This window comes from Marmota flaviventris, chromosome 17 (genome assembly GCF_047511675.1).
Source record: "Marmota flaviventris isolate mMarFla1 chromosome 17, mMarFla1.hap1, whole genome shotgun sequence".
NCBI classification, from domain to species: Eukaryota; Metazoa; Chordata; class Mammalia; order Rodentia; family Sciuridae; genus Marmota; species Marmota flaviventris.
Window position 1 is genome coordinate 34,519,054 of NC_092514.1, and position 209,590 is coordinate 34,728,643.

General features: G+C 46.7%; 6 protein-coding genes, 2 long non-coding RNA genes, 1 other non-coding gene and 1 pseudogene across 20 annotated transcripts; 7 read left to right on the top strand and 3 right to left on the bottom strand.

Annotated features, from left to right (window-relative positions):
- Positions 1-5,145: 5,145 nt before the first annotated feature.
- On the bottom strand, positions 5,146-19,111 carry Pipox (pipecolic acid and sarcosine oxidase). Its single transcript, XM_027924555.2, has 8 exons — positions 18,998-19,111; positions 16,338-16,486; positions 8,013-8,226; positions 7,559-7,741; positions 7,153-7,299; positions 6,642-6,800; positions 5,988-6,063; positions 5,146-5,698 (listed from the first exon to the last, which is right to left on the bottom strand). Exons 1-8 carry the CDS (start codon positions 19,109-19,111, stop codon positions 5,568-5,570), a joined length of 1,173 nt encoding a protein of 390 aa, XP_027780356.1. The 3' UTR covers positions 5,146-5,567.
- A 57,520-nt stretch (positions 19,112-76,631) lies between these two features.
- On the top strand, positions 76,632-100,896 carry Sez6 (seizure related 6 homolog). Of its 2 annotated transcripts, none has more exons than XM_071603164.1 (16): positions 76,632-76,995; positions 77,597-77,730; positions 87,147-87,342; positions 92,111-92,296; positions 95,260-95,428; positions 95,557-95,723; positions 96,230-96,424; positions 96,664-96,802; positions 96,924-97,120; positions 97,904-98,098; positions 98,490-98,681; positions 98,785-98,982; positions 99,250-99,288; positions 99,536-99,653; positions 99,738-99,840; positions 100,019-100,896. In XM_071603164.1, exons 1-16 carry the CDS (start codon positions 76,647-76,649, stop codon positions 100,046-100,048), a joined length of 2,607 nt encoding a protein of 868 aa, XP_071459265.1. In that variant the 5' UTR covers positions 76,632-76,646; the 3' UTR covers positions 100,049-100,896. The 2 variants fall into 2 exon arrangements, with proteins under 2 accessions (XP_071459265.1, XP_071459266.1); XM_071603165.1 differs by having other exon boundaries at positions 100,003-100,035.
- A 3,642-nt stretch (positions 100,897-104,538) lies between these two features.
- Positions 104,539-148,762, top strand: Phf12 (PHD finger protein 12). 5 transcript variants are annotated; one of them, XM_027924406.2, is made up of 15 exons: positions 104,547-105,185; positions 105,833-106,014; positions 128,260-128,332; positions 130,877-131,270; positions 132,728-132,848; positions 134,680-134,812; positions 137,093-137,257; positions 140,038-140,196; positions 140,791-141,586; positions 142,835-142,960; positions 143,733-143,876; positions 145,328-145,426; positions 146,461-146,543; positions 147,001-147,139; positions 147,482-148,762. In XM_027924406.2, the coding sequence occupies exons 1-15, from the start codon at positions 105,120-105,122 to the stop codon at positions 147,814-147,816; spliced, it is 3,015 nt and encodes a 1,004-aa protein (XP_027780207.1). In that variant the 5' UTR covers positions 104,547-105,119; the 3' UTR covers positions 147,817-148,762. The 5 variants fall into 5 exon arrangements, 3 of the variants coding, with proteins under 3 accessions (XP_027780208.1, XP_027780207.1, XP_071460015.1); XM_071603914.1 differs by lacking the exons at positions 104,547-105,185; positions 105,833-106,014 and adding an exon at positions 109,092-109,198; XR_011705148.1 differs by lacking the exons at positions 143,733-143,876; positions 145,328-145,426; positions 146,461-146,543; positions 147,001-147,139; positions 147,482-148,762 and adding exons at positions 141,889-142,133; positions 142,282-142,367 and having other exon boundaries at positions 104,539-105,185; positions 142,835-142,916.
- LOC139702533 (uncharacterized) lies at positions 148,572-155,764 on the bottom strand. Its single transcript, XR_011705150.1, has 2 exons — positions 155,675-155,764; positions 148,572-150,905 (listed from the first exon to the last, which is right to left on the bottom strand). It is a non-coding gene; the product is annotated as an uncharacterized lncRNA (long non-coding RNA).
- On the top strand, positions 150,358-155,931 carry Dhrs13 (dehydrogenase/reductase 13). The gene is made up of 5 exons (XM_027924385.2): positions 150,358-150,586; positions 150,685-150,803; positions 151,866-151,989; positions 152,176-152,487; positions 154,864-155,931. The coding sequence occupies exons 1-5, from the start codon at positions 150,460-150,462 to the stop codon at positions 155,313-155,315; spliced, it is 1,134 nt and encodes a 377-aa protein (XP_027780186.2). The 5' UTR covers positions 150,358-150,459; the 3' UTR covers positions 155,316-155,931.
- A 90-nt stretch (positions 155,932-156,021) lies between these two features.
- Positions 156,022-174,442, top strand: Flot2 (flotillin 2). 5 transcript variants are annotated; one of them, XM_027924387.2, is made up of 11 exons: positions 156,022-156,187; positions 164,585-164,666; positions 167,833-167,923; positions 170,539-170,662; positions 171,164-171,282; positions 171,406-171,519; positions 171,618-171,737; positions 171,823-172,037; positions 172,438-172,621; positions 172,958-173,107; positions 173,217-174,442. In XM_027924387.2, the coding sequence occupies exons 1-11, from the start codon at positions 156,139-156,141 to the stop codon at positions 173,253-173,255; spliced, it is 1,287 nt and encodes a 428-aa protein (XP_027780188.1). In that variant the 5' UTR covers positions 156,022-156,138; the 3' UTR covers positions 173,256-174,442. The 5 variants fall into 5 exon arrangements, with proteins under 5 accessions (XP_027780188.1, XP_027780187.1, XP_071460018.1 ...); XM_027924386.2 differs by lacking the exon at positions 167,833-167,923 and adding an exon at positions 169,483-169,573; XM_071603917.1 differs by lacking the exons at positions 164,585-164,666; positions 167,833-167,923 and adding an exon at positions 169,483-169,573 and having other exon boundaries at positions 156,066-156,187.
- Positions 174,443-175,940: 1,498 nt separating this feature from the next.
- Positions 175,941-176,047, top strand: LOC114083330 (U6 spliceosomal RNA). Its single transcript, XR_003581130.1, has one exon. It is a non-coding gene; the product is annotated as a U6 spliceosomal RNA (small nuclear RNA).
- Positions 176,048-188,351: 12,304 nt separating this feature from the next.
- On the bottom strand, positions 188,352-199,961 carry Eral1 (Era like 12S mitochondrial rRNA chaperone 1). 3 transcript variants are annotated; one of them, XR_003581116.2, is made up of 11 exons: positions 199,654-199,961; positions 198,140-198,267; positions 197,918-198,010; positions 197,280-197,326; positions 196,824-196,885; positions 196,547-196,659; positions 196,207-196,455; positions 195,552-195,701; positions 195,361-195,441; positions 190,786-190,931; positions 188,352-188,736 (listed from the first exon to the last, which is right to left on the bottom strand). XR_003581116.2 is itself a non-coding variant. In XM_027924512.2 (10 exons), exons 1-10 carry the CDS (start codon positions 199,940-199,942, stop codon positions 195,128-195,130), a joined length of 1,320 nt encoding a protein of 439 aa, XP_027780313.2. In that variant the 5' UTR covers positions 199,943-199,961; the 3' UTR covers positions 194,387-195,127. The 3 variants fall into 3 exon arrangements, 2 of the variants coding, with proteins under 2 accessions (XP_027780313.2, XP_027780312.2); XM_027924512.2 differs by lacking the exons at positions 188,352-188,736; positions 190,786-190,931 and adding an exon at positions 194,387-195,250 and having other exon boundaries at positions 197,933-198,010; XM_027924511.2 differs by lacking the exons at positions 188,352-188,736; positions 190,786-190,931 and adding an exon at positions 194,387-195,250.
- Positions 193,566-194,386, top strand: LOC114083282 (uncharacterized). The gene is made up of 2 exons (XR_003581117.2): positions 193,566-193,652; positions 194,256-194,386. It is a non-coding gene; the product is annotated as an uncharacterized lncRNA (long non-coding RNA).
- A 5,269-nt stretch (positions 199,962-205,230) lies between the features above and the next one.
- On the top strand, positions 205,231-205,878 carry LOC114083311 (large ribosomal subunit protein uL16-like; annotated as a pseudogene).
- Positions 205,879-209,590: the final 3,712 nt, after the last annotated feature.

Sequence of the window (209,590 nt, forward strand, 5' to 3'; positions counted from 1 at the left end):
TCTTCAGACAAGCTGAGAGCTCTGCATCTTCGGGTCCTTTTTTGAGTCCTTTCCCCTATGCATTCACATACCGTGTGCCTGTTCTTTCCCTTTCTCCCCTAATATGCCTAGTGCTTGTTCTTGCCTTGCAAGCATAGCAGATTTTTTTTTTCCATGAAAATAGCAAAATTCCTGCCTCAGGAAAAAGTGAGAACTTCCCCGGGGGCTCTACTCCATGGCTGCTCAAGTGGCTGTGTGAGGAGCTGGAGCTGAGCGAGGGGCCTGCCGGGGACTTGGCAGGAGATATAAGGGAAATCGGGGATTTGTGTGGGATTTGAATTCAGCACATTTGGGGGAATCTAAGAAACCGGTCTCTCCTTAAAATGTTGGCCCCAGGAACATGTTGGGGAATGACGCCTGCACCCTTAGTGCTCCCAGCAGAGAGCCCACTTCCCACAGCAGCCATGCCTGTCCTCCATTCTTCTACCCCCCATCCCCACTCGCCTTCTGGATATGTTCCTCCCTCCTGTGTCCCCCACTCCATGCCTCACTGAATGTTGGTGAAACAAATCTAGTCTAAAATAATGAGCAATCAACTACCCTGATGCTTGGGGCAGGCTGGGCAGGGCTGGGGGTGGGGGGGGGGCGGTGCAGGGAGCTGAATCATTTATAAAGCTTAATAAAGATGCAGATGAGCAATGCGGACCAGGAACCCCAGAGCTGGGCTTATTCATTATTCAAAGTTATGTAAATGCCATTGGGTCCTGCATGTTAGAATCCTGCCCCCTGTCCCTGCTGCCTCCAGGACAGACAGATCTGGGCCACTTTGTGCTTCCCTCTCCCCACAACCTGAGCCCAAATACCCATTTCTTACCCTACCACCAGGGTAATAAGATTCCTAGACACCCCCCCCCCCCGTAGTCCACAGTCTTCCAAAGGTTTTGTGGGGAGCCCTGGCCTTCGGATGAACCTCTGTATACTCAAGCAGATGGGCTTCTTCTCATTGTTTAGAAGGAAAGAATACCCTACGAGCACTTGCGGACCTGTTTTAATATCTCACATATCTGCCCAATGGGATGGATTTCCTGAAGTCTAACCTAAATCCCTCTTACTGCACTGAAATAACCAAATTCCCTTTAAATTCACTTCTCCCTGAGAAGTGAAAAGCAGGCCTCCAGTTTCTTTCCAGCCTACTGGGTCCAGGCTGACACTTCCTGGTTTGCCTCCTTAAACCTTTCTAGATCATTGAACTTCTTCCAAGTAAGACTCACATCCTTTAAGCTCTGAAACCTGTTCCAGGATACCACCCTCCGGGGAGGGTTGAGCTACTATTAACCACACCAAGTATCTCCTCTCTTCCACACCATGGCTACTGATTTGTATCCCACAATCGCCTAGCTTCGGGACCCAGATTACTTCCCCCACCGCCCCCCGACTCTCCTCCCTCTCTGCCAATCTTTCCCTAGTTCCCCATCAAGCCCTCATTTGTCAGTTTGGTGAGGCTGAGAGATGAAGAATTGGGTCAGAGTAGCGATGGCATCGATTGCCTCGGCTCTCCCTCCTTTTGGGGACTGGCTCTCCTCCCTCCCCACCCCAGTCTATTTTTAGGCTGCCTCTGTTTTCCCTGGTCTGGTTGGCAACCACACCAGCCTCTTTCTCTTCATTGCCCTTATCTCTCCCCTGCAGCCTTGTGCGGACCCCAGTTGCCCTTCCAGAGGTCTCTTCTTGTCTGCCTGATTGATTCTGATTTCCTTCCATCTTGAAGATATGCAGGGCCTGTCTGAAAGGAAATGCCTGGCCACCCTCCGGCGGCAGAAGGAAAGCAGCGAGCCTATACTGAGTGGCCTGTTTGGGCCAATCCTTCAGCAAGTCGTCCTCCGACCCCTTTCGAATTGCCCTTGGCCTTCCTCTATGCCCATCAACCATTCCCTACAGTGCCTCTCCCCTTTGCCATCCCATCCTACCCCCACTAAGAAATTCCCACTTCCTCCCACTTGGGCCTTCCTGCCCCTTGCCTTTGACTTGGGGGCTGCGCAGCACCCCTGAAGATCTGCACGTTTCCAGTCTCCTCTTCTCCAGGTCCTTGCCTTACTCCGTTCTTTGCTGACCCCAACCTACCCCACTCGCCCACCCTCTCTCTGCTGTCTCCAATACACACACAGGACTCTCCAGCAGAAGATTTCACCAGCTCCGACAGGGCTTGGTAGCCTCCCCCATTTGTCCTTTCTCAGCCTCCACAAGACATTGGTCCCCTCCTTTAGCTGTCACCGACAAGCTGAATAAGGCTGGATATTTTGGAAGGGGAGCTGCAGCTGGCTGGGGGAGGAGGATGGCACCAACAGAAGAGGCAGAGAGAGCCACAGGCAGCAGGAGCAAGAGGGGACAATCCTAACACCTTCTCTCTGGCTTGGTCAGCTTGACAGCTGCTAGGAGCACATCTGGGTCTCTCTCCATATCTCCTTTCTCTCTTCCCCTCAATACAACTCTTGACATTCTTTTACCTGCCTCCAGGCTCACACCTTCTCCTCTTCCAAATCTCCTCAGAGCCCTCCCTTAGGCTCTGGGTGTAGCTCAGTGTTAAAGAACTTGCCTATCACACGCAAGGCAATGGGTTCCAGCCCCAGCACTGCAAACCCCTACGCCACACCAGTGGGACTCACCCTAACCACCCACTGAAAAGGTCAGAATCCCCCTATCACTCCCTGTCCTCACTCTGCTCTGTTTTACCCCAAAGCAATGATCACTTTTTAATATATGACATAATTTATAATATGTATTGCTTCCATGTCTTCTTACTGAACTGCAAGCTCTATTAAAATAGGAATTTTTACAATTATGGTCAAATACACATAACATAAAATGTACCATCTTGGCCATTTTTAGGTATCTATAGTTCAGTGGCATTAAGTCTATTCACATTATTGTGCAACTGCTCTCCAGAATGCTTTCCACCTTGCAAAACTGAAACTTTGCACCCATAAACAAAACCCCGTTTCCTCCTCCTCTCAGCCCCTGCAACCACCATGATACCCTCTGTCTCTATGAATGTGACCACTGTACTGGTATAAAATAGAATAGTACAGTGTCCATCCTTTTCTTTTTTTAATATTTTTTAGTTGTTTTTTTTTTAAAGAGAGAGAGAGATTTTTTTTAAATATTTATTTTGTAGTTTTTGGCAGACACAACATCTTTGTATGTGGTGCTGAGGATCGAACCCGGGCCGCACGCGTACCAGGTGAGCACGCTACCACTTGAGCCACATCCCCAGCCCCAATATTTTTTTAGTTGTTGATGGACCTTTATTTTAATCATTTATTTATATGCGGTGCTGAGAATAGAAACCAGTGCCTCACACATGCAAGGAAGTGCTCTTCTACTGAGCCACAACCCCAGCCCTGACTGTCCTTTGGTGTCTGGCTTATTTCACTTAGCACAATGTCTTTGAGTTTCATTCATATTGTAGCATCTATCACAATTGTCTTCCTTTTTGATGCTGAATAGTATCCTGTTGTATGTACATACTACATGTTTTTCATTCATCTATCAATGGACATCTAGGTTGTTTCCACCTCTTGGCCATTGTGAATAATACTGTTCTACACATGGGTGTATAAAATAATCTTTTGAGCAGGAAATCATGGCGCGTGCCTGAAATCCCAGCTACTTTGGAAGCTGAGGCAGGAGAATTGCAAGTTAGAGGCCAGCCTGGGCAACTTAGTGAGGCCCTGTCTCAAAATGAAAAAGAGCTGGGGGGCTGGGTTTGTGGCTCAGTGGTAGAGCGCTTGCCTGGCATTGGGTTCAATCCTCAGCACCACATAAAAATAAATAAACAAAAGTAAAGGTATTGTGTCCATCTACACTTAAAAAAGAAAGAAAAAAAAAGTGGTGGGGATGTAGCTCAGTGGTAGAGTGCCCCTGAGTTCAATCCTTAGTACCTAAAAAAATAATAATAATAATAATTTTTGGAGACCTTGTTTTCGATTCTTTTGAGTATACTCCCAGAAGTAGAATTACTGGATCATATGGTAGTTCTATTTTTTGAGGAACAAACATATTGTTTCAGAACAGCAATTTGTCTCTGTTTCGTTTAGTGATACATCCACATTGCCTAATACACTGCCTGTTACACAGCAGAAGATAAATAACTATCTGTGTAACTGAATGAATGAATGATCTTATTTGACACTCACACACCCCTATAGTAATGTCAGTATTATTATACCCACTTGACAGAGGCTGAGGTTCAGAGAACCACTTGAGATCACCCAAAAAGCAGATTTGGCATGGAGGTGACAGGGTCACTGGCTTTTATATCTCACTGGAGAAATTCTAGTACATGTGCCTAGACCTTTAAGGACTGAGGCAGTTAAGAGCAATTGCCTGCGTTGTATTTTCCTTGGGAATATTTTGCCTCCTGTTCCTATTGCCCATTCTTTCACACACAGTGACTCCTCCTAACATATCTACCCCACCCAGCTCCAGCTTTCCTCTCTCCAAAGCATTTAAAATCCTGTTCTCCAGGATGAAACTGGACCGATCGGGGTGGGGGGGTGGAGTCCCCTTGCTTGGGTTTCACCTGAGTGCATCCAAGCCTTGCCTGAGTCCCTGTTTATACCCTTTAACCCTCCAGCCACCCTGGGGTCATTATGAGCCCGTTCCCTTCCGAAGCAATTAGTGCAAGGAGGCCAGCCGCCTCAGTGCTGATGCTGTTTCATTAAGTGGGAGCAATGCTAATGATAATAAAATGGCACATTTAACATTCAAACATTGAACAGGGTTTCTAAGCGAGTGTGTCTCGCTCCTTCTTTCTGGTATAACAGTTCCATCTTCATAAGGACCTGACAATACACCTTAATGAGAGACTGGGGAACTGAACATCTTTACAGATCTAGAGAGGGGATGAGGACGAGACAAAGAATTCAAAGAAAGGGGGTGCTGAGAGAGCGTGGAGAGGGATAGAGATTCTGTGGATGCCTAGGGTAATGGATTCTATGGTGCTAATTTAGACAATTAGAGCCTGTGGGAAATAAGGTCATACGGAAAAGAAAGCCCACCGCAGACTTTTACGCAATGCAATTATTTGTTTGTTCAACAAATCTTTTTCAGGAAGCATTTATTGTGCAGCTAGGGTGAGATAGTATGGGAATTTTTTGATGGAGGATGACTCTAGTTTTAGGAAAAGGAACCCCAAGGGCATTAGTGATCTAGGTCTTTTGTTTACCCTCCCCTGGGCAAATTTAGCCAAATCCACCCCATGTTCATCGAATGTCCCCAATAAAGAGAATTTTTTTAACAACCGTTTTGGTATCCTGAGCCAGTCCCTATGTCACTTCCCTATTGAAAGATCCATCTCAAAGGTCCTTGCTACTCTGAGATGATGGAACATCTAATTGGCTTTCCAGGAGGGAGAGAGAAGGTCATTGAAATTGGGGAGCTGTCTAGAGAAAGAGACAGACTCAATTACTTGGTGTTTGCAGGGATTTCAAGAGAAGCAGGAGTTTAAAATGATATCCCGGGGCCTTTCTTCCATCTGAGAAGTCCTCCCCAGCAGAGGGCTCCTGAGCACAGAAGGGGGTGGTGGTCGAGGGTCAAAGATGGGCTTTGTCCAGGCCAGAGAAGCGGCTGATTCGAAAAGGTGTCAGATCATAGGATGGTGTTAATTTCATGCTTAATTCATACAGAATCTTCCCCACAACAGGGGACAGCTTGAATCCATGCCCTAGAAGGAGGAGAGCAGATTGTCAAGCATCCTCAGGGACCCAGAGTTTGGGCTCTGGAGATGTTCTCCACTTACCCAGAGAGGGCTATTTTTCCTCTTGGTCTCACCCCAAAGCTAGAAATCACCTCCCGCCCTGGGTACCCCTTTTCTGCCTACCCAGCCTCCTTATACATTCAATGTCCAGGATTTTAGCCCTGTGTGGGCAGCTAGGAGGGTAGAAAATACCATTTTTCCTGGCACTGAGGTAGGTCAGCTTGTGGGCACCCCTTCCCCTGATCCTCATGCTCACCAGAGAATCCAGCACCAATGACAATGTTGTCATACTTCGGGTGGCGATCGAGAATAAAATTCTTATCAGGGGTGTTCTAGAAAGAAACAACACACTTGTCTCTTTTGAGGATGGGGAGGAGGAACTACAGGCTCTGACGGGAAGGAACTAGGCTGGATTTCTTTCCAGAAAGAACGAGCTGGGGCACATGCATGCTTCCTGGGGACCCGTCTCCACTCTGGGTGTGCCAGTCTTCCTCATTCATCCATCTGTTTCTCTCCTCCTATTGAGCTATGAACACAGTAGGTGCTCAGATCATCTTTGTAAACTAACTTTAGTCAAGATGCCTCCGGCTCTGGTGACATCTGTCTCTTTTTTTTTGTCCCCAAAGTCCTGCTCAACTGAAGCATCTTGCCACAAAAATCTTTTAGCACTCTCCTGGGAAATATAATGAAGGACTACCAGGCATAAACTAGTTGCCTAATGAAAAAAAAAATACAAATAAACCCTACCTTTCTCGTGGAGGTGAACCAACCCACAGAAATTAGCTCGCTTGTTTGAAGCACTGTGTCAAGTGTCAAATGGAGTCAGGCCTGGCCAGCACAAGGTCTGTCGGTCTCCTTCCTCTGTTCTCCAGAGCCAGAACAGGCCTGGCGAGACCACCAGTCCCCTTACCGTGTACATGCAACGCTCCATGATGTCGGGCTCCGGCCTCAGGTCAGGTAAGTGGTCTCTGACAAAGCGGCACAGGATCTGGACATCTTGGATGTCTGAGAAGGCTGTGGGGCAGTCCCGCTCCTCAGGGTCCACACTGTTGCCATGGTGATAGCAGACCTGGCCCCCATCAGAGCAGTGTGGGCGGTGATGCTGGCCTTCCACGTGCACCAACCAGCAAGGGGAAGGCGTGGACACAGGATGTCCCCATCCATCATGACATATACAATGTGGCCACATGAGGTTGCCTGGTGTCCATCCCTGCACCCACCCTATGATTGCAAGGAAAAAGCTCCCTTGGCTTGGGTCTCTAGGCAGCTGAGGATCTCATGCTGCAAACAGCAAATAGTAATGAAGTAGATTCCTGCTGCTGTCCACTGGGACCTGGGGGAGACTGTGAAGGGGCAAGTTAGAGCAGCTGCCCCAGATCTATATGGGTACCGAGCTGTCCTCTCCTGACCTCTCTGCTCACCTTCATCAGCCCTGGGTACTCTCCTGCAGGCAGCCCATAGATGTGGTGGGGAGCCAGGTCGAGGCTCAGGAAGCATGGAAAGGCTTTGGACACGCTATAGCTCCCAGGAACCTTCTCTCGCCAGTAACACACATTGATCAGCAGTGTCTTGAGGCAGGGGAGCAAGAGTGTGAGAAAAGAAGAAAACTATGAAACACTGTTGTCAGTGAGAGCAGTCTCTTCTGGGGTCCCGCATCCTTTCATACATCTGTCCTTGTCTTATCCAATTTTTTTGTTTGTCTGCAGTACTGGGGAACTAAACCTGGGGCCTTGCACGTGCTAGGCAAACACTCTACCACTGAGCTACACGCCCAGTCCAAGGCTTCTTCTCTTAAGCACTGACTCTCAGTCTTCCGGTTTCTCCTACCTGGAGAGGTAACTCAATTCCCAGGGGACGGAGGAGCTGGTTGGTCCAAGGACCTGCAGTAATGATCATGCTCTTGGCTTGGTAGCTCCCAGAAGTGGTTTTCACCATGACTGGTTGCCCGGGTCTTATCTGCATCACCTTCTCCCCATCCTGCACTGTGCCTCCTAGCTGGCGAATCGCTTCCTGACAAGACAGAGCAGGAAAAGGTAAATTAGTTGTGTAGGTGGCTCACCCTGGTGAACAAAGAGCCCTTCAGTTAGGGCAGCCACGAGGCGGCAGAATCTAAACCTCCTCTCCCAGGTTGACAGCACCAGTAGGGTATATACAAATGCCCTGTCCCAAAAGTCAAGATCAAAGCCAGCAGGGCAAAGGCCCTCACCCAGAAGGCTGGATGATTGACACCCAGGATACCCAGAGCAGGAAGTTGGATTGTCCCAATGCTACACATTATCACCTGGAGGACCCTGAGGGCCTTGTCGGCATAGAGGACACCTCCGGACTTGTCCAAGAGCCCTACTTCTCCCCTGGTGAACTGAATATTTGGGAAACGTTGCTTTAGTTCTCCAGATGAAAGATACTGGTGTTCTATCCCCTGCCTTGACAGAGTAGACTGCATTGTCTTTAGTTCTGGATTCTCTTTCATTGCCAGCAGCAGTAGTTGAGTCTGCCTGTTAGAGAAAAGACAAGGCTATTTGGGTGAAGGTAGGTGTCAGAGACCTTTGCGTTCATTCTTCAACAAGTTTCTCAAGTGAAAGAAAGTCACAGCCTCACATTCAAGAGCAGGACTCTCATCAGAGTCCTGGCTTCCAGCCCATTCCCAAGTTTGCCATTGGCATTCACTATTTGTTTGCTTGTCCCTTCATCCTGCCCTTGAGAGCAGAGATCCTAAATTCTCTTTCATCTTCCATCCCTTGAAAATGGTAGATGTGCAATCAGTTTGATAAGATTTCTTCCCCTTCCTCCCATCCCCTAAACTACTCTCTATGTTGATCTCTCTTTTCTGTTTCTCTCCCACCCTGATGTTCCTTCTCCTCTTCCCTTTTCTCATCATATATTTTTGTCTCTTCCTGTGTGTCTGTTTGTCTTTTGTTTTTGTTTTTTTAATATTTATTTTTTAGTTGTAGTTGGACACAATACCTTTATTTTATTTATTTATTTTTATGTGGTGCTGAGGATCGAACCCAGGGCCTCACAAATGCTAGGTGAGAGCTCTACCGCTGAGCCACAACCCCAGCCCCTGTTTGTCTCTTAGTTCCTTCTCAGAAGCTGCTTGTTTTGTGGAAAAGGTCCTATATTAAGAGATCTGGCTCTGCTTCTAACTCTGGTGTCACCTTGATATGACCTTGATCTGGAGACTTACCTATCCAGGCCCAGATTCTTCCTCTGTGAAATATGCCTGTTGGACCTTTGGTGGTTCCACACCAGGATAATATCCCCCTTCTACCCAGGGACAAATGGAAATAGCATGGGCCATATTTACATTTGTCACATAGCTGGAGTTCCCATTCATATTTAGTGGGCAGACATCAAGGACCCTAAATCTGCAATGCTTGAGAAGATCCCACCCCAAATGCCAACAGCGATTTCATGCACAAACCCCCCATGGATGGTCTCTCTGGGCTCTAGCAATAAATTCAATGATTCTCTGATTTTGTTTTCCCCTATACCTCCTTCTGTCCTTCTTACTCTGTAAGGGATTGAAAGATGTTTCTCTTTAAATGTTTCCTGCTTCTCTATCAAAAGAAGCTAGAACTCTCTGTGGCAGGGGTGGGGGGTACTGTTTAAACAATGGGATGGTCCCCCTGGGCCCTCGGGAATGGTCCCTCTCAATTTCGGCAGCCCCACTGACCAGCGGCATCCTGGTACATCCCCCAGGTTCTGCGTATAAAGCTCGTAATAGCCTATAATGGAGTCTCATGGATATTACATGCTTCCAAATCCCACATTATCTGGTTGGGGGGATTAAAGAGAAGATTGGGAGGGGGTAGGGACACAGCAGGCCCGGGGGCCGGTGTCAGTACACAGAGCCGCGCAGCGTGCCCAATCCATTTGCCATGGCCCCCGCCTACCCGGCATTCATCACTGGTGAGATAGCAACGCCAGCTACTGCCTCTTCAGAACTCAGCAGAGGAAAGACGCTGTAGAAATCCCCACCAGCCAGGGAGACAGCCTCTGTTCTGTGGTTCCCAAAGGACTTCAGATTGGTTTTCAGGTAATGAAAGTTGCCTAGTAAACTTTTTGGTCAACAAGATAACTAGAAAGCCACCCAGGAGGTTGGGAGTGTAGCTCAGTGGCACTTGCCTAGCATGTGTGAGGCCCTGCATCCAACCCACAGCCCTGCAGGAAAAAAAAAAAAAAGTCACCCACGTGGGTTTTCTGTTTTGTTTTGTTTTTGCAGTGCTAGGATTGAACCCAGGTCTCTACACATGCTAAGCACGTGCTCTACCACTGAGCTATACCTCCCAACCCCTGGTGTATGTACTTGTTCCCTGTTTCCCTGATGAGGTCTTGGCTGGGTAGCATTCTGGGAAAGACCTGGCTTACACCTCACCTATGCAGATATAACGTCAGATCTCTGGCTTGGAAACTCCACAGCAGCATATTCCAACTCCTTCCCGCCACATAGCAGCCTTGATCTCTCGTATAGTCTGAAATTTACTTTCCCTCTTTTCACCCTTCTTTCCCTCCTGCCTTCCTTCTTTCCATCTTCTTTCTTTCTTTGAAATAAGAACTCTTACAGGGACGTACTCTATAGGAAAAATGAACTCATGCCAAGACAACGGGCAAATCTGTCGAATTATGAAATGCTGAGTGATGTTCTAATTCCCAAGCTGTCCTGCGGTGGACGAAGGGGGGAGCTCCCCATCCCTAGGAGTAATCAGCAAGCTGATTCTGCCGGTGAATGTAATTGTGCCGATTGTAATCATTTTGCTCCAGCTCTCTGCCCCTGTGGCATTTATTTCTTAGCCCAGATATTGATCTAACAGTGGGAAATTTTCCATCTGAATTTGTGATGCCGGACCCTCCCCTAGTCAGAAGACGCATTTGGGAAATTCTCATTTTCCGTGGATCACAGCTGAGCTATTTGGCCTGAGGGAAACCGTGCGCTGCTGGAGAAATGCCTTGGATTGGAGAGAGATTTTTGACCATTATGAGCAAATCGGAAATAAATGTAAAACACTGCCTGGAAATGCAAAGGCCTGTCATTATGGGAGATAGGTGAGAGGCTCCTATGGGAAATGCTCAGAGAATTGGAAATCAGTCAATCAAAACCAGGATGGGAGAACGAGCCTTTTCCCCCCCAGTATGAAGACAGATGACTTCCATGGACAGATTGAAAATCATTTAAGTGCTTATTTTCTTAATGGCTTTTCCTAGATCCCAATAAATGGACTGCTTGTTCTGCATCCGTTTCTCACTCATGTGATCCAGGCCTCCCCTCTTCTTTTTCTGCTCAGACCCAGGTTACAAAGTTTGGGAAGGAAAGGGTGAGTAGGGACAAAGGCATCTTCGGGGAGAAAAAATGACCAGGAAATGATTGGCCAGGGCTGGCCTGGAAAGGAGGGTCTGAAACCAGCCCAGGTTGCCAAGGAACCCTAGAAATTTTGTAGCTCCCACCTCCCAGAATGCCCAGTGGCTGTGTTGGGAGCATTAGGTATGAACTGTACCTTCCTCCCAGCCCCAGCACTAGGAAGAGGTCATTGAAGATTCCTCCCAAGGGCCTTATTGACTCTTCGGTGGCCTCACTAACACCTATGACGTGACATACAGAGCTGGAAATCAGGGATTTCCACAGGTTTCTAGTGCGGGACAGGGTGCAGGGTGGTACTGGGAGGAACTGGTAGGGGAAGACAATTCTTCCTGCATCTTCCGCCTCCCATCCCAAGCTCCAGCGTTCCCCTGGCATGATAAAAGTGCCAGGCAAGCCAGGTCTCAGAGTCACCTTGGGGAAGGGACTTGGTAATGGCTGCTGTCTTTGTTGGGTTTTGGAGGCGCTCTCTGTGTTTCATCTTCCGCTCAGTGGGCCGAGGTGGAATTGGTTAACAAAGACTGCTCCAGGGAGGGGATGTGGCTGACAAGCCAGACACTTCGCAGACACAGGAAGCAGCAGCTGCGGAGGGGGCCACCAGGTTCTGCCAGCAGCTGTACTGCCTACGGCTGTGATCTTGTCTGATATTGTCAGCGAAGCAGGGGCAGCTCGGGTCAGGAGCTGGATAGTAGGACTCAAAGGGAGAAGGAGGGGCAGGAAAGAGATGGTCCACAGCGCTGGGCTTTGCTGTTGGTATCAGCATCCTGGCTGTACAAATCACAAAAGATTCAGACCTTGTGATCTGACACATGTGTCATTGTCTGTTCCCAGAATATATGCAAATATTCGGAGCCCACCCATGTTTAGTATGCCGCTGTCACTGGGAAGCAGCAGAACAGAATAAAAAGAATTGGGCAACCACCTTAACTACCAATTCCTAAAGATGTTGGTTTTTTTAATCATCATCAAATGGCATTAAGTACACTTATTTCTATCAGTTATATTGTGCCGGTTCTTCTAGAAGAATCTAGAGAGAAATAAGAACCACAAAGATGATGAATCACTTAGAAAATCAAAATTAAGAGTAAAAGCTAAAGCAATTTGAATGGCATTTATCCCAAAGGTAGACAGCTCTATTCAGATGCCATTCTGAGAACGGGAAATATCTATCTGCTCTGTTTCTACTGAGGATAAGATCCAAAAAAATTTAGCATGCCTGAGTAAATTAGGATAGCCATAAGAAAGAACTTGTTAATAGAATAATAACAATAATAATAACACTTAGCTCGCTACAGCACTTTAAAGGTTTTTAAAGCACATTCACATTACTCTTCATTTGTCTTAATTGGGGCTGTGGGGTGTCAAAATAGTTTTTAATACAGGCTATGAACCAGGCGCCATGACCCACTTCCTCTAATTCCAGCGACTTGGGAAGCTGAGGCAAGGGGGATTGCAAGGTTGAAGCCAGCCTCAGCAACTTAGCAAGACCCTGTCTCAAAATAAGAAATAAAAAAGGGCTGGGGATGTATGTAGCTCAATGGTAGAGCGCCCCTGAGTTCAGTCCCCAGCACAAGGCGTGGGAGATACAGGCTATCATATTTTCATGTCTTTAAAATTACGGTAGCAGTCTTTTGACCTGGGATGATTTAGGCATGAACTGGTTTGGAGACAGGGAAATGAGTGAATAACATAATCATTTTGTGGTATCTTCTAGATCAGGGACCAACAAGTTGCAACCCAAGGATCAAATCTGGCTTTCTGTCTATTGTCATCTGGCCAAGATGATTTTTATATCTTTAAATGGTTTAAATAATTCTTGGGATCAGAAGTGTTTAAATACTTGGGAGCAGAAGTGTTTCAGAATCTTCTGGATTGGGGGCCATTATTAAAAAATCAAAAGAAGAGCTGGGCGCAGTGGTGCATGCCTGTAATCCCAGCAGATAGGGAGGCAGAGACAGGAGGATCATGAGTTCAAAGCCAGACTCAGCAATGGCAAGACACCAAGCAACACAGCAAGACCCTGTCTCTAAATAAAATACAAAATTGGGCTGGGGATGTGGCTCAGTGGTTGAGTGCCCCTGAGTTCAATTTCCGGGACCAAAAAAAAAAAAAAAAATCTAAAGAAGAATAGCATTTAGGACACAAGAAAATTATATGAAATTCAAATTTTAGTGTCCAGAAATAAAGTTTTATTGGAACACATCCAGGTTGATTTATTTACATCTTGTCTGCATTGCTTTCACACTGTAACGACAGAATTAAACAGTGGCAACAGAGACCATATGGCCTGAAAAGCTTAAGATACTTACCAAGTGGCCTTTATAGAAAAAGTTTGCTGACCCCTGTTCTAGACTGAATATAGTAATTATATGATTCACATTAATGCACAATAATGGACACCTATAGTCCCAGCTACTCAGAAAGCTGAGGCAGGAGGATCCACTGAGCCCAGAAGGTCAAGGACAGTCTGAACAACATAGCAGACCTCTTTCTCAAACAAATAAATAAACAAAAACCTGCAACAGAGGCAGGAGGATCAACAAGTTCAAGGTGGGGATGAAACCCCTGGGTTCAATCCCCAGTACATTGGGAAGGGGAAAGACCCTGACTACTCAGGAGTAACCCTCTTATAAGATAATAGGGAAAATTAAATGAGTTTTGTATTCAGGGCAAGTTTCCCTTGTCCAAAATACTTGGGATCAGATGTGTTTCAGATTCTTCTGGATTTGGGGCCATTTTCATATAATGAGATGGCTTGGGGATGGGACCCAAGTCCAAACCCATAATTCAGTTATGTTTCATATACACCTTATGCACGTAACCTAAAGTTAATTTTAGTGCTCCTGCGTTTTGACTGACCAATCACATAAAATCAGGTGTCAGATTTTCAACTTACAGTATCATGTTAGTGCTCCAATCAAGTTTCAGATTTTGGAGCACTTAGAGTTTTGGATTTTCAGATTAGGGGTGAACAGCCCCTAATTTCTAAATTAATAAATGGTAAAGATGATGACGATTTTCTGGGTACTTTTCTAAACCCATTATATCCTTACCCTCACAACAGCTCCATAGAATAGATATTATTATCCCCACTTTACAAGTGAGAAAACTTATTTTACTTATTTACAAGTGAGAAAACTTATCCCCATTTTACAAGTGAGAAAACTGAGTCTCACAGAGGCTAAACAACTTGCTCTCAAACCACACAGCTAAGTACATAAGAGCTGAGATTTAGAAATAGGCCTGACTGGTTCCAAAGTCCTTCCAAATCCCTCACCTGCCAATTAAGAGGATTATGAGATTATGGGAGTCTCCTATCCAAGGGTCTCTTTTTCCTCTCTTCTGCAGTCATTCCTGTGGCGTCTGTGATTGTCTTCCCTTTTGTCTCCTTTGTGTTTTGTTTTTCCAGGTGCTGGAATGGAACCCAGAGCTTTATGCATACTAGGCAAGTGTTCTACCATTGAGACCTTGTATCTTTTTTTGTTTGGTTTGGTGTTTATTTTAAGAGGGCCTAAATTGCCAAGGCTGGCCTCAAATTTTTCAATTATCCCTCCTCAGCCTCCTGAGTAGATTGGGATTACAGGTGTTTGTCACTGCATTTAACTCCTCCCATCCTTCTTCCTTTATTGGACAATGGACCCTGGATATGGCTGACCCAGAATAGGTAAAAAGAACCAACAGTTATTGAAAGTTGCTAGGAAACTTCACAAAAGTGTCATTTAATCTTCAGAAAGCTCCATGAGAAAAGAGAAGTGAAGAAACTTTTCCAAAATCATATAGCCGGTAAGACCTAGAGCACAAAGTCAGACTCAAGCTGTCAGGCTCCGAAAATGTCTCCCTCTAAAAGACTCCAGACATTTGCTAGACATCCCTTGGTCCTCCGCTGGGAAGAACTGTACCCTCCAAGGCCTCGGGCATTTCTCCTAGTCCAAGACATTCAGCAGTATTCAAAGATGACTGCCAGGGAAGGGTCCCATTTCCAGGCCACCCCTCAGCAAGACATACTCCTTTATTTGGGTGCTGGGTGCATTAGCTGCCTCTGAATAAGTCCTTAATTAGCTGCCCTGGCTGTATTTGCATAATGGATTTCACTTCTCTTAAGTTAATGGTGTTTTTGCAACAGAACAGTAACCTTTTGGTTCCTGGCCATTAAAATAACTGCCATCCTGTGGGGTAGAGCCAGGGTTATGTAAAGGAAGTTCAGCTGAGAATCACAGAGGAGGCCAGAGGGGAGGCAAGGGTGGTCAAAGTTCCCATTGCATCACAGGTTTTCTGCTTTCTCCCCCTGGATTGTTTGAGAAGGTCAGCAAGGAACTTGAGTCCTAAGGGTTAGAGAGAGCCACAGGAGCAACAGGGAAATAATAGCTTCAAGCCACTCCTGGCAAGCATTCTGGCATGAGGAGCACCCCATGTTCATTTGGGAGGTGATATTAAGAGAGAATGAAATGAGTTTATAGGGTTTTTTGCTTGCTTGTTTTTGGTCTAGATGGACACAATACCTTTATTTTTTTATGTGGTGCTGGGGATTGAACCCAGTGCCTCACTCATGCTAGGTGTGCGTTCTACCTCTGAGCTACAATCTCAGCCCCAAGTTTATAGGGTTTTGATGGGAGGTTGAGGATCCAGCATAAAAAGTTAGGATACTACAGTGCATATAAAACATTGGTAGCATTGGCGCACACCTCTAATCCCAGAGGCTCAGGAGGCTGAGGCAGGAGGATCACAAGTTCAAAGCCAGCCTCAACAACTTAGTGAGGCCCTAAGCAACTTAGCAAGATTCTGTCTCTAAATAAAATATTAAAAAAGGCTGAGGATGTGGTTCAGTACTTAAGTGCCACTGGATTTAATCCTTGGTTTAAAAATAAAATAAGGATCAAGAAAGCAGCCTCAGCCTCTACTTAAACCACAACCCTACAAGAGAACTTTGTAGAAGTATAAATACAAAGTCCAGCAGGTGCCAGACAGGCCTGCCCAACTTTGGGTATCTGCCCACTGTGTCTCTCCAACAGTTTTCCTAATTCAAGCTCTGTTGGCCTTGGACCCAAGGTCTAACCCATTCCTAGAACTCAGAATTTGGTAGGAGCCAGTTGGACCTGTGCGATGATAACGACAGAGTACTGAATTCTTCCAGGTGACTGGCACCTGCATCTCACCCATTGCATTTCAAATGTTCATACCCTTCCTTTTCACAGGTTAAAAGCACTTCCTGGTATGGGGTCCCTTGATTCAAGGAATTCCTCCCCTGCCCACCTGTGCAACTGGGTTCCAGCCTCCTGCTCCAGCTGGGCCCAAATCCGGTAGCTCTCATCCATCATCTTAGTGTAGAAGTCTTCAGCATAGGCCTTTCGGATTATGCGACTCTGTCCATGGGAGCTTCCTCGGGAGTGTGGAAGAAAGAACTGAAAGTGGAGACAAGGGAAGCCATTTCCTCTGATGCTACATCCCTCTTTAGGGCCCGTCTCATTCTGTGCTGTCAAACAAGAGCCACTTATTCTTCAAATATTTTCATATAAGCTTTTCGAATTCTCTCTCAGCTGGGCGGGCACAGTGGCACACACCTATAATCCAGAGGCTCAGGAGGCTGAGGCAGGAAGATTACAAGTTCAAAGCCAGCCTCAGCAACTTAGTGAGGCCCCAAGTAACTCAGTGAGATCCTGTCTCTAAACAAAATACGAAAAAGAGCTGGGGATGTGGCTTAGTGGTTAAGTGCCTCTGGGTTCAATCCCCAGTACCAAAATAAATAAATAAAATTCTCTCTCTCTTTTTAAAAAATTTTAGTTGTAGATGGACACAATATCTTTATTTTTTTTTTTTTTATGTGGTACTGAGAATTGAACCCAGTGCCTCACACCTGCTAGACAAGCGTTCTACCACTGAGGCTCAACCCCAGCCATCTTTTTTTTTTTTTAGTACTTGGGGTTAATCATTGAGCCACATCCCAAACGCTTTTTATGTTTTTATTTTGAGATAGGGTTTCGCTAAGTTGCTTAGAGCCTTGCTCAATTGCTGAGGCTGGCTTTGAACTCACGTTCTTCCTGCCTCAGCCTCCCAAATTGCTGGGAATCTACTGCCTCGGTGATTAAGGTAGAAGTTCTCCAGTAACACTAAACTCATCATTCTTTTTGCAAACATCATTCACATTCCACAAATCCCTTTTTTAGCTGGTCTCCAGTTGTCTTGCTACAATCTCATCCACTTGGACTTACAGAAAAGCAGAATTAGAAAAAACCTTCCAGATTATTCTAATCTAGCCCCCCTCATTTTATGGATAAGGGAAACAATGCTATTTCTCTGTGGCTTCAGATCACTCAGGATAGGAGAACTATCCTGGGATTTAGCAAAAGATGAGAGTTTCCTGAGAGGATGAACCAGGAATCCCTTGGGCTATGAGCAAACTGATAGAGAAATGAAGATTTCTAACTACTCAGCTCATTACCAAGAAAAGTACACCCTAACCAGCCTGGAGAGCTGTAGGCAGAATGGCAAGGGAGAACCCAGTGAGGCAGAGCCTTTCGCATGGTGGGCCTGCACTCCACTCCCAAGGACCCTTCAGACACACAGAGTCCACCCACATATGCAGTGGTTACTGTGGACAGCACTGCATAGGGTCACCTTTCCTTTAAGGAAAAATATGATGTGCATCATATTCCTGTGCATCTTACCCTGTGCAAGAAGGCTGCTATTGTCACCGGAGTAGTTCCCAGGAAGGGGGACCTCCACTCAGAACAAGTGAGGTCCTTGGCATACATGATGGAGAAGAATTTCAGCATGTACTAGTCAGAGACCCAGATTTATTTAGGAAGCAGATACAAATTCAAAGGAGTACGCAGGGCCATCTCAAGAGAGAGAGGTCTTTTGGGGTAAAGCAAGGAATATACATACATTCAAGGGAGAATATGGGCCATCTCCAGAGGGAGAGTCAGCAACCTCTTAGTCTGTTAATATTTATAAAGGAATAGTAGCTAGGGGCTAAACTAGAAGTAGAGTGAGGGCGGTTACACAATTTCATGCCAGTTTTACCTCCTCCCCACTCCCTCTCTCTTTTGGCAGTACTAGGGATAGAACCCAGGGGCATTCTACCACCCAGCTACAACCCTAGTCCTTTTTATTTTTCATTTTGAGACAGGGTCTTGCTAAATTGCTGAAGCTCACCTCAAATTTGCAATCCTCCTGCGTCAACCTCTGGGATTCCTGGTGTGCACCACCACACCCACTTCGTGCCAATTTTTGTATCACTTGCCCATTGCCCCCACTATGTTACTTCTTAACAAGCATGGGCCAAGGGCAGGGGCTGGGTGGCTCATAGGTTGTCTGCTTTGCATTTCAAAGATTCATGGGCATTCCCTGAATTCCAAGGATTCATGGAGCTGCACTTCTGAGACTTAGTTGATCTTTCTTTCTCTGTATCCCCAAATTCCTATCTCACTACTACTCAGAGGAGGCAGAATAGACAGAAGCTTCTGCTGGGTTTGGGGATAAGAAGTTGATAAAATTCAGGAAACAATCCTACCTCTTTGACTAAAACATCAACCCTTGCCCCTAGGCAAAATTATCTTTACTTAAGTTTACCCAGAGCAGAACTGATTATTTTTCTGGGCTGGATCAACCATTTGGGCACAAAAGACTGGGAACAAGAATAAAAAGAACACAGCCTGGGATACTTCTCAGTCGTGGGTAGGAACCAAGAGACAGTAAAATGAAGAAATGTACCTGGAAGGCCTGCAGGGGTTGAGGGAAAGTGGAACTTTGAATCGTTATGAAACACAATATTAGCATCTCAACTACAGACTGCCTAGAATTTGTGACATTTGGGGTCCTTTGGCCTCACTCATAACCTCTTAGCTCTGGGAAACCCTCCCTAGGAGAGGAGAGAGACACAGTCCTTAAGGTCCGAAGGGCAGACACAGTACCTGCTCCAGCAGGAGGACTCTTTTCCCGTGTTTGGCCAGGTGGTACGCAGTGAAGCAGCCCTGGATGCCTGCCCCGATCACAATGGCATCCCAGAGAACTTTCTGAGTACCCATGATGCCCACTTAGCCCTCCGGCCACAGAGCCCACGAAGGAGAAGGCAAACAAAGGCAGCACCAGGCTGCAGGGAGAGCAGGAAGGCAAAGTCCAGCTTGGCCAGTGTTCCCACAATCCCCTGGGGCTGTGTCCGGCTCCTTCCTCCTCCCTCCCCCAAAGCCTGGCACAGGGCTTAGCCTCCGCCCCCCTGGCAGAGCAGAGCTGGATGGTCTGATTTGTGAGGTTTAGCCCAGCTCAGCTGCCAGCCTCACCCTTGCATCCCTCTAGCTTTCTATTCTTGGCTCAATTATTGTCATGCAAATGGGCTCCTTCCTATGCCACCTTCCTGTCTCATTATGATCTTTGTCTCAGGACTTCGGCCCTGGAATTTCAATGCCTCCTAGACCAAGCTGGGCACCGGGAATGCTGCCTCCCCCTGCTGGCTTTCCTCTCCTCGGCCTGATTTCCTTTAGAAATTCTGCAGGGCCAGCTAAGAACTTGGCAGGATGCCCAGGGTAAGGCCCACCTCCCTGATAGGTGGTGAGGTCAGGGGGTAGAAGCAGGGGCCAATTGGGAGGGCAGCTTTGTGATTATGAAATTATTCTCAGCATGTTTTAGTTTCATGTTGAAAAAAAGGAGAATAAATGATCCTGAACAAGTGGAAAGGACAGAGTGAGAGGAGGAGCCCTCTTCTCAGGCACAGAAAGGGAACCAGTCACTGGCCTAGCACATAGAGGGGGTCTGTATGGAGAGTCCCCTGTGCCAGGCAGCGTGCTAAGAAAGTACTGTCACAGGCATCAGGACAGAGCCAGGATTTATTGGTCCTGATTCTTACACAATTTGGAATTCTGAAATAGGAATTTGGGAATAAATGGAAAGATACTGAGTCTCAAAGGAAATGCCCGTAAGTCATTGAAATTCAGGAAACATCCATGAACCACTGAAATTCATAAAGCACCCTGGAACAATTGTGCCCTTGACCCATGCCCTTGTAACATAAGGAAAATGCCCACTCGCAGGGAAAATTGGCGTGAAATTGTAACTCCACCTGGCTCCACCCCTAGTCCAGCCCCCAGCACAGGTCCTCTATAAATATTAACACCCTGGGCTAATGGGTTATTGTCTCTCCCTCTGTAGGTGGCCCACATTCTCCTTTTTTTATTTTTTTAAATTTTGGTAGGAGGGATTGATTTTAAACACTTAACCCTTTTTAATTTTTTTTTTTTTTTTTAATTTAGAGATGGTCTTGCTAAATTCCTCAGGCTGCATTGGAACATGCAATCCTCCTGCCTCAGCCTCATGAGCTACTGAGATTACAGGTGTGCCACCACACTGGACTTCAAATTCTCCTTTGAATACATTTCCTTGCTTAACCCTAAAGGCATGTCTCTCTCTTGGGATTGCCCCCATTCTCCCTAAATAAACCTCTGTCTCTGCCTTTGACTGACCCATGCTGAAATTCTTTTCCTTCACATTTTCCAAGAACCCCATTGGTCTTGAGTCAAGATCCCTTCCCCTTTACTCTGGAAACTCCTCAGACCCTTCTTTGGAGAAATCTCTTCTATAGTGACAGGATCTCTTAAAGAAAAAGTAAAAAAGGGACTTGGGGGTGTGACTCAGTGATAGAGCATGTGATTAGCATGTTCAAGTTCCCAGGCTCAATACCCAGGTAAAAAAAGAAAGAGAGAGAAAGGGGAAGAGGAAGGAAAGAAAAAGAAAAAGAAAAATTATGAATACAAAATTAGGTGTCAGGACTTGGAAAAGACCATTCAATCAAGGAACCCTCTGGTTGAAGGTTCCTTTACTTCATGGAAAATCTGCCTCTGAATGCATTATCTCCTTGAATCCTCAGAGTCTGAGGAGTAAGTATCTTTATCCCCAGATTACAGATGGCCCCAAGTTCTTCCTCACCCCTCCCATCACATTCCCTGTGACTGTTTGGTCAATAGAACATGGTGGGAGCCAAACTGTGGCCTAGACCTTCAGATACTGGCAGCTTCCTCTTCTTGTCTCTGCGCTGCCATGTTAGAAGTCCAGCCATCCTGTGGAAGATACCAGGTAAAGAGGCCCCAGGCTACATAGAGAGCCAGACATAAGGGGGAAGCCATTTGGACTTCCCAAGGTAGCCTAGCCACCAGCTAAATACCACCGAGTGGCCCTCTCAATGCCATGTGTGCAGAGGAAGCACTCAGTCGAGCCTCAATGGAATTTCAGACCCACAAAATCATGAGGTAGAATAAAATGATGGTTGTTTTCAATCACTAAGTTCTGGGGGTGGTTTTTTACACAGCCATCACTGAAACACCGCTTGATAGTCAAAGATACTGGAGCTTAGGTAATATTTTGTCCAAAGCCATACACCTGGTGTACATGGACACTGAGCTATGACTTTAGTTCTGTCTGCTCCAGAACTTGTTCTTCTAACCACTATGCTATACTAAAGATTAGTCACAGCTTGGAGTGATGATTCTGATTTCACTCTTTTACCATTTTTCTCATGGCCATACGGTGAGTGGGAGGAAATAGTCATCCAGGAAGCCCATATGACTACAGGGAGCTGACCAGTCTCAGCACAGTGGTCCACTGAGGCCCTCAGCAATACTTCTCATTCTAAAAAGAATCTCCCAGAGTAGCCTTAGCAACAAGCTGTCCTCTCAGTCCAGCCCTCCCCTCCGTAGGAAAGTAAAATCCCAGGAAGGCGATATCATCTGACTGGCTTTTCTCTCTTTTTTTCCTAATAAAAAAAATCAATCTAAAGTCTATAAAGGTCATCTCAACTTCATGCCACCTTCACCCCACATGGGACAGGATAGCATCTACCTCACAATTGGACTGCTCCCTTAGAGTAAAAAATAGCACATATAACCAAGAAAAATATACCACAGTAAGTATGTAAAGTCTTGATAGAAATATATAAGATCAGCCCCCGGATTTCTCTTGATAAGATGTCAGAGGAGATGAACAGTTTACACAGAAGGAAAAGCAGACTATAAATTCTTACATGGAAGTGTGCCCAGTCTCACAAGCAATGAAAGAAATGGGAATTAAATAACTTCAAGGTACTATCATGTGCCTATTAAATAAACAAAAATAAATAAAAATGTCATAATCTGACATTGTCCAGGCTATGGGGATAGAGATAGAGTAGGACTCAGATTGCCTGGGTCTTGTACAAGGAACTGGGGCAAAGCACAATAATAAGGGTGAAATGGTTCGAGCATCTGACCTAGAAAATCTACTTGAGGAACTGTCCCCTAAGGGGAGAGAAGGGCATTTGTAGGAAGACATGCATGTCTTTGCTTTTATAATAGAAAAAAAAAAATGGAAACAGCCCAACAATAGGCATAAGCTAAACAAACTCTGGCATGTTTTGATGCAATGGAATACTATGTAGCTGTTCCTAATGACAAGTGTGAGGACTGGTGCTTTGTGGAAATACATATATGAGAAGAGACTGAGAGCCGGGCGCCATGGTGCATGCCTGTAGTCCCAGTGACTTGGAAGGCTAAGGCAGGAGGATTTCAAGTTCAAAGCCAGCCTTAGCAACAGTGAGGCACTAAGCAATTCAGTGAGACCCTGTCTCTAAATAAAAGACAAAATAGGGCTGGGGATGTGGCTTAGTGGTCAAGTGCCCCTGAGTTCAATCCCCAGTACCCACCCACCCCTCCAAAAAAGAGACAGAGAGAGACACGGCACACAAATAGACACACACTGATTGCAACCATGTGTGCGGTGTGTGTTATCAAAGATCTAAATAGAATCTGTCGAGGTCATTGAGCTAATGCTCATTAGTTCCCTATTCTATAAAAACGGTGCTTTCATTCACCATTTGTAAAAGGAGAAATTCCCCTGGGAAGCACATGCTTCAAACCTCCCTGGTCACCAGCTTCCAGAGCCTGGGGAAGTTCTTTCTTTGTTCCGATCTCAGTTCTTCCTGCTGCCCCTGACGCTTCTTATTGTTCATTCCTAGGTCCTCCAGGGAAGCTGCAAAGCGCTCTGTTTCTCCCCCCCCCGCCCCTGTTTAATATAATATCCCTTCAGAGATAAAATGACAATTCCATTTCCCATCCCTACTTCACAAGCCTGCCCTGGATTCCTGGACTCAAGCATTCTGCTTCTTGTTAAGAATTTCAAACAGCTCCTCCGAAAGCAGACACTGGCCACGGCCCAACCTTGAAATGAAAAGCAAATCGACTTCTGAAGGCTTCCCCTTCTCTCAGGGTTGCCCGTCCTTGTGGATGTCCTGACAGGAGCAGGCAGAGAGAAGCGATCCCCTCAAATTTCATTTTAACACCCATTCTGGATGGGAAGACTATTAAAGGGAGAGCCAGCAGCCCTACACCTTGCTGCTTGTGTGTGTCAGCAATTGCCGCTCGTGTCCTGGGGCAGAGACGCTGAGGATGTGAAGCTGAGCTGCTCATCCGATGGCTTGATTGACACTTTGCAGACAGGGGTGGGAGAACCCGAGCCAGGAAAGCAGCAAGCTGTACAGCTCAGAAATAATGAGAGGACCCGAATGGAGAGAGTGTGGAATAAATAAGGGAGACCTAGGAGTTGAATGGCAAGGGAGAGGCTTCTCTGTTCGGTTTTCCCTGCCCCACTTTGCCAAGAAGCGGGAGCCTGGGGCAAGGAGGCAGGCAGGCAGACGGGGAAGAGCCCCTCCAGACCCATCCTGCCAGCTGCCGGGAGTGTCTGGGGCCCTGAATGTGCAGAGGATGCCGGCGGGAGGAAAGGAAGAACCAAGAGCGGGGTTTTGTGCACGGTCCCCATGTAGGAGCACTGACCCATTTCCTGCCTGGGGTTGAATCCCGTATCGCCATCTCTGCTCTCTTTGCCTCTGGTCATCCATTCACCCTGGCTCGCCTGGAGGATTGCACTAACCTCAGGAGACATCTCCCCCACCTCATCCTTGCCCTCTCATTCTACCCTCCACGTTCTGCCAGAGACATCTCTCTAAAGGGCAAATTGCACAGGTCACTCCCTGCTGAAAATTCTTTCATAGCTCCTCATTACCTATTAAGATAAAAATCTGAACTCTGTAGCTAGGCGCACACTCTAGCCTCTGACTGCTCTGCAGCTCCATTGTGGAGCCCTTTCTCACTGTGCTTTTTGTACTCTTGCGACACTAAGTGGAGAAAGGTTCCAGCACTCACCCCGATTATTCCAAACTCCCAGACACCCCCAAACCAGCAACCCCAAGCCCACTTAGTCCCTCTCCTATACTCCCTTCCCACCTTGCTGGAGGAGTCTCAGTGATAACAATGCACATATTGTATTGTAATTGTTTGCATGTCTGCCTTCCCCCTAAGCCTCTTAAAGGAAGGGAGTCTTCTTTTTGTTGTCGCTTTTTCATAGGTAATGCATACACATGGAACAACAATAAAATGTACAAAAGAGAACACCATGGAAAGGAAGTCTCTTTTCCACCCTATCCACAGAGGCTTAGTCCTTCCATCAGATGCAACACTGTTGCTATTGCCTTTTGTGTCTTTTCAGAGATACTGTATGGGTGTACAAACATGCTTTACAGTATGCCCTTTAAAAGAAAAAAATCTCAAAAGCAGTATACGGTATAACAACTGTATGTTTTCATTTCCTTTATCTTGGCAATCCACATCAGTCATATGGAGCGGGCGCATTCTTCCTGATGGCCACATGGTATTCCTCAGCACAGAGAAAGCACCCATACATGTTTGTGAGAAAGGGCGGGGCTCTATGGCTATCATAGGTGCCCTGGATTCATGTGGCTGTCTAGCCACCCGGTATTGGGTATTCAGGGAGAGAGAGACGCTAGTTCTGTGCTGACCCAGCAAGGTTCATCAAAGGCTGACAATAGTACCCTCTGTGAGTTGTCCAGGACAGTGATGGTGTTGGAATCCCCTGGCTTCTGTTTTCTGCTGTACCTGTTTTTGCATTTGTTAAATGGCCGCCAGTAGGGTCAACTCTGCTCCCTCAAAATATAAGAGTGCAACTGCTAGGCAGATTCCAGGGAAAGGAGAAAAAGAAAAATCCTGGGAATTGGGACTGAAACCTCTGAGAAAATATTAAATCATCTTTTAGCCTGAGGGCTTGAGGATGCACCTACGAAAAAGTACTCTCAGAGTTCACTGGGACACGAGTAAATGCACCAAAAATGATGAGAAAGGGTTTTCATTTTTTTTTATGGGAAAAATCCCCTGAAGATGAATACTGAATATTCTTAATCTTATCTCCAGGTCTTTCTATCCTAGCCTTATGCAAAAATGTGCACATTTGCACACTTGTCTGACTGGGGTGCTCTAAAATATGCCCAGGTATTCCTTAAGCAAGTTTCTGTACACATCTGTGTGTCCCAGTGGTGTATTTCTACCACGAGGTGGTTTTTGTTTGTTTGGTTGTTTTTTTGGTACTAGAGATTGAACCCAGAGGGGCTTAACCACTGAGCCACATCCCCAGCCCTTTTTATTTATTTTATTTATTTTATTTTGAGACAGAGTCTTGTTAAGTTGCTGAGGGCTTCAGCTAAGTTGCTGAGGCTGAGGCAGGCTTTGAACTTGTGAGCCTCCTGCCTCAGCCTCCCGAGTCACTGGGATGATAGGTGTGTTCTACTGTACCGGATATACCACTAGACAATTTTTTTTTTTTTTAGTTATAGGTGGACACAATACCTTTTATTTATTTATTTTTATGTGGTGCTGAGGATCAAACCCAGTGCCTCACACATGCTAGGCAAGCACTCTACCACTGAACCACAACCCCAGTCCCCCCACCAGGCTTTTGAAGAAGATTCCATTAAAGTTCGATGAGCACTGGAGGAAATGACAAGTCTAAGAAGGCTGAGAGTTGGTGCCCCACTTGTCCTCTGTGCAGGTGAGGGTATGTCTGGAATGAAGATTAGATCTGCACCTGACAGCAGCCTCCCTCCCCATGCACTGGAAAGATGTTCTTCCATGTCTTTCTCAGACTTCATAGCCTGACACTATGATGCTCTGAGGTGGGAAGTTGGGGGAAGGGTAGAGATTGGGGGCAGGAAAAGTAAAATAGCTTTTGCATGGATTGGGCTGACTTGACAGGTGACAAATGACCACCAAAATTCAGTAGCATGCAGGAAGATTAACTCCAGGGATTCTGATTTCTTAAATTCTCCACTTTTCAAGTAGATTCAGTCTCCCCGCTTCCACACCTCTGAAGCCTGACCTGCTGATGTTGCTGTTTATTGGAGATGTAAGCATATATGGGAGCTCAGCCCTCCCTGCCACACTGCCAGGCATGGGGGTCACAAGGCAGAGCATCATAGGGAATAACTGGAGTATGAAAGGGCCTTCTTCCAGAGAATATTGTGTTTACTTCTGCTTGGTGCCAGGATTCCCTGGATCATTCAGGCAATGCAAATAAGTCTGGTTTACTTCAGGACACCTTTCACCTGATTGGGCAGCCCTTGGAGGTCCCAGCATATGGAGGGAAGAATGAAACTCTACACCATGTGTAGACACTGGGCTTGAATTTTTTTTTTTTGTACCAGGGATTGAACCCAAGGGCACTTAACTGCTGAGCCACATCCTCAGCCCTTTTTATTTTTTATTTTGAGGCAGGGTCTTGGTAAATTGTAGAGGTTGGCCTTGAAACTGTGATCCTTTTGCCTCAGCCTTCTGAGTCACTGGGATTACATGTATGAGCCACTGCACCTGGCTCATCCTAGCCCTTTTAATTTTGTTTTGTTTGCTAAATTGTCCAGGCTGACTTGCAATCTTCCTGCCTCAGCCTCTGGAGTAACTGGGATTACAGGTGTGTGCCACCACATCTGCCTCAATTTGGATTTCTATCCACCTTGCTCTATCAGGCCATTAAAATGAATATTCAGAGGGACTGGAGTTGCGGCTCAGTGGTAGAGCACCTGCATCGTATGTGTGAGGCCCTGGGTTTGATTCTCAGCACCACATATAAATAAATGAATAAATTAAAGATCCAACAACATCTAAAAAAATATTTTTTAAAAAATGAAAATTCAGATTTGCTAGGATTGACAGGTGCTTTTTAAAAATTTTTATTCTTTATTTTATTTTATTTTATTTTATTGTGGTGCTAGGAATTAGAACCCAAGGCCTTAGTGCATGCAAGGCAAGCACTCTACCAATTGAGCTATATCCCCATCCCTGACAGGTGCTTTTTAAGGACAGAGTAGTTTTTACCTGGTTTTCTCTTCCATGTGGGTCTGTTAATGTCTTACTATTTTATTAACTCTTTTGGGTTTTAAAAAGGTTTTCTATATTTGCTGTAGCATTTTCAGTTATTTTTATTGTAATAGTTGGTCCAAATAACTCAGGTTGCCTTCCTCAGGCTTCCAAACTTGGTTGTAATTCACTTACTAATATCCAGAATACATAGCCCTCCAAATTAATTTCCATTTATAATCACATTCTCTTAGCCTCTTCCTCCCCAGATACCAAGAATGAAAAAAGACAATGGCCAACATCAATGAGGCTGTCTCCCTCAGAAGGCAGGAAAAGTTGGACTCTCATAATAATAGCCATCACTGGGAGCCAGATTTAGGTGTGAACCAGCTAAAGTTTGGCTGAGGGGAGCCAGTATACCTGGGACCCTAAATCATCATTCTAAATTGAAAGAAATGAAAAGAGCATTTTTTTTGCTGTGGAGGTGGAGGGACTGGAGATTGAACCTAGGGGTACTTTACCCCTGAACTACATCCCCAGTCCTGTTAATTCCTTATTTTGAGACAGGGTCTGCTGCCTCAGCCCCCCGAGTGGCTGAGATTACAAGCATACACCATGCTTGGCAAGCAAAAAGAAAATTTTGCCATTTAGGGTAATCACTGTATTTGTTTAAAAGGTGGGGTATTTTGGTAAGGTACAGGTATAGGCTATGACCCCCCACCCCCACCCCAAGGTTAACTGCCTTCTGTGGGTCCTGCCTCCTGCACAGTTTTGAGTTGTTTTCTGGAAGAACAGAATACACAATTGCCCGCTGGAGCTGAATAACAGAGAAGCATGGTCCACTGTTCATCCTTCCTTTTTGCAGTGCCTAACCTCTTTAAATAAAATGTTGAGCAAATATTTAAAGAAAATCAGCTTTTTTTCCTCTATAAGGATAACAAGAAGCTGGCAACACTAGTTGCCTCTGGGGAGTGAAACTGGGTGGAATCTTGTTACATATAGAAAAAGGCTTAGAAGAAATTGCTGTACAGATCATTGCAGTCCTGATGGGACTCAGGGATAGGTTCTGGGCTTTGTCAGCATCCTGCCGGCACCTAAGATCTCAACCACAGCCATCTGCTGGGTTGGATAGAACCAGAATCCACAAAAGGGTCAGAGAACAGATGAAGAGTCAGGTGCAGCACCTGGAAATTTCAAGAATATAAAGGAAGTGGGATTGCTGGGCCCATGCTGCGTCTCATCTCACTGAGCAGGGTTCTCTACCGAACCTTAAGAACCCATGCTGGGTTCTCAGTGGCATGGTGAGGAGGAACCAATGGCTTCCTGCTTCTTTCCTTCTTGGCAGCTCCTCTCCCAGACAGAATCTTGGCTCCACTCCCTGCACCTGACTCACGCACAGTCCCACCGTTCAGATTTGTCCACCTTTATTTTCTTGCTGTTTAGAGGGGCAGGAAGGTTTAGAAAAGACATTGGGGAGATTCCAGCTGTGTTTGGAACAGACTCTCAGGGCTCCTTGCCCAGAATTCTCAAAGGAAAGGAGAGAGCTGAGATTCCGGGAATGGGCTGGGGAAGATCTGCCTGGAGCCAGCCCAGAAAGTTCTCTGGACACACTGAGGGGCCAGATAACCCTGGTCTTCATCATGGCTCCTGTCTAACCCGTGGCCACATCACACACACTTGTCACAGGTTTCCAGCTGATTATTTCACAGGCATCTCGTTCAATCTTCTCAGTGGCCCCATGAAGGGACAGCAGTCAGGTGTTTTTATTTTACCCCCATTTCACAGAGAAGAAAACTGATAGCTAAACAGTGACAGAGCCCAATTCCCATCTGGGACTTCATGCCCCAGCCTGTCTCCACATCTGGTGATAGGCTGACTATGGCATCCTGGGTCCTGGGTCTTAGGCTCTGTTCTTTTGTGAAGATGGAGGGAGAACGTGGCTCATTCTGGGTTGCAAATAACCACATTCCCCACCCCCACTCCAGCGAAGACAGAGAAGAAGTGTGACCCCCAATGGGAAGAAAATCTAAAGCAGCTCTGGGGACCTTTGGAGAAGCTGTTTGATTTATTCTAGTCCCCACTGATATTCTGGGCTACATTTATAAACGTCAGCGCCAGAAATGAAGTTCCCACGGCCCTGGCAGCTGCTGGTTGCTGCAGTTGCTCACCCAGGGTTCCCCCTCCCCTTGATTGATAGGGAGCTGAGAAAACTAAAAGCCCCCTGGAGCACTGATGGAAGGGAGGGGCAGCCTCTCCAGAAGAGAAAGGGAGGAGCCTAGAAAAGGCTGGTATTAGTGGGACAGAAAGGGAGTGTCTGTCTGTCTGTCTGTCTGTCTGTCAGGATATAAGGAAAAGACCCAATTGTTAAGGTTACATGGAAAATAAATACCTTCCCCTTAGGCGCAGAAAAGGAAAGTGGTGAAATCTGTCTTTCATTTCAGGGGCTCTGTCACATGATGAAGGAAGGAAAAGCGCTCTGCTGAGGTTGTCATTGTGACCTCCAAAACCTTCCTCTCCTTGAAAAGAATCTGCCATCTTTGGGCAGGTAGGACAGAGAATGAAGCTGGCAGAGACTTAGAACAAAAGGGTCTTGGAGGAGAGTGGATAGAAATGAAAATAAAAGGATCCCAGAGGCTCATCAGGAAAAAAAAAGACATTGTCATTATTAATTGAACTGGGGGCTGAGACTAGGGAGACCCTTAAGGAGCAGCATGTGGTCCTCTAGGTACTAATGCCTTCCCTACATCTCTGACGTTCTCTGGTCTTTGAGAAATGCTGGGTGTGAGCCAGCCGGAGCACATGAAGGAGACAGCAATTAACCAGGGATGGCCTAAATGGTCCCCAAAGCAGAGAGACATCTAAAAGTTGTTTATTGTTGTTACTGTTTGGTACCAGGGATTGAACCCAGGGATGCTTAACCACTGAGCTACCTCCCTAGTCCATTTTTATTTTTTTATTTTAAGACAGGATCTTGCTAAGTTGCTCAGAGCCTCACTAAATTGCTGAGGTTGCTTTGAACTTCCAATCCTCCTGCCTCAGCCTCCCAAGCCACTGGGATTATAGGCATGCACCACCATGCCCAGCTTAAAAATTGTTTTTGATCTGATTTTTATACTCTTGTTTTAAATCATGCCAAACCAAATATTTCCAAATGACCATTATGCTCTTCAAAGTTGCCGTCCCCTGAGAAGTTGAATAGTTAACCCAGTGGTGCTCAATGTGTGGCCCAAATCCTCTTGGAGGGTCATGTGTGAAATATCTTCAGGGCTAGTTTCTAACCCAGGCAATAAAATGTCTTGTTACTTTATATGAGTAACAGATTGATCAGAACTGTTTCCCTGTAACTTTTGGCTCTTCCTAGACACCAAATGCTCTGCCAAGTGGCACTCTCAGAGTGGTTTGGAGCAGCTTTGGAGAAGAGGATTGCTCAATGATAGGATGAAGGTATAAATATTAGCAAAAGAGGGATGGAAACAAAAAAATATGTGAAAACAATCCTTTTTTTTTTTTTCCTCTTTTATGGTGTTGGGTATTGAACCCAGGGCCTCACACATAGTACACAGTGCTCTATGTTCTCAGCCCTTCCTGGTTGGGTTTTTGTTTTTATTTGTTTTGTTGCAGTACTGGGGCACAGTCCTTTAAACATTGCTTAAATTTTGAGACAAGGGCCTTCTAACTTGCCCTGAGGCTAGCCTCAAATTGCCTGAGCCTCCCAAGTAGCTGGGATTTCTACAGGTATGTGCCACTGTACCTAGCATGAAGAACCTTTATGCTAATGTAATGGAGATCTGGGTGGATTTCTCTCTTTCTCTCTCTCTGCCTACCTTATTGGAAATTTTCTGTTTTTAAACGAAATGTGGTATAGTCAGACAACAGAATATTATTCAATGTTAAAAAGAGATGACATTCTGCTGGGCGCGGTGGCACATGCCAGTAATCCCAGCGGCCGGGGAGGCTGAGGCAGGAGTATCACAAGTTCAAAGCCAGCTTCAGCAAAAGTGAGGTGTTAAGCAACTCAGTGAGACCTTGTCTCTAAATAAAATACAAATTAGGGCTGGGGATGTGGCTTGGTGGTTGAGCGCCCCTGAGTTCAATTCCCAGTACCAAAAAATAAATAAATAAAAACAGGCTTTCACATGCTACAATATGGATGAACCCTGAGGACATTATGCAAGTCAAACAAGCTAGAAGCAAAAGGAGAAATATTATGATTCCACTTATAAGAGATATCTAAAACAGGCAAATTCATAGAGATAAAAAGTCAGTGGTGTTTACCAGGGGCTGGGGAGAGGGGAACAGGGAGTTCCTTCCAAATAGATACATGATTTCAGTTTGGGATAATGAAAAATTCTGGACATAGGTAGTGGTGGAGGCTACACCACAATGTGGATGTACTTAATACCACTGGACTGTACCTTTAAAATAATTAAATAGGTGTGGTGGTGTGCTCCTGTAATCCTGTAATCCCCTTGGCTCGGGAGGCTGAGGCAGGAGAATCGAAAGTTCAAAGCCAGCCTCAACAATTTAGTGAGGCCCTAAGCAACTCAGCAAGACCCTGACTCTAAAACAAATTTAAAAAGGGCTGAGGATGTGGCTCAGTGGTTAAGCACCCTTGAGTTCACTCCCCAAATCAAAGTTTTAAAAGGCTGGGATGTGGTTCAACGATTAAGCACTCCTGAGTTCAATCCTGGCACCCAAATAATAAATAAATAAATAAATAAATAAAATTATTGAATAATAAATTTTCCTTTTTATTTTACTATAATTATTAACATATATTAATTGTATGAATTAATGGGATTCACTGATATTTCCATATAGGCATACACCATGCTTTGATTATGTCCCTCCACCCTTCCTCTACCCCCTTCCATCTTCTCCCTAAGTAGTAAATTTTCTGTTATGTATATTTTACTACAATTTAAACAAAGTCTGAATAACAAAATCAACTCTTACCTCAAAAACTTAAGATTTGATATTAAGAGTTTTATTATTCTAAAGAATTTTCTCCAGGGTGGGCCAAAGTTCAAAAAGAAGGACCACAGGGCTGGGGATGTGGCTCATGCGGTAGCGCGCTCGCCTGGCATGCGTGCGGCCCGGGTTCGCTCCTCAGCACCACATACAAACAAAGATGTTGTGTCCGCCGAAAACTAAAAAATAAATATTAAAATTCTCTCTCTCTCTCTCCCTCTCTTCTCTCACTCTCTCTTTAAAAAAAAAAAAAAAGAAGGACCACAAATATTCTCCCTGCAGGAGGAAGGTGGCTGGGTCAGCTGGATGAACTACAGGTATCTGTAACTCCTGCTCTGAAATACTTTCCAGAAGGGTCTCTGCTGCAGCTCTTCTGTTCCCCCATAACATCGAGAGCTGCCAGGGCCCTAGTGCCTCTCTGAGCCCTGCCATACTCCACAGCACAGCCTAGGTCTCCCTGACCCAGTCCACCTGGCCTGGCCAGCTCCCCTGGCAGAGTGACAAGACTATGGCCAGTCTTGGCTCTGCTGGCCAGGAGGCTGCTGAGGTGGCTTTTTAATCCTCCAGCCATGCTGTCCTAGTGATTGCTTTTATTAGGAAATGTAATGAAAAAGACTATATGAAGCCCCTGCCAGAAAGGGGAAAAAAAAAAAAAAAAGCTAATAAGATTTTGCACCAAGTGTGGCGAGAAAAGAAAGGGGGGAAAAAGCACATTAGGAGTCAGATAATGAGATAAATGAAAGACCGCAGGGAAGATCATTTTTGCAGACTTGCTGGATGGTTGTAAAATTTTTAATTTGCTGAATTCTCTTTTTTCGTCCTCTCTGATTCTCCCCACCTCTGTCTTTCACAGTCTCTCTGATGCTCTGGATCCTGTCTCTCCCTTTGCCTCTCCCCTTCTTCCTTGGCTTTTCTCTCTATATCAGCTCTTGCTTTCCAAGTTTTTTTTTTTTTTTTTTTTTTTTTGTGTGTGTGTGTGTGTGTCCTTTCACCAGGGCTAGATCCTGCATTATGACTTGGGTAGGAGGCTGAGACCTGGACATCCAGGACCCACCCAGAGGAATCAGGAGGACAAAGAACTGCCTCCCGCTTCCCTTTTAGGGAGCAGCTCTGATTAAGCTAAAAGAAAAGAAAGGGAGAAATCATGGGGAAAAGGAGGGGGGACGTGGGACTAGGGAGGGAGGTCAGGAGATCAAAGACCAGGGAAGTAAGGAGGAAAAGAAAGCCCCCGCTGCTCCCGCAAATCGATTCTCCGCAATGCCCGCCTCCCCTTCTGTGCTCTGAGCTCCCGAGCAGAATGGCACCTCGGTGGGATGCCAGGCCTGAACAGAAGGGCCCTGAGGCACTGGGCAGGCATGCAGGCCAGGCTGCTGGGGACCTCTGGGCCTGCCTTGTCCTCCAGGGAGAAAGAGCTTCTGCTTCCCCAGGACCATCTTCTTGCCACCCACACTTTAAGGAGGCTCTTTCCAAAATCTACTTTCATTGCTTGCTTTGGAGGACTGCTGCCTCCAGGTCCTCACTGAATGGCAGGGTCACAGCTGCAGCTGGAGGGACTGAGGGTGAGGAGCTTCCTCATCAGGTCCAGGCAGGGGGCAGGAATGAATGGCTCAGAGTGGAGACACCTTGTTCCTTATTAGGAAAATCCCTCTTGGTCCTCTATGCATTTTTCCTTTCCCAGTGGGGACTACCTGCTGTTTCCTTCCCCAGCAAGCCATCTCTGGGTGCTCCCCCACCCACAAAACTGGACGGCTTGTTCCCTAGGGAATAGTTGTGTCCTATAGTGGCCATTGCAGTGAGTAAAAAAGCCATAAAAATTGGGTAAGGTCCAAGGGGATGAGAACCTATTAGAAACCAGACAAAAGACCTGGTGAAATCTGGTACAGAGCTCTGGGAAGTCCTGGGGAAGGCTCCAGCAATGGAGGTGGGGTGGGGAGGAATCTGACTGCAGGCCCCTAGCCAGACTGGGCAGATTGAAAAAGGGCTAAGATAGGTTCAAGGCCAATTGCGCAGGAGTAGGGGTGGGGTATGCAACTACTTGACTGTAGAGTAAAAGAAACTGGAAATGAGAGCTAATACAGCCAAATATGGTAGCTTGTGCCTATAGTCCCAGCTACATGGGAGGCTGAGGCAGAAGGATTGCAAGTTTAAGGACAACCTCAGCAACTGAGACTCTGTCTCAAGGTAAAATAAAAAGGGCTAGAGATATAGCTCAGTGGTAGAGCACTTGCCTAGCATGTGTGAGGCCCTGGGTAGAATCTCCAGCACCATCAAGGATTAAAAAAAAAAAACCAAAAAAACCTAAAAACAGTGTTTCCTATGTTTCAGGAACTGTTCTGAGAACCTTGGGGAGGGGGAGATTGAGGATTGACCCAGGGTACTCTAGCACTGAGCTACATCCCCATTCTCTTTTTTATCTATCTATCTATTTATTTACTTACTTACTTATTTATTTTTGTTTTGAGACAGGATCTCAGTAAGTTGCAGAGGCTGGCCTTGAACTTAGCATCCTTGTGCCTCAGCCTCCAGAGTAAGAACTTGAGGATACTATTCACAATCCTGAGGTCAGTACGATTTTTGTTAACATCTCCATTTTACACTTGAGGAAACTGAGAGGTTCAGTGGAGGAAACAGGAGGCCCTCCTTCAGAGTCTGGGCTCCTAATTACTTTTTTCTACACCCACTCGGAACAGGAGACAGATGTTGCAAAGTACTGTAGACTAGTTGAGAAGGAAACAGCACTGTAGTTAAGAACCTGAAGTTCTGGGCCAGACAGCCCCATTCTTACCCTCAGAGTGACCTTGGATAGAATCCTTAGCATTAAGATCATCTGTCAGAGAGACCTTAAGAGTGACTGAAAACCTGTAGGTTAGAACAGGAGCACAGCACTGGCCCCTGAGCCTGGATGGTAGAGTCTGGAGCTCTGATACCCTCCGTTTTCCATGAGATGAAGGAAGCATCTTTGGTGCTTGGCAATTGGCCAGCCCCCACTTCCCATCTCTGATCCTTCACCAGAAACACTGGAGATGGACCCTCCCAGGGACCAGCTTCTTAGAGGCACATAATTCAGCAAACAGGTCCCCCAAAGGGCCCCAGCAGACACAGAAAACTCCCTTCCCAGAGCTGCCCTCCTTTTGCTCTGCCCCCAAATCCAGAGCGGGCCCCCAGTTCTGCGGCTCAATGCATTGTTCTAGGGAGCATCTGTCACGGCCCTCCTTCCCTCCCCCAGCTCGTGCTTTTCTTTTTATGGAGAAGGCACAAATTAGGCAGAAAGGAAAATGTTGACAGTTCCCAGCCCTCCCTTGCTGGGGATAAAGAGAAATACGTTAACGGTTGAAGCTTTAGTCGGATCAAACACAGTTCGTGAGATGCTTCAAATGTATTATTCATCTCACCAATGAGATGCGATCTTGGGCTTTCTCTTTGCGCCCTATCAAGAGGAAACCTCAGCTTCTGTGAAGATGCCAGGCTCCAGCCGGGAAGGGGCTCTTTCAGAAAGCCATCTTTTCAATAGTAAATCAACAAGTCCATCTCGTTTCTCCCAAACATTTCCAAATGACAGGTCAACTTGCCAGAGAATCTAAGGGTGCAAAGTTTCAAGGGAGACCCCAAGATCTGGGCACTTGGAATGAAAGAGAAGATTGACTTTGACACTTTACAGGAGGCTGGAGCTAGAGATGTTGATCCTGGAAGGTCTTCTACATGCCACATGAGCTTGAGGGACATAATTCTGAGAGGAATTACATCCTTTGCATACAGAAGGACTGTGTTCATTCTGATATTGGATGTCTGGGGGTGGGACCTGGACCTAATCTAGGTGCTTGCTGGGCAATAGTTTGGCCTTTTGATTTGGATTGGTGGAAGCATTTATCCCCCAGGCCTGGGGGTTCTGCATTCATTCCCAGATCTCCCTTTGGCCACTGAGGACACCTCTAGCACCCCGGAGTTCTTCACCTATAGAAGAAACTGCTCAGTTTCCCATGGTTTCATCCCACTACCTCCCAAAGCTTAATTTTGTGCTATGCTGAGCAAATCTGATGTGGGGGCGGGGAGTGGGCACTGCTGGTGGAATGGGAAATTGGAACAGTCCAGAGGTAGGACATTATTTGACATGATGGATTGAAAAACCTTAAAGTCTATATTTTTTTTTGGTTACCCAGCAATTTCATTTCTTAAAACTGCCCTTAGGAAACATTGGACAAGTGTGTAAAGATGTACAAAAAATGTCCATTCCAGCTTTGTTTATAACAGTAAGACTTGAAAGTATCTTAAAATCATTTTAATAAAGGATTGGTTAAGTAGTAGCCTTCTGAAGCCCTCATTCAAAATCAGATTCTAGAAAAATATCAGGGGAACTGGGTATGGTGGCACACAATTGTAATCCCAGCAATCTGGGAGACTGAGGCAGGAGGATTCCAAGTTCAAGACCAGCTTCAGCAACTTAGTGAGACTCTGTCTCAAAATAAAAAATAAAAAAGGCTGAGGATGTAGCTCAGGGGTAATGCACCCCTGGGTTCAATCCCTAGTACTATACATCCAAACATCCAAACACACACACACACATACACACACACACACACACATAGAAAGAGAGAGACAAAAAGGAAAATATCAAAGAAAGTAATATATAAATATATTTTTATTCTAAAAGAATTTCAAATAATAAAGATAAGGCAAAGTCACCGCCCCCACACTTAACCTTAACCCAATCCCATCACTCTCTCCATGGTTCTCATTGCTATCCATTTATCATGTATTCTCTCTGATCTTTATTTTTGAAGACTCATATTTAGTGTAAACAAGTAATAAAACCAGGTTATGAAGTTTGGAACTACAGATGCAGGTTTCTCTGGAAAGAGAAAAAGCTGGCTGAGTAGACATCAAAATGTGAAGAGTATTCAGCTCTAAATATCGAATTGCATATAATATTTATTTTCTTCTGCAGAAATTATTATTTTTTTTCTATATGAACAGGAAAGAAAAACAATGACTTTTTAAATATAGCAAAACACAAGCAGCCAATGCTATTGGCTGCCCCCAAGGACTGGGAGACTGTTCGCTGTATATTCTTTTATGCCTTTTGAATTTTGTACCTTGGGCATGTATTATCTGTTCCAAAATGAATAAAATACTTAAAAATTTTATATACCAATAAAATAAAATGGAAGGGGCTGCTGGAGAAGACCTCTGAAGGATAGCAAGCCCTAAAATTCTGAGAATCTGTGAAATTCCTTAAGCTGTGGTTCTGGTCTCCAATTTGGCTCAGGATTCACTCCCATCATGCTGGTCTCTTCCTGTCTTACCAGGCAAGGAATTAGGGCCTCTAACCTGGAAGAAATGAGGTAGGGTCTAAAATAAACCAGGCTGCCGGCCAGAAATAACTTTACAATAATTTAAGGTACAGCAACAGTAATGGCTCCGTTGAGCCTGTGCTCATACTTTTTCAAAGTGCTTTTCATCTTCCTTTGGTTCTTCAAATTTTCCTTGAGACTATCTGCTGCTGTTAGGTTCCTGGGGAAGAAAGGATGGGACCCAAGACCTTGTCTAAAGGGCCATTGTTTGAAGATTACCCACAAAATCCGTGGATTTCCAGGGCTGGGTGCTAGTCTCAGACAACAATCCTCTGTCCTTCCCAGGGCCATCCCATCCTTCCGCACCCAGTTCCTGCAGTCTGTCCTGAAGCCTCAGGCTTCTAACTTGTAAAATGAGGGTGCTCAGCCTTGCCCCCAGGGACCAGTGGATGTGGATGACCACTGATAGACTGTCCAGCAAGGATGCTGCCCACTTGGAGCAGAGGATTCCCAGAGCTAAAATAGCTCGCATGCATCCACTTGGGGGAAGGATCTAGACAGTAAGTGGGGGCTCTCAGGCCTGGTAGAGCCACTATTTATCAACTGAAGACAGATATTTTCAATCAGCCATATTGAGAGAATTAAATAAAACGTGTCTATATGTGAGGATGAGGGAGACCATCCAGCCTAGACAATGCTCCATAAGGGGTTAATTCCCTCTCCTGGAAAGTCTCCCCCTCCCCAAACAGCTACCTCTTTCCTCTACAGCTCTGTATTGTAATCAGGTGCTTGTGTCCCACACAGTCTCACCAGATCAGGTTTCTTGAGGGCACAATTTGTGTCCATATCATTTTAATGTCACATAGTAGGTGCTCAAAAACGATTTGCTGAATGAAGAAATGAATGTTCCTTATGGAGTCGTGATCCTTATAAATTCTCAGTAGGCTGCCTCTTGTTTCTGACCCAGAAGCTGCCAGAAACTCACTTCAAATCCAACCCAGAGGAGGTGGGGACAGATGTGGATGGCAGAATGGTGGATTGAAAAGTGGACTGGGCTATGATGCTGGACCTCAGAGACTTGACCTCTCTGGCCCCAGTTTCTTCTTTTACACCTGATGGTTAGAGCAGGCTGTGATGCTGGCCCTCAGAGACCTGAACTCTCTGGTCTCCATTTCTTCTTCTATAACCTGATGGTTAGAGCCAGGCTGGGGATGAAAACTCAGATGCCTATAGAGGACAGAAAAATGATGAAGAGAGGGAACAAAGGACAAAGGTTGCTGTAATAAGAGAGAAGGCATGTCCCTTGAATGGCACTGCCCTTCAATGCCAGCTGATCATCACCAATTGACTGTGAGTCAAGTGGGTCAAGATTCTGATTTTCAAGTCAGAAACTGGGGTTTTTGTGTGATAGCTCGTGAACAGGTCAAACTCAAATCCATAAGCTATTTACAGCTTGGAGCCCAACAATTTGTGATCCTGGCACCAGCCTCCTTCTGGGTCTTCAATCCTGTAGGTCTGCAGATTTTTTGTTTGTTTTGTCTTTATTTTTATGGTGCTGGGAATCAAACCTAGGGGTGCTCTATCACTGAACCACATTCCCATCCCTTTTTATTTTTTATTTTGTTCATTTATTTATTTTGGTACCAGGGATTGAACCCAGGGGTGCTTAATCCCTGAGCCACATCCCCAGACCTTTCTATTTTATTTTATTTTATGTTTTGGTACTGGAGATTGAACTCAGGGGCACTCAAGCACTAAGCAACATCCCCAGCCCTGTTTTCTATTTTATTTACAGACAGGGTCTCACTGAGTTGCTTAGTGCCTTGCTTTTTGCTGAGGCTGGCTTTGAACACATGATCCTCCTGCCTCAGCCTCCCCTGCAGTTGGGATTACTGGCAGGCACCAAAACCTGGGCAGACTTATATTATTAGAAATAACCAGGCTGACCCAGGCACAGTGGCCACTTTGTAATCCCAGGGGTTTGGGAGGCTGAGGCAAGAGGATATGAGTTCAAAGTCAGCCTCAGCAGAAACGAGGTGCTAAGCAACTCAGTGAGACCCTGTCTTTTAAAAAAAAAATAGGGCTGGGGATGTGGCTCAGTGGTCCACTGAGTTCAATCCCCTGTATTTCCTCCCCGCCAAAAAAGAAAAGAAATACCAGGCTGGGGATGTAGCTCAGTGGTGGAGCATTTGTCTGGCACATCAAGACCCTGGGTTCAGTCCCCACCACCCACTAATTAGAAAAAGAAAAAAGTGATCTTTATGGGAAATACTCAAGGTCTGGGCTTCATTCTCGCCCCTAAACTGCAGTTTTATGCAAGTCCATGTCCCCTGCTGTCACCACCCATGCCCCCCATACACCCCCATCAGCGGGAAGAAACAGGGAGGCTGAGGCAGGAGGATCTGAGGAGACTGGGGGACCAGAGGAGACCATGATCACTCATCCTTGAGCACCTTGAGCCAGGGTGCAACTGCTCACCTTCTGATCCTCAAAGTGCCTGCCCTGCCCAAAGACCTAGGCCTAGGGTCACCCCACACACACACCCTGACTCTGCCCCGCGCAGGGCGCAACCGGTGAAACAGTGTCACCTAATAAATTCCTGTCAGAGAAGCTGTCAGGGCTTGGGAAATAAATAATGATATTTAACATTTTGTAATAACAACAATTAACCAGTAAATAATGTCCTTTAAACTGCAAACGCTGGAGTAAATTAATTCTTCTAATGAGCTGTCAGCACGGAAGAAAAAAAGTATCCGTGTTCTTTGGTGGCACGCGGCTGCCGTGTGAGCAGCCGGAGAAGCTCACCTCGGGCCCTGGGAGCTCATTACCGCGAAGCGCGCGGCACGGGCTTCCCGGGGAACCTGCCAGGCCTCGCCGGCACGCACGTGGGCGCACCCCAGCCCGCCCCGCCCGCAGGCTCTGCGCACCGCGCACCCGCCAGGTGCCGATCGCAAGCCCGCAGCGCGCAGGAGGCCAAAGAGCTTTTCAATTAGAGATGTTTCCCCCCCCCACCCCACCCCGCACACCGCCTTCCTTCTGGTTGCCTGGGCAGCTTTTGGCCTCGAGGACAGGAGCTGGGAGAGAAGAGGAGGAGGAGAAGCCCGGTGTGGGTCCCTAGTCCTTGCTGCGTGACCTTGGAGAGGTTTCCTGCCCTCTCTGGGCGGGGATGTCATAAATGGAAATGGGAAGCTAATCAAACCAGATGTGATTACTTCTGAGCTCTTGAGAAGCCTGTGACCATAAAAAGACACCTAAGAGGAAGGCAGCTCTTTATGTACTGATTCGGAGTAATCTCCAAGATATATTGTCAGGTGACAAAAGCAAGGCACAGAGGAGTGTGCAGGGAATGCTACATCTTGTGTATTAAAAATAGGGACTGAGAGCATGTGTCCCTATGTGCTGGTCCATCCATACATGGAGACAGGAAACCGGTGACATTGCTTGCTGCTGGGGAGAGGAGAGAGGGGGAGGCTTCACTGAACACTCTGGAATCATGGGCAAGTACTACATATTCAAAAAAATAAATGTTACAAAAGACAAAGCCACTGCACATAGAGGTCATCTTGTCTTTCAGTAGCTTTCAGGAAGTGGGAGCCACAGGGGCCCAGCTGAACTGAGACCCCACCAAAAACCTCTCCAGAGAGAGAACACACTGCCTCTCTGATAACCTAGCTAGGGATAAGCTAATGAGTCAGGAAGTCCCTCTGGGTAGCTAATCCCATTCCCTCCGGCTTCAACTTGAGTTTCTGTCTTTTTTTTTTTTTTTTAATTTTGTGAATAATAGATAATTTTCTGCAAAACAGGGAGTTGGGGACAGCTACTGTACAGAGAGGAGAAAGCTGAGCACAGTCCCAGCCCTCTGAAGCCGTATTGGTCTGAGTTTGAATCTACTTCTGTCACTTGATAGCTGTGTGGCATGTCACTTTTCATTGTGGGACTGTTACCAGAGATCCCTGCTTTCCTTAGGACATAAGGTGCTCTTTCTAATGAGCAGTTATCTACCTCCCCTGAGCCAGCCCAGGCCCAGTGTTCCCCAGGGTGCACAGAAACCCCCTTCACCATCCAGGACCACCTGACTCCCCTCAGATCCTCACCACCCCCAGTCGCAATGCCCACCTTCATCCCCACCCCACAGCAACCAGATATGGATGTGTGGCCTCCCTGTGACCCAGAGCAGCTTCAACCAGTGAGCACCTAAATTATCATGCTCTAAATCCAAAGCAGGTTGGAGGAGGCTGGTGACTGAGGGATTGTGTTGGAGCCAGAAAATCCCCCAGGGCTGGGCACTGAGGAGCTGTGGCTGAGCGAGGGAGCCAAGCAGGAGGGCTCCAGCCCCCATCACCATCTGACAGCTCTCTTGAACCCTTTTGTATTTGTATCCTTACCTTCCACAAGGTGGTATTCTGTTTAAAGAGTTTCTTAGCAAAAAAAAAAAAAAAAAAAAAAAAAAAGACCTGAAAAGCCCTGACCTTGACCTTGACTTTGGAACTGGGCACAGAAGCCATGGAGTTCCAGAAAGAGCAGGAGCAAGAGAGGAGCAAAAGAACCCAACAAACATCATGCCCCTACTCTGTGCCAGGCACCCAACAGGCAGTGTTTCATTCAAATCCTCACAACCTGTGGTTTGGGGGATACTGTCCTCACCTTATGGACAGGACATGAGACATTCCAAGAGGTCAAGACTCTTGCCCAGGATCATTCAACTAAGAAGTGTTTGGGCTGGAATTTGGACCCAGGTCTGCTGGACCCCCAAAGCCACACCTCCCAGTACACTGGCTGCCTGTCCCAACCCCCACTTCACATCTCCTAGGTATAGCAATGGTGCTGGAGGGGAGGAGGCACAGGAGCCAAGCTCAGTCTCCTGACCCTCTCACCTCCTCAACACTCTCAACTCGGTATCTGAAGCTTCAAGGGGAAAGGTCAAGGAATAATTGCTGATTTTGAGAATTCATGAGAAAGTCTCTCTTCCCTGGCAGCCTGAAGGAAAAGCACTGGCTTCGTTTATCCAAGCAGGTGGGAAATGAGATCTCAGCTGTTTCATTTAGCAGAGTGTGGTAGTTTTAAGCTTAGGCACTGGAGTCTTACAGACATGGGCTCCAATCCAGATTCTGCCACTCACAAGCTTTGTGACTCAGGACAAATTACTCAGCCTCTCTGAACTTTGATTTCCACCCCTACAAAATGCAGTTAATTGCTACCTATTTCCTTGGGCTGTTACCAAGGTTAAAAAGAAGACGTGTTTAAAGCACTTTGCATAAACCCTAGACAAAAGTACCCACTAAACGGTGAGATTTTTGCTGTCCTTGTAAGCAAACCCAATCTTCAAGACCAAAGGGCAGTTGTCCTGATGGCGGAGGCAGGCAGTCTACCTCCGCACAGCTCCTTGATCTGGGAAGCAGCCCAGAAGGGCCCCCAGGCTTTGGTTTTTGCAGAGGGCAGCGGAAAATCGGAGCTGAAGCCAGCAAAACCAGAATCCCCGTGGCAGATCTGAGTCAGCTCCTTCTGGGTCGGGGGGGCTCAAGGGTCATCCTCCAAGTCACACTGTCCCCGGGTCATCCTGTCCTCCACGATGTCTGGTTAACCTGAGTCCTCTGAGCACCCTGGGTACTGGGCATGAGCACCAGCTGGGAGAAGGGGTGCTCCAGTGAGCACAGGAAGCTGGGTCTCAGGCATGCGGAAATTAAAACCAGCTTGCCCAGCGCTGAGTTACCATGTCGCCTGAAATCAGATTGATTTCTTGGGCTTGTTGTGACGGCAGTGTTGCAATTGATTCGTCTGGATGGCGGGGAGTTTATCTATTCGGAGCTGTCTGTCATTGATCTGAATAAGCTTCTAAAATAGCCCAAATACCTAGTGAGGGCGAGGTCGCCACCAACCCCAGCTCAATATTAATTATAATAATGAACAGGCCTGAGGAGGGTCGGTTCATTGCCTGCCCTGCAGGGCTGGCCTCTGCGAGGTTTGGTGTTGAATATTCATTCTTGCATGTGGCCAACATGCAAGAAGCTGGTGGCCACTCCTGCACTGAGAGAAGTTTGCTTGGGCAGTGGTGCTGTTCTCTGCTCCCCTGGGACTGAGAAGGAAGAGTCAGTGCTGCTAAAATAGGACTGGTGGAGGCTAGACTTCATGAAGGACTTCCTCAAGTTTGGATGAACATAGAACGTCTGATTCACTTACAAACTTGGACAAGTTACTTCTCTGAGTCAGTTTCTTCTCTGAAGTGGGAATTATAACACCTGCTTCTCAGAGCTACTGCTCCTGGCCCAAGAACAAGACTGAACAAAGCAAAACTAGAAGGTCCTCTAGGGCTATCTTCTGGTTCAGGGCAATAGCAGAGTAGTCCTATTTCTGGTAACCAAACACCTACTCTTGGGGCTGGGCTTGTGGCTCAGCGGTAGAGCGCTTGCCTAGCATGTGTGAGGCACTGAGTTCGAATCTCAGCACCACATAAAAATAAAGATCCATTAACAACTTAAAAAAGAAAAAAACAAAAAACAACCTACCCTTCTCAGCCTTGGCACACAAAGAGCATTCAACCAACTGATTATCATTATTGATTTAATGAATATTTATTGAGTATCTGCTACTGCCTGACCCAGAGGAAAGACTACAGAACAAGCCACTGTCCCCTGCCCTTGAAGAGAAGGAATCTGGGGTTAAAAGGGGAACACTGAGGCTCTCAGGAATCAGGGTGAGCTCTGCCTGAGCCCTGAAATAGCTTGGAGGTGGCTTCTGGAGGCAGACAGATGGATGTCAGGACCTCATGGGGTGGTTGCAGGTCTGCAGCAGAAGAAGATTCTATTAAACATCAATCAAAAAGAGGCCCCCTGCCGAGTATTGTTCCTGCCGGGAAGAAGAGGATCCTGCCCTCAACAAATCCAGCAGAAATGGGGTCAGGCTTGGGGTTCGAGTCTGCAAGACATGAAGGCTCTTGCAGACTAAATAAGAATATTTGGAATATTCTTAATAAAGAGCTGACTCTCATGCCCTTGAAGCCACCAGCCAAAACTGCAGCAAGAACCATCAAATTTAAATCAACATAAAGACTTCCTGAGGGCTGGGGATGTGGCTCAAGCGGTAGCACGCTCGACTTGGCATGCGTGCGGCCCGGGTTCGATTCTCAGCACCACATACGAACGGAGATGTTGTGTCCGCCGAAAACTAAAAAATAAATATTAAAAAAAAAAAAAAGACTTCCTGAGCTGGGGTGCACGCCTGTAATCCCAGCTAGTCTAGAGGCTGAGGCAGGAGTATGGCAAACTGGAGACCAGCCTCAGCAATTTAGTGAGATTGTATCTCAAAAAAAATTATCTGATGTAGCTCGGTGGTAGAGGGCTCACCTAGCATGCATAAGGCCCTGGGTTCAATGTCTAGCATCAATCAATCCATCAATCAATAAATCCTGGCTGAGTTAGGACAGCAGTGAAGGAGACCACCGATAGCCTGGTCTGTGGCCGCCCTTGGACTTTCCCTTCTCTGTTCCTACAAAGTTCTCCTGTCTCCTCCAACTGGTCCACTGGCAGAGACCTCGGCGGCCAGCCCGAGAGAAACATCAGAAGAAAGTTAATAGGGAAACGCTCTGGCGGATCTAATTGATTTTTTTCGTATTGGTTCCCTAATATAGGCAACACTGTTCCTGCCGCTTTTCTGGGCTGGAGATTATGTCATAAATAAAGAGATTTGCTCCCTATTTCCATGTGCTTATCTTTAATAAGTTAAGAACTCAACAAGCTTTAGGAGGACTTGAAATAAGCAAGGGATCCGGTGGTGGCTTCAGCTGTGGTGGCAGCCACAGCTTTATTTCAGCAAAGGGGGAGGCAGATGGTTGAGGCGGGTGGGAGAGAATTTGCATTCTTCAGAATGCACTGGGCCCAGGCTCAGCTGGAAAGAGAGAGAGGCCAGTGGGAGAGCAGGAAGAGGAAATTGATGGTAGCAGGTATGGAAAAATGGATGGACAGGGCCTAGCAGGGTAGGAGTTAAGAGTGCAGGTTCTAGAGCCAAGTAGCTTGCGTTCAAATCCCAGCTCCATTATCGGGCAAATTACTCAACTTCTCTGTTTCCTTATTTTAAAAATGGATAATAACAATATCTACTTCATACATTGTTGTGAGGATCAACAATATGTCAAGTATTTAGAACAGAACCTGGCCCAGGATATGTGCGGAAAACAATGTTAGCCAATATATCATTAGATGTCATTTCACACAGTTTACTTTGTTGCTGATATCTGCTGGGTGTCAGGTCCTGACCTGGGCTTCATAGATGAGTGAGACATGGCTGGCCCTGGTGCCAAGTCATGCTGGCATGTAGTCCTTGTAGCTGGTATGAATTGGATACACTACTGGGTATCTGCACTAGGGAGAATCCAGACAGGGAAAAGTGATCGTGGCTTGAAGCTCTCCCACTCTCTAGTTTAAGACACTCACATTTCCTGAAAACTGACCATGGACAGAAACTGTATAGCACCTAGAGAAACAGCTCTCCTCAAGGTGTCAGCTTCCTCTAGGCACCCAAGGGGCTGGCCACTTGCAGAGTCTCATTTTGTTTTCTAAGTATCCTACAAAGACAATACTATTACTACCTCCCATTTGACATTAAAGAAACTGAGGCACAGATCTGGGCACAGTGGCACATGTCTGAAATCCCAGCAACTCAGGAATCTGGTGCAAAAGGATTTCAAGTTCAAGGCCAGCCTAAGCAACATAGCGAGGCCGTCTTAAAATAAAAATAAGTTAAAAAAAAAAAAAAAAAAGGCTGGGGCCAGGCGTGATGGTGCACGCCTAAAATCCCAGTGGCTCCAGAGGCTGAGGCAGGAGGATTGCAAGTTCAAAGCCAGCCTTAGCAAAAGTGAGTTGCTAAGCAACTCAGTCAGACCCTGTCTCTAAATAAAATACAAAATAGGGCTGGGGATGTAGCTTAGTGATAGAGTCCCTCTGGGATCAATCCCCTGAACCAATAAATAAATAAATAAATACAGAAATAAAAGAAAAGAAACTGGGGCTGGAGTTGTGGCTCAGCGGTAGAGCACTCACCTTGCACGTGCGAGGCTCTGGGTTCGATCCTCAGCACCACATGAAAATAAATAAACAAAATAAAGGTAGGTATTGTGTCCAACTACAACTAAAAAAATTTTTTTTTAAAAATAGAAGAAACTGAGGCACAGAGAGATGTGGTGATTTACTCAAAGGATTATAGCTAATAAGTAGCAGAAGCAAGATTTGAACCTAGGTCCCCTATTTTCCCTATCTACACACTGCCCTCTATTCCTCACTTGCTCTTACCCTCATTAGCATTAATGAAGCACAGATAGGATGCAAAACTTAGGCTAATGGCTGAGGAGGAGAAAAATGAATACAACAAGCATTGGTGAGCATCTACTGTGTGCCAAGCTCTCCTGCAGGTATCCACTGAAGACATTTGAGATGAAAGCGGCACCATTTTCCTCATACAGGTCAAGAAGCAGAAGTTCTAAAACATGCCCACAGCAAGCCTAAGGCTGGCATGATCTGAACTGAGGCTTTGAAGCCCAGGCACCGTTCGGGATGCCCCTCAGCCTCTCATGGAGCAGCCTCCCTTTCTAGCAGCTCTTGCTCTTCAAGTCACTAACAAGTCACTGAAGATGGACAGAGAAATGGAGTCCTCATCCCTCCACGGGTCTTGATGCCCTTCCCTTCCCCTGTAGGAGGTGGTTTCTCTCTCTGGTCTCCATTTTGCACCCTCCCTCTCTCCCCCAGGCCTTTGTCTAGACCCACAGATTCTGTGGCTTTAAGGACCAGTGACCTCACAATCAGTTGCTATAGAGACCATTGTGACGTCACAAGCAGAGGACAAGGAGTTCAAGGAATGAATGGCTAGAATAGAGTGTCCCTCGGGATTTCTGTCTTATTTGCCTGCTCCGAAGTGGAATTGGCTCCTGAGGGAGGCCTGACCAAGTGCTTCTGCCAGGTCACCTGGCTTTTTGGGGGACTGTGATGCCTCTGAAATCCAAAGAAAGGGTCCATGAAAAGGAAGAGCAGAAACACACCCCGACACTTTGGGGCTGTAAGAAGTGGGCTGCTTCAGCAGCAGGAAGGAACAGGATTAGATGCCAGGAGGATCCTGTAGCATCTCAAGGGACGATGTACCCGTGCCTTAGAAAGCGTGGACCATGGGAGGCACTTGGCTTCAGAAGCTGGACAGCCTTGTTCAACTACCTTGTACTTAAATAGCTACGCTGTGTTATAGAGGGTTGAACCTCTGTCTCTCTGCCTTCTCTCCAGGAGCCAGCTCAGGTCCTGACATACAGAAGGTACTCCATAAATGTTCCCTCAGGGCTGGGGATATAGCTCAGTTGGTAGGGTGCTTGCTTTGCATGCACAAGGACCTGGGTTCAGTCCCCAGCACCACAAACAGACAAACAAAATAAATGTTCCCTCATTCAGGAAACAAATGAGTAAGAGGCTGATGAATGAACTGGGTAGGTGCTTGGGTGAAGGATGAGTGAAGAGATGGGCAGATGGATGGGCTTTGGGAATCTGGAGATCATGCTCCACCCCTCGGCTTTGGAACACTACCCCTGTCACCTCTCCATTCATCCCATGCTGCGCGTGGCCATCCAGCCGCACTTATGGAATGCACTTCTCTCCTTCCTCAGTCAACTATCTTCTACTCACCTTTGACTTTTTTCTCAATCACTGCCTCTTCAGGGAAGTCCTCAGATCCCCGCTGTGGTCCTCCCTAGCAGGCACCCAGAGCCTTTCTGAGGAGCACCTGTGGTGTGCAGTTCTGCATTGAGACAGATGTTCTGTGTACTGTGCCCCACACCAGGCTGTGACCTCAGCATGTACAGGGCCAGTGTGCTTTCACTCTGCTGGCATTTAGCTGGGGATCCAAACTGGGTCCTTATTAAATATGTGTCAGATGAATAAATTAATAAGTAACCAATCCTCCCTGCCTGTTCCAAGCAGCTCACCCTCCAAGGGCCCCAGCAGGGAGAACATCTAGGCCCAGGCCTTCTGCAGGCCAACCCCGGCAGAAGCCAGAGGCTCAGGGAACCTGCAATTCCTCCCCCACCTGCTCCCTTCCTTGATAGTACATCTTGGTTTCACCACTAACAGGCTACAAATCACAACTGAAGCCTCAGTTTCTTCTTCTGTTCAACAGGGACAATAACGGCACTGTATCTATCTCATAGGATTGTAATGAGGATGTAGTTGAATTACCTGGCTCAATGCCCAGGAACAGCAAATAATCAAGGGTGCTATTGTTTTTTTAAAGGTCAGAAAAAGCCCCCTGAAATCAGGGGCTGACTTTCTTAAAAATGGGAAATTTAGCTGGGCGTGATGGCACACACCTGTAATCCCAGTGGCTCTGAAGGCTGAGACAAGGAGGATCACAAGTTCAAAGCCAGACTCAGCAATTTAACAAGGTCCCAAACAACTTAGTAGGATCCTCAAAATTAAAAAAAAAAAAAAAGGGTGGCTGGAAGGTGGGACACAGGGTTGAAGAGATGTGTCTTGGTGATAGAATTCATCCCTCGCATGCACAAAGACCTGACTTCAATCCTCAGCATGACAAAGAAATACAATAAAATGAAGAATGTATAGAATTATTGTGAATTTATTTTAAATGCGTATGAAATATTTTTATTTTATTTATTTATTTTATTGCTGGTACTGTACTGGGAATTGAGCCCAGGATGCTCTACCATTGAATTACATCTCTAGCCCTTTTTATTTTTTTATTTTGAGACAGATCTCACTAAGTTGCCCAGGCTGGCCTTGAACCTGCAATCCTCCTGCTTCATAAATTGCTGGAATTATAGGCATAAACCACCTCACTGAGCTATGGCAATCTTTTTAAAGAGGAAATACTTAAGGCTTTTCCGTAAAATGTGAATTAGCTGTGAGTCCATCCCTTATGTAATTGCAAGGCTTCATGTCTGGGTTTGCTAAAGGGGAAAACACAATTATCCTCTCACATTATTCAAAGCAACCCCCCCACCCAGGCAGAAAAAGGGAAAATATTCTTTGGCTCACAACTATGGCTGGTTCCAAGGTAAGTACTGTCAGGGACAGGGAGTGTGAGGTCGATCTGGCTGGGATATTTGTTCATGTCTCCCTCATCCTGCCCTAGTCCACAGAGATGAGTGGGTCTGGCCCTAGTTATCTCGGACAAAAGGAGACTCGTCTTTTAGTTCCTGGTGTCTCCTCCCTGCATGTCACATGTATAAATATTCTTGGTCTGTTGACCAAGAATCCAGGTTAGGCCAACTAAGCAAGAAACCAGGAGGGCACCATAGCTAGCTTCACATAAGAAATAACTAAGATAGTTTCAAGGGACCTCTTAGCCATCCTAATAAGCCCCACTTACCCACCTCCAGCCTCAGCTCACTCTGGCCCCCTGATGCCTACCTGCCAGGGACAGCCCACAGGATATACCCGGGGGCTCTTCCCTCTTTCTCAGATGCTCACACCACCTGGTGACCTGCTCTCTCATCACATGGTCATCAGCCTGGTACCCAGTATCTGGCCCCAGAGTAGCACTGTAAACCCAATGCCTCTGGACAGATGTATTTTATGTAAGTTCAAGCCTAGGACTATTGAGTTTAGAGGATTTCATTTCTAGAGCCCTCTATATTTCTCTGGGATTATCACCTGTCTGTTCCCTCCATCTCCTGGTTATTATTGTTGGACCCTTTCCAAGCCAAGCTGCCTTGATTGCTTGGGGAGATGAAGGCTCCCAGCATCCTCCCATGGTATCTCTGGGTCTGGCAAGGGTGCCCTTGGGGGACTCTTTCTTCTTCCTTCAGCATAACTCTGCAAGTGGCCGCAACTGCCCAGGCAGCCTTGGCTTTTAGGCTCCAGCTTCACTAAGAGACTCTCCAAGCATCAGGGAACATGGAGGGGGTGGTGAAAGTGGAGGCCTCATGCCCCCCAAGTTGGGGAGGGCTATGCTCAGAGTAAGCCCCGGGGTACAGAAGGGAGGGAGAAGGCCAGCTGTTCTTTTTCCTGCACCGTGCCAACCTAGCCTGACACCAAATTAATAGCATTCAAATGAGATGCAAAGCATTATGCAAATCTAGAGGCGAAGGCCACTCTTACCAGGGCCTTTGGGCTGTTGGAAGGCCAGTGCCTTGAGTCCTGTGTGAAGGATCCCATGGGTTCCCTTCAACTTCTACCCTTGGCCCTTCAGCACCAGTGGATGGGAAGAATCCAATGAGACTGCAGGGGGTGGGGGGATCTGCGCTCACTCAGGTCTGGACTTCTAAGCACTCAGGGCCTCTTCCAATTTGAAATGACGCAGAGGCAGCCATGAAGGAAACACAACCTCCCTGGATTCCAGTTCCTCACTCATCAGCAGGGTATGCAAAGTAGATGCAGAGTTTTTTGCATCTATTTAACTGTCCATTAAAATAGCCCCACACTCGTCACCTCTGCACAGGCCCAGGCTTCCAAATTGCCAACCCCTGCTGCCTGCAAGCACCATGTGGTTCCTGAGCCTGGTAATTGCTGTGGTGTTTGTTGAGCTGTATTTGCATTTGATTGTCATTTAACTTTCCATCTTTTGCCTTCAATCAGACCGGGGATTGGGCTTTTGCAATTGATTATTCATTTTATTTTCAGCCCCTTGGTGGTTTTCAAAGAGTTTTCTTTATTAGTGCCACAAACTTGAACCCTGGGATGTCTCCCTCCACATGGAAGGGAAAGACCTCCCTCCCACCTATCCCAGAGCCCCTACATGAAAATAATCTAGCCAACATCGTGGATCTCAAGTCTTATTCCTGGTCTGCCTGTTCCAGCACCTGCCTCATTTCTGCCCAGCCGGTGGCATTAAACATTTATGGAGCTGTGGAGGATCAAAGGCCTTGGCTGGGGGAGTGGGCAGGCTAGAGGCCTCGGTTTGGAGATGGAAAGTAGCTCACATCAAACCACTTTCTGCTGCTGTCTCCATCTATCCTGGGCTCTTGCTACAGCTGATCTGTCCCTCCCCCTGGAGCGGGAGCAAATACCCAAAAGCTAGAACTCTCCATTTCCCAAGGCAGGGTCCTCCTCCTGCCCCTAAATTCAAAGGGTTGACTTTGGGTAATCCAGAAAGCCAGGCCTGAAATCTTTGACTATTCCAGATGCTTCAAGGTCTGTGAGACTGCTCTAAGAAGTCAGTTGAGGTGAGCAGGTAGCTCTGTGCCCCTGCAGTCTCTGAAATGATGTGGCATCCCTGGCCCCTACTTCCACAAAGCCCTCTAATCCCTTTGGCACCACAGAAGATACAGGTCTGGTTTGAAAGGTGTCTTGGAGGAGAGTAATTTTCTCCTCTTCTTGCTTAGAAAGCAGTGTCATTCTGACAGTGACTTCAAAATAAGTCACCAATATGCCTGTGATCCTGCCATTGATGGGCTTGTTCTGAAGTGGGGAAGTGAAGCTGGTTTTTCCAGTGGTGTGGGCTGGATGTCTGACACAGTCTGGACAGGTGCTGCGAGGGCTGCTGGAATTGGAGAGCACCCTTCTTCCCTCTCTGGCTCTCAATTCTCCTCTGACCCTAGTAGCCTAGATCCCCACCTTCTAAGTCAATATTAAACTCCCCAGTTCTTGCCACTTACTGTGGTGCTGGAAAACCCACATTAATGATGCCAGACTCCCATTTGGGTGCAAACATCTTTGGGATGAGGCAATTCCTTAAATGTAGCCACCAAGCATGTCCTGCAGCACAAATGACCACAAACTCTCTCACAGACTGTCCCCAGTCTATTCTGTCCTTTCCTCCTTCTTCCCTAGGGGGGACTGTCTGCTCCTGCCAAACTACTCACTGACTGGCATTTTCCATCTCTCTGCTTCTGCATAAGCCACGCCCCCTCCCTTTGGATGTCCTCCTCTTCCTCTCCATTGACTGAAATGTATAGCAGCTTATTTGTCTTGGTTTCACTCATATGTGTGTGAAGCCTTCACTGCAGCATTGTTCCCTTAGCCAGGCATGGTGGCACACCCATGTAATCCCAGCAATTCAAGAAGGTGAGACAGGAGTATTGCAAGTTCAAGGCCAACCTCAGCAACTTAGGGAGACTGTCAGAAACTTAGTGAGACCCTGACTCTAAAAAATTTTAAAAATGGATAGGGATCTATCTCAGTGGTAAAGTTTCCCTAGATTCAATCCCTAGTACCAAAAAAAGAAAAAAAAAATTAATTGTCCCCTTCTCCATTATCTCACAGCTCTCCTGTGACACCAATGCCCTTCCTTGCTTGGGCTTTAGATATGTCTCATGTCCATCATTTATTCACAAATAATTATTGAGTATCTACTCTGTGCTGCTGGCTACTGAGCTAAGTTTGGAGCAGATGAGACTGACTTGGTCCATGCCTTCGGAGTCTACAACTAGTAGAGAAGACAGAGAATTTAGTGAGGAATTACATGAGCAGGGGAAGCCCAGGGTCCTCTGGGGGCAAAAGGCCAAATGGGGGACAGAGAGAGAATGGGAGAAATTAAATGAGTAAGGAAAAACATGCCACTTTCAAATGTGTATATAAATTGAGTACTATAATCCTGTAAGCTCTGGGTACAGTTGACTATTCCCTCGGACATTTTATTGTATTCAATTTGTTGGTGATGCTGAGGTCTAGGAAGAATGGGCCCCTTGATTGGCATGAGAGAAGGTGTTTGACAAAAACTCAGCTGCTTCCCATATTAGCCAGGTTCTGCCTCAAGCTAACTGGGAACCCATCACATAGAAGCTTGTTGACCATCTTCAGGAGTCGGGGGGGTCAGCCTAGATGCATTATTATTCCCACCATGCCATTTAAACCCATCCTTTAAGATCAGGGCATAGTGCTGTATTGTGGGACTTGTAGTCTCCAGGGGACCCCCTTCCTGAATGCCTAAAGTTAGTTCAGGTAGCAGGGAAAGCCGTGTGGCAAATTTCTGGACAGCTCTTCTCACCATCCTTCTTGAAGGTAGCACCCAGCTCATCAAGGAGCCCAGCTGCCAGAAGAGTCAGGTGAGACTGCCACCAGCCTCCAGGGGGCATGAATCATCCTAACACAAAGATCCATCCATGGGTCATGGCTCACTCCCTCTGCCTAAGCTGCTTAGTTCTAAGAAACCCAAGGATCTGGGAGGAGCTCAGGAATACCTTCACAGGGCTGTGATATAGCTCAGTGGTAAAGCACTTGCCTCATATGGACAAAGCCCTGGATTCAATCTCATTACAAAAAAGAAAAGAAAAGAAAAAAAAAAAAAAAAGAGGAGTACCTTCACAGAGAAATCCCATAACATCTGCCAGTATTTTCCTGAACATCCCCCAGCTACCGAACCTTCTACTGCTATGCCTCTTCCCCTCCTCTGTTGGAGACTCTCCTTCTCCCTCCCCTCTGCACTTTCTTTCCTGGCTTTCTCTTCTCACCTCTGATCCTTTCAGCAATGCCTCCCCCTTCCCGCTATCCTTCTGCTACAGCTCTCTTTTTTTCCTCAGCTTCTTAAAACGACTGTCCAAAAATCCTCTCCTAGCGTCTCCCCTCAACTAATTCCACACGCCACCTGCCTGCTGCCTGGGATTCTTTACAGCAGTTGAGGAGGCTCCCCAGAGCCCACAAGAGGATCTAGAGAGAATCCTTCAAGAAGATCTGGAAGACTGTGAGAATCCTAAGGACCAAAGACTCTCCGAGGAATGAGATTTAAGGACAGAAGTTTTGCCACTTGCTTCCAGGGCAAGGTCAGGAAGGGTTCTGGGCCAAGTTCCAGTTAAAAACAAAAACAACAACAACAACAACAAAAACTAAACACAAGCCTCGGGCTGGGGATGTGGCTCAAGCGGTAGCGCGCTTGCCTGGCATGCGTGCGGCCCGGGTTCGATCCTCAGCACCACATACAAACAAAGATGTTGTCCGCCAAATACTAAAAAATAAATATTAAAAAAAAAATTCTCTCTCTCTCTACCTCTATCTCTCTCACTCTCTCTTAAAAAAAAAATTAAAAAATAAATAAATAAATAAACACAAGCCTCTCTGGGGCCACAGGAAGTTAGTCTTTCCCTTTCTCTACAGGGAATGATAACACCATTCACAGGGTCATGTCTTACTTTGTCCATTAATGCTCTTCATGTGAGCCCAACCTCTGGGTCTAAACAGCAGCCTTACAGATGGCACAATTGGACTGGTCCCTTACTATCCTTTGAATCATTAGGGCTGCCCAACCCAAAAAGAGCCCTGGAAGTTTATTTTTCCATGTAATTGAATGCCTTTTTAGCTATACCCTCTGGGCTTCCTTTGAGTTTCCATCTAGAACAATCCTAACAGGTTAGGGTGTAACTCAGTGAGAGTTTGCCTACTGTGTGTGAGGCCCTGGGTTCAATCCCTAGCACTGCAGAGTTACAACAAGAAGAAGAATAATAAGTAAATGAAATTGTAAAATATGGCCTTAGACACCCTCTTCTCCCATCACATTTTCTCCACCAGTTCCAGGAGCTGGAACAGGTATTGGCATGAATGATCTGTGCCACCTGGCTGTCACTGTAGCTGCTCTGGTCCCACAGAGCGTGATAAGGCAGAATCCTGGAGATCCAGGGCAGCATGAAGACCTAGGATCCTACCTTCAGCTCCCCACAGCTTTGCCCAGGTTGCCTCCTGCCAAGTGAAGAATGTCTCCCCAGGACACAGTGCCACTGGTTTTTAACTATAATATCAGGATAATTAAGCTTTTCTGTGAGCACAGTTTGCTGCTGATGCAGCTTGCCTGGAGCCCTGGCATTTATTGAGCGCAAAGTAATAATTTATTGTCCTTTGTACGCTCAAAAGCCATCTTCATTATCGACCCAGGACGGAGCTGGCACAAGGGCACACAGGCCTTACCAGCTGCTTCACTCGTGGATATCTTCCCAGGTCACCCTTGGCGCCCTCAGGTACCAGGATAGGGTGGATAGAGGTGGGGAGGGGGTTACTCTCTTCAGGAGAATTCGGTTAGAGGCTACCACTTTGGCGGGATGCTAATGAGGGAGCGGGTGGCAGGCTTGGCTGGGCGTAGGCAGCACGGAAGTGCAGGGATCGTGTTCTCACATTAGTAGGGCAGTCCTTCCCCTGAGCGGGCGGTGGCGCGGGAGTCTGTGCTCCCGCCTCTGGGTCTTCTGCGCCTTTGCTTGAGACTTTACGGTAAACCATTCCTCCCGCGCCCCCGCCCCCAGCCCCGCGCGGCGATCCCCGGCGCCGACGCCAGGCGCTGGCCGTGGTGCTGATTCTGTCAGGCGCTGGCGGCGGCGGCGGCGGCGGCGGCCCCGCTCCCTCTCCCCTGCCGGACCCCGCTCTGCCCGCCCCGCGCCCACGTCTTGCCAAGCCCCTTACCCTCCCGCCGCGGCCCCTGCCCGGGGCGCGGCCGCAACCAACACCATGCGCCCAGCAACCCTGCTGCTCCTGCCCGCACTGCTGGCGCTCCTGGCTCACGGTAAGGGACCCCAGCGTCCGGTAGTAGGGGGTGGAAGGGCGGACCCGTCCCGGCGCCCAGCTCCGCGTGTCCGGTTGTCCAGTCCAAGCAAGGAATCCTGCCGGCTAAGCTGACCCCGGCGCCAGCCGAGCCGGGTGGGGCGCGGGATCCACGGGCGGGAAGCTGCCGAGGCTCCCGCCATTCGCGCCCGGCCGAGACCTCGCCTTTAATCATCTCCCCGGATCTAATGGGATTTCTCTGCTGCAATTCATCACGCCACCCCGTCCCCGCACACACGCGCTCACCCGCGCGCTACCTCGCTACACTACAGGCGTCTGGGGGCGCCGGGGCGCACGCAAAGGGGGGACGCGGGGCGGTGAGTCGGGACAGTCCGGCAGGCGGCCCGCGATCCCTCCTCCCGTGCTGCCCGCCAAACTTCGCTCGACTTTGCAGCCGGTTTCCAGGTCTCTAGCATCCTCACTGCGGAGGAACGCGGCCGGATGGCGGCCGGACAACGGGTTAGGACGTCGCTTACCTCCCTCTGCCTTGGCATTGCCACCCCAGAATCGAAACCTAGAGCAAAATTCTGGGGACATACTCGGGGGCCCCGGGGGTTCTCCATCCAGCTCCTCGCACTGCACTGGACTGCAGCAGATGAGGTCCTGGGATAAACAGTCTGTCCTCCCCGAAGTCCTTTCCTTGCCCGCGCACGCAAGCACACACGCGCGCATACACACACACACACACACACACACACACACTGAACACGCCCAGAGCTCTGCCTCTCCGGGCCTGCCATCCTGTCCGGTCCCCATCCACCCCATGGCGGCAGAGTCTTTGCGGGACGACGGATTCTCTACCAGCGGCCCCCAGCCCTAGGCGCAGTCAGGCCCCCAAATTCGTGGACACGGGTCAAGTGAAGCTTGGCCTTGGAGTAGGGAACAAGGGAGTTTTGGGTAAAGGATAGGGTGTTGGAGTCTTGTCTGGACCTGCCGTCCGGGCTCAAACAAGCTGTCTTCGAAGCTACAAATGTTCAGGTCCTTCTCCAGCTCCTAGCGATCCGCTGGTGAGATCCGGGAAGCGGCACTGGCTCCTGCCGTCCCTTGCCATATGGTTATAGCTCCTGATAAGAAGTGGGGCAGGAAGGGGTGATTTCTAACCACTCAATCTTTCCAGGCCGTGTCAGAGGTCTGGGCAGCAGCTGAGGATGAGGTTGAGCTGGGTCCTTGGACGGCAGCTTTTTTCACTCCAGGGTCTTAGAGGCATGGAAGAACCTTTTTGAGCCTCTAGCTGTGCTCACTTGCTCCTGGGGAGTCTGGTCCAGCCACCTAACTGCCCATACCAGGTCCTCTAGCTGCATGGGGGAACTTGAAACCCTGTGTTCACGTTGGGGGGGGGGGGGAGGAGGAAGAAGAATCCCGCCAGCTCCACTTCAGGGACTGGAATGGAAAAGGAGAAGCCTGTAGATCCACCGGTTGTCTGAGGATGTCCCTACGAATTCAGGACCGTATCAAATCTAGCTATAACCTTGTTCTGGACAGCTCCCCTAGGGCACAGGACCTGTGTTTGTCCTCTGGCATACATTCTGAGGCAGTGTGTGTGCATCAGTGTGAGTGTAATCAGGGCCTCGTGTGTCTGGAGTAGCAGGTCCCAGGGTGTCTGCACTTAAAGAGGTCTGAATGTAGGGTGAGAACTCAGCAGTAGGCTCCTGTGAGGCCACTAGTGTGTGGATGCAGCCTCTGCCAGAGGCTGGAGTGAGATTTCTGGTCTCCAGGAGGAAGGCTGATGTGGCTGGGAATTCCTGGAGCCCTGAAGGGGGTGTGGGGTGGGTGTTGGAAGGAATTGTCCACTGTGGTCAGAAGTCTGAGTGTCCCAGCCAGTGTTCCTCCTCTGCCCCACTAGTATCTCCAGTGCCTGTGAGGTAGCCTGCCCAAGGGGTTTTCAGGGTAGGGATCTGACTTTGGGGGAAGATTTTCACTCCTCAAGGGAAAGGAGGAAGCAGCCCTGTTAGTGTCCAGCCTGGCAGATAAGAGGGTCTGGAAGACGGAGCCCCCGCAAACCAGAAGCCCCTCCCTTTTTAGCAGGGATGCATGGTCGCAGTCTTGGGCACTGACTCCTCTCATTGGGAGTGCACTTGGCCACCTCAAGGTTTCCGGAGAATTCAGTGAAGGAGAGCTTCAGGGAGCAAAGGGATTGGATTGAGCCTTTGCGGCTAGTGCAGTGCATCCCGAAGCCTCGCAGCCCTCAGAGATCTGTTCACACTCGGGACTCAAGCTTCAGGATGCAGCCAGGCACAACCCAGAAGCCCCAGGAGTCCTGGGAGACTGCCCAGAGATAGGGAGAGTGCAGTGCTGCCCTGCAGGCACAGTCCCTTATTCCCTTTGCAGCCTCAGGGATATGATTGACCCAGGGTGAGAGGTGCACTGTGGACTGTGGGACGTCCTCCCAAACCATGGGTGGTGCTGGGGAGATCTTGCCACAGCGGGAGAAGAAGGCTTTGCAAGAGGGGCTGCGCCTGCCCGGGCCTGCTGTGTCAGTTTAATGATTTTTAATGAGCAATTACCTTTAGTCATTCTCCTAATTTCTGAATATCAATAAAGTTAATTAAACTCTGCGTGTGTGAATGTGGCCTGGGGAGATTGTGAAGGTGGAAGCAGCTGAAACTGGGATGGGATTGGGTCTCCAGGGCTCTGTGGCTGTGCGACCTTGGACCCACTGCTCCACCTCTCTGAGCTTGCTTGAGAATATCGTGGGAAGATGGGGGCAGAGGACAGCAAATCTCAATTGCTTGCTCTGCCAACAACTGGAAGATGGTGTAAGGGAGATGAGGCCAGAAGGAGGAAGGAGAGAAAGGGAAAGAAGACTTGGCTTCCAGGATCCCCACTGCCTTAAGGGTTAACAAAGTAGGGCTGTCTTAACCTAAAATGGTAATAGCTGCTTCCAGCAGACTCCTCTGTTGGTGGCTGGTGCTGGATTCTGACAGCATATTCCTGAGTCTGGGGGCCATTGCTGAATCTGACATCGGGCTCTACTCTCTAGTCCCTAGTCTGGCTTCAGGGTCAGGACATAGTATTGGGGACAAAGCCCCACAGGAGACAGTCTGGATTCCACTCAGGAGCCCAGAAGTTGACATGGCTGACAGGAGCCCCCCCTGGGCTTCTGAGGATAAATGAGAGACTGACTGACAAGGGCAGACTCGGGAAGTCTGAGTTGGCTTTTTGCCCCTCACCTCCTAAGCACATCAAGCTTGGCTGGCTTTGGCGGCCATCCTGGCCTCCTCAGCAGGGTGGCAGCTTAAAATGCCTTGGGGGTGCTGTGGGATAATAATGGGGAGCAAGGAGAAACACAGGCACTGTTTAATTAGAAACAGAGCTTCCATGCCCCGCCCCCCCCATGGCTTCCTGAATATGGAGGGCATGTCAGAAAGCCTGCCTCCTTAACCCCGCTCTCCATCCAGTCGCAGTGCCTCCAGCCTCTTCCCTCCCTTCTTGTCCCTATCTCTCCAAGCCCCATGGAGCCCATCTGCCAGTCTGGGCTCAGCTCAGGAATCCTGCGCCCCCACCTGGGCAGAGCTGTCAGGGCTCAGTACTCCACCCTCCCCACCAAACAAGAAAAGGGGCACAGAAAAATGCCTATAGGCAGGAGCAACACTGAAGGGAAGGAACCTCCCTTGGCCCACACAGCTAAGAGCCCAGCCTGCCTTGTGGCAGGTTGCCCCTGGCCTCTCTAGGCCTCTACTCTTTGGAGCCTTCAATATAAGGTTATACCAAGATCATGTTTGCCAAGCCTGGGAGCACATCAGGGCCTCGGAATCATGCAGATTCTGGGTCTCCAGGTTACTAGCCTACTCTCTGTGATGGGGGAGAGGGTTCCATAAGTAATAGGTGTCTGGGGGAGGCAATGCCGGCTGCCCTGGTCTGTAACTGGGAGGTAGAAAGCAGGTACTAGGAGGTTCTCCAAGGCCAATTCCAACAGGAAGCAACAATTCCAGAAAGATGACTAATCCAGCCAGGCCAAAGGATTTTCAGCATCAATTTCCCAAACTGGCCAAGTTCTCAACAGATCCTGTTGAGGATCTGTTCTTACTGCTCCTTCTGCCTAAAATTCTTTTCCCCTCCTGGACCAATCTGACTCACTCTACATATGCTTCAAGTATTGGTTTAGCTGGCACTTCAGTAATTCTTTAGCATGTATTTATGGGGCATCTTGTGGTTTCTCAGGGGAAGCCTCACCTGTCCTTCAGGCTGAGGCAAAGTACTATTCCATGCTTCTACTATTCCTTGGCTTCCCCCCATGGAGGTATCCATTTTGTTGGGTCACAAGTGTCTAGTTGCTTAATACTCCTCCCGACAAGACTGAACTCAGGGAAGAGGACACTGAGTCACTTCGCTTACCCCATACATATTAGGGCAGTTCCAGATTGTTTATTCTGGAGCAGCTTAGGGTCAGCTGCCTGGTTAGAATGGAGAGGTGTGTCCATGGCAGCTGGGACCATGTCTTGAAGCTGAGTTTGTGTAGCAAGCACACTATTTTTACATAGATTGTATGTTAGAATTTTTTTTCCTCTTTCCTAACAGTTGGCCAATTATCCCAACTGTAAATTATAGCCTTTACTTAGTTTTTTTTTTTCCTTCTACAAATTAAGCTGTCATGCTGTCAGCCTGAGGTGGGTTGGGGGTTGGGTGCTGATGGCCATTCTTAATGAGGAATAGCTTTTCTCCAGTCACACCTTAGTACCCCAACAGCTAGTGTCCTCCATGGCACAGAGCCTAGCACAGGGGACACATTAAATACACATTAAAATTTATATGAGAATTGCACAGGTGAACACCTGCAGAAGTAAGCTCAAGGCCCAGCCTTCCTAACCCCCTCCCACAGAACCTCCCTACCATCTTAGTGGCTGAGAGGAATGCATGGCATGAACTTTAAGGATTGAGGTAAGAGAGGAACAACCCCATGTCATCTGGCTCCAGCCTCCTCATCCTTCTAAGCTTCAGACATCCTCACACAGCTTGGAGGGACCAATATGAAATCTGGGGAGCAGCTCTGAGTTGACACACCCTTGAATGGAGAAATGGGACCCTAAGAATCATCCAGGACCACAGCAATTCAGGTCCAAGAACCTTTCACAGCTTCTAAAAAGGCAGGGCTCTGGGGTTCATTCATTCATTCCACAAACATATCTAGGTGTGAGTCTTGGCCCAGAACCCCCAGGGGCCCAGGCCTCACAAAGTCAAGGCTTTCATGTGCCTTTTTAATATGCACAAGAAGAGATTAGTTATCCCCACTTTACAGATGGGGGAAACTAAGTTTAGGAAAGATTAAGTCACTTACCCTGGGCTACATAGCCAATAAGTAGTAAGGCTGTTCCAGAGGGCAGGATCATTTGGCAAAACCCACTCCCCTAGCCTAGAGCAGAGCTTCTGACAGGCAAATGGGAAACCAGGAGAACATTACCATCCAAACAATAATAAAGCAGCAACAATAGCAAACATTTATTAGGTACCAAATCTATGCCAGGCTCTCTACCAAGTGCTTTATATACATTAACTCATTTAGTTCTCATATCATATCTATGAGATAGAAGCTATTACCTGTCTTTTATAGACTAAGTCCAAACTCATATTGTCAGATAGACTCAAGACATAAACAGCTCCTAACCTTCTAGTACATTTCTGGTGGTGTCAGTTGCTTCTCTGCTGATGCCTGCTTTCTGTTCTTAATGCTGCAGGTTAGAGACATTTTATCTTGCTCTATCCTTAGTGGCAAAGGAATGAAACTCCTTTCCAATACTTGGAGGTCAGGCAAGAGCACAGAGCTGGGTATAAGGTGAACTGTGTTTCCTGAAGTCTCAGCCCAAAGGTCAGAGGCCTCGGGTAATTCTCCCATCCTTTGGGGTCTTGGTGAATGACAGCACCAGTCTCACCTGTCCTGGTACCTTGAGATTTCCCACCCCCTCAGCTTCCACGGAGACTCAGCCCCCAGTTGGGAGGGCCCAAGGCTGCCCCAGCTACCTTCTATCTGCCTACCTGCTGCCCAGTCGCCAGCCCTGGGAGGGGAGGATCGATGCTGCAGCCGCAGGCAGAGTGTTGTTGGCCATTGATTGTTAAGATTTCTCCGAGGGCTAGGGAGCAAACAAACCTGCCACTTCTCCAACAACAATCCAGGTCTCCGGGTCTCTGGCTGCAGAATCTGCAGCCTTGCTGGCAGGCAATCCAACTGGAAGGGAGGGGGTGAAGTGGGAGGTCCTGGCCACCCAGCAGGAACAAAGGGCTCTGCCAAGAGATGAGCAAGGACTAAGTGTGCACAGAAAGGGGGACAACAGGGGAACACAGTGTAGATGAATCCTGTGTATGCCCTGTTTGGCCCAACCTCCATAGTTTTGCTCAGTCATTTTTCCAAACTTGGAATGCCATCCTGCTTTTTTCAGTTCTCCCATCTCCCCAGCCCAGATGGCCTTCTCTGTCCACCAAACAGTAAATACTATCCAGCAAGAATTTAACCTGTCAATCCTTCATCTACCCATCCATTCTCTATTCAACCACCCCTCTTCCTAGTCAGCGCCTACCAGGTGCTTTGATAGGCAGGAATACAACAGTCCCTGACCTTAGTGAACTCAGTTTGGAGGGGAGCTACCTTCTTAATAAGCTCAGCTCTGACTACTTCTATAGCTAGACCAGGGACTCTCTTGTTTTAATTGACTGAGATACAGATGAGAAGCCAAATAGCACCTACATGATCCAACTACCCTGGACTTTGGAAGGACAGGAGACTCCTGGCCAGGGACTGCTCTGGGCTTTGATTTCTCATCTGTAGCAAGAAGTTCTCACAGTTTGGTCCTGTGAGGACCCAGCAAGCCTATGAGGTCCCTGAGACTGGCCATAACAGTACCCTCCATCACAACTCTTCCCATCTCTGCTATGTCTGAGTGTCCCCCTAACTCAACAAGGTAGACCTGATGCAGGGTCCCTCCTGCCACCAAGCCAAATGGGCTGCAGAATCCAAGCAGTGGGTCTCTACCCACATCATGCAGTCCCCAAGGGCTCAGCGGGAATCTTGAAACCCTGGCATCAATCTCAGCTCATGCCCCTTTGCACCCCTCCTCCCATTCCTCCCTCCCCCACAGGCTCTTCTCTCTACCCTCAGGCCCCTCCCTCTAACTGGTCATCAGGCTGGGAGGACAGAACTTGTTCATTGAAAAGTGCCTGGACCACTGAGCTCCACCGCCCCCATCTAATTTGCATGTTGGTTTCCTCCTCTGTGTTCCCAAGTTCCCTGTGGAAGGCACCAAAGTCAACCCTGCCCCTCGTAGCCCAGATTCCTCCACACACACATACCCCACAGCTTCTCCGGGCTGCTCCCTCCCCCTCTCCCAGCTCTGCAGCTGAGCACTAGCTCCTTTGTCCCCCAAGCAGCCACCTGCTGAGTGTCTGGCCCGGGTCCCACCAGCCAGCAAGTGCCTAGGGAGTCCCAAAGCCTGGGAGGGAGAGCTTGGAAGGAGGGTATCAGGCACTATGGCAAGCCAAGCTGTGCCTCAGGGAAGAGGAGGCAGTCCCAAAGGAAGAACACAAACAGCGGAGTGTTGGTCAGAGAGCCAGGACCCCAGGGTTTAAACCCGGTACTGGCTCTTGCTGTCTGGGTAAACTTAGGCAAGTCTTGTTACCTCCCTGGGCCTCAGTTTCCTTGGGAATCTAGAGTGCCTGTCCCTATTCCACCTCTTTCATGGGCAGCAGCAGGATCCAAGGAAGTCAGAGGGGGTGGAGTCTGGGAAGAGACCAGAAGCTCCATAGTCACAGGAGGGGCTGGATCAGATGCCCCAGGAGTCCAGGGGTGGACTGCTCAAACCAGTGGCAGATGAGCACCAACCTGATTTGGACAGACCAAAAAGGCATGACTAGTAATACAGAGGGAAAAAGGTTGGGTTCAAGATGCTTCTAAGGGCCTTTGCCCTGGCACTCCTCTGATGGACATTGTCTTAGACATCATTTACATTCAGCAGGGAGGGATGGGGATATAGCTCAGTGGTCCAGCACTTGCCTGTCATGCACAAGACGCTGGATTCAATCCCTAGAACTGCAAACAAACAAACATATATCCAGCAAGGAGATGTGCTGAGGATTTGAAGCATCTGGTCCAGCAGCTGGCAGTCCTCCTCCTGTCATGGGGTCCTACTTTGTGGCTGGTTAAAGAAACTGGAGGAGATAAAATCACATCTTGAGGATGGCATCTCCAGGCAAGGGTTGAAGGTGGGACCAAGCAAGGCTCACCAAGAGAGGCTATTCACACATTTACTTACCCAGATTCCCTTTTCCCTCTCCCCCTACTGCCCATTCAGGGCCCATCTTGTGGCAGAGCCCTAGTCCTGACTTACGGGGTCCACTTACCTTTCTTGTATCCCTCTCTACTTGCAAATCAGGCTAGAAAAAGCCTGTTGCTTAATTTGGGGTGGTGTTCCTGAGGCTCTAACTTTTGGTTGGTGCCCTAAGCCTGGTTGCTGCTTTATCTGTATCCCCGATGCTCTCTCTAGTGACCCTGGTCCTTCCCTGCCTTAGACCTCAGCAGCAGAAACAAGAGCAGGGGACAGGGAAAGAGGGTTTAGATCCCTCAACTAGAAGTGTCCATATCCCCAGCTCAGTGAAGTCCTAGAGGTCAAAGCAAGACTGGGGCAAGGGAGAGGCCTGAGGAGTTGGGGCCTGCACAACTGAATCCATTTAGTGTTCCTGGAGTTCTGGAGAGGAGCCCCAGATGTGCAGGTGTATAAACCTCTGCCTCACTTGCCCACCTATCCCTGAGTGTCTGTGCCCTCTGTCTCGCACCATAGGACAGTGGCCTAGGTGTAGGCCCAGCAGGCCCCAGCTCTGGCTGGTCTCTCTCCACACTCTGCAGCCCACTCTACTCTCTTTCTCCCTAATCTTAGGCTCCACTGACCCCTCAAGGAGACTTGGAGCTGGAGCTGCTGCTGCTATTTTTAGCAGCTCTGCACCCCTCTCCTCCCCCACTCAAGCTTGCTGGGCAAGTAGAGGGACAGGCCAAGCCTGAAGAGCTTCCCAGGCTGCAGTGCTGGGCAGATGAGGCCCCTTCTCTCAGTCCCAAAGGCCATGGATACAAAGGAAGCCTGGGCTAGTCCACACCAATGGCAGGTTAGGTTCCATCCCACCTGCCTGGGGCTGGGAGAAGGTCCCAGGCTGCCCTCACTCTGCAGCACGCCCCTCACCCTGCCACATCCCCAAGGGCAGAGCCCAGGCTTCCAGTGACTCCTCCCTATTTGGAGGCTATTTGGAAGTAAGGCTGCAGCTCCTGGGCCTCCCCAGTAGTTGAGGGGATAGGGAGGTCTCAAAGTGTCAGGAATAGGAGGGAAGCACACCCTGAGGGAGTTACACATCCAGGGACCTCTGATTCTGCCCTTGTACTTCCCAGAGGGGTTGCAGGCACCTTCTGCAGCCTGACTCTGCCAAAAGGTTGCCATTAAAACTCATTATCCTCTAGATTCCCTGGGTCTCCTGGGTCCCACCCTCTTCACTACCCTAGCTGTTCTGGAAATTTGCATGAGCTGGGAGAAGGTAGAGCAGAGCAGTCCAAGAGTCAAAACCAAAAACACTAAAGAGGGAGGCAGCCCAGCTTCTCTTGGAGGGGTGTCTGCCTCTAGGCTCAGGCTGCCTTGGCTTCTCAGAGGCCTTTTGTTCCTTCATCTGACCTTCTGTCTGTCTCTTGAGCTTAGCAGAGCAGGGATGTCCTAGCTTCTGCTTCCCAGGCCCAGCTAAACCACCTCCCACAGATAAAGTCTGTTCTCTGACCAGGCTTCCTTACCTGTGGGCCAGGAGGATTTATCAAAGAGTGCAGGTGAATAGTGGCCCAGAGCCTGGCACAGAGCAGATGCTCAGAATTTTAGAACTCCCTGGGTCCTCTTCTCACACCTACCCCCTGACCCCATATTCATGCACATAGGTACACATAAATATGCCACATACCCACATATATACACACATGAATGTGCTCCCATGCACATAAGCATATGCATACTCATATGCACACACTCACACACACACTTGCACACATGTACACTCACATTGGCATGCACACACAATGCTCAGCAAATACTGACCAATGCATAAAGATGAGGAGATGGACTCTAATGCATACAGAAGGAAAGTGGCAAGTCCAAAGATCATAGTCCCCAACCCTGCCAAGGCTCCTCCACCTGCTCACCAGGAGGCTCCATCAGCCCCTAGGCTGGGCAACAATAAGGGTGAGGCTGCAACTCTGTCCCACCCACCCAAAGACTCACTAAAAGTGAGTCAGCAACCAGACAAGTAAGTGGCTCAAGCCTGTAATCTCAGCTACTTGGGAAGTTGAGGCAGGAAGATCATAAGTCCAAGACCAGCCTTGGCAACTTAGGCCAGCCCTGTCTCAAAATCAAAAGGGCTGGGGATATAGCTTAGTGGTGGAGTGCCCTGGGGTTCAATCCCCACTACCAAAAAAAGATAAGGAACCAAGTACTATATGACAAACCACCAGACAGTCCCCAGAGAGGAAAGGACAAGCCCAAAGCTACACAGTCCATCAGTGGCAGAGCTACTTTCACTCTGGAGCCAGAGCCCTGATAAGGCCTTGCCAGACTCCTTAGCTTCCATAGCTAAGAACAGACCCCTAGTGACTTCTAGAGTAGGGAGAAGCCAGAGCCCACCTCAGCATTAAGGACTAGATTAGCCTAGGGTTCTGAGCTCAAGACCCCTACATCCCCTGTCAAGCTCCCCAAATTCTTTTCCTCCCTGATGCATCATACAAAAGCAGCCAGAGGACAAAGGTGATAAGATCAGGGAGCTGACTTTGGTTCTCATATATAAAATAAGTCCCTTCACCTGATCAAAAAGCCAGGCAATTTTAGGACCACCAGCCTGGTGATTCAGCTCAGAGGTGGACAAGTATGCCAGGAATAGCTTCAATAGTATTGGATTTTCAACATCCTGGTGGGGACCAGGAGAAGGTAGCAGCCCAGAGATGCTGGTCTGCAACCCAGGAAGGTACCAGCTGTTCACCCCTGGCACCATATGGCCCTGTCTTGCTGGGTCCACTGGCTAGGAGGGATTGTCCTAGGCAGGGGCAGAAGATGAAGCCGATGTCCATTCCTCCCTATATCAACCCCTGTTTCCCAACTTCACCACTGGGCTGGGCTGAACTGGCCCTGCTGCCAGCCCCCCAGAGAATGCAGTTCCTGCCTTTGCAGCTCTCCTCCTTGCAGCTGACATTTTCAAGGTGCACCATTCAGAGGAATACGGTCTTTGCTGCTGACCTGCTGGTGGAAGCTGCTGGTGCCAAGGAAAAATGTGACCTGAGCACCCAGCTCAGGGCCATCTCCCTCTGCCTACTCACTCCATACCTCTACTTTCAAATTATTCTTCTGCTTCCCCCCCTAACATAGCAGGCAGGTTGTGGTCTGAGGATAGCAGCAGATGGACAGAAGAAGCTGATAGACAGAAGCCCCTATAGTGAGGAAAGAAAGCCCAGCACCCGCCTCTATGCCTACCTAGACCCCTGCTGCAGCCACAGTAGATCAGACTGGTGAGGGGTGTGATGCCAAGGAGACCCTGCTGTTCCTCCCACCCCTTCCAGTCAGCCCTGGGGGGACAGAGCCAACTCTATGGCCCCTACCTCCCAGGCCTGCCCCTGCCTCTCCCTTAAACCCACTCCAGGCCCCAGTTCCTATGTCACCTGCCCAGCCCCAGGAACAGTGGGCAGGCAGGGCTAGGACCTCTAGGTCCCCAGGGCCAGTAGACAGACAGGAGGGGAGAATACAGGGCCGCAGGGGAAGGTGCAGAGCGCAGCAGGTGACGCTGTAGCAGAGGCCTCATTAATCACCTCTCCAGCCCCCAGCTCTGCAGTGGCGAGACCATATTAGATTTTAAATTGGAAAGCAGAGAATGTGGCAGTTAGCTGGGAGCTCCCTCTACCCTGGGCCCCTGGTCACAGCCTCACAGGAGAGAGGTGACAGTAGGGTAAAGAGGACTGGTCCAATGGCAGCCCAGAGCAATGGCCCCCTCCCCCTACCTACTCAGAAGCCTGCAAGGCTGTCCAGAACAGATGGCCCTGGGAAGGGTCAGGTTAGGTTCCCAGAAGGTGACAGACTGACAAGGAGGGAACATGACAGCCACTGTGGAGAGAAATACAACCCATTCAAGAAGCTAGGACCTTTCTGGACTTGAGGTTCTGGAGTGTGGCATCCATGAGCAAGGACAAATGGCAATGCTCTGAAGCTGATGTGTGTGTTTGGACCTGCACACACACATGCCTGTGCTCAGAGACACACAAACAACCCCATTCTCATACACGTGAACACGCATGCTTGCATGAAGCAGCAACCAATGCAGGAGTTTTGATCCCAGGCTGTGAGACAGACCCAGCTCAAACCTTGATTGCTACTCTTTCTCTCCAAGTGGACTAGCCTCGGTCTCTCCAGGTGTAAAATATTGATTCCAAACACAAAGGGCAGCCACCCTGGGTGGAATACAACTATTTAGGAAGTACAGGCCTGGCCCCTAGGGGGCGCTCTGTAAATGGGAGGACCCTGGCCTGGCCCCAAGGTTGGACCTCTGAGACTGTCCCAGGAGCCCCTGGGGGTGGGGGTGGCTGTACAGATACCATGCCCTCTGCTGCTGAGCAGATAGTGAGGAAGGGACATGTAGGTAGAGCACAGCAGGTGTTCCCATGGAACACACACACCCATTCTGGGCCAGGGCACATGAGGGCAAATGCTCCTGAATATCTTCTGTCCATGAAATCTAAGTCCTCCTAAACTGGCTGTGCCTGAGCTCCCAAAATTGTCCATCAAACATCCAACTCAAGGAACACCAGTTCATCAGAGGCTGGGAAGCAAGCACCAGCACCCAGATGACCCTAATCCTCACCCAGGCGTGAGTGAATGACAGGTCCAACTCTCAGAGGTCTTCATGGAAAAACCTGAAGAAATCCTAGGGCTCCTCCTCACTTTTCCCTGCCCAACCTTGGCCACTCCAGACCCAAAAGGAGGAGAGAAGAAATCCCATCTTAACTCTTTTTCCTTTTTTTGGGGGGTGGGGGACAGCGGGGAGATTGGTACTGGCAATTGAACTCAGGGGCACTCAACCACTGAGCAACATCCCCAACCCAATTTTTGTATTTTCTTTAGAGACAGGGTCTCACTGAGTTGCTTAGAACCTCGCTTTTGCTGAGGCTGGCTTTGAAAACATGATCCTCCTGCCTCAGCCTCCGGATCTGCTGGGATTCAGGCTGTGCCACTGCACATGGCTCAGTATTTTTATTCACAAAGCTCTTGGTGGCTCACTGGATCCTGGAATGTGAGAGCAGGCAGGACCCTTAAAAACTTTCTCCATTTTACTGATATGAAGTCCCAGTGACTTGTGTAGAAGGACCCAGTCCATTAGGAACAGGACCAGGATGGGGTGGCTTGCCCTCTGGTTGGTGCCCATTACCTCCACCCATACTCCCTCCATCTGCAATAAGACCCCAACTCTGGAGAGGCTGAAGGCCAGGGTTTCCTCAGACCCCAATCCAGAACGTTGGGAGAGGTAGCTGCCCCTGACCACTCGGGGGACGGTGAGCTCTCTGTCCCTGGAGGTATGCCTACAGATGGGAAACAGTGGAGGACTTGCTCTTCAGTGCTCTGCTTGGGCCAGGTTCCTTCCTTGCTCCAACAACCCGAGTCCCAGCCTTGGCCCAAGTTTGCTGTGTAACCTGGGAAAACCCTCTGGACTCAGCTTCCTCCAGGGTAAATCCGAAGGAATGAGTAGTACACAGAGGCAACCAGGGCTCAGGTTTCAAAACTCTTTCCTGACTGAAGCCTGGCCAAGAGGAGGTGCCCCCATTCATATTTGCAATTGAGACATGATGGAACTGCCAGGGGTTGACCAGGAAAGAAGGTGGTGAGAGGGTGTGAATAGAATGGTCAGCAGCAGGGGAAGAGAGGGGAGTCTGGGGTGGGGGTACCTTCCAGCCTGATCCAGCAGACACTCCTCATCAATTGCCAACAGGGGCTGTGCTGGGGCACTGACAATGGCTGGTTGCTCATTTCCCTGCAGAACTTGCCTCTGATCAAGAGCCAGGAGCTTTGGGGAAACTTTTGAGTGTGCAGAATCTGGGCTTGGAAACTGTGCGCCCTGAGGTCACCCTTGGATGAGTTTGGCAACCAGGGGTCATCATTTGTGTGTAGCGATATGGGAAGAGAGATGCCTAATGCTGGATCCTCATCCACGAGGAAGCCACAGATGTACTGAGGGCCCACCAGAAAGAACCCCCAAGGGGTTAGAGGAGGTCAGGCAGGGATGGCTCCCCAGAGCGGGGACAAGAGCTGGGCCTTGGAAAAATGGGGATGGTTTGAAGAGACAATTGAGTAGAGAAAGCATGACACAAGGATGGAATCATTTGAACAAATGGGCAAGGGGGAATTCACTCATCCTGGTAATGAGAAGATCCCTTTGGGTGTAAAGCTGTGCCCATCCCAACAATTGCCCCTCCAGGACTTTCAGGACTCCATCCCCATCACCACAAGCTGAAGAACTCCTTGCATGAATGCCATAGGACACTGGCATCCAGGCTGGTGAGATAGGAGACCCAGGGCTGCAGCTGAAAGCCAGTGGGAGCAATGGACAGAGCTGAGCTGTGGTTCTAGTCTTAGGCTCTGCCACTCATTAGCTGTGTGACCTTGGACAAGTTGCTTAATTATTCTGGGCCCCCATGTCTTCATTTCTTGGGATAATGGCATGAACCTCCCTAAAATGAGGGGAGATTGAGAAATTATATACCAGGGTGTTGAGATTATGCTCAGCACACAGTGAGCCCTGGAGAAGTGGAGAGCAGCTGTCACCAGCACCAGCTGTTTGACTCCAGACCACAGGAGGCACTACCATAGCCAAGGTGACCTTGGAGAAGCCACACCCCCAACTCTGGGCCTCAGTTTCCCCACTTGTAGTATAGGAGTTATTTTGCCTTTCCTGTCAATAGAAGTCAGACCTATCTGAAATAGCAAACCTAGTTCAGATGCTAAACATTGTGGATTATTTCAGTAGAACATGGACTCAGAAGCCTCTGGAACTAGAACTAGACCTCAGACTTCAGGGGTACTTTGTGGCCTCGCCAGCCTCTAGCTGGGGCCCCTCAGTACAGGAAGGCCCCAGTGGAATTGTCACTGTAAAGACCAGACTGTGGATGGGGTGCGGGGGGTGCCCAGGCATTCTCATGCCCAGAGCCCCTTCCCTCTCTCAGGCCCTGGGATAATAGGGGTCTGCAAGGGCCAGGCCCTCACTAATCCCCTATTAAAACTTGAAAGGGGCCAAGAAACCTCCAGAATAAACTCATTAATTTTTATGGGATAATAAATGGATCCCATTAAATTCTCATTCTCCCAATGCTGGGCCAGCTTAACCTCCGGAACCAGAGAAGTGGGCTCCCTGCCCACGATATCCCTCAGCTACCCGTGTATCCCATGCGGTCATTCCCCTCCCCCATAAAGTGCAGATCATGTCACGCCTGAACTCATCCCAGAACTTTGGGGCCTCTCTCTCTACTGGCCTCTGTTCCTGCCTCTGGGGTGCAGCCCCAGAGGGGGAACACCTGCCTGCCTCTTCTCCTGCCCCATGCACCCTTGCAGAAAATGGGTGGAGCCTGGCAGGTGGAAGCTCAGGCCTGTCAACTGAGCCCTTACCAAATCCACTGTGTTTCACTCAACAAATGAGCAAATGGAGGTTCAGGTGGGCAACCCTCCGCTCAGGTCACACAGTTATGGAGGCAGAGATTTGAGATTAGAATCCAGGCTTTCTAGCTTCTGGTACATAAAAATCTGCAGAAGCGATAGCACTTGGGGATAGTCCTGAGGCTATACCATTGTCTGGGACAGCAGATCCCCCAGGGAGGGACACTGCATAATGACTCCAACTCCATCACCCAGACTGGTGACCCTGGGCAGGCTCCTGGGCCTCTCTGAAACCTCATTTTACACATCTACCAGAGACCACAACACCTACCTAGCTGAATGTAGAACAGGCCCCAGTCCTATGGCTTCCTCTAAACAAAAGCTGAGCCCCAGGGTGGACCCAGATCTCCGGGGGCGGGGCACACGGACCCTCATTGGTATCCTCACCCAATGGGCCCTGATGAGGAGGCGGGCTGGGGAAGCAGCTCCCTGGGAGGCCCAGGCTTAGACTGGGGGCGGGGCCTCCAATCCCAAGAGGGACCGCAGGGGGGATGCAGCCAGGGCTGGGAGGCGGGAGCGGGAGAGAATCCACCGGGGAGGCATCCTGAATGGCTCATTAGTGCCGATGAAAGCCTTTTTTCATTTCGTCTAAATACTTTAAACAGGGCTCCCTCGGATGTCTATTTGCATAGCTTAAGAGCTAATGCAGGGGGAGGGCCCAGGCGGTGGCAGGGCAACGCCAGGGCTGGGGGCTGCCGGGAAGCTTCGGGGCCTCCTCCGCAGTGGGGGACAAAGGGGTGGCGATGCTGGGAGTGAAGGGGTATTTCCCCGACCCAGCCAGCTTGGAGGATGCAGCCCCTACTCCTGCCAGGGGGGAGTCCAGTGCGACTTCAGAGTAGATCCCTGTGTCCTGGCACCGGGTGGACCCATCATGTGGGGATTATGGGAGTCTATATTGTCATGGGCCATGGCTGTGTCCCCCATAGACATACAGGACCTTGAGTTGTCTGTGCTTTACATGGATGGTACAGGGTTTTCTTTGTCTTATGGAGAACATGTACAGGGTCACATTCATTGTCATTCAACAGGGAAATTATCCCCTTGGGGTCCAGCTCTTCCCTTCTTTAGAGGTCTACCTCCCTGTTACCCTGTTGGAGTTGCCCTGAGGTGGTTTGTCCCTGGGTCCTCAAGACAATGCTATTTAGAGTATTTAGAAAAGCGAAGACTGAGAGGTGACTTGTTCAGGCTCACATGACTTTAAAGTAGCTGAGCTGATTCTTGAACCCAGGTCTATGTCTTGGCTCTGTGGAGCAGTATCAGGGCTCTAGTTTGGGTTTCAGGTTCAGATATGCTTTGGGCATGGTATGGGGGCTCTGTGGGTCCCAGCCAGAAGGCTTCCTAAGGACCTGGCTCAGCCTCAACCCAAGTCCCAGTTGCCAGAAGCCCTGGCCCCAGCTCTCTTTCTAAGCTAAAGGAGACCTTGAACAAATCCATTCCTTTTTGTGGGTCTTGATTTCCTCAACTGGCTAGAATGTTCTCTGCTGAGTAGCTCCGGGCTTTTCCTCCCAGGAGGCAGCTGGTGTCTGCAGAGACTTGGAGCTTTGATGTTCATGATGCAGGTTGAATTCGTGGCTCCAGCACTGAGAGGCTTTGAGCAAGTCCTCATCTCACTGCACCAGGACTCAGGTTCTTTGTAAAGCAGGAAGAATTCTTGAGTCCCATCTTGAGGGTTAGTGTTGATTAAATAACACAAGGTCTGGGAAGAGCCTGAAGATACCTGATGAGGCTGGGCATCCAGGCCCCAGCACCTCCTTCTTCAGGTCCCTGTATCACAGTCAGCCCCTCTAACCCTGAACTCAGTCAGCCAGGCAGACAGAAGCGCCTGACCTCCTGATCATAACCCTGGACCCAGGGCATGGCCCAGGGCCTCAGGCCTCTGACAGCCAAGCAGGGTGAGAGGCAATGCCCTCCCCTGAGAAATAGTTTATCTCCCAGAGATTATCTTACCCTTTCTGACAGTGGGTGGTGCCTGCCAGGGACCAAGTGGCAGCTGATTTTGGAATCAATTTGCTCCTTTGATATGCTATCTCGGTCCCACTTAACCAAGTGCTCAGTCTCCCTAGATAACACAATCAGCGCAATCGACAGTGACGGGAGGTACCCATTAGCTCCGCTCCATTGCCCGGCACCCACCTGGCTGCTGGCAGGAGAGCTGTGCCCGCTCTGGTCACTTCGCCAGTCAGAGAATCTCTGTGCTCTCCCTCTCCTGATGAAGATCCCCTCAGGGACCCACTCTTGGAGCCATGGGTCACATCTCTAGTTGGACAGTCCTGGAAAGGGACCTGTGAGCAAGGTACAGTTCCAGATAGCACCAGGTTATGTGATGGAAAGGTTCCTCTCCCCAAGTTGTGCTAAGATCAGCTTCTGCTCACCTGGCAAAGACCAAATGACATCTGGGGGGGATGGGCAAAGGGAGTAGCTCTTTCCTGGCACGCGGCAGGGACTGCCTGGCCCCTCCTTCACTGATTCTGATGAAAGACACTGGGCATTGTCAGACCATCTGCTCTGGGGGTATGAGCCTGGCTGGGCATCTAGTTTGGACAATGTGATATCAGTGCCTGGCATGGAAAGCCAGGGCACAGATGGTCTACTTTAGTGGGCATCTCAGGAGATAGAAGTTTTTTCCAGTGTCTCAAGGCTTTGGGTTGCCCAGGCCCCCTCTGACCCAGAGTAATGGAGAGCATGCCAATCTGTACCTGCCTTCCCCACCCCAATTTTTCTCCCTCCTCCCATTCGTCTGACACATCAGAGCTGCTATGGTCTCCTGAACAGAATGTAGGCCATCTGGTACTTCCTCACGCCTGCCAATCCACGGGGTGGGTGTGAGCCTGTGGAATGACAGCCCCACCACCAGACGTGCAGAGGAACCGACCTTCTCCTTGCAAACTCTGTTATCTCACCCTAGCTGTACTTCCTTTCCTTAAGCAGCCATTTTGAAAGCTATAGGAATCAGGAATTTCCTCTCCACCTTCTCAGAGTAGCCAAAATTGTGTATGAGCTGAATCTGAAGCCAGCACCCATTGACATTTTCTTGGTAGTTAAGCATCTAGGGAACATAGTGGGCCACAGCAGAATATGCATAATTTCTCCAATTATGTGGTTGAATAAGTCAACATAATCGATAGCAGAGCAATCTACACCTCTAACCAGAGATAGCAAAGAATTTATCTAGCTGATTGGTAGTGGCTGTCTTGATACTGTATTGAAAAGGATTCTGGCCCCAACAAGAAGTAATCAAGATTGATCAACAATGTCTGCCATGAATGGTGTGGGGGTACATACCAGATGTCCATTCTATACCTACTTTATTTATTCATTTATTTATTTTAATTTTTTATATGTTGATGGACCTTTATTTTTTTTCATTTATTTATATATGGTGCTGAAAATTGAACCCAGTGCCTCACACAAGCTAAGCAAGAACTTTACCACTGAGCCACAAGCCCAGCCCTATATCTATTTTATTTTATTTATTTATTTTGGGGGTACCAGGGATTGAATTTGACCACTGAGCCACATCTCCAGCCTTATTTTGTATTTTATTTAGAGACAGGGTCTCACTAAGTTGCTTAGTGCCTCTCTCTCTCTTTTATTTTTTTTCTTTTTTGCTGAGGCTGGCTTTGAACTTGGATCCTCCTCCCTCAGCCTCCTGAGATGCTGGGATTACAGGTGTGTGCCATTGTGCCCAGTTATATCTATTTTAGATCCTGCCCTAGATGAATTCTGACTAGTGTCATAAGAAAGAAAAGGGAATTCAGTGACAAATGTCAAATGGGAAAGAGAAGTAGTATTAACTCAGTCAATCCTAAGAAAGAAACCCCACTTCACAGGTAAGAAAACTAAGATTTGGGCTGGGGATACAGCTCAGTTGGTAGAGTGCTTGCCTTATATGCACAAGTCCCTAGGTTTGATCCCCAGCACAAAAAAAAAAAAAAAAGAAAGAAAGAAAACTAAGATTTCAAGAGATGGGTCTGTAAGTTGAAGCCATGCTGCCTAATTCCATCACATGGCTCTTCCCTCTTTACTCTTATTACTGCTCTAGGAGGATGATAAAATCAGGAAAGAAGGAGAAAGAAAGGATTTTAAGAGAAATGGGACTTCATGGGATCCTAATAAAGAAGTCATACATGCATGAGAAATTCTAAAATAAAATCCCAAATATGTGAAGTATTTCCTGAAACTAATAACCAATAGTTTCACTGAGAAACTGTCAAATCTCAGGCCAAAAGTCACTGTGGTGGGGGATAGTCCTCTTGCTGAAGTTCTCATGGAGTTCCTCAACTGGTCATACGACTTTGAGCAAGTCACTTCCTTTTTCTGGCCCACTTCCTCATTAGTAAAATCGGGCCTTTGAGCTACATTGGAAATGGCAAATATTTATTTGTCATGTCACGGCTGCCTGAAGTCTGTGTTGAGAAGGATTCTGAGGCTGAATCAGAACAGCGGGAAATAGTGTGACAATCAATTAGTAATGTCTGTCTCTGGTGCTGGAGGAGAAAGGATAGTTCATGTGCCATCCTTGAAGTATGTGATATCATCTCGCTTCTAGCTCTAAAATTTTATAGCTCCATGATTCTCAACAATGAGCACACTCCCAAGGCTCTCTGTCAAAAGAGAGATGGATCTCCTACAGCCTGGGTTGGGCAGGATGCTGTTCGCTGTGGCGTAGCAGGAGAACCTCTGATCATCCATTATTATTTCAGGACTCTCCTCTGAGGCCCCAACCATGGGGGAAGGGCAAGCCACAGGCATCAAGGAGATGGATGGGGAGCTGACAGCTGTCCCTACACCTGAGCAGCCAGAACGAAGTGTCCACTTTGTCACCACGGCCCCCACTCTGAAGCTGCTCAACCACCACCCACTGATGGAGGAATTCCTGCAAGAGGGGCTGGAGACGGGCGAGGAGGAGCTGAGGCCAGCGCTGCCTTTTCAGCCTGACCCACCTACACCCTTCACTCCAAGCCCCCTGCCCCGCCTGGCCAATCAGGACAGCCGCCCAGTCTTTACCAGCCCCACCCCGGCCATGGTTGCAGCACCCACACAGCCCCAATCCAGAGAGGGACCTTGGAACCTGGAGTCAGAGGCCCCAGTGCTTCGGATCACAGCTCTTCTACCTCCAGGGCCCAGCATGGCAGCGCCCACCCTACGCCCAGGGGAGAGGCCCAGTACTACACCCCCCACCAGAGCATGGACTCCGACTCAAGAGGGTCCTGGAGACATGGGCAGGCCGTGGGCTCCAGACGTCATGTCCCAGACCATGGGGCTTGGGATGGAGGGAACCATCACCACCTCCACAGCTTCAGGGGATGACGAGGAGACCACCACCACCAGCACCATCATTACCACCACCATCACCACCGTCCAGCCACCAGGTCAGCTACCTGCTGGCTTGTAGATCTGAAAGTGGGAATGGGGGGAGCTGTGGGGGCCCCTAAATGCCTGGCTCTGATGCTGTGCCAGCCTGCCCTGGCCTTTGGCACCAAGGTCCAGCCTGCAGGAGGCATGTAGATTGGAACCAGATAGACCCAGGTTCAAAACCTGATTCCACCAACTACAACATGCCCCTGGGAGTTTTATTTAATCTCTCTGAGCCTCAATTATAAAATGGCAATAAGAAAACCTACCTCTCTGAGCCATGGTGAAAACTGAGATAAGACTGTATGTAGTAGCCACTTGCTCAGTAAAAGGCAGTTCCGTTTTTTTTTTTTTTTAGTTCTCAGTGAACCTTTATTTTCTTTATTTATATGTGGTGCTGAGAATCGAACCCAGTGCCCCACACATGCTAGGCAAGTGCTTTACCGTTGAGCCACAACCCCAGCCCCCTTGGCAGGCCCATTCTTTCAACAGGGGAATAGATATCCCTGGAGGTGGGCTCTATGACACATACACACATGTACACATCTAGAGTTCAGCCTTAGCTGGATCCACTTCACCAGAGTTGGGCTTAGTCTCCCTTCTTCTCCTGTCCTTCAGGCCCTTGTAGCTGGAATTTCTCTGGCCCAGAGGGCTCTCTGGACTCCCCTGTAGCCCCCAGCTCACCCTCTGATGTCAGCCTGGACTGTTTCTACTATATCTCTGTCTACCCTGGCTATGGTGTGGAGATCAAGGTAAGTGACCTGGATCTGACAAGGGCAAAGTTGGGGCTGGTGTGTTAACCTTTCCCCATAAAGGCACCTGCTATGCAGGAAGTGGAAATGTCTAGGGGCATCAATGGTGTGAGGAGTACCTACAACCAGAGTTGGAAGATGGGTGTAAAAAATGGTTGGATTCTGTTCTATGTGCCAGGGAGTGGAGAGGGATACTGCTCTCACCCAGCAGTGCACTGGGAGGGCTGTTGGTAGGGTAGAGTGCCCATCCTCTTCCCCCAAGGATTTGCTCAGGGGCTCTAGCCTTGGATGGGAAGGGGATTGGATGAGCATGAACTCTGTATCTGAGTCTATGTGGTGAGTGGAGAAAATGCAGAGGGACTTGGCTGGACCTGAGAGCCATGAAGCCTCATTTACCTATTTATTCATCCATTCATTCCTTATCAAGTCTTCCCTGAGAAGCTACTGGGATCTTCTCCTCCAGGTGGGAAAGTGGTGGGAAAGACTGATGTGGTCACACCATTAGAGCGGTGACAGCTGGCAGGAGAGCCAGACTTTCCCCCAGCCTCCTGATCCTCCTCATCCCTCCTTCAGGATTAAGACTCTCTTATTTTTTTTTTCTAACTAATTAATTAATTAATATATTTATTTATTTTGTGTGGTAATGGGGAGTGAACCCAGGGATGCTCTATCGGTTAGCTACATTGCCAGCCCTTTTGAGACAGGGTCCTGCTAAGCTGCTGAGGTTGGCCTTGAAGCTGCCACACTCCTGCCTCAGCCTCCTAAGTCACTGGGATGACAGAGGTGCACCACCATACCTGGCTGGGATGAAGACTCTCTCCAACCCCAGTCCTGAGCCCAAATGTCCTCACAGATGTCCCACAGATTCCTCAAACTCCATAAATCCAAGTCTGTCTTTTTGTTTCCCCAAACCGGCTCATCACCCCACTCTGTCCAAGTCAGAAACCTGGAGCCAGATAGTGCAATGTGGAGGGCACCCCGGAACTGTGCAACGAACGTAGGGTCACCTTGGCCCTTCCCTTACCGTCTTCTAGTCCCATGAACTCGTCCCAGGTTCTGTCATGACACCCCCCAACTCTCACATTTGCCTGCTTCTCTCCCTTCATCTCCACAACCGTCATATGGTCCAGCCCCCATCATCCCTAGCCAGTGATGCAGTGACCACCTTCCTGGTCACCTGCCCATTTCTCCTCCCTACTACCCCCCCACACTTATACCACAGTCATTTTTCTGCAATGAAATCAGTTCTGCACCCCCACCCCCTGCCTCTCCATTCTGAATCAGGGCCAGTCCTCTGGGCCATCTCTTGCCACTGCTTCTCTTGTTGGCTATGCCCGCTTCACACCGAAGAGCTTGCAGCTGACTGACAGGGCCTAACCTTCCCAACCCCTCAAGCCCCAATTACACAAGCTGGTTCTTCTGCCTGGAAGAGTCCTAACACCCCCTCCATCACTTTTTCTGGATCTTCTCCCCAGATCTTCAAAGCTAGGATGGGGGATAATCCCAGCTCTTGTTGTTCTGCCTTCTATGGGTCTGTTCACAGCCATCCCCCTCCCCAGCTGGACTGTGAGCTTGTCGGGGGTGCTTTGCAGCACAGTGCCCAGGATGGGATGGAGGAAGGAAGGAAGGAAGGAGGTGACGTCTGGCCTGGGTGTTGGAGGCTGAGGTAGGTAGAGGAGAGCACTTTGTCCAAGTGAGGCAATCAGGCAGGGGACTGAGAAGTCACAAGAAGGGCACCACAGGAATCTGGCAGAGCAGGACGGAGCTAGAAGCAGGCTGCTCCCAGCCTGTTTCCCACCCATCCCAAGTCCCACATGCGCCTGGATCTGGGCCTGAAGCCAGCCATGCTGGTCCTGGAGCAGAACCTCCAGTTCTCCCTTCCGGGGAACTTAGGTCCAGGTCTCTGAGCCAGGCCCTGAGAGGGAGGACCCTCTCCTCCCCCTGCTGGGTTCCATCCCTTCTTCCCGCAACTATTTGTTCCTGCTCTGCCAAACCCTGGGCCCCTCACTCTGGGCTGACTGGAAGGGCAATTAGGAACAGCCTCCCCCCTCTCAAGCCATTAGCACTCAGCGCCGCTTAATTAAGGTAATTAATGTAAAATCATCACCTAATGAGAGGTGGCACCGGCTGTGGCTCACAGGGTGGAAGGCGCCAGCTGCAGGTGTGGAGAAGGGAATGGGCGGGGACAGATGCCAGGCTGGGCACCCCCCTGCAGGCCTGGGCCAGCTCCCCCTACCCCCCAAGTCGACCATCCCCTGTGAAACCCACTGGGCCTGAATGGTACCCCCACCCCCAGCAGGATGGGTATCAGATAATGGGACAAGATGGGATTGATGCTGCCTCTGTCTGTCCCTGCCCTGGCCTGGGCCCAAGCTCCACCCTGACGCCTACCCCCTCACACAGCCCTGGGTCTCTTGTCTGGTGCTGCTACATTTTTTTCATCCGAATGCAAAAGCCGTTACCAGGCAACCTTGAGAAGACCTGCCACAGCCCTGGACTGCCGACAGGGAACATGGCACACGCTGGCCCCACCCTCCACCTCAGCACCATCAGGACAGAATCCTTGGGACCTCCATCTTCTCCAGTGGCCTGAGATAGAGTCTGAGGCCATGAGGGGCATGGGGTGGCTAGAGCTGGGTCAGCACCTGATTTAGGAGGAACAAAATGACAGAACAGGCTGAGTTGAAGCAGGATTTAAGGTTCTTTTTCCAGGGCCAGTTCTAGCAACTTCCACCCTGCCTAGACCTCCTGGTCACACCATGCAGGCCCTTTGGGACCTGAAGAATTACTGACATTGCAGACCAAGATCCACTAGATAGTTTGGAAAAACCGAGGCCCGGGCAAGGCAAGGGAATTGCCTAAGATCACTCAGTTAATTATTAACTAATGTTTTGTTTTGGTGTGGGGGGGCAGTAATGGGGATTACACCCAGGGACTGAGCTATTTCCCCAGTCCATTTTTATTTTGAATCTCATTAAGTTGCTTAGGATCTTACTAAACTGTTGAGGCTGGCTTCAAACGTGATCCTCTTGTCTCAGCCTCCCAAGTCTCTGGGATTATATGTGTGCACCATCACACCCAGCTAACTAATGTTTTCTAATGAATGGATTTGTGTCACAAACCTAAATTGAGCACTTACTATATACAAGGCCCTGTCCTGGGCACAGGGGACACAGACCTTCCTGGATGGGGGACTCAGAAATCATAAGTAGCAGCCAGGCACAGTGGCTGAGGCAGCTAGTAATCATAAATAGCATCAGTGGCTTGGAAGATTGAGGCAGGAGAATCGTGGGTTCAAAGCCAGCTTCAGCAAAGAGAGGCGCCAAGCAACTCAGTGAGACTCTGTTTCCAAATAAAATACAAAATAGGGCTGGGGATGTGGCTCAGTGGTGGAGGGCCCCTGAGTTCAATCCCTGGTACCGAAAAAAAAAAAAAAAAAAAAAAAGAAATCATAAGTAATATGACCACAGGATGCTCAGTGCTGGTGGAGATGGAGATGGAGATCATAAGGGCTGAGGGAATAACAGGACAGGTTGCTTCCCAGCCTGGGAGTCAGGCTGTAGGTGAGGGTACCTGCCAGAGAAGAAGCCAGCTGCTAAGCCTGGAATGGGAAAAAGCAAGTGTGGCAAGTCTGGCCTTTGGAGGCTGCCCCAGCTGGTTTGGAAAGGTGACTTTGTTGCATAGGAGCAGATCATGAGGGTAAAGATCAGGATTATATTCCTGCCTAAAGAGCAGCACCCTCCTGCCTAGGCTGACAATTGAGCCAGACGGGGGTTGGATGGGTGCACCTAACATTCCCTAAGAGGGTTCCAGAGAGCAGGGAGCAGCTGTGCCCACCTCCCCCAAGGGTTTGATCAGGGGATCAGGAGAGCCTGGGATGGGCAGGGCATTGGGGGGGGGGGGGCAGTGTAAATCTCTGTGGCTGACAGGAAACACAGGGCTGCCTGGCTGAACCTAAGAGACCTAGAATGCTTCCTGCTGCTCCTCAGACTTGGGTGTGGGGACTACTTTTGACTTGTTTCCACCAGGGTCCAGAGAAGACCTTTCAGGATGAGTAAGCTAGAGCCCCATGGTCCACTGGGTACCATCCTCTCCCCAGGCAGCCAGTCTCCCCCTGAAGACTCCAGGCCTTTCTGGGCCAAGTGCCTGCTTCTCACTGCATTTTGGCATTCCATGAGCCTTGCCTCTGCCAGCTTCCATCTTGGCTTGGCTGCTCCCTTTACCATCTGGAGTCTGGGCACAGCTGCCCACAGTCCTTGCCCTCATGCCCAGGTGGCCCCGTTGGCACACAGCAATCCCAGACCAGTCCAGCTGTCAGTTTGATGGCCAGAACACCCACCCTTCTAAACTGGGTCAAGACCAGGCCTGATGTGAGCACCAGGAACAGAGGGGAGGGATTTCTGGGCAGCTTCCTATTTCCTGGCTCCAGGAAGGCCCCTGGGGGAGGTGGGAATGTGCGCTAGAAGGTTTGTTTCAGTGGATTTAGTTCCCTCTCTCCACCCCTGATATTATCCCACAAGGTATTAGGGATGCATGCCAGTTCAGAAGGGCACAGAAGACACCATGTAGCACTGGGGTTCTGGTCCTGGCTCTGCAGCCAGCCTCCCAGTGACTGAGAGAAGCTGTTTATCTTCTCTGAGCCTCAGTTTCCCTCTCTGTAAAGGGAAATTAAACAGGATACTGCCTGAGGCCCCGTCCAACCAGTCCCCCTGAGTGTAGCTCCTTCTCAGGGTTCAGGAAACTCCTTCAGAAACTCAACTAGGTGGTGGCACCTCAGGTCTGTGGCCCTTCTTCCTGGTTCTCTGCCAGAGTGTACTCATGGAGGGAGTATGGCAACCGAGAGTCCAGAGGAGCTGTGACCAGCATGTGACGATGGCCCTCAAGTGTCACGGTGGGAGTGGTACACGGAGGCATCCTTGAGCTCCTCTGCCTATGGAGCCTTGTGCTGCACATGTGTAAAAACCAGGGCATCCTTTCCTCTGTGTGTCACACCATTTAGACACATGCTGGAGGCCTGACTAGAAGCTTCTATAAGATGGACAGCACAGCTGGGCATGGAGGCACATACCTGTTATCCCAGCAGCTTAGGAGGCTGAGGCAGGAGGATCACGAGTTCAAAGCCAGCCTCAGCAACTTAAGTGACGCGCTAAACAACTCAGTGAGACCCTGTCTCTAAGTAAAATACAAAATAGGGCTGGGGATATGGCTCAGTGGCAAAATGCCCCTGGGTTCAATCCCTGGTACCAAAAAAAAAAAAAAAAAAAGACATGGCTTATAACCTGGGAGGTGGCAGAAAGCAATCCACCCCCTGGTGTGCTGGAAATAGAGCCATGTTATATAGCCCAGGGTCCTGTGGAAATTGCCCTCAGCTCTCCTGTCTTCCCCTCCTGGACCCTAATCCCCCAGGCCCCCTCCTGTCACTGGATAGGGCAATGGGAAGACAGCCCTCCTGAGCAGAGCTGACATTTCAATCTGTCTCCCAGGCTCTTCAGATGCCTGCAAATTGCATCAAGACTTCATCTCTCCCCTTGTCCAACACCCAGCCCTGTCTGGCCCCTGTCAGCCTGGCCCTCAAACAAGTGACAAATTACATTTCAGCCACTGCAGTGGGTGCATAACTGGGTACTTGAAACCCAGGGGACTAGAGATGCACAGGGAACCTCTGGCTGAGAACAGGGAGCCTTCTGGATGGGAGGCACTTTGTTCCACACCCTCATTCCAATTCTTACCACCAAGCTAGTCTGGGATCCAGGCCACCTGGAGGGAACCATGCCTCCCCAGATCAGAGGGGGCCAGAGGTCTCAGCTCTCAATTTTCCTAGATTTACAGGCCACTCAGGGAGTGGATGGCTAGTGGGAACTCAAATTCCAACATCATGAGAAAACCAGACCAGACCAGGCTAGGCTAAGATCCACCTCCCTGCTAAACCTAGGGGCCTGGAGCCTGGGAATGAAGATGTCTAGAAGTCTATTTCTGCAGGTGATAGCCTCATGAGGCTGGGATGGGGAAAAAACTGCCTTTGCCTCCAGCCAGGAAAGACTGCTTCTTAACAGCTGTGTGACCTTTTGCAAGTTTCTTAGCCTCTCTGAGACTTGTCTATTTGTGGGGATTTTACCACAAATAGACACATTGTAGGTGCTCTATGAATGGTAATGTTTTTTTTTTAATTGTTACTGCTGCTATCATTCTCTGAACCCAGCAAATCAGAGAGATCCAGGAGCAGGAAGTTAGAGGTCAAGCTAAAAGCATAAGAGGAATTAGGAAGAAAACACAAATTTAATTTGTACTTCTCTGCTTTTGCTCATGTCATAATTTCCCTGTAGTGAACGTCCTCCCTTCCTCCTCCTCCCAGCTCCCCGCTCTTCAAGGCACTCTGAAACCCACCTGCCACATGTGCGTTCCCCGAGCCTCCAAGCCCTCCGCTCTCCCCTCGAGGATTCCTGCTGCACGCATTCAGTGCCACTTAAGGCAGAATTATATGCTGCCTGGCGTCTCTCGATAATTACAGATTCCACGTGTGTGAGTCTTGTTTTCCCAACTCGAGAATCACAGAATCTCCAAGTTTGAAGGGACCTCATCCAGCCTCCGCCTGCTGCAGGGATTCCCTGAGGAAAGTTCCCAACAGATGGTCCGGCAGCCTCCACCCAAATGTGCCTGGGCCAGGAGCTCCCCACTGAGAGGAGGCACTTCTGCCCTTAGCACCCTGCCTTGGGCCTTCTCTTCAGTTGCCAAGATCCTCCCGATCTTTCCTTCCAGGCCTGGGTGGGGACCTCTGCCTGCCCTTCTGCCCCTTCTAGGGTCCTCAGGGCACATCTAGTCTCAATACTCACCTTTTGAGGGGCTCGGAGCCGGGAAACACCCATCTCTTTGGACCTGGCTGGGCTCAGCATCCTCTGCTGCTCAGCTCCCAGAGCTCTGGCGGGGAATGTGCCTCCCTGGCCTACCCATTTGCCTTCTCCACCCACCTGTATTGAGACTGGCCAGTAAAGAGGGCGTTGTGACCCCAGATGCCACCCCAGGATCTAATTGGAGAGAGGACAGAGGACCCAGTGGGAGAGCCTGAAGCACAGGGACTGACTGGCCAGGCCTGAAGGGTAGAGACCCTGATTTTGTTTTTCGTTTGTTTTGTTGGCACTGGGGATTGAATCCAGAGATGCTTATCCACTGAACTACATCCCTAGCCCGTTTTAGTTTTTTTGTTTTGAGACAGGGTCTTGCTACATTGCTTAGGGTTTCATTAACTGCCAAAGCTGGCCTTGAACTTGTGATCCTCCTGCCTCCTCACTGTCGTAAATCATGGTGCCCAGCAGGTCCTGAGATCTGAAAGGACGACCAGGTTCATGACGAGGGGAAGAAGGGAAGGTGCTCCCTGAGCAAATACCCAGAGGGGCAGAGGCGGGTAGGAAGCCAGGGGCTGCAGTGCAGGGACACAAGGCTGGCGAAGTCACTGGAGCCAACTGTGAGCTGGGAAGTTTGGACCTTGTCCTCTGGGCAACCTGAAATCAACAGCAGAGTTTGGGAAAGGAGAGAGATACAATCCCAGGCAGCCTGGGAGATGAGGGGTGGGACCTGGTTAAAAGGCCATCCTCAGGTAAGAAACAAAGAGCAGGATGTGCTTAGAGCCAAGAGAGCAGCAGACCCAGGTGTTAACCCTCGAAGGCCCTGCCTCAGAACAACATGTTGGGGTTCTTAGACTAAGAAGATCAGTGCTTTTGAGTTGCTCTTGTTAAAAGGCAGAATATGATTCTACAGATCTGAAATGGGATCCGAGATTCCACATTTCTTGCAAGCTCCCAGGTTGCAAGAAATGTGGAATCTCTTTTGCTTCTGGTCCAGTGACCACATTTCAGAGTAGCAAAGATCTACACAAGATCACTGTAAAGCAAGGGGACTGAAGCTCAAATAGGTGGCATACTTGTCCATGGTTAGGATGAGATCCGAGACCTCTGGGATTTCTAGATTCCCAATCCAGTGCTCCTTTGATCAAGCTATGATGTCTTTTCCCTTCTGGGCAGTGTCTGTGGTTGTCCCATCCTTGTTTGGATGGAGAGATGGCACCCAGAAGGATGTTCCAGGGATTGAAGGCCTGAAGATCAGGGTGCCGGCAGAGGAACATGTGACAACCAGCAGAAAGGATCAGAGCAAAAGACCTAGAAAAGAGAAACAATGTGGAGACACACACTGACACATGGAGGGGGTTGGAAAAGGCCAAGCTGAGCAGCCAGCAGGGGCCACGTTGGACAGGGCCTGGAGGACCAAACTAGGAGTTCAAACTAGTACCAAGGTCTTCGTGGACTCAAAGGGAGAACACTGGAGGGTTTAAACAGGGAAGCACCAAGATGAGTGACAGGCCTGGGACCTGTCTGGCTGCAGTTCAGAAAACATTGATGTAGAAGGAGGAGGGGGTTAAGCCCTCCAGGCAGGGAGGCAGGCCAGTGGCTGCTGTTCTGATCCGGGTGATTTGAGGTCTACTTGACAGACTGAATGACTGATTGGATGTGGGGTCTGAGGGAAGAGGCAAAATGCCAGTTTCTGACTTGGGTACCCAGGTAGTTAGCAAGATCATTCCCTGAGATGGGAGCCCAGGGAGCTACTGGTTGGGGGAAGAGGGTGGTTCAGTATGAGGTAGACTGGGTGTAAGGAGACTCTGAGGCATCCCACAGGAATGTCCAGGGGAAGCTTAGGACCTCACATTGTTGGCTGGACTCTCAGATGCCATCTAGCCTGACACATCCCTGCTTTCCAGATGGGGGTGGGTACTGTTGGGAAAAGTATGAACGGCAGCCATACCCCAGAGAAAAAACCCCAACATGGCGCCTAAGCACCTCTTTTTCCTACCTTCTTCTTTTCTGCAGTGGCGCGAAAAGTTCCCGCCCGTGTGAACTCTCCCGCCGGCGCCAATTTCAAATCTCGCTGGCGGGGAACCTTAGCCCCAATGAGAACTAATTCCTGGGCTCCAGAGCTGATATCTGAAAGAACTTGCCAATAAACGGGTTGCCTGCCATTTATCTAAACCCTACCATCTCCCCCTTAGTTCTATATAAGCACACTGCTTTTTGCAATAAAATTGGAATTCTCCCGGTGAAGTGTCTTTGCGTGGGGAATTCTTTCAGGTACAGGAAGCATTTGAATCTCCTCCTCACTAACTGGTGTACTTGCAAAGCTTTGGAGACAGACAAGTCCCAGGTCTGCTTATACTCTCCATGTGACATTGGGTAATTTAGTTAATACTTCTGATTTCAGGTCCCATCGTGCAGTTACTGAGCTTCACAGTGCCTAGCTCAGGGCCTAGAGCTCTGATGCCCAAGGGGCACTGAGGATCAGCTGGGGGGCCTGTAGGAGGCTGAGGACAGCAGGGCTCAGGCAGCTGGGAGAAGTCTGACTGCTTTGCTTTGCTCTCTCCAATCCACCCATAGGTTCAGAACATCAGCCTCAGAGAGGGGGAGACAGTAACCGTGGAGAGCCTGGGGGGCCCTGACCCGCTGCCCCTGGCCAATCAGTCTTTCCTGCTACGGGGCCAAGTCATCCGCAGTCCCACCCACCAAGCAGCTCTGAGGTTCCAGAGCCTCCCACCACCAGTTGGGCCTGGCACCTTCCATTTCTACTACCAAGGTAAGACCTGGGAAGCTAAGAGAGGAACCAGCCCAGGCTGGCTGACCTCTGGGGATGTCTGGTGCTGTTACAGCTGAGGGGACAAAGGGAGGGGCTAATAACCTACTGCACAGGTGCCCAGTAAGCTCTATACAAATATAAGTATGGCTCATGGGACTCAGGAGCAGGTAGCCCCCAGGTGTTGCCACCGTCATCTGCTCGTTCACTCATTCAGTACAATTTGAAGGCACCTACTCTTTGCCAGGCTTGTGCTGGACTTTGGGAATATCAAGTTGTACTAGCCCAGGCCCTTGCCCTCAAGGTTTCAGAATCTCAGGAGGAGGCAGTCATTTACACAGGCAATAACAATAGAAGCCTCTCTCCAAAGGGGGGGGTCAAGGTCAAAGGGGTTTGAAAATGACTATCTGGAGGCCTTCCTCCTCTACCTGGGACCTGCCTTTGCTCCAGTCAGCTCATAACACTTTGGGAAGAAGGAGGTGGCATGGTGTAGTGGGGATCTCTTAGGCTCAGAAGATGGGCAAATCTGCATTTGAATCTCCTTCTCACTAACTGTTTACCTCAGAGGTCATTTCACCTCTCTGACCCTCCTTTTCTTACTGTAAAATGAGACCAAAAACATCTACCCCACAAAGTCATGGTTAGGAGTATACAAAATGGGCTGGGCATGGTGGCACACACCTTTAATCCCAGCGGCTTTGGAGGCTGAGGCAGGAGGATTGCAATTTCAAAGCCGGCCTCAGCAAAGTGAGGTGCTAAACAACTCAGTGAGTCCTTGTCTCTAAGTAAAATACAAAATAGGGCTGAGGAGGTGGCTCAGTGGTCAAGTGCCCTGAGTTCTATCCCTGATCCCCCGTGCCCCCCACCCAAAAAAAAGGAGTACAAAAAAAAAAAAAAAAACAGTGCAAATCAAGTGCTCCACTAAGGAAACTAGTATTGCACAGTTTGCAGGATGGGAAGGGGAGGAAAAGGGGACTTGGGACTCTGCTGCTCCTCCAGTGGTATCCTTCCTGCCCATCCCACTCCCTGGGCCCAAATAGCAACTTGATTCTTTGCACCAGTTAACCAGTTCAGACTGGAGAGCACTAATTGGGAAATAATTGGTGTGAACAATCCCGAGATTGTCTTGCATTGTTGTGGGCACTTCTGCAGCCCTGCGGGGGAGGGGGTGGAGGGGGACCAGCAGGTGGGCAGGCACTCCAGAGCTAGGCATGTCCTGTACCCCACCCTAGGAGTATTTGCCCTATTCTGGCTTCTCCACTCAAACTGGGGGAGCAGTCTGGCGTGGCAGCAGGGAGTCTGTCGGTGGGCTGGGATTTGGCAGAGGCAAGGGGCCGGCCCGAGGCCGGGGTGAGCATCTAGGCGGCCCGCCAGTCTCCCTAATGGCTCATCAATCCTCCCAGGCAGCCGGCGTAATTTCACGCCATGGTAACCTTTTCTCTTGCCGCAAATTCCTTTGCACAAAACTCCAGAACCCACTCTCTGTCAGGCCAGAGGAAAGTGGCTGAATGGCAATGGGTTGGAGGCCCAGCAAAGGGGAGCATACCCCAAGGAAGGGCTGGGAGAACTGGCCCGGTCCTGCTCTTTCTGGGCTCCCGGAAGCCCTCCCTCCTCGGCCCAGTTTTTGTCAATGATCAGCTCTTTCCTTAATGAGTGTAATTCCCCTAATTATAGGCTGTAATTAGCCCTGATCCCAGAGATGGGAACAGGAGGAGCGTGTACTCACACGCGCATCTTGTGGGCTGGAGAAAGAGGGTGCCAGGAGGGGAGGGAGAGGCCTGGTACCCATGCCAGTGTGGGAGCTGTCCAAGCCAATGTGGGAGGTCACAAAGATGGGTCCCCACAAGGGCAACATTGGCAGGACCAAGTTCCAACTCACCACGCTCTCACAGTCTCTGGCAGGGTAGGAAGGCAGTGGGTCCTGACAGCGAACCCCTCCTCCATCCTGAGCACTCCTGGCTCTGAACTTGGCTCCAAAAACAGATGCCAATGAGAAAATAACTCAACAGATTGCGGTGGTGCAGCATCGCCCAACGGTTGTCATGGCAATAGGAGGAAGCTCATCCTGGGAAGAGGCATTTTAACCATTATAAAGGCTTGGGGGCTTCATTCTCCGCCCCCAGCCTGTTGCCCTTGCCTCATCCTGGCCCCGTTTCCTCATCTGTGAAATGAGGGGACCTCTGTTCCCAAGCTGTGCTTGAACTCAAGGGGAAGTTGCAAGTGCAAGTGCTGAGCCTAAAATCTGGCTCAGGGTCTAGACCTCCTGGGGGTGGTGCCCCATCCTCTCCTCTCTTTGTATAGTGTCCCAAGTTCTTTCACAATCCCCATCCCATCATGGTCTGGGATTTCTCCTCAGGGCATTGGGACCAGCCACCCTAAACCCAGGGCAGCCTTGTCTGTTATCCTCAGGTTTATCTGAACCTAGGTTTCTGCTTTAACTGGGGAAGTAGGAGTAGGAGAGTGTGGAAAACCAATGGGCTCCAGAGCCAGGTCACGTCCCTACTCTAGCACTTACCTGCAGTGTGATGATGGCACACAGGCCCTCTGAGCCTGTCTCTCTGAACCTCTGTTTTCCTTATCAAAACATGGGTTAATAACCCCTACCTTGCCTATCTCCTTCCCAAGCAAATTGTATCAAGTAAAAAGGGTGTGAGAGGGCTGGGGGCTAGAGCTTAGTCGGTAGAGTGCTTCCCTTGTATGCACAAGGCCCTGGGTTCAATCCCCAGCACCACAAAAACAAACAAACAATAAAAGGGTGTGAGAGCACTTCAGAAACTGGCAAATGCTTCAAATGTGAGGTGCTATTATTACTCAAGATTACAAACTAACAGCAAGCTGAGGTGTTAGGTGATAGTTCTAAGCCAGGCATTGCACACATTCCTCTGAGTTAACCTCTACAGCATTGAATGCAATACTCAAAATGGGTGGGGAAACCTGGAAAACTGAGGCACAGAGAAGGAAGGTAACTTGCCTCAGATGACACAGCAAGTAGGGGAGCCCATATTCAAACCCAGACTTTCTGACTCTGGAGCCCACCTCCTAAACATTGTCCTGTACTACCTGCCAATCATAACTAGCCTCTTAATGGCTATTCTCTGTGAAAGAGGAAAGAGTATGACCCATCCTCCTGCTTTCACAGACAAAGCAACCAAGAACAGGACAAGTGAAAGTCACAGAACAGCACAAGACTCGGGTTTTAGGGCTCTGGTCTGCCCAGGAGGGTAGCCCCATTTTCTATTCATGCAAAGACACATAGAGGCATAGCCCAAGCTTGCTCTCAGCCCCTCTCCTTGAACCCTTCAGGCCTTCTACTGCACTTCTCACCCCCAAGTCAGGATCTCCATTTTTAGCTGCCGCACCAAGTTTGTCCCCAGGGCTGGGATTTGCCAAGTAGTTTTGTAGGATTTTCTGCCATCGTGTGGTCATGCTTGGTATGACAATTCCCAAAGTTCCCAGGTTTACCAAGGCAACTAGTCCCACTTTCAACTTCTATGAATGCTGCTCCGCCTCCACACCTTAGCCTTCATCCTCTCTTTAAAAGAAGTCCATCACCATTGCCCCCAAGCTATTTAACATTTCTCAATGAATACTGGGGAGTCTTTTGCTGCTGACTTTAATTTTTCCTGCTGCAATTTATTTTGTCTCCTACAGGGAAAAAGATATCAAAACTTTAGGTCTTATAGGTGGTTTACTATTTCAAGTTCTTTTGCATCTACATATCATTCCATAAAAACTTACTTTTTTCAGTACTGGGGATTGAACCCAGAGACATTTTGCCACTGAATTGCATTCCCAGCCCTTGTTATTTTATTTTTTACTTTGAGAAAAGGTCTCCCTAAACTGCACAAGCTAGCTTTGAACTTGCAATTCTCCTGCCTCAGCCTCACAAGTTGCTGGGAGTGCAGGCATGTGCTAACTGTGCCCAGTCATAAACACTTATTAAACATGTATTGCCAAGTTGGGTGCAGTGGTGCACACCTGTAATCCCAGTGACGCTGGAGGCTGAGGCATGAAGATTACAAGGAGTTCAAGGCCAGCCTTAGCAACTTAATGAAGCCCTAAGCAACTTAGCGAAAACCTGTCTCAAAATAAAAGGGGCTGAGGATGTGGCTCAGTGGTAAAGCACCCCTAAGGTTCAATACCCAGAAGGGAAAAAAAAATGGATGTGTTATCAGCTGGATGACAGGAAAACCAAATGGAATAAAATACTATCTCATTTAATCTCACAATAAACCTATAGGTGGGCCAGCATGGAGGGAGTGGTACCAGGAATTGAATTCAGGGGCTCAGCCACTGAGCCAAACCCCTAGCCCTTTTTTTTAAATTTTGTATTTTATTTGGAGTCAGGGTCTCACTGAGTTGCTTAGCACCTTGCTTTTGCTGAGGCTGCCTTTGAACTTGCAATCCTCCTGCCTCAGCCTCCCGAGCCTCTGGGATTACAGTGCCCAGCTTGGGCCAGCATTTTGAAACCCATTTAACAAAAGAGGAAACAACACAAAAAGATTAAATAAATTGTCCAAAGTGTCACAAACTTTGGACCAGAACCCAAGCCTCCTAACCTCCAGCTCTTTGCTTGTTCTATTAACCAGCCTAGGCTGCTGAAAACTTCATTGACACCTTCTAGAGAAGGGATCAGGAGCTTTTCAGAAACTTTAATGCTTCCTGGTCCAAATGACACATCAAGGACAAACTGGCACAGGCCTTCACACGCCCTCCCATAATGGCTCAGTCTCCCCCACAACACACAATATCACCTGTTCTTTCTCTGCAGCCTATCTCCTGAGCTGCCACTTTCCCCGACGTCCAGCTTATGGAGATGTGACTGTCACCAGCCTCCACCCAGGAGGAAGTGCCCGCTTCCACTGTGCCACTGGCTACCAGCTAAAAGGTGCCAGGCTCCTTACCTGTCTCAACGCCACCCAGCCCTTTTGGGATTCCCAGGAACCTGTCTGCATTGGTAAGTGGTCACTGGGGAGGAGGCTGAGTAGGAGAGCAAGGCGGGGGCTCAGTCCCACTCTCTATTGCTGTCTGGTACTTTTATTTACTCTCTATAAGGAAATCAGAAAATGGTCAGTCACTTTAGCGGTATTCATCTAACCTGCATTTATTGAGCTCCTACTGTATGGAGGCACCACAGGTATACAGAGTTAAATTAAATAGGGATTCTGACCTCAAAGAGATCATAGTTCCAGGAAAGGGGAAAGAAGGCACATAGGTCACTAATTTCCAGAGCCGGAAGTAAAAGCTACCAGAAAGAGACATAAAGTAACCTGGAAGGAGAGGAAGCAATCACTCTTAGTCGGGTATTGAGGAAGCTTCCTAGAGGTGGTGGCACTGAAGGGTTGACATTTCCATGGAGGTAACAATGTGGGCAATGACATAGGGACAGGAAGGAGAGGGTGTATAAGGGCACAGAAGACAGCCAGGTGGAGAGGGCAGAGGGAGCGCCTTGACTGGCTGGCCAAGCTATGAGGTGGGGAGCTGTTGAGGTTTTTGAGAGGAAGTGGGAGGAGCTCAGAACTATTCTCAGGTGACCCAGCCTGGTGGCGGACTCATCTGAAGTCTGGGAGGCCAGCCAGGCAAGAGGGATTGAACTTCAAACATGTATTTGGGAATACACAGGAAGGAAGAAGTTCCAGAGACCCTGATGAGGGAATGGGAGGAAAGTAAAAGGGGACCCGAGGTTCTGGTCCTGGCTGGCAGCCAACCTAAGGGGGCTCTTGGTGGGTGGGGAAGGAAGATAGGGCACATGTTTTGTCCTCAGTATGACAGGCAACTTTGGCTTTTTTCTTTTGGGGAGGGAAGGGCTTGAGTTTTTGAACCTTATTCCATTCTATAAACTTTTGCTGGTGCTAGCCACAATCAAAGATGAATAAGACAGGTATGTCCTCTGCCCTTAAAGGTATCCCTAGTCTTCTGGGAAGACTGGTGGGCAGCTCAGTATGGCGGGGGGGGGGGGGGGGGGGCGGATAGGCTGTGACAGGGCTAACATAAGTGTGTGCCAGGAACCCAGGAGGGGTGGAGGGGGGGGGATTCTGAAAGGAGAGAAGAGGCAGCAAAGCTTCCTGAGGAGGAAGTGGAAGGCTTCCAGAAATGTTAGCTTGGGAAAGTGGCACAGATTCTGGAACAGCAATGAAGGTGTGGAGACCTGCAACAGCATGCCACAGTGAGGACGTGGTGAGGTGTGCCTAAAGGAGAGGGTATATAGGAAGGAGAAACTGAAACTGAGCCAGCGGAGCTGGATCCATGAAAGTCTTGAACGCTGTTTTGAACTTGAACTCTATCCTGAGGGCAACAGGGAACCACTGAGTGATTTTTAAGCCAAGTATAGGATGTGATTGGATTTGAAGGGCGAGTTCATGCTGAGACCAAGCTGAAAGGTAGTTCCACCTTCTCTGCCAAGAAATAGAGAAGAGATCATCCCGGCCCCCTAAAAAAAAATGTATTAGGTTACAATATTCTGCTAAATGGAGCATTTGCAGGCAACAGTACTGGGTACTGGTCATGATACCCTGGTCGCTGAGAGCAGGAGGGTCCAGAGCAGTGACCAGGAAAGGAAAGCCCAGAACCAGCCAGCTCCTCCTGCTTTAGGCCCCTTTGTTGGCCCCACTTAACTGCCAGGAGTTTGTGGCCAAGTAGCACAGGGACCCTGCCAGCTGGGCTCAGGTGACCTACTCAGCCTTTCCTTGGGAAGAGAGGACAGTACCAGGCCAGAGGGGTCAGTCTGTAGAGGCCCTAAGGTATCAGCCCAGGAATGACACTAGTGATGACTGAAGAGCTATTTCAGAAAGTATTGGAGGCCACCTCCGGCCAGCAGTGTTGCCAAGGCACAGGTTTTGGGGTGGATGGCAGACAAATCAGGCATTTGCCCTCCCTAGTCTAGTCCTGCTCCTCTTTTTTACATTCATTCACTCATTCTACTCACCTAGCCCTGAACACCCACTCTGCCCCTGGCCTGAGATGACCTGGTTCCTGCACCAGGGGGTCCTACTGAAGGGACAGATCTAAACAAATAAATGGTTTTATTTTGTTTATTTGTTTATTCACTTATTTATTTATTTATTTATTCATTCATTTTTGCAGCACTGGGGATCAAACCCAGAGCCGCACACAAACCAGGCAAGCCAGATAACTGGTTTTGAGAAAAGGAGCATGAGTCAGAGGTAGCAGATGTATCCAGGAAGGTCAATACCTAGACTAAGGACTTTAATAAAATCTATTTTGGGATTTGGGGAAGCCAGGGAAGGCCTCCTAGAAGAGTCAACAGAGAGGGAGGGAACTGGGCATGGTGACACATGCCCATAATCCCAGCAACAGGAGGCTGAGACAGAAGGATCAAAAGTTTGAGGCCAGTCATCTTAGAGAGACACCGTTTCAAAAAACAGAGGGAACATTATCCCAGTCCGTAAAGCTAGGCAGTGACAGATCTACTGGCAATCAGGACAGTTGCATATGGCTGGATGTGGTGGCACACACCTGCAATCCCAGCAGCTCAGAAGGCTGAAGCAGGAGGATTGCAAGTTCAAAGCCAACCTTAGCAATTTAGTGAGGCCCCCAGCAACTTAACAAAATGCTGTCTCAAAGTAAAAACAAACAAACAAATTAAAGAGGGCTGAGGATGTGGCTCAGTGGTAAAGCACCTCTGAGTTCACCCCCCCCCCTTAAAAAATGCATATGAAAAGTCTCAGAGATGTGAAAGTTAGTTTAGGAGGTAGGAGGATTCTGAAGTCCAGGCTGCCTGGAACTGCAGGGTCATAGGGCTAAAATATGGACCACTAGGACCATGGCAGCGGAGTTGGCAGAGAGACAAAGGTCCCTATGCCCCATGCAGAAGGGACAGGGCTGGGATGGGGAGGAAGGCTTGTGAGGCTGCTAAGGATACATTCAGAGACCCAGCCCAAGTCCATCCCTGTCTCAAAGCTGCCTGCGGTGGAGTGATCCGCAATGCCACCATCGGCCGCATTGTCTCTCCGGGCTTCCCGGGAAACTACAGCAACAACCTCACCTGCCACTGGCTGCTTGAGGCTCCTGAGAGCCAGCGGCTGCACCTGCACTTTGAGAAGGTCTCCTTAGCAGAGGATGATGACAGGTGAGGGGCTGTCCTAGTGGGTGGGAGTGCCTGACCGGGTAGTACCCTTTTGGAGGGATGCCGAAGCCTGGGGCCACACCCTGTCTGGGTCAGTGACCAGCCACATAGCTGCCACTCTCCTGGCCTAGGCTCATCATTCGCAATGGGGACAATGTGGAGGCCCCGCCTGTGTATGATTCCTACGAGGTGGAATACCTGCCCATTGAGGGCCTGCTCAGCTCTGGCAGACACTTCTTTGTGGAGCTCAGTACTGACAGCAGCGGGGCAGCTGCAGGCATGGCCCTGCGCTATGAGGGTGAGCCTGCTGGGGCCTCACAGGGTGGGGACTAGGGCCTTCCTCCCATACCTTCCCCCTCTGCCTCCATTCTATCACATCCTTCCAAGTTGGCCACCCCCTGCCCCTCCCCTGGGGCCCAGGATTCCCAGAGCCTCTTGTCTAGATTCAGGCCCTCTGGTCCAAAAGAATTAATTCTCCAGAGTTTCAGAAGCAAAATTGGCCCTAATACTTGAGAAGAGACCCATATATGCATGCATTCATTAATCCACTTAAAAAAAAATCTACCCAGCAACTTCTATGCATTAAACACAAAATTAGGCAATGGAAATACAATGGTGATCAAGATGGCCTCCTGAGCATAATAGAGATGGATGCTCTGGGCTGTTCCCATCCCCCCACTGCTCCCTGCTCCAAGCCCAGGACATACCTTTGCATTTAGGAATGAAAAGGGGAGGGCAGTAGAAGATGTCTGCCCCATGTTTACCCTGTTTGAGGCTGAGCTGGACTGGCTCTGTGCTTCACAGCCTTCCAGCAGGGCCACTGCTATGAGCCTTTTGTCAAATACGGCAACTTCAGCAGCAGCGCACCCTCCTACCCTGTGGGTACCACAGTGGAGTTCAGTTGTGACCCTGGCTACACCCTGGAACAGGGCTCCATCATCATTGAGTGCATTGACCCCCACGACCCCCAGTGGAATGAGACAGAGCCGGCCTGCCGAGGTCAGTAGGCACTAGAGGAGGGGCCTGCAAGGGCAGTGAGTAGGGTGGGTACCAAGGAGATAGCCACAGATTCTGGGGCCACAGGGGCCCTGTGACATGTGCAATTCATATGTTCCCCTGAGGTGGAGAGAGGGGCTCCCAGCAATGGGTGAGTGCTTCTGTGGGCAGGTGGCAGCCCCTGGACAGTACTGGGGAGAAAACGGAGGGGACGTGCCTCCCGGGCCTCCCTTGCCTTCCAGCTGTGTGCAGTGGGGAAATCACAGATTCAGCCGGCGTGGTGCTCTCCCCCAACTGGCCAGAGCCCTATGGCCGCGGGCAGGACTGCATCTGGGGTGTGCACGTAGAAGAAGATAAACGCATCATGCTGGACATCCGAGTGTAAGTGCCTTCCGGTCAGGCCAAGCCAACTAACTCCTGAGGTCTAAGGACATATCTTATCTAGTCCATCGGGGTCTCAAGGGCCTTTCCTGACCTGTTTGTCCTCCATCCTCCTCCACAGGCTGCGCATAGGCCCTGGTGATGTACTTACTTTCTATGATGGGGATGATCTGACAGCTCGAGTCCTGGGCCAGTACTCGGGGCCCCGTGGCCACTTCAAGCTCTTTACCTCTATGGCTGATGTCACCATCCAGTTCCAATCGGACCCAGGGACTTCAGTGCTGGGCTATCAGCAGGGATTTGTCATCCATTTCTTTGGTGAGCTTGTCCCTGGCTCACTCCAAATGCAGACACCAAATCATGGCAGATCAAAGAGGATAGGGTAATCAGGAGCCTGAGTGCTCTTTTTGAAAAGGGAAAGCTGGAAGAGCTCCAGGAGAAAAAGAGCCCTTTTGTTGCAGCATGAAGGATTTGGAGAGGCAGCAGGAGGAACTTTCCTTAACAAAGAAAAAAAGCTGCTGGGAATGGTGGCACATGCCTATAATCCCAGCAGCTTGGAAGGCTGAGGCAAGAGAATTGTGAGTTCAAAGCCAGCCTCAGCAACTTAGCAAGACCCTGTCTGTAAATAAAATATAAAAAAGGGCTGGGGATGTGGGCTCAGTGGTTAAGCGCGCCTTGGTTCAATCCCTGATACCAAAACAACAACAACAACACACACACACACACACAAAAAAAAAAAAAAAAAAAAAACCTAAGGAAAAGTGTTGGACTCTATTTACCTTTCTAGCTGTCTTTAATAGAAATGACAATTTATTTTCCTTACACTATCTGGCCTCTTCTCTCTGGCCAGAGGAACTGGCCAAGGTGCTTTGGGAAATAAGGCTGAAGTTTAGATGATTCCCCTGATATTCAGAAGACAGAACAATGTCAGGGACAGGCAAGGAGGGACCCCTGAGCCGGGAGGAATGAATCTGAGCCTGCCCTGGCCAGTCTAGGCCCAGGACAAAGTGGAAGAAGCTAGAGTGCCCTTGAGTTAAGGGTCTGGCCCAGTTGCTTTGGTGTTGGCTAAAGGATTGCATCTTGCTGCCTCTGTGCCCCCAGAGGTTCCCCGCAATGACACATGTCCAGAGCTGCCTGAGATCCCCAATGGCTGGAAGAGTCCATCACAGCCTGAGCTGGTGCATGGCACTGTGGTCACTTACCAGTGCTACCCTGGCTACCAGGTGGTGGGATCCAGTGTCCTCATGTGCCAATGGGATCTAAGCTGGAGTGAGGACCTGCCTTCATGCCAGAGAGGTAAGTGTCCCTGTTCCCCCTTGATCCCCTGCCCAATCCAACCTGCAAGCCCCTCTCCTGGGTTTATGAGAGAGAATCTAGTGTGTTGTCCCCACTGTCTTAGCTGGTATTCTTGAAGTTCTTATACCTCTCAGCCTTAGTTTCCTCATCTATGAAATGATGATACCTTTTCATAGGGTCATCAGCCAAGTACTCCAAGTTATTTCATTCCTGGTTATGGCAAATCAGTATTTGTTGACCCTAATGAATGGAAGGAAACACACCAGAAAAATGGTAGAGACATTGAAGTAGGAGGTGGAGTCATGTAATACGAAAATATTAGCTGGCTGGAACAAAGCCATGGGCGGATTGGCCTTTGTTGAGTCCTCTCTCCATCACCTCCCATTCATAGTGACTTCCTGCCATGACCCTGGGGATGTGGAACATAGCCGACGCCTCATATCTAGCCCCAAGTTTCCTGTGGGGGCCACCGTGCAGTATATCTGTGACCAGGGTTTTGTGCTGACGGGAAGTGCCATCCTCACCTGTCATGACCGCCAGGCTGGCAGCCCCAAGTGGAGTGATCGGGCCCCCAAGTGTCTCTGTAAGTGTCAGATGGGTAGGAGGGGAGTCTCTGGTTGGAAATAAAAGAGGCTGCCCTTGGCCTAGAGGCTTGGCATTCTCACTGGGCTCTGCCTGCTCTGCAGTGGAACAGCTTAAGCCGTGCCATGGCCTCAGCGCCCCTGAGAATGGTGTCCGCAGTCCTGAGAAGAGGCTACACCCAGCAGGAGCCACTGTCCACTTCTCATGTGCCCCTGGCTATGTGCTAAAGGGTCAGGCCAGCATCAAGTGTGTGCCTGGGCATCCCTCGCATTGGAGTGACCCCCCACCCATCTGTAGGGCTGGTGAGTGCCCTGCCCTCCCTTAAAACCTTGCCTAGCCCACAGGGCTACTCTGGCAAAGATGTCCAATGTTGAGAACCAGAACCACCTTCCTGTGTCCCCCTTCAAAATTACCTTGGTCTCCCCAGTCTCTGCCAAATCCTTCTGACCTGGAGTGGGCTCTCCTTGGACAAATCCTTCCTGTGATCAGCCCACTACCTCTGCTCCTTGCATTAGTGGTTTGGCCCACTGGGCTCACCCACTGCCCTTGGCCCTCCCCTCTTGTTCCAGCCTCTCTGGATGGGTTCTACAGCGGCCGTAGCCTGGATGGTGAGTCCTCACCCTTGAGGGCCAGGGAAGTGGTCTCCCTGCACCTGGTTGTCACAGCAGCTCCCAGGCCACGGGTTCCCCACAGGTAGAAGGCAAAGAAAGAGAGGTCTGGGCCTAACAGGGTGAAAAATTCTTTCCCTACTCCTAGAGAGCTAAAGGGAACTGCTATCTGGCTGCCTTTGGGCAGAGATTAGAAGTGGGCTCCTGGTGAAAGGGACCTCTGTCCAATCCCATCCTCTGTTTTCAGTTGCCAAAGCACCTGCTGCCCCTAGCACCCTGGATGCTGCCCATATTGCTGCTGCCATCTTCTTGCCGCTGGTGGCAATGGTGCTGTTGGTGGGAGGTGTGTACCTCTACTTCTCCAGGTGAGTGTGCCTTCCCTTCTTGCTCTGCATACCTGACTCACTCCTGCACTGCACTCCTGCCTTACAGGCTTCTCTGCCCTACAGGCTCCAGGGAAAAAGTCCCCTGCAGCTTCCCCGAACGCGTCCTCGCCCCTATAACCGCATCACCGTGGAGTCAGCATTTGACAATCCAACCTATGAGACTGGAGTAAGTACCCAGGCTAGCCTTGACACCCTCTCCAGAATTCAGTTCTGTGCTCCCTTGGATAGATATCCCTGAGGGTCCTGCTAAGCCCTCTCTCTTTCCCTTTTCCTTGGGAAGGTGGATTATGACCTAGCAAGCCTTATACAAGTTTCCAACTCCCAGCAGTCTCTTTCCTTTGCAGGAGACGAGAGAATATGAAGTCTCCATCTAGGTGGGAGCAGCCCAGGCAGGTTCACGCAGCCCAGCATCATGGCTCCTGGCTTCCTGCTGTCGCTCTGGCTCCTGTACATACCACCTGGGAAGAGATGCCATCCATCCCTCAAGAAGTTGTGCAATGCCTATGATGGCCTATTTTCTTGGCACCACTGCTCACTTAGGGCCCTTCCTTAGGCCCAAGTCAAGGGGTACCTGACTCAAGGGACACCTGTCATCATCAATAGCCAGTGTTCTCTCAAACATTCCCCACACTCTGGCCCTCCTGCCTGGAAGGCAGAATAGGAGCACCTCTTTTCCCATGGCTACCACCCAGCCCTGGACTAACTCAACAGTGGTGGAAACCACACCAGGCTGCTACTCACAGGGCCATCACCAGGAGTGAAAACCACTCTCAATGGTGACCTTGGGTAGTCCTGGAGTGCCAACATTAGCCCCTTAGGGCAGTCTCTGGCCCTTCGCTAAAGCCTCAGAAATGGACAATTCAGCCCCCTGCCCTGAAATGGTGGAGGCAATAATTCTAAGGGACCCAAAGGGTGTAGGGACTCTACCCAAGTTCAGGGTGGGCTCCAATGGGCACATATACTCCACACCAAAGCAGGACACCCGACTGCTCCCTTGCAGCCCTATACCCTGAAGTGAGGGGGGACCCTCTCCTGATGTTTGTTGGCCTATTACAAATACCCCCTTTCCTATTAGTCCTTCATCCAAGCCCCTTGGCAGGCTGCTCCTCCTGCCACTGTGTAATGGTGTAAGGGGAGTGGGCAGGTATATTCTGGAGATGAGCAGAGGTCCAAGGACCCAGGAATTTAGCATGGGACAGAGTCTGAGAGCCCCAGGAGCTGGCTGAAGGCAATTTTGTATATATAATGTATTATATGGGGTCTGAGCTCCAGCCAGAGAACAATCTTTTATTTCTGTTGTTTCCTTATTAAAATGGTGTTTTTGGAAAAAAAAAATCAAGCAATGTTCAGGTGGATGGTGCTTTCTTGGAGGGAAGGGGGGTGGTAGATGAATGGGACATGAACCTCAGGACCATATAGTATGCTGAACCCACTAACCAATATCCCTCAGCTTTTATTTTACATGCAGTTGAGTAGGCACCATGGTCCCCAAAAGGTCAATGCAACAAATGGCAGGTGAAATGAGAGCTTCCACTGGGTGGTGCCACAGGGGTGAGAGCCTAGGAACCCAGCTGTTCATTCATTCCAATACCTCACTTCTTCCTCTACTAGATCTAGAAAAGTAAGCTGGCACACTACCAAACCTTTTTCAATGCCACTGGATTGCCAACAAGACCCAGGAAGCCTGACACATCTCTCCTTTCCCTTCTTTTCAAGCAAGCAAGCAAGCAAGCCTTGGTAAATTGGAATAGGGATCAGAAACTGAACTCCTGGACATTAAGCCTTAGTTTGACTTAGCCTCAGAAACCATCCAGATTGTCAAGAGCAGGGACAATGAAGTTTAAGGGTTTGGTGCCTAAGTTAGGCAAAAGCCCAGGGGATATGGAAAGAGTGGCTAGGTGGGATCTACTTGACTTCCCCCTCCATATATCCCACAGAGCTTCCTGAGATGAAAGTATCTGCTTGGCGTAGGTCCCCAGCATGCACATTCCATGCTTGTTAGAGGTGTGCCCTGCATGGCTGCTCTCCAGAATAAGAGCAAGGGAAATATGGGAACTCAAAAGCCAGAAGACAAAAGTCCCTGAAATAAAAAATAGCAGCAACCAGCACCTTCAGCTTCTGAAGTCTTCCAATTGGGAGGTCTTGACCACAAATCATGGCATTAGACAAGCAGCTTTGAAGGAACCATAAGTTCCAGTTCATGCAGAATGCAATGCCTATATTAGCCACAAGAGGTCGCTTCCAAAGGCATCTGTATCCCACCTGCTCTTCCCCAATTCCTCTTAAACAACTAGCGCAGGAGCTCTCCAAGGTGGCACCAACTCCTGTCACCACTAGGCTGACCTATCTTCCAACTTCCAAGAGGGAAAGTGTGTGGAGTGTCTAGCTCCCCTGGCACTTGTCAACAAAGTCAAGTCTTGTTTCCTTCATTGGCCCCGGCCTGTTCCTGTTCTCAGCTGCAACTGATAGTGATGATCAAAGCAAAGCTCTGCTTACTGGGTATGTGCCAATGGCTGACTTCTCTCTCCCATAATACCTTCAGGCTGACACAGCAGCATAACTGGGCTCTCAGCAGGGGGAATGAAACCAAAGAGGGCACATGAAGTGTTAACTTCTAAGGGATTGTGACATAAAGTACAATTACAGGAAGAACAAGGTTTTGCCTCTTCCATACAAGCAGTCTAGCTCCCTTTCTGAGGATCACACCTCTGACCCAATAAAGTCTGTTGTTTGCTAAGGCTGACAGAAGGCATAAAGTAGTAAATTTACATGACATTCTTTACTACTGCGTGAGCTTACTCTTTTAAGGTACCAAAATAGTAATCAGAAGAGTGAAAGTTTAGGGCTGGGGTTGTAGTTCAATGGTAGAACACTTGCCTCACCTCACATGCGTGAGGCACTGGGCTAGCTCCTCAGCACCACATAAAAATAAATAAATAAATAATGATATTGGGTCCATTTACAACTGAAAAAAAATTTTTTTTTTTTTTAAAGAAGGAGCTAGGGTTGTGGCTCAGTGGTAGAGCACTCACCTAGCACGTGCCAGGCCCTGGGTTCGATCCTCAGCACCACATATAAATACATAAATAAAGGTATTGTGTCAAATACAACTAAAAAATATGTATTAAAAAAAAAGGCAGAGTGAAAGTTTAGAAAACCAGAAACCTGATACTGCACACACTCTCACCCCCACCCTAACTCCTCCTCCTTAATGTCCCAATTGTTGCAGCGGCAATAATTCCTTGGAGACTGCAAGCATGGCGTAGTGGACACTGTCTGGTTTGTGAATCAAGAAATGTTTCATGCTTAGGTTTGCCATAAAGTCACTTATGTGAGCTCTGCAAATCACTGCTCCATACGTCCAACTGGAAATGGATTAAATTAGGTGGTCTCTAAGCCCTTTTCAGTTTTACAACTCGAGAATGTTTTGTGTGTGCCTTCACATTAGAAGTGGGCAGCAGCCAGACATGGTGGCGCATGCCTATAATCCCAGAGACTCCGGAGGCTGAGGTAAAAGGATAAAAAACCTCAGCAAATTAGTGAAGCCCGTCTCAAAATAAAAAATAAAAAGGACTGGGGACCGTGGTTCAGGGGTTGAACGCCCCTGGGTTCAATCCCCCAAACACTCCTCCCCCCCCCAAAAAAAAAGCAGGGGAAAAAAAAAGCGGGACACATATACATGTCAACAACGATAATTAAACGCTTATTGTCAGAGACAACCACGCAGCTCCCTCCTCATTTGCTTCATCCACTGTCTGGAGTAGTATACCAAGGGAAGGGGAGGGGCCAGCGCCGAGACAGAAGCATGACTCTCCGCCCAGAATTCGAGGTGAGAGGGTTCAGACTACAAATCCCAGTACACAGCTCGGCAGCTCTCAGAAGTATCCCTTCCCAGAGGGCAAACCACTCTCCCTGATCCACCCTACAGTACGGAGCACCGCACGCACACGGAACTACGACTCCTACAATCCATCAGAACTATCGCGATTCTTGTTCCCAGAGTGCAAAGCGCGCCCATTCACCCTTTGACCCCTCTGCGCATTGCAAACTGGGAGTTGGAGTCCACTGTAAGTCAGGCAGCTGGGCGTGGTCAATTATACGGACTCTCGGCTTTTGGCTTCATCTCGAAGAACAGTTCTCAGGGAGAGTTATCAAAAGATGGTAGTAATAGGCAGGTGGAACACCCCACAGTGCCGTCACCATACAAAGCAGGGATGGTCGGGCTACAATTAACTGTCGGGAGCGGGAGTGATGTGGGAATAGCAGCCACCCAGTCCGCCACCAAAGGCGTCGTTTTTTGTCGCAATGGCTTTTCTTTTCGCTTTACTAATATGGCGGCCTGGTCCAGCCACACCTGACGCCGGAACCAAATAGTCCAGTACAATATCCCAATGAATACCGCTATCGCCGACAGCCTACCAGCTCCATCCATCACCACACCTTGCTCCTTCCTGCTCGTGCCTGAGGACTTCAAGGGCACGATAGCCCATGTCCCATTACCAAAATGGCGAAAAGAGCAGCTTTCTTTTGAGGGCCTGCAGGTGACAATACGCCTGCGCGGGAGCCGGCAGTGTGGTTATGGGGCGGGAGGGGAGCACGCCCAATACGCCTGCGCGGGAACAGCGTCCTCTCGGTCTACACACAAAACACCAATGGATGAAGAGTCCCCAGGTTCGTGCGGCTGCGCCATGACCCCTGTGAGCTTTCCCAGGCGCCTGCGCGAGACATCAGGTCCCGCCCTTTTAGCTCAGTACGCTGGCGCAGGGCAGAAAGGCGGGGCTTCGGGGCTCCAGCCGGATGCCAGCGCGGCTGCGCGCTGGGGGGTACCCCCTTACCGCGGCTGCGCGGGAGCCCGGTCGCCGGCTGTCACTGCGGTTGCGCGCGGCGAGCCGCGATCCCGGGGCGCCTGCGCGGGTGGCTTTGCGGGCGCTCGCGGTAAGTTTGCGCCAAGTGCGCGGCAGCCGGGACGCAGACGGCGGCGGCGGCGAGAGGCGGAGCCCGGGGACCACCCCCCAATACCCTCCCCCAAGTCACCTCACGTACCACAACCTCACCTAACCTCTCAGCCCCCCCCCCGATCCCCCCAACCCCGGGATGGCAGCGCCCGCCAGCCTTCCCGGCCGGACCAGCGGTCACCAGCGCCGGCTTTAGCCTGTGGGACTAGGCCCCGCCGAGGCCTGACCCCCGGAGCCGGGACCCACTGTGCAGTCAGCCGCTGGGCCGGGACTGAGGGGCCGCTCCCCCCTCACGGCCCGTGGGGAGGACGCTGCCGTCCCAGGAACTGGGGGCCGGGGGGTGGGGGGGAGCCTGGGCGAGGAAGTCGGGACCCGTGTTGGGAAAAAAGAAGGGGAACCGGGGTCAGGAGCCCCCCCTTCCCCCAAATCCCCCCTCCCCCCGGGGTTGGGGGGGCCGGAGGAGAGAGCGCCCAGCCCGGGAGTTGGATGAATGTGGGAGAAAATGGAGACCAAGACGATCGTGTACGACTTGGATACGTCGGGGGGGCTGATGGAGGTAAGAGTGGCCCTCCTCATCCTCTTCCCCCAGCGTCGGGAGGGAACCTCCGCCCTCCGCCCCACAAAGCCGACCCTAAGCTCAAAGCACTAGAGCACCGAGGGAGGGGGGGGTTTCTTCCTCGCCCAGTCTCTCTCCCATCTTTGCAATTTGGGGGCTTGAGCTCAGTCTCCGAGGACGTTTGCAGCAGTTTCACCTACCCGCCGCCCTCGATTTTGCTCTCCCGAGTTCCAGCCCACTCCATCTCGTTGCACCGGCGGGCCTCCCCACCCCCTTCTTGTCGGCCCCTTTGTGCTTCCCCCAACACGTCCGGGTACCGGGCTTCGGGCCTCTCCGGAGCTGGGCTTTGGAGTCCCCCACTGTCCATACAAGGAAGTGGCGAGAAGGGAACCGCGCACCCTCTCCCCATCCCCCTACCCTGATCCTCCCCATTTGGAAGAAGCTCTTCTCGTTGTTGTGCGGCAGGAACGCAGTTAGGGTGGGCTCCCCCTGGTTCCGGGGGCTGAGAGGTTCTGGGAGCAGCCTGGATGGGAGGAAGAAGGACAAAAGGGGGGAGAGGGGTGGGTGACGGAGAAGCCGCGCCGGGGGGGCGACGGACTGCCCGGGAACTCCGAGTATGCACACACGCTGTTTGTATGTGTGTGCAGCAAATCCAAGCTCTGCTGGCTCCCCCCAAGTCGGACGAGGCAGAAAAGCGGAGTCGGAAGCCGGAGAAGGAGCCCCGAAGAAGCGGCAGGGCCACCAACCACGACAGCTGCGATAGCTGCAAGGAAGGTGGAGATCTCCTGTGCTGCGACCACTGCCCGGCTGCCTTCCACCTCCAGTGCTGGTAAGGTCTGGGGACCCCTTTGGAGTCCCTTGGCTGACCCTCCTCGACACATTCCTTCACCTGGCCTGCCCCTGCCTGCTGAAATAACGGGCGCTTGTAGCCGCTAGCTGACTCTGCAGCCGCTGGGGCGAGCGCCTCCCCGCCCCCGTGTGCTGCCGCGAACTGGCCGTTTTGCAGGAACCGGCAGCGGTGGGTCCGGACCCAGGGGTGGGTGTTGGGAAGAATGAGGCAAGCCTCATCTGAGATTGGAAGTCTCTGGGGAGTCGAGACCCAGCGGGCCGAATACGGCCGGCGGTGGCGGGGGAGGAAGGGGAGGAGCTCCCGGCTCAGTGCAGCTCGGCTGCTCGCGCGCCCGCCACCTTCAGGGCTCCTGCGGGGCCGGGATCTCCTCGGGGTGGGTGCGCGGAGCCCCCGGCTGTCCAGCCACCCTGGTCCAGACCTCGGCGACCCGGTGCTTGCGGCTGTGGAGGAAATCATGGAGGGTGTCTCTAGTTCTCCTGTTCTTTGCCTCTCTGTTTACAATATGGCGACCTGCCTTTAAATTATATTTTTATTCTCAGCGCCATTTTGGCTGCATATATGATTTGCAAACGTTTTCCGACGAAAGGTGGGGACAGCCCTGGAGTCCTTTCTGCAGAAGCTCCTTGGGGACTGGGACTGGGATCTCTCCGCTTTGGTCCCTTTCTCTGCCTCGGCTTGCCCCCTGTTGCCTCTCAGAGCTGCCTTCCTCCTCCCTTTTCCCTCCCCGCGCTGCCGCCTCTTAGGAAATCGAGCCGGGTTAGACAATTAAAATTGCCCTTGGGCGCCGATTTCACTTCTCTGCTCCGGATCGGCGAACCCTTCGCCGCAAAATTCTTTGCTGCCGGGGTAGGATTGTGTGCGGTGACTCCGGAAAGGCATTTTTAAGAAGCGAGAACTGGAAAGCCTTGCTCTCCCCCCACCCTTTCCCCGCCCGCCTTTCTGAACGCGAAGGGAGGGGAGAGACCGAAGAGAGAGGGAGGGACCTGGGTTGATTGCCCGCTGCTTGATCCTCCTCTGCAGCTCAGCATAGAAAATCCGGCAAAGAAGAGTTTAAACTCCATCTTCTGCCTGCAGAAATCACCTCTGTCCTCTACACAAATCCCCCATCCGCCCAGCGAACCCAGATTGTATCTTGTTCTGTTCAGCAACAGTTGACTGAGGCAGGCCTCTGAAAGGAGGCAGGCTGGAGAAAGCATGAAGGAGAGAGGGCTATTTTTTTTTACCACCCCTGGGTTTTTTTTTGTTTTGTTTTTGATGTTGCCTTTTTAGCTCACTGTTAACAAGTCGGGAGGGATTTCTCTTAAGGTCTGTCCATTGTTGCATTTACATTCCTTCTCTGGGTTTGTGAAATAGTGCCTCCTTTATTTGTACTAATTACAGGTTTTGGAACACTTATTAGACAGATGACTGATACTAAGTCTGTGGTCAGAAGTTATGTGGGAAGCTCCCGTTACCATTCCCAAGATACTTTTGCCTAGAAGGGCACCCCATCTTAATTTGTAATGTTACACAGCCAAAAATGATTATCCTGGATGAAGCTTTGCTGCTGGCCTTTAAATTTTTATTATAAAGTGACTAAGACCAGCTGTAAGGACCTGTGATTTTTTTTTTAGCTTTTCCTTCCTCTGAAGTGTAATCCACTTGGAGAAAATTCCTCTGAAGTTTCTTTTGCTGCTCTTGAACACAGGAGAGAGTTGTATCTGAATATATTGTAATGCTTACAATTTTTTGTGGAGGTTTGATATGTGTGCTTGGACTGGGGGTTGTAGACTTCCCTCTCCCCTCCTCCCCCAGTTCTAGGGATTTGAATCCAGGGCCTCACACATGCTAGACAAGGGCTGAACTACATCCTCTAGACATGGGAGGGTTTTGTTGTTGTTGTTGTTTTGCTTTTTGTTGTTTTTTGAGACAGGGTCTTTGGAAGTTGCCCACATGGACCTCAAATTTGGGTGCCTCCTGCCTCAACCTCCCAAGTAGTCACCTGGCTAGACTTCTTGATTTAAAGTGTGGGCTAATTTTTTACCCCTGGGATGAAGTGGTGTAAGTCTTATTTGTTTGACAATGCTGAAATTATTTAATAGAAACCTGAAGCATAAAAAAAGTGTTATTTTGTCTGAGATTGGGCTTTTAAACTCTGAAACCTAACCTCTGAATCTCTTAATTAGATGTGGTCTAAAACTTGTCAAATTGTAATAAGCAACAGTTTCTGCTTTAGCTTGGAAGGAGAGAAAGGAGAGAGAGGGAGGAACTTCTAACTGATGGTGAGAGTCCCATTTGTCCAGGCTGTGCATTTCATTGAATACTTTTTTTTTTTTTCTTTTTTGAGACCGTGAATGGGACCTGGTAATCAGAGATTTGAGAATTGTACTAAATGAGATAGGGTTGCTTCACATTTTCAATTTCTTTTTGAAGATGCCACTACTAAATGTACTGTTGACTTAGCTGAGTTATTATCTAAATCACATAACTTTCTAATCATTCGTGAAAAGGCAGGAAATCTTTTGTGGTACTGGGGATTGAATCCAAGGCCTTGTGCATGTAAGTCAGGCACTCTACCAACTGAGCTATATCCCTAGCCCTAGGAAATCTTTTTTTAAATAGGAATTTCCTGCATGAATCATTTGATAAGTAAGACTTATCCCACTTTCCTGCCTCCTAACCCTCACTCACACAAAAGTAAAATACTTCATTAACCAATTCAACCAGCCTGGTGAGGTCAGGCAATTAATATTTCTGAAAAATTTTGATCCCTGAGTATGTTTTCATTAATTTGTCCTATTCATTGCTTACTTGTACCATACGGGCATGAGATTAGGCTACATGACTATATTTTCTCTTGCTTTCCTTTTGAACTAAGACTGGATTATTTAGATAAGTAGTGAAAATTTCCATCATATACAGAATGCATAAGAGAGAAGCTGGAATTTGACAAATGCTGTAGGTGACAATTGCAGTGCTGCTTTCTCCTTTAAAAGTTCTGTGATATAAGTCCTTTCTGAAGTCTCTAGTGTCTCTTACCAGTCTGCTTCACAGTGAACAGGATTTAATAAAATGTTGTAGAAGTGGCCTGGCACAGTGGCACCATCTGTAATCCCAGTGGCTCAGGAGGCTGAGACAGGAGGATCGAGAGAGTTCAAAGCCAGACTCAGCAAAAAGCAAGGCGGTAAGCAACTGAGTGAGACCCTGTCTCTAAATAACATACAAAATAGGGCTGGGGATGTGGTTCAGTGGTTGAATGCCCCTGATTTCAATCCCCACCCCACCCCCCAAAAAATGTTGTAGAAGGGATTTCTTGGCAAACTACCTCTGGTCTTAGTGACATTAGCCATAACCGTGTTTTTTTTGTTTTTTGGTTTTTGGGTTTTTTGGGGGGGTACTGGGGATTTAACTCATGGACTTGCTAAGTTGCTGAGGCTGGCTTTGAACTCTATAATCCTCTTGACTCATGGGGATTTTTCTAAGATAAATTACTGAAGGAAATGACTAGTCAAATAAGCTATTTTCATTGCCCTGTCTTTTTTCAGGGACCACAGTGTTGTTATGAGGAAACCTCATCTCTTCCCAATTAGATGGGAAGCCATATTTCGGGGTTTTCTGTAATGATTATCTGGGCTAGGGAATGAATTATTCTGTGCTCAGTAGTACCATGACCTCACTGAAGAATTAAAATTGAGAAGCAGAGGTCTTTGTTTAAGTGATAGTGTAATCATTTTATCCAAGTTTAACTGGTTTATCAATTATTCAGAGTGATAATAGGGGTTACTAAGCTTGCCCCTAGAGAACTGGAAAGAGATATGTTTTTAAGTGTTCCCTGGTGAAACTGATCTTTGTCATAATAATCATGCTATAAGTTGAGCTTTCTGAAAATTCAGATTTTCAGGGACTGATCCTTAAAAATCTGTTAAATAGTGTAATAATTGGTGGTGGTTTAGTTGTTGCTGACCCATCTTTCTGTGTGAGAAACGGAAAAATTGTTATCACTAATAGAGTGAATACCATAAGGCATCAGTAATGAGGCTGACTAGAAATTGGCTGATTTCCTCGCATTGCTTTCTCATGGCATTTTGCTCCAGACAGGGACCAAAACGGTTGGATTGAGAAGTGCACCTACCTCTGCAGACCTCAACATGGTCCCTTCCCGTCAGACAGATTTCTGTAGCATTTGCCTCCGCATGTTATATTTGGAATTGTTGGCCGGCTTTCCTCTCTCTGGTGTTGGCAGCAAGATCCAAAATGAGGTTTTCGAAGAATGAGAGTAAAAAGGTCTCTGCACAGGCAAAACTAAGCTCAGATTGGAGTTTTGCATATTTAATTTTCAGTGAGTCATAACAAAGGTTTCACTCACAGACTCTAGAATAAAAATCTTTGTTGTTTGAATTTCTTAAGGAGTGGGTTTTCTGTGATTTTTGTTGTTTAACTCCTCATTAGACTAATATCAGGTAAACAATAAATCAAAATACTTTTATTTTAACATTGTCTTATGAATCTGTTGTTTTTAGCACAGTAAATTCTTAGAAACCTGATGCTGAAGAATAGAGGTTACTATGTCTGAATTCCCTCTCCTCCCCTTACTCTGCCCCATCAGTAGTTAAATGATTCCACAATACACAACCTGATTGGTTTAGGTTTTTGTTTTTATTTATTTTTTTATTTATTTGGTACCAGGGATTGAATCCAGAGGTGTTTAACCCAACCCTTTTTATTTTTTATTTTGAGACAGGATCTCACTTAGTTGCTTAGGACCTTGCTAAGTTAAGGCTGGCTTTGAACTTGTGATCCTCCTGCCTCAGTCTCCCAAGTCTCTAGGACTTTAGGTGTGCACTACTATGTCAGGTGCTAGTTTGATTTTATGTTTATTTTGTTTCTTCTTTTTTTTTGCATTTTCTGTAAGAATAACATGCAGTCCTAGTCCTGGGTTTAATTCCCACCACTGCAGGGGGAAAAAAAAACAACAAACAGAGCAAGGCACAGTGGTGAGAGCTTGAAGCCTTAGGAAAAAGGATCACTTAAAAAAAAAAAAAAGAAAAGAAAAGAAAAAGGATCACTTGAGCCCAGGAGTTCTAGGCCAGCCAGGGCAACACATTAAGGCCCCCAACTCCAAATGAATGAATAAACAAACAAACAAACAAAAAGTATTTAGTGTGTTTGTGGCCCAAATGGCTTAGGTTGAGAGAGGAAATATCAGAGATATTAAAATATGGAAAAGGAGGGGCTGAAGTTGTGGCTCAATGGTAGGGTGCTTGCCTAGCATATGTGAGGCACTGGGTTCAATTCACAGAACCACATATAAATTAATAAATAATCAAAGGTCCATCAACAACTGAAAAAAAATTTTTTTTAAAAATGGAAAAGGAGATAATACTCCTAAAAGGTGAAGGTTTCTGTGTAGATTAAAGAAAATACTTAATGGTACCGTTGGAATTTTTCATTTTAGACCTATTCCAAAATTAATTGCCATACTCCTTAAAAGGTAGGACGCAGTTATGATTTATCAATTTCCCACTACTCCTTAAGGCTCTCAAAGTACTTTATAAATGGGCTCCACTAATATATTAGGACAATTTGGGGCCTTTGTAAATTAGGTGTTTTTTATAGACATGAATGTGCAAGGTTTACTGCCTTATTTTGAATCTGGAGGTCAGATTCTTAATAGTCTGTTATAAATTCTTGGTCAAGTATTCTTCCAGGAATATTTTTTTAAAGCTGCATCAGGAATGTACAATTGTCTAGTTTGAACTGAAAGGAGATTCAAGTAGTCATTACTATGTGTTGGAAGAAACTCACTGTATTTTGATATTTGTTAACCTCTAAGCGAAAGTACAAGTAATATATCAGATTACTCAAAGGGACTCAGTAAACCTTTTCTTTTCCTTTTTTGGTACCTAGGATTGAACCCAGAGTCACTTAATTACTGAGTCACATCCCTAGCCCTTTTTATTTTTTATTTTGAAAGGGTCTTGCTAAGTTGCTGAGGTTGGTCTGAACTTTTAATCCTCCTGCCTCAGCCTCCTGAGTCACTAGAATTACAGGTTTCCTGCTTCAGTAAACCTTTTCAACGTTCATCCTGTTACATTTACCAGTACTTCAACTTGTTTTCATGGCTGAACAATATTCTGTTGTATGAATGTACTAATTTTGTTTATCCGTTCATCAGGTGGTAGACAGTTGAGTTGTTTCTGCTTTTTGCCGTTGTGAATAATGGTGCTGTGAACATTTGGATGCAAGTTTTTGTGGATATTTGGTTTTCCTTTCTTTTTAGATGTGCACTTATAGATGGAATTACTGGGTCCTTTGGTAATTCTTATGTTTAGCCTTTGGGAGGAGCTGCCAGGTTGTTGTCCAATATGGCTGCATCATTTTATTTCCCCATTAGCAATGAGTGAGGGTTCCAGTTTCTCCACATCCTTGATAACACTTGTTATTATGTCTTGATTAAAGCCATCCTAGTGGGCATGAAGTGATGTAAAAAGTTTCTTCTGTGAAATCTAGTCAAGATGGTTCACCATCTTGAAGTGAAAGAGAACCTTACAGTGTAGCTTTATATGTTGGTATTTCAACTTCTCTGGGTAACTTCCTAGCAAAAAAGTCTAAGGCTGAAAGTTACCCTAGAGGAAATAATTAAAAAAAAAACACCTGCCTTTGGGCAGGGTGCCCACCCAGACTCACCAGCCACAATAGAAAATTTCTGTTTAGGCACTTCTCATACTTGGCCTTATTTTAGGAAGTTTTTTGTTTTGTTTTGGCAGTGCTGGGGAATCAAATCCAGGATCTTGCCCATGATAGACAGGTACTCTATATCCCCAGCCCAGGAAGAAAGATTTAATTGCCTTTGTTTGATTGGTAACAGCTTGGGGTAGAAATACCTTCAGAGCAATTAATATGCTGTCTTTGGAACCCAGTTAACAAGATCAAAAAGTTGTTTGTACACTGCAGCATGCTCACCTGTTTATGTGTCTTTGTGTAAGCCTAGATAGTAGTAAATAGGGAGACAAGAGTACAGAGAATATTTGCCTGAAGGTTTTATATAGCTCATAAAAAGTAATAGTTTGCTTTAATGCTCCAGACAGGATTTTTGCTACCTAGAAATGCAGGTGTCTTCCTTCTTAACAAAAATGGGTACAGTTTTTCTCCTACATATGACAGTAATAGAGAAATAGATGAAGTTGAATGTTGTGTTCTTTTGATTATGAGTAAGAAATCTATCTCTAAACTTGCTTGACCAATCCCCAGCACATATACAATTCCTTGAGTTTGTGGTTAACAAGGCTGCCGTGGCAGAAGAGTCTCTTTGGACTTCTGATGGCCCCTTGCTAAATTAATGTGGCACAGGCTCCTGGAAATGTATTCTCGTTTTAAGGTGTCAGAGTTTTAAGTCACCAGAAAATTAAGGGGGGGAAAAAGTCTGTTTCCCCCTCCTCTTGGCTTCTTCTTTAAGTTCAAGGCCCTAGGGAGTACAACATGATCAGCTGCATTGCCATTCAATGAGTGACACTTATAAGAGCACCTCTGCATAATGCTAGTCTCCCAAGAGACACAGGACAGGAGTAGGACAGTCTCCTTGCCAGTTTCCTGAAAGAGGAGGACATTGTATTCAGTACAAGTCCTAGACCAAATTTCAGAAAGGCACTTTGCTACTGCAGATTTGACACTATGCCCAGGACGCATGCACAGGTCACTAGCTGATTGCTTTTCCCATGACTTGAGAGCAGTTAAGAAGAATGAGAGGGTGACTCCTTTTCCTGCCTGCAGGTTTCCAGATACCAAAATCCTCATCCTTTAAGCCTAAGGTATTTATTTATTTATTTTTAAGTCCTTCCTTCCTTTCTTTCTTTCTTTCTTTGTACGTGGACACAATACCTTTATTTTATTTATTTTTATGTGGTGCTGAGTATCAAACCCTCACATGTGCTAGGCAAGTGCTCTAACACTGAGCTACAACCTCAGCCCAAGCCTAAGGTATTTGTAAATCTGGGTCTCAGCAAATGAGAACAAAGATGAGGTTTTAGCATATTTTGTATAGAAAGCAAAACTGAAGGCTACAAAATTTATTAATGAAACAAAAGATTTGATTTTGACCCATTGACTGGAAGGAACTTGACCACTACCTGGAGCAATTGTTGAATTCACAATAAGCAAATTTCTGATGTATCTTGTAGATAAGTGAAGATTTTCATTTCTTTTTTCTCTTGGTGGTTCTGAGTATTGAACCCTGGGGCACTTTATCACTGAGCTATAACCCAGACCTTTTTGTTTTGAGAAAGGGTCTCACTAAGCTGCCTAGACTGGCCTCAAACTTGGCAGTCCTCCTGCCTCAGCCTCCTGGGATTACAGGCATTTGCCACCACACCCAGCTGGTGAAATTTTCTAAGTAATGAAAAACATTTTTTTCTCTCTCTTTGTAGTGCTGGGGATCGAACTCAGGGTTTAGTTCATGCTAAGCACTGAGCTATATTCCCAGCCCAGTAATGAAAACTTTGATTTGTTCATTCAGAGCCATTTGTCTTTCCCTTTTACTATCATTGCTCTGAACAGATGCTCACTAAAACTGCTTAAAAGCCCTTTCCCTCTTCTCACTGCTGTATAATACCAAGTAGTATTACAAATGAGAGACATGCAAAGAAAAACATTGATTAGGGGATGGAAACGATATCTGGGTTATTCCTAGGGGGTGATGTCTTCATTTAATACACACACACAAGGTGATCATTGTTTCCCCCAATTACATTTGCTTTCCTATATGTTAATCACTTTGTTGTTTAATTTTTGCCCTTCTCCTATTTCCTGATAAGTTATACAGGATATCTCCCAGGAAATTTTCCCAATTTTGACAGAACAAAAAACACTTAAGAGTAAGAGCAGGATTGGGAGACACTCCATGCCAGAACCTAGTGTCATCTTTCCCACTGATCTGGGCTTTGCATGAAACTCTTTTTGAAATAAGCTTGAGAGAGCAATAGAGGACTCTTCTTGAGGTTTGACTTTTAACCACAGCATAAAGACATAATTTTAGCTCCATGCCAGGCAGAGGTGAAGGAACCTCAGAATTACTAGCAATCTTGAGTTCCAAGTGGAACCCTGTTTGTGGCAACACAAGTACACTTGCAGGTTTTTATTCAACATGACCCAGGGAGGGATAGTTTGGGGGTTTTGTTTGTTTTTCAGTACTGTGAATTAAACACAAGACCTCATGAATGCTAGGTAAGTGTTCTACCACTGATCTACATCCCCAACCCTGTGTTTTCAATTTTTTGAGACAGGGTCTTGCTCAGGTTATCCAGACTGGCTTTGATCTTGTTATTCTCCTGCCTCAGTCTCTTGAGTAGTTGGTATTACAGGCCCAGTTGAGAGATATTGAATGTTATTTTTCTCTTGTCTATATATGTGCAGAGAAGCTAATGCATTGCACAGAACTTTGAGTGAATCTAAATAAGTCTCTGCATTATGAAATTAGGCAACACAGATCTACTCTTTTCTTTCTACCACCCCTTCAGCTTCTGTGATGAGCTAGAAGCTTTAAAATTCCCACATTCAGTGAACCATCAGCTAGAGTTCTGCTGATTATCGGGGTTTTTTTTTTTTTGTTTTGTTTTTTAATATTCATTTTTTTTAGGTTTAGATGAACACAACACAATGCCTTTATTTTTATGTGGTGCTGAGGATTGAACCCGAACCCAGGTCCCGCCCGTACTACGCAGGTACTCTACCGCTGAGCCACAATCCCAGCCCCCTGATTATCAGTTTTAACAAAGCTTTGGAAAGATTAGTGATAAACTATATGGTGAACTTTTTCAATTGAAAATCATCAATTGTTGGTTGGATAACACTGAAAATTATACTCCATTAATTTCATCAAAATGTATCTGAATAGATTGACTATGTTTAACTTCCCTTGATCTTGCTTGCCATTTTTTAAAAAATTTTTTTAGTTGTCGATGGATCTTTTTAAAAATTATTATTATTTATTTGTATGTGGTGCTGAGAATTAAACCCAGTGCCTTACACGTGCTAGTCAGGCACTCTACCACTGAGCCACAACCCCAGCCCCCCCATTGCTTGCCATTTTTTGAAAGAGCATCATCTTTTTTCTTGGTGCTGGGGATTGAACCCAAGGGTGCTTTAGCCCTGCTATAACCCCAGCCTAAGGCAGGATCTTGCTGAAGTTGTGGAGACTGACCTTGAAATGCAATCCTTCTGCCTCAGCCTCATGAATAGCTGAGATTATAGGTATGCACCACTGTCCCTAACCTGAAAGAGCATCAGCTTAAGTATAGAGAGAATTTTGTCACTAATTTTGACTTTTTGATAAACATTGTTTGTTTTATCCCTCTTTTGTGGTTGTCATGGTTTTGCCTGCCATAGCCATTCTGACTTAGCAAACTGTCATACTAAAGGAAACACCTAATTTTGTGATATCCGACATCTTTGTAGGCTGTGGTTTGTTGGTGTTGAAGTAAGCTGTATGTTAAGAAGAGTCTGCAGTTTAACAGCAAATGACTCATGTCCAAAGCTTGTATGCCTCCTGCATTTCTTAAAGGGCTTCCCTCAATCGTTAACATTTGTGTACACCTATGTAGACCTTTAGGATGATCATTCTTTGCTTAAGGGTCATCCTAGAGAAAAGTGGATCAAAGGGAAAAATCATGGTTGTCTATCTCTGAGAAGTATATTAAACTGCTAAATAGGTCACTGGGGGTATAAGTGAAAGGCTATGGAAGCCCAGGTCAGCACTTAGCTGTGACAAACCATGACAGCATGGTTTGTGATAGCAAGCCCAGGAGATTACTTCAGTCCTGTGTGTTTGGGGGGCTGGGGTTTGAGAAAAATTGGGGGATGGGAGGGAGAGGGTAATGGTAAAAGGAGGGAGGGAGCAAGTCCTGTGCTTTGTGAACCAAGTAATATTATTCTCTTTCCTTACCTTTTTTATGACCCTGTCATTGGAAGTAAATTAAGCAGAAATCCCTCTTTAGGAAAAAGCAACTGTGTCTTAAATAAAAACTTGTTCTCTGGATTTAGCTGAGTTATTTATTTATTTATTTTTATTGGCTTTCTTTTTTCTTCCTTTTTTTTTTTTTTTTTTTTTTATTCAGTGCTAAGGCTTGAGCACAGGGCATTATGCACACTAGACAAACATTCTATCACTAAACTATACCCCCAGCCCCTTAGTTGCATTTTTAAGTATGGACATTTTTAGTGTTCTTAGTTTTCCAAGCCTTTATAAAATTTTAAGTCCAATCACTGTAAACTGACTCAGATTCCTTTTTTTTTGGGGGGGAGAGGGTACCAGGGATTGAACTCAGGGGCTCTCTACACTGAGCCATATCCCCAGCCCTATTTTGTATTTTATTTAGAGACAGGGTCTCACTGAGTTTCTTAGTGTCTCACCATTGCTGAGGCTGGCTTTGAACTTGCAATCCTCCTGCCTCAGCCTCCCAGCCGATTATAGGCGTGTACCACCAAGCCCTGTTGGCTCAGATTCTTGAGGTGTGTTTGCAAAAAAAAATATGTCCTGGCTATTTCCTTTTTCTTGATACATCACTATCAACTGAACAGTAAGCAGTTTTCCATAGCTCTGAGTCTTGTATGGAATACACAGTTGCAGTTGTCAATTCTTCCTTTCAATGGAACATTCCCTGGTAGTAGTATTAGAAAATGATTATTTACCCTGATGCACTCCTGTAGTCCCTGCTGTTGGGGAGCCTGAAGCAAGAGGTGTGCAAGTTCAAGACCAGCCTGAGCAATTTAGCAAGACCCTGTCTCAAAAAAATTTTTAAAAGGGGCTGGGGATAGCCCAGTAGTAGAGCACTCCTAAATTCAATCCCTAATACTATGCTGGGGGCACGGGGCGGCGGGGGTGGGGGAGGAAATGACTGTTGAGGTCAAAATGTTGACCCTTTTCCAAAACCATTAGGTTCCAGCATTTATCATGAAATGATGGAATGAAGCCCCATTTAAAAAATGTTTGCATGCAGCCCAACTTTTTTTCAGAGAAGTCAGGATTACAAGAGTAGCCAAGCCAGGCCACCGATACAGCAGGCCCTGTGGCACTGGGCCCAGCTTGTGGAAAAGGTAGCAGAGGAAAACATCCAGTATGGTTGCTGGTGCTCTACCCTCCCTCTTTTCCCTGAACTAACTTTTAGCACTCTTCTTCAGGTGCTCTTTGCTGAGAGGATATTACAAGTCAGTTCAAAATACAAGGCAATAAAACTTGGGGGCACAGTCAGCTAGTTTGAAAGAATTGTATGCCTGTGGAAGTGACGCAACTAGCTAGGTTTCTCAATGGGGCATTTGTAGTGGCCTGGCACTTCATTGGTTTCCTTGTTAACATTGCCACTGAGGCTTTGCATGAAAAACTAGCAGTCCTTGTATTTTTTATGTACTTTGTGGTATTAGCTGTATTTGAGTCAGTAGCTAGAATAAAGGAGGGTAACAGATTAAGGTTTAGGCACCCCATGAACTTTCTGCTTTCATCTCTCCGACATCCTTCAGTAAGGCCATCTTCTTTGCCTTTGAAAGGTAGACCATACTTGAAGATAAAAGCTGAGACCTACCCAAGTGTCCAGAGAACGCTTGCTGTTTCTACTGACATTTGAATTTCATTAAATTATGTTCCTTCTGTTTCTTCAAAGCATAAATCGTTAAATTTGCTACATTGCTATGGCTTCTAATTTAAATTAAAATTTTTTTTAATTATCAGGGAGTGGAAGAAGGGGAGGAAGAGAGAAGTGCTAGAGAATTACATTGGCCAAATTATATTATTATGTTGTGTGCATGAACAAATAAGTAATAAAAAATCTCACCAAATGTACAACCATAATGGACCAATTTAAAATGTGGGAAAAATGTTGGGCACAATAGCACACCCCTGTAATTCCAGTGATTTGGGAAGCTAAAGCAGGAGGAGCACAAGTTCAAAGCCAGCTTAAGCAACTTAGTGAGCCCTACACAACTGAAGAAGACCCTGTCTCAAAGTAAAAAATAAAAAGGGCTGGGGATGTGGCTTGGTGATTAAACATCCCTGTGTTCAATTCCCAGTACAAAAGAGAAAAAAAAATTTAATTAAACTATACCTAATATGTCTTAAGCTTTTATTAGAACATTTTTTTAGTTCACAGAAAGAAAGTCCTGTGGAGTTTTTTTTCCTTTCTTTTTCTTTTTCTTTTTTTGAAACCAGGGGCATGCTACCACTGAACTATGTACCCCCAGCGCTTTTCCCTTTTCTTCAAATTTTATTTTGTTTTGAGACAGGCTCTTGCTCTTGCTAAACTACCCAGGCTGGTCTCAAATTTGCAATCTTCCTGCCTCAGCCTCCCAAGAACCTGGGATTTCAGGTGTGCACCACCATAATTTTTTAAAAGGCTCGTAGGTCCCTGCATAGATCAAGATGGCTGCCAGGAGGCTGAGACATTATTGTGGTCCTGTCAACAATCACATTCAGTCACCATTTTGGCTACTACTAGTACATTTTCTGAACTGGCTGAGGGCAGCAGGGCCAGTCTGAGAAGAGTATATATTATCTTTTGCTGTTGGTCTTACAGAATTCTGCTAAATATAATTGCAGGATTTTTATATGATAGTGGACCTTAGATGGATGGATGAGACCTGTGAACTGTGAAATTAAAAATCAAAACTGCTCAGTGCTATTGTTTGCTTGCTGAACACTCCCTCCCACCAAAAGAAGACAAGGGACATATAGATAATGATGGGGGCAGTCAAAACTCTCTTAGTCTGATATTTCAGCTGAAAATGCCATAAATGGGTAGAGAGCTTCTGATTCCTGGAGAATGATGGATTCTGACAGGAGGGACCCCTACCAGTTCATGTGACTGACCTCTTTTATAAAAGAATCTTAGTGGAAGGCTCTTGGTATATTGTGTACAGACATGTTGTTTGTATAGTGTTCTTGTTAAGTATTTGTATTAAATTGAATATTTTGTCCAGGAAGGAAAAATGGAGTGTTCTTTCATAAATATTTTTTATCCTCTTGTCTTGTTTTCTTTTGTCCTAAGATATACACTAACACTTTTAATTTGGTTAAGTGAGATTTTCATGTCTCTCAGGTTACTGTTGGCTCAGGTTTTGTGATGCCTCTATCACTTAGATGTATGGACAGTTGAAAACCACACTACAGTAACCTCACATATAAAAAAAAGAAAAAGAAGGTCCAGAGCTTAACACCATTTTCTCTGAATGTTGTAACACACACACACACACACACACACACACACAGGTCTCTGAAATAAAAGGCAGTCGTTATGCTTTGTGGTCTCCCTCCACCTTTCCCCTCCTCTCTTTGTTCTCTTATTTCCCCTCCCCCTTCTCCCAGTTCCATATAGAAAAACTGTTTGCACTGGTAGGTAATTAACACGGTGCTATGGAGCAACAGGTCCCACTGGTGGTGACTAAATCGGAAGTAAATGTTAATATCATGCAGGTTCACATGTATTAATAGGCGAGGGGGATAAGTGAGGTTAGATACAGCCACTCTGCTTATAGGTCTTGAAATAGATCTTCTTAATTAGAAAGCCAAGAACCATGACAACTACTAACATCTTCCACTTGCAGTGGTGAGTTGCAGCCTCATTAGTGAATGAAAGAGGCATTCTAAATTAAAACTGGACTACATCCTTTGGCTGTGAGTTGGGATCATCTGGCTCTGGGCTTTGAATCTTTGACACAGAGAGGTTTGTCAGTGCAGGCATTATGGGGAGATTTGGGGTGTGTGTATGGTTTTCTCCTTAGGACTCCAGAATAGATCCATCATCTCTTTATTTTTATGTGGTGCAGGGGATCGAACCCAGGGCCTTGCACATGCTAGGTAAGCCTCTACCACTAAGCCACAACCCAAGCCCAAGGAAATTTTAATTTTTGGAAAATTAATGTTCTTGACCAGCTTTCCAATTAGGTTGTATATAAATACTGTTTTTAACAGTTGGTAAGCCTTCTCCCTGCCTCAGAGAGAGCCACACCAAACTCTGAGAAGCATGTATCTTTCAGTTGTACATACAATCTGAAGATTCAAAGCATTATTATAAGCTATTTTTTTTTTCAAATTTATTTTTTAGTTGTACTTGGACACAATATCTTTGTTTTATTTATTTATTCATATGTGGTGCTGAGGAGCGAACCCAGGGCCTCACACATGCTAAAGCAAGTGCTCTACCGCTGAGCTGCAACCCCAGCCCCATTTATAAGCTGTTTTATAACAGAGTGTTTTTAAGTTCAGGTAATAGTTAAAGTAGTGAGTTGGAAAGCAGTGAACAGTTGTTTTGGGCCAGAAATTGCAGGCCAGAAGTTTTGTTTTGTTTTTAATCTTTTATTGATTTTATTTTTTTTAATACATGACAGCAGTGGAATGCATTCAAATTCTTATTACACATAGACCAATTTTCCATATCTCTGTATATAAAGTATGTTCACGCCGATTCATGCCTTTATACATGTACTTTGTGTTTTTTTTTTTTAAAGAGAGAGAGAGAATGAATGAATTTTAATAGTTTTCGGCGGACACAACATCTTTGTTTGTATGTGGTGCTGAGGATCGAACCCAGGCCGCACTCATGCCAGGCGAGCGCGCTACCGCTTGAGCCACATCCCCAGCCCTTTTTTTTTTGTTGTTTTTGTTTTTTTAACAATTCCTTTTTTTATATATATATTAATTTTTTAGTTGCAGATGGATACAATACCTTTTTTTTTAATTTTATTTTTATGTGGTATTGAGGGCCGAACCCAGGGCCTCGCACACGCCAGGTGAGCGCTCTACCATTGAGCCACAACCCCAGCCCCTGCATTACAATTCTCAATACACATATATACCACAATTTTTTATATTTTTGTTTGAATATAAAATATGTTGACACCCAATTCAAGTCTTCATACTTTGTATAATGATGTCAAATACATTCCACCATCCTTGCTAATCCCCTGCCCATTCCCTTTCCCTCCCACCCCTCATCCCTATCTAGAATTCATCTAATCCTCCCATGCTCTCCCTCCCTACCCCACTATGAGTCAGCCTCCTTATATCAGAGAAAACATTTAGCATTTGTTTTTTTGGAATTGGCTAACTTCACTTAGCATTATCTTCTCCGACACCAATCATTTACCTGCAAATGCCTTTGTTCTTGTTTAAGGCCAGAGGTTTTTTTGTTTGTTTGTTTTAATATTTTTTTAGCTATACGTGGACACAATATCTTTATTTTGTTTATTTATTTTTATGTGGTGCTGAGGATCGAACCCAGTGCGTCACATGTGCAAGGCAAGCGCTCTGCCACTAAGCCACCAACCCAGCCCAAGGCCAAAGGTTTTTAACAGATCATCTGGAAGGAAACTTAAGCATGACAGAGAAGATGTTCTGCTAGAGCTCAGTCCTCAGAGAACATTCTTCTCTACCTGTCTCACAGTATTTCATGCCATATTGTTTTGAAGCCAGAAAATAGAGGTTCTTGCCCTGTTCACTAAAGAGCTACTTGTTTTCCAAGACAAGCCAGCTGGGGTACAGAATACACTGTTCCAGGGTTTACATTCCTATGATGTGAACAGTTCTGAGAAGGAAGCTAAAGGTTCAAACACTGTCCTACTCTATTTAGACTTAAACATTTATTCCCAGGATGAATGTTCCCATTTCAAGAAACGTTATCAGGTAGTTTGTCAAGAAGCAGAAATAAATCTGCTTCTGAAACTGTGGTTTCCTCCTGAATCCTTAATTGCACAGCCTGTCTTTTTAATTAATTGTCTTACCAGTGCCAGGACTTGAACCCAGGGATATTCTACATTGAGCTACATTTTTCAGCCCCCCACTTTTTTTTTTTGTTAGGGTTAGGCAATTTGGTGAGGCCCTGTCTCTAAATAAAATATAAAAAACTAATCATTAGTTTTGCTTTGTATTCATCCTCCAGTGTGGTACCTAGCTCAATGGTTAGTGAACAGTGAAAATTCAGTAAATATTGACTGATGTTGAAAGAAATGTTTGGCCCTTAAGTTAAGGAAGGTACCCTACTGGGTTCCCCAGAAATAAGAGAACTACTAAAAGTCTTTTTAAAAAATAGCCTTTGGGGGCTGGGGATGTGGCTCAAGTGGTAGTGTGCTCGCCTAGCATGCGTGAGGCACTGGGTTTGATTCTCAGCACCACATAGAAACAAAATAAAGATATTGTGTTTGCCTAAAAATAAAAAATAAATTTAAAAAAATAGCCTTTGGTTTCAAGAGTATTAAGAGCCAGGAAACTTTGATTTGGATTTTAGTTCTGCTGCTTAAATGGCTCCATGAGTTTAAATAAGTCAGTCTTCTCACCTGTATGATGAGAATTAGAATTAATTATCTCCTAATATGGTAGTTAGGATCAAATAACAGCTTCTGTTGAACTACTTGTGAACTGTAATATAGTAGATGAAGTTCTCATTCTGCTATTTCTAGGCTTTAGTGATAAGGAAGCATATTGGTATCTTTATAGGCAGCATTGTCTCACCATAGAGTTTTCATGGATTTTACTGGTGAGCAGCTGAAAGTGGTAAAAGAAGCTCAGCATTACCAGATGGACAGCTGAGGTGGGAAAGTCCTTAAAACCGACTTCATGGATACCACAAGGATGCAGAATCAATCACCTTTCTCCCTGGAAATTTCCTGATAGGGAGCAAATAACCTCTTTTGGAACTGGTTCCTGAGCTCTCCCAGAGGCAGTCTATCTTTTCTGGAGCCATTTCATAAATTCTTTTCCTCTAGAAATTTGATTTGAAAGCTGCCTTCTAAAAAGCTTAAAAGGAATTGCTTAGAATAGAGAGAAAATACAATTATAAGAAAGGTTTATGGTGACAGTGCCTATGTTCCAGCTGTGCATATGATAATTTCCTAGAAATATAGACCTTCCTTCCCTGTCCATCCTCTTAGATATCACTGCCTTCTCTCAAGGTACCCCCTTTTCAGTTTTGTATTTTTTTCTTCTCATTCTTTTTTTTTATTTTATTTGAAACAGGGTCTTCCTGAGTTGCCCAGCCTGACCTCAAACTTGGGATACTCTTGCCTCAGCCTCCTGAGTTGCTAAGATTATAGGCATGCACCTGGCTATCAAATTTGTTGTTTCAAAAGGCTACTCTGAATCTAAGAAAGCAGCAAATCTAAGCAAGTAATGAAATGATGGCCTCACTCTTCTAGATGTTCTGTGCTTATCCTGGAGACAACACCTGGACTTCCTTGGACCACTCCTTAAACTCATAGCTCCTGTCCCTTACTTTAAGGCAATCTAACAAAAGAAGCCTGTGGCCATAGTGTAGAAAATTCTGGGAAATGTGTGTTCTTAAACCTAGTATCTCTAAAACTGATACTTTAAAAACCTACAAAGAGCTACTTTAAAGAAAAATTTTAAGCATTAAACCCCTATTTTGAGAAGGAGAGAGTATCAAAAATGAGCTAGGCACAGTAGCCCACGCCTGTAATCTCAGCTCAAGAGACAGGTGGGAGGATCGCAAGTTCAAAGCCAGCCTCAGCAATTTTACAAGACACTCGGCAACTCAGCAAGACCCTGACTCTAAATAAAATATTTTTAAAAGTCTGGGGATGTGGCTCAAGTGGTAGTGCGCTCGCCTGGCATGCCTGCGGCCCGGGTTCGATCCTCAGCACCACATACAAACAAAGATGTTGTGTCCGCCGAAAACTAAAAAATAAATATTAAAAAAAAAAAAGTCTGGGGATGTGGCTCAGTAGTTAAGCACCCCTGGGTTCAATCCTTAGTACTTAAAAGGTGGGAGGCTAGGAATGTAGTTTAGTGTTACAGCACTTGCCTGGCTTGCAGAAGTTCCAAGGCTTGATCCCCAGCATTGCAACAAAAGAAACAATTTAAATTAAAAAAAAAAAAAAAATGTTTTTAAATATTTAATTTTTTAGTTGTAGTTGGACACAATACCTTTATTTTATTTTTATGTGGTGCTGAGGGTCAAACCCAGGGTCTCGCACATGCTAAGTGAGCTCTCTAGATTTGAGCCCCAGCCCCCAAATTAAAAATGTTTAAGATTGGAAGACTGGAGATATAGTTCAGTGATAGAGCACTTCCCTAGCATGAATGATGCCCAGGATTCTTTTTGCAAGACACACACACACAAAAGACAATGTTTAAATGTGGAATTAAGGGGAAGGTCTGTGTGATTGTGGGCCATGGCACTGAAATGAGCTGAGACAGAGGTGAGAAACAGCATGGGCAGTGTTTAGGGATCCAGCTGACTGATGGAGCTGCAGAAGAGACAGAATCCACAATACTAAGGAGCTTGAACTTTATTTTGCAATGGATGGAAGGGTGCCTTTGAAGGGTTTTTTCATCAGGGGAGTGATGTGATCTGAATTGTGTTTTAGATAAATCATTCTGTCAGCAAGGTTGGGAAGAAATTGAGGGAAGCATGAAGGGTAGCTGGGAGACCATTCACATCTTGGTGAAAGATCTAAGCCCAGATCACTTTGTCTTGCCCTTCTGTGCTTTCCATATTTGATGTAGGATATCTTGGTACAATGCCAGTGGGAAGATGAAAAGAAATGATGAAAAACAGAATCAGAAGTGACAGCCTTCAGGGTTAATTTTAATATGACAGCTGCTGAAGCATAGCAGAGTCTGTAGGCCTTTGCAAATGACATGCATGCATTTCATTAGTTTGGATATGGCCTATTGTAGAAATACATTGAAGAGAACCAGGGAAGACTTTATGTGACATTCACCTGTGGTTTCTAGGGCTTGAAGACCTGTCCCAACAGACCACTATGTCTCCAGTTTTCTGCTTCCTGGTAAGCATCCTCCTGAGATTCTATTAAGGAAACAGGGAGAAAGGGAAGCAATGAACTGTGAAGGTTTGGTGAGCATCTGCATTTATGCTTAGGGCTCTAGGGAAACATGGCAAGAGCTAGGGAAATTTGCCAGGCCAAAGTGCTGTTTTAAGTAGAAACCGTAAAAAAGCCCTAGGATTTAAAGCTGAGTCCTTTAGCATTGTAAAACTACACGAATTGGGCTGGGGTTGTGGCTCAGTGGTAGAGTGCTCGCCTAGCATGCTTGAGGCACTGAGTTCGATCCTCACCACCACATAAATGTAAAATAAATATATTGTGTCCACTTAAAAAATAAAAAATAAAAAGTTTTTTTAAAATTACGTGAATTGGGGGATTTGTTGTTTTTACTATTTGTTACATTCTTTGAAGAAAAATTTTCCTACCATTCTAAGAAGGTGACTCCAAGAGTAAAAGGTAGAAATTTCTTAAACAAGCATAAATGTAACCTTATTCTGTGCAGAGTGGTTTTTAGGCTTTGATGTTCAACAGAATCACTTTGAGGTCTTGTTAAACATCAATGGCTAAGCCCCATCCTAGAAATTTTGATTCAGTAGATCTGAAATGGCGTCAGAATTTGCATTCCTAATAAATTCCTGGATGCTGTGTTGCTGCTGAACGGGAACCATACTTTGAGAACCACTGTTGTTGGCTAGGCACAGTGGTGCATACCTATAATCTCAGTGACTTGGGAGGCTTGAGGCAGGAAGATCAAAAGTTCAAGACCAGCCTTGGCAATTTAGCGAGACTCTTTCTCAAAATAAAAATTACATATTGGTGGTAAAGAGCCCCTGGATTCAATCCCCAGTATCAAAACAGAGGGGATCTGAGGCTGCACCTCAGTGCTCAGTCCTCCAGAAAAAGAGAGAGAGAGAACCACTGTTATAAGCAGTAGAAATGTGACTCTCAAGGATTTAATAGTCTCATGGCTTTTGGTGTACCTTAATGGAAATCAGTGACCTCGAGGATCTGTGAGGCCCAGCCCTACACAGCTCATTTTGATTCAGTCTTGATTTTGTATCTCCTGCATATACAACCTCCTTATTACAGAAATACAAAGAGGGAGGAGATGCAATCATTGTCTTGGTCTCTGTAGTTGAAAAAATAGTAATAAATAAATTAAGAGGGTTTGGGGATTTAGCTCAGTGACAGAGCACTTACCTAACAGGCAAAAGGCCCTGGGGTTCAATCCTTGGCATTGGGGAAAGGTTGGTATGGAAACCAAAAAATAAGGCAGCAAAAAATAAATAAGAGAACTATGACACAAAGCAAAATACAAGTGCCAAAAAATGACAACTAAACCATGCAGAAAGAGATACAAGTTACACATATAATCTGGAAAGAGCTCATGGAGAGAGAACTGTGTCTGGTTATCTATTACTGCATAACAAACTACCCCAAAACTCAGTGGCTTGAAACAGAAACTAGCTATTATCTTTCACAATTCTGAAGGTTGACTGGGATCAGCTGGATGGTTTTCTGTTCCACGTGTTGCTGGCAGACACTGCAGTTGTTTGGAGGACAGATTGAGCTGGTATGTCCAAGATGACACATTCACATAGCAGTATCTGGTACTGCCTGTTGACTTGGAGTTCACCTGAAGCTGTTCATTGGAGCACCTCAAGTATCCTCCTTGTGGCTTCTCCCAGCATGACAGCAGGGCTCTGAGATGGAACATTCCAAGCACATAAAAGTGGAATCTGCAGATCTTATAAAGCTCAGGCTTGGAAGTTATACCACGTCATCTCTGCTGCATTCTGTTGATCAAAGCAAATCACAAAACAAGCCCAATTGTACAGATGGGAAATGAACTACCTCTGAATGGGAGGCGGAACAAAAATTTGCAGCCATTTTGAATCCACCACAGGTTGATTGAGGCAGGCCTTAAAGGATGGCAAAAAAAAAAAAGAGAGAGAGAGTTTTGACAGGCATAGCTTTCCTAAAGGAAGGGTATTCCAAAGGAAGAAATAGCAAGTTTTCAGTTTAATCAGGAGGGAGGGTAGCTGATGTTGGCCAAGGAAGATGGAATGGGGCTATGTGGCAGGGGACTTTGAACAGCAAGTGGAAGAGCTTAGGGTTAGACTGAAAGACTTTAAAAACTGTGGAAGACCTCTTGGTGATTTTATTGGCATTGTGCAGAGTTTGAGAATGATTCTTCAGGCTCCAAACTAGTTCTTTATTTCTTTTCCCACAAGTTCAGTGTTAATAGAGCTGGATTTGGCTTCTTTAAGGTTGAGAAGGAATATTCATTGATCAACTGATTATAAATGATGCTGAGTAAGCATTTTGAAGGATAAGATCTCAGTTCTGAAGGACGGGCCAAAATAGGAGTTTAGGAACATGCAGCTTGTGCCAGGCCTACCTAGGCTTTTTCCTGCTGCATCAAAGGGTTAGTTACTTAGTCTTGCCCTTGTCTTTTCCTCACAGTAACCCTCCACTGAGTGAAGAGATGTTGCCTCCCGGGGAGTGGATGTGTCACCGGTGCACTGTTCGCCGAAAGGTAATAATGCTGCTTCCTGAAGGCTTTGCTCACAATGCCAGATCTAGAGCACTGATACTCTGGAGCTAAGATTGCCTGACCCTGAAGGCATTTTCATCCCTTCGTGTTTCTTCTCAGTCCTGAAATCACCCTACTCACCCCATGGTGACTGTTTGGAATCTAGTAGGGCCTAAAAATCCAAACATGGTTGCTAAAATGGGCAGAAGTGTGTTAATTTACTGAGCTACATTTAGTTACTGGTGACAGGAGTAGTCTGATCTTACCGACCTCCTGTAAATGGCCTGAATGTGGCAGCCATAGCTGGGAAACAGCAGAGGAAAGGCCACTTCTCCAGTTTGATGGAAAAGGGGTTTTTCTTCTTACCTAAGGCAAATAAGTCACTGGTTTCCAGAGACTTGGCCAGGTGTATTGGGGAGAGGATTTTGAACCCATTTTTCTCTTCACCTACCCTTCCCTTGGCTTTGATAATTCAGTACTGGCTTTAGGAACATGGTTCATTATTTCCTGCTTTGAGAATTTTTGTTAGGTATAAGAGTTAAATTCTCACTTGTCAAAAAGGAAGTAGAAGCGTTTCCACTCAGATTATGACTGACCCAATCTTCAGATTACAGGCTGTGGATTAGAATTTGTAAGTTGTTAGCCAACCCTTGCCCTCCTGCACACTAATTATACACCCAGCAATTTTCCTTTGTTGTGACATCACCACCTTTTCCTGGCCCCTGAATATGATGTCACAATGGAGAATGACTTCCTTGATTGCAGAAACAGGATGAGGAGATGATTCACAGATTGTGGTTTATGTCTGTAACAGTTTGGGGCCTTTAAAAAGAAGATAAACTGATCTTTTTTCAGTGTGTGCACAAGAGTTCCTATTAAAAAGGAAGCCCAAGCCAAGTCAGTCACCTAACCACAGCTATAGTTTAATTTTTAAAGTCCATAAACCAGGCTGCTTCCAACATCCTTTCCTGTGCATCCTCAATTAGATTAGAACTAGGCCAGTTGGAGATACCTGCCAGCCAGAAGGCCTTTCAGGAACTTGCCATGCAAAGAAGCTGGACCTGAAAGGGTTGGGAGGAACGAAACAGAAGAGGTAAAGCCAGAAAATGAGGATTGAGAAAAGGAACTAACATTATATCGGTACCTATCATATGCTAGGTGTTTTGCTATTTACTTTTATTTCATTTAATCTGTGCAGCCATCTAAGGATGCTAGTAGTAGATCTCTATTTTAGAAAGGAAGAAACTGAGACTGAGAAATGTAGAATAACTTTTCCCATGGACTCAAAGGAATTGACAGAGCCAATATTTGAACCAAATTCTATCTCATTTTAAAGCTCTGTTGTTGTGTCTTTTATCAGTTTTTTTTTTTCTTTTTTTTTAGAAGCAGGGCTACTTGCTGGGAATTATAGTAAGCTTTTTTCAAAATAGGGTGCTTCTCCTAGTTGCCACTCCGACCTGCTTTCACATGGACCTCTTTGTTTACTGGTACAAATCTGCCTTTTTCACCATCATCACTCTGTTTGGGGCTCCTGTATTTATAATGAAGTCGATTAAAATGAAATATCCTCTGGGCCTCTGATGTTTAGGTCCTATCATGATTCCTAGTGGAAGCTAGGTCTTTCCCCAGCTCAGAGCCATCCCTTTCAAATATGTGACCTTCTTTGTCTCTACCATTTTTCCCAGAAAAAGAGAATAAAGTTTTACTCATCTCGCTTTGTAGGTAGAGAAATTTCTGCCCACCAGCCTGAGTCACCCAAGGTCAGAGGGAATCGGTGGCAGAACTGGGACAAGATCCCAGATCTTCTGACCGGAGACCAGTGTTAAACCTTCCCTTGGCCAGTCTATTTGGAATCCTAGAGGAAAATGTATTATCAGTCATCCAGTCCTACTGAATACACTTAAGCTTTTTCCATTTCTCCATCTTCTAAGAAGTGTCACTTTCAGAGTTCTAGTTAAAGTTGAAACACTGGAAGCCATCTTTCTTGGACACCATGATTGACCTCCACACGCTATCAGCTCTGCCTTGTAGTTAATTATTTTATGTGCCAGCACCCGGCCTCCCTGAAAGGGGAACTCTACTGGCCTGTTTTACCTTTGCTTTGGAACATTTTCTCTATTTTAGCAAAGTTTTAAAAGTCATCAGAAAGTCAGGATGCTCCAAAGCAGACTACAATGCTCTTGTTGATTTTCACTGTTATTCTTATTAAATTTATTCTCATTGTGTTAATTTTTTAGCCTTTTGAACCTGTACTTTGTATACACATGATATGTATCATGATGAGTTATAGTTAATGATGTGTAATTTGTGTAATTGTTTCTAATTTTCCAATACTTTTTGGTGATTTCCCCCCTGCAATAGTTTTCTCAGCTTTAGTTTAGTTCAATTTAGTGTGTCAACTTTAACAGACCAAGTCCCAAGGTGAATGATTCTGTGATATGTAAGGGACTTTGTGATTTTCATTAATGATCTAGCAGGACATTGTACACGCATCTCTTTCTATTTTGTGGTACTTTTCATGATGGGCCCACCTATTCATTTGCACAGAAACGAGAGCAGAAAAAGGAGCTGGGCCATGTCAATGGACTGGTGGACAAAACTGGCAAACGGACTACATCACCCAGCAGTGACACTGACTTGTTGGACAGATCAGCTAGCAAAACTGAACTCAAGGCCATTGCCCATGCCCGGATTCTGGAAAGGAGAGCCAGCCGGCCTGGCACCCCCACATCCAGCGCCAGCACAGAGACTCCCACCTCTGAGCAGAACGACGTTGATGAGGACATCATTGATGTGGACGAGGAGCCAGTAGCAGCAGAGCCGGACTATGTGCAGCCCCAGCTGAGGCGGCCTTTTGAGCTGCTTATTGCTGCCGCCATGGAGCGGAACCCCACCCAATTTCAGTTGCCCAATGAACTGACTTGTACCACTGCACTACCAGGTTAGCCACACCATCATCATATCTCCTCCCCTACCCCAGCTTCCCCAAAGGATTATCATCCATCAAAGAGCAGTGTTGCCTGTGTAGCCACTGTCTCACATTCCTATTCCTTGTTATGCCTGGAGAGATCTTTGAAGGTTTTTAGCTAGTACAGTGCTTATTCAATATTCCATTTTTTTTTGAGTCTCCAAACTCCTTTCCTGCCCCTTCTCAGTATCTTCTATTTTTTTTTCCAAATTGATGCTACTTTCATGTGGTGCAAAATTAAAAATATAAGCTGGGCCTGGTGGCACACTCCTGTAATCCAAGCGACTCAAGAGGCAGGAGGATCTCAGGTTCAAGGCCAGCCTCAGCAACTTAGCAAGACCCTGTCTTAGAAAAGTAAAAGGACTGGGTATGTAGTTTGTTGGTAATGTACGCCTGGGTTCAATCCCCAAGACCACACACACACCAAAAAATATATATAAAATATGAACACTTACAATGAAAAATTTCCCTTCCACGCCTGTTATCCACCTTCCTACCCTTCACAGGAAACCACTGGTTGATTCTTGTGTATCCTAGAATTTCTTTGTGCGTGTATAAGCAAATACAGATACGTGTGTGTATTTTTTCCTTAAATAACATACTAGATATACTGTTCTGCACCTTGCTTTTTTTCACTTCACAAAATATTCTAGAGGTATTAATATATTAATATAGAAGTTCCTCAATTTTTTTTTGTGCTTGCATAATGGTCCATTGTACAGATGTGCCACAATTTAGCCAGTTTCCTATTAACTGACATTTAGGTTGTTCCTAATCTTTTGTTACCAAGATAGTGCTTCAACAAATAACTTTGTAATTACATCATTGTGTACTACATGTAATAGATATGTGGGTATTATATGTAGGTTAAATTCCTAATATTAGAATTGCTGGGTCAGTATGCATTGATAGCTCTGATAGATATTACTAAATTACCAATTTGTAATATCTGTCTATTACCAATTACCCTCTTTTATTTTTTTTTTTTAACCAAGTCTTGGTTTCTATTTGATACCATTGATACCACAAAGCTTTTAGATATATTTTTCTTGCTAGAGAAAGAGAAATTGGTGGAAAGTTTTAAAAGATGCATATGGAATCAAGGCATTTCTGATTTCTATAAAAATGTAAATTTGTAGTCTTTTCTTCAGCTACCTTCACAGAATAGTCTTTGTTGACCATTTGACTTGGGCATTTATATTTCTTAGGTTGCCAGTGTCAAACCCAGGTTTCTGATCACTTGCTGTTTGTAAAACAGATGTGTTACTGCTATAGAACAGGTGACTTTTGCTCCCTCATGAACAGTCTCTGACTTATATCTGAGTCTCCTTTTTCCTCTCTTCCTATTCATTTTCTCACTCGAAACCAGCTCTGGGGGCCTCAGAAAGATCCATGTCTGGGCAGTTCAGCATCACCAATTTCTCTTCTAGGTTCTAGCAAGAGGAGAAGAAAGGAGGAAACCACAGGGAAAAATGTAAAGAAGACACAGCATGAGTTAGATCACAATGGTCTTGTTCCCTTACCCGTCAAAGTCTGCTTCACGTGTAACAGGTATTTTCTTCTATACCAAAGGGCTCTTCCTTTATATATTCAGCAAATGGTGCATTTTTTTTTTCTTCTATCACCTCTTTATTTATTGATGGTATGAATACATAGAAATTGACTGATTGAATGACCAGAGCCTTGAAAGTATTAATAAATTCCCTGAAGAATAATAGTACAGGAGTACTATTAACTATGTTGCTAGAGACTAGAACAAGAAAAATTGGTCTTGAATTGAAGCATGAGATTATTTAGATTAGAGAACAGGAAAAATTATGGTCGGTAAGGCATCATGTTCCTGGAAAAGACAAAGTGTTTTGAAATCAGTAAAGATGCCGGGCATGGTGGTACACACCTGTAATCCCAGCAATTTAGGAGTAGAGGCAGGAGGATCACAGGTTCAAAGCCAGCCTCAGTAAAAGCGAGGCACTAAGCAACTCAGACCTTGTCTCTAAATAAAATACAAAATAGGGGTGGGGATGTGGCTCAGTGGTCAAGTGCCCCTGAGTTCAATCCCCAGTACCAAAAACAAAAAGTACAAGTATATATGGTAGTTTAATCCCCAAGTACAAGTATATATGGTAGTTCAATCCCCAGTACCAAAAACAAAAAGTACAAGTATATATGGTAGTTTGGTCTGAATGATTTATTTAGAAATAGCCCCTGTACTACCCCAGTTATATCTTCCTTGGGTCACTGGATTTCTTCAAATAGGATCTCAGTGACAGAAATCAGCTACTTCAATTACTGAAGCTGAACTTGTTGGCTAGGGTATGTTAGAAGGACTACATTATGGTCAGGATAGGATAGCAGGAGAAAATAGCTATCAAAAACAATTTGGGCATGGTAGTACATGCCTGTAATCCCAGCAGCTTAGGAGGCTGAGACAGGAGGATCACAAGTTCAAAGCCAGCCTCAGCAATGATGAGGCACTTAGCAACTCAGTGAGACCCTATTTCTCAATAAAATACAAAAATTGAGATGGGGATGTGGCTCAGCGGTCAAGTGTCCCTGAGTTCAATCCTCAGCCCCACCCCCCCCCAAAAAAAAATTAAAAAAGAAGAAGAAGAAGGTAGTATTTAATGGATGTGGTGGCACACACCTTTAATCCCAGGTACCCAAGAGGCTGGAGCAGGAGGATCATAAGTCACCAAACAGGGTGCTTAAGGAGACCTTGTCTCAAAATTCTTTGAAAAAAGGGCCAGGAGTGGGCTGGGGCTGTAGCTTAGCAGTAGAGAGCTTGCCTAGCATGTGTGAGGCACTGGGTTAGATCCTCAGCACCACATAAAAATAGACAAAATAAAGGCATTCTGTCCATCTGCAACTACAAAAAAAAATTTTAAAGCGGTGGCGGGGGGGGGGGGCGCAGGAGTATAGCTCAGTGATAAAGCGCTCCTGGGGTTTATCCCCAATGCTGAAGGGGGGGAAAGGTATTCTATATCAATAACAAAAGTAAGAAGTATCTCACAACAAAAGCTATAGGGAAATAGACAAAGTACTTTCTCTCTTTTAAGGAGTAGAGAGCAGAGTTCACTGTCTTCTCCAGTGGGTATGACCTTTGACCATTCTTGCTCTGGCAGCCCCTTTAGCTGTACTCCAAATAAACATTCAAGTCATCACAAGAGACATTCTTGTCAGAAGAGAGAATAATGGAGAACCTGGTGGTAGCCCCCAAATTCAGCCACCTTTCTGATCAGAAGTATAACTGAATCATTGGGGTAGGAAGATGTGGGAAAATGCTGTTAGGATTAAGGAAAGGGGGTTGTTCCACAGTGCAGAATTATTCTGAATTTTCCCATCTTAATACAGATGTGGCCAACATCTCTTTTTCTTTTGGCAGGAGCTGCCGTGTGGCCCCTCTCATCCAGTGTGACTATTGCCCCCTCCTGTTTCATATGGACTGCCTCGAGCCACCGCTCACTGCCATGCCCCTGGGCAGATGGATGTGTCCGAATCACATCGAACATGTGGTGGTAAGCACAGCAGTGTCCAATCAATCCTCTATGGGCACAGCTGGGGTGTGGACTGATTCAGTAGAAAGCATATTAAGATCAGCTTTGTTCCAGAGTTCACAATAATAAGGAAATAAATGGTTGGCTATCTGGAATATATGTGTCGCAGTCTCCAAATAAGGTTCATTTCTTCTGTTGCTTTAATTCTTTATAACCACATGTATTGGTGTTCAGTAAGTTGAAATAATGAATGTTGTGGGGCTAGGGATATAGCTCAGTGGTAGAGCACTTGCCTAGCATGTGTGAGGCTTCAGGTTTGATCCTTAATACCACATAAAAATAAATAAAATAAAGGTATTGTGTCTGTCTACAACTAAAAAAAAAAAAAAAAGGAATGAATGTTGTTATCACCAGGAGTCTTGGATACATTTTCTACACTTCTTTCCAAGGCTAGAACACAGCTGTCATTAGCTATCTCCAAAAGGATTTGTCCTTCTAGGCAGTTAGAACAGATAACAAGATGGAATGGGAGAGGGCTCCAGGAGGAGACCCTTACTTATGAGAAACCTTTCCAAACCAAAAAGGTAGCTGCTTAAAAGCATTGTGGCATAGTCTGTAATCCCAATAACTAAGGCAAGAGGACTGAAGGTTCAAGGCCAGCCTAAGCAACTTAGAAAGACCCTGTCTCAAAATATAAAAGAAGCCGGGCGTGGTGGTGCACACCTATAATCCCAGTGGCTCTGGAGGCTGAGACAGGAGGATCATGAGTTCAAAGCCAGCCTCAGCAAGGACAAGGCACTAAGCAACTCAACTGAGACCCTGTCTCTAAATAAAATACAAAAAATAGGGCTAGGGATATGTCTTAGTGGTCGAGTGAGTGCCCCTGAGTTCAATCCCTGGTACCAAAAAATATATGTATATAAAAGGGCTGGGATGTGGCTCAGTGGTTAAGCACCCCCTGGGTTCACTTCCTGGTACCAAAAAGGGGAAGGAAAAAAAAAAAGGACATTGTCAAATCTGGGATGAGGAATATAGCTCAATAGTAGAGCACTTGCCTAGCCCTGAGTTCAATGCCCAGCACTGGAAACAAAAAAGAACATCATCTACCAAATGACATTAGTCATGAAATAATTAAAGACTGCCATACATGGAGCCTGGGAATGTTAGTTAGTGGTGAGGTGCTAACTAGCATTTGTGAGGCCCTGCATTTGATCTTCTTTGTATATGGAAGAGTTACTTTGTATTCTTTTGATTCGTGCCACTTAGATTTATCTAAGAGGAAGTGTCTCAGGCTGGGGTTGTGGCTCAGTGGTAGATCACTCGTCTAGCACGCATAAGGCACTGGGTTTGATCCTCAGCACCACTTACAAATGAAATAAAGATATTGTGTCCACCTACAACTAAAAAATAAATATTTAAAAAAAAAAAAAAAAGGAAGTGTCTCTAAGGCTCATTGTGAGTGACTCTTTGCTTCCTGCCAAACCAGGAAAAAAAAAAAAAAGACCATAAGCAGTTTATCCAAATACAGATCTTAAAGAGCAACTTTCCAGTGAATGAGAAATTACTAATTAGCTAATTTTATTAGCCACTTAAAGGTTGTGCCTAATTTGCCAATTAGGAAGCTTCCAAAGGAGATTCTTTCTTTTGAACTTAAGCGTAGGGAACCAAATGAGGAAGAGGAGAGTGGCGTGGGTTCTCCATACCTTCAGTAGGCATTGCAGAAACTCTTCTTTCTTCTTTCCTGTTAGCCTCTTAAGAGGTGACCAAGTTTCCCCCCTTCCATGAAGGAAGACTGTCGTATCAGGATGGGTTCACAGAGGTGCTCCCTTGAACCCTAGAGCAGGAAAGGGGCAGGGCATATAGGATCCTCATCCAACTATTGGACAAGCTCCTCTGTAGGAACAGTCCTGCTTTCTCTGTGAGTCCCTTCCTGTTGGGAGTTTGGGTCTCTTGGGGGTCTGAAACCTGGTGTTGCTGGGAGGATACCCTGACAGAGTACTCTGAACTAGAACTGACGACTGTCAGGCTGAATTCTTAAGGATACTTCTTGACTAATTCTCTGTTTCCTTTCTTTGAGCCTCACTGGGAAACAGGAACATATCAGCTGAGGAGGAAAGTCTCATCCATGTTGCCTTACTCTCTAGCAAGAGTGTTGGCATCTTGTCCCTGACTGAAGGATCCCATTTGGCTGAAAAATTCTGGTTTTTTGTTGTTGTTTTTAATATCTCAGAGAATGGGGCTACCTAAAGGTGGGGATACCTTTCAAGATTCACCACAAGGGTATTTCTGGTTTGTCTCTAGCTGAACCAGAAGAATATGACACTGAGCAATCGGTGCCAGGTGTTTGATCGTTTCCAGGACACCATTTCGCAGCATGTCGTCAAAGTGGACTTCCTGAACCGAATCCATAAGAAGCACCCTCCTAACCGCCGTGTGCTCCAGTCAGTCAAAAGAAGAAGCCTGAAGGTGAGTCACAGATCTGGTACAGGCAGGATGATGGTGTCCTGATTGCCTTTGCTTGATAAATAGAGAGGGCCATTTTCCCAGTTTTACAAACATGGAGACCGTGAAGACCTAGAGATTTGTCTTTGGTATCTCAGCAAGTAATAAACGTTTGTTTGTTTGTGGTGCTGGGGATTGAACCCAGGGCCTGTGCATGCAAAGCAAGCACTCTACCAACTGAGCTATATCCCCAGCCCAAATAATGAATGTTAAACTTATATTTTAGTACTTGAGCATGTTGAGGGCCAAGCCTCAAGTAGGCTTTCAAAGTCTGCAAGTCTCTGGTCCTCCAAAGATAAGCACTCTTCAGCCCATGCCACCAAACCTAGTTGTGCTTGGATGTCAATTTCTCCTCACCTGAAGTCACCCTGTCTGTCCCCATTATATGTCTTCTGTCCAAGAGCCATCTGGATCTTTCTCTTTTGAGATAAACTCACAGTCCTATATACCAGCAAAAAAACAGCAATTCTCAAAAGTGGCCACTTGATGGCAGCCACACTTTAAACTCAGACCTCAGTTAAATGGATCTGCAAGTAATCAAGACTGTGTGATTTACTGTGTAGACAGAGAAGCAAGCCTGACTACTGAAGTAAACGCCCAGGAGGCCTTGATAAAGTCCCATCATTGTTTTGTTCCTCCTCCACTGTTTTTTTTTTTTGTTACCTGGAATTGAACTCAGGGACACTCGACCACTGAGCCAAATTCCCAGCCCTGTTTTTTTTGTTGTTGTTGTTTTATATATATATATATATATTTAGTTGTAGATGGACAAATACCTTTGTTTATTTATTTTTATGTGGTGCTGAGGATCGACCCAGGGCCCCGCGCGTGCTAGGTGAGCACTCTACCACTGAGCCACAACCTCAAACCCCTAGCCCTATTTTGTATGTTATTTAGAGACAGGGTCTCACTGAGTTGCTTAGCGCCTTGCTATTGCTGAGGCTGGCTTTGAACTCGTGATTCTCCTGCCTTAGCCTCCCAAGCCATGTGGCCACCACACCTGGCTCCCTCCATGTTATTAAATGTTTCCCTGTTATCAAGGAAAATCAACAACAGGGCATGAGTTACCTGATAAACCTTTTGTAATAGGACAGTTTAAGAGTGAAATGAGGACTATAGCAACATAGGACAGTGGCCTTTACTCTTAGTTGTAACAGTATAGGTAAAATCTGCTGAGAACTTTATCTATGTTAGGAGTTCCTCCTTCACCTACCATTTCACTCTTTTCTAGGAAGCCTTAGACTAGCCCACTGTTCCATCCTCCTCCTCTAATTGATGTTGATCTCAAAAAGCCCAAGGTACCAGCTGATGACTCCTACCTCCTTATTCTTTGCCTTTTTTCTCATGCAGTTCTGTTTGCCCATACTACAGATAAGCTCAGTCTCAACCTACCCTAGACCAAAAGTCTTAGTCTCTCAGAATCTGCTTTCCCTCTATATTTCCAGTGTCAGTGAATGATAGTGATCTCTACCCAGTCCCTGAGGCCAAAATTCTGGAAACCATTTCCAGTTTTTCCCATATTCCATAAGGTTTTAGTAAACAAATCTGTTGGTTCTCTGGATGTTTTCCAAATCCACCAAGTGCTTTCACATCTCTGTGCCATACATGTTGCTCCAACCTTTATTTCCCCTTTATCTGCCTAGAAATTCTTTCTCAACTTTCCAAGTCTTGGTTCAAATACTTGCTATAAAATCTTCCTTAATCCCAAGCTCCTGTCCCCTGAACTAAAAAAAGCACTCTCCTTTTTGTTTGTTTGTTTTTGATAGCAACTCTGACATGCTTCTATTCTTTTTTTTTTTTTTTTTTAAAGAAAGAGGGAGAGAGAGAGAGAATTTTTTTAATATTTATTTTTTTTTACTATTTGGCGGACACAACATCTTTGTCTGTATGTGGTGCTGAGGATCGAACCCGGGCCACACACATGCCAGGCAAGCGCGCTACCGCCTGAGCCACATCCCCAGCCCGACATGCTTCTATTCTAGGATCAATTACATGTATTGTAATATTTCTGGGTTTTCTCCATACTAGGCTGTGAGCTCCTTGAGGGCAAGCTTACGTTTTATTCACCTCTGGACCTTTAGTACTTGAACAGAGCCCAATTCAGGAGGTGCTCAATAAATGTTATTTGAATGTATGAATGAGTCTTTGCTTTTGTGGCTTTTTCATGCTTACATGGTGTGAGTCAGAGAGTGTCTTCTGTCTTTGTGCAACAAACAAGTCTTAAGGGGAGAAAAAATATCTTCAGTTGTATCATTAGTCATGAATGATGAAAACTAACCTTGATTGAGTGCTTTAGTTAGGCCTCATGCTGAGCTTTCCCACCATGAATGTGGCCTCATTTAACTTATGTCTCACCTACCTCCCAAAATTGACCCTGAACAGTAAGAACCTAGAGCAGCACTCTGAAGCCCTGTCCATTGTCAGCCTTACACTTTTCAGGCCAAAGCAGAAGACAGCATACAGTGGTTTCTGAGTTCTGCAGGCCTTTGACCTTGATGAAGAAAAGTGGAGGCCCTACCTGCTATTTTCATTTCTTTTTCCTTTTTAAGCCAGTAAGCATGTGTGAGAGTCAGGGGGAACAACAGATCAGTTGCAGCATACTGAACCTCTTTGTCCTTAGTGGACCCAGAGTAAATGATCCCATGGTTGTCAGCACCACAATTAGAATGGTGTGCCAGGACAGAATCAACTGAATGTGTTGGCACTATCTCCCTTTCCTTCTTTCTTCTGTCTATCCTGAACAGGTTCCCGATGCTATAAAATCTCAGTACCAGTTTCCACCCCCTCTCATTGCACCTGCGGCCATTCGGGACGGGGAACTGATCTGCAATGGGATTCCTGAGGAATCACAGACGCACCTTTTGAACTCTGAGCACTTAGCCACCCAGGCAGAACAGCAAGAGGTGAGTGAAGGCAGAACTGGGATTCTAAATTCAATCTTCTTTCCGTCTCATCATAGCTGTTATTGGAAGTAGCCTCAGTGTCTGTCATTCCCACTGCACCCCTTCCCTCTCCCCCATAAGCATTGAGTATTCCACAGAGAACCTCTGGCTCAGATCCTAAAGTCAAGTAAGAGAACTACAGAGTCGACTGGTCTGCTCCTCTCCGTCGGTCCCCCAATGCACTGTGAGCCGGGCAAATCTGTATTGTAGAAAGATGAGTAGATCCCTAGAGGGGTTAATTGATAGTGCTGGACACACAGCAGGTGCTAGAGTACTTGCTGAATATTAGTCACAAGGTGAGCCTTAGGGCCAGGGCCAAAACAAGAATCCCAAGCTCTGCTGACCAGGGGTTGCCTGCCAAGTGTACCAACAAGTCTTGCTTGGGAATGGAAATGGAGTCCTATCAGAAGTCAAGCACACCCTTTCTGGGCATTCACATTGGGACCTCTGAAACAGTGCTTGTCAGCTCTGCTGTAGCCCTGGCCACTGTGGCAGGATGGACTGGCGCCTTCTGGGCCTCTCACCCTCCTCTCCTCTCCTCTCCTTCCATTGCAGTGGCTCTGTAGTGTTGTTGCGCTCCAGTGCAGCATATTGAAACATTTATCTGCTAAGCAGATGCCTTCGCATTGGGACTCTGAACAGACAGAGAAGGCTGATATTAAGCCTGTTATTGTGACTGACAGCTCAATCACCACATCCCTGCAAACCGCTGACAAGGCACCTACACCTTCCCACTACCCCTTGTCCTGCCCCTCAGGGATTAGCACCCAGAATTCCCTGAGCTGCTCTCCACCCCACCAGCCCCCAGCCCTAGAGGACATCAGCTGCAGTTCTTGTGTGGAAAAATCCAAGAAAGCCCCTTGTGGGACTACCAACGGACCAGTGAACACAGAGGTGAAAGCCAATGGCCCCCACCTCTACGGCAGCCCCACTGATTCCACGGACCCCCGGCGACTTCCAGGCGCCAACACCCCCCTACCTGGCCTTTCACATCGGCAAGGCTGGCCTCGGCCCCTCACTCCACCAGCGGCTGGGGGGCTTCAGAATCACACCGTCGGCATCATTGTGAAGACAGAGAATGCCACTGGCCCCAGCTCTTGCCCCCAGAGGAGTTTGGTTTCTGTCCCAAGCCTGCCCCCTTCCATTCCCAGCTCTTGTGCCAGCATTGAGAACACCAGCACTTTGCAAAGAAAGACTGTCCAATCACAGATAGGACCTCCGTTGACAGATTCAAGGCCACTGGGCTCACCCCCAAATGCCACCCGGGTGCTCACTCCCCCCCAAGCAGCAGGAGACGGTATCTTGGCCACAGGAGCCAACCAACGATTCTGCTCACCAGCGCCATCATCAGGTGAGTGCTGCTCAGCCTCCAGTGACTTGGAATAATTTTATGCTTTTCCTGGCAAATAAGACTTAAGATTCTAAAAACACTTATATCCTTATGAATGCTTCAGAGGATTTTAATCTCTACGTTATTTGTCCTCCCCATATTTCTGTTATAGAAGAGGAAGCACGTGTTAACTTGTCCCCGTCTTATAGGTGGGCTTACTTGGGCTCTAAAAGCTTAAGTGATTTCCTTAAGGTAACCTACCAAGGCAGTGGCAGGACTGGAACTACAGCCTGGGTCTCCTGACTCCTTCTCTCACCCTCCAGGCCTAGTCTTCTGCCTGTCTTGTTCCGTCACCTTAGAAGAAGGCAGCATGCTCTCTGGAACCACTGGGGTCAGCCTGAGGTTCTGGGTAACGGCCTCAGTGTTTCATGATCCACATAAGAGACTAAAGCTACGCCTGCTACAGATTCTCAGAGCCAACTCATTTGAGGAACTTCCGTGTCAGGGAAGCAGGGACAGAAAGCAGCACTGCCTTTCAGAGTAGCTGCAAAGTGGGATGCCCGCAGAGGTTGGTCTGGCCCAGAAGCTTGCCCTCAGGCCACATGCCGAAGGGCAGTCTGTTAAGTCTGAACTTGACCCAGTTTGGACCTGCTCTCTCAGCTGTCCCTAGTCAGCACTCAGGACCTCAAGGTTGCTGACCCCAGCATCTGAACCAGGTTTCAGATGCTGCTGGAACCCCCTGTGGTCTCTCCTGTCTGAACTGAAGCTGGCCTCCTAGTCAGCTGGGAGTCTCGGTAACCAGGTGACTGTGATTTCTCTGCATGGGGGCCCCTGGTCCCAGGATGGCCCTACTCAGACTGTTTTCCTGTTTCTCACTGTTTCTTAATACCAGCGTGAATAGATTTTTGCACGCTCTGAATCATACTTCAGCAGGCAGGAGTTGCAAGGGCAAGCATCACTTCTTTTAGAAGCAACAGGGAGGTGGTCATGGCCCAGGGAATGAAGTTACCCCAGCACTTTCCCCAGAGCAGTGGATTGCAATGGTTATCAGTGCTCTGGAAACTCCTGCGTGCCCGGGTGCATTGTCGTTCCATCTGCCCTTCCTCACCACACGTTTTTAGCTCTAGGAGTTCCAGAGCCTATGGGTTGAGAATCAAGAAGGGAACATCACCTTGGGTCCGAAATCCAGACCTGTCTCAGCTGTGGGGGATTGGACCGGTGGGTTTCCCTCAGGCGACGTAAGTAACAGTCTTCCTGCTCCGTCCCCAGATGGCAAGGTCAGCCCCGGCACGTTATCCATAGGAAGCGCTTTAACCGTACCCTCTTTCCCAGCCAACTCTACTGCCATGGTGGACCTCACCAACTCACTTCGAGCATTTATGGATGTCAATGGAGGTGAGTGAGCCAGCTGCTGTGGTAAAGTTGCAGGCAAAATTTAGCTCATCTCAAAGGGAGAAGAAGAGTTGACACATCTCAGAGAGCTAGGATCATGGGGAAGACGAATACCATTTGGGTAGAGGAGTAGGGTAAAAAAGAAGGCTTCTTGAGTGCCTCTAAGTTCAATCCCCAGCACTGGAAAAAAAAAAAAAAAAGAAAGAAAGAAAAAAAGGCTTCATCTCCTGTCTCTGTGTTCTATATTTGCACATAACACATATTCCAAGATGAAGGGAAAACAGCTATGCTTAATTGATGAGAAAGAAAAAGATCTTTAGGCAGATCACCTGGACTTGTAGAACAAAACCGGGAGCCTCACTCCCAGAGGAGGGGCCTCGTCTGTGGGAAACTCTAAAGTCAAGGAGAACAGGGACAAATCTTGATTTCTGTGAACAAAGGGTGGGTTGAAAATTCAAGTCTATCAGATATCCAGACCCTCCCCGTAAACAGGCAAATTAGTCTGCTTTGCTCTGGCCTTTTAGGACACTTGGCTTGAAATAATCCACCTTACTATAGAAGGCAACTTCACAGGCTACACTGGGGCACTCTCTCACAGTGAATGGCAAGTGAGATGCCCAGCTCTGGAGCCTTGTACCACTCTGTACTCTATTCTGTTTGAGCAAAAATCACTCATCTGGATTTCAGAAATGTTGAACTATTTGCATGACCCTTTACAACTTCCACATTACATTTCCATCTCAGCTGTTTTTTAACCTTTCTCTTTGATTGATAGAAATCGAGATAAATATGCTGGACGAGAAGCTGATCAAGTTTCTGGCCTTGCAGAGAATACATCAGCTTTTCCCCTCCCGGGTCCAGGCTTCACCGGGCAGTGTTGGGACACATCCGCTGACTTCCGGAGGGCACCACACAGAAGGTGTGCATGCACATGCCTGCTACCACACCATCAGATCTTACGATTAACTATCTTGCCTCCCCAGAGAATCAGCTTTTGATAGTCAAAATCTCCTTGTGTACCTTTGGTTAAAACACTGTATGTTTTTTTCTCAGAGCAGGAATGAGATGACAACCACAGCTTGGGGGAGTCACTTACCCAAGTCAGACTTAGGGAAGTCACTTGTACCAGTCTACTTTGAAACACAGCAAAACAGAGACCACTTCTTAGGGGTATATGTTGTATTCTGTCTGTTCAGTTGCTTCCTAATATTTGAGTTAGAAAGGTTTCCCAAGAGGGAACTTTTGAGTTCAAGGTAAGAAATAGGATAACAGTGAGCAAGCCTCCTAGAAATTCTCAAGTGATAACTCTGCTTGGTTATCTCTGAACATTAGTGCCTTGCTGCTTCAAACAAAGTGTGGTCCCCAGACCAGCAGCATCAGCATCTCATGAGACCATAAAACTGTAAATTGTAGGGGCTGAGGTTGTGGCTCAGTGGCAGAGTGCTTGCCTAACATGCATGAGGCACTGGGTTCGAGCCCCAGCACCACATAAAAATATCTACAACTAAAAGGGGAAAAAAAAATTAAAAAAACAAACAAACTGTAAATTCTAAGCACAGTTGTAATCCCAGCAATTCAAGACACTTGAGTCAGGAGGATCACAAGTTCTAGACCAACTTTGGAAACTTTTATATGTTTTTTTTTTTCTTTTTAATGTGGTGCTGAGGATCAAACCCAGTGCCTCACCCAGTATGCTCTACAACTAAGCTATAACCCCAGCCCAGCCTCAGAAACTTAGCAAGACCTTGTCTGAAATTTTTTTAGATTTTTTGAAAGGCTGGGGAGTGTGGCTCAGTGGTAGAATGCCCTTGGGTTCAATCCCCAGCATTACAACCAAAAAAAGGGCAAATTGAAGGTCCACATCCCAGACCTACTGAGTCAGAATATGTACTTACCCTTCCTGTCTTCCTTCCTTCCCCTTCCACTCTCTCTCCCTCTTCCTCTGATTGAACGCTAGGCCAGCACTCTACCACTGAACTGTACCCTTAACCCAGAATCTACTTTTGGACAAAATCCACAGGTGATTCATATGCACATTAAAGCTTGAGAAATACTGGTTTATGCTTCCATTTTTCCATGTTTTCCCTTTAATATAATCTGGAATGTCCCTGATTAGCTAACCAGCAGCCCAGAAGCTTATAGTACTAATATTCTCAAATTCTGTGACCATTTTCAAAGATGGTCCTTATCCCATGTTGGAAATGATGTGAATTGGGAAGGAATACTTTATCCTAAGTGTTCAATGTGTTTGGAAACATGAATCATTCACTGGGACTTTCTCTAGGCCACAAGCCAAAAGTCCAGGTTTTATTCATGTTTGGGTCACAGGTTCTGAGTTTCTGAATGACCCTATCCTTGTTTGTCTTGCAGTGCAAAGAAAGGAAGTACAGGCCCGAGCTGTGTTCTACCCCCTCTTAGGGTTGGGAGGAGCTGTGAACATGTGCTATCGAACCCTCTACATCGGGACAGGTAAGCCAGCCTGGAAGCGGGAGAGGCACTGGATCTATTCAGTCCTAACACTCTTACCAGCAAGCTAGAAAGGGGTGATGGAAGCCTTTTTCCAGAGTTGATGGGTAACCCAGTGGATATCCAGACAAGAGTGACTTAGGAAACAAAATAATCAGGTGCTTCTCTCTGTGTTTGTCCCTTTTGCTTTGTCTGTCCCCATTGTGGCCTTATCAGGGATGGGAATTAGCTCTGATTACTACTCAGTCATCTGAAACTCTGCCAGGAAAGATGCAAGCAGAGGGCAAATGCCTGTCCCTGGGTGTCTTTGAAAAATGATAGGCTCACACTAAGTCTTCAGTTAACCTTGCATCTGGTACAGAAGTACAGATTCGCTCTCAGCCTACAAATTTCCTGAGATATGATTATTATTATTATTATTTTAAGGCTCTGCACCTCCATGTTATGTTTTCATGGAAGTATCCCATCCTCTAGTAACTCAGGTTCTGAGTAGTCTCAGTCCTAAGCAGTTATTGTTGAGCAGGAGTTTGGAAAAGACATTAGCTTTTGTCCAAAAACACAAAGTGGTACACACCTGTAATCCCAGTGACTTGAGAGGCTGAGGCAGGAAAATCACGAGTTCAAAGCCAGTCTCAGCAACTTAGACCCCATCTCAAAAAATAAAAAGAGCTGGGTGCTGTAGTACATACCTGTAATCACAGCAGCTCAGGAGGCTAAGGCAGGAAGATCATGAGTTCAAAGGCAGCCTCAGAGAAAAATGCGAGACACCAAGCAACTCAGTGAGATCCTGTCTCTAAATAAAATATAAAATAGGGCTTGGGGTATGGCTCAGTGGTTGAGTGCCCCTGGTTTAATCCTCATACCCTAAATAAATAAATAAGAATGAATTAATAGATATATAAATGAAGCTGGGACATAGCTTACCTGTAAAATGTGAATCTCTCCCCCTCCCTCCCTCACCTCTTCCACATTCCCTACACATACACCTTATAATCTGTTTTCTGCCTTCCTTTTCCTCTACTTCTGTCACCTTGCAGGAGCTGACATGGATGTGTGCCTTACAAACTATGGTCACTGTAACTACGTGTCCGGGAAACATGCCTGCATATTCTACGATGAGGTGAGGGGTGGCGATGGGGTGGGAGGGAACCTGAGGCCTTTCCCTGGTACTGGGTTTTGGTTCAATGCCCTGAGAAGAAGGGAAGAGGGTTGGGAGTCCTTTTCTTCCCTGTCATTCCTGGAGAAATCTTGGTGTAAAAAAGCATCCTACCATGGCTACCAGCTTCCAGGAGCAGGGTTATCATTTCTGCTGAAGTTACTCTTAGGTGTAGGGGAAGGGACTAACAGAAGGAAAGCAAGCTCTGTGGATGTGTCCCTATGAGATCATCATGATGAATATCTTACCAACAGGAGCCAGTGTTGAGGAGACAGAGAAAAGGAATAGTGGGAGAATTAGGGGGTATGGGACACTAGGAAGGCTCAGTAGAGCAGTATGGCCTCCATATATATGTTCTCTCTCTCCCCTTAGTCACAGGCCCCACACAGCTGACCATACATCTATCTTCCCTCCTCCTCAGAATACCAAACATTATGAGCTGTTAAACTACAGTGAGCATGGGACAACAGTGGACAATGTGCTGTATTCATGTGACTTCTCTGAGAAGACCCCGCCAACCCCCCCAAGCAGTATTGTTGCCAAAGTGCAGAGTGTCATCAGTAAGTTGGAGCAGAGGCCTGTGGCCACAAAGCTAAGGCCCCATTCACAGTGGTTCTGCCATGCTGCCAGTGACCTTCAGTCTCTTGCCTTCCTAGTCCTAGTGGCCAAGCTCTCCTTGCTGGTGGGCCCAGGGAAGGCCACGGAGAAGCAAGTGCTGAGCACCCACATGTGTATACAGACCTCTTTGGATACTTCAGACTTCTCCAGCCCTTTCTGAGTATCCCTCACCCCTAGTCATGTAGCAGTTGGAATGGGGAGATGTGGGGGCCCAATCCTGGCATAAAGCCCAAATGAACAGCTGTTCAGTGTACCTCTCCCGTGACCATCCCCCTTTTTCCCAGGGCGCCGCCGCCACCAGAAACAGGATGAAGAGCCAAGTGAAGAGGCAGCCATGATGAGTTCCCAGGCCCAGGGGCCACCGCGGAGACCCTGCAATTGCAAAGCCAGCAGCTCAAGCTTGATTGGGGGCAGTGGGGCCGGCTGGGAGGGCACGGCCTTACTGCACCATGGCAGCTACATCAAGCTGGGCTGCCTGCAGTTTGTCTTCAGCATCACTGAGTTTGCGACCAAACAGCCCAAAGGCGATGCCAGCCTGCTGCAGGATGGGGTCTTGGCTGAGAAGTTGTCTCTCAAGCCCCACCAGGGCCCTGTGCTGCGCTCCAACTCCGTTCCCTAGGGCTGGTGACTACCCTGCCACCAGCCTATCTACCCACCCAAGACTCCTGCAATGCAAAAATGTACACAAACCAAGCCCGGGTGTTTTCTATACTCTACCAGAAACCCTTCAACTACAATCTTTGCATGAAATGAAGAAAACCTTTTGACTTTTTTAAAAATCCTTTTTCTTTTCTCAAGTTCTAGGGGGCATTTGCACATATATTTGTACTCAACATTTCATGGGAAAGCGGCAGACCCGAGCTGAGGAACAGCGTGGGCAGGGAGGGGAAGATCCATGGTCTGGACACTTCCTCCAATATAAACCCTTCCCCCACTTCCTGCTCCCTCCCCCTCGCCCGCCGTTGTAAAATAATCAGAAACTTGTTCTATTTTGTGGCAGTGACAATAGTTTTATATTAAAAGAAAAAATACAGTTTTCATACAGCAAAATCTATACAATATCATTGTTTTATTTAATATAAAGATCGCTACCCACCCTCTTTCCATGGTTCCCACCCTCCAAGTTATTTTCCCTTTCTGCAGCGGTTGCACTACAGGTAGCTACTGTGTATTATGGACAAATGAGAATTGAATTCTTTTTCTGGCTGTCCATCTATTTTATTTCAAATAAGGAAAAGTGTATTTGGATTTTGTGTAAATACATCTAGTGATGACATTTTTTCAATGTTTTTAAAAACTGTGTACAGTACTACATGTGGTAGAGCGTTTTCTCAAATTGTCTATTGTAGCAAAAATGTTTTTGTCGTAAACCTGTTTTGTCTCCTTTTTTTTTTTTTTTTTTTTTTGTTCTCTTGCCACTTCTCTCCTTTTCCTCCCACCCCTGGCTCCCTCCTCTCCTCCCACCCCCACAACTAGTACCAATGTACATAGTAATTGTAATGTTTTAGACTTTACAGAAACTTTCCTGTATTCTGTATATAAAAAAACAAAAATATTTCAAATTATGTTTTCTGCCTGTCTGTCCTACCTGTCATCTCCCTCAGAGGGGACCCTCCCTGAGATCTGGGCCCAATATATAGGGGACCCTTAGAATAGGTCTCTTCCTCAGATACTCCCCCAAGAGAAGCCTAGGGGAGAGGGGTGGTGTTGGAAAAGAATGAGCCTAAGTGGGGTGGAGGGCAAAGGAAGGGTAGGAGTGCATCTGCTAAGGGAGTGTCATTTCTTTGGAGAACCCTAATATAGAATTTGGTCTGTAGAGTCTGCTATGCCACTTCTGTGTGGCATATGATCCCAATTTGACAACTGTTCCCATCAGAAGGCAAGTCTGCTAATTATCTTAATTCTAAAGCCTTGGGGACACCCTCATGAAAGCAAATCTTTTTGTCCTTCTCCAGACCTTAGAGACTCCCCAGGAAGGTCTTCCTGAGGACAGTCTCCTCAAGGACACCTGTCATTCCAGCACTGATTGAGTAGGTGGTGCCTATCTGTGTATTAGTGGTTTTTTTTCCCCCCTGGGGGTTAGAGAACAAACAACATCTGTAATTGTACTGAGTCCAAAGTGCAGAAGATCTCTGGACTCAAGTCTGTCCTTGTTCCCATCTAGTTTTGGCTCTGCCACTGCACCCCTGTTACAATGGGCTTCTTGAACTCTAAGGACAGAAGCTTTATATTCTGCTCAGTATTTAAAATACTTCAAATTATGTTTCCTGCCTGTCATTTCCCTGAGAGGGGACCCTCCCTGAGATTTTGGTATACTGTAAGTGCCAAACAAGGTGCTAAATCATAATGGCTTTCTCAGACAAGGTCCTGCCAAATTACCTGGCCAGGAGTGCCCTTACCCATACCTGCCTAGATGTCCCTGCCCACCTTTACCATCCTTAGTGTCTTAGTGTTTCTACCCTCTGTGAGAACTAGTCCAGAGACATCTCCTGAAGAGCAGTAACATGTTTTACTATCTTTTTGCTTCCCTTCAGAAGTGGTTTGGGGTAGGGGAATATAGAAAAATGATTGAGTGAATCCTGGCAGTCAACTGCTAGTGCCACCTTGAGTACTGTTCCCTTTCTGGGCTGTGTGGGAAGGATAGGGAAGAATCCAATAGGCTGAATGTGTGGATGAGACATTGAATGATTTGTTCATTGAAGGAAAAGGCGTGTAGACAGCCCATTCATGTCTCTAGAAGGGAGGGACTCTGCTACATATTCACACCTAGAGTAAACAGATGCTCATTCAAACAGCGTTGGTGGAGATTGCAGATGCATGCACAGGCCTGGAGGGACTCTGCCTGAATGGGCACAGACGCCCACGAAGTATTTCACAGGATCCAGAGGCACCCACACAACTGAAGGGTGACCCCAAGGCCCTTGGGCATATACACACATATTAGTCATTCACACACCCACAGACGTTGCAGATGCTTGTATATCTCTAACGGGCACACACCTAGGGGGCGCTCCCCGGGCCCAGATGTATGAAAGCAGCTCCAAGGTGTTCACAAAGGCACACCGCCAAAGGACGCAGACGCACGCCTAGGGGGCGCTCGCAGGGCCACGCGCACACGCACGCACACACACCCTTGCCCAGCCTCCAGCTGCCTCCGCTGAGGCGCGCTGTGCCCTTCCAGGCCCAGGCCAGGAAGGGCCGCAGCTTCAGGGCAGCGTTTGGGGTGGAGCGGAGCCTGGCAGGAGTCGGCCGCGCGGTCGGAATGGAGGCACTGCTGCTAGGCGCCGGGCTGGTGCTGGGAGCCTATGTGCTAATCTACTATAACCTAGTGAAGGCCCCACCGTGCGGCGGCATCGGCAGTCTGCGCGGCCGCACGGCCGTGGTCACGGGTGAGTGCCGGGATGAGTGCGGCGTGCGGGTGGTGGGAGGCCGCCGCTGCGGGGCAGCAGCCCGCGGGGCTCAGCTGGCTCCCGCCCGCCGCCTGCAGGATCCAACAGCGGCATCGGGAAGATGACGGCGCTGGAGCTGGCGCGCAGGGGAGCGCGCGTGGTGCTGGCCTGCCGCAGCCGGGAGCGCGGGGAGGCAGCCGCCTTCGACCTCCGTCAGGTGAGGGAAAGCCGGAGCAGATGGGACGGGGGACCAGGCTCGAGGGATCCAGTTCCTGAAAGAGCTGCTCAGTTCATGAAGTATGGAAGAGGGGGCAGTGCTCTGGTCAGAAAAGGAAGGAGACCACAACTAAGTTGTTGGGGAGCCTTCCTGTAAAGGAAGAAATTGCTCATCTAAGATGTTTTAGGATCAGTGGGAGTTAGGTTAATGAAGAGCAGTAGGAAAGGGAATGGCAGGGGAACCACATATGCAAATTGGGCCCTGAAGCTAGAGTATCATTTGAGAAACTGGAAAAAAAAGGGAGAGAGAGAGATTTAATGAGGCTGAAGCACAACCTTTGAGGAAGAGGCAACATGAAGGGGCTCTGAGCCAGGGCCAGTTTCTAGAGCCCTTACACATTACATTGAGGAGTTTGAACTTTTAGGATGGGCAGCTGAGATCAATAAACAGATCTCAGTAGGCTCTGATAGAAAAGTGGCCTTTTGAAATGAAACCTTTGTGACTGTGTGGTGCAAGAGTGAGTAATAAAAAAACCAATGAAAAGTCTGTTACAGATTTTAGGGTAAGTGATAATGGGGAAAAGGGACATACTAGCAAATACCTACACAATACTGACTGTGGGTATTTTACAAACGTTAACTTATTTAATCTTCACAACAATTCTATGGAATAGGTATTATTATTATTATTATTATTATTATTATTATTCCCATTTTAAAGTGAGAAAACTGAGGCCCGGAAAGATTTAAGTATCTTGCCAAAGGTCACACTTTAGTAAGAGGCAGTCAGGATTTGAATCCATTACCCATTACACTTTAATACAAGTTGCTTTTACCTTTTTTTTTTTTTTTTTTGTGTGTGGTGCTAGGGATTGAACCCAGAGCCTTGTGCATGCGAGGCAAACACTCTACCAACTGAGCTGTATCCCCAGCTCCATTACACTGTGATACATAAGGGCAGATTTCAATAGTAACAGGAGATGGACTCTTAGAATTAGGTGCCTGGGGAAAGGGAAAAGGAGGGAAGTACCTGGTGACAATCTGAGCCCTTGCCACTCCACAGGAGAGTGGGAACAATGAGGTTATCTTCATGGCCTTGGACTTGGCCAGTCTAGCCTCGGTGCGGGCCTTTGCCACTGCCTTCCTGAGGTCTGAGCCACGGCTGGACATCCTCATCCACAATGCCGGTGAGGGGCTGCAGGCCCTGTAGGGGGGTGGGGGGTGGCCAGGGGCAGTTGCCCCCTCCAGTTGGGCCCTGCCAGGGGCCAGTAGACACATGGGAAGGTTGCCCCTATTTCCATCTCACAGACTGGGATGCTGAGACCTGCCAGGCTCCTTCTGGAGCAGCTACTCACACCTAGCCCCTACCCCAGGGATCAGTTCCTGTGGCCGAACCCGAGAAACCTTTAATTTGTTGCTGCGGGTGAACCACATTGGCCCCTTCCTGCTGACACATCTGCTGCTCCCTCGCCTGAAGACATGCGCCCCTAGCCGTGTGGTGGTGGTATCCTCAGCTGCCCACCGGCGTGGACACCTTGACTTCACACGCCTGGACCGCCCAGTGGTGGGCTGGCAGCAGGAGCTGCGGGCATATGCCGACAGTAAGCTGGCCAACGTACTGTTTGCCCGAGAGCTCGCCACCCAGCTTGAGGGCACTGGTGTCACCTGCTATGCAGCCCACCCAGGTAAGGCCTGGCTCTTTGCTATTTCCCCTTCTCCCTTCATTGGCCCCATCCTGAACTTCCCTAACCTCCCACTGAATCACAGAATCTCAGAGCAGGAAAGAAGCATAGTTCAAGGAGGAGACCTCTTCCTTGCTAATCATGGAACTAGGCTCTCCCCCAAGTGGGTTCTTCCTGTCATGCCTCAAGCACTGACGCTGACTGCTGGATAGCGTGTGACAAGAATAAGACCTGGGATCTTACCCCACCGGGGCACTGATACTGATTAAACTGAGCATAACGTGATGCTTATGATAGCTAATAATAACCTCCTCATTCATTCAAGGAGCATTTACTAAGTACCTGCTGCTACGTATCAGGCATTATTCATGACACTGAGGATATAACAGTGAACAAAACACAGACATTGGGCTGGGGTATAACTCAGTGGTAGGGACACATACCAATGGCAGGTGGGTGATAAAATACTATAGGGAAAGGGAGTAGTATAACTAAATAAATTCATCCTATTCATTCTATTTTTAATTTTTAAAATTTTAAAAATAAATTTAAATTTATTTTTAAATTTATTTTTTTTTTTTGTGTGTGTGTGTGTGTGTGTGGTTGTAGATAGACAGCATGCTTTTATTTTATTTATTTTTATGTGGTAGGGATCGAACTCAGTGCCTCACACATGGTAAGCAAGTGCTCTGCCACTGAGCTACAGCCCGAGCCCCAAATTTTTTAATTATTTAATTTTTAATACTGGGGATTGAACACAGGGACTCAATCTATCTTTCCTTTTCTGTATCCCAAAATTCCTATCTTCCTCTCCCCACAGACCTGCAACACAATAAGCAGCCCACCCCATGTCCTTGGCTCCTGCCCTTGACCTTGCCTGCAAAAAAGGACATGGGGTAAAGATCAAATGCTGGAGAAGCTGGCTCAAAATTGCATGACTCCCCTGACTGCACCTACAGTCCAGCCCCCAGCAACCACCCCTCTGTAAATATTAACACCCCACACCAAGGGTTAAAAAAACTATCCACATGGAGAGGGTCACATGTCCCTTCAATGTGAATTCATTGCTTTACCCCAAAAGCTTCTCACCATCAATATGGCCACATTTTCCTTCGCACTCTCAGGATAGCTGCATTCTCCCCTGAATGTGTGTTTCTCACTTTTCTTGAGAAAGCCCATATTTCTCCGAAGAATGTTTATCTGCTTTCCTAAATAAATCTGTTGATGTCTAGAAGAAAAAAGCTATAGGGAAAAATAAAAAAGGGTATGGGGAATATAGAATGCCAGAAGGTCCTATTTTATCAATTGCAATCAATGAAGACATCTGACAATGTGACATTTGAAGTGAGACACACCTATAACCCAGTGACTGAGGAGGCTGAGGCAGGAGGATGTTGGCAAGTTTTAGGCCAGCCTCAGCAATTTAGCAGGACCTTGCCTTAAAATAAAAATGGCTGGGGATATAGCTCAGTGGTAGAATACCCCTGGGGTCAATCCCCAGTACTACAAAAAGAATTAAAAAAAAAAAAAAAAGAAGAAGAAGAAGAAAGAAAAGAAAGCCAGACATGGTGATGCATGCCTGTAATCCCAGTGTCTCAGGAGGCTGAGGCAGGAGAATCGAAAGTTCAAAGCCAGCCTTAGCAATTTAACTTTTACTCTAGATGAGTTAATTGATCAATAGATTTAGAGAATAGGTTATATGGGCATAGTGATGCACGCCTGTAATCCAATTGACTCGGGAAACTGAGGCAGGAGGATCTGAGTTGAAAGCCAGCCCCAGCAACTTAGCAAGAACATGTCTCAAAATAAAATGTAAAAGAGGGACATGGCTGGGGATATGGCTCAGTAGTTAAGAACCCCTGGGTTCAATCCCTGGTGCCAAAAGAGAGAGAGAGACTAGGTTATACCTGGATAGTAAGAGCTGTCCTACTGATACTGCCAGACTGCATATTAGATAATCATTGCTTAAGGCATATTAGTAGTTATAATAGTGATAATAAGCATATTCATAACTAGCCTTCATTAAGCTTTTAAACTTCCTATCTCTGATGCCCAAACTTCATATCCTTAATGCCCAAAACAGTGCCTGATATACCATAGGTACTTAATAAATGCTGGTTAAACAAGGGAATGGGGCTTGAGCTATTAAGAGAGAGAGCCTGGGAGGCAGGAGACACAGCATGACCAAATCTGGGAGAGGGGCATATGCAGTTTGGATGGATAGAAGGAGGTGTCTTATTGGGAATTGAGTGAACTCACCTGGGGGCCCCTGAATGCCTGGTAGGTACTACCCTGTTTTCCCTGAAATGGGATTCTGTCCCCGGTTCCCTTCTAGCTCTGTTTAACTGCTCTTACATCATCCTTCCTTTCTACTCACAGGGCCTGTGAACTCAGAACTATTCCTGCGCCATGTTCCTGGATGGCTGCATCCACTTTTGCGCCCACTAGCTTGGCTGGTACTCCGGGCACCCAAAGGAGGTGCCCAGACTCCCCTGTACTGTGCTCTACAAGAGGGCATCGAGCCCCTCAGTGGAAGATACTTTGCCAACTGCCATGTGGAGGAGGTGCTCCCAGCTGCCCGAGATGACCGGATAGCCCAGCGACTGTGGGAGGCCAGCATGAGGCTGGCAGGGCTTAGGCCTGGGGAGAATGATGAACCTGATGAAAAGCTCCAACCTGAGGACCCAGGGGCCCCATGTTCTCCAAACACTCCCCACCCTGAGGAGCCCACAGTTTCTGAACCTTTCCCTGGCCCTCGGAATTCACCAGACTTGTCTAAGGTTACACATCAAATTCAGGTTAAAACTGAGCCTGAACCCCAAGTCTCCTAACCCCCACACTTGGATGCTTTCCATGGCACTTCCTGACGCTGAAAACCTCAGCGGTGTGCCAGCCCATGCCCTGGGCACTGAGGGGTTTTCCACTTTTACCTTTATGGTTACTTTCTGGAGCCTCTAAGTGTATCCAGGACAGCTCTTTTCCTGGTAGAAGGAAATAATGGATGAATACTTCTTCCTGAGAGGGACCGTAGCCCCAATTCAGGGGTGGAAAGTAATGTGCCAGGAACGGCTTCTCAGGCCCTACCCTGAGTGGTTCTGATCAGTTCTCGGGCCAGGCCAGGCAATTTGTAATTTAATGCACTGCCCAAAGCTGAGAAGTACTGAACCATCTAGCTGGGTAGTTAAATTACCTTCATTTTACAGAAACGGGATTAGGTTCCCCAGCGAAGGACGGACTCACGGTCTCAGCTAGTAAGAAGGAGTAACGGGTGAACCCAGGGGTCTGACACCAGGGCCGACTGCTGTAAGGTGCGTGACGGGAGGTGGGCCAGGACTGCGCAGTCGTAACCAGGTGCCCCCGAGGGAGTAAGCGGGATGCCTTCCGGGGTGCTTTGGGGCTGGGCCCCGCCATCTGGAGCCCCCTGTAATAAAGCGAGTTGACTGCCAAGGCTCGCGGCTGGCTCCTGCCTCTCTCAGCAAGCGGGCCCCGCCCTCCGCCGCCACACTTCCGGCGGGGCTGCGACCACAGAGGGGCGCGGGCGGGCAGGCGGGCAGCCGCTGGGGGTGGCGGGATAGGCTGGGCGCGGCCGGCGCTGCGGACCCGTTGCTGCTGTCCAGGTCCGGGCGGCCGAAGCCACTGCGTCCCACCGACACCATGGGCAACTGTCACACGGTGGGGCCCAACGAAGCGCTAGTGGTTTCAGGTGAGAGGGCGGCGACCACGGAGGTGGGTTCTGGGCCACCCAGTGCTGGTGTGGGGGGGTGGGGTGCCGCGTGCGGGGCCTGAGCCTTCCGCGCTGCGCAGGGCGCTGGCCCCATTGCCACACCTGAGACCCCTTCCAGAAGAGACCCCTATTCTCGCTTTCCGGGCTCCAGGCCCTCGGGCATCCACCAGGGGCTCCCCCTCCTGTGAAGAGTCTCCCTGTATTTATTTCTTCTTTCCTCCACCTCCTCCCAAAGCAGGGCCTCCCTCTACACCACCATGGGCTAAAGGGTCGCAGACTAATGCCTAGGGGTTCCCGGAACTCCAGTTTTGCTGGATTCCAGCGACCAGGACAGGGGGGTGGGTCACGCCGCTCTGGAGGGCAGGTGCCTAAACGGGGAGGGGCTCTGAGATGTGTATGGGTCCTCTCTCCTGGCACAGTCAGACCCGTTAATTCTGAGCGGGCTGGGACTTGCTGGGGTTTACTGGCATAGCCCGCCCCGGAGACGCAGCTTGCGGCCTCTACAGGTTGGGAAATCCAACCCTGAGCTGTGCCGCTCTGAATTGCAAAATGCTGCAAGCTCCAGAATTTCTGTCTAGGTGGGGCTTTGGGACTGCAGCATTGGGGAAGAGGAGTGTGTTTCTTCTTAAGACTGCTATTTACACTGTGTATTTGGAATGTTTTAGTAGGTTGAAGCTTTTCAAGCCACCAGGTTGTGCAGCCCCTAGCTCCTATGTGCTGGGGAGGGGGTCTGTTGCCTGTCAGCTTTCGGGGATTCCTGCAGCTGTAGGATTCCCTGAAATTGAAGTCTTATTTCCCACTGACAGTGCTGAGTTGCAGCCTGTGTGCAGAGTTGGCAGGGTAGCTACCCAAGCAAGTAGAATACCTGGGTCAGGGCTTGTAGCTGCCCACCCTTGGGGAGATGTGATGAACGCATTGGAAGCTTTCATCCTAAAACAGGGTCTTAGGCTCATTTTGGATCTCAGAATGTCTCTGAGCAGGGACATCACTGTTCCTGATCAGGACTCTGCTCCTGCAGGGGAAATAAAATACCCTATCCCCAAATCTGGCCCTCTGGGTGACTGTAATCACAGCTACTCAGGAGGATCTCCTTTGAGCCTCAGCAACTTAGTGAAACCCTTTCGCAATGGGGTGAGGGGGGCTGGGGTTGTAGCTCAGTCATAGTTGCCCCTAAGTTCAGTCACCAGTACCACACACACACACACACACACACACACACACACAACCCCCACCCATCACAGATAGCCCTGTGGTCAGGAGAAAGACCCCCAAAGAGCACAAAGGCCACCTCCCTCTATAAATCCTGGCCTTGTCTCCAGCCCCCACCCCTAGGAAGGCATTTAGAAACCTATATCTGCGCTGCACTGTTTTTATGTTATTCAGTTTATTTCAAGAAGTCCAGGCTCTGGGTTGAGCTTCATTTCTGCTTCATTTCTGCCCTGGTGGAACGTCTTTTAAGACTACAGGGTGAGAGGACCCATTAAGATAGGTTGCTCTGCTCTGTACCTTTCACACACTGAGAACCTCTTCCTCAGGCCAAAGCCAATACAGAGCTGGCATAGAAGCTGTTTTAGGGGTGGGGAGAGGAAGCCCATGCCAAGAATTGAAGGTGCCAGATTCAAGAACAGGCAGGAGAGGAGAGGGAGAGATAATGCCTGGCATAACAGTACTTTGGGATTTGAGATGATCCAGCTGAATGGTAGCTCCCTCTTGCATGTGGACTCCCAGGAGAGCAGAGAACCTGCTTCCAGCCCTGCCCATTCAGGTCTTAGACATGCATTAAGTCCAGAAGCAACTCACTCAGCCCAGTTTCAAGATGATTCTGATAGGTCTCCTGGTCATGTTTTCCATCTTTTTAAAATTGTTTATCTAACCTCCTTCCTTTCGTTTGTAATAGAATTTTCTCTCTATCTTCAAAAATTAAAAGAAAAGTCTTCTTCATTTGGAAGGGGGAGGAGTACATTTTTATTTTTACTAACCAGAACTGATTATAAATGTCAGCAACAATCCATGATAGTCTTAGCAGTATTTTCCAGCCATACTATAGTTATTTGCAGGTACCTTGAAAATAATTTACACTCATCAGTACTTTGAAATTAAGTTAGTAATTAGAACTATCACTAAATCTTATTATTTAATAAATTAATAAAGAAGCACATATTATAACATTTGGTTGTCTTAGCATTTTTTTTCTTTTGTATTTTAGACATTTATAGACATCCTAAGAAGGGGTCCTTAGGTGCTGGACTACTAATAGTGTTTGTGGCTTTAAAAAGGATAAAACCACCTTGAGGGTATAGTCTTTTATAGTAGAAGAGGGTTGAGGAGAGACAGGAAGGGAAGGGACTGCTCCTGAGAGGGCAGCAGTGAGCTTGTCACCAGAGGAGGGTCTGAGAAAGTCACAGAGAAGGAACCCTGCACTCAGGAGCACAGGGTCCTTTGTGCATCTGACAAAAAAGAATTTCAGCATGTTGAGCTGGGGGTATAGCTCAGTGGTAGAAGACTTGCCTAGGATGTGCCAGGCCCTGGCTTCAATCCTCACACCATAAAAAATAGTAATAATCATGCATCAGATATTGAGGCACAAAGATATATTTAGGAAAGCAAAAGCACATACTCAAGGGAGAGTGCAAGCCATCTCAACAGTGAAAAGCAACACCTAGTCTGAGATTTTATTATTTACATAATTTTTTTTCTTATGCTCAGAACTTCAGGCATGCCAGGCAAGCACTCTACTACCACTGCACTACATTCCCAGGCTGATGTTTGGGGGTTTTTGTTGTTGTTTATTTGTTTGTTTGTTGGTACCAGGAATTGAACCCAAGGGCACTTAACCACTGAGCTACATCCCCAGCTCTTTTTATTTTTTATTTAGGGTCTCACTTAGTTGTTAGAGCCTCACTAAATTGCTGAGAGTGGCCTTGGATTTATGATCCTCCTGCCTCAACCTCCTTGAGATTAGACATATGCCAGCATGTCTGGCTAGCCTGAGGTTTTAATATTTATTAGAGGGACAATAGCTAGGGTCTGAATAGAGGTGGAGTCAGGATAGGGTTAGATAATTTCTTTTTTTTTTTAAAGGAGTATTTTTTTTTAAAGAGGGAGAGAGAGAGAGAGAGAATTTTTTTAATATTTATTTTTTAGTTATCGGCGGACACAACATCTTTGTTTGTATGTGGTGCTGAGGATCGAACCCGGGCCACAGGCATGCCAGGCGAGTGCGCTACCGCTTGAGCCTCATCCCCAGCCCAGATAATTTCTTTTTTTATATATTTATTTTTAGTTTTTAGTTTTTTAGGTAGACACAATATTTTATTTTTATGTGGTGCTGAGAATCGAACCCAGTGCCTCACACTACCACTTTAGCCACATCCCCAGCCTCAGGGTTAGATAAATTCTAATCAGTTTTCCTTGAGTATGTGTACTGCCCTCACATCACACTATTTTTTGCAGGCCAGGACAAGAGCTGGGTTGCCCATGAGTTGCTTGTTTTGTGTTCCATCGGTTGATAGGCACTTCTTTTTTGAAACTCAGTATATTTTGCCTTCTCTGTATCCCCAATAGTCTCAGACTATTTGGGGGGTAGGGAAAGTTATCATGGTTTTTTGGTTTCGTTTTTGTTTTTCTGTACAGGAGACTGAACTCAGGGGCACTGACCACCGAGTCACATCCCCAGCCCAATTTTTGTATTTTATTTAGAGTCAGGGTCTCCCTGAGTTGCTTAGCGCCTCGTTAAACTGCCTCCACCTAAGGCACTGAGCCACGTCTCCAGCCCTTTCTTGTATTTTATTTAGAGACAGGGTCTCACCAAGTTGCCTAATGCACTGCTGTTGCTGAGGCTGGCATTGAACTCCTGATCCTCCTGCCTGAGCCTCCCAAACTGCTGGTATTACAGGTGTGTGCCACCGTGCCCAGCTATCATAGGGTATTTTGTAGTCCTTCAGCTTGACTGAGCCCAGAGCAAGGGAAAGCAAGTTAAGAAAATTAGAAGAGGGTGCAGCAGTGCACGCCTGTAATCCCAGCTACTCAGGAGGCTAAAGCAGGAAGATCACAAGCTGCAGGCCAGCCTCCACAGCTCAACAAGACACTCTCAAAAAATAAAAGAGGGCTAGGCGCAGTGGCGCACACCTGTAATCCCAGAAGCTGGGGAAGCTGAGACAGGAGGGCTAAAGGTTCAAAGCCAGCCTCAGCAATTTAGCAAGGCCCTAGGTGGTTTAGCAAGACCCTGTCTGAAAATCAAAAACAAAAAGGGCTAGGGATGCAACTCACTGTTAGAGCACCCCTAGATTAGATTCAATCCCCAGTACTGGGGGGAAAAAAAAAAGCAAGAATGAAAGTTACCTTTTGGGCTGGAAATGTGTGTAGCCCAGTGGAAAAGAACTTCCTTAGCAAAAAATAAAAGAGAAAAGGAAAAATTTAGAGAAACTTTTAAGTCTTAAGATGAGTGAGACCTAGGGTGGGAAAAGAGGCACCTAATTGTCCTCTTGGGAGTGTTATTCAGGCTCCTAGGAGGAAGATGCCTTCCAGGAGAGGAGGCTACTGGGGGTGGGGTGGCTGGCCAGTCCCAACTTCCTGTTGTTGCTGCCCCTGGGAACCTGGCCATGTTGCCCTTGGCCAAGGCCCAGCTTGAGCTATGGCAGTCTGTTTTCAAGGTCAAATAATAACTGAAAGGTAAAGAGTGGACATCCACCTATTCCATCCCACCCTGCCACTCCCACCTCCTCCACAGCACATTGAGAAGTCCCCTGAAGCTGACTGGAGGTAGCCGTGCCCCAGACCACAACATGAAGAACAAGCTGTGATTTTTGGCCCTCTTCCAGTTTCACTTGATCCCAAGATGACTTAGGTTTCAGATTGACTGCTTGTCCTCAGAAGCCTCCCCTATACCTCCGAGGACAGAGAAGCCCTTAAAGGCTCACCTTGAACAGCAGCCCTGTGGACAGATATTTCTACCCCAGAGAAACAAGAGACCTAAGACCTCTTACTGGTCTTGCCCACACTGAGGCTCTTCTATGATCCCTGGTCCTCTGGTTTGGCTACAGATTGAATATCTCTTACTGGAAATAATTAGGACCACAGGATTTCAGATTATTTTAGATTCAAAAATATTTCTATGGACATAACAAAACACGTTATGGATGAGACCCAGAGTTTAAGCACTACATGTATTTGTCTTATACATACCTTACATACATAGCCTGAGGTAATTTTATTCAATATTTTTAGTGCACCTGTGTTTTGGCTGCAACCTGTCTCATGAGATCGGTTGTGTAATTTTCCATTTGTGACATCCTGTCAGCACTCAAAAAGTTTCAGTTTTGGAGTCCAATTTGGGGATTTTCAGATTGGGGAAGCTTAACTTTCACTATCACCCTGTACACTGTGGCTGACCCAGGAAACTGGAGTTGGCCGCCTGGAGCAGTCTCAGGTGTCAGCTCTCCAGCCTTATAAGCTCTTGCGACTTGAGAGGCAGTGGGAATGGGGAGGGTCTTTGTTCGTTGCCTACACCCATCCAAAACTTGTCCCCATTTTCCGTTTTCTACATTGTTTGTTTCAATCCTTGGCCTCAACACTGTCCAAACCTGAACTTTCTAGATGCACTGTCCAGTGTGGGTGCCACGAGCCTCATGTAGCCATTCTAATTCCATTTAATTGAGGCTGAGGATGTAGTTCCGTGGTAGAGCACTTGCCTAGCATACACGAGGTCCTGGATTGGATCCCTTGCACTACAAAAAATAATAATAATAATTAAATTTCATATGAAATTTGACATGTTAGCATACACTTATAACCCCAGCAATTCAGGAGACTGAAGCAAGGGGACCACAAGTTTGAGGCCAGCCTCAGCAACTTTGCAAGACCATGTCTCAAAAAACAAAAAGGACTAAGATATAACTTAGTGGTAAAGTGACACTAGGTTTGATCCCCAGTGTTAAAAAAATATATATCTTGTATGAGCCACATTCCAAGTAGTCAATCTATAGCCATACTACATATGGTCATACTACACGGCATAAATATAACACATTTCCACACAGAAAAATTTCTTAGACAAAGTTGCTTCCTCTAGCAGTTAGCTACCTACATCACCCTCCATGCCTTGCCTGGATTACTGCAAAAGGTTTTTACCCAATCTCCTGGCTTCAGTACCTTCCTCCATGTGCAAGGTGGTATTTGTTTCTAAAATGCCTTATCAGTCTGAGTCACAATGGTACATGCCTGTAATCCCAGTGTCTCAGGAGGATTGCAAGACCAGCCTCAGCAATGCCCTAAGCAACTTAGCAAGACCCTGCCTCAACATAAAAAGGAATGGGGAAGTGGCTCAGTGGCTAAGCACTTCTGGGTTCAAGTCCCACTACCAATAAAAAAATAAATGTCTTATCAATTCCCATCTTCAATCCCCATGTGGCTATACCCATCACTCTTGCATACTCACATGTACAGCTTGTTGGCCTGCACAAGACACTCCATGATCTACCCTCTGCCCCTCTGCCTGCCTTGTTCCCTGCCATGGGTCCTAAGAAATGTTGTAACCCACATGAAGCTACATGAAACTACCCAGACCTTTGACCTTGGGAGGCAAACATCCTAAAGCTTTCACAGAACAAGTCGGTGAACATGGAAATGACAACACTCTCTGGCTTTTTTCCAAATTCCATTTCCTTCAATTCATCTGTTTTCTTATTGTATGTTAACTGCCTCTTCAGTTTTTACTCACATTTCCTTGAACCTGAGTAACTTTGGCGTTAATAGGAGAATTTACTACAAGAATTTTAGAAATTAATTTTTGTCATTTCTGGGTGGGGAACACACTGAGTACATCCACAGCCTGGATCTAGATTATGGCTGAGTTAGCTGTCTAATTGATGTGCAGGAACCATTTTCATTTGAGACCTTTTCCCTTTCTCCTCTTTTATCTTGTTAATACCATGAGTAGGCCTTAGTTTGAAGACCTTCCTTCCCAACCTGCTCCCATTAAAGGAGCAAAGTCATTCTGAAAGCTCTGGGAGTGGAGTGCCAGGCTCACTGAGATGTGTCTGCCTGCCAGAGAGAGGCTGTTGCCTTGGCTCAGACTCCTTCCCATGACCCAGAGCGCTGCCCTCTTGCATTTCTCTCAGTCTGCCCTACTGTGATAGCAGGTGAGCTGTGTGATATTATGATCATCCCTTATTTCACCTCCTGCAAGAGAGGAATTGTATCTTCATATCTGTGTTCTTTTTTTATATACCTTTATTTTATTTATTTATTTTTATGTGGTGCTGAGGATCGAACAACAATGCCTCACGTGCACGAGGCAAGCGCTCTACCCCTGAGCCACAGCCCCAGCCCCTTCATATCTGTTTTTTTTTTTATTTTAACTTATTATATATGACATCAGAATGCATTACAATTCATATTACACATAAAGAGCACAATTTTTCATCTCTGGTTGTACACAAAGTAGAGTCACACCATTTGTGTCTTCGTACATGTACTTAGGGTAATGATGTCCATTTCATTCCACTGTCTTTCCTAGCCCCATACCCCCTCCCTTCCCCATATCTGTGTTCTTGACACACACACACAAAAAGACTCTACTTGTTGAATGAATGAACGAATGATTGAATGACAAATGGAAAATTTGCTGGATATAATCGCTCACACCAGTAACCCCAGCTACTTGGGAGGCTTAGGCAGGAGGTTTGCAAGTTGGAGGCCAGCCTCAGCAATTTAATGAGCCCCTGTCTCAAAATAAAAGCTATATGTGGTGGAGCATGCCCATAATCCCCAGTGGCTCTGAAGACTGAGTCAGAAGGAATGCAGGTTCAAGCCATCCTCAGCAACTACTGAAGGAGAAAAGGCTGAAGAAAGCCTGTACACACACCCTAAGCAATTTAGCTAGACCCTATCTCAAAGTGTTAAAAAAAAAAAAAAAGCTGGGGATTTGGCTCAGTGGTTAAGCACCCCTGGGTTGAATCCCTGCTACCAATAAGTAAGTAAATAAATAAATAGGGCTAGGGATGTAGCTCAGTGGTAGAGCGCCCCTGGCTTCAATCCCTAGTATTGCAAAAAAAGAAAAGAAAAATGGAAGCTTTTTCCAGACCACCCCTGTCTGCTATGTCCTCTGGAAGTACTTACACTCTGAATTATTCATTGGATATCCTTTTTATGTAAATTAGACAATTTACATAAAAATCTAGATTCTAAGTTCTTAAGTCCCTATAGGTCAGGGAGAACTTGTCTCCCATTTTATGTATAATCTCAGCACCTGGAACCCAACAGTTACCATTATCAAAACTCAGCAAGTACAAGGGCAGAGTTGCTGTCAGAGGGGTTGGGGGAGACAAACCCAGGAACTGACTGACCTGACCAGTAGTGATTTGCTTTGCTCCCCAGGGGGCTGTTGTGGTTCTGACTACAAACAGTACGTGTTTGGCGGCTGGGCCTGGGCCTGGTGGTGTATCTCCGACACTCAGAGGTAAGGGCCTGAGGGCTTGGGAACCTGTCATCTTGGTGGGCAAGGGAAAGAAGTGTTTCCAGTGTTACCCCTTCACCCTACAGATCAGCTAGAACATCTGCCATTTGCTACCTCTGTTCTGGAAGAAGGAGTCCCATAAGGAATAGATGAAATGGGCTGTACAGGCATTCAGGAGGCACACTTCAAGAAGGTCTGGCTTAGGTGAATGTGGTGATGCATGAATGTAATCCTAGTGACTCTGGAGGCTGAGGCAGGAAGATTGCAAATTCAAGGCCAGCATTAGCAAATTAGTGAGACCCTGTCTCAAAAAATAAGAAGGACTGGACTGGTATATAATTCAATGGTAATGCACTCCTGGGTTCAATCCCCACTACCAAAAAAAAAAGGAAAGAAAAAAAAGAAGGTGTGTCTTTTTTGCATGAGAGGTGACATCACTTTCTGTCCCAGAGAATTCAGGATCATATCTCAATTTCCCAGTTCTAGCTCAAAGTTATTCAAGAAGTCTTAATTACACACTACATTTAGAGGGGGTGTAGTGAAGGAGAAAAGGCTGAAGAAAACCTGTACACACACCCTCACCATGAAGGCCCTGGAATAATTCAAGCAGAGGCTAAATGAGAATAGATGTATAGTTAGAAGTTCTTTGTGATAGTAGTGGGTTAGAGACAAGGAGGGGCAGGTGATCTAAGGAAAAGGTGCTGGCACCAGGCAAGACAGGTCTCCTAAATATGTCTTGGAAAGAGTTAATAAAGGAAGGAAGGTTTTAGTGCCCCATATTGCCCACCATCCAGCTCTCCCTGCTGGTGCCTCCAGAGCCCAGGGTAGAACCAGACCTGGGCTCTCCTACTACCACACTGTCCAGCCGCCTTTCCTAATGGGAAATGAGGGAGGGGTAGAGTCTTCTAGGCCAGGACTCAGGCAACAAGGACAGCAAGCTATGAAGGAACGAGGGGGTTGGGCATCCCAAAGGGAAGCAATAGAAATTCCAGCAGAAAATACCGCTCCATTTCACCCTCATCAGTCAGCAGAGAGAAGCCCATGTCTGCGCTGAGTTCCTGATGCTTGAGGCTCCTGGGGGTCTGTGGGTATCTACTAGGATCCGGGTCATAGAAAGTATGTCACAATTTTTTACCATCACTGACTTCCCAATAACCCCCTTCACTCTCCTCCCGTCACTTTCCGTTCCCTGAGGTGATAGATTGTGGCCCAAGGGTGCTTTTGTTAGGATTGTGGGAACTTCTGATCCATGACCAAAACTATCAGAGACTGATCAATAATGGTTACAATTTCTACTCTAGAGGGTCCTAGGAACAGCTGAGTGGGTCATTTGGCCTGCCAGAGTCATGGGCCTCAGAGACACAGCCACCCACACAACATGCAATCCTAGCACAGCATAATATCTTATTCAGATACCTCAACTTATAGCCAGGCCTGGACTGTTTTGTGACTTGCCCAGAGACCTGTCTCGAGTGGGCATCCACTAATGGGGCAATACCCCTGCAAACCTTCTCCATGTCCTTGGTCTCCTACTCTCACTTTTTGCTCCAGGAGCAGAGCCCCAGAGTGGGATGGCCAGGCCTCCCTGACAACAGGTTTGGAAGTGAGAGATGGGAGGCCTTACCTTTTCCTAGGAAACTTACCTCAGGCTCAACATCCTCCCTTTGATCCCACTTGCTGGTTAGTCTGTCCCTGCACCCCTTCCCACTCTATTCCCCTTTCTGGGAGACAGCCTCTTCCCCTGCCCCCAGCCTACTTGAGCCATCTCCGCAGGCTGGAGCCTTTATTTCCCTAGGCTGGTAGGATCCTCTCAGGTCAGAATAGAGGTTTTTAACTCAGCCTTCATACTCAGCCTCCCTTTCGAAGTATTTCACCCACCCATGATGTCAGCCATTCTTCCTCCAGGCTCAGTGCAGTCCCTCCTGCTGTACTTTGCTGCAACACCCTGTACTATCTGAGTCCCTGATGTGGGCAGCTCTCTCTCTCCCTTACCTAAGCAAGTCCCCCACCTCTGGCCTCTGAGCTGCAGCCTCCCATCTACCTTCCCTCCCTCCTCTCCCCACTTCTCCCTCCCTCTCTTCTATTTCTTTCTTTCCTTCCCCCAGAAAATAGCTTATGGGTTTCTGTCTAGTCTGGGTGGAGAGAGTCCTCTTAAGCCCAAGGTTGCTATTGTTAGGACTCAAATGAAAGCAACCTTTGCATGTCTGCATGGCCAAGCCCCCAGGGCTGCCACTGTGTGACCTCTCCCAGGGTTAATGTGAGGCTCCATGTTGCCTACTGATCCTCATCCCCCACCTACCTGCTTCTGCCTTTTAGCCTCAGCCTGTATCTCCTCTTCCTTCTTTGGGTTTAAGGAACTTTTCCACACTATGCACAGTCTGCCTCTGCCTGAACCACCACTCTATACACACACATACACACACATATGCTAGAGTGGGCCAAGTAACTGCAAGGCACCTTATTTTCTTTGCCAATACTCTTTGTCTGCCTATGCTCAACTTTGGAAACTCCGAAATGAGTAAGTCCATCATCTCCCATCCATCCCTGTGAATATTCTGGCAGGAGCATACTTTCTTGCTCAACCTTCCTTGACCTCCTAAATCACATCAAAACTTTTCTTTGGACTTTTCTGACCCTAAATTACCTTCTTAATGATATGTAGTAGCACAAACCTTAAGGGTTTGCACCCTTAAGGAGGATTCAATATTTGCTCTGGCTCATTAATCCCCAGAGTGGCTACCTTTTCCCAATTTCTAGAAACAGGTTTGCCTGTGTAAGGAGGGTAGAACTAAAGCTGTTTCCCAGATTGTGGCAAGAATCTACTAAGAATGTGAGGTGGTAAGCACCCTGAATGTCAGCTTACAGGCCTCATGACCTCAGGCCCTGGCCCCCCAGGGTATTGGCAAGCATCTCCCCAGCCCATTAGCTCCTCGTTGGAAGGGGAGGAGGGCTATAGAAGAGACCCAGAAGCCTCAGGCCAGCAAGGGGCTGCCTCTGCTCTTTCATAACCCTAGACCAAGCTGGCAGGGGTTTGAAGTGTTGAAAGCACCCCTGTCCTGCCCCCACATGTCAGGCATTGGTGCTTATCTGGTAACCACTCTGTGTATTTGCTGTGTCCCCTCCTACCCTTCCTGTCCCTACCTCTCCCTACCCCCTGGCTGCTTCTCAGACTGTCTCTGGAGGTTATGACCATCCTGTGTCGCTGTGAGAATATTGAGACGTCGGAGGGGGTCCCGCTATTCGTAACAGGGGTTGCACAGGTAATAACCCACCTGCTTCCTCTTCTGTATCTAACCTTCTCTCTTTCTGCCCTGTGGGGCCTAGCAGGCAGGAACTGGATGGACTCCCCTCCTGAGAGTGTGCCTCACCCCTCGTTATCCCCATCTCTGCTGCTCTGGGTGCCAGGGTGAATCCCTGTAGATCTCCAGGGCACCTTCTTTTGCCCACTGGGGCTGTAAATGGGGTAAAGGCAAGGGATTCTGAAAGCCCAATTCTGCCAGTGGGTGTCCTTAAATGCCAAGTCTTATTACCATGCAGCTATAGCTAGTGAAATCTGTTCTTGGCTAGAATGTTCAGCAACTCCAAGTGTGTTCTCTGTAATGTGCAGGTTCCTATCCTCATCACTTTGTTTACCAGTTCTCTGTTGAGCACTTTCTTGGATTCAGGCACTGAGAATGCAGCAATGAACATCTAAAAGCCCTTTCCCCTCAAAGCCCGTTGCTCACAGGTACCCAGGCTGGAGAGGCCTTAATGGCCGGCATCTTGCACTTTCCTCTTCCTCATGCCTTGAGTTACATTGCAGCCTTCTCAGACAAAAGTCTAGCACCACCATTCCCTTCCTCACCCATTCTTCCAGCTTTAGTCAGGAAAGACACCATCCCATCTCCTGAGCCATGGAGGGCAGGTTGCAGTGTAAGAGCATGAAAGGAGATTAGAGACCTCTGTGGAATGGGTAGGGTCCAGGCCTCCCTCAACTCTAATTGAAGCAGCCCCAACCCTCCAAACCCACACTATACTTGAAACATTTCCCAGTGCCCAGGTCCTTTTAAGCTGAGTGAATGTGGATGCTTGAGGAGTTAGACTGCCTGGGCAGAACAACTCTTTCAAGGTTAATGCTACTTATCCAGGAGGCTTTGGTGTGACCCCAGCCAGTGTGACCCCAGCCTGTGTTCCCCATGTGACATATTTGGTCCCAAGTCTTAGCCTTGTGGACTTCAAGTCATAGCCTCTGGCTAGTTGGAGGGATCAGAGAGAGCTTCCTGGCAAAGGAGGGGATCAATTCTGTCTTGGCTCAGCAGTAGGCATACTCCCCCCCCCACCTGCCAGGCAGGGCTTTCTAGGCAGCATCTTGGGGCATTTTGGGGTGCTGAGTAGACCCAGAGAATATGTCAGGGTACCTGAAGTATGTTCACATGTCATCCATGACAGCCTCCATGCCACAGCCTGGAGTACCAGCACCTACTTTCTGTCCTATGACACACACACACAGCTGCACCTGGCTTCTTCTGGTTCCTGACAGCCCCAGACCACCATAGGCACTTCTTTCTTACTTCCTTTTCCTCTCAATTTAAACCAGGCTGACTTGAGCAGAGGACCTATGTGCACATGTGTAGCCTACTTACCCTCCTTCCCTGGAGCTGTCTGTACCTACCCTGCTACCTTCTTACACACTGCCACCTACAAACCCTAGAGAGCCTTCCCCACCCTCCTCACCAGGATTCTTGGCCTGTCCCATCTGGAGTAGTGAGGTGGTAAACATTCCCCACACCTCAGGCCCCGGGCCCCCAGACCCATGCCCCTGTTTTGCGTTTCTTGGCAGGATTTCCCTAGAGATTATGACGTTGCAGCCCCGCTGCGAGGACGTAGAGACGGCCGAGGGGGTAGCTTTAACTGTGACGGGTGTCGCCCAGGTATAGTAACTCAGCAGCCCCGCGCATGTCTGTTGAGGTGCCTCATCCCCATGCTGGGGTTTGGGGGGAGGAGGAGAGGACGGCAGCCAGGGGTAGTCTCTCCAGCATCCCTGCCACCCCACCCCCCAACGAGAGAATCGTGACCACTGGAACATGCTCACTTGGCCCCCTTGGCCACCCAGCAAGACTAACAGATACCCCTTCTCTCCTCAGTGGCCCTCGAGGGACAGAACCAGTGCTGAGGGCTCCTATCTCTCTAACCCAGTCCCATTCTTTGCAGGTGTTGGATATGCCCGGCCCCAAAATCCAGGCCTCACCTGTTCCCTAGGCAGGAGGTTAGAGGGATGGCCCAAAAGGAGAGGCCCTGTGAGGCAGAGAACTTATGGGGTCAAAGGCTGTGTTATATCCCCAGCTAGGAGTCTGGGAGAGGCACCCCACCCTAATCCATCTCTGGACTTCCAGGGCAGCAAGGTTCTACTGTGTTACAGGCCTCTGATGAGGGAGTTGGCTGAATACCTCCAGAAGCAAAGGCACCATCATTTATATATCCCCTGGGACCTGTCTCCTGCCTCATCTAGGCTCTTTCATAGTCCATCTGTCTGTCTATGTCCCTATTGCTCTTTCTCCTTTTCATATTCTCTGCCCCTTAGCCTGAAGGTCTCCCACATGTGGGGAGTCTATGAGGGAGGAGTTGGCTAATGAGTAAATAGTAGGCTGGAGAGGGAGGAGAAGAGCCCCAAATGCCCAGGAGAAAGGCTGAGTCAGAGCCTCAGCTGCCAGTGAAGAATTCCAGTGAAGAATGCCCTATGAGAGAGCTCAAATACACCAACCTACCTCGTATTCCCAGGGCCTGCAGGTTTGACAAAGACGGGGAGGGGCACAGCCACCATCTTCTGTACCTCTGGGTCTGGGGCTTCCATCTGTTTCCCTCCAGCCTGACTCAGGCACCTCTGTGACCCTGGCAGGTAAAGATCATGACAGAAAAGGAACTCTTGGCCGTGGCCTGCGAGCAGTTCCTGGGCAAGAATGTACAGGATATCAAGAACGTTGTCCTACAGACCCTAGAGGGGCATCTGCGTTCCATCCTAGGTGAGACCCTGCCTAGCCTCACATGGTTCTGAAGCCAGGGCCAGGGACAGGTGGCAGAGCTGTGCAGGGAGCCTGTTCCTCTGAGGTTTTGAGCTGAAACTTTTTCCTCAAGCATTTAATTTCAAAACTTCAGTTGGGCTGGGGATGTAGCTCAAGGGTAGAGTACTTGCTTAAGCATGCAAGAGACTCTGGGTTCAATTCCTAGCACCAAAAAGAAACAAAAAACTTAGGCTGATTTGAGTGAGAGAGGGCTTTGGTATAGGGCATGGGAGTGGGATAGAGGGCAGTTTGCTCACATGTCTGCTGTCTCTTGGGACACTTCCTCGTCCTCCAGGACTCTGCATAAGGCTCAGTATTAAACACTGTTGAGAAGAAACCCCAAGAAGACCCAGTTCAGACTGCATGACCCCTGTATGCACCCAGACTTCTACTTGTTTGCTTTCTCCCTTTCCCAGCTGGTTGGGACCCTGGAGAGAAAGCCCATGTTCTCTCTATCCCCAGGGACCCTGACTGTGGAACAGATATATCAGGATCGGGACCAGTTTGCCAAGTTAGTTCGAGAGGTGGCAGCCCCAGATGTTGGCCGCATGGGCATTGAGATCCTCAGCTTCACTATCAAAGTGAGATGTGACAGAAAGTTTCTACCCTAAGAATCAGTCTGGGAGATGGGGATTGGTAGGGGTGGCGGGTGCACCTTTGTGTCCATGGCTGCTCCCTGGAATGACTCTCCCTTCCCTCCCCAGGATGTTTATGACAAAGTGGACTATCTGAGTTCCCTGGGCAAGACTCAGACTGCCGTGGTGCAGAGAGATGCTGACATTGGTGTGGCCGAGGCTGAGCGGGATGCAGGCATCCGGGTACTTGGGATTTCCTTTCTACCCCTGGGATTAGGGAACTCAGGGGTGACAGGACTGTGGTCCCTCAGGGGACTCTAAGCACCTGCCCCTCCTCTCAGGAAGCTGAGTGCAAAAAGGAGATGCTTGATGTGAAGTTCATGGCAGACACCAAGATTGCTGACTCTAAGAGAGCCTTTGAACTACAAAAGTCAGCCTTCAGTGAAGAAGTCAATATCAAAGTAAGAAGCCAGGGCACCCTAACTTGGGGCTCAGGGCTCGGGACCTGGTGGCCAGCCTCTTAATGTGTTGACCTTCCCATCACAGACAGCTGAGGCCCAGTTGGCCTATGAGCTACAAGGGGCCCGTGAGCAGCAGAAGATCCGGCAGGAAGAGATTGAAATTGAAGTTGTGCAGCGTAAGAAGCAGATTGCAGTGGAAGCGCAGGAGATCTTGCGCACTGACAAGGAGCTCATTGCCACAGTACGCCGCCCGGCTGAGGCTGAGGCCCATCGCATACAGCAGATCGCAGAGGGTGAAAAGTGAGAGTTGCCTGGGTGCTGGGGGGGGGGGGGGGTTAGTCAGCTCCTCTGCCGTCTGTGTGCTCTCTCTGACCACAGTTGGGAAACCACTTTCCCCCATGTTTGTCCCTCCTGTGAAGCGGCATACCCCTACCTCCTTCAGTCAACAAGACTAAATGAGATAAAGAAGGCTCGAGTGCATGCCTGGTATAGTGTTTGGCACAGAGGGCCTCGCGATCAGTCTCCTTTCCCAGGTGTGGGACCTCTCCCTGGCCTGAGCCAACAAGCCAGGGCACCCACTTCAAATGTCTCCTACCCTTGACAGCCAACAGAACAGGACTAGAGGGTTTGTCAGACCTTATACAAGGTTTTGGGGGACCCTGGCACCTCCTGCTTATCTGCCTGGCCTGGGCTCCCCCAGGGTGAAGCAGGTCCTCTTGGCACAGGCAGAGGCTGAGAAGATCCGCAAAATTGGGGAGGCAGAGGCGGCAGTCATCGAGGCAATGGGCAAGGCAGAGGCTGAGCGGATGAAACTCAAGGCTGAAGCCTACCAGAAATATGGAGATGCAGCCAAGATGGCCCTGGTGCTGGAGGCCCTGCCGCAGGTGAGGCTCCCACCCAAAACTGGCACCCAAAGTTGGCACCCAGAGCTCAAGTCTCCTCGCCTGATTAGCAAGACAAGTGCCAGAACAATTTTGTTCCTAGTCAGTTACGCAGCCACCAGCCAGCTGAAAGGATTAAAGAGGGGAAATACTCAGTAGAGGGCAGGAACCCTCCAATAGGCCCAGGCCATCCCTGGCCCCTAGGCCTTTCCTATTGTGGCTTGCAAATTAGAGCCACCTCAGCTATTTAGGGGTTTGGGTAAGAGAAGAGAGGGAAAGGTGCTGGATAGGGTAGGTGGATGGAGTCAGAATCTAACCATGATCTCATACCCCACCTAGATTGCTGCCAAAATTGCTGCCCCACTGACCAAAGTTGATGAGATTGTGGTTCTCAGCGGGGACAACAGCAAGGTGACATCAGAAGTAAACCGGCTGCTGGCTGAGCTGCCCGCCTCTGTGCATGCCCTCACAGGTGTGGACCTCTCAAAGGTATGTATCTGCTTGGTTGCAGTGGAGTTACCTGGGCAGCCCACTGACCTGGGCATATGGGTCCAGGACCTCCACAGCCAAGGCCTCATGGCATCTCCCATCTTTGCAGATACCCTTGATCAAGAAAGCCACTGGTGCACAGGTGTGAGGCTCCTGCAGGCCCACGCCCTTCAGCAGCCGCCCGCCCCTCCCTTCACCTGTTTTAACACCACAGGGACAACGGGAACGTTACTGACTCTGGTGCCTTATTTTGTAGGGACCAGAAGTGCTGCGTGTTTAGGCCATCTCTGGCTGTCTTCCCTTCTCTCCTGTCTCTTCCTCTTTTCTATCCTCACTTTCACTGCCACACTCATCTAATTTGTGTCTTTCCTCCCTCATCTCCCTATGTGTTTCTTTCTCTCCCTTGTCTTCCCTCCCTCTATGCAGATCACATAGTTTAAGCTGAAGATGTTTATTACAATCATTGTCTGTCTGTGGGGGGTAGCCCTGCTGCTCCTCAGAATCCTGGTGCCTTGAAGTTCTTCCTGTATCCATCTGTCCTCCCTGTATCCCTGGCCAGAGTGCAGCATAGGTACAGGGGTTCTGGGTAGGACAACCTATCTCCCCTCTCCTGGCCTGGTTTTCCCTGAATACTCCTCTAAGAAGTCTATAGACCACCCACTTTCCTCTAGACCTGTGTAGCCATGGCCTATAGGGCCCAGGGCCATTGCCCTTTACTTCTTCCCTCCCCAGGCCAGGCCTGCTCTCATTACTACCCCTTTCTCCCTGACCCCAGGGGCACAGAGGCAGGGCCTCCTGTCTATAGCAGCTTCCTCAGTTTACTACTGCCTTAGGAGGCCCTGCTTGTGCTCACAGAAGTTCCCTTCGTGGAAAAGTCCCTACTAGGTGGTCTTGGTCCCAACTTCACTAAGCCTTTCTGGGGTCAGGCTCTGAACCTGTTGGAGACAGCTTCATGCTAGTGCTGCACTGTCCTGGGTATGTGACCCTTCCAGTGGGCAAGGCTGTGCCAACCCTGTACAGAATCAAGTGCCGTAAATTGGCCAGATCCCGTTTCCCCTTGTGCCATCTTTCTTCCTGGCCAGAGTGATAGGGTTCCAGCCATGGGAAGCAGCTCAGTCTTCTGTCTCATTGCAGTAGTGGAGATGGAAGAGACCAGGGCCCAAGCATCCCGCCAGGGGTGCTATGAGTGTCCCACAGCCCTAGTCCCCTACCTGTGGCCCTGCCCCAGCCTGTGTAGCTATTCTGCATGTGGATGCTGCATGTCTGGTCTGGGGCTTGGATGTTGCACTGCCCCACTGCCTGTCCCCTCTGGTAAAATAAAGATCTCTTATGTCATCCCTTGCATTGTGTATTCTGTGAGGGGAGAAACTGGGAATCAAGAATCATTCATACACACTTTTAACATCAAGGCTACTCTTGGCCTGTTCTTCCCCACCCTAGCCACAGGGGGGCATCAGCACACTGGCCTTGCCCACAATAGCTGTCCTGGGCCTGGCAGCAGCGAGCCATGTGCTGAGGTCAGACCTGAGACATGGGAACCTGAAACAGGGGTTCTGGGTAGGACAACCTACCAGGTAGGGTTCAGTACCAACAACAACAAAAATTAGCCAAAGTTTGACCTATTAGATCATCAAAATAACTCCATCCATCCAAAACAAACCTGAGACATTGCAAGCAAAGGGTGGAGAGTGCTTCCAGGTTTGTGACACCTATGCCAGTGCTGAGCCTTACTCAATATTGGGACCCACTTCTCAGGCTTAATAGCATAAACATAAGGCTGCTCGGGATTAAATTTCAGCTCTATTTTTTGTTTATTACCTGTGTGATCTTGGGTAAGTAACTTTATCTTCCTGGGCCTCCATATTCTTTATTCATTTTGCAAACTTATCAGATGCTTGCTATGTGAAGGGCTTTGTCTTTCATGTTAGAGAGACTGCACTGAACAAGACATGCCTAACGTTTAGAGCTTGCATCAGGTGGAAACAATAAGAAAAATTAAATATACGGTATGTTAGATAAAGGTAAATAGCAAGGAGGAAAATAAGGAAATGAATAGGAAGTTTGGGGTGTGCTGACATTTTAGGGCATGCTAGGAAGAGCTTAATAGAAGGTATGACTGACAAAGGCAAAGGAATGAGCCATGCAGGCACCTGAAGGGAAAGCTTTCCAATCCAAAATATGTGGCATTATCAAAGAAGGGTCAGTGCATGTTGGAAGTGGAAGGTGAGCGGATGGAGTATTAGTGAATGAGGTCAAGATGGAAACCTACTTTAAGATCACAGGAAGCCTTAATAAGGCTTTTTAGGGCCTTTGTTCTGACATGAGAAACCACTGGAGGGCTTTTAAAAAGAAGTGATATTATTTCACACATCTAAAAATATTCTTGTCAGGCACAGTAGCCTACAACTGTAATTCCAGCAACTAGGGAGAATGATGCAGGAGGATTGCAAGTTCAAAGCCAACCTCAGCAATTTAGCAAGGCCCTAAGCAACTTAGAGACAGTCTCAAAAAATAAAAAGGGGGCTGGGGATGTGGCTCAAGCGGTAGTGCACTCGCCTGGCATGTGTGCGGCCCGGTTTCGATCCTCAGCACCACATACAAACAAAGATGTTGTGTCTGCCGAAAACTAAAAAATAAATATTAAAATTCTCTCTCTCTCTCTCTCTCTCTTTAAAATAAAAAATAAAAAGGGATGGGGATAGATGTAGTTCAATGGTAAAGTGGCCCCTGGGTTCAATCCCCAGTACCAACAACAACAAAAATTAGCCAAAGTTTGACCTATTAGATCATCAAAATAACTCCATCCATCCAAAACAAACAAACAATTAATGGTGTGCTCACTTCAGCAGCACATATACTAAAATTAGAATGATACAGAGAAGATTAGCATGGCCAGTGTATAAGGATGACACGCAAATTCGTGAAGCGTTCCATATTTTATTTAATGTTATCCTCTCTTAAAAGGGAGAATTGAGGAGTAATAACTCATAAGCCTCTCATCTACAAAGACTGGATGAAATATCACCACTCCTGCTAAAAACACCAGAAAAATTAGTATTTTCATCAGAAGGAAAGACCTTGAATTCAAGAGACTCATGGACAATGACAGTTGCACTCCATAGGAAAGAATGGGACCTTGTCAAAGCAACAAACACACTTTCTGTCCTTTTTCATGTAAACAGAGTTAGCAAAAACCACTCCAAAGCAAAAGCTCTCAACCCACATGTAGATATTTGCTTACTGTGTAGGCCAATAGTTATGAACTACGTTAGGTTTTTTAATTTTTTTTTTTAAGAATTTTTTTTTTTTTAGTTGTAGTTGGACACAATACCTTTATTTTATTTATTTATTCCATATGGTGCTGAGGATCGAACCCAGGGCCCCGCACATGCTAGGTGAGCACTCTACTGCTGAGCCACAACCCCAGCACCAGCACCCCCGAAGGTTTTTTTAATTAATCATTTAAACGTTTGTACTTTAAATATACTAACTATATAACTTTTTGTTTTTTCTGTTTTTCTTCCCCTTCCCCATTGCTGCATATGCCTTTAAAATTGATGCAGTATTACCATTAAAATATGGTACTCTTGGGCTGGGGATGTGGCTCAAGTGGTAGCGCGCTCGGCTGGCATGCATGCGGCCCGGGTTCGATCCTCAGCACCACATACAAACAAAGATGTTGTGTCTGCCAAAAAATAAAAAATAAACATTAAAAATTCTCTCTCTCTCTCTTAAAAAAAAAAACATGGTACTCTTATTTTAAAAAATTTTTTTTGTGCTGGGGCTCAAAGCCAGGGCCTAGCATGTGCTAAAAATGCACTGGCCCACCCCCAGCCCACTTAACACTCATGAAGCCACTTAGGGGCAAACTGTAACATTTTTAGGTATTGAAGGTTCTTCCTTCCCACTGTATCATATCATTGAAGCTACTACTCATTATTGGCAATCAGTTTAAATCAAAAAGCTACCGGATAAGATTCATGTATTTTGCGGCACTATTTATTAGCATTTTGGCATGTTTGGGATCATAAAGAGAACGTATCACCTATTGACTACCTACTTCAGTTGGGTCCACACTACATTTTTGTGAACTATTAATGGTGCTTCTCACTTTCTGATAATTTTCCTCTTATTAAGTAAATGTATTAAAAGAATTTTCATAATGCTAGCCAACATGGTGGTCCAGTGATAACTGAGCAGATAAAGACCGGGTGTCCTGAAAGTTTTATTGCAATTTTAGGTTTTGGTAACTATGCCCTACTGTGGAAGTATAAAAACTACAAACTCTTTCAGGGCATCATTTGGGGGTTTAATTGCATTTCTCTTTAACTTTATAAATTTGGATGTTGAGCTTTTCAAATTTTTTTGTTAGCAGTCCCTCTTTAAGATGCCAAACATTGGGCTGGGGATGTGGCTCAAGCGGTAGCACACTTGCCTGGCATGCGTGCAGCCCGGGTTCGATCCTCAACACCACATACAGGGATGTTGTGTCTGCTGAAAACTAAAAAATAAAAATATTGGGAAATTCTCTCTCTCTCTCTCTCTCTCTCTCTAAAAAAAAAAAAATATATCCAGCATCTAAATTTTCCCTATTCCTCCCTTTTCTTAAAAAAAGAAAAAATAAGATGGCAAACATTGACTGGAACAAAGAATTGAGGGCTCAATATTTTTGCAAAATTAAGTTTGGGGGAGATGTAGTTTAACTTTCAAATGATGTTCTGAACAGGGTAAAAATGGGAGTTCATAACCCACTTGAATCAAATGTATGAAATATGATATGTCAAGAGCTTTGTAATGTTTTGAACAACCAATGGAAAAAAAATAATGTTCTGAAGTTTGTAGCGTTTATACTGCTACAGGTGTCAAAGCTTAAAATTGCACTAGAATTTGTGGAGATAAATAATAAAGGTTAAAAAAGTTTTTTTTAAAAAGTACCCTCCTCTTTTAAAGTAGTTTTATGCAGGGTTGTGTTGTATCTGCTTTGATCACCTAAATTTATTTTCTATAGATTTGGTAAAGGAAGATTAAGAAAGATGAGTGTTAATTCACATGTAATAAATGAAAAGGAATTGGACCCTAATAGCAGATGATATGAAAGTTGTTTTTTTTTTTTTTCTTTTTTTTAATCCTAAGTGTTAACCTGGTTGTAGGTATCTCATTTCAAGTCCTACTATATAAGAGAGAACTTACATGAACCTTGGGAACCTCTACTTCAAGCAAGGAGTAAATAACATAAGAGATTGATAACAATGTCACCTAAATTTGAAATATAAAAAGATTAGTGTTCTAAACTATGGGAAATCCATTTCTCTTTGTAAATGTAATCCTAGGAATCTTGCACTTATGAGCCAGGAATACTCTTTCTCAATGTAACAATGCTTCATGTTGAACTGAGTGCTCCAGTTTCCATCATTTTTTAAAATTTTTTTTCTTAGTTGTTGATAGATATTTATTTTATTTATACATGGTGCTGAGAATCAAACCCAGTGCCTCACACATGCTAGGCAAGTGCCCTACCGCTGAGCCACAGTCCCAGCTCTGCAGTTTCCATCATTTTTAAAGGACAGACATAGGTGATAAATAATGGTATTTGAAATATTACAATCTACCACCTCAAGGGAAAAAAAAAAAACATTGTTTATGGAGTTCAGAGCTTGGATATTCAAAAATTAATTGCAGTTTTATTTTTAAAAGAATGTTACAACTTATGTGGTTTTTATTTCTCATGTTTATATTAAAAGAAAAGCTAATAAAACCATTTTAATTAAAAAATTCATGGTAAGTCAAGTACAGTCAAAAATATTTACAATACATTAACAAAGGACTTGAATCTTATATATAAAAAGAACTCCTATAAATCAGTAATATACAACCCAATATGAGCATCACCCTGAATGCCTTACTAAGAGATCAGTTGTTTCTTATCAGTTGTTTCAGATCAGTTGTGTTTTATCAGTATTGCAATAATACAGATGAAATATGGAGACTTGAACCAATGGGGGTAGTGAAAAGTACTCAGATTCTGGATATATTTATAACCTAACAGGAGGTACTGACATACACAGTATGAGAGAAAAAAGAAATCAACAATGCCTCCAATATGCCATGTCCATAAGTTTGAAGTCTTAGTATTTTAAAGATATTAATTCTCCCATATTTATCTATAGGTTCAATATAACCCCCAAACAAAACCCCAAACAAAAATTGGAGGGTGTAGCTCAGTAGTGGAGCACTTGCCTAGCAGGTATGAGATCCTGGGTTCAATCCATAGCATCCCCTCACAATTTGAGAACAGCCTCAGCAATGAAGCGAGGGCCTAAGCCATGTAATGAGACTCTGTCTCAAAAATAAAAAGGGGGGCTGGGGATGTGGCTCAAGCGGTAGCGCGCTCGTCTGGCATGCGGCATGCGTGCGGCCCGGGTTCGATTCTCAGCACCACATACAAAGATGCTGTGTCCACCGAAAACTAAAAAATAAATAAAATTCTCTCTCTCTCTCTCTCTCTCTCTCTCTCTCTCTCTCTCTCTCTCTCTCTAAAAAAAAAAAATAAAAATAAAAAGGGCTGGGGATGTGGCTCAGTAGTTAAGCATCCCTGAGTTCAATCCCTGGTACAAAAAAAAAAAAAAGGAATCCACATCATGCCCAAACACCTCCCTGCCCTAAAAAGAAGAAAAGAAACCAAGAGAGTGTTTGTTTGTTTGTTTTCCTTTGGGGGTGATGTGCAGATACCGGGGATTGAACTCAGGGGCACTTGACCACTGAGCCACATCCCCAGCCCTATTTTCTATTTTAAAGACAGGGTCTCACTGAGTTGCTTAGTGCCTGACTATTACTGAGGCTAGCTTTGAACTCGCAATCCTGCTTTCTCAGCCTCCTGAGCCACTGGGATTACAGGCATGCGCCATGCCAAGAGAGAGTTTTTGTTTGTTTGATTTGATTTGAAACTTGTGGTGGTTTTTGGTTTTGTTTCACAGTGCTAGAGATCCAACCCAGGGTCCCTCACTTGCAAAGCAAGTGGTCTATTATTGAGCTCAATAATTTGTTTTGGTTTGGTTTGGTTTTTGTTTTCATTCCATGGTACTGAGTATTGAACCCAGGGTACTCTACATCCCCAGATCTTTTTATTTTTTTTTTTATTTTGAGGTGGGGTTTCACTATGTTGCTGAAGGGGGCCTGGAAATTGCTATCCTCCTGCCCCATCTTCCTGAAATGCTAGGATCACAGGTATGTCTGGTTCCTAACAGATATCTAATAGGCAAACAAATTCTGAAAGTTCTATAAAGAACCAAGAATAAGCAAGAAAAACTTGAAAAAAGTAAAACTGGGCTGGTGTGTAGCTCAGTGATAGAGAACATACTGAGCATGCATAAAGCCCTGCGTTTGATCTTCAGCACTACATGAAAAAGATGAAATAGAAGAAGAGCAAAATCAGAAGATTCAAACTATCAAGTGTCAGGTCTTAAAGTAATAGTAATGAAGACAGTGTGATGCTGGCACATGGAATAGAAGAAAGAATCCAACCAGGCTCAGTGGCGCACTCCTGTAATTCCAGCAACTAAGGAGGTTGAGGCAAGAGGATCACAAGTTCAAGGCCAGGTTCAACAACTTAGCAAGACCCTAAGCAACTTAGGGAGACCCTGTCTCAAAATAAAATATCGCTGGGGGAGGTGGTATACACCTGTAATGCCAGCGGCTAGGGCGGCTGAGACAAGAGGATCCTGAGTTCAAAGCCAGCCTCAGTAACAGTGAGGCGTTAAGAAACTCACTGAGACCCTGTCTCTAAATAAAATACAAAATAGGGCTCAGGATATGGCTCAGTGGTTGAGTACTCCTGAGTTTAATTCTTGGTATCCCCTGCAAAAAAAATCAAAAGGTCTGGGGATGTGGCTCAGTGGTTGAGCACCCATGGATTCAATCTCTGATACCAAAAAAAAAAAAAAAGTCCAGAAATAGGCCCATGTACACATGGATACTGTTTTATGACAAAAGTGACAAGGCAGAGCTGTGGAGAAAGGAATTTTCAATAAAAGATACCAAATATCTATGTGGAAAATATGGTTCTTGACGCCAAACCTCACACTATACCAAAAATCAATTCCAAGTAGACTGTAGACCTAAATGTGAAAAGTCAAACAATAAAACATCATGACCTCAGGGTAGACAAATATTTTTGGTTTTTCCACTGGGAATGGAAACCAGGGCTTTATGTGCTAGGCAAGCTTTCTACCACTGAGATACATCCCCATCCCCAAAGATTTTTATTTTTTGTTTATTTTTAGACAAAGATTCTTAAAACACAATTTTTAAAAACAAATGAAAAGATTGATAAATTGGAATATTAAAAATTAAAGGTAGGAACAGTAACACATCTGTCATCCCAGTGACTCAGGAGGTTGAGGTAGGAGGATTGCAAGTTCAAGGCCAGCCTCAGCAACTTAGAAAGACCCAGTCTCAAAATAAAAAATAAAAAGGAGCCAGACGCACTGGCACATGCCTGTAATTCCAGCGGCTTGGAGGATCCTGATCTCAAAGCCACCCTCAGCAAAAGTGAGGTGCTAAGCAGCTCGGTGAGATCCTGTCTTTAAGTAAAAATACAAAATAGGGCTGGGGATGTGGCTCAGTGGTTGAGTGCTCCTGAGTTCAATCCCCAATCCCCGACCAAAAAAAAAAAAAAAAAAGGCTAGGGGCATAGCTCAGTGGTAAGTGCCCCTGGATGAAATTTCTAGTACAAAATAAAAGGTGGGGGTGGATAGAGAAGGTATTCCCTAGAGTAATGGGGAAAATATCTGCAATACATATGTTTGGGGGGAAAAAAACTGGAATCCAGAATACATGTTACCAATAAATAAGAAAAAAGATACAATTTAGTAGACAAATGATAGGGTCAGGCACTACACAGAATGGCCAATAGATATATGAAAATGTGTGTGGCAGATTGTATTGTCCAATGATAGTGGCAACAATATCTTCTATCTCACATGTTCCCCTTGCAATAAACTTTGACATCCTTCCAATTAGAGATAGTCTATGCCTCCTTCCCCTGAAATTGGGTGCACTTTTGTGACTACTTAGGTCAATAGAGTATAGAAGAGGGGATGTTTTGTGACTTCCAATGCTAGATCATGAAAGACTTAGCTTCCTTTTTATTTGCAAGAATATTCTTTCTTTAAACCTCAACCAACATGTAAGCAATGTGAAGACATCCAAAGAGATCACAGGGATACGCCCTGAATTAGATGAAAAGAGAGAAAGAGCTATCTGCTTAAGGCCCTAGCTACTGTAGTCCCCATCTAGGCTGCATCCACAAAACAGACCAAAGTGAGGATTGCCCAGCTATATTCCTTAAACCCAGATCTCTGAAACTATGAAAGACAATAAAAGGACTATTGGTTGTTTAAGCTATAACTCTAAGTTGTTTAAGAACGTGGGGTGTAGCTCAATGCTAGAATTCTTGTCTATCATTTGCAAGTTTCTGGGTTCCATCCCCAGCACTGAAAAAAGAAAAGCAGTGGTACATGCCTGTAATTGCAGTAACTCAGGAGGCTGAAACAGGAGAATCACAAGTTCAAGGACATTCTCAGCAACTTAGCATGTCCTAAGCAACTTAGTGAGACTTCAAATAAACAATAAAAGGGGCTGGAGATCTGAACCAGTGGTTAAGCATCCCTGGGTTCAATCTCTGGTACCAAAAGTTAAAAATAAAAAGAACTGGGATGTAGCTAAGAGGCAAAGCACCCCTGGTTCAATTCCTAAATCAGAAAAAGAAGAGAAAATGTACAAGAGTGACAATACCAAGTACATGTGAGGATGTGGAGCAATTAGAACTTTCATATGCTGGCTGGTAGAAATGTATGCTGACAGCCAGGCCTCGTGGGACAAGCTTGGAATCCCAGAGATTTAGGAGGCTGAAATGGGAGGATCTTAAATTCAAGAATGACCTTGATATTTAGTGAGAGCCTTTCTCAAAATAAAAAATAAAAAGTGTTGGGGTAGGAGTTGTAGCTCAGCGGTAGAGCACTTGCCTTGTACATGTAAGGCACTGCGTTCGATTCCCAGCACCACATATAAATAAGCAAATAAAATAAAGGACCATCAACAACTAAAAAAAATATTTTATCTTATTTTATTTTTTTTAAAGAGAGAGAGAGAGAGAATTTTTTTTAATATTTATTTTTTAGTTTTTAGCAGACACAACATCTTTGTTTGTATGTGGTGCTGAGGATCGAACCCAGGCCGCATGCATGCCAGGTGAGCGTGGTACCTCTTGAGCCACATCCCCAGCCGCCCCCCCCCCCGCCAAAAAAAATATTTTAAAGAATAATAATAAAAATAAAAAGTACTAGTACAGTTACCCAATGTAGCCCTGGGTTCAATCCCTACTACTACTAGTAAGAAGAAGGGAAGCTGGGCAAAGTAATACATGCTGTAATCCCAGCAGCTCTGGAGGTTGAAGCAGGAGAATAGCAAGTTCAAAGACAGCCTTAGCAATTCAATGAAGTCCTCAGCATCTTGGCAAAAGTCTGTCTTAAAATAAAAAATAAAAAGGACTGGCTCAGTTGTAGAGTGCCTCTCGGTTTAATACTTGGTACAAAAAAAAAAAAAAAGAAAAAAGAAATTGCCTCCAGATTTTTGGCATGTGTAGAAGAATGGAGTTAGTTACTGAAATGGGAAAAACACTTGAAGGACCAGTATTTTTGCTGTGGTTTGTATTTTGGTACCAGGGATTGAACCTGGGCACATAACCAATGAGCCACTTTCCCACCCCTTTTTATTTTTTATTTTGAGGCAGAGTCTTGCTAAGTTGTTTAGGGTCTTGCTAAATCATTAAAACTGGTTTCAAACTTGCAATCCTTCTGCCTCAGCCTCCTGAGTTGCTGGGATTACAGGCATGTGCCACACTGCCTGGCGGGAGGAGATCTGAAGTGGGTTTGGGACCTCAATTTTTGACATGTTAAATCTAAGATACCTTGGGGCTGGGGATGTGGCTCAGCAGTAGAGTGCATGCCTAGCACATGTGAGACCCTGGGTTCGATCCTCAGCACCACATAAAATAAATACAATAAAAATACTGTGTCCATCTACAACTAAAAAATAAATATTAAAAAAAAATTAAGGTACCTGTCAGAAACTTGTGCAGTGGCCAGGCATGGTGCACACACTTGTAAATCCAGCAGCTCTGGAGGCTGGGGCAGGAGGATTGAAAGTTTAAGGCCAGCCACAGCAATTTAGCAAGGCTCTAAGCAACTTAGAGATCTGTCTCAAAATAAAATATAGCCAGGCGCGTGGCTCTGCTCTGGAGGCTAAGATAGGAGGATCTGGAGTTCAAGGCCAGCCTCAGCAACTTAGTGCCTCACTAAGTAACTCAGTGAGACCCTGTTTCTAAATAAAATACAAAATAGAACTGGGGATGTGGCTCAGTGGTGGAGTGCCCCTGAGTTCAATTCCCATACCAAAAAAAAATATAAAAAGGATTGGGGATGTGGCTCAGTGGTTAAGTGCCCCGGGTGTTCAATCCCTAGTACAAAAAAAGGACAGAGAGAGTTGGGGAGAGGGGAATTAAAGAGAGAGAAAGAGAAGAGAGATGCAGTGGCATACATCTGTAATCCAAGCTACTTGGGAGGCTAAGGAGGAGGATCACAAATTTAAGGTCAGCTTCAGCAATTTAGTGAGATCATGTCTCAAAATAAAAAATAAACTGGGAATAAGTTGGGTGTGGTGGCACACACCTGTAATCCCAGTAGCTTGGGAAGCTGAAGCAGGAGGATCCCAAGTTCAAAGCCAGCCTCAGCAAAAGCGGGGAGGCACTAAGCAATTCAGTGAGACCCTTTCTCTAAATAAAATACAAAATAGGGCTGGGGATGTGGCTTAGTGACCCAGTGCCCCCGAGGTCAAACCCTGGTACCAAAAAAAAAAAAAAAAAAAGAACTGGGAATGTATCTCAGTGGTAAAGTACCCTTGAGTTCAATCCCCAGTGTCTCCCACACATCTCCCCAAAAAACTCAAAGTGCCTATTAGAGAAATTAACAAAGAGGAGGTTCATCCTGCAAATTACTTTAGGGGAGTGGCTTGGACTGAAAACATGGATTAAAGAGTCACCAGAAGAGATGGGCACAGTGGCACAGGCCTGTAATCCCAGTACTCAGGAGGCTGAAACAGAAGGATCACAAATAGGAGACTAGTATCAGCAACTAGCCAGGTCCTCTGCAACTTAGCAAGAACCTATCTCAAAATAAAACACAGGACTGGGCATATAGCTCAGTGGTAGAATGCCCCTGTGTTCAATCCTCAATACAGGGAAGGAAAAAAGTCTCACTAGAGTGTAAATAATATTTGAAGCCATGGGACAAGGTGACATCTTCAAAGGAATGAGTGTGGGGAGAAGGGAGAAGAAGGCCAATGATTGAGCCTGTTGAATTCAAGTTTAGAGATCTGTAGTCTGAGTTGTAAGGACTAATGATGTAGCATGTGTTCAACATCAAGCAGAACTCTTCCTTAAGAAATAATTGCACCCAGCATGGTGGCACATGCCTGTAATCATAGCAGCGCAGGAGGCTGAGGCAGGAGGATAATGAGTTCAAAGCCAGCCTCAGGAATTTAGCAAGGCCCTAAGCAACTTAGCAAGACCCTGTTGTCTCAAAAAATAAAAAAGGACTGAGGATATGGCTCAGTGGTTAAGTACCCCTGGGTTCAATCTCTGAGACAAAAAAAAAAAAAAAAGAGCTAATTGATATTTTTTGATTGTTTTATTGGTAGCCAACTTATAAAGTCCCTTTCACAGGCTTTTTGTTTTTCTCTACCTATTAATTAGACTTTTCATTTCAGATAGGTAGTGTGGTGCATGCCTGTAACTCCAATGACTGTGGAGGCTAAAGCAAGAAGATCAAAAGTTCAAGTTCAGCCTCTGCAACCTAGCAAGACTGTCTCAAAATAAAAAATGAAAAGGAATGGGGATATAGCTCAGAGGTAAAGTGCCCTTGGGTTCAATCCCTGATACCAAAAAAAAAAAAATTAAACATTAGCCATGTTGCTTGGTGATACCTACACCTAGATTCAATCCCTAATACAGCAAAAAGAAAACCTCATTAAATGTTTTATTCACTAACTCAACTTTATGAAAATAGCTACTGCCCCAGTTTGATAAAATAAGGAAACTGAGGGATATGGAAATGAAGAGATTTTGCTCAAGGTCACACAGTATTTGAGTCAGAACCAGAACCAAACACAGACTCTTAGACTCTGAAGTTCCTGCTCCTTTCACTGCTTCCTTCAGACCTTCAGGAAAAGGAAGTCTGGATGGAGGCTATAAGGGAACCCAAGTAGGAGATAGGCCTCATTGACCTTAAGTGTGAGAGACAGTGATCATCCAGAGAAGATGAACAAAAGGGCCTGGAAAAAGGTGGTCAGCAAGAAGAAAGATGGTCCTTGCTGATGGAGTCCTGAAGGATGCTGGAGAGGAGGAAGGGGAAATGATTTGGGGATCAGTGGTGAAGAAAGGCTGTATCAGTATCTGTGCTAAAGCCACTGGATTTCTAGAGCGGGGAAGAGGATGAAGTGAAGTCGATGGCAGAGGACCTTCTGCCTATACCCTCAGAGGTGTGTCCGGCTGCCTCCTAGGCCTGCATGGACCCAGAATGGGGCTGGAAAGGGCCCCCGTATACAAACTGGGCTCCTGGAGGGCACAGCTGACACTATTTCCCACGTACTGAGACACCTGACCCCAGTCTTGTGGGGGGCACATGGCTTACCCACCTTCCTTGCTGTTCCTACTCCCTAGGCCTGAGGGCCCAGCACAGAGAGGGTTAAGGTCCCAGGAACTTTGCCTCTGGTGTGGGTGGGAACTGTCATCAGGAGCCTTGTCTGCCCTGATAACCCAGGCTGCCTATCTCTTCCACAGCAGCTGTGAGGCAAACAGGTTGACCTGGCAGGAAGGGAGGGAGGTAAGGGCCTGGATGATGGCGGGAAGAATTTGTAAAGGTAGGGGCTCCCAGGCTCCCTGGTGATCTAATTTTTCACCCTGAAACTACCTTCAGGGTTGTAACTGGAGACAGGAGAGGTTATGGCCCTTGTTAAGACACAGAGGTCCCCAACAACCCAGAGAACAGGAACTGGGAACTGCTGAGCAGACTTATGGAAGTGTTGATAGGAAAGTTTTTCTTTTTCTTTTCCTTTTTTTGATTACATTCAGTGGCATTTTATCACTGACCTACATGCGCAGCCTTTTAAAAAATTTATTATTATTAATTTATTTTCTATTTATTTGGGGGGGTACCAGTGAACCCCTTTTTATTTTTTTTAATTTTGAGTTGCCCATGCTGGCCTTGAACTTGTGATCCTCCTGCCTCAATCTTCCAAGTTACTGGAATCACAGGCATGTGCCACCACATCTGCCTTTTCCTTTTTATTTTTTTGGGGTACATTATGTTGTATATAATGGTGGGATTTGTTGTTACATATTCTTACATGCACACAATATAAAAATGTAATTTGGCCAATAACATTTCCATTTTCCTTCCTCTCCTCCCTCCCCTGAAAGTTTTCATTTCTAACATTTAATAGGTGTCTCAGCAGATATGCAAGGAACACACTACCATGTGCACCTGCACAGGTACCAGAGTGAGCACACATGCCCATTGTACAAGTACCACTGGGGGAAATGAGCAGGGAAAACCCATTGCAAACCCAAAAGGGAAGGTTCCAGCACTTGTTGAGCTCCTGCTGTATATGAAACAGGCTCTACGTTAGAAATTTCCATCTTTACTATCTCATTTCTTTTCTTTTTTTTTTTTTTATTGTTGGTTGTTCAAAACATTACATAGTTCTTGATATATCATCTTTCACACTTTGCTTCAAGTGGGTTATGAACTCCCATTTTTAGCCCATATACAGATTGCAGAATCACATCAATTACACATCCATTGATTTACATATTGCCATACTAGTGACTGTCGTGTTCTGCTACCTTTCTTTTTTTTTTTTTTTTTTTTTTTTTTTTTAAATTGTATTTTTTTTTAATTAATTTATTTTAGTTTTTCGGCGGACACAACATCTTTTGTTTGTATGTGGTGCTGAGGATCGAACCCGGGCCGCACGCATGCCAGGCGAGCACGCTACCGCTTGAGCCACATCCCCAGCCCTCTGCTACCTTTCCTATCCTCTACTATCCCCCCTCCCCTCCCCTCCCCTCCCCTCTTTTTTTTTTTTTAAAGAGAGAGAATTTTAATATTTATTTTTTAGTTTTCGGTGGACACAACATCTTTTTTTTTAAATAGTAGGAAATTTCTTTTTTTTTTTTAAGAGAGAGAGAAAGAGAATTTTTTAATATTAATTTTTAGTTCTCGGCGGACATAACATCTTTGTTTGTATGTGGTGCTGAGGATCAAACCCGTGCCGCACGCATGCCAAGCGATCGTGCTATGGCTTGAGCCACATCCCCAGCCCCTTTACTATCTCATTTCATCTTCACAATAATCATGGAAAATTTCAATCCAATTTTTCTGATGAGGAAGCCAAGGCTGCAAGATCAGGGCCAGGGCCCAGGGCCACTCAGCAAGCAGCGGTGGAACCCAAACTGGCAAATCTGCACCTGTGCTTTTCTCCTTCTGGCTCTGAGTCCATCCGGGAGAGGTGGTCTGAAAAACAAACAAGAACTCTAAGGCACAACCTCTGAACTGTGAAGGCTGAATCTCTGGTTCAAGCCAAGAATGGCCTGTAAGTTCAGGATGGAGAAGTTCCATGAGGAGTTTACAAGCCAAAGTTGTTCAGGTAAAGAAGAGAGGATTGTTCCTGGCTTGTAGCTGGTTACCAGCAGCACTGGAAGAGGCTTAAAAGACATGGGGGAGGGCTGGGGCTGGGGCTCAGTGGCAGAGTGCTTGCCTATCATGTGTGAGGCACTGGGTTCGATCCTCAGCATCATATAAAAATAAACAAATAAACGCATTCTGTCCACTTACAACTACCAAAAAAATTAAAATAATAATAATAAAAAAAAAGGACATGGGAGATCTGGGCACAGTGGTGCACACCTGTAAGGCTAGCATCTGAGGAGGCTGAGGCAGAAAGATCGAAAGTTCAAGGCCAACCTCAGCAATTTAGTGAGGCCCTAAGCAACTTTATGAGAACTATCCCAAAATAAAAAAGGCTGGGGGGGCTGATATTGTGGCTCAGTGGTAGAGTGCTTGCCTAGCATACACGAGACACTGGGTTCGATCCTCAGCACCACATAAATGTAAAATAAAAATATTGTGTTTACCTAAAACATAAATATAAAAAAATAATAAAAATTAAAAAGGCTGGAGATGTAGCTAAGTGGTAAAGCACCCCTAGGTTCTATTTCCAGTGCCAAAAAATAATAAAATAAATAGGTCTGGGGATATAGCTCAGTAGAAGAACATCACTAGATTCAAACCCCAGTACCTGGCAGAGGTCAGGGGCGGTGGGGAGGGAGACGAACCAGGGCTGGGATAAACAGGCAACCCTCAACACTCATCTCTGACACCCCACCCCCAAATCCCAACCCCCCTGTATCACAGGGAGAGTTAGAATTAGCAGTTTTCTAGGTTCCCCACCCCCTGCAGGGCTGGGGATGGAACCGATCTATGACCTTGCATGTATTAGGCAAGCACTTCACCTAAGCCACATCCCCAGCCCAAACCCAGAGCCTCCTGAATGCTAAACTTGTGCTTTTTTCCATATTATGTTGACTCCTAGATCCACACCAGGCTCTTGCTTTGGATCCTGTATATCTAAAGCACAACAGGAGAGCAAGAACCCCCAGAGCTTCTCAAAGTCCTTGATGTTTGATATTGACTGTGCCATGATGCCATGAATGAGACATTGAATAAGTAAAAGCATTAAATGATCTTTTTTTTTTTTTTGCTTTCCTGCAGCAATAGGGATCAAACCCAGGGCTTCAAACCCAGGGCAAGTGTCCTACATCTGAGCTACATCACTCATGCTCTTTTTTTGTATGGTGCTAGGGATTGAAACCATGGCCTTGTGTATTACAAGACAAACACTCTACCAACTGAGCAATATCCCCAGCCCTCTCATGCTCTTTTTATAAAAATCTTCTATTTATTCTATTCTAAATTTCCCAGGCTGACTTCAAAATTCCAATTATCTTGCCTCAGTCTCTAAGTAGCTAGGATTGCAAGTGTGCACCACAGCTCCTACCTGGGCAAACTATAAAACTTAGTAAAACAATCACAAGTTGCTTTATAATTATACTCTTATTTACAAGAGTAATTTTGCTGGCAGAATCTATTTTTTTAGTGGGTATGTTATGAATTTCTATATATATGGGCATTGTACACATACATATCTGTGTATGTTCTGCAGGTATGTATGTCTATGTATATTCAGGTGTGAGGTACTAGGGAGGCAGAGGAATGAAAGAACAGTCATCCTGGAAGACAGACCTGGGTGGGAAAGCATTCTAAGGTCCTGCTCTGGGCCATGATGGCTCCTGATATGCAGAAGGTGCTGGGCCCCACCCTGATAACATAATGTCTACTTATCAAGGTTCCCAGACTACCCCACCCAGGCACAGACTGTCCTGCAGCTCACACCCTGATCAAAGCAGCCCCCACGCCCAGCTAGGGGCCACAGCTACAGGATCTGACTTGTTGAGATATCTCTGTCCTTTACTTCCCAGATCCCTGGTTTCTACCCAGGCTCACCTTTAGACTTGGTCCCCAGGGACCAGGCAGAAGTCTAGGAATAGAGTGTGGAAAGAATTTTGGTCCTGGTGCATGAAGCCTTCACTTCAGTAAAGGAGTCCTCCAAGTATCTGAGGTCTCTGAGTAGTGGTAGCCTGGGAGGTGGGCTACAAGGAGGCAGAAGCAGACAAATAATTCTCACCTAGCTGAAGCATCTGGGTTGATGACAATTTCTTACCCAAATACTTCACACTTGATTCTTAAAACTTGGTGAACTATTCATCACTGAAGTTCAGAGAAGTGTGACTTGCCCCAGTTATACAGTTAGTGAATTAAAAAATAAAGAAGGGAAGTAAAGCTGCACTATTTCACGTGTGCTAGGCTCTGGTCTGGAAGCCTGAGAATAGTGCTCATAGAATCCTGTATAAAGTAGATATTGATTGATCTCATTTTACATTTGAGGAAACTGAGGCAGAGAGCACAAAGCTGTATGCAATGAGTCAAAACTATCATTCAAGGCCTGTCACCACTAACCCTGGGTTCCCTCTATGGTTCCAAGCTGTTTTTAAGAATATTCCATGGGGTCTGGCATGGTAACACATGCCTGTAATTCCAGTGACTCAGGAGAATGAGACAGGAGGTAAAAGTTCAAAGCCAGCCTCTGCAACTTAGTAAAGCCCTAAGCAATTTAGTGAGAACCTGTCTCAAAATAAAAAACAAAAAAAAGCTGGGGATGTGGCTCAGTGGTTAAGCAAGCCTGGGTTCAATTGTCAATACCAAAAGAAAAAAAAAAAAAAGCTGGGGGACGGGGAGCTTTCAGGTTTTCAACAACAGCCCTCTCTGTGGCATTTAATAGGTTCCTCTCAGGAGGTGACATGGGAATTAACTTGCTTAAATTCCTGTGGGCCAGCATTAGGGCTGTGTAAAGTGTTTTATCAGCAGCTGATTTCCTAGTCCTCACAACTCTTTGAACCAGGGATTATTATTATGCCTATTTACAGATGAAAAGGAGGGTCCAAGAGAGAAAGTAGCTTCTCTGAGAAAGCTACAGATTTGTCTTTATTCTCCCCTTATTGTAGTAGGCTCAGCTTGATGTTAGCCATCAGATATGAACATTTATTTAATTTAGTAGTGAGTGTGTGGTAGAAATACATTGACGAATAAACCAGCTCTCATAATTATTGACTTATATAAATAGGGCTGGGGTGTAGCTCAGTGGTAAAGCACTTGTCTAGTATGTTCAAAGCCCTGGGTTCAATCCCCAGCACTGAAATAAAAAAAAAAAAAAATCGGGCTGGGGATGTGGCTCAAGCGGTAGCGCGCTCGCCTGGTATGCGTGCGGCCCGGGTTCGATCCTCAGCACCACATACAAACAAAGATGTTGTGTCTGCCGAAAACTAAAAAATAAATATTAAAATTCTCTCTCCCTCTCTTTAAAAAAAACAATCTCATAATGGAGGGATTTATTTATTTTATTTATTTGCAGTACTTGGGATTGAACCCAGGGATGCTCTGCCAATGAGCTACATCCCCAGTTTTTTGTTTTTTACATAGGGTCGCGCTAAGTTGCTGAGGCTGGCCTCAAACTTGTGATCCTTCTGCCTCAGCCTCCCCAGTAGCTAGGATTTCAGGTACCACCATGTGATAATGGGAATATAAACAGAAAGACCAGGAAGAGTTCCATGAAGTAACACAGATATGAAGAGGGAACAGAAGTTAACTGGACAAGAATGGAGGGAAAATTATGCTAAGCAAAGGGTAGAACATATGTCAATTAAATGGCAGAAGGAAACAGAATGCCTTCAAAGAAAATTGAATATCTCTTCCTACTCCCCATCTTGATCTAGTTTACCCTGTAGAGGAGAGGGAGCTTCCTCAGAATGAGGGTCTCAATAGTGGAAGCCCTACTTTGAAGAGCTTCTACCCCAGAATTCTCCCAGAAACCCAGAATTGTAGAGGCAGAGAACCAAACAGCATTGGGCTCTCATTTTAAGTGCCTAGAACTCTGGAGAATGGGCCTCCAGCCACCATTTTATTTTATGGCATTAGGGACTGAACTCTGGGGCACTCTACCACTGAAGTACATCCCATACCACCACCACCACCACCGCTGCCGCCGCCGATTTTTTTTTTTTTTTTAAGATAATGTCTCCTGTAATTTGTCTTGTGAGGCCTCAAATTTAAGATCCCCATGCCCCAGTCTCCAAAATAGCTGGGGTTATAGGTATGCACCACTGTGCCAGCTTCCCAGTCACTCTTACACTGGCTGCCACAAGACTTGGGTAATAATAGGCAAGAAATCTTTCTGCCCTTTCTGGCCACCTTGGGCTCAGCATAAATAAAGGCAGGGGCTGGGAATGGAAATTTGGCCTGAGGGTCTTGTAAGCTTGCTCCCAGACAAATTTCACACAGATCCAGCTGCTGGGACCCTCCCTGACCTATAGAAATTCAATTTTTATTCCCCACCATCACCCAAAACAAACCCTTCCACCTGGGTTTTGATTAACAACCCAGCCCTGAAGGATGGGGAAAGGCTGCTCTTTCCACTCCCTAGCTCAGCAGAAAGATGACCAGCTCCATGAGAGTAGGGTGAAAAGTTTAGTAAAATCCTTAAAAGAATGGTGGTTAGAAGGAGGTAGAATGATTCCATCCCCACCACCACATTAAAAAAAAAAAAGCCTAGGACTGGGAATGTGTGGTACAGTGATCCTTGCTCTATGAAGCCCAGCAAGGGAAGGGTTAAGAGGCCAGGCTTTCTAGAACCCAGGAAAAGTGCCCCACCCAGGGGAGGGGCTGGTGGGTTATAAGGCAAGCAGCTTGAGTGCAGTGGAAGAGCCAAGGCCTCCTTACATCCAAAGGCCTCCCCCGGTGTGCAGTTCCAGCTCCAGGTAAGAGCTCCTTTCTGGCTTAGCCTGTCTTCCTGTTAGTCTGACCAGAGGAAACCTACTTCATTATGTTATCTCTGCATTACTCTGGTCCTGGGTCCCTGGGATCCCAACAGACCCTACTTTGTAGGGGCTTCCTCAGGGCCTGTCCCCTTCCCCTAAGCTACTTGGGCTGTGGATTATCAGCTCCCCACTTGGTCCTTCCTCCCACACCACTGTCTTCTCAGTTCTGGGAAGGAACTGAGAAACAGAGAGGAGAAAGCTGTGGAATGTCCAGTTCTTACCTTTCCTGCCCTGTCCCCAGCCCCTAGCTCTCCCTGCCAACTGTGCTCTCCAAGCCTGCTTCATGAGCCTCCGGTAGGGCCCTGGCTGGGATATCATCATATACTGTAAGTTTGTGATGAGACACTACAGTATAGATGATGTACTAGTCCGGGTACCCCCAGCTTTGGATCCTAACGAAGAAAGCAAGGGAGATGCTGCAAGCCCAAGGGCTCACCGCTCAAACTGCTGACTGCTGGGGCACTTGGGAATGGCGAGGAAACCGTTACCATTACTGAGTTTAGTAATGGTAACGGTTCTCTTGCTGCTCCCCAAAATGGCCAGGAAGAGTGCTGAGGACCCTGGAGCAGCTCCTAGAAGAGAGAGAGACTCCAGCTCCAACAGGAGTCAGTGGGTGAGGGAATGGGTGTTTTCTCTTCCCTTTTCTGAAGAAATAAAGATGAGAACCAGAACAATTGTCTTTTAATTTTATTAGTATCCCAAGAATGGGCAGAGGAATGGGGTGGAAAGGATCAGGAACTTGGGGGAGCAAGTGGGTGGTACTATCTTACTCGGGAAACTCAGGCCTTTATAAGATTTCAAGGTGGACTGGGGTTGTGGCTCAGTGGTAGAGCGCTTGCCTAGCACATGGAAGGCACTGGGTTCAATATAAAGTTAAAAAAGATGGGGCTGGGGATGTGGCTCAAGTGGTAGCGCGCTCGCCTGGCATGCGTGCAGGCCAGGGTTCGATCCTCAGCACCACATACAAACAAAGATGTTGTGTCCGCCGAGAACTAAAAAATAAATATTAAAATTCTCTCTCTCTCTTTCTCTAAAAAAAAAAAAAAGATTTCAAGGTGCAGGAACTAAGAAGAAGACAAAAATATCTTCCCTGCTAAGAACTGGCAACTTAGGACAATACTCTAGGCACAATGCCTTGAGAGGAGGGGAGGGTGGCACTACCCCTACCAAGAGGTCAGTTTCTGAGACCAACATAGCTATTAACCTAGGAAAACTGACTAACTGGGAAGTGAGCCAAGACAGGTTCCTTTCTCCAACAGGAGACACAGCTGGGCAGGAATTGGGCAGGACTCAGCAAAGTGGAACCAGCCAATGTCCATGCCACTCATTAGGCCCTGGAGGTCCCCTCAGCAGGGACAGTTCTGGTCAATGACTTCTGCTAGAGTGGGATGCCCTAGGAAGGGCAGTAGGGGTTGTCACTTGAGTAGCTTCACAGAAAGGCGTATCTGAATGTCACAGAGGAAGATGTCCATTAGGTCGCGGCCCACCTCCTGGGCAATCTGGGAGATAAGATGGCCCTTCTCACCAATCAGGATCCTCTGAGAGTGGGTAAAAGAGAGGGACATGGTCTGCTTTCAGGGCTCCACGAGGGGGGGAAGAACCCCTGCCCAACATAGCCTTTGTCCCTCCCATGAGTAGGTTCACTTACCATATGAGATTCTTTGGGTACCAGAAGGTTCTGATGGATTATCAGCTCCCCACTTGGTCCTTCCTCCCACACCACTGTCTTCTGTACAGGGAAATATGACTAATCAGATAGGTCCATCTCTGCTTCCTAGCACCCAGCTGTACTGTTCTGAGCATGCCTGGTGCCCCCAGATCCTTTCACTCTGCTCGCACCTGCTGCACATTGTAGGGCACCTCCTGGGGGAGGTACTCTAGGAGTTTCTCTCGGATTTTGTTGATACAGATCTCTTCAGGTGTCTGGCTAGTGAGGACTCCACTGTGGAACTCCCAGGGTCCTGGTTGGGCCTGTGCCAAGAGGTATTGCTGTGGGCACAAAGGAATATGTGGCATCTTAACTCCAACACATTCTTGCTCCTAGGAAAATCTGAGACCTATCTTTTTTTTTTTTTTTTTAATAATAATATTTATTTTTTAGTTTTCAATGGACACAACATCTTTGTTTTGTATGTGGTGCTGAGGATCGAACCCGGGCCGCACGCATGCCAGGCGAGCGCGCTACCGCTTGAGCCACATCCCCAGCCCCTGAGACCTATCTTGACACAATAGAAACCAAGGGCCACCAGGCACAGTGGCACATACCTATAAACCCAGCAGCTTGGGAGGCTGAGGCAAGAGGATGGTGAGTTCAAAGCTAGCCTCAGCAACTGTGAGGTGCTAAGCAACTCAGTGAGACTTTGTCTCTAAATAAAATATGAAATAGGGCTGGGATGTGGCTTAGTGGTTGAGTGCCTGAGTTCAATCACCAGAACCTGCCCCCCCACACACCAAAAAAAAGAAAGAAAGAAATCAAGGGCCAAGGCCAACTGACCTTTAGTGTCTTCACATCCTCTTGGCTTAGAGCTGACAACATGAAGATCTCCTGGAAGTTGGGCCAGCCAATCTTCCCAGCATTTTTCTCAGACTGTGTCTTTAAGTCCTTGGCTGCTGGTCTAGGACAATGGGTGTCAGGACATGGGCGGAAGGCCTGTCTTATATTAAGCTTCTTTCCATTAACCACACCTTCAGTGAGAGCTGCTGTGAGCTCCAGGAGAATTGACTTCTGCTTCAGGCAATCTACCTGGATATGGAGGAATAAACAAAGTGTGTAGTCCTGCTGACCACAGCTCTTTGAGAGAAGAAGATCCCTTTCTCAGGTGGGCAGTGCCTACCTTGTTCAAGACAAGAATGCTGGGGACCTGAGAGAACTGGGTCAAGCACTGGAGCACCTGAGGGCTGAGCTGATTTCGAGTCCACTTGTCTGAGACATCCACAAGAACTAAAACTGGAAGATGGCAGGAGAGACAGAAAAATTAGTATGTGGCCACTCTTTTTCCTGTCCTCATAAAAACTTCCATGCTATGGGCTCTGGCAGGTCTCCAACCCCCAAACTACCAGGGATGAAAGGCCATGACCCCTGTAAATTTATATTCCAATACTGAGCCTAACCAAGGTCAGCAGATTCCATGCTCTTCCATGGATCTTCCAACAAAGAGAGCTCCAGATGGTGCCTGGGGGACAGACATATGTCAGGAAAGGTCTCATGACTGATGCATTTTTTTTTTGGGGGGGGGGCATCATTAGGGATTGAACTCAGGGGTACTCAACCATTGAGCCACATCCCCAGACTTATTTTCATTTTCTTTTTTGTATTTTATTTAGAGATAGGGTCTGAGTTGCTTAGCACCTTGCCATTGTTGAGGCTGGCTTTGAACTCTTGATCCTCCTGTCTCAGCCTCCCAAGCCGCTGGGATTATAGGCATGTGCCACCATGCCCAGCATGACTGATGCATTCTTGATGAATCCTCTTGTGGTAAGAGGATTTTCTAGCTCCAATGATGGAATCTCCCCACCCGCTTTTTCTATACCTTCCCCTCTACCACCACCCACTTTCACAGCCACTACCTCTTCTGTTTAACAGGACTGATGATTCCAGGTGTGTCAAGCAGAATCTAGAATCAGAAAAGAAAGATATACAGACCCCAGAAGAAAAGACTAGGGAATAAGAGAGACGCTGTCTTTAATGTTAGTAGCCTGTCCTCCCTTCTTAGCCAAACTGTTAATGACTTTAGGGTTTATTTTGTTTTTGTTTTGGCACTGGGGATTGAACCCAGAGGTTCTCCATCACTGAGTAACATTTTTAGCCTTTTAAAATGCTTTTTTAACTTTGAGGCCAGGTCTCATTAAGTTGCTGAGGTTGGCCTAAAACTTGTGATCCTCCTACCTCAATCTCCTGAGTTACTGGGATTACAGGCATACACCACTGCACTCAGCCTGACTTTATTACCATTTAGCAATGCTTTAATTCTAGATGAGATCCGAGAGGAAGATGGTGAATCAATGTAAGATTGCAGGGCAGTAAAGAAGGAATGATAACTTCAAACTAGATGGCAAAGAAGAAAAAGTAGAGAGAACTGCATTGAACTTTAAGGAAGAGGAGACTCCCTTCCCTCAGACAAGTGACTCTAAGTATCATTTTCTTAAAGTCTAATGGTAGGGGAGACTTTCTTGGCTTTATCCTCTGTCCTGTTTTCAGAACTCACTTTGCAGGTACGTACCACCTGAGATTCCTTCTCTGTGATGACCCCTAGAGCCTGGCAACGTGTAGTGTGCACCTTCTTGGAGACAGGGAACACCTGTCAGGAACAAAGAAGTTTCAATGAGATACTAGATCCCTCTAGGACCATCCATGAAGGCAAAACAAGAAGAGATTAAAAAACAAAAAAAAAGTGGGTGCAGTATATGTGGATCAAAATGAAACATACATTTCGGCCTAGCAGCTGGTTAGAAAGCGTTGACTTCCCTGCATTGGGAGCTCCCAGGAGGACCACTCGTAGCACTCGGGGATTCTCAGGCATGTCAGGGGGTTGAACCAAGAGGAGATTCTGCTCATCTGTGTTTAAGTGAGGAAAGAAGTGAGATATAGTGCAATCCGGACTCTCTGTTAGCTACTCAGCCCTTTCCATCCACAAAAGAAATAAGATTAAGGGGCTGAGGTTGTGGCTCAATGGTACAGTGCTTGCTTAGCACATGTGCAGCACTGGAATCATGACAGGTTCAATCCTCAGCACCACATACATGTAAATAAATAAAGGTATTGTGTTCATCTACAACTAAAAAAAAATTTTTTTAAAGATATAAGATTAATGAACCAGGCTGAAGCCACCTAGACTTGACTTTGAGACTTTGATTGGTCTTTCATTTGTTCTTGCAATTTTACCATGTTTTCTAATCTAAGCCCCTTAAGTTTTCTCATATGTAAAATGGAGCTGACATTATGGTATCTACTTATAACTTTCTTTTGACAACTGGAAATTGTGCAAAACCACTTAGTATAATATATAGCAATTAACAGATACTCAATTACTGTGTGTAATTGTACTGTGTAGCTGTGTCTAGAAAACATGCATCTGTTATAGCTAAGTGCAAGCACAGTGTTCCTATAGTCCCAGATACTCAGGAGGATGAGGTGGGATAACTACCTGAGCCTAAGAGTTGGAGACCAGCCTGGGTAACAGGGAGACCCTGTTTAAAAAAAAAGAAAAGAAATAAAGAAGGTGGTACAGCTGGTTTAGACAAAACCAAAAATTTCTTTCCAGCTCTGACATATAATCCTAATAAAGGCACTATGAAAGTTCTGCAAACTTTGTCTTTCCTTATTACTCTGTAATGCAATTAACAGTTTATGTCCAGCATCCCTACCAGACTCTAGTCTATGCCACTAGAAGAATAAAGTGTGCTATTTCCCAGATGTAACTCAGTGTCTTTACACTGTAGATGGGGATCAAGTAGAAGGAGCTGGACATACATTTATTGGATCAAATTTGCTTGCTACATGGAGGCAGGGAGGCATAACTCTGCCTTGCCTCCTGCTCTTTTACCATTGCTGGTTACGACCAGATCTGGTCCCCTACCCAAAAGTCATAACTTTCATGGCCTCAAATTCTTTTTTTTTTTTTTTTTTGGTACCCGGAATCGAACCCAGGGGTGCTTAACCACTGAGCCACATCCGCAGACCCCTTTTTATTTTTATTTTGAGGCAGGGTCTCGCTAAATTCCTTAGGGCTTTGCTAAGTTGCAGAGACTGCCTTTGAACTTGCAATCCTCCTGCCTCAACCTACTGAGTTGCTGAGATTACAGGCATGGGCCATCACTCCCGGCTCAAATTCATTTTTTATAAAACCGGGCCAAAGACGATATCCCCAGAGAGTCTTTCCGACACGAAACTTTCAGTGCCAAAGCCAAGACAATCCCAGGAAAACCTATCTAATTCCTTTACCTCTATACATGGACACCGCCGGAGCACATGCAGTCAGCGAATTCTCGGGCTGAGAGACTCCAACGAAGTGGTCCATAGCTGAGCCCTGGCCATAATGGCGAGAGGCTGAGGCCAGGCGGGGATTAGAGAAAGTGGCAGCCCCCATACTGGACACGCACCTCCTTTGACAGCCTAAAAGTGAACGAAACGGGGCCACCCATTCCCTCACCGCGTGGGGACCCAGCTGCCAGACTTTCAACCCCGCGCGAACAAGCTCAACCCCACACCTGCCAGGGGCAGCCATTGCCATCGCAATGCACTCCGGGAACCGATCAGGGCGCTCCTACGATTGGACAGCGAGTCCGACAAAACAGGGAGTAGAAGGGAGATAGACAGGCCCAAACAGAACAGAGGCGTGTGGGATGTTGGAGGTTTGGTGGGGGAGGAAACGCTCAGGAGACTAGATGAGGCTAAGGAAAGAAAAACCACATGTAGTATTTAGGGTCTGTATGAGCATGACAATAGTTTTGGGCTCTCATAACATATTTTCTTCTCCTGCCAAGGTTTTGTAAAAGGTCCTTCTAGTCTGTCACTTGAACGACTACATCTCCCATGTAGCCAAGCGACAGAAAACCTCTTCCTCGCTTCCTCGCCCCACGGGAGAAATTTCGTGTGTGCAGACGGCTAGCGGTTTGGGTCGTGGTAGGGGACGCTGTGCTCCCTGTTCCTGTAAGGGTTTTTTTGTTTTGGTACTGGTATTGAATTCGGGGGCGCTTTACCACCAAGCTACACTTTTTTTTTTTTTTTTAGACTGAGTCTCCCTAGGTTGCCCAGGCTGGCCTCAAATTCATGGTCTTCCTGCCTCAAGCTTCTTGAGTCTGTGGGAAAACAAGGGACAATCATCGCGCCCGACTTAAAGATGGAATTAGATCCCCAGTCCCCCCCGCCCCCGCGTTATCGTTTTGTTTTGCTTTTGGTACAAGGATTGAACCCAGCCTGAGGCGCTCTACCAACTGAGACATATTCCAGCCCTTTTGATTTTCAGACAGGGTCTCGCTAAATTGCTGAGGCTGGCCTTGAACTTGCGATTTTCCTGCTTCAGTGTCTCCAGCCACTGGGATTACAGGTGTGTGCCACCACGCGTGGCATCCCCCAGCCCTTTTTTGTTTTATTATTATTGCTATTGTTTTGGAGACAGGATCTTGCTAAGTTGCTGAGGCTGGCTTCGAATTTGGCGATTCTCCTGCTTCAACCTCCAACTCAAATTATAGGCGTGCACCACCACCGCCAAGCTGAAGTGGAACATTTTTGTTTGCTTATGACAATCATCCAGTAGACAGGGAAAAAAAAAAAAAAAGTGATGATATAGGGGCTGGGGTTGTGACTCAGTGGTAGAGCGCTTGCATAACGTGTGAGGCACTGGGTTTGATTCTCAGCACCACATACAACTAAATAAAATAAAGGTCCATCAACAACTAAAAAATATTTTTTAAAGTGATGATATAGGACAGAAGAGGGGAGAATTTTGAAGGTGGAAAGAACTAAGTGTTGCTGTTGTAAGTATAGAGAATTGGTATCCAGAGAATCTGAATGACACAGAATTGACAAAGGCTTGGAAACCCAATGCAGTGATGGTCTGCAAATGACACTACGGCCTCAGATTTCAGGAAGCCTGCTTTGTTAGTGGAAGGAATAGCCTTTTGGGAACATTATATTCTAGATGTTCTTTGGGCATAGAGGTGCCCATGGGGAAAAATACTACTAAAATAAATGGGATAGCCAGCAATGAGAAAATTTTAAAACTTTTTGGTATGTATTAAATGAACAGTTTGGTGAAATGCCATTACAATTGTAATTAAAGTAAAGAGAAATTTTCAGGTTAAATATGGTAAGTGAATGAAGATCTTAATTACATAAATGCAAAATCATCCAAGAATCGGCTGGGGATATAGCTTAGTTGGTAGAGTGCTTGCCTGGCATGCACAAGGCCCTGGGTTCAATCCCCAGAACCACACACACACACACAAAAAAAATCATCCAAGGAACACATACTAAATATTGCTGGGCCAGCAACAGATACAATTATGGAAGAATCCCAGGATGATATAGAAACTGAAGTAAAATGAGTTAAAGTGCCTTATCAATTCTTTTTGCAGTTATGGGAATCCAATTCAGGGTTTCTCACAGGGTAGGCAAACAATCTACTACTGAACCATACCCCCAGAAATTCTTTTTGTAAGTAGATATTTTCCCTCAAATGATAACATAGGGGATTTTATATTTTGTTGGATTAGGATAGGCTCATCAAGTGAAATCTGGGTTCATTTCCCAGCATTGACATTTATTTACCGTGAGTTTGGAAGAGTTAAACTTTCTGTCACTCTCCTTATCTGTAAAATGAAGATGATGACCATAAACATCAAAAGGAACATATGTTCATTTGAATCCAGGACTTAGAACAAAGTAGGCTTACAATATATGTTTTTATCCTAAGGCTAATTATTTTACTCCTCTAGGGATTTAGTTCCATGAATTATCTCTTTTTTTTTCTGTGCAGAGAATTTTTATCTGTACTACATTCATTTCATTAACATTTAAGTTAAAACTGCATAATATCTTTTTAAAAAAATATTTATTTATTTATTTATTTATTTATTTATTTATTTTAGAAGTAGTTGAACACAATACTTTTATTTTATTTATTTTTATGTGGTGCTGAGGATTGAACCCAGGGCCTCACACATACTAGAAGAGCACAACCCCAGCCCTAAAACTGCATAATATCTCATAATATCTTCAAAAACTTCTCTGATCTCAAATCCCTTTCCAAGTAAGTGTCACTCATCTTTCTCACTAATATGTGAAGAAAGTACAGTGAAAATGGTGGGAGAAGCAGATGGATTCCAGAGATTTAAAGTGATAGAATCAGTAGTTTGTGCTGGACGTGGTGGCCCATGCCTACAACCAGTGTCTAGGGAGGTTGAGGTAGGAGGATCACAAGTTTGAGGTCAACCTCAGCAATTTAGCAAGACCCTGTCTCAAAATTAAAAAAAATAAAATAAAAAAAAAGACTGGGGATGTGGCTTAAAAAAAAAAGTTGTGCTTTAAACCATCCTTTAATTCAGCCACACTGGTGTTTATATCCTTTGAATATACTTAGTTTGTATTTGCCTTAGAGCCTTTAAACCTGCTACTTTTGCCTCCTGTACTCTTCTAGATCTTGTAAGATCTTGTATCTGTTCCCCATGCAGGTCTCAGGTCAAATATCACTGTCTCAAAGAGGCTCTTCTTCATACTTTTATTACTGCCTGAAATGATCAAAAGGGGTCTTTCTGTCTTTGATCTTACCAATCTCCCTGTGGCCCCAACCTGACCAAGTCACTCTATTGCTTCACTGCTCTGAAGATAAAGCACAAACTAATTAGCATTATTCTGGCTTGTTTGTAAGTCCCATTCTCTTGTCACTCTCTTTTTCCTGCTCAATTAAATTTCTTTTAGATCCTCCAATTTCCCTGGTATTAACTCTCACTTCCAGGCTAATAGATTGTTTCTTCCCTGACTGCTTAAATCCTTTTATTTTCTTTCTCTCTTCTTCTTTCCTTCCTTCTTTACTGTTGGGGATTAAACCAAAGTTGCCCTACCACTAAGCTATATTTTGAGACAGAGTCTTGCTAAATTTCCCGGGCTTTTCTCAAATTCACCGTCATTCTGCCTTGTCCTTCCAGGTAGCTGGGATTTCAGATGTGTTGACCATGCCCAGCTGGTTAAAGCTTGGAGGACTTTTTTTCACCTGTCTATGACAAGGCAATTTATAATACTGTGGGTTTTTTCCTATGGGGATTGAACCTAGGGACATTTAACCATTGAGCCACATTCCCACCCTTTTTATTTTTATTTTTTTATTTAAAGACAGGATCTTGCTAATTCCTTAAGGCCTCACTAAGTTACTGAAGTTGGTCTCGAACTTTCAATCCTCCTGCCTCAGCCTCTTGAGTCACTGAGATTACAGGTATGCACTACTGCACCCAGTTAAATTTATGATATTGTGATGGAACACATAAATTATCAAAGCCAGAAATCATGGGTTTGATTCTCATCTCTATTATTTATTTCATGACCCTGGACAAGTAACGTCTCTTTCAGTTTTTAAAATAGAGATAGTGATAATATTCTCATGGGATTATTATGATGATTGAGAGAATTGTCAGGCTAGGGTTTAGCTCAGTAGTAAAGTGCTTTCCTGCCACGTGCATAGCCCTGGGTTCAATTCCTAGCACTGCAAGAAAATAGAGAAGGAATTGCTGTGTAAATGTTTGATGTTGCTATTATATTCTATTGAACTGTAAGTTCTGTGAGAACAGGGTTTGGATACGTTGTTCATTGCTATATCTCCTGCACCTAGAATCATTTCTGGCACAGAATAGTACTAAATAAATTTTAGTTTAATAAGTGAATAAATGACATCTTTTTCTGGATCAGCTCTCTCCTTGTGGTATCTTATGGCTGTAGCAGCTTTAGATAGTACATCTTCTCATGTCTAGATTCAATGGAAAAAAATAAGAGATTTTCTCAGAAGCAAAATTCTTGTGCTTTTTGTCTCTGACTCTATTTTGAAACATCCCTGAAAGAACCATAGCATCTTCGGGAATGTTATATCCTGATCAACTTGGGTCTGGGGTATGTGCTTCATGCCTAGAGTAAGCCTCATCCAAACCATATAATCTGAAAATAGAGTAAGGGTAGTTCTCTGAATGACTATACTGGATATTGTGAATGAATACTTAGCAGAAAAAAAAAAATCCACTAGGGCTGGGATTGTGGCTCAGCGGTAGATTGCTCCTCTAGCATGTGCAAGGCCTGGGTTTGATCGTCAGCACCACATAGAAATAAATAAACAAAATAAGGGTATTGTTTCCAACTATTTTTAAAAATCCACTATTGTGCCGTTGGTAAGAAATTCAAATATGGAAATGGCCCAGGAGACCCAGAAAGGCTTAAATATAGGAAAATACACTATCTTATAAACTCCAGCAGGCCTTCCCAGGAGGCTGCATGTGGCGATACCCCAGTAGGCAGGAAAATATTGATGATATAGGACAGAGCACAGAGAAGGAAGACACAATTCCCAGAAATTTCAAGATCAGCTTAGGGCTTTTTTTAAAAAGGCATCTATTTATTAGAACATAGTGTCAATATAATTCTTCCTCCTTTCTGCCTCTGTAGTTCCCCTGTGATGCCAATTGTGCTCCCTCTCCAAAGGGTAATATTTTTGCCAACTCTTCAAAGCCAGGAGTTAGTCTTTGGGATTGATCCTGGGCTCCACCCACAGGATGTTCTTTCTGCCAAACACACTGCTTTGTCAGTTGTTATCTGTTACTCTACATAGGGCAAGATGATACTGACCAGGTGGTAGGCAGCTCATACATTAGGCCTGAAGCTATGTATAGATTTGCTCTTCTAAGGCTTGCATTAGATGACAAATTTTATACTGTTTTTCAAAAGCAGCATTTAGCTATATCCCCAAAGTTTCAAGCATCTAAAGAGAAAAAAGACTTCAAAAGCTGAGTGTATGAGGCAGGAGGATCGCGAGTTGTCACCATGGGCCACGGCCCTGCCTGGTATTACTGGTACTGTAAAAACAAGCCATACCCAAAGTCTCCTTTCTGCCAGGGTGTCCCTGATGCCAAATCCGCATCTTTGACCTTGGGCGGAAAAAGGCACAAGTGGATGAGTTCCCACTCTGTGGCCACATGATGTCTGATGAATATGTGCAGCTATCCTCTGAAGTCGTGGAGACTGCTTGTATTTGTGCCAACAAGTACATGATAAAAAGTTGTGGCAGAGATGGCTTTCATATCTGAGTGCGGCTCCACCCTTTCCATGTTATCCATATCAACAAGATGTTGTCCTGTGCTGGGGCTGACAGGCTCCAAACAGGTATGTGAGGTGCCATGGGAAATCCCAGGGAACAGCGGCCAGGGTTCACAGTGGCCAAGTCATCATGTCCATCCATACAAAGCTGCAGAACAAGGAACATGTATGTGATTGAGGCCCTACACAGGGCCAAGTTCAAGATCCCTGGCTGACAGAAGATCCACATCTCAAAGAAGTGGGGCTTTACCAAATTTAATGGATGACGAATTTGAAGACATGGTGGCTGAGAAGCGGCTCATTCCTGATGGCTGTGGGGTCAAATATATCCCCAATCGTGGTCCCATGGACAAGTAGCGGGCCCTGCATTCATGAGGGCTTTCACTGGGCTGTCCCCTTCTTAATCTCACACACCAATAAATCCTGTATTGTATCCACCCCCCCCCCCCCAAAAAAAAAAAAAGCCAGCCTCAGCAATTTAATGAGGCTCTAAGTAATTCAGTGAGACCCTGTTTCTAAATAAAATACAAAAAGGTTTGGGTGTTGTGACTCAGTGGTTAAGTGCCTCTGGGTTCAATCCCCCGTACCAAACAAGACAAAACAAAACAAAAAACCCAAACAACAAAACACCCAAAACAGAATGGTGGCACATGACTCTAAATCCCTGCTACTTTGGACTCTGAAGTTAGAGTTTGAAGCCAGAAACAACAGAGAGACCCCCCGCCCCCCCCCCCACCCTGTGCCCAGCCAAAAACAAAACAAACACCCTCAGATTCTTAGGTGTTTTTCTGAGAAGGCAGGAAAGAATAACCTTTAGTTTCCCAGTAACCTGAGAATCCCATTACAGGTAAGTGTACATATCATCCTGGCAACTTTCTTTGGATGGGGTAGATTGGTACCAGGATCACTGAGATACATCTCCAGCCCTATTTTATATTTTATTTAGAGAGAGGATCTCACTGAGTTGCTTACCTTCACCATTGCTGAGTCTGGCTTTGATCTCAGGATCCTCCTGTCTCAACCTCCTGAGCCACTGGGAGGGGGTGTGCCACTGCAGGGGTGTGCCACTGCACCAGGCTAACTTTTTTTTTTCTTTAATATTTTTAATTGTAGATTAACACAATACCTTTATTTTATTTTTATGTGGTGCTGAAGATTGAACCCAGTGCTAGGAAAGCGCTTTTCTACTGAACTACAACCCCAGCCCCTCTTCTGGCAACTTTTACAGAAGAAAAAGAAATATTAGTATAAGGTCCTTGCTCAGCATCTGGACAGCCATCTTAAGTGACAGCTGCCATTTTAAGGAAACAGTTTCACTTTTCCACCTGAGGGCATTTTGGAGAAAGGCTCACCACTCCCTCATACCAACCCAACCCTTAATCACGTGTATTGGGAACCACCGGGCTCTGATTCCTGAGCCTGGCCTATAAAAAAAATCCCAGAACCCAAGCCTGTTTTGCCTCTCTCTCCTATAGAGAGATGGCCTTTATTTGTTAGCTCTGACAAATAAACTCTCCATTGTATCTCTGCCTGTTCTCCGTCTTTCATTTCTCGCTTACCTGTCTCTTGTTCCTTGCTTTTCCTTCAGTTAGTAATAAGTGGGCTCTATTGCCTCCAGCATCTCAATGACACTCTGCTTTCAGCATTCTCAGCTTTTATTCTAGGGCCTGTTTTTTCCAAAATGAAGAAAACTTTCCTTTATCTTAGATTAGAAGTTCAAACATTCATATTAGATCTTCTTTTTTTTTTTTTTTTTTTTTTTGTACTAGTCATTGAACACAGGGGAAAGTGATATTGAACTACATCACCAGATTTTTTTTTTTTTTTTTTTTTTTTAATTTTTGAGACAGGGTCTCACTAGGTTGCCCAGGCTTGCCTCAAACATAGGATCCTCTGTCCTCAGCCTCCCAAATTGCTGGGATTACAGGCGTGTGCCACCATGCTAAAGGTTTGTATTAGATTCTGAGATCAGAATTTTTTTTTTTTTGGTACAGGTGATTGAACACAAAGTTGTTTAACTTGTGAGCTATGTCCCCATCCCCTTTAAAAAAATATTGTATTTTTTTCTTTTTTTGTGGTGCTGGGGATTGAACTCAGGGTGTTGTGCATGTGAGGCAAGAACTCTACCAACTGAGCTGTATCCCCAGCCCTTATGCTGTATTTTGAGATGTCTTGCTAATTCGTTAGGGCCTCACTAAATTGCTGAGGTTTGTCTCAAGCTTTCAATCCTACAATCCTTTCAATCCTCTCACATCACTGGGATTACAGGCATGTGCCACCATGCTCTGCAGTTTTTCCTTTCTTTAGTAATCCCAGATACTGGAGAGTTGAGGCAGAAAGATCTCAAATTAAGGACAGTCTGGCCCAGGAAATTTTCCAAGACCCTTCCTCAAAGTAAAACATTTTAAAGAGGGATAAGGATATAGCTCAGTGGTAGAGTGCCTCTGGGTTCAATACCCAGTACTAGGGGGTAAAAAGGGAAAAGAAAAAAAACAAAAAGAACAGAAAATTTAACATCTTTCATAGAAAGACTGGAATTTTACCTTTTCCTTTTTCTCTTCCTCTTTCTCCCTACCTCCTCTTTTTTGTCTTACTTTTGACATTGGTCACTTTCTCTCCAAGGTTTTTTTTTTTTTTTTTTTTTTTTTGTAACCAGGGATTGTATTCAGGGATGCTTAACCACTGAGACACATCCCTAGCTCCCCTTTTTTAAAATAAAAAAATCATATACTTCATAGAGACAGGATCTCCCTGAGTTACTTAGGGCCTTGCTAAATTGCTGAGGCTGACTTTGAACTCAAGATCTTCCTGCTTCAGCCTCCCAAACTACTGGGATTACTGTGACCTGGCGCAGTCTCTCCAATCTTTGAGATCTATATCTATATCTATATCTATATCTATATCTATATCTATATCTATATCTATTCCGGGGATTGAACTCAGGGGCACTCAACCACTGAGCCACATCCCCAGCCCTATTTTGTATTTTATTTAGAGACAAGGTCTCACTGAGTTACTTGGCACCTCACTATTGCTGAAGCTGGCGTTGAACTCTGGATCCTCCTACCTCAGTCTCCCTAGCTGCTGAGATTACAGGCTTGTGCCACTGCACTGGGCCTCTCCAATCTTTATAGAAGTGAGTAAATGAGGGCTGGATGTGATGGAAGATTCTTGGTAATGATCAATGCTTCCTACCGGTTCCTCCCCACTTTGGTTAAAGTGCTGTGCCTGCTACTTTGAAGTCTGTATTGTTGAATTCCCAGAAAAAGATTGAGTCTGGTGGGGACTACATATTCAAACTAGCCTAAGGGAGTCTGACTTAGATTAAGCCTGTTTTTTTGACCTATGCCAAAGCAGCACAGTTGTGTAAGAGTTGATAGTTGGGCTTCACTGGGCTAAAGGTCTGATTTTCATTTACCAGTTTGCAAAAGGGCCAGGCTCCATGGTGAGAGCTGAAAAGTAGGGGGTTATTTGCTTGTAAATTCCTCAATGGCACATATGGGATACCTAGAACATGTCCAGTAAGCAGCTTGCACTTTTATTTAGCAGTGTCCCTGTGTATTCCAGATAAGGTCACCTCTTTAATAAAGTTTCCAGGGCTGGACCTGGTGGCTCATGCCTGTAATCCCAGCAACTCAGGAGGCTGAGGCAGAAGGATAGCAAGTCTGAGGCCAGCCTCAGCAATTTAGCGAGATCCTCAGCAACATAGTCCAACACTGTCTCAAAACAAAAAATAAAAAGGGCTGAGCATTTTGCTCAGAGGTAAAGCACCCCTGGGTTCTATCGGTTTGTTGTTTGTTTGTTTATATTTTTGGTAGCTGGGAGTGAACCCAGAGGCACTTTACCACTGACCCATATCCCACTTTACCAGTGAACCACATCTCCAGGCTATCTATCTATCTATCTTTATTTATTTATATGTGGTGCTGAGGATCGAACCCAGGGCCTCCCACGTGCTGGGCGAGCGCTCTACCGCTGAGCCACAACCCCAGCGGGACCCCCCGCCCCCGGCCCCCCCCCCCTTTAATATTTCATTTAGAGACATGAGTTGCATAGGGCTTCGCTAAGTAACTTGTGATCCTTCTGC

Coding starts and splice junctions, on each gene's coding strand:
- Sez6 (XM_071603165.1), top strand. CDS start 76,647: ATGGTTGCAGCACCCACACAGCCCCAATCCAGAGAGGGACCTTGGAAC. Junction 97,121..97,903: donor ATTTGTCATCCATTTCTTTG/GTGAGCTTGTCC, acceptor CTGTGCCCCCAG/AGGTTCCCCGCAATGACACA. Junction 99,654..99,737: donor GTGTACCTCTACTTCTCCAG/GTGAGTGTGCCT, acceptor TCTGCCCTACAG/GCTCCAGGGAAAAAGTCCCC.
- Dhrs13 (XM_027924385.2), top strand. CDS start 150,460: ATGGAGGCACTGCTGCTAGGCGCCGGGCTGGTGCTGGGAGCCTATGTG. Junction 150,587..150,684: donor CCGCACGGCCGTGGTCACGG/GTGAGTGCCGGG, acceptor CGCCGCCTGCAG/GATCCAACAGCGGCATCGGG. Junction 152,488..154,863: donor CTGCTATGCAGCCCACCCAG/GTAAGGCCTGGC, acceptor TTCTACTCACAG/GGCCTGTGAACTCAGAACTA.
- Flot2 (XM_027924387.2), top strand. CDS start 156,139: ATGGGCAACTGTCACACGGTGGGGCCCAACGAAGCGCTAGTGGTTTCA. Junction 156,188..164,584: donor CGAAGCGCTAGTGGTTTCAG/GTGAGAGGGCGG, acceptor TTTGCTCCCCAG/GGGGCTGTTGTGGTTCTGAC. Junction 171,283..171,405: donor TCCTCAGCTTCACTATCAAA/GTGAGATGTGAC, acceptor TTCCCTCCCCAG/GATGTTTATGACAAAGTGGA.
- Pipox (XM_027924555.2), bottom strand. CDS start 19,111: ATGGGTACTCAGAAAGTTCTCTGGGATGCCATTGTGATCGGGGCAGGC. Junction 6,801..7,152: donor AGTACCCAGGGCTGATGAAG/GTGAGCAGAGAG, acceptor GATGGGGGCCAG/GTCTGCTATCACCATGGCAA. Junction 6,064..6,641: donor TGGAGCGTTGCATGTACACG/GTAAGGGGACTG, acceptor GTTTCTTTCTAG/AACACCCCTGATAAGAATTT.
- Eral1 (XM_027924511.2), bottom strand. CDS start 199,942: ATGGCAATGGCTGCCCCTGGCAGGTGTGGGGTTGAGCTTGTTCGCGCG. Junction 198,011..198,139: donor ACCAGCTGCTAGGCCGAAAT/GTATGTTTCATT, acceptor TGTTCCTGACAG/GTGTTCCCTGTCTCCAAGAA. Junction 195,251..195,360: donor TACCCAAAGAATCTCATATG/GTAAGTGAACCT, acceptor ACCCACTCTCAG/AGGATCCTGATTGGTGAGAA.
- Phf12 (XM_027924406.2), top strand. CDS start 105,120: ATGTGGGAGAAAATGGAGACCAAGACGATCGTGTACGACTTGGATACG. Junction 142,961..143,732: donor ATTTATGGATGTCAATGGAG/GTGAGTGAGCCA, acceptor TTTGATTGATAG/AAATCGAGATAAATATGCTG. Junction 143,877..145,327: donor CGGAGGGCACCACACAGAAG/GTGTGCATGCAC, acceptor TTTGTCTTGCAG/TGCAAAGAAAGGAAGTACAG.